The sequence below is a fragment of the Falco cherrug genome, chromosome 14 (genome assembly GCF_023634085.1).
Source record: "Falco cherrug isolate bFalChe1 chromosome 14, bFalChe1.pri, whole genome shotgun sequence".
Lineage (NCBI taxonomy): Eukaryota > Metazoa > Chordata > Aves > Falconiformes > Falconidae > Falco > Falco cherrug.
In genome coordinates, this window is record NC_073710.1 from 19,226,252 (window position 1) to 19,511,553 (window position 285,302).

At 43.4% G+C, this 285,302-nt stretch overlaps 7 protein-coding genes across 30 annotated transcripts in view; 5 read left to right on the top strand and 2 right to left on the bottom strand.

Moving 5' to 3' along the window:
- The window catches only part of WFDC1 (WAP four-disulfide core domain 1), a 16,164-nt gene extending 12,979 nt beyond the window's left edge, over positions 1-3,185 (top strand). For 2 of the 3 annotated variants that reach the window (XM_027803360.2, XM_005432362.3), the window contains one exon: positions 455-3,185. The gene's annotated coding sequence lies outside the window, so the exon portion shown is untranslated. The remainder of the gene's footprint in view (positions 1-454) is intronic. The other variant, XM_055726967.1, reaches the window with a different exon arrangement.
- Positions 3,186-8,237: 5,052 nt separating this feature from the next.
- Positions 8,238-38,504, top strand: ATP2C2 (ATPase secretory pathway Ca2+ transporting 2). Of its 2 annotated transcripts, none has more exons than XM_005432364.3 (27): positions 8,238-8,433; positions 15,301-15,411; positions 16,706-16,822; positions 18,701-18,790; positions 18,872-18,907; positions 19,000-19,061; positions 20,218-20,326; positions 20,407-20,556; positions 20,645-20,713; positions 21,790-21,865; positions 22,104-22,170; positions 23,416-23,540; positions 25,577-25,674; positions 26,404-26,505; positions 27,360-27,449; positions 28,880-28,981; positions 29,585-29,741; positions 31,118-31,288; positions 31,910-32,007; positions 32,087-32,137; positions 32,628-32,794; positions 33,462-33,530; positions 33,613-33,729; positions 34,425-34,572; positions 35,174-35,269; positions 35,596-35,737; positions 36,431-38,504. In XM_005432364.3, exons 1-27 carry the CDS (start codon positions 8,335-8,337, stop codon positions 36,541-36,543), a joined length of 2,832 nt encoding a protein of 943 aa, XP_005432421.2. In that variant the 5' UTR covers positions 8,238-8,334; the 3' UTR covers positions 36,544-38,504. The 2 variants fall into 2 exon arrangements, with proteins under 2 accessions (XP_005432421.2, XP_055582750.1); XM_055726775.1 differs by having other exon boundaries at positions 35,596-35,741; positions 36,353-36,555.
- On the bottom strand, positions 36,854-51,464 carry MEAK7 (MTOR associated protein, eak-7 homolog). Of its 2 annotated transcripts, none has more exons than XM_055726777.1 (8): positions 51,334-51,464; positions 48,877-49,053; positions 45,961-46,191; positions 45,061-45,205; positions 43,988-44,428; positions 42,583-42,701; positions 41,208-41,387; positions 36,854-40,156 (listed from the first exon to the last, which is right to left on the bottom strand). In XM_055726777.1, exons 2-8 carry the CDS (start codon positions 49,042-49,044, stop codon positions 40,028-40,030), a joined length of 1,413 nt encoding a protein of 470 aa, XP_055582752.1. In that variant the 5' UTR covers positions 49,045-49,053; positions 51,334-51,464; the 3' UTR covers positions 36,854-40,027. The 2 variants fall into 2 exon arrangements, with proteins under 2 accessions (XP_055582752.1, XP_005432422.2); XM_005432365.3 differs by lacking the exon at positions 51,334-51,464 and adding an exon at positions 49,140-49,250.
- A 436-nt stretch (positions 51,465-51,900) lies between these two features.
- KLHL36 (kelch like family member 36) lies at positions 51,901-149,790 on the top strand. Of its 19 annotated transcripts, XM_055726977.1 has the most exons (12): positions 51,901-52,062; positions 52,687-52,788; positions 61,755-61,815; positions 69,301-69,395; positions 111,160-111,305; positions 111,882-111,973; positions 126,662-129,021; positions 130,002-130,122; positions 133,874-133,956; positions 137,807-138,880; positions 139,708-139,865; positions 146,383-149,790. In XM_055726977.1, the coding sequence occupies exons 9-12, from the start codon at positions 133,897-133,899 to the stop codon at positions 146,936-146,938; spliced, it is 1,848 nt and encodes a 615-aa protein (XP_055582952.1). In that variant the 5' UTR covers positions 51,901-52,062; positions 52,687-52,788; positions 61,755-61,815; positions 69,301-69,395; positions 111,160-111,305; positions 111,882-111,973; positions 126,662-129,021; positions 130,002-130,122; positions 133,874-133,896; the 3' UTR covers positions 146,939-149,790. The 19 variants fall into 19 exon arrangements, with proteins under 19 accessions (XP_055582952.1, XP_055582950.1, XP_055582957.1 ...); XM_055726975.1 differs by having other exon boundaries at positions 51,901-52,788; XM_055726982.1 differs by lacking the exon at positions 111,160-111,305 and having other exon boundaries at positions 51,901-52,788; positions 126,662-126,895; positions 127,373-129,021.
- On the bottom strand, positions 107,993-129,716 carry COTL1 (coactosin like F-actin binding protein 1). The gene is made up of 4 exons (XM_005432366.4): positions 129,510-129,716; positions 129,050-129,132; positions 118,920-119,077; positions 107,993-109,345 (listed from the first exon to the last, which is right to left on the bottom strand). Exons 1-4 carry the CDS (start codon positions 129,584-129,586, stop codon positions 109,235-109,237), a joined length of 429 nt encoding a protein of 142 aa, XP_005432423.1. The 5' UTR covers positions 129,587-129,716; the 3' UTR covers positions 107,993-109,234.
- A 5,259-nt stretch (positions 149,791-155,049) lies between the features above and the next one.
- USP10 (ubiquitin specific peptidase 10) lies at positions 155,050-207,843 on the top strand. Its single transcript, XM_055726620.1, has 14 exons — positions 155,050-155,206; positions 176,133-176,201; positions 179,252-179,297; positions 184,120-185,145; positions 190,987-191,078; positions 192,630-192,739; positions 193,226-193,281; positions 194,678-194,781; positions 195,513-195,612; positions 196,892-197,072; positions 200,665-200,830; positions 202,904-203,048; positions 204,277-204,342; positions 206,723-207,843. Exons 1-14 carry the CDS (start codon positions 155,186-155,188, stop codon positions 206,908-206,910), a joined length of 2,370 nt encoding a protein of 789 aa, XP_055582595.1. The 5' UTR covers positions 155,050-155,185; the 3' UTR covers positions 206,911-207,843.
- Positions 207,844-211,701: 3,858 nt separating this feature from the next.
- Positions 211,702-247,581, top strand: CRISPLD2 (cysteine rich secretory protein LCCL domain containing 2). 2 transcript variants are annotated; one of them, XM_005432367.4, is made up of 16 exons: positions 211,703-212,171; positions 215,804-215,850; positions 219,929-220,261; positions 225,688-225,806; positions 227,837-227,969; positions 228,092-228,207; positions 230,106-230,206; positions 231,800-231,949; positions 232,776-232,836; positions 233,489-233,555; positions 234,532-234,662; positions 234,795-234,838; positions 235,756-235,828; positions 236,976-237,051; positions 241,816-241,949; positions 244,045-247,581. In XM_005432367.4, the coding sequence occupies exons 3-16, from the start codon at positions 220,019-220,021 to the stop codon at positions 244,097-244,099; spliced, it is 1,503 nt and encodes a 500-aa protein (XP_005432424.2). In that variant the 5' UTR covers positions 211,703-212,171; positions 215,804-215,850; positions 219,929-220,018; the 3' UTR covers positions 244,100-247,581. The 2 variants fall into 2 exon arrangements, with proteins under 2 accessions (XP_027659218.2, XP_005432424.2); XM_027803417.2 differs by lacking the exon at positions 215,804-215,850 and having other exon boundaries at positions 211,702-212,171.
- Positions 247,582-285,302: the final 37,721 nt, after the last annotated feature.

Below are 285,302 nucleotides of genomic sequence, written 5' to 3' on the forward strand. Positions count from 1 at the left end.
TCCTGCAAGAGAAATTTAAAAGCTCTTTATTCTGGACTGATCACAATAAGGGCCAGTCTTGCAAATACTCAGGCACGTGTGATTTTGTGGGATAACTTTATGTGTGGGAGCAGTTGCATTGAACATTGTGACCCACTCGTATGTGTATCTGGCCAGAGTGAAGCCAACTTGAAAAGCAGATCATTTCATCAGTCTTTGAATTAGACAAGAAGGCAAATATTTATTATACCAAAGTTTCTGTCCCAAGATGGTTTTCTCAACACTTTCAGCTTCACTTTAAAACTAACTTGAGCTTAACTGGCAGTTACGAAAACAAAGCAGTTCAGTGTTTCTTTTATGTGCCTACATTAGGCTGACTGTTAAGATTAAACAGCTACATAAGGACAAGTTCTGTGCAAACATCCCAGGATGGATAAATATTTGAATTCCTCTTTCTTGTTTGATTTTCACCCAGCTGGACCACTCTGTTAAGCAGCTGTCAAGGAACGCTTTACCCAACAGTTTTCTGTTTTGGAAGAACGCTGATCCCAAATCTCCATGAGCACATTTCCAGCATTACCCCGATCCCTGCCCATCAGTGATAAAAAGACTTCACTATTCAAGGAACGGGATGAGTCTAGATCTTAAGCCTAACAGGAGGGGGAGAAATGTGATCCCCTGAAAGAAACCACACCGTTTATGAGCTGCCCTTCTAGAAATGAAATGCAAATACCTCCCAGCCGATCCCTATAAGCCACAGTGCCATTATCAGGCTGCTGGAACAGAGCCTGCCCTTTATGTGCGTATTATGTGACGGATTCAGATTTAACGACCATGAACATAACACAGTATTATAAAAATGAAGTGACGTCAGAATTGTACCTAATTATCCTATCTAAGTTACATTAAAATAGGCAAGACTGTAAGACTAAAGGGGCTCTCTGGATCAAATCCAATGCCTGTCTATCTCGAACAACTACTTTAAATAAGCCTTTTCATAAGCTTAAAGTTTGAAGAAACCTGCAGGTTTTCTTCTTTTCCTATTTATACCTAGGGTTCACCAGGTTTGACACCCAGTTTACAAGCCTAAACCTGAAGTCTTAAGAATTTGAGGCACTCTAAGCTAGAAGCAAAACCGGTTTTATATATTTTCTTTTTAAGTTGCTTTCCTTTAGCTTCTCAGTCTGGTAAGCTGCAAATTGAGGGCTAATGATGGAATAGATTTCTTTCTACAATATCTAAGCAGGCACACTTGTGTGCCAGTCTTTTTAAGTTGTTGGGTTTAGCCAGCAAAGTCAATAATACTCACAAAATATACAGCTGTGGTTTTGTACTTGCAAAACCTCAGGAAGAGGGCCGAAATCTGGATTATTTGTTGCACATATTAGGGAAGCAAATTCAGGATAAATTTGTGTGATTAAAAGGACTGTCTGGCAGATGGGCAACTGCTCTTTAGAAGTCCTGTACTTTTATGTTGACTTCCATAAATCCTTACAGTCAAGTTATTAGTATTTGGGGCTTACAGCTTCTTTTAGCTGTTTAGCATTATGAAATGGAAAACACATTTTCTGTGGATGTTTTCCTTTTCTGTGGCAGTTCTAAAGGGACAGTTGCATTTAATTTTGACAAATCTGACAGAACTGCTAGGCAAAAGAAACTAAGTTTGCTTCCTCGTTTAGTACGTGTCCCCATCTGCATGCATAAAATTAGCATTTTAATATGCAGATTAGTAGCAGTGTATATAAATACCCAATCCACAAACACAAATGTCTGCTTCAACCCACAAACTATGGGATTTTTTTTTCCACTCAAATGATTTAAGCCAAAGCTAAGACGCCTATGAAACACTTGATACTTTGCATATGACATTTGCAGCTGGAGAGATGAAAGATGCCAAACTGCTCTTCTGTTTCCTATTGTAAACAGGCACACCCCTGGATGCTTTGCAGAGCAAAGGAACAGATGAAGGGCTCCACATTTACCTAAATATCTTCGTTTGTTGAACTCCATTCACTTCTTGTGCCTTTTTTCCAGGTTCTAGGTATTAAATGCAACACCATATTTGGACAGCTCTATATTTAGAATTTTATCATATTCGATTTCATGCAATGATACCTTAATTCCTGCTGGGAGACAGTTATCGTTCAGTCTCACTGTAGGCCAGAAACTTTCTGCTTTGCCACGGACATTTCTTGACAACTTAAAGCAACACAGCTGGTCATGAAAGTCTTAATACAGCCTTGTTCCTAAGGTGTTGCTCAGTGAAACAGATGGATTTTTTTTTTCAGCATTACTTTTTGCAGAAAAATCAAATTCTGAATAAAGGAGCAAAGGCCTTCAGTGGTTACTGCTAAGCCCCAAAGATTAAGTGCCAAGCTGTTCTATTTAAAATTCAATGCCTAAAAACCTGTCAGGATCTAGTTAAAAAACTTGTGTTGAACATTAACAAATTTGCAAGATTAAAACTTCAGATCTCAACCTAATCTTGCAAAGCATCCAAAAACGTGCTTAATCCAAGTGGACACATTCACCTCAGTGGCTGGTTTTTTTGCAGCTACAAAAGCATGTACCCGACTGCCTTCCTGGATGGGGTGGTAACGATACTTTCTACTTGCAAAAAGATTTAAAAAAAAAATAATTACAAATTAATAATTTGTTGTTGGATTTCTGTTTACTGGGTGTTATCAAAGACATCACCCTTCCTTATGGTGCTATAATGCTTGGGGTTTTTTTGAAGTTAATTCTTTTCAAGTTATTAATTGTCAAAGTCAGAAGCAAAAGCCACAGACACTTGTCTAACTGCTGTGTTTTCAACACCGACATCCAACACACGTTGAAACGAAACACAGGCCAAATGAGTTGTCCTCAGCTTGTCTTCTCTCCAAAGACACTTGGCTTAACAACAGTCTTGTGAAGCGCAGTAGGAAATCGCTAGTGTAGGATGTTTCTAATGTTTCCATGTACACTTTAAAGCATGTCTGGTGCTATAATAAACTTTAAGTGTATCACTGTGTGCTAGCCATGCTCATGGCCTTCCAGATCCTCCAGCGCTGCTGGCACTGCCAGGGGAGCGCCTCTGCCTTCCAGCAGCCAAGGACCTGTGGCAGCCACCGGCAGACCCTTCCCAGTTTGTGCCCATGGTGCTTAGATATGTGCAGGTTCTGCCACTTCGGTGCTCAATAAAAAGTGACCAGTATATTTTTCAACTCTGCCTAGTTCCAGTTGTGTGTTCTTGGCATATTGTTTGGCTTTGAATGATGAAAAAAGAACAAACCTTTTAAATTTTCGTTGTTGGAAGAGCTCAGAAAACATAGGCACAGGGATACAAAAGTCATTTTGTCCACTGGAAGGGAGGTGACAGACCCCCGAAGCACATCTACCACGTGTGTCCCCTTTCAGAGGGACCACCTTTGTGGGTCAGATGCTCCTTCAGTTCTTGGCACCTTCATTTCTATTGCCCAAAGAGAAGCTGATGGACAGTGCTCTAAGGAGGACAGTGATGGTGTCCTGAGTAGAAGGTGACCCTTTTATTTGACCAGGCATTTTCCTTGTTGATTCAGAGCTGTTGTTTGCTGCCTGCTGGGTTTCAGCTGCCAGCTCAGGCAGTTTGCCCTGCAGAAGCAGCTGCTCAGACAGCTTTGCAGGAGGCCAAGGCTTGCTCGAAGGGTGGAAAAGCAAACGAAGTCAGAGGCCAGCGCTGGGCTGGTGCCCGCTGCAGGATGCCGGAGCTGAAAGAGGAGCCTGGTGCTGAGAGGCTGGGCTGCTGAGCACTGCATTTCCAGGAGCATGTAAGATTTCACCATCCCACCAGCTCCACCCACACCGGTCCTGCTCTACCTGCTTGTCAGGAGTGGGCAGGAGTCCTTCTGCATTGCTTCCCTCCTGCCCTGACAGCGTACCAGGGGACCCCAGAGAGGAACTGCCCGTAGTTCAGCCAAGGAGGGACCAGCAGTGGGCTTCCTTGGTCCGTCTTCAGTGGGTTTTGAGAAGATGCCAGCCAGCACTAGCTGTCAGGGTAGCTCTTCAGTCTGGCAGTGAAGTTATCGTTGGGATCACCTGAACTTCTGATGGCAATGGTCATGTGGCCTGCTTGGATGGGGAGATTATGGGATGCGTGTACATTACTCATGCCTCCTGCTGTGAGGCGTAATGTACACTTGGCTTTCAAGAGAAAGTTCTATTTGTTGAACACTGTAAAATTATGGTTTGCTTTCAACTCATTTCCACGTTAATGCAAGGAAATACAGTTTCTCTTGAGGTAGCTGGCTAACGGTCTTTGTGGAAAAAACCATTGTGTGATCGAAGGCATCATCTGCAGGTGACACTGAAGTGCCATGGGTGCATCCAGCTGGAACCAACAGCTGGAATCAACAGGACAATTATAATAGAACCTCGTGAAGTCAGGGGTCTGCATTAATACCACAGCGTGCTTCTCTAGGTCAGCAATCTGCAGAAGTTGTAAATATGAGAATAATAAAAGATAACTGCTATAATTTTGGCATGCCTAGCTCAGAGCTCCATTAAGCTTTATGGTGCAGAAGTATTTTGGTTACCTTCAGGAAACTATTCCGTAGCTTCATGAGCAATGAAGAAGCCTACGAGGTGCAGACAATCCATAGAAGAGTCCTTAGAGGCTGACAGTTTCTCTTTGCCCACTACGTAGCAGGGATTTGTTCATGCAGGGGGTCCCTTACTTCTCCCACCTCACACTATCTACGCGGGCGAGATTCTCCTCTGGAGATCGTGTTGGGTGAGCATCAATTGTCTATGCATGGTGAAAGGATTTACAGCGTCATTTAGCATACTCTGAAGTTAAATAAAAAGGACACCTTTTTCTGGGGAGTCTACAGAGGTAAGTCCTATTTCTTGCCATTATTTTCTCCTTCTTGTTACATTTCTATGTAGAAAAAGTAGCAAGAAACACGAGGGAAGCTGTGCAAAACAAAAGAGACCTTTTGATGGTTTCCAAGGTGGAGATTTGAATGGTGGGGCACATGTCACCCAGTCTGAGCTGCCCCACCAGATGCATTCCCCAATTTAAGCAGTGGAGGCTGAGCAAACAGAAACCAAGAGATTTAATTTAATCCCCACTTCCCACCTGGTGGCACACCAGGGGACAGACCTAAGGATTTTACCAAGACTTTATCAGTAGCATTGGCAGGACAGAAAGGAACTGTGGCCCAAAACTTTGTTCTTTGCTTTTATAACCAGGAGCAGCAGATGTTCTGCCCAGGGGCCTGGGGAAAACTCGACCTGAAAGGAGAGTATTTGGATTTTTGAGTAGCAGCAAACTCAGTAAATTCAGCCCGTGCACCAGAGTTTTTTCCCTCAAGGTGGCACAAGAGGAACAAAAGTGTGACAAGCCCGGGTTACCCCGAGGGGAGCAGGTGAAGTAACTGTGTGTTTGGAACTGAAAGCAGCACCCTGCCTTCACAGCTGCAACCTTTGGGGCTCAGGTCATCTCAGAATACAGATGCTTTGCTGTATGCATCTTCATAATAGATATTTTCTATTTAAAATATAAGAAAACTTTCCTAAATAACCTGCTTAGAACTGGAGTCTGACCCTGAGCTTTGTTATCCAATTAAATAGGAAACACTATAAAGGTGCTGCAATTGGGCTGTATGCTATATTTTTATAGTGTGAAAATTATGTCTTATACCAGGATGAAGAAATATAACTTGTATTAGTGTTGTTTTCTATATATTATAGTCTTGATTCAGTGTATTCCTGGCATTTTCTGAACCATGAGATAGCACCATACTTGAATTTTCTATTAGATTTCCTAACAGGCAGAAATCGAAAGCAGCAACAAGCTGAAACTTCAGTCCATTCAGCAATTTTGTGGAATGCGCGGCAAATTATCAGCAACAGCTATGTGTTCTTTCTGCATTTATTCAGATTCATTGGTGCTAAAATGTAGTTTCACATTACAAAACTGAAGGTTCATAAGGCTGACGGACAGGGCCACGGTCCCGAGCCCAAACCATAGTGTTTGTCCTGAGCTGCAGGTCTGCTGGATAACAAACCACAGCACAGCAATTATGATGGTGCGTTATTACGCTCATCAGCTTGTGTTTCTCAGTTTCTGTGTCCTGTCTGGGTACCTTGGTCATGCCCCTCACTGTACCATCCCCCCGCTAACCCAGGCTGGGAGGGAGTGCCCCCCGCCACCCGGGATGTGGTGCCTTGGCCCCATGCCCGCCTCACATAGGTTCTGGATTTTGTTCTTCAAACTGTGTACACAGCACCGAGCTACAAGCGTTTCCACCAGCAGCAGCTTTTTGCCAAGAGGACAAAGTTAAATAAGGAAAGTGCCAGCAAGAGCCTGTTGCTTAATTAGCCGTATTGTCAGCAGCGCTTGGCTAACGAGAGCTGCGCACGGTGCTGTGCAGTCCACAAACCCACGGCACACACCCAGGAGGACACCCGGGCTCCTCGTGGGCGGCAGCTCCTCTTGCCATATGCCAGCTTCAGGGATGATGGGCGAGGTTTTGGGGTGAGAAAAGCAAGAACAAAAGGAAGGAAAGCTTTTTTTCCTACTTGCCTTGAGAGGGGGAAAGATGTTTTTCACCACTTTTCTATCAGAGGCACGAGGAAGGATTCAGCAAGACCCCAAGGCTTTGCCTACTGCAAACACACTCAGATGAACCAAAGAATGCGATTCCTGGCCAGGCAGCGTCTCCTCGGCCTTATCAGGACCACATCAGAGCTGGCTGTGCTCCAGATCCTTGCAAAAACTGCAGGAGGAGGGGACAGGGTTGAAAGCATACGTGACCTCAGAGATGTTTTGCCACCGGATTCCCATACAATAAGGTCTAAGTCTCTGTCTGCCTCTGGGAGCCTGGGCTGCCGTCGAGCCCTTGGCTAAGTACCTCCCCTAAAGCCTGGGCAGGGCCAGGATGTGAGCTGCCCAAAAACCAGTGCCCAGCATTATCCCTGGATATTTTCCCATGGGAAGGAGGGCTGTTGCAGTGATGAAGAAACTTCCTTCACCTGCCTGACACATCCAGTTCGGGTCATTAAGAAGGCATTTCTCAATCAGGAGCTGAGGGAGTTAAGGAGCCCCAGCTGTGTTTTATGAGAACCCGGCTGTTTGCAGGGTGTTTCCCAATTGCTTAATTTTCTCCTCAGCCTGAGAACAAGCCCTCCCTCCACACACTTTGGTGGGACATGCTGTGTTACCTATAGCTACCAGCTACCTCGCTGGTGGGGTGTCCTACAGGGCTCCTCAGCTTTTGGCTGGAACTGGTAGGACCTGGGAAATGCAAACAGGCCACACTGAAATGCATCACAGCAAAACACCTGTCTGATGGAAGTTGGCCAGGTTTTGGATACTGTGAGATGTCACACAGGTGAGGGAGCCTGGGGTCTTGGCCCCATCGCGGTCCAGGTGTCACCATCTCCAATGATCCAGAGCTCCGAAGCTGGCACCTGGATGTCCTAAGAGAAAACTGTTCTCCTGCAGAAAATTGCACAAATGTTTTTCTCTGGCTGGGAATGGCAGTTATTCCCTCAATGCAGCCTTTACTGTCAAAGGAGGATCTTAATCTCGCAGTCTGCACCTTAGAGACAATTTAAGCTTAAGTGAATCCTGTAGTCACAAGGCCTGGGGGAGGGTGTAGGTGTCCTGGTGCAAACCAAAGCACCACGCTCCCTGGCACGTGGCTACAGACCTTCAGAAAGGCTGGGACTGGTTAACTTTAAGTGGAGAACCACAATGAAAGTGCTTCCCTCTACTGAATGAAAGCTTTTTTTTTTTTTTTTTTACCATCACAGATTCACCCATCATGCATTTATGCCCTCTCCCTAATGTAAATACTTATAAATACCGGCATTATGCTGACGAGCATTTCTCAAGGAGGATTTCCCCAGCCTGGAAGTTTACAAACAGGCTCGGCAGAGTGTGTAACCTGTCTTGCCTCTGTGGCGCGGCGGCCTTGGCAGAACACCCTCCCTATCTGCCTGCCTGAGATGTGGCACCTGCCGCCACAATTTTTCAGACCCGTGACAATTTTTCAGAGGGCGGAGGAAAAAAACCCCAGAGCTGCGAGACCTCAACCTGCTCTTTGGGTGCCGGGGCCACCTCGCTCCCGTAGCAGCCAGGGTGTTAAAGACAGGCAGGCTTTCCCTGGCAGGGTTTTATGGGCGAAGCACCCTGCCTGGCTGCTGGAAGGTGCGCAGCCTCCCTCCCTCCCTCCCTCCGGCACCTGCGGCCGAAGGCGTGACTTGGCAGGTGAGGCTGCCCGTCCCTGCCCTAACCACAGCCCCGTGCTCGGGGGAACCGGAGCCAGCGCCGCCGGCCGCCGGTGGCACCCAACTGGTGGCCCCCACAGCGCTTCCCACCCTGCGAAGATGGGAGAAGGAGGTTTCGCCAGACTCTTCCAGAAAAGGTCGTTTTTCCGCTTTGTGCAGAAATACCAGCCCCTTGGAAGCGGCGAGCCGGAAGAGGAGGTGAGGATTGCCTGCGCCTCTCGCCGGGACCTGCTGAAAGAGTTTGTGTAACTGGGGTTAATTTTGTCTGCTTTGTCCCACCGGTAACTTGATATTATTGCTGCCCCTGTGCTCCCCTCTCTGTGGAGTGGTTCCCTGTGCAAGAAGGGATGGGACTGGCGGTGTTTGCCAGGCAGTGGGGTGAGATGGGGGTACCTGTTTCTCTGCAATACTCCCAGGACGTATAGCTCAGGCCAGAGTCCCGGCCAGGAGCATCGCTCTCCACGCCGAGGAGCTTCAAAATTAAGGAAAGCAATTGCCGTGCTTTCCCTGGGCACCCTGCAAGGCTCTCTGGAGTGCTTGCACAAAGTCTCAGCGGAAGGGTAAATGAAGAGCGAGGCTAACCCTGTCCCCGGGGGTACACCTGCCACCTAACCCTGTCCCCAGGTCAGGGGTACACCTGCCACTGGTGCAGGTCACTGGTGGATGGGCTGTGACCCCTCGGGCTGTCCTCTGTGCTGTTGCTGCAGTCATTACTCTTATTGAATGGCTGAGAGGAACGTTAGCTCAGACCTGCAGAGTCCGCCTCAAGATAACACTTTCTTTTCTTGAAAAATGCTGGTGGGTGAACATTGATTCCCCCTCCCTGTTTTCACTACCCCTTCTCGGTGCAGATGGACCGAAGAGTGGCCAGGAGTGGTTTAGGTGACACATTTGCTGTTCTCCTTGGGTTTTCACAGCAAAACCTTCAGGTCTGGGATTATTTTATTATCACATTTGCTCAACACAGGGATTTCCATTGCTCAAGCCCCATTTTTTCCTCCCACATTGGTTGGGGTCCTCCCACGTAAACCCCATTTGTCTAATTCCTTCAGCATGCAGGGTTAGCCCTTAGTCCCATCCCAGCAAGCACCATCCACACACTTTAAGATATTAGTGTTCTTTTCCCTGTCTGTCTGACAGAGGTATTTTCTCAGATGTCATTTCAGCTAATCCTCTGCTCTCTTCTGAGTCTCGTCTTTCCAGTATGGGGGTTGGTCAGGCTACAGGGAGAAGAAAAAGAGACATTGAACTCTTCCCCTATGCACCACACAGCGCATTGTGCGATGCTGCTCTACACTACTCAAACATAGCTCAAAGTCCCAGGAAAAGAAGATACTGATGAGGTTACAGAAAGTATCTGTAATCTTGCTTTGAGGGAAGCTGAGATTTCTGATTGTACATAGGCAGGAGGACACCAACAATCGGTCTGGCTTGCTCTTTGGTGGTACCATTTCACAGAAACACGGTCATCGTTTATTTCTGTTGCACCAAAATAAATAACGATACATATTTTCTTCCAAACATAAACCCTTCTTGAATTTTAGCTCTAGTTCATGCAGGGTGTGATGCATTTATAACAGGACAGGGAAATGACCAGCATTTTGGCACAGGTGTAGGAAGTAGGCAGCAATGCAGTATGACAGTAGGAACTTGATAAATGAAGAACATCTTCGCAGGCTATGATTTAGGCTGCTAAATGACTCACATTTCCTCTAATGATGGTATTTTGCTTCTTTGCTTGAAAATAGTTGCAGAGCACTTTCCGTCTTGCAGATCTTAAGTAGTTTGGTCGAAGGGTTGTCCTGGGCCTCAAAGGTGTGAGTCCAGGTGATCTCATGGGATTCAAACCAGGATAAATGCACAAATTGTGGATTGTGAAGGAAAAGCCCCAGTGCTGGTGTCTGTGAGGTGATGGCCAGCTCGCGGGCTCTGGCGATGGTGTTATCTGGAGATGGCAGAACAGTTAACTTTCCCATCAAGGCACAATCTGGAAATGGCAGAACAGTTAACTTTCCCATCAAGGCACAATCTGGAGATGGCAGAACAGTTAACTTTCCCATCAAGGCACAATCTGGAGATGGCAGAACAGTTAACTTTCCCATCAAGGCACAAGCACAGCCTGTGTCTAGGTTCTGCGGTATGTGGTTTCAACTCCTTTTCTACAGTTCAGAACCTGCTCAGAGTCACAGGGAATTTGTGTGGTGCCGATTTAGTTTATGAGAACCATGTGTTTCCTGTAGAAATCTGAAGAACATCCAAAGATTTTCCTTCTCAGCATCCAAGCATGTGTGCACATGCACAAGCACACGTACCTGTGTGTATGTGTGTTTGAAAGTGAGAGAAAAACCTGTGCACTGCATGGGTCACATCGCCTTTTCCCTTTGATCGGGTACCAGTGTCACCCCGTAGCACCCAGGGAACCCAGTGGATACAGTCAAGGGCAGTTTTCCCGAGGGGCTGCAACCCTCTGCTCCCAAGAGTTTTTAACCTGGTGAGATGCCTGGGTTTTGCAGTCCCATCCAGGACAATCTGTCTGTCTTCACACCGTGGGGTGGCCTCCTGGTACCACTGGGAGAAGAGTTCATCATGGAGATCTACTGCAAACCCACCAGGGACCTGCTGTGGTTTAGGGGCTTTTTCTTTTTCTCTTGTTAGTTTTAGAAAGAGCTAGCGCCTAGGAACATCTGGATAGTAGATTTTATGGCATTAAGCTCTTCCTCAGAGTTTCTTTGGAGCTGCTAGGGGCTTTTCCTTTGCAATTGTTCCATTTTTCCTCACCAAACCCCTTCTGATCCTTTCCCCCACAACGCTGATCCATTTGAGATTCAGTAGCCATGAGATGGAGTGCAGATATTTCCCAGCCCTGTCCTACATTCATGGTTAAATTATTATTGCAGTTTGGGTTGAGGCTTTTTTGCCTTTTCAGGTTTCACACCAATGAACATTTATGTCCCAGAGACTTTCACAGGCTCCAAATCCTCCTGGATATGCAGAGCATCCTTACCAGAATAGGTATATTACCATGCAGATACCTTTTTTTTTTTTTTTTTTTTTTTTAATATGCCCTCAAAATCAACTAAATAGTGCAGCTTTCCTTCCAGGTGAAAAAAAGAAGACCATGGGATTGCCTCTGCACAGCAGCGATGCAGATTTCACTTAAACACACAGGTGTTTTCAGCCCCTTGGAGGTATCAAGCCCAATTTCTTGCACCTGAAAACTTTCCAACAGGCAAGGAGTTAACTGCTTCCCTCCATGCCCACAGGTGCTTGGGCTGAGGGCTGCATCCCTCCCTCCCAGGAGACCTTCTATAGGAAGTTGCCTCCAGCTCTTGGATTTTGGGGTTGGTTTTCTTGGCCTGAGTGGGGCTGGCTTGGGTGGGTGAGGAGGTTCCCCAATAGGGATCCGTGGAACTGCAGTGACTGGGTTTTCCTGCAGTGGTGGCAATGCCATCTTTTCAGCTCAAGGGGCTTTGCTGTAGATTAAAGGGAGCTGGAAGATATTTTTGTTACTATTATTTAAAGAAGACAAGGGGGGGAGCCAGGTTTGAACAGGAGCAAGAGAGTGGTGGGGGTGAGGGGAGTGGGATGTGCAGCTGGGGGTAATGAACCCAAGGTTTGGGCACTGCACATCCAGCCCAAGTCAGCCCTCCAATGCCCCTGGGGGCAATCTAAAATCCAGGGAATAGTTTTAAAGTCACTTTCCTGGAAAACCATTGGCTTTTTGAACAATTGAAGCATCTATGTTGAGACTTACGTCTGCAAGCAGGGAGACCAGAGGCTTTATTTCATTTAAAAACGCTGTATTTCTGTGATGGGTGTGCAACGGAGGGATGAGAAATGGTGCAAGAGGAGTTGAAACCATGGTGGTGGGTGGGAAGCAGCTGGGGGCTGGGATAAGGCAGCCCAACAAGGCAGCCCCCTGCTTGCAGGGCTGGGCTTTGCTCCGGGTCGGTTTCTGCGTTCTGCCGGCACCCCTGTCCTTTGCCTGCCATGCACACAAAAAAACCACAATGCAAAGGGCTTTAAAGGGAATGATTTGTTTATTTATTTATTTATTTATTTTTAGTAAGGATAAAGAATATACAAGAAAAGGATTTCTGTTTAATGTTTTCAGGGGCTTCTTTTTAGACTGAATAACTCAGCCCACTTTTGACCAGCTTCCAATACATTAGCTGGTCCAAAGTCATCTAAGATGTGGGGGGAAAAGGATATGCAAAACCTCAGTAAAGGCAGAGATGGGGGGGAAAACGCCGAGAACTGATCTTTTGGGCCGTTTGCCAGAGTATACAAAAAGGACTATGTGCTCTTCAGAAAGCCCCACGCTTCCTTCCCTCGGTCCCGCATGGGCTGCTCTGCGGACAATTGATGGATTGTTTCGGTGCCCGGGATGGTGGGATGCGGAGGCAGCGGTGCAGGTACCAGCAGCGCCGGGCATGCCCTGAGGTGGGCTGGGGCAGGGTGCTGCGTGGCTCCCAGCCACCACCAGCTGCTCTTTACAGCCTACAGCATCTCCTGATCTTGCAAAGCAATAGATGAACGAATAATTATTCTTTTTTTACTTCTTTCTGCCCTCTGTAGAGAGTTGTGAACTCTTGAGCTTGTCTAAAGGATAGAGGTTAAAAATGTAAATGGATAATGTTGACAGGCCACATCTGGTTTACCATGTAAATAGAAAAGAAAGTAATGCACAAGGAGAGGTTAGTTTATGAAGCAATTTGCTCGGGATACTGCCCAGTGCCTAACGGATGTGAGGTGGGATGTGTCTAGGGGCAAAGGGGCTCTGCACCAGCAGCACTTTGCAGGGATAGAGGGAGATGGGGCTCGCTGCTTCATTTCCAACTTGTGCATGGCTGGAGCTGTTCAGCTGGGAGGAAAAGCTCTGCCACGTTCGTCCGATCGCTTACGGGTGTAAGCTAATCAATGCAAGCTAACTCATCCCAATAAAGCTGTTCATTTCACAACAGCCGCCGGCCACGAGGAGCACGGAGCTGCCAGCATTCCTATTGATCCCCGGGCAGTGCTGGCTGTGCGCAGCTCAGGTGCATCCATACGCTTTTGTCATTCATTTCCTCCACACCTTTTTGAAGGTAAATATTGGTGATGGAGCTGGGCCCTGGCTTCCCTGCCGGCCCCGGGGGACTGTAGGCATCTTACCCTCATGCCCTGGTCTCTCCCTGCCCTCCAGCTCCTTTAATTAAAACTTAAACTCCTTTGAGGCAAGGCTGTACCTTGACAGCTGCATGTGTCACCAGCAGCACAGAGGAGTCTGTACAAACCGTATTAATCAAAGCAGCGTGGCAACGAAGGCAAGGTGTGTGTCTGTACGTGACAGCCCTGGGTTTTCTTCCCAGCAAGTCCTTCCACCTCCTTAGATCCATGGGTGGCTTTCAGTCTTGCAGCATCTGGGTGTCAACAGAGTTACAGAGAACTGATGAATTTGCACAAGTGGGACACAGAAGTAGGAGTAAATCATCGGTTTTAAACACAGAAGGATGGGTTTTGTCCCTTCTAGGGAGTGTCTGTTAAGGAAAGGTTGAAGTAAGGGTAATGTCTGGTGCTAGCATGCTTCAAAATAGTGGAGAAATGCTGTAGCTTCTTTGGGCAAAAGGTGGTCACAAGCATGAGGGAGACATGGAAGCAAGAAAATCCTTGGAAATCTTGGGCAAATTGCTGGGGCTTTGGAAAGGCAGGTTGCTGTGGGGCAAAAAGGCTTCTAAGTGAGCACTGCACAGAGCAGGGGATCGCAGCAAACTCCTGCGTTTCTGCCGGGAGCAGCTCGGTGCCAGTATCGCCTGTGTTTGCAGCTGTGCTGTGGGTCAGTGAGCAGCAGTAAAAAGGGGCTGCAACATATGGAAGTGGCAAAAGCCTTTTTAAAGAGCAGGGCTTAGAGATGCTCCTATCTCATCTGCTACGAGCTCTCCAGAAACCACAAGACAGGAACCAATTCTGTGTACCAGCAGGAGCCAACAACCAAAGAGACTTTCTGCGCTTATCTCGGCCTTTAGATTGCAAAACATGGGATGTTCCTGGAAACCTCCTGAATATTCATATAAGGGCTGATTCTCCACATACCGCTTCAGACACCTCTGAAGTCCTCCAAACCCTCGCTTGGTGCTGATGAGCCAGACCTGAATGTTTCTCCCAACAGACACCCCAGGGTGCTGGGAGCGGGTGCCCGTCCCTTCCACCCTGCCAGGCCAGAGCTGGCCGTGGGACGGAGCTGTGCCTGGGGCTGAGCATCATGCTCCCTCGGGATCCCTCTCTTAATCAACATGCACGCTTGTGCTTTATGAATGAAGGAAAATGCAAATGGATTCTTCTGTCCCTCAGTCAGGGTGAGATTTCTCCCTCGCAGTACTTACCCTGCACAGCTGCCATCAGGTGTCTGGCTGAGATTTTGGGGCATGCTGCCGCTTTGGAAAGAGGATTTTGGAAAAGGAGATGGGAATCTGAAAAGGAAGAGAGGTGGGGGTGCTGAGGCCCTGGGTGCTGGCAGCTCAGCACAGCCCTTGGGCTGCTTGGGAGGGACAGGAAGGGTTTGTCCTGCTCGGAGGTGTTTGCAGAGCTGGAGGCGGAGGGAAGCAGCCATGGAGACAGGAGAGGAGACTGTTACTTTCTCCCACTGGCTCAGAGATTTTTCTAGCTTATGGTTTCTGTTCATTTGTTATGTCTTTCACAAGGGAGAAGGGTTTTTTCTTTGCTCTGAACATGCAGTGGGCTGTGAGACACTGGCATGGAAAAATGCTCGTCTCAGGCAGGATACCTGCAAACAGCAGAGCCCGGCACGCTTTTCTGACCGTGGCAGTGGCATGTGCTTCTCTTTTTGGTAACCCAGCCCCTAATAGCCTTTCTTCCAGTATAAAAATACGCACCTGGCTTTGAGGCTGTAATAGAGATTAATTAGTGACCAGTATAAAGCACTGTGATTTAGGACGTGTTTTAGCTAACTGCAAAGTCACACAGCTGGCAAGGTGAGGGAAGGGGAGGAAGGGAAGAAGCAGAGATGCTGAAATGCCTTTATTAACTGTTCTCTCACCTAACGATCGCTTTATCTCGTTTACTCAGACCCATGCGGAGTGTGAGCTGAAAATAATTGAGCAGGAGAAGGAGGTGACAGTTCTGCCCCCAAAAGATGCGTGTAAATGCCATAAAGAAGACTTGGCAAAAGCTTTAAACGTAAGGGTTTGTACAGGTCTTTGTGAACGTAGCAACACAGTTTGTGTAATCTGATTGTGGGAAGAGGCTGAGCAGCAAAACTGGTCTCCGGTTTCACATGCAAACTCCTGGAGTGCCCAGTTCCTCTGCCTTTATGTGGGATGAATCCTCGTGCTGGCAGCGTTCAGGGCTCAGCATCGGGCATTTGTGCTCCACTTTGTCCTGGGGAAGGATTTCACTGAAGTGAGTGGCTCTGTGAGCTGCGGGTGAAAGAATCCAATTGTCCAGCCTGGAAAATGGAGTGCTCTCGGTGCTCTGCCCCGGGTGCAGGCTGCACAGCTCATCCACTTCAATTAGCAGCAGCTCCTCAGAAAATGTTGTGCAAATGCACGCAGCACTCTTCCCCTGCTTTTCCCTAGCAAATTTCTTTTCGGAGGCAAAACTCATCACATTTATTTTCCTAGATGACTTCTCAAAGACTTTCTCACAGCTGGAATTGTTAGATATAAATTCACCTCACCATCCCTACCCCCAAGCAAGCAGCGGAGCTTCTGCTGGTGCTGAGCCCCGTTTGCCCAGGCGGAGCAGGGGGAGCAGCCCTGGCCAGGGATGTTGGCTGTGGCTGCTCTGCCCTGGCCCCACTCGAGCTTCCCGGCAGCCACACATGGATGTAGCCAGAGGGATGGAGGGACACTGGGGCTTGGGAAGGAACCGCCAGTTACTTGGTCTGCACTGGAGTTTGCCCTTGGGAAAAGAAACAATCTGGTGTTATAACTCACACTGAACCCCATGTATGAAAAATAGCTGGAAATTCAGAAAGGCTGAGTCCCCGTGACCAGGGAAAGCTATAGTGCTTAGCAATATGTTGATGTATGACCTTGCTATTTTTTAAAATCTGGGCAAAATAGATCTTATTCTTTCTTTATTTGTTCCCTTTGAATTTTTTCAGCTTTTTTTAATATTTTCTTTAAATGTCCAGTGAAACCACAAACCAGTTCTCTCCTTTACTGTTTTAAATTCCTGATTTGTGATCTGTTATATAGTTTCTCACTTGTGGCATTATGATATTTTTTTCATTAACTTGTGCTTACTTTACAGGTTTCTGTGATTGTTGATGGTAAAGATTTATAGTTTAACAAAAATAAACACCTAAACAGAAAAAAAGTGGATAGATTTATTTTATGTGGTGGACTGAACCATGAACATCTTGTCCAGTCCACTTACAGGTTTTTAACATAACTTTGCCTTAAGAAGTTTTCTGTAATTATTCTTCAATATGTAATGTTTGATTTGTTTGTTTTAAAATTCCACCTAGGTTGAATTACAAACTGGACTCTCTGAGTTTTCCGTGCTGCAGCGCAGGTTAAAACATGGCTGGAATGAATTTTCAGTAGAGAATACAGAGCCGATATGGAAGAAATATCTAGACCAGGTAAGGATTTTCTGCACAAATTCTCATTTTCTTGTGAAAATCCCTAGCTGGGTTGGCCTGAGTGTGTGTCTACGTTGGAATAGTCAGGGTTTCTACTGCAGATTCAGCCTTGGAATAGGCTGTGCTCCAGATATAGAAACTGTCTGTTCCCCTGGGAAAGCCGCTGTGAGGTTCAGATGCGGGGTCATTCAGCATGGAGATAACATCTTAAAATAAAAATAACCCTTTTTATCTCCATGCAGCCCACAAATCATAAGCTTTAGATCAGTGGCCTGATTTCTGGAGCATATTTATTCCTTTTAAGGCAAGCGGCAAAATTATGAAAAGTTTGAGGAATACCAGTAGTAGCTGAAAGCCACTCTGATTCCAGTTACCCCAGGGAAGGAAAACCCTAAACCTCCAGCCAAAGCAGGGGCAGCTGTAGGGCTCAGGTGAGTGTCAGTGTCTCTGGTAGCAGTGTCAGTAACTCCCACATTCATACATGCTGCTATACCCTGTGAACATCCATGATTTCAAACCAGCTGCCCCAAAAAGCTAGGCAGAAGGTGGGATTTGCTATCTTGGTTTTCCCCCAGCTGAGTTTACCTTCAGCTTTGCTTTAATTAACTGTTCATCATCAGTATTTAATGCATCTTTCACCTCCCTTTTAGGCTTTTAGCCAAACCAGAAGGGTCTGTCTTTATTTATCTATTTATTTTTAACCAGCAATTTGACTGATTTTTCTTCTTGCTTACCTGGATCATGAAGATTTTAGTTGCTATGAAAGACTATCTTTATTTCATGGATTATCCCTTTTTTCCTATGTGATCAATGTCATTTAAGCACTTTGTAATCATTACTATATCTCTTCATTCTTTTATTCTTGATATCAAGTGAGGTGGTGCCTTTTTCTGCTCATCCTTAACAAGCTGTTTCTCCTCTGGGGACACCAAGCAAATTCCTTAGTGCATCTCTCATCCTTCTGCAGGCAGCTGGTCTCTGGAAGAGCTGCTTGCAGTCCCCACACCATTCACACCTCTGCACTTGAGCATCACCCCTCAGCAGACACTTGATGTGGCTTCTTCCAGCTGCGATTTTTGTAAAACAACCCTTCAGCTCAGTCTTTCTAAAGAGAAATGAAGGGACTTTCACCTTTGGCTTCAGCAAGGAATACACTTGAACCTTGGTTTTCCTACTGTGCATTGCCACACATCTCTTACCCAAAGCAGGCAGTCTTATCTCTGCCTGACTTAATTCCCTTACAGCAATTCCCATGTTAGCTAAACGGCACTGTAACATTCTCAGGTAGAAGAAAGTTCTTTACAATCTGTGTTTGAAAGTGAAAAAAGTGAGGATCTGACTCCCACAGCCCTGGGTCCAGTGCAGAGTTTAGCGGATTAATTAAAAGAAAAAAAGAAAGTGAAAAAAGTGAGGATCTGACTCCCACAGCCCTGGGTCCAGTGCAGAGTTTAGCGGATTAATTAAAGAAAAGAAAAAAAGAGGATTTCTGGTTTCAAATTCTAAAAAGACAATACAGGTTTTGTTTGTACCTATTGTGCCTCCAAGGAGCTTTTCGAGTCAGCCATGCACTGTGTGTCTGCAAGGGTGAGCCTTGCCTGTGCAAGCAGAGGAAAAGAGAAGAAAATTGCGTCTTTTGGTGTGAGCCTTATCCTGCTGGTCCCTGGTGCTGTCCATCTCCTCTGCCGGGGGCAGGATCCAGCACCAGCCCAGCTGCAGGTGCTGTACCATCTCTGTCCGGGCAGAGTGATGCTGCTGTCACGAGCAAGGAGGGTCCCTGCAGCAAAACCACGTCTCATCCTTTCCAATGAGATCTGAGGCCAGCTCAGCTTCAGCCACTCCACGTTTAATTTTACATTGTGGTCTGTTTTGATTTTTCAGTTTAAAAATCCCCTCATTCTCTTGTTGCTGGCTTCTGCTCTGGTAAGCGTCATCACAAAAGAATACGAGGACGCCGCAAGCATCACCGTGGTAGGTGGTACCTCTCCCTCAGCCCGACCCTTGGCTCCCTGGAGCTGGTGTGCCCACCCAGCAATGCCTCTTTGTTCGCAGGCGGTGCTCATCGTGGTCACCGTGGCCTTCATCCAGGTACGTTAGGCAGAGCTCGGCTCCGCAGCCAGGGCTGTCGTGAGCAAGCCCTCTCGTGTAACTTGGCTTTCTTCTCCTTTCTCATTTAAAAGGAATATCGCTCGGAAAAATCTCTGGAAGAACTTAACAAGCTGGTGCCTCCCGAGTGCAACTGGTGAGGCATGCCTGCTTTGGGGGGGTCTAGCAGGGCTTGGGTTATGAGGGCAGAACAGACCGGTGGAGAAAATTACTTCAGGCTGTGGTGCACGTAATGAGAACCTGATGTCTGGAGGGGTGGCATCACATGTGGATGCAGCTGTAAGTCATAGTGAAAGGGGATGAAGTAACTGATTTTTAAAGTAGGCACCTAGTGGAACTGGGTAAATGCTGAGAGGCAGGAGGGTCCCAGAAATGTCCTGCTCCACACCCTGCAGAGGATCCCTGCAGCCTCTGGCATGTTGCTGACTCCCCCTTGCAGGAAAAACCTCACCTGTGTCTTTTTTTTTGGCTTTCGGGTTAGTTTTGTCCCCACGAGATTGGCACAAAACTGCTTATGAGCGGCGGTGCAGGGGGGCTGGGTCCCTCGTCCATGCCTGCCCATTGACGTACGTACGTGGCAGGCACGGGCGCAGCAGGCGATCCGGTGCACGGTGATGCCATTGCCTGCGGAGCAGCCGGAGGCCGTCTCGGATCCCGCTTCCCCGACTGCTTTGGTCTGTGGTAGCAGTGCTTTAGGTGACAGGAAACACGTTTCCTATTTATGTTTTTGCAAATCAGTTTTGTCACGGCCGACACAAACAAGCCGCGAGGCTCAGAGAAACCTTGCGCCACAGAAGCGTGGGCTTCTCTCCTGGTCCAAAGTTCACCCGGGCTCAGATCTTACAAATGCCGCTGTTCTTTATTTATTTATCATATGCACCATAAGCATCTAACCATCTGAAAGGCTGAAAGGCTGTACTTTTAATACAATAGCAATATGCCAGTGGTAATTCTAGCTTTAAAAAGCTTCTTTTCAGGTTAAAGAATCTGCATGTCATTATTTACAGCGTGAGCCACGGGATAGCGTACCTTCTTGTCACTCTTATCTACTAAGTCGCTTATTGCTAAAATATTAAGTCTTCCATAACCTGCCCATCTGTTTAGAAATTAGAACTGAGCCAAAATGAACATATTCATCTCTCATCGTTATTAAGATTTTATATTCTTATTTACATTGGAAGCCTTTTGGGGTAAGGCTTTTGCTTTCTCGCCAGTCACATTCCCAAGCCTGCAGGAGGAATAAAACCCTCACGGCCTGGTTTCCTTTCTTCTTTTCCATTTGTCTCCTGTAGCCTAAGGGAAGGAAAACTGCAGCATCTTCTAGCACGAGAGCTTGTGCCTGGAGATATCATATACCTGTCTGTTGGTGACAGGGTTCCTGCAGACCTCAGGCTGATAGAGGTAAATACCACTATATGTACAAGAGCCTGTTTTGGAAATTTCTTGCCTTAGCAGTGCCAGAAATGTGTCTTTTTAATTAGGTTACAGACCTGCTGGTGGATGAATCCAGTTTTACTGGAGAAGCTGAGCCTTGCAATAAGACTGACAGCGTATTACTGGAAGCTGGAGACATAACTACTCTGAGCAATGTTGTTTTCATGGGGACCCTGGTGCGGTACGGGAAGGGAAAAGTGAGTCCTGTCATCTTTGATCTTTTCCTTGACATTAGTTACAGAATCTCTAGATTTCTTCATCTCCATCTCTTTCCCTTTTTTTCAGGGTGTAGTTATTGGGACTGGTGAAAATTCACAGTTTGGAGAGGTGTTCAAAATGATGCAAGCTGAAGAGGTAAAGAGCTGTATGTCTGTGGAAATTATGGATCTCCTGGAGGAAAGTTTGTGAGCAGAAGCAGTCCCAGGAGTTAATGCATTGGGTTCATTTCTGTTTCTGCTGCAAAATGCCTGTGTGACTGAAGGCCACCAAAGGGCTGTATCCAAAAAAGAAGCTTATAAGCAAGATTTAGGCTTCTAACTCCAGACTTGTGATATTTAACTTGTATCTAACCTTGTAGTCACGTAAACCTCATGGTTTCTTTTTTTTACTTCATACATGCTCACACTTTCCACTAGTATATAACTTTTTTACTTCTACATGTGCCAAAATCTCATGGGTCAGATCTCTGATCTGACACAGATGAGGGTCTTGAAGCTAGTTAACCCTTGATCTATTAACACAAGAAATCACAGGAAAGCAGAAGCCACCATGCAAGATGCTGTGATGCACCTGCAGTGCTGGTGCAGGTCTGTGATGCTCTGCAGTGCCTGAACGTGCTGCTGCAGAACAGGGGCTGGGGGCTGGTACCCTCCTTGGCCTGAAACTCAGACCTCCCAAACCCTGCACCTCCCAGGGTCCATCCTACGTGTCATCTTGGGGTTGCCCTGAGCTGGCTCAGTGGAGGAGAAGGGGCTGCTCAGGCCTGCCCGGTCACGGTCAGACTGTGGCCCTGGCCTGGAGAGCGGGACACAGGTCACGGGGATGGAGAGCCAGACCTTTTATCCCTGTCCCACAGGCTTTGCACACATATTATCCCCTTCTGGACTCCATCACTAAGGTCCTTTCCAAATTTAGCCCTTAGTCTGTCTCTGTCTTGGCTCCCTAGCTGTAAACAAACATAATTTGTCTCTTTTCCCACTTTTTTGCCTGTCTGGAGTGCATTGGGGCAAAGACTCCCTGCGGGACAGCCCCTGCCCAGCAGGCCCTGTTGGGGAGGGAGGGGGATGGGCAGGCACCAGGGTGCATCAGGCAGCTGCAGGAACCACGGTAACGATAACCAGGACTGTGTGGGTCCGTTGCTCTAGGCTGACCATCATCTTCTCATCTCATGTAACATGCAAAGAAACCCAGGTATTCTTTAACATTTCCAGACTCCCAAAACACCTCTCCAGAAAAGCATGGACAGACTGGGGAAGCAACTCACTCTCTTCTCCTTTGGCATAATCGGTGAGTCGGACGCAATGCTCGTACTTGCATGCTCAGCTGCGATCAGTGCTCCAGGGCCACCTTCTCCAAAAGTACTTGTTGATGTGGGTTACCCGGACTTTGGGCGTTCAAGCAGAGACACCTCTGAAGGAGAGATCTGGGGGCCTCATTTCATGCTCAGTTCTCCAAAAACAGCTAAAGCAGGTTAGAGATTTATTAATTTCCTGAAGTTTTTAATCAGATGGTTTTCTCCCACCAGGTTTAATAATGTTCATTGGCTGGTTACAAGGGAAGCACCTCCTCAGCATGTTCACAATTGGAGTTAGGTGAGGACTGGAGAGCACCTTTCTCTTTGATTTCTAACGAAATGCATCCCAGGGAATTCCCTGTTCAAAACAATGGGCATTTCACAAAAGAGAACTTGAGTAAGACCCTCCATAAATACATCTTGATCTTGCACTGGTGAAATTCTGAGCTTTACAACAGAGTTTAGGAGAAAAAAAACAACCAAGTTTTGAGGGTTTATTTAATTTTGGAAATCAGTATTTTGAAAATCTTCACTGGCATTTCCACCTCATCCTGCTGTGAGTGTCCTTTCCTACCTGTACTATGAATTTACTGGGAGCGTAGCAATGGCAAATACTACTCTTTGCTGTTCTTTCTGGATTTATGTCTAAAGACAGGAATGCATAACGCGGCATAAAAAGCGTGCACAAGCTCTTGATCAAACATCATAAACCATGTGTTTTAGTAGAACCCATAAACCCCCTTGTTTGGTGTTGTCATGGCTTTAAAAGCAAGCCTTTGAAAAAAAAAAAATATGGAAATAAAAACAAGATCCCAGATGAGGAGACAACAGAGAAGCCACAGTGGCTCGCTGCCCACCCTGCTGTCTCCTGGGGGGATGTGGGGGCAGAGAAGAGTGGTTAAGCCTGAGTTTTGGAGAGCAGCGTATGGTTTCATAAGTCTTCCTTGATTACTTTTTGCACATACTTGGAAGTGTTCAGAGTTACCCAAGGAATAACTAAGGGACAGATAGAGACTGTATCTGGATGTTTCTAGCATGTCAGGTGTTACAAGTTTTGCTGTTGCCCCAGTTCAGTGTGTGCAGCATGGGGACGTCTGGGGAGCTGGTTCTGTCCCACCATAGCTTGTACCCACGTGTGAGAGAGGAGATGAGGGGCTGCGTGTGGCCAGGAGCCAGTAGCTAACGTGTCGGTCATGATGCCAAGGAATATTCAACTTCCATCCTCAGAAAGTTAAATAAACGAAATTAAATCCAACCCCTAAATCCCTACTTCACCAGAAATTAATGCTCTTTGGCAACGTAAAGAAGGAAAGTAATTGCTCTGTCAAAATCATCCAGCAGAAGGATGAAGGGTTGGATGAATATCCTGCTTTTGTATTTACAGTGCGCCAGCAGTCCCAGTGGTTAGCACTGCGCGCTTCTATTCAGACATACACATATAAGCAAGAAAACTCACCCCAGGGAAATGTCCCTGTGGCACGTTATGGTTGGTACTTGTAGTTTGACCTCTGTGTTGAAGCTGTTGTGTCTCTGCTGTCCCCAGCCTGGCAGTGGCCGCCATCCCAGAGGGCCTTCCCATCGTGGTCACCGTTACGCTGGTGCTGGGTGTTCTCCGGATGGCCAAGAAAAGGGTGATTGTGAAGAAGCTGCCCATAGTAGAAACCTTAGGTAAGGCTGCCGAGGGGCCACACAGCTTGGTCATTTGCCAGGCTTCAAAATCTGAACGGAATAGCGACGGGCTGGCCAAGGGAGCCCTGGTCTGATGATATTTTTTTTTTTAATAATATTGAATATGTTTATTTGGCCAGAGCAAGATGATCTTTCGACCTTTCGACCCCAACCATTCTATGATTCCACCCTGTGCTTCTCATCCTTATCCCTTCTTTTAGCAATCGTAGCACAGGCAGGTGCCAGGAATGGTGCAACCCCAGCCCTGGCACCGGCCCACGGGGAGCAGAGCCCCCCCGCAGACATGCATGCCTTGCCTGGGCTGAGAGGCTTTGTTTCTCCGCATCATCCTGCAGGTCCATCTTGTCCACTTCTTCAGTGCCTGGCTAAAAAACCTTGCAGCCCCTTATGTCGAGCCTGGTGACATAAAAAAACCTCATTTATCCTTCTGCAGCCTGTGTGGCCATCTGCCTGATATCCAAAGGGTCACAGAAAACAGGGACGGAGAAGACCCTGAGAAGGCGTCCAGCCCATCCTGACAACTGCAGGCAGAAAGAACTGTAATGAAGTTATTCCTTCACCTCCCTTTATCTTCAAACTGGCCCTTATTCCCAAGTCACTGAATTCCAGGCTTTGCTGCTCCGACCTTGGTCAGTATGGCAGTTATATGAAGGAGAAGACGTGTTGTGTATTTAGTGCCACTCATTTAAAAGCACACTCAGTGCCAAGCCTGGCCCATGCAGTCCCAGATATCTGCTGCACAGCCTGATCCTTCAGCTAAAATCTTTTTTCATTGGAAATGCTGCTATTGTTTGAACTGCCCTTGTTTGTTCTGCAGCTAAGGAATCTTATCACCCTCATTTTATTGTATTTGCCCTGACCCAGGACATCTGAAACAGTCTTATCTCAGGAAGAATTTTGTTCTGGTAGGGCTGTGCCTAAATAGGCATAACTGCCAGGTGCCCAGGTACCCTGCAGGACAGCCCCAGCAGGGCAGAACCTGTGCTCTCCCACACATCAGTTGTGCCACGTCTGTGCAACTGCTGGAAGGGAAAAAAATAGTCCTCCTTCTTTATCTGATTCTTTGTCAAAAAAAAAAAAAAAATTGAAGATGATAGCTTTGCTCTGTGCTAATCCTTAACTTAATTATTTTTTTTTAATTACCTTAAAATGCAATTAACTTAACTGCATTCCAATCTGCTTTATTCTCTGCAGGCTTTTACCTGGTGGTCACCATGCTCATGGGGTCTGTGCCTAAGCACTGTGGTCATCTCCACAGCCAGGGAAGACATTCAGGCTTAGAAGGGAGCTGGAGTCTGATTGTTTTTTGCATTACAGTCATTTTTTCCCCTTCTTGGGAGTGGAAAGTAGCCCGAACGTAGTGACTCTGCTCATTCACTCTGCTGTATTGTGGTGTAAACGGGCCCTGGAAGGAATGTGCTTTAGTGAAGCAGGATTTCAACATAGCAAAGCATGACTGGGGCAGCTTCTGCTCTTAGCTGGGGATTTTGAAGGGTTGTTTTTTGTTTTGGGTTTTTTTTTTTGTAACAGGCTTTAACACATCTATTCTTGCAGGCACTTGGTGCGGCAGGGAAGGGCTGTTATCCCCGATCTAGAGAAGCACGGGTTAAATGGCCCATCTGAGGAAGCATGTGCCAGAGTGGGAATTTGATATGCCTTTTCAGAATGTAACAGCTGTTCTGTTGTGTGATATTGCAGCTCGGAAACATTGATCAACTCCCTGGAGAGCCGTGCGTTCTCTGATTGCCCACCACATAATGCTCCATACATTGTGGTCCTCATCAGATGTCTCCTACCACATCTCACTCACAAATTATGTGCACGATACCCTGGCACACACTCAGATCCTTTCCTTACAAGATCCTGTTAGGGAAACTCATCCATTTCTTGGTATTTTCTCCCTTTTCCTCACCGGTGCAGTTTAAGTAACCTTAGGGAAACTTGTTCTCCTTCCTCTGAATCTCCCGTTTGGTTGCATTATTTATTAGTTCTGATTGAAAACTTTCTTGCATCAGGTTGCTGCAATGTCATCTGCTCAGATAAGACAGGCACTCTGACAGCCAACGAGATGACGGTGACTCGGCTGGTGACCTCGGATGGCTTCCAGGCAGAGGTATGGATGAGGCGGCAACACGGACTCTCCTGCTTGAGTTCAACGGGGCTCATTTGCTTTTGCTTCAATTAGTCCCCAATGAGGGAGGCTGATCAGTCCCCAGACAAGCCATTTCTTGCATATCGCAGGTTCCATGAAAGCAAAGGGACTTTTGCAGTGCTGGAGGCAGGCAGAGGTGGGGCTGTGTACAAAAGCTGCTCAGATACCATAAACAGGCATTTATTGACATCATCTGCCGTTCTCTGTAATTATTGTAAATATTGAAACCTGCCATTGACCCTTGTGGATCCACCTTCTGTAGGAATATTTATTATATGGCTGACCAGATCCTTCTGCTTGGTTCATTTACCTGTGGGCAAAGTGGGTGAAAAATGCAGGCACGGCAAACGTGCGGCAGGCCAGCCATCGGCAGGGAAGGACTTGACCAAAACCAGTGAGCCCACTGCTGCCAAAGGGCCAGGTCTCTCGACTGAGCCTCAAGAGACTTCGGAAATCATGGCGAACAAGCTCTGTACAAGACCAGCTGATTCTTTTTGTTCCTATACAGTTATCATAACATACTTCCACTACCTGCAGCCTTTCGTATCAGCACTGCTTTGAGCTAGAAAGAAAAATCCCAGCGCACCTCCCAAATCAGCAGCTTGCTGGAGTGCTCCCCGCGGCGTGCAGCTGCAGCCCAGTCCCGCCTGGCACTGGGAAGTTTGCTCTGTCTGTGTCTCCCTTCCTCAGGTCAGCGGGGTGGGCTACAATGGAGATGGAAACATTTATCTTCTGCCGTCAAAGGAGATTCTTAAAGAATTTTCCAACATCTCAGTTGGGAAACTGGTGGAGGTAAGTATAAATTAGGAACCGGCTTGTCCTATTTACATCGGGTTTATTTGCACAGATCACTCCGGGTAATGACTGTGGAAAAAAGCCACTTTTGTAACTCCAAAATGAACTGTCTTGCTAGAGCCTTCTTATGGGCAGGCTCTGAGTAACTGGGATATAATACCTGAAGCTTACGGGTGAAAGGCAGTACTCATAAGACATGGAGGGAGAGACCAGAGTCATCACCTTGAAGTGTCAAGGACATTTTAGATAAAAATACAGTTCTAGCAGACAAGAGATTGGTTAATTTTACCATGTTCAGCTTTTTAATGTGGACAGATTCTAGACTTCTGCTAGCTACATAGTCAATTTACGAATGTACTGTGATGGTCTCTGAGTTTTATGTTTGTGTTAAATAAAATCTTGAACATTCAACTGTAGGCAGAAGTGGAGCATTTGGGTAGTGAAATGATCTGAGCTGGAATCTCAGATGGAGATTAGGTCTTATTTTATTCATGCTGTACATCTAATGTATTAGTGGGAGAGGCTGTTTTCATTTGCATGATTTGTCAAGTTCGTTAGATGTATATCATGTTTTGTTTTATGTTAATTTATCCAAATTTATCCAAAACGTAACATTTTACCAAAATACTGCTGTATCCTATGGATTAAGCAGGTTTAGAAATCTCAAGATTGTTCTCAAGAATCTCAGGATCCTGAGATCTCAAGAAATGCTGCTATGGGGACTACCACATCTTTGGGGATGTGGCTGTTTTCATTCTCCCATCTTTCATTATTTCATTTAAAGAGATGAGGAAGCTATGAATTTAGTTATGAAACACCCCCCCCCCATGTAAATATGTCACTTTCTTTAGGCTGGCTGTGTAGCCAATAATGCTGTTATCAGGAACAACAGCGTGATGGGACAGCCCACAGAAGGAGCCCTCATTGCCCTTGCAATGAAGGTAAGGTTGTTAAGATTTAAAATTTTCCAGAAATTTAAAAAAAGAAAAGAAAAAAAAAGCTGGAATTGTTATGTCTGATAGCAGTGATCAGACTTCTTTAAAGTCCCCAGACTGACTTTAGTCTTTCCTTGTCTCTTCTCCCCAAGGTCACAGACGTACACGTCTCCCATGTAAACCTCTTGTCACAGACAAACACCTTCCCTGAGCTTCTGTGCTAGCAGCAATAATTATTGTCCTTGGTTAATCTCTGCAATTACACTGCGTAATGGATTTCTTTCAGGCTCAGACTGGACTGCCTTTTTTATTTTTTCTGCACATGCCGGTTAAGAGTTCAGGAGGAGGACAAGAGAGTGAAAAATGAGCAAGAACAGGCCATAGCAGAAAGCATGGCAGAGGGTCATACTCACTCTGGGTCATCTGCTAGGTTTTACTTTTTTCTAGTCATGAATATGTAAAACAGGAGTTTTCATGCAGATTGCATCCATGCTGATAGGCAGAGGCTGTGAAATGCCACCAGGTATCATCTCATCGGTGTTCCTCAGCCTGTGGACCGCAAACCTCACGTGGGCTGTAAAGACCAGAAGGTGCCTGATGAAATGATGCACCTGCAAACATCTGTTCTTACCTCCTATTTTTAAAGCTTGTAACTTTAACAGTGAAAATATGTTTGTTTGTTTGTTAGTTTTTGTAAAACAATGACATTGTATTTCCCTAAATGCTAAATTGAAATCTTCCTTCGGCTTCACCATTCCGTAGCCAAACAATAGCAAGATACAAAGGAAGCTGTCAATTCTTTTTTTCTTTTTTTTTTTTTTTAGTTTGGTGGGAGCAGGGGGAGAGAGACTGGAAGCTACTTCTGATCCCTACTTCCCCTAGAGCAGCCACGCATGCTGCCAAAGCAGGCGTGGATTGATTTCGACTGTCGTGCTTCATAGCTAAAGGGTCGTCTTGTGGTGAATTGCTTTTTGAGTTTAATTCATCAGGAAATAATTTGAAACTACATCCACGACTGATCATTCAGTTATTTGCAATTTTCCTTTTTCTTCCAAGTAGGGTGGCTGGGAAATAACTGAAGCGAGGGAGGCTGAGCTTGGGCTGGAAGAAATCTGCTCTGCCCATCACTTTGCTGTAGGTTTAGGGAAAAGACTTGAGCCTCCTTTGACCCGAAGCCCCACCAAGGCAGCAGTGCAGCTCTCCAGTTCTTGCAAAAGTCAACAGGAATCAAGCTTCAAATTCCAGTTTAATTTATCTCACATCCAGCACCAAAAGGCAAAGATGGGTTTCACTCTCCCCATGCTTTCTCTTGAGCTCTGTGCTATATGACTGCCTGGAAGTACATGGTCAACACTCAGTGTTGTAATATGGAAAATATTATACAAGTTTGGCATTGTCCAGCATTACAGTGCTCTTTTTGTTTTGCTTTACTTTAGATGGACTTAGCTGACATAAAAGATATTTATGTAAGAAAGAAGGAAATTCCGTTTAGCTCAGAACAGAAGTGGATGGCTGTGAAATGCACACTGAGAAATCAGGTAAAGCAAACAGTGGCGTTGGCTGGTTTTGTGTTTCTGATTGTGCACCTCAACAATGGGCATGAAATGGTATCTCTTCCGCAAATAGCGGGTTTAGAAGTTAACTATGTCGGGAGAAAACCGAACAAACCTCAACATTCCCAGCTTGGGTGTAAGTTCAGCTTGTACAGCAGTGTTTGAATGGGAGAAGATAATACTTTTCATATTGTGTTTGGAGTAGGAAAACAAAAGTTTTCAGAAATAACTGACAGGGGAAGAAAGGTACAATGTTTGGAAGAAAATGTTGCCCATTTTTCCCTTAAGGAGCTCGTTTTGGCTGACATTGTACTCTGGTTTAAAACTTCGCTAACCTTCTCATTGCCGTTCTCTCTGTGATGGCTGAACATGAAAAACGGCTAGAGCAAAATTATCACATCCTATAAATAATACATGCACCTGGGCATTTTACAAAATGGTGAAAGAGAAAACAAAGGATCTTTTTTACCTGGGATGTAAAGCCTTATGCATTATCAGTACTTTTAAAACATGGCGCATGTGTTTGGTTTTTTTTATATATATATATATACATATATATATAAAGTATATTATCTTTTTACTTTAAAGGATCAGGAAGATATTTACTTTATGAAAGGAGCATTTGAAGAAGTTCTGCAGTATTGCACTCTGTATAACAGCAGTGGCATCTCCTTATCACTTACACCCCAGCAGAAAGCCTTCTACCAGCAGGAAGAAAAACGAATGGGCTCCTCAGGTCTACGGGGTCAGTCATGACTCTCTATGTCCCTTAAGCTTACAGGTTATCACGCCCTAATACTTTCCTGCTCTGTTTCAGTTGGGATGGAGGGAGGCTCTGTCCCCAGCATCACTCGCCTGATCTCTTCATAACACTCATCAGAATTTGCCAAGGGCCATGTCTTAGGTCTGCTGGCTGCTTGCTTTCCATCAGTCCTTTTTTTGCTGGGTTTAATTTAGTGAGATTGAAGAGAGCTGAAAATAAGCACTGGAAATGGTGAATGTTTTTCTTCCACGGAGCGTTGCGATTGCCTGGGATACGGTCTGAATGTTGGATTTAAAAGCTTTGTGCTGAACCTGATCTAAGCGCTGCTCTGCCAAGTTTTGCTTTTGGAGAAGCTGTTTCAAGAGCAACAAAAAGCAACTTTGAAAGAGGTTCAAAACATGGATTTGGGCACCAAGATTTTTATTTGAAGTTTGGTTCAATTTTTTATTAGTACCAAATCTAACGGTCTCCTTTTGATCCCGACTCCATGTCAGCACACAGACCACAGAAGTTTTTGTGTGCGTGCCATTCCCTTCATCACTAGAAACATCCTTTCAGAAATGTCTTGGACTTTCACACAGTAACAAAGACACCATCACCTGTGCACGCTCCTGGGTTGTAAGTAGATGAGCACAAGTCTTGACAGCCAGGTCTGGAAGGTGGTATAGTTAATGTATGTATTCTCCAGCCCTGTGTCTTGTGGTTAGCAACTCATGTACAGAGCTTGCTTTACAATATCTGAATCATCTGCTGTTGTGAATGGCAAATTACTGCTCTGAAGAAAAGTGATTAGCTCAGGCAGCTGCTGCGAGCTTATGATTCAATCATCAAAGCAACACTGACATGAACCCCTGGCACATCCTCGAGTGATTTAAGAATGATTGAATGATATGGTTAGGCACCAAGAACAGAAACAAAATGTTCAGAGCCTTGATGTTTACACAATGGAAGTTTCACTCGTTTAACTGAATTCACATTTCACATTTTTAGATTAAAAATAGAAGTTTAAGTTTTTACAGGAGCGCTGTTATCTAACATGGTAGTTGAACTGTATCTGGTCTAACATTACATTGTCCCAATTTAATCCACCTGCATTCAGGGAAGACTTGGTAGACAGCTTTAAATTGGAAAGAAATAAATCCGAAGCAAAACCTGTGAAACAGAAGTGTTCTGATTCAGATAAACTGCCATTATTTGAGTGGACCAATTTTTTCCATCCATCCATAGATCTGGTTTTAATTACTTTTTTATGCTGGAAAACTGGCAATTTAACATCTCCTCTAAATGCTTGTTTTAATGTGTGGAACCACATTATTAATAATTCTGTTTTGTCTTCCTTTCTCTCCCTCTGTTTCTAGTACTTGCTTTGGCTTCAGGTCCAGAACTTGGCAACCTAACATTTTTAGGTCTGGTTGGAATAATTGATCCTCCAAGGGCTGGAGTGAGAGAAGCTGTTCAGGTCCTCCTTGAGTCCGGTGTATCGGTAAAGATGATAACTGGAGATGCCCTGGAAACTGCTGCGGCTATAGGTAGCAAACTTCAGCTTCTTTCCTGTGGGCCTCTATTATGTCTGTCAGATCAGTCTAATATTCTGTCACATAACAATTCACTTTTTCATTCTTTCTGTGTCTGCAATAGAGGTTTTAAATGCCACTGAGTTTTTGCTTTTCCATTCAAACAAATAATATTAAATGCAGTAGTGAGCAGCTCACTCAAAGGCAAAATTCCAGTGACTTAATTCCACTCTTTTAGTGCCAGAAATGGCAAAATCTCAGTGTCGGGCCCTTCAGTGAGACAGATGGCATTGCTGGGATTATAGACTCCACTGATGTTCAGTGTGGGTATCTCTGCATTTCCCATTTTTGCATTTTGCCATTACAAATATGCAGAGCAAGCAGCAGAGAAGGGAGTGACAGATTTAGTATCAGCTCCAGTTCTGGGTATCGTGTGGCTCCCAGGACTCCAGCTGAGCAAGGACAGGGTGACTGGCCCAGCTGAGAGCCAGAGAGCTGTGTGCCCTGTCAGATGCCCCAGGTTCAGATGTGTTTCCCAGTAAGTTCTTTAATTGCTGCCTCTATTATTTGAGTCAGGAAATAGTTGGCTTTTTCCAGAGGTGATGGGCAGGCCTCATTTTGGGCTTTTCTTTGCAGGACAGAATATTGGTCTCTGCAATGGGAAGCTGAAAGCCATGTCTGGGGAAGAGCTGGACCAATTGGCAGAGGCAGAGCTGTCATCCACTGTCAAAAATGTAATGGTTTTGATCACAAAAATAAGGCCTATTTCCAATAGCATCCATCTAACACAAGATTGTATTTTTTGTTTTTCAGGTTTCCGTTTTCTTCAGAACAAGTCCAAAGCACAAAGTAAAAATAATAAAGGTACTAAGAGCCACTCAGACCCATTGTATGCCTCACAAAAACAAGATATAAGCTGGGAGGGGAGAGCAGTTCTCTAGACCATCTGGTGTTCCAAGGCAGGATCAGCTCAAACTAAAGGACTGTAAGACCCAAGCTGGAGCTTTGGCGGTATTTACACTGGAAGTATTGGCATTTCTCTTGCAGATCTGGCCTGGGTTATTTGAAAGGCACTAGGGAGTTATTAGCAAGCATAGTATCAGGAGACTAATTTCTGAGGACTTTACTTTCCTCTTCTAACTCCTGCTGGAGTTGTTAAGACTCTCTGCTCTCCTGAAAATCCACTCTCTTAATGCTCAGTCTGAGCTTTGTCCTCAGTGGGCTGCCGAGTCTGCTTTATCCTGTGTCACACAGCACTTCGGCTCTTTCGATGCTACGTGCAAATCCTGGGACTGCCAACAGGACTTACTTGCCTTCTCCTGCTTCAGAGCCTCTCCTCTCTCCACTCTCACAGGCTCTGCAGAGGGCTGGTGCTGTTGTGTCAATGACAGGAGATGGGGTTAACGACGCCGTGGCCCTTAAGTCTGCTGATATCGGGATTGCGATGGGACAAGCCGGTACAGACGTCAGCAAAGAGGCTGCCAACATGATTCTCGTGGACGACGACTTCTCAACAGTCATGTAGGTTTAGCAACTTTCTTACTATCAGACACTTTCTCGCTTCAGACACTTTCTGGCTCTCCATTGCAACAAGTCTGTTGCGTGACTAGCCCTGGAAATAATGCAAGACGCAGGACATGTAAGTCCACGAGTGGAGATACCTAGTGTGGGTATGGCTCATTTTCAGCTGCGTACATGGCAATGACAATGGTTTCAGTCACATACACGTCAATGATTCCAGCAGTGGTGACAAAGCTACCTTTCATCTGAAAGCCCTGGTTTCTCATTGCTGTAGCTAACCGGGGATTTGAAAGCACCTAAAAGTCTGGGTAGGTCAGAACTTGTGCTCCCTGCCTCATCCAGGAAGCTCAGGGGGAAGACATGATTTGCAATGCTCTGTTGGTTCAGAACAAGAGTCGGCAGAGTAGAGTGAGGCTATAAATAGGTCACAGCCCCGCTTTATGAACTGCAGACCTGACCACATGAACCAGGTTTTCAGATCTACTAGTTCTGATAAAGTAATTTTAATTTTAACTGAGAAGCTGCACTGACATCCTCCTCCTGAGCCGGGGTCTGAATTTCAACTGAAATACGTGCTAGAGAAGACAACTTGTATTTTGAGTGTCACAGGGAGCTCAGTGTAAAATAGTGTGATCCCTAGTTATTTAATAAACTCTCTCCCTTCCAGGAATGCAATAGAAGAGGGAAAGGGAATATTTTACAACATAAAAAATTTTGTCCGGTTCCAGTTGAGCACGTAAGTTTCTGTTTCCTTCAGTTCTAGTGAAAGCACCTTTGGGGTGAAGCCATGCAGAATAATGATGTTCTGTGCTTTGCAGGAGTATTTCAGCTTTAAGCCTAATTACTCTGTCAACAGTGCTCAACCTACCAAATCCACTCAATGCTATGCAGATCTTATGGATCAACATCATCATGGATGGACCACCCGCCCAGAGGTATGGAAGAGTCAAGATATCATTTGATATTTTATCAAAATATTCTTGGGTTTAATATGTCTGAATGTGGCTTAGGAACACAAGCTGTTATGATTTCTTATCAATGCACTAATCATTTGGCAGTTAGATAAGACAAGTTGTACTTTTGTTCCCTCCTGGTCTCTCCAAAAGCATTTACTTCACATTTACTTGAGGTTTTACACATTCCCATTTTGTGGTGGAACCCCTTAACTATTCCAGTTTTTGACTAGGCACAGTCTGTTATCCTGAGTGCATCGCCTGCTGATAGCTCTGCAGGTCTGACTGCCAAGGGAATACCGGGTATGTGCGGGTGCATATGCCCCAAAATCCCAAGACTTGGGAACCTCAGCCAACAGCTAATTACAACTACTGCTAATGACAGTTGCTATTTTGACATGGAAGAGATGTTGGCCACTGTCTCACTGCTGTCTGCGATGGGATACTGATACGATGCACTGCCTTGGCCTGATATGTCACTTTAACTCCTCAATATGCAAAAAAGACCTTTGGTGTAGGTGCTGCAGACAAATCTGGGGCCTCACGTAACCCTGCCAGAATAGTCACTCTGCATTTCAAAGAACTGCACCTTCCAGATCCATCCTGTTTTATCAGCAGTACTGTTTCAGGACAATCTGCACTAACTAAACACGCCCCTCTGCTTCTCTTTGAGGCAGCTTGGGAGTTGAGCCTGTTGATAGGGATACCATCAAACAGCCACCCCGATGTATCACGGACACGATACTCAGCAAATCATTGATCCTGAAAATCTTCATGTCAGCTATAATTATCATCAGTGGAACCCTCTTTGTCTTCTGGAAGGAGGTGAGGAAATTCTGCAATTATATCTTGTTTCCATGAGGGTGGAGAGCAAAGTGAAGGGCAGTTTCTGAAGTACATGCGAAGGATCTTCTGAAAGACAGCCCATGGGGAAGGGACAGTATGGGCAGAGGGTTAGGAAACCAGGTCTCCCAGCCCTGCTTCTGCCTTCCCATGTTGCCTCCAATTTGGAGCTTCCTATCTAGAATGAGAAAATTATGACAACATGATATCAATCTTTTAAGGTACTTCTCACCTCTAGTTTTCCATGGAAGTAGAAAATGCCAGGTACATAAGTACTACGGATTGCTGTTAGTAAATGGTGTCTGTTACTGTAACAATTTAAGTCATTTCATTTAGAACATTCTTTACTCAAATTCCACATCGGTTTAAGAATTGGTTAAGAAACATGGTTGATAAGATCATAAAGTCAACAATTAGCAGGGAGCAATTAATGCTGCCTAAATAGCCAGCACTAGATTTATTCTTTTGGTTTACTACCCCTTGATTTGACTGGGATCAATAAAGGGAGTATTTAATTCATCTATTAAATTTACATATTTTTGTAGGGCTTAACTAACCCCTGAATTTTTACATGTGCTTTCAGAATCCAAAAAGTGGCATAACTCCTCGAACCACAACAATGACTTTCACCTGTTTTGTTTTTTTTGACCTCTTCAATGCCCTGACATGCCGCTCTCAGGTGAGATCGCTTTATCAGCAATAATTCCTTGTCTCAAAACACTAACATAAATACTAGGATACTAGTATTTTGCATAGGAAGGGGTTTTAAAGTAATTTAAAGCAGTATGATTTTTATCATCTTTAAAGTTATCCATCATAGCTCAACTACAACTATGCTTTCAAGTACGTAGCTCTGCCAAAGTCAGTGTCTATGTAACTTCAAAAAGTAATGGAGTTTACACGCAAAGAAACAGTGTGACGTTCACGTACCAACAGGAGACTGGGAAATGTTATATATCCTTTTTTTTTTTCTTTTTTTTTTTTTTTTTTTTTTTTTTCTCCTAGACGAAGCTGATATATGAAATAGGCTTTTTTCGAAACCGCATGTTCTTATATTCTGTGCTTGGGTCATTTTTGGGACAGTTGGCTGTTATATACATCCCTCCACTACAAAAGATCTTCCAGACAGAAATTTTAGGAGCATTAGGTAAGTTGCAAAATAAATAATGTATTTTTTTCATTAAAGCTACTTAAAAAAGCAGATGCCATTGCCAAATTGTTACAATAGCTCCCAACAGATTGCTGGTAGGGGTAATCAATCAACAGCTCCTATAGCTATATACATAAACATAGCCATATGCAAATAGTAGCAGTGTTTAATGGTATTATCCCAGCCTAGGTTTTTAATTCTGACTTACTGCACATAAATACATATAAATGGAGACACGCCAAGATTTTGCAGGAGCTCTGTATGATAATGTTTCTCCATATAAATCCATCTAGGATCATTATGCAGCCACTCCGTTTTGAAGAAGCAGGGTGAATGTTTCCTAGCGGAAATGCAATGCATATTTTACCATTTGAATCAGCCTAAGCAAGCTATACCATACTCCACTGTACTGCGCCTACATTAGGTGTGTAGTTAGAAGCAGGGTTCAATGATCCCAAACGATTAACATAGAGGCTTCCACCCATGATGTGGACTATACCAACTACGGCTACTCCTTGGCTACTACAGTCATTTCTCTTAGTTCAACAGCTAGCAAAAGCATAGCTAGGCCGTACATCTGTGGAGTTACGCCCAAGTACCTATGGCAGTAAGGCCCTTCTCTGGGACTCCTGCCCAGCACAAAATCCAGCTGTTCGCAGCGTTCACCTCTGCTCTGTCTCCTCTCGGCAGACTTGCTGTTTCTCACTGGACTGGCTTCCTCGGTTTTCTTCGTGTCCGAGTTTGTCAAACTCTGCGAAAAAAGCTGCTGCCAACCAAAGCACACAAAGGGATGTCATGACTGATGCAAACCTCCTCTAAAGATATGCTTGGAATGGAGCTGTCATGGTAGATTATTCAACTGCACCATTTTCCGACACCACACATTCTTCATCTATGAAGATACTCAAGTGAATCCGTACTGACAGTCCTCCTTACGCCAGAGTCTGTTCCTTCTACATGCCTTACCTAAGCTGTGTGAGCTGTCTACAGAAACATCCAGAGTGGCTCCTGCTTTAAGCCAAGATCAGGTATATTTTTGTAACATTGATCTCTATGTCAAGAATGCTGTGATAGTCCCAGACAAAATAAGTTTCACACCTGTACAGAAAAATCTGTTGTGCATAAACTAAAATTTTATTTATTTAAATCAAAATGATTTTTATTAATAAAATCTACATTTAAAAATGTTAGTAACAAGTATCTGAATGAGATTCTTGATTTAGACCCGTCCTTTTATATTAAACAGAAGAATGGAAAAGACCTGCCTTCACTAGCACTTCTTATAGTCAACGTATAGTGTTTCTAGGTTCCCAGATATCTAGCCTGGATTCAGCAGGACACTCAAGGAAGCTGCGGGGAGATGTCAAACAAAGAGTAGAGGGCTCTAAGCGCCCACCCTCGGCTGTCAGCTTCTGCCAGACACTGCAGTGATTTTTCTGTACCTATGTGACTAACAGGAGCAAAGTGGAAGGCTGGCGTGATCTGATGCACGGTGGTGAGTGGATTTAATGGGGAAGGGACACACTTTCACAAGCGCATGAGAATAAAGATGGCTCATGCACATAGCAGGGAAGTTAAGCTTTGCAGTTGGATCAACAGCTGCATAAAAGCGATTGAGAGATGTTTAGATCATAGCTAAGCCCACTGCTGACAAATGCTTTCTGGGCATTTTTAGATGCATGAACACTAAGCACAGATTGCTTAATCATTAGGTTCAGGAAAAAAAAGAAAGTTGAGTCTCTTCCAAGCCGATCTTTTACATTTAAAGAACAATGCTGAATAATCCCATCTGGTGGTTGGATCAGTAGTGTCCTAGTAAATAATGCTTCACTGATACACTTGCTAAAAGCGTCATGGTGTCAGTTTTCTTCTTGCCCCAGCTTAACATCTTCACTTCAAAATGAAGATGAAGAGTCTCCAAGACAAACCTCTCAAAAGACGCAATTTCAGAGCTCAAAATGCTATGCTGATCTTCACAAGACTATGGTTAAACTGAATTACATTTCAGATTCACAGTCTAGAAAGAACTAGCTATACTGATACTTACTTTAAATCAAATAAAAGCTGGCCACTGAAATATTTCTGGTGAAGAGTAGCTTTGTGCAATTCACCCTCCCCAGATACAGTCTGCAAAGGGGTCTGCTCGCTATTTTTATAAAATCCTTGAAAATGGTTTCAGTCCTCAAAGAAAAGTCTCTGCCTTGTAATGGAAGGAAAGGGAAGTCTAGCTGTTTATTTTATGTGTAACTGCAGAAATTCAGCTATGTCTCAATCCTGTATGCCATCCACTTCAAGTATCTAGTATGTTTAGTCAGTACTGAAGCGGAGAATTTCTCTGAGACTTACGGTGGGAGTTTGACAATGTTAAAACAAAAGCCAGCATCACCATGCTTACAGAGAGCATCATGTACTGACTTGCTGTCTATATAGCACTCCCTACTTTGTACCATTTAAAATCCTTATTAAAATATACAGAGAAGAAAATTATATAAAAGTATCAGTGTAATTGTTTTAATGCTTACATTTTTTTCTGTGTGTTACAAACTTGGCAGACTATCTGGTTTATTTAAGCAAATACAAGATAAAAGGACATTAGCTCAGGCTTTTCACAGCATACTCGGTACTGGAACAGATAGCATAAATGCCCCAATTACTAGCTCAGGTAGCACACAAAACGCACAGTTGGGTGCTAGGATGTCTGGCTGGAGCAATTGCTTCATGCTCTCCTTTCAAGGCTAAATTCAGATTGTTTAATATTTTTTTTTTTAAAATGGGATCTACATTAAGGCACAAGTGCAGATTATTCAGAGTATTCAAATCTGGCTTCCTATGAAAAACAATCGGGTGGGGGAAAAAAAAGGCACCATACAAGAAAACATTAATGGAAAGAAGTTGAAGGAAGGTCACATGATCAGGAATCACAGTAATTTTACAGACCTACAACACATTTTTTTTCTCTAAGCTGCACAGAAGACAAACCTATGCTAAGACAAAGGGGATTTGATACAGTCCTTTCCCTTAGGAAGAGAAAGGCTGACAATCATACACACTAATAACCAAACACAATTTGCTGAGTTAGAAATCCAAGTCCCTGGTAGAAATTAGGATAACTTTTGGCAAGTTAATGACATGTAGAATTAGCAAGGTTAAACTAATAATTACTGATAAATGTGAACAGATTCAAGTAGAAAAAGCCCTGAGTATAAGAGACCTGACAAAACTGGTCCTGATTGACAAACAGCCAACAAAACAGAGCAAAAACCCCAACTGACTACATTTCACATTGCGGGCATTTTTTTTCCCTATAATATAGTAATGATTAATTACGTGGAAATAAAGTGTACAGCAGTTGTCTTTAAACGTGTTACAGGCATAACCCTGATTTTTTTTTTTTTTTTTTTTACAAGGTATCTGCAGATACGATTCCCAATTAACTGTGGATGCTTCTTACTTAATCCTTTTTACAGCCCTATCTTTTACTCCAGTCTCAAGTGAGGCTACTAAAGAAGGCAAGTTCCCTAAGGAATTTCTGCCGGAGGTATTGCCCATTCTTAGGATAAATATGGCTAAATGATTCCAATGGTTCTGCTCTACTAAATTTAAAAAGCAATAGGCAAATTTCTGCAGAAACATCTTAAGTAAAATGCACTAAAGTGTAGTGTAGTATTATAAAACTGGATGCTGTATACGTAGTGTTCTGATCATCTTACAGCCCGTATAGAGTTACTTGCTAAAAATCTGACAGAAAACATGACATTTAATGCTTAACTGGAGCAATGCAAATTAATAGCATCCTACATTTGGAATCACGTGGACTACTCTATGTTTACCAATGTAAGACATCATTACAATTTGCAGACTTCATAGACTAATTTCATTGCATGCAAATAAATATGCGCAGCTGAGGTATAAGAGCCTTAATCAGTGTTTCGAGCACTCTTTATATAAATATATATAAATTCTCCAAGCCTTACTGTCAGTAACTTCTGTTGTTTTTAATTTTGTATGCAGAGAGGATCTATCAGGAATGCTGGCAAATTCATATTCAGCTAGAACTTAGAGATGTCTAATGATAAAGTACCTAGTTAATTTTTCTGTCCTCCCCAAACAAAACCCTTCAGGCAGGCTATTGCATTGGACCTAAATATTACGTAAGTATGAGGCTTAAGCTTCATCCAGATAATTAGGTAAAGGTAAGGTACAAAAGTAAAGAAAACATATCCTGTCCAAGGAACATTAACACTGAGGAGCAAAAAATAAAAAGGTTTTTCATGTTACTTTGAATCCTTAATTATTGTCATCCTCATCCTCTTCAATGGGTTCTCGTAGACCTTCGCTGTGACGACTTTTTCCAGCCATTTCTAATAAGGCCTGAGTCTCAGGATCTACATCCAGAATACTCTTCTTACCTTTGGCCTTCAAAACAAAATTAAATATAGTTAATTTATAATGTCATTGTGAACGAATCAATATCAGGCTGCAAGAAGGAGACATACTTAAAACTCCACAGGTAATCTGGTTTGCGAGCTTGTCACACGGAAGCCTGCATACTTTCCAAGTAAGGCATTTAAGAGTCACTGGGATACATTAAAAGATTTTTATTGCTGCAGTTACACAAAATAGCCGTAAAGTTTTCCTAAGATGACAGTGAACTATCTCAAGTTTATTCAGGTGACAAGCCAGCCAGAACATCCTGGTTAACCTGACCTCAGTCTGAACTGCAGACGTGAACTTTTTTTAGAGAAGAGATTCAAGTACAACTCAACATTTTTTGTAAACCATTTGTTCTGTTTCTATTTAGAGCTACGTATCCAGTGAATAGGCAGAGCACATGAATTTAATATGAAAAGAAATAAAAATAAGAAAAAAAAAAAGAAAACCAACAGCAAACTGTGCAGACCAAACAGTTCAATAGGAGAAAAAATTACAGGCGCAGAGGAGACTGGAAAGAGGTCTCCTACTCATTCCCAGAAATAAACCAAATGCAGTAAGACTAGCATAAATGTATTCACATAAATTTACTGTAAAACAATAAATAGCAAATTTAAAGTCCCTGGTAAAGAAATCTTTTGGGTTCTTTTCCTGAACTATAGATTGGGCTTTACTTGTGAGCTTCCAGTGCTTTCTGGCTGTTTTACAAACACTGGGTTTTATTAAACCCCTCTAAGGAGTTTCCTCCTGGAGACCATTCCTCAATATCAGAAAGGCCTTCTGAAATTCAGAATACAGTACTGCTCTTCTGACTCTTATCACCTCATGGCTCCTGACGTTCGTTCTTGTTGGTACCCTCAATAATTCCACTGCTGTTTTGCCACTTGCTTGCTACAAAATACATAGCACCACAGGGCCAGTTACAAGAAAACATTCTTCATTGCAATGGAGAGTGTTTAATCCAAAACCTGCAACTGTTAAGTTTTGCATTTCATCTTCCATTCCCATCAGGACGCAATTTCACAGGTTCACCTACCCCTGCGCTTTCAGGGAGGTCTCCCACTGCCCAGACTTCCATGGCATCCAGCGCAAAATCCTCTTTTGCTGACAGCTGGGGACTGTTGTAGGTGGTACATCGAGGTTTTGCTTTACTGTGTCCCTTCCCATAGTCACTGTCTATCCAGAGTCCAAAGTATCCGTGTTGTCCACCCATACCCTGGGAACCAAAGCAGCACACTAAACACCTGCTGCACACACAAAACACGCTGGGCAAGTTATGAAACCTGGAGTGCAAATTGCAGTTTCCAGCATTTATGCCACACTCCTACGGGTAGGTGAAAAAGGGCATTCTGAGTGAACCTGGGCTTCTGTACCCAAACACAGTATTCCTGAAGACAAACAAGAATTTACCTGAGTAATGCTGCCCTCCCTGTATGCTTTACAGAATACCAGCACCTGCAAGCACTTCAGCTGCATACTGTGCTAGAAATTTAGCTCACTAGTTTTTGTTTATTGACTAACAGTTCCATTTTAAACAGGGTGAAAGTGCTCGGTTTTGCTGCCTCTTTCCCATGTAGAAGTATCTACAGAAACAAATAATGTAATTTGATGTTGTTTGCTTTCTTTAGAGCAAATTTACTCCAAAGTGCTGCAATTCCCAAAGTTATGGGCACATAATGCTACAAAACTGTGAAGCACTTTTCAAAACAAGTGGTGTGTTGTAGCTCTGTTGAAACTCCTTTGCCTCTGGAGAACTCATTGGTGAACCTGAGTAAAAGGAGCTTCTGCTACTGTAATCACCCAACTGCAGCAGCCTACATGCAACTCTTGGATTCTAATTCTGTCTGATTTTCTCAGCCTTCCATAATTTAAAAAGCAGTTAGTGTGGCAGTGAGAGCAGCCAGCGGAAGGATCCTCAATTACACAGATCAGCTAGCTTGTGCTGCTTCAGTGATGTGGATACATGCAGTCAATTCTTCCAGACAACAGGGAGGACTGCTAGAAGGGCTTCTGTGATAACCAAACTTAGCAAAAAGATTTATTCCCAGAACCCCCATAAATCTAACCCACATAAAGCCCACCAACTTGGGTCAGACAGAAATAAATTCCATTTTAGTTGATTCAGTACTTCAATATACATATCAACTGTGAAGTATAGACTCTATCAGTACTGCACGTGGTTCTCCATCGTTATCCATAGTTCACACTTTACACTGATGCTTTCACAGAAAAAAATTTTAAAAATCCTCCTACTAAAAGTGTGGCACAAATAGCAGCAAAGGGATGAAAACTTCCTCAGAGAATAAATAAGTGAAATAAATCTGCTCACAGTAACAGAAGCAAAACCCACAAAACACTTCCAAACACCAGCCATGAATCCAATTTCCAAATCGTCATTTCTTAATACTTACAAGTCCATTCGGCATTGTTTGTTGGCCATGGTTCAAATACATGTAGTGGTCATTGTACCCTGTGTATGTGTATACAGCAAGAGAGGGGAAAACAGAAAACAGAAAGCATCTGTTGTCACCTGTAAACAGAAAAGAATCTGAGGTCAGACAACCAACCAAGCAGTAACTTGCCTACAAACAGGATAGGAAAAAAATACTGAAGAAGCACATGTGAATAAATCAGAGAGCAGCTGCAATCTCAGAAAGCCAATACCTGTCTCTCATCAAGATCTAGACCTATTGTTTATTCTCAGTTAACACTGTGCAGGGTCACAGAAATCAACGTGATTACAAGGCTGTGACCAAGGGCAGAGTCAGAGGCATGAGAAGTACATTACATTACTATGTAAGGGTACACCTACCACAGGCTTGCACAGGATCACCTAAAACTGGCCAACTGCTAGACCCATACAAACTGATGTGAGTGCAGACACCATTAGTTCTGACTAGACTGATCTATAGATGAGTTAGGATCAATGATTTAGAGTACAATTTTCATTATGCCCAGCCTGGTGTTCAGAGGGACCTGTGGTATGATGGTCTAGTATGCTGCATGTGTTAGTCTGCCAGGAAAAAAATACAAGGGAAGTGTTGTGTAATGAATGTAACACAACATTATATTAGCTGACTGAATGGTAATTATCAAATACTAGTTAAGCGTAGGAATTGAGTTTTTAATGTGGCAAAAGTAAGGATTCCTAGTAGGACACATTATCCAGAGTCCGTAGGTGGTTGGTTTTTTATGGAAAGCCACCACAAAAGCTCTTTCCAAAGAGTTACAAAAAAAACCCCTTTCCTCTCCCCAGAGGTTTCAAGGGAACAAAAATTTTAGCTTGTCCGAACAACCCTTTTGCTGCTGGATTTTAAAAAAAAGAAACTCAGACAGTGCACAACTGGCACCAGGAGGCTTAACCTGCCTGCTGCTTGGCTCGGCTGTTCTGAGATGGAAGATTGCCATCTGCCGGACATCTTCTTGAAACTCTAATTCACTGTATGTCCTTCATTTTCATTTCATTTTCAGTCTATGCAACTACAGGGGTTGATAGATTTCACTGGAAAGAAAACCTACTCCATGATCAATAAGCTCTGCAAATTTAAAAGTCTTATCAAATAACAAACTATAAACATTAATCAGTAATATGCCTGGCTGGGTACAAAGCAAAAACAACTTCACGTGCATTTTATATTTTTCAGAACTTTGTGTTATTGTTGCCACAGGAAAATACACTTGGAAGTATATGAAATACTGCATGTTGTGAAAGTAAAATGACCGTATCTATTAGGTAGACAGAATTCTTGTGCCTGTACAGAATAGGCAATGCTTACCAGGGCCATGAGATACTAGAAAAAGAAAAGTGAGTTTTACCTTGGAACTGTGGCTTCACCTCCCAGGAGTGAGACGCAAACCCACCAAAGATATAACCATCTAAGTCCTTTAAGATCACTATGCAAGGTCCTTTGTTCACTATATGCCCACATAACTGTGAAAAGCTTTCTCCATGAAGCTTAGAAGAAAATATAAGCTGCCACTTGTGCTGTAGCTCTGCAGGTAGATGGGAGTTGATGTATATGACGGCTGGAATGTCAAAGAGACTGACAAGTCCTCTTCCTTTGATGCCTCTGCAGCCTGGAACCAGGTTGACTATGTCTTTGGTTTGGTCTGGGACAGAATGCAGAACATGGAGGCCTTGCCTGATAACAACACTGAGGAAAATGGAGATCTGTGGAATTCGGTAAACCCAGTCCTCAATGACACTTTGATCAAAACTTGTCTCCATCAGCTGAAGACCCACAGGTTTTGTCCCATCTAAATAATAAGACACACAGGAACAGTAATAAGCCTCCGAGGCTGGAAAATAATCAGTTGATTTTTTAAGTGTAAACAAAATATTCCATTATTTTAATGGACATGAAACCACATATGAGAGGGGCTGGTGACAGTAAAGCGTCAGCTACATTAAGCAGATGCACACACAGAACTGAGAAACATTTGCCCATGATATCCACTGGTTGGGCTGTAATGATTAAGAAACACAGACTCCTAGTTACAACTTATGAGATGTTCTTTGCAAGACAGCAAAATCTGTTGTTAACACAGTGCAAAGATAAACCTATGCCTTGTAAAAGCACATACAGTCATAAATCTAAATGCCCATCACCTGCAAGTCAGGCATTTGTAAAATAGACACGTTCCATGACAAATAGTTTTGCATGTCCACTTAAACTGGGACTTCAAATCAAAGCTCTCCTGAATTTAGGGGAGAAAGATGGTAAGGTAAAATTAATAAAATTCCCAAGTCATTTGCAAAACACTAGGTTTGAAATACCGGTTTCACCATTTAAATTCAAAGATGTGACCTGATGAGAAAAATTCGTGTGAGACCAGTGATCACATGAGCTCTGTGCCATTGTGGGATATACTACATCCGTCCTGCTTACCTGCAAGCTTCAATTCTGATATCAGCTGAGAAGCCAGAGCCTTTACGCCACTTGCAGATTCCCTAGTATTCTCCAAACTCCAACCTTTCAGTTCTTTCCTGTAGCTCAGTACATGGACTACAGATGCGATCAGATCCTCTGTGAACTTAAAAGGTTAAAACATCACCATTTTGGCATTTCTTAAATAAAATTGCCAAGAGTTTCAAAAGACTTTCTGAAAATAAAGTCACACAGTACTGATGCTGTAATACCAATGGCACAAACACCTCTTCTCATGACGAGTCAGAAATAACAGAAATGCTATTTCAGTGTCATAGGTCTTAAAAAGTATCCTTTTTCAAGATTTTCAACATTTTGTATATGTTACTTCACAAAGCATCACAACAAAATATGGCATGAAAGAGGGAGGGGAAGTCCAAATTTTCCAGTGGTAGGAGCTGCTAGTGAATTACTGTTTTGTGAGACCCCAGTCTTCCACCTTGCAAGCTATGTATTTGATTCACGCATCTATCCTGCAACTAAAGCTCTAGAAAGCACTTCTAGAAGCACCAGCCACACCACAACCCTTGCTGGCTCTTAGATATAGCCGGTCTCTGCACCCTTCAGAGTGAGCCTGTGAACCATCAGACAAAACAGTCAGCCCGCTCCACAAAATCCAGATCCTGGTTCCCAAAGTAGGCAAGCCAGCACGGAAAAGCCCACAGCTGAAACGGTCACCCCATATAAACCGCTTTGCCCACACTGTTTGTCCCAGATCAGCAAACTGGTGGTAGAGAGATTAAAAAAATATAAAAGTCAAGAATCCCTGTTCTGAATCTTGTGCTGTAAAGATTACCTTCGAATTACCTTTGTCTCTGTTCTGTTACTCTGCCCCCAACACACATTTCACTGCCTGTTTACCTCTTGGATTTGTTTGCCCTTCACAGGCCCTTCTGTCTTGGAAATCATTCTCATTATTATGGTAATCTTCTCATCTGCATTCCCTTTTAAGAGGTTTGACATAAAAATTACAAACTGCTGCTTAGCAATCGGTTCACTCAGCCCAGACGATTTCCCAGTCAGGTCAATACTTTTCATTCCGTTGTATAACCGAACAGTCATTTGCTCTGGTAATGGCTCCCGCATATACGCCTACAATGAGAAAAGCAGGAAAAAACACATTTTACAAATGCAGAATAACTAATATATTCCAGCTAATCTGTGCTGGCACATACTACTATGAATGAAGGATTTCAATACCAAGTGTCTACTATCAGCAACAAACTTTTGTTGAAAGGCTGGTTTTCCAAGAGGAAAAAAAAAAATCTCTATTTGTATAGTATTTCCTTTCTAATACTCTTTAGTGATCTAAGTTGATACTGTTTTTCTACAAATGCCATGGACTTTAAAGAATACAAAACTAAAGTGTTAATAGGGTATTAGCAAAGGATTTCTGTAAGATAACTCTGTTGTAATGGTTTACAACTCTGCCAGTCCAACATTTAAAATTATGGTTTAACTCTGCTTTTGATAGCGGAGCTCACAGATACTTAAAAAAGAACCAGATTGTAAAGTTTTTTCCATATCTCAGTTTTGGACTCAAGACAATACAGGCAAGGTGTTTAACCCTACATGCACACATAGAACAATTTGAGAATTTTCTTCCTGCAGAGCAATGTCTAATTCAGGCACAGAACAAAACTGAGACCACCTGACTTTTATAAGACATCCCTGATGTTAAGACAGTTGAAATCAAAACTTATTCATCTAAATTGCATGACTGGCTTCTGAAATTGAAATCTAACTGTTATACATCACCATACATCACAACACTGCGGGAAAGATCTGACTCTGGATTCAAGAAACTTTCACAGTGTTCAAGATAATTACACGGTTTATAAATAAATCATCTAAAATACATCCATACACCAGGACATGATTACACAGTGTCTTCAGTGCGCGTAGCTCTGTGCATGACATGCTGAAGAGATGACTTGACTGTTATGCACAGGGGTGTAGCCCAACGGGGACTATGCTGCAATCAATGGAGCTCCACCTGCGTAAAGCACTCCAGCTCTATTCCGTGGAGCTGCTATTACCAATCCATCGTTGGCTCAATACCAGTCCTACTGAAGCCACCAGGGCCGTTCCCATTTGATGTTAATGGCTGTTGCTGTGCATATAGGGTGAGATCCAATGCGTCCCTGCCAGTGGTAACACTCCCATTGATTTCAGTAGAAGCAGAATTAGCAGCCACCATCTTGCACATTAGAGTGCTTTCTATTGAGGGAGAGAGGTCACAGCGATTACAGCTGTCTTTCAGAAGCCTTCTAAAAGTGCTACACAAACCTGACGTGGGACAAGCAGCAGGGAGCGTCATTAAAACCACTATATTCAAGGGCTTTTTACTTCACACTGCAGTATTACTTTCCCACTCCCTACCCTTTCCCACCCACCGCTTAGTTGCGCTGTTTTGCTACACTTAAGCTACTCCAATGAATAGACAGGGGGTGCAAAAAAGGAGGACTCTAAAAAGGGAATCCAAACATCGAACAAACTCACATCTCTGACAGTTTAGAACCCTTGTCTCAAATGGCTTCAAGAAAGTATCTAGAGATACCTGCTCTACCTGCTTTCCAAGCTGTGCAGCGCAGCCTGCTCTGCTCCAGAAGCCATGTGGCTTCCTTTTTGTAAAGCAGAGCCCAAGCAGAGAACATGAGGCAATGCTTGGGTCAACCTTACCAGCCTGTTCTTAGATAAAATCTGCCACATAACACTCTAGCTCAGGCACAAGCATAGACACCTACGAGGCAGGCACGCCAGTTGCAATAGTCCCTGCAATAAGGAATTAGGCACCTACAGGCAGTCTTTCAAAAGATTTTAATTTTAAGTTGGCAAATGAAATGACCCGAAAAGACAAACGTCCATCAAACATCACACAGATCTAGGGGCAAAGCCAAAAGGAGAACTTCTTCCAGGTGCCAGTCAAGTAACAGATGCCAAGGATCAGGTTCTTGGACATATTAGGGTTGAAAAGGTGGGCAGCAGCACCACTGTTTCCAAACTGGTGATAGCTCATAAGCAGCCAGGCTGGAGGAAGGCTAAAGCTGGTCTGTATACAGCTATATTACTAAATATCTTAAAATAACCTGCTTCTTTTGCTGAGCTTTAATTTAATTCCATTAACCTGTGTAACATATATAAAAATGCACTTTTAATACTACATTCATTTGGCCACTTGGTTCCTGCCTAACTGAAGTTATCAAGTATTGAAACTAATCATTTTCCTCTTCTTCCTTGATTAGAAAATAAATGCAAAGTTAATCAGGAAGCGTAATGTATGTTAATTAGCTAGAACAGGGAGCCACAGCTTAATCAGTCAAAATTGAATTCACTCCTTTTAATGCAACTGGAAAGATTAGAGACAGCGATGCAACTGAGGGAGAAAGATATAACCAAATACAAACTGACTTTGTCACAGCTTTGCAAGAAAATCTGTAAGTAATCACAAACTATAATCTCCAGGGGGAAGAATATTCTTCCCATTTTTCAGTTTTCTGTAAAAATCTTTTTGTAGGTCCCAACTTTACTTCAGAATCAGGAAGGCTGCAAATTGACCCAACAGTGCAATTTAAGAGATAAATACAAACCTGAAAGTCACTACTCCTGTTAAACTGTAAGAAAAATTTACATATCTACCCTGCCCCAAAACATATACATATTAAATTGAGACGAGCAATCCTTAAAAAGTAACTATTGCCACGTCTTTAGTTTCTTTCTGAAATTATGTTCAATGGACTACATCCCAGATATATCAGGAATAATAAATTGTCTTGCCTGTAGTGCTGCCAGAGTCACAGTTTTCTTTGTAGCTTTGCCATTTTTCGCTCCAGCTGAGCCACTCCATCCTGATAAAGTATCAAATACTCCATCAATGTCAGACTGCTCCTCAGGAAGAAATCTGGAAAGATGATTCTGATAGGTATTGCTTTCTGCATTTCCCATCTTTTCAACCTGAAGCAAAGGAAAAGGAGTAAAAAAACCCAGTAAACACAGAAAGATATCACAATGTCCATGAAAGACGTATCAGACTAACATACCAGTGCAAGTTTACAAGAAGAGCAAATTACTAGCCTTCTATATTAAAAGTACTGTTTAGTCTCTATTCACTGAGAAGCAATGAACTTAAACAACATTCTGAACAGTAACTGTACTTTAAAAAATGACTAACAGCTCTTTGCTAAAACCACCGTCTACCAATTCAAACCTCATTCAAGTCTATCAAATGGAAAAACCAATATGATCCAATGATTAAATTAGCTTGTACAAAGTGACCACAAGTCTGTCAGCCAGAATACATCAGTAACATGAAGGGAATAGCCTGATTATGGATTATTTATGACAGATTATGCTACATCTTCCCAATGCATTAATGGACTGAAGCTAAGTCTGCCAATAAGATGTGACACTAAAACACCATCACTGTAAAGTCTCTGAAGGTGACATGAGAATGTTTTTTCTAAGGACGCAATACAAAAATTATTTTAAAAGCTGCCAAGAAACACAGCAACAAAAACATTTAGGAAGATGACTCCAGACCCGTCACAAACACAGCTTCCTACAAAGTCAAGAAATGGTTGAGAGCTGGTAGCTACAGAATTAAGGTTGGCGGGGGGTGGGGTGGTTTGGGGTTGGTTTGTTTGTTTTATACACTTAATGACACAACTATGACTTCTCTCGCTGGCCCAGGATTCACCTGCATTACAAAGACTAATTTTTTAATGTTGTCTGGGCCACATGCTCTGCCCTTCTCCCTGGAGCAGCACAGCATGGACCTAAATTTACTTCTCAGCTTGCAAAGTGCCATGATTTTGCCAGCCAGGAGATAGAAGTTTAACCTAGTCATTGAGAAGTTTCTTTGTGTTTTCTCTCCCTTCCCCATTGTTGTGGAAATTCACCAGACCCTGACCTTTATACCTTGAAAATTACATATATATGTGTGTATTTATACATTACACACAGGCCCACACATCTTTTTCCTTCCCCAAAGAGCTAGAAGGTCAACCTGTTCATTGAGAAGTTTCTGTGTTTTCTCTCCACTCCCTGTCCCCACGGGAATTGACCAGAGCCCACCTGTGTACCTTGAAAATGACACATACCTGCGTGGGCACATGTACTACAGACACACACATCTCCTTCCTTCCCGAGAGCTGTTTCCAGCACAGGCCAGGGCCAGCAACACCTTCACCACCGACCCCTCTGGGCCCTGCAAAACCGCCTGAGCGCCGGGCACGGCAGCTCTGACAAGGGGCCGCCGGGTGCAGCCGGCCTGCCCCAGCTACAGCTCCAGATGTTCTCCTCATGGTTTTGAGCCAGGGTTTGGGGCCGGCCCCCCACAGCGAGCAGAGACCCCCTCAAGGAGGAGAGCCCTTCCTGAAAAAAGAGCCTCCTCCCTGGGGGGGGGGGCAATCCTTCCTGAGGGGGGCCCTGGCCCTGGGGGGGGCTCCTCCAGTGCCACAGGAGGGCCTGAAATGCCAAATTCCACCATGCCTGCAATGAGTCGCCACTGTAAACAGCCTTCCCGTCTACCTGGGGTAGACACACTCTTGGGGTGACAACATAAAAAATACGAGAAGCGGAATAAAACATCCTTTCGTGGTTCCCTTTCCACAAATTCCACATCCTTTCTGGCACCTCACTTGTAGCTCAGGATTCCCAGTTCCACAGAAACCTCTTTATGCGACAAGCCCGTCTGCAGCCCCTCAGCAGGACTCTTGTTTAGCTTGCTCCAACCTTGGGGGCTGGCTTGTGCTGCACTGCCCGCCTGAGCCATGCAGGCCCGCCAGCCGTGGCTGCCCGTGAGGTGGCTACCACCGGGGGGTGAGCACCGCGGGGCGACTGGCCACCTCTGTAAGCTGGAGGCCAAACCGTGAAGACACGAGCAATTTCAGCAGCGAACCGCTGGAGCAAGGGGGTCCCCGGGCCCTCAGGCCGGGAGGCTCCCGCCGGCACGAGACAGAACAGACGCCTCCGGGAGAGCCCGCCCTGGGCCGGGCCCCGCCGCTGACACACCGCCCGCCCGCACCGGCGGGACCGCGCCAGGGCCCGGCCCAGCGCTCGCCCTTGCCGTTCCGGCAGTTCATCTCCCGGTGTGCTCGGCCCAGCCCTCCCCACCCGGCTGGCAGCACTCCCGGCGGGTCCCCCCTCCCTCCATCCCGGCGACGGAGCGCGGCGTGAGGCAAGCGACCGCGCTCCGGGACGGGGCGGCAAGGGCGGGCCTGCCCCTCTGCTTACCGGCAGGGCCCCCCGGCCCCAATCCGCCCCCCGGATCGGCCCCTGCGCTGTTGCACGGTCCCCGGCAGGCAGGGCCGGCGCCTGCAGGCCGCCCGGCGGGGGCGGAGCGCGGCGGGGGCGGGCGCTGAGCCGCGGCGGGGGATGGCGGCGGCGGGGACGGACCGGCGGCCTTGGCCCCGCGGTGCTGAGGCGGGAGCGGGCCGGGAGGAGCCCGCTGTGCCAAGCCGTGAGGCCTGCGAGCGCCGGAGCCGAGCGCGGCCGCGGGGGCTCTCCTCCCTGTGGGGGGCAATGCTTGCTGAGGGGGGACTCGTCCCTGAGGGGGGGGCTCCTCTTCCCTGGACATGGACGGACGGGGGGCTTACCTCCCTGAGATGGGGCCCCTCCTCGCTGTGCGGGTTGCCCACCTCCCTGAGATGGTCCCTCCTCCTTGGGGGGGGCAATCCTCCCGGGGGGGAGGGGGGCTCTCCTCCCTGAGGGGGTCTCTGCTCGCTGTGGGGGGCCGGCCCCAAACCCTGGCTCAAAACCATGAGGAGAACATCTGGAGCTGTAGCTGGGGCAGGCCGGCTGCACCCGGCGGCCCCTTGTCAGAGCTGCCGTGCCCGGCGCTCAGGCGGTTTTGCAGGGCCCAGAGGGGTCGGTGGTGAAGGTGTTGCTGGCCCTGGCCTGTGCTGGAAACAGCTCTCGGGAAGGAAGGAGATGTGTGTGTCTGTAGTACATGTGCCCACGCAGGTATGTGTCATTTTCAAGGTACACAGGTGGGCTCTGGTCAATTCCCGTGGGGACAGGGAGTGGAGAGAAAACACAGAAACTTCTCAATGAACAGGTTGACCTTCTAGCTCTTTGGGGAAGGAAAAAGATGTGTGGGCCTGTGTGTAATGTATAAATACACACATATATATGTAATTTTCAAGGTATAAAGGTCAGGGTCTGGTGAATTTCCACAACAATGGGGAAGGGAGAGAAAACACAAAGAAACTTCTCAATGACTAGGTTAAACTTCTATCTCCTGGCTGGCAAAATCATGGCACTTTGCAAGCTGAGAAGTAAAAATGCTGTATGCAGGCTGAGGGGCAAAAGCAAGGTTACAGGGGCAGTGCTTAGGGACTGGTGATGCCATCATTCAGAGATGCAAATACTTTCGAGAAAAATTGTAGCCCCTGTGGTTGCAAAACTGGTCCCAGAACCCACTTTTTTCAGATCAACAGCTTTCCATCTCAGTTACATTGCCTCAGCAGCACTCCCCTTGTACTTCCAGCCATAGGGTTTGGCTCCTGTAATATATCAAGGCCTTTGCGTTCGTAGCAGTGATGCCTCGTTTGTCCGTGGTTCGTCTGACTCTGGGTTTGTTTGCAGGCAGAGTTCAGCGTGAAGCCTCCCTCCAGCCACGGCGAACATGTGCAGATTCCCACAAAGCTGGCACTGTTGGTGTTCCTGCAACCAGATACCGTGGAACAGGTTAGCAGTTCTGACATTTAACTTTCAGTTATAGTCTGAGCAGTGTGTTTTCAACAGAAAGCATCTATGTTCCTTTATATGTTTAGAAGAAAGAAAATGACCTGTATTCATCGTAGCAGAGCTCACATTGTTTTGTTCTTTTTGCACCAAGTAAAAATCCTGATAAAGTTAAGTTGCAGAGATACTCATGGTTTTGATGTGCGTGTTTTTTTATCTCTATGGCATGTAGTACTCCATCAAACCCTGTAGAATATTCTTGTTGCCAGCTCAGAGTTAGAAATACATTGACCAGAATTCTAAGATGGTCACGTTTAAATGAATGGATACGGATTTAGATCTGTTATAGTCGTCACTAGAGTCACAGAAGGTAACCAGCTTGTATCAGCAGGATCAGGAGCTAGTAAGTAAAACCTGAGGAAATGAATGAGGTGTTCATGTAGCATGAGTACAAACTCAGAAAAGCTCACCTGGAAGCTGCTTGAGAGTGATTTGTCCACACGGTGGCACTTTATGTTCAGAAAGTGAGCTGTCTAGCCCACACTGACTGCTTCAACACTTGGAAAGTGTGTTTAGATTCCCAATTTTATATGCTGCACGTGTGTAGGAGTAAAAGCTCTTATAAGGAATTAGCTTCATCCCTTTCCCATTAACTGCAAGCATAATCATGAGGACAAACTTCCATTCTTGGTGAAGCTCCCTCCCTGGGCTACATAAGCAGGTCTTGGAAAAAGTCTGCTGTGATGGTTTGGTTTCGATCAGCATTAATGAATTTCTAGTTGATACCTAAGGGGGGGAAAAAATGAAATTTAAAGAATAAGAAAAACAAAGCTTTTGAATTCAGGTTAGCTTTTTCTTCTTTTCTTTCATTTATTTTTAAAAGCTAGTATTACTGTGGACGTATTGTTTCAAGTCAACTGGATGATTTTTTAAATTTATTTTTTTAAGGGTTGTGTTTCATATTGTAGCTCTGTCTGTAGGATATCATTTCAGTCTGGAAATACAGGACTGGAGATTCTAGTCTAACTGACCTTCTGCTAGACTGACTGTGAGCCAGCCAGCTAAGACTGACCGGCAGACTGACTGACCAGTAACATCTTCACAAACATATGGTGACTTCATGACCTCTGTTCTCCAACCGTTGAGCTCAGAATCAGTCAAAAGCTACTGAAGGATGCCTGGCCTTCCTTAGCTCCAATCGGCCACTTTCGCAAGGATGTGTGCTATTTCACCCTCTTTTGTTCAAGTCTTGCCCATTTGTAACAGGGGTGACTCTACAAACTGTGAATTTATTTGCCCTGCCTCTCAATCTAAACAGAGCTTCTGGCTCCTACCGGATGGCATTTTGTGGCTTGTCTGTAACTCTAGGCTGTAATCTACAGGGTGGAAATACTTTAGAAGTCATAAAATACTAGCACTATGTTGCATAGATTACACTCCTTATGTGGGGATATTTCCAGGTCAGAGGCTAGCACCCTTTCATAGCCTTTTTGCATCAAGTGCATGAAGTCAAGCTAGAAACCTGGTCCATAAAGGTAATAGTTTGCAACACTTTAAATAACCAGTCACTTCCTCATGTATATGTTCATATATCATCCTCATGTAGATGCTCTAGTTAGGTGTTCTGCCAGTAAGAAGGAGAGAATACACTAAGAAGCCTTTTAAGGACATTCAAGGATATACCATTACATAAAAAACAGGAAGAAGACATGAGAGGGTTCTGGAAACAATTGTGGCTGATTTTGTGAACTAATGGTAGATGTGTATTTGTTTGCAGACTGAAAAAACAAACCCCAAAAGCCCCGAACTATTTTGTTTTAAACACTATACTTTCGACTTGCGTCAAATGGAATAGGTTTGGGTTTACTAGTTTGCCAAGAGTATAGAAAATTGAAATGGCCGTAGTTCTAGGTAATTCTAATAATAGTTTCTTTCAATTAAGGGAAATTATTGCAAAGTAACAACCTAGAATGTAAGTGATGAGCTGTGCAGCTGTGTTTTTATATCAAGCACATCTGTTTTACCTAGATTATAATTTAGTTTCTTTATTTTTTTTCCTATCTTGAGTTAGAACACAGAGAAATTTTGCTGCTTATCAGTCTCGCACACATACGTTAAAGTTGTTACCCTCTGGGGGTAGCCATGCAGAGAATTGTTCTGATTCGCCTTTGATATGATACATACCTTCCACTGTGTTCTTATTAAAGGTCAGCTGAGAATGGGACCCTGCTGTGCCAAAGACTTTTCAGAGAGATACAGGTGATTTCTGTTCCAAAGATCTTACCATTAGCTGCATTTACACATGCATTGAGCAGAAAACCAACCCTCTCAGGCCACAAGCATCAGAGAATTCTGTGAACTTCAAAGAATGGTGATATCACATCAGTGGCAATTTTCAGCAGGGTATTTTTTGGGGCTATATTCCCCTTTTGGAGTATATACCCATTTTGGGAAGGGGAGATAATTTTAACTTCCCAATTATTACTCAGCATTTTTGTTACACTGTGTTGCAGAACTCTGGCCTTCGCAAAAGACGTCAGATTTGTCCTCTTGAAAACAGTGGAGTTACATTATAAAAGACCCTTGTTCATGTTTTAGGGTCTAGTGAAAACAAAAGTCATTGTACGTCCTTTTAATGCCATTAGGCTCTGTGTTTCCTGTTTTGATGTAGACTTTAATTTTTACAAACCATCTACAGTCACAGTGAGTGAAATCCTGCAAAGATGTTTATATTTGATGAAACTAGTTGTAGGTTAAGCCCACTGATCGTCTTGTAGTATGATCTCAGCACAAAATTTCTTTGACTTTAAAAGGTATAGTCCAAAGCTACACACTGATGCCCTTTTATATACGTATTATTCAGCTCTCTGTTTAATTGGCTACTGTGACAGCTATAACTTTGCTGTTACTTACCTGATTTGCCCTGTGGTTCTATAGGATGGCCATATAAGGCTAAAAAAAAAGAGTCTGATTGTAATCAGAATTGCGTCCTTAGGTAGTCACGAAGGAAGTTCTGAGTTTTGCAAGTGTTTGTACTTCCCTTTACAAAAACCTCTGCCTGCTAGTAACCAACTCCGTTCTATAAAAGGAGGAAGGGCACAGTGAAGAGGTGAATCTGATTATGGGTAAAGATGGTAATATACAGTATCTTAGAAAATGTGCTTAGAGGTGGGATAAAAGCCTCCTGTCACAGCCTGTTAACTGAGGGGAAACACCGTTGCTAAGATGCATCCACTCTATCTACAGCAAAACAGCAATGCCTAACCTGACCAAATTAAATTGTAGTATGTCTTGCATGTATATAGATCATAAAGATTACTCTGGGCTGTGGACTTTACAGATTCTGCTGACTGCAAGAAATGCATGAGCCATAGTGAGGGGAGAATATGAGTATGAAGTTCTCCTAAGCTACCCTGGCCTTGTCTTCCCTGAAATACTGTAGCATGTGTTTTGAGTGGGGGTTGCATCCAGAGATCCTTTCCATCCTGTATTATTCTATGATTCAGAGCTCTTTCATTGAAGAGCTAGGTGGGATTATTACATGGCGAAGGTTTGTGATCTGTGTTTAGTAAAAACTGTAGAGCAGAGCAAGTCTGTAACTGAACAAAGAAGTCAAATGGGAGAATTCTGTCTCTCACAGAGTATCAACAGTTCTTGGTTTCATTTCTTTTTTGTTTGGTTTTGGTTTTGTTTGTTTTTTTAAAAGGCTGCTTTACATGAAGGAATTTCAGAATTTGTTCAGGGTATTTCAGAATTTGTTCAGGGTATTTGTTCTAATAAGAAAGTTGTCCATAGAGTCTGACAATTCATAACTTTAGCTGTTTACATATATAGCGCTTCAGGGTGAGAAGCAGAGGGTCCTTTTGCTCTGGATGGAAACAGAAGGTGTCCTTTCCTCAGAGCACAGTCTGCATTTTGTCTATTTCACTTGCAAAGTGGCCCATGCTATGCATAGTAGCGTTGTGGCTCGGATTTTTTGAACTGGTTATGAATGCAGATAGTCTCACAGTGTGTTATCACACTTTTGTTCTTCTGGTCAGACTGTTTGGTCTACTGATCCAAACCCCTTGAAGTGTTAATACCAGCAAAGACAAGAAGGTGGAAATACAGATACAATTTTAGAGCCTCGTGTCTGACAAACAAAAAAGGGTTTGAGTAGGAGGTGGGAAAATCTCAGTAATATTCCTGAACTCATTTTCACCCTTGTTCACCTCTATTACATTCTTTCTCTCCTTCCAAACAGTGGGAGAAAACCCCTTATAAACATCTTAGATTTGTAGTTACTAGTGAAGGAAGTCTTTTCCAGCAGTACAGCTGTGTTTCTTGGCAGTGTACAGTATTTACACCCACCATGTAACAAGAAACCACTGTTTTGTCATCTGCTGTATGGAGAACATACATCTTAGGTTTTGAAAAGAAGTGATGGAAACTTGATCAGGGCTTGTGTGATTTTTAAGAGCTATTAAGTAAACTAATAACTTTCTTGCAATTTTAGGGTGTTCATGCACTGCTTTAATTGTTACCTGCAGCTTCTTTTCCTCTGTCACTAGCTTCTTCCCTACCACCTGGGCTGGATTTTATCTATTAATTTTCTTTCTGTGCAGCACAGTATATTTTTCACTGTAGCTTATCTTTTCGAGTGCTTCTTGTGTTTCTGCCCAGGTTAAGTGCAGTGTGTCTATCAGAGTCTGAAGTCCTTGGCTTACCTTTCACTGAGTAAACAAGTGCCCGTGATGGGATAGTTATGGCCCAAAGCAATACTTGCCAAACCAGTACGGACTGTGGGAGCGCCCAAGTGTTGCTGACTGCTTAGTGCTGGGATCTCTGCTCTGAGAGTACTGGGTAAAAGGTGAGACACTAGATTAAAGTACAAGAGACAAAGCTGTTCCTGCCTCATGTCTTTCCCAGAGGCTGCTGCCTTCATGGCTGCAGCAATAGTATGCAGCCACAGCCCTGTACCTTTCAGCATCGCCAGATTTCTCCCATCAGTTACAGGGGTTTTTCTTTCTCAAAACTTTGGGCTATAAAAGTCTGGTTCTGGAGCAGCTTCCTGTGTGGTCCAGCTGTCCTGCCACTGGAGCCATAAGCTCTGGAAGGAAGGTAGGGCAGTAAATTGCTCCTATCTGTGTCTTTATCCCATGTGTGGGCAGTCCAGTGCCTTCACAAAACAAGATCTGTCTCTCACAGATGCTCTTCACAGCAGAATGTATCAGCTTTCTTTTTATTTTCTGTTTTCAAGTTGCACTTTATTACATTAGAGTGAAACCATCATTAACAACAAATGGTCTTAAACTGTAAATCCAACTATTCTCCACAGTATAACGAGCTGCCTTGAAGGTCAGACTGGCTTTTTACAGCTTGGGTCCTATTATGCATTACACAAGCCAGAGCACAACATTTGCTTTTATACTGAGTAAGGTACGAGTGAGATCAAGATCATAACAGAGAGCTGTGATAGCTTTGAAGGGCTGCCGTGTAACTCATCTGCTGCTGGAGGTGCCTCAGAGCATGTGTGTCCCCAGACGGGGCTCAAGTTGCGGTTTTAAGTAGTGATTTCCAACATTAAACAGGAGACATGTCACAGATCAGAGTCCAAACCAACAAGCTCTGCAGGCCTTTAGGTTGGGCTCTCTGCTGGCAGCTGACATGGGGAAGAGGAGCTTCAAGGGGGGGGGGGGGGAGGAAAGTGAAGCAGAGAAACACTGTGTGAGTGGTTGCAGGGCACTGGGGAAGAAAAATAAGCTCCTGAACTAAGAGGTGGGAAAACTCTTGAGTGAGAAATGAAAAAACTTTTTTTTTTTTTCAAGGTCTGTTCTTGTCTTGGGCTATGGCCTCAGGCAGGTTAATTGTTCTCTGGTATGTCTCTTTAGCTTGTTGGAGCCGTGCTGCAAGTGTGCTGTAGGAGAGATTGTCTGTACAAGTATTGGGAGTGCAGGGCATAATGGCCCTGATTTGACTCAAGTGCTGTAGCAATATACTTTCTAACATACACAGGGAAAAAAACAGCACTATTGTTATAAGTACCCCTGGAACCGGCTTTTATGCTCATCCTGCAGACCTCCCCCTCCCTTAGATAACTCCTTTCAGAGCCAGTGCACCAGCCAAGCAGTGGAGTTGTGCAGAATAAAACATGCTGGTTCCAGTGGCTTGAGATGCATCAAAACCCTCCTCACACTCAAAAGCAGCCACACGGCTGGCGGGAGCATGAGGTCATCACCAAAACTGTGCGTTGCGTGATATCTTATGCCATTCAGGAAGAGCAGGCTGTTTCTATGGCTACTACTGCCTTTCTCTCAAACACATGTACCATTGATTCTGACGAGATCATATTATATTATAGAAAATAATTACTCACTACTTCACACTGCAGCATTTGTTCAGCTAGGAAATATCTGACTTCCTATAATAAAGACATTTTCCATTTAATGTATTGTTATAAACGGGTAGGATTTTCCTCATCTCTGATTTATAAATGCATCCAGTTTGGCCTTGAAAATCCTTGTTCTGGTTTCCATGACAACAGGTCTGCTTTCTTGAGGCTATTTCTTCCCTTCATCTTGGGTGGGGAAGAGTTGCCATCCCCTTCCAGTAACAGCATGATGGGCAAGCAACGCGATTGCCTTGAAGGAAAATCTGCAGACCTGAAACCAGAAACTTCAGCCAGTTTTTTGAAATACAAGTGAGACATGCATGAGGAGAATAGCACTACAAACCTAGCACAGGCTTGAGTCAGATTTTTTGTACACAGAAAGTCAAGTGCATATGTAACCCCAGGAAATATAGTCATACACTGCACTGTTACGTACTTAACAAACCAATCCAGTAGCCCTGAATAACAGTGTTGGCACGTAGGACATTAACCAAAGATCTAGACAGTCTGTTCATATTGTAACTTTATAGATTAATTAGTACTGAATGCAGTTGATTGTTTGAAACAGACTCTCAGTATCTATTTATTTTTTTTCCTCAATAAGTCCCGTTTTCAGTAATGGACTGCTAGGACTGTCTCTTTCATAGATCATTCGTGGGTCAACCTTATTCCTTCAATGTGAAACAGTGCATTTGAGATTGTGGCTAGTAAAGGCATCATAAATAATTCATAGCTGCTTTGCAAGGATCTTTCTAGTGGTTTCTTGCAATTTTAACATTTCCAGGAAAAATTAAGATAGCTGCTGGTAAGGCATGGTTGAAATAGTTTAGTAACTGCTGTTCTAAAATGATAAAGAGGTGGGTTTTGCAAATTCCTCAGAAATCTGTGGAGAAGGTCTTGGTTCCCTTTTCCTGCAGAGAAGAATCATGATGTACCTACACCTTTGTAAGTAATAAGTATCTTCAAATATGCAGCCCACTAACGTTGCAGATGACATGTTTTTTCTTCTGCTTTACATAGGGTAGTTCTTAATTTATGTGAGTAAAAGACATTACAGAACCATAATGTCTAAGGTATCATTGTATTACAGCATTATAATCTCATTTGCATTTGAGCTGGGAGCAGCATCAGCAATCATCTTGCTGTTCCTTAAACTAGGGATTAGTTCCTTAAGCTAGGGTTGTTCCCCTTGTTTAGTCTGAATTCTAGAGTTCCCAGCCCATCTTTTGGAGCAAAAGATCCAAGTGTAGGTTAGGTATTCTCCATTAAGATAGAATGCAGGATTATCTCATTTAGGCATGTTTTATCCATATTATTATAACCTGTACAAAGAGAAAGCATTTCTGTAATTTATGTTGGAGGCTAACCTTTGAGTCCTAAGGAAAGAACACCTAGTTCCAAGCTATGCAATACCTAACGCATCTCATGGTGGGATGAGATTGCCGACCGTACATAAGCATCACTGAAAGCCAAGACGGTTAAGAGTGAATCAATATCAGAAACAACACAAAAGTGATTTAGTGATTGCCTTATATAACCATGCACAGGTTTTCCCTTTTGTCATGACTAAAATATGATGATCAGCCTGCCATAACAGCAAGCCCCTTGGTGAGAATGAAGTCATAGCAGTACAATTTCTAGCTGTACAGCCAACTAGAAACAATATAAATGTGCTTGTTTTCTGTGCCCTACTGTTACATGTAGGGGATTAAAAAAGTGAGTCAGTTGCTGGAAAACATACTGACCCTGTGGCAGTGGAATGACTCTTAAGAAAGCTCTCGCATTCTGTAAAGACTAATTAGAAGAGTGATGAGTGATAAATTTTTTCTTTGACTAAAGCAAGGACATAGAAAGGAGACACAACTGAAAGCGGTGAAACCTACACAATTGCATATTACATTTTCAACTTTTCAGATACCAGCTTTTCCTTCACTAAATTTCTATTACATTTCTAACACTTTTGTGGTTTCATGACCCAGGGCTTTGGAAAAAACATGATTTTTACATGTTTGGGTTGGTTTTCATTTCTTTTGGTACAACTTCATGCGATATTGCATCCTACAGAAGTATTATATTGAATTTCTGAATTTTGTTTATGGCACTGTCTGAAAGTTCCTCCAAACAGTTAACTGATTCCTGCTTTTCGTGTAGCCCAGGGCAAGTTTAAAGGAAATAAATGTAACATGAGTTAGTCATCCTTAAATAGTCTTAAAGCAGGGAGTCCTACATTAACAGCAGGCTGATAATAAGCTCTGCTATGTTATCTCCAGTAAAGCTTTTCTCATGACTCCGAATAAATTTATGAGCTGTCATTTATTTGTTTGTTTGCTTTTTCTCAGCAGGAGAATTTATTGTCTGGTTGCTGAAGTATCAATTATTCTTGTAAAATTGAATAATACTGTCCTAGGATCATACATACAGAAGTTAACATAATTTGAGACATGATAAAAATTAGTAAGATACCAGCTCTGTTAAGGCATCTGTGATAGGTACTTTTTTGTATGCTAAAGGATAACTTTTATGTTAGAAGAACAGCAAAGAATTGGGTTAAAAAGAGCCAGCAGACTTGATCTAACCCTGTAATTTTTTATTTTTGCAGGCTTCTGCTGTCAGACCATCTGCAGCTGTTGTCAGTGAACCATTGATCTGACCTCTGAGAGGTAGAAACCCATTCTGTTCCCTAGCTGGTCGTTCCAGTATTTTTATTCTAGCATTTAAATTGGATTTTATTCAATTTTATTTAAATCCATTATATCAATACTTAATGAACAGAAGCCCTTCCACTCTGCTCTGTGGTGTCCCATTGTATACCAGCATTTTATTCTTTTTTGTGTCCTATACATATTCATTTCCCTTAATCTTTCATGCTAATGTATGTTTCTCTTTCCCATTCCTTTTCTCCTCTTGATTATTATTAAATGCCTGGATGATACTTAAATGTCAGAAAAGCCCTGAGAAATGTCACATACTGGAGGAGAACACAATAGTTTATGTTTAAAAAGCCCTGAGCATGGTAATATCTGCTTTTCAGGCTGTGGGGCTGTTCTGGCCACCTCTCAGAAAGAATAGATCTCTTGAGAGAAACAGATTTATGTTGCTGATGGTGTTTTGATTTTGAACTTTGATACTGAAATTGGAGTCTCAGAAATGAATCCTACCTTCTCTCTGGTTCATCTCTGCCCTGACATGATAATGGGTCACTTGGAGCAATCAGCTGGTTTCATTAATTATTAATGCTAACACATGGCAAAAGCAATTTGGAGATTCACTGGATGTGTGTGGGTCTGTTGATGGAAATGTAAAGGGGGCAATTATCAATCTGAAAATAAATGAGAGTGGCAAGTGCCAGAGAGGAGGGGGAATCGGCAGAAGGATTAGGCATAGATGGAAGAATAAAAAGGTATTTTATTCTTACAGTCCAATGCATATCTTAAGTTACATTAGAGGGAAAATTCCTAACGCAGGGCATGTAGTTCACATGAGTATTAGATTACTTGGCTGAACTGTGGTCTACGCAAATATGCATTTATAAACCTTTACAAGAATTTTGATACTTGCTGAGTGTATAGAAAAAGCAGTAAGCTATTCACTATTAGGGAACTGTATACCTAGGCAAACAAGAATATAACCCTCATCCATGCATTTTAGTAGCTTTCTTGTGTATTTACGCTGAGGGGAGAACACAGAAGTCTTGAGACCATGGAATAAGGCTGCTATATAACATGAGTGCTGTTTGGAGGTGGCCTTTTATCTACAACAGCTTAGGTAGTCCAATGAGCAACAATACTTACTGCCATTGTAGGAAAGGAACTGTATGAATTTGCCCGAAGCGTGATACAATGGGAGGGGTTATTCCTGCGGTCTCTCCCTCTGCTACATAGGTGCTGTGCCTCATAACAGGAGCTCGTGTCCTGGTAGTTTCAAAATGGCTGAAAAAATCAAGAGCAGGAGGAGCTTTCTGTCTCCCTAAAGAAAAAGATTACATTGACAAGCTTGGTGTACAACAATAACGTCTTATTTGAATATCTTAAAGAATGGTTCCTGAGGGAGCAGTGTGTTCGAAACCTCTACCCTAGCCTCTGATGTATTGCCAGGGTCTGCTGGCCTTCTTTATATGTTGACTGGATTCAGCTTCCAGGAGAGCGTTCCCTGCCGACGGCCACAGGCCCCAGTGACGGCAGAGCCATCTGTGACACAGCTCCAGATATGTCAGCCCAGTTTTATTCTGCGTTACCGAGCCGCAGTGGCACTGGAAGGCAAGGCTAGAAAGGTTAACAGCTTCCCCCTTGCCCCCCAAATTGCTAAGGAGGGTTAGTACAGGGGAGAATAAAAAGAAGCAGCTTTCTTTTGTTTAAGCTGCTGCAGCTCATGCAGTGCCACAGACTAATGAAACTCCAGACTGTCTGATGGAGTTTTTCCCACAAAGCAAAATATTAGCTAAGTCAATTGATCACATCTTCATTTCTTGAGGGAGCGTTCAGCCCACACATCCTATTGTGTGTCTGATCACAAAGACGTGTCTGCTGTAGCAATATTGTGTTATCTCACAAATGCTTTGTGCTAAGTCTCAAGCTGTTGCCTCTGATGTAAAAGGAAATGGAAATTCTCACTCAGAAGATGTACCTGACAAATAAATAAATTCTTGTAAATTCAGTGTCCCAAACTTGGGAAATTACAGTAGCTGCTGCTGCAAAATACTGTGATAAATCCCCATCCATCTGGAATGTTTCCATAATCCACTACAGATTGCCAATTAATTGCACACTTAGTTCTATGTAATAAGGACAGATAATAGGCTGGATTATTTTAAGTCCCCCAGAGGCAGTGGAAATGCATCACAATATTCTTAAATAGCATATTTTTATTAAAGCAGTGCCTGCAAGCTTCTGTCTGGGACTGGAAACCTATTGTGCTAGGAACTATACAAGTAATGAAAGGCCAGTTTTACAGCACATAGTCCTATTAAGTGAAGCACTTAATTGCTTACTTCAAGTACCAGTTTAAATAAACCAATCTCATCTATTTTCTAATTAAATGTGGGAAATTATAGTGTGGCTGGTTGGGACACATGGTTTTTAAATCCTCTTCTAGAGCAGAACTGTAAATAGTCTGTTTTATGCTGTTAAGATTAAAATGAGACTTGTGTCACAGAAAGATACCTTTGAACAATGGTGTGTGAAATATTTAGGACTTTGCACACATAAATAAATCACAGATTTTTGGCTAATTTATTGAGAATCTTCCCTGGGCAGTTTGGATTTAGACTAAAATTCTGATTCATTAAAACAGTCACATAATGGGAAGATGTAATTTTAAAAACAGTTACATTTAATTTTATTTGGATTAATCAAGTTTTTCCATGCTCTACTGAGCATAATGTAATTGATGACCTTTTCCTGCTTACAGTAGTTTTAGTATTTTACTGCAGTGTTTCTGGGAAGCAGCTCGGTAAACAGTAATTGTTGTCCAGAGAAAAGAAAAGGGAAAAATCTGTATGTTTTGAATCAAGTCAGTTTGTCACAGGATTGTTGAGGTCCAAAGCAATTATACATCTTCACATTTTATTTCATTTACTGCTACAGTTGTTCCTGCATACCTGTGACAACCACAGGAGACTCATGTAATTTTTTCAGTTTAAAATTTTCCTGAACATTTTGTGTTTGTCTTGTATAACTGGCAACATTTTAGTACATGGAGTCATAATACTAGGTATAGCTCTGTACAACCGTGTGGAAGTCACTAGCGTAGTACCAGAGAAGGTACACTGGTGCAGAGAGAACATTTTAGCTTGAATTGCTCTCAGAAAAGTTTTGGATTAATCTAGAATGCCTTGGAGGGCTCCCACTGAAATGCTGCCACCTGTAACTATAACTTGTCCTGAAAACTAGCAGATTTTTTACTTTCTGAACATGTTGGTCCTGTGTGTGAGTTTTTCAGAAAGGAGAAAGCTGACCACTTAGAACAGTTTGCTGCTATCAAGAAGAACGAATTTACTTTGCTGTTTCCTCCCGTCTCTTGAGGTTGCCACATGACTGATGAGGCAAAAATTCTGTCATGCACCACTACGTGTGAGAAAAACCAGACTGAGCCTGGACCTCCCTGCCTCCTCATGTATTATACATCTGAAACTCATGATAATTTCATAGGATATCACTCTCTAAACATAGTGTCTTCATGACCTAGGGCCTCTGGGTCTTCCTAGTAGCAGGCACCACATAAATAAAGCATTCAGCTCCACCTTCACTTTTGTCCTGTAGATTCAGTTTAGCTTAATTCCCAAGGGTGCCAAGCATGCATTTGCCAGTTACAACAAGGGATACTTTATTTATTACCCCTGGAATCACGAAGCTCTTGTGTCCTTTGGGAGAGTCATCTTGCATTTAGCCTCCCGCAAGCCCATATGCAGGAGACATTACAATTTTAGAATAATTTAGCTTTTCTATGTTTATAGCGAGAAGTCACTTCAATAGATTATGACTAGGTGGGTGGGTGTTCCTCTCTCTTTAATGCAAGGGTGTTTGGGTTTTTTTGCTGTTCTCAATTGGTTTTAATACTATAAAACTAGAGAATCTGACTCCTGTTATCCTGTCAAAGATGTTAGTAATGAGAGCAGTGGTTACTAACCAAATAGACAACTGCCACTGTCTCTTTTCAGTTCTGATGAGACTTTTTTCCTTTTAGCTGTCTCTGAAATCCACCAGGCTGGGAAGTGTCTGCATCTCTTGTAGGCATATGAGTGCCCTGATATTAGGTTGTGGGAATGCTGATTAGAGCCATTTGATCTGGATTGGTATTAAAGTGCCTAGACAAACTCATTCTCTCAGCTCAAGATAAAACTGTTGGTTCCTCACATGCAACAGATTTCAGGTTTTGCACACCTTAATTACAAGGGGATGGTTTCCTGAATCCAAAACCTTCTGAATGTTAAAACTGAATTCCATTAAAGTTTCTCTGCAATAGAGATAAACTTGATCCTTGCTACGCTTCTTTTTTTTTTTCTTTTTAATTAACAAAAAAAGCCACTTCTGAATATAAGACTGGATTTTCATCTAACTTTAAGACATCTTCTCACTAAGTATGGCAAATTACCAGCACCTTTCTCATGCCCAGCTGCAAAGTATTTTAACATCTGATCATCCTGTCATAGGAACAGGAATGAGTAACAAATGAATGCCTGCTGGCAGAAAAGAAAAAAAGCATGCTATCCAGTTAGCACATGTATGTGCATGTTTCTGTAAAATAAATACACGTTATGAGCACAAATCTATACACTCGTGCATGCCATTATAGCTGGGTGTATTTACACATTAGATAGAATCTTTTTTGCTTTGCTGTGTTAATGGGTTAATTTCAGAACAGATACACCAACTACTGAGCATATAAATTACTTGAGTCACGTTGAAGTTCTTGTCATTTATACCACCCATATAGTTACAGGGCTGTGTTTTCCTAACTATATAACCAGCTGTTTGTGTTTCTCATGTACATTTGCTGAAATTTGTTGTTCTGAAGTAACTTCTGCTTTGATGCCACAACTGAGTGATAAGAAGTGGCAAATATTTTTGTCTGTGTGTGTATGTAGATCTACTATATATTTAACAAACGGCATTCTTTCTGCCCCCACCTCCACAAACATAGTCTTGTAAATCTAAATCAAAGCCCATTCAGAAATTTTCATTTTAAGTGGTTTCATCTTACTGTAATTACCAAGTCGTGTGAGGAGTAGCTAAACAATTGTCTGCACAACAATGGAGATGAAATAAAGATAGCCTCTAATTAATTCCATCTAGGTTATAATTAATTTTGACTGAGTTGCTCAGGACAATATCCTTAAGTCTCACAGACTTCTATAAAGAAGACTGATCACCAGCTGCTGCTCTTTGATTTTTAAAGCAGATGGGACTATTTCCAGCTATTGCTTAAAAGGAAATGATGAGGGTGAGGGTAGAGAGTGATTGATTGGCTTTGAATAGGCCTTGGGGTAAGACTGCTAGAAGGAATGGTCTGTTGACAAGTTAGTCTGTGACAATGTCTTTTAAAGATTTTAGAGATGTTTTGTTGTAATTTGTCTTTAAATTTGTAAGAACCCCTTTTTGTGTTGCTAGAAAAAAAAGTAAAAATCTGTGATGCAATGCTATGTCAGTAAGTATTTCATCATGTGCTGTGTGTTAAATCTGCTTTGGGTCATAGTAGTGCTAAAGGCAGTGATGAAGGATACAAGCATCAACGTTTCTAGTCTTTGTCATTTTGTAGAAACAAAAGAGGGAAAATATCTGTTAGATCATTTTCCTAGTTCTGTCTGTCAATGTAGAGTTGTACTCTACTTCATTATACAAGAGGCTTTGGTGAATAATTCATTAAAAGTAAATTAACTGAAAAATTCTGTCACTTCTTTTGTTTGCTGATAAATTACAAAATTCTCATATGGATTTGTTGTTAGAAATTATTTATAAATTTATGGAATAAATAAATCCCAGCTTGCTGGTAGGTTGTGCTCATTGGGAGTAATGGATGTATAAACTGATAGTATAGCACTTACTGAAATACCGTTTTATTTTGATTTCTTGATTGGATAGCTTCTAGAACTAGCTAATACCTGGCATGTTCTTAGTTATGCCTTTTAGTGCAAAAGATGGAAATTAAGGTTGGAAATTATCTTTTTTTCACTATCTCTAGTAAAACACTTGTGTAAAAAGAGAGCAGGTATGTGACATCTTTGGGGGTAAAACTTCCACATCTGAGAACGACCACCTGCAACTGTTAGTGAGGAGGAAAAGTCAAAATACTTTCCCCATTATGATATGTATTAGGAATAGATAGAAAGGCTGATGATTTAAATGTTAAATTATGGTATATCAAATATTTTTTCTATGAACTTCTTGTTCAGTCTGCATTTTCCTGTGCTAAATTTTCTGCTTCCTACCATTGTGTTTGGGTGCCTTTTCACTGCTGTAGCATACACACCATCCTAGTAATTCTTAAAGACCCAGTACCATGTGCTTTTGAAGGCAAAATTCTCACTGAAAACTGTTTAAAAGTAAGATCTGTTAATATGTGAGAAAAGAAATTGCCAAAAAAAATTGATGAGCATTCTATGTCTCATACTGGGCTTTGAAACTGGGACAAAATGCATTCACTATTATAACCTTTCTACTGTGCGTGTTATTCAACTCGAGTCCAAATCAATTCTTGTGTCCTGTTTAGTCTGAGGGAGAGAACTTACAGTCCTGTTTTTAGGAAAGCATCAGTGTAATGTGTGGAAACGCTGCTCGTGTCAACTGTTTGCGTTACCTTGAATGTGATAGTTGTGGAATCTGTTTAGTGGGTTGGTTTTCTTCCCCCCACCCCTCCCTCTTTTCTTTTAATTCAGAAGACTATTTTCTCATTTGCCCTACAGGGCTTTAATGTTTTTTAAAGCCAATGAGATCATTACAGTGCTTTAACTTGCCTTTTACATAATGGAAGCCACAAAGTTTCAAGTAGTAATTCTTGCATTGAACCCAAGAATCATGCTCTGTAAATTCCTTCTTTTTCCCCTTAACACATTTTGGTTTTCCCAACTGAGTAGTGTATTTTAGTAATTGTAGGCATTAATCAGTTCTAGGCAGGTTGGCACCCCTGAAGCAACATGCAGCACCCTGAGAAACTGCTGAAGTAAAGGTACAGCTTGTCACCACCTGTGTGACAATGTGCTGAAGACTTCAACAATCTTCAGCTGGCTTCCGTCAGTATCATTGCTGATTTTTTTGTAGGGAAGAGGCACGTCCCATCTATTTTATAAAGCTGTCACAATGCTGGGTTATAATCCTGCTGAATATGTGTCTAGGTTTTCAAATACATGAAGACTGGAAGTGGGTTTTCCCCCACTCCCCCCTTTGGTTCTCCCTCTTTAGCAGTGTTGCACTTCCCTTCTTTCCAGTTCTGCGTCCTGTAAAGCACTGCACAGGCAGCTTCCCTGCTCTCTAGCAATTTCCAGCCTGCCCGGACAACAAGAATAAGCTGTCTTCTAACATAACTAACATACTGAAGTGGTAGAGTTATGGTTTTCAGCCTAATACCTGTCCCCACTAGAGTGGGTGAGTAATTCTGCTCTTTGTTTAAGAGGAGAGATTAAGTGACTCACAGGTTTGTCCTTTTCTTCAAAGGATTCTTCCATGCTGGCAAAATTTCCGGTGGCAAGTTCTAGAGAAAATTCAAGGAAGATCTGCAGTTTTGCATTGCTTGCTTCTGGCTTATTCAGGTATGTTGTTAAACTAGCCATGAATCCTTATTATCTACTTTTGGACTGCATGACAGGAGCAGAAATCCCGCTCCATGTACTAACAAACTGGTAGACTTGGCCTGTGACTCATTACTGAATAGGCACAGGAGGTCTGTCCTTTTCCAAGACCTCTAAGATTTCCTCATTAAACTCTTTAGGAGAAAGAGGAGGAATTAAAAAACCATAGAACTCTTCTGAAATCCCTGCCTGAGATTTTTCAGAGTTAACGCACATCTTGTGTACCAAGCTGGAATGTAAAAGACTTTGTTAAGGGGCTTTATGTGTGTATGTTAAAATGTTCTAAACGCTGGCTGCATGTGCTTGTTCTGGTTCAAGACTTTCACTAGTTCTTCCAAGTGGGGATTTCTCAGGCTGAAGTCCTCTGAGGCTGAGGGCACAAGCAGCTTTCCATAACTACCTGTCCTCAGTATGAATACCTAATTCTGCCTAAGGCACAGTAATGAGATTTCTCTGGTGATTTTATGACTTGAATGACTTTATTCAGTGGTAATGCAGGATTATTGTGTTCCTGCCCTTCTATTTTCTTCTTACATTTCCACTTGGGTCCTGCTTTTGTCCTGCCTTCAGTTTTGTCAAAGGAATTTGTTATACAGCAAAGTGGATCAGGGAACTGATGCAGCTTAAAAATCACCTGATTTTAAAGCCAGATCAGTCTCCTGACAGGTTCACATTGCGGCCTCTTGGGCACCTATGAGTAAGAAAAGGGTGGTATTATCATGAGTTGGTGATGTGATGTGGTTTTTAGCCACATAAATCCAGCCTGAGGGGCATGTTCGTGATGTTGACTGGGCTCTCTGTACTGAACAGGGAAAACATACTGCAGCTCTTCTGAAAGCAGTGCTAACATCTGACCAAGAGGCCAGTCACTCATAAAAATGAAGCTCAACCCTGAGACCAATCTAAGAAGGGTTATTTGGTAGGAAGCTGAAACTCTAGGGAGAGAAGCGATTTCTGTTTTTGTGAAGAGAGTACGTGTAAACTCTGTCCACCCACCTTATCTTCATCTAGGTTCCTGTTTTGGGCTGTGACCCTGTTTGTAACCACACCAAGTGTATGTGATGATGGGAGCGGGGTCTGGGAGCATCCCTTCTCAGAAATAGGTTGTATGAATTTATTGTGGGTTGACTTTTGCTTTAAGTTTGGTAAGGGACTGTCAGTTGGGATTGTTGCACTGGGATATTCATTGAGTCCTGGACTCAGTGGGTTATGGATTTGACTTGGGATTTCTTCGGTACTGCTAACACAGAATTGCTCCCTCAAAGGAAGCGATATCTTGAAAGGTCATAAACCCCTGTCCCAAAACCCTGGGTTTGGGGCAGTGATTTCCTTCTGCAGTCCATTGAGACCAGTTCCTGCACCAAGTTCTTTGTCCAGTAAGAATTCCTCATGTTTCTATACAGTGTCTGCTCTTTGTTTCCTACATGTCTATATCTTTAATATCTTACCTGGTAATGTGAAATACTTCTGCTTGTTCTGTACAGCAGAAACTGGGAAAACATAGATATAATTCTGGCTGCTACTACCAACTTTTCTCCTTTCTAGACTTTGATCTGTTCACGGTCAATGGTGGAGCACGACCTCCGAGCTGTAGTACCTAGAGTTAAGTGAGTGTAGTGAGGGACTCAACAGACTTCTGCACCTTGAAGCTGGACCCCATCACAAAAGGCACTGATTTAGACGTGGGAATGGCTTGCTCTAGGATGGTTATGAGTCCCCTCCATCACAAGCTAGCTACCTGTCCTGCTTCTACTTCAAATTCCCACAGAAACTGATTTTGGCCAAAAGGGCTCTTAGGGCAATAGTAATAATTAATAAGAAAGAATAAGAATGCTTTAGTTTCTGGTCCTGCCAAGAGTAGTTTCCAGGACTCGGGCCATAATTCTCTAAAGATGATCTTAGTGTGGATAATTGTAAGAGATGATTAGTCTTCTGACTCGTTCTTTTGGTTGGTCACTTGGGGGGGGGGTGTTGGGGTGGGTGGGGGGGGTGGGGAAACTGAGGCATACTGAGGTGAACAAGCTTGCTTGAAATGTAGCCAGCTAGGAGCAGACCAGTAGAACTGGGCGATAGGTCTCAGAATATTTTTGCTTAGCATTTCCCCTTCCCCCCCACCCCTTTTTTTTTGGTGGCTCTTAATTAATAAACTTAGGAAGACAATGGGCTTGCTTTTCTTAGTTCCTTTCTTAGTCCCTTCGGAGCAATCTACAGACCTCTAGTGCTTCATGCACTACAGTTTAAAAATGCACCAAGCCATCTCATATCCTGTTCTCTGACTTTCCTCAACTTTTCTTTGAACTAGAACTCAGAAATAATTACAACAGAAATAAGCAAAGTGCATGTGTCTAAAAATACTTTAGTATTTGTGAGAGCATTTTAAAATTACAAGCTATGGAAATGGCCTGATCAGAGAGGATTCTTCTGTAGCAAAGATCTTGACCAACCTGTAGGTTTACTATTTTTTCCTGATGTATTGCTGAGATATGCAGAATAGATTTCTTTTCCTTGTGAATAATTTTTGTTTCAGCTTCCAGTAATTCTTGAAAAGGAACTTAGTCGGATCCTGAGAGAGAAAAGTAGAAAGGAGAACTAGACAGCCGCACCCTGTTTCCACACATCTCTCTTCATGCTTCCTCTGCTCTTTGCAGTCAATGTCTCAATGTTAGTTCCCTCTTGGACACATGAAATGCCAATCCAGTGTCATTTTAAGTTGCAGACACTGAAACCAAAGGCCTTTTTATGGTGTCTTAGTTGTGCCTCCTTTGTCCATTTGAAACAGGCTTTTCAAACTTAAGAAGCTTACTTAACCAAGGGTTTAAAGCTATTTTTATCCAGCACAAAGTGTGCATGGAGGGAAGGCATTCGGAGATGGAGGACAATACTGTTTGGTTTTCCTCAAGGTCTCTTGTATGCTTGAGAGAGGTGACACTATTTTCCAGAAAACCTAAATAATACTCGGTAATCCTGTACACTTACACTGTTTGGCTCAACAGTTTGAGGGACAAAGAGAGGCAAATTAATTTGCAAAATCTCACTGGTGTAGTCAATTCAAATCAATTGTAATTCTGTTACTCTGGATGGCACTAATTTGTGCTAAGATTCTGGGCAGAATAATTTAGGTTGGAAAAGACCTTTGAGATCATCAAGTCCAGCCATTAACTCCAGACTGCCAAGTCCACCACTAAACCATGTCACTAAGGATCCTTATCTCTGAGACATTAGAGTCCTATCAAATACATTGGAAATGTCTCCTGCCTAGACCACTGCTCCTGCACTGTTTGTGGTAATAAGCAACAGCCCTCCCATGTTCACCTCGCTGATCAGGTACTAAAATTGCCACTGTTGTAATAATATATCAAAGTGTAAAATCCTTTTGAAACACAGCTCCATCGTACAGCTTGGAGGTTAGCAGACCCCTTTGTGCTTCAATTCCCCAGTAGTTACTGGAAGTGTTTATGTAGATGCCAACTTGTGGGAGTGAGCTTCACAGAATTACAAATACTAGTGCAAAGATGACCGATACAGCCTTGCAGGCTTTACAAGAGCAGCCATATCACTATTATAAGACAGTTTCACTCCACCTTAAAGGAAGAGGCATTTTGTTGCCATTGTGAGCTTTTAATCACTCCAATTACAGTGCTTTTCCCATCCTGACAGCTGGCATGCACAGGAGTCCCTTGTTAAAGCTTGCATGAGAGGTGGATTTTTTTTTTTTTTTTTTTCAGTCGAGTAAATGACCACAGCACTAAGCACAGTCCCAACACCATCCAGCAATTTGCTCAGCTGGAGAGCTTGCTGATTTCACACAGCAGATGTTTAATGCAGTACCCACTATAATATGCACAATAACTGCCCTTCCAGACTACGCAGCAACACAAAGTGTGCTGAATCCAGAGGGTTATTAAAAAGCCACTGTACCAGAGTTAACATTAAAGAGCTCTGTTAAAAAAGCTGTGCTTATTGTAGCTGGAGGTTTAGCAACGCAGGCTATTTGGCTTTTGAATCACAAGTGGGTAAATTCTATGGTAACAGAATAAAAATGCATGTGAGTATGTAGAAGGAAACATATTCTGTAATCCACGTAAAGTATCGATGTTGTCTCAAGTGTTAGGAGAAGTTTAGTACCCAGCCTTGCTCTCTTGCAGCTTCTGAATGGCCATACTGTGCTGACTTCTCAGGCAAGATTCTGTGGAGCTTTTTGCTAATGGAGGTGAACTCTTTCCCCTTCCTAGCCTTGTGAAAAGTTCTGACGTTTTCACTGAGAATATTGCTTCTCATGTACTTGATGAGCAAAGAGTCCAAATCCAGGCCCAGCTGCACTGCGAGCTTTCACAGCAATTGTAATTTGCCTCTTTAAAGCTCATATCCCAGAATTAGACCCTGTTGCTTGCATACAAATTGAGTACTGAAGCCTGAAGAAGGGCTGTGGGTTTTACCCCCCAGGAGGTCCATCATGACTTATGATGGGTCAAGGATTTAGTAACTAGCCAAAGGCCAGAGAGGAAGTTCAGCATGTGTTTTTGTCTTAGCAGCAATGCCAGCTTATGCAGCTCTCTGGTTGACCTTCCAGTATCCTGAGCTGTGGAACTGATTAGGCTGAAGAGTTATTTATTTTTTTAAAACTGGTTGTGTTTGGGGTTTTTTTTGGTTGTTCCCCTCCCCCCCCCCCCCCAATGAAGTCTGCTCTCTTCCTTCACTTGGCTTATCCAAACAGTCAGATACTTCTGGTACAATGAAAGAGATGGTTCTAGATCATGCTTAATTGTTCCTGTAGCCGTATTACCCAACATCTTACTATTACTGCAAAGTCATTAAACTCTCAGGAGTTCCTTAGAGTGTCTTCAGGAATGTGTTCTCTGGGAAACCTCTCCAAATAGCACTGAGTTGAGAACCCCCACTTAAAACTTTCTGTCTAAATCAGATACAAAAGCCCTATTTGAGAAGAAACAAGTCAATGCATTTGCTACCCTGGCCCATTAACACAAACTAACTTATGCACCAAAATCAGCTGCATTACAGAGTTCACCAAGGGCACTAGGATAACCTGGCTACCTTTTGCCTTCCCATCTCGGCTTTTCTTGGAGTGGGACATACAAGGCTGTGTTAACAAATGCCAGATCTCAGACTAGTAAAGAACCTGCCAGAGGAGAATGGTTCTATACCAGCTCCCTTGTAAATCTTTCCTCTTAATCCCAATGGGCCTCTCAGCTCTCTGTAGCTGGCTGCTTTGACCTTTTTTATTTTTGGTTTAATATACAGCTTCTCTTCAGTGCTGAGCTGGAACTGTAGCTTTTGGTGCCTTTCCTAGCAATCAGAAAGACTTACAAAACTGTTGGCTTCAGCTCCAATACAAATAACAATGAAACCAGGAGCCAAGAAATGTGAGCAAAATACAAATACCCTGGAGAGAGATGTGTCATGGCTGTGGTTTTACACCTGCCTCCCATGCCCTCCTTCTCCCTGCTATAAAAGTTTGTTTGAAAGTTGCAGAATAAAAGTTGCTATGTGATCTCTTTCTCATTTATAACAGTGCAGAGCTACAGGCTTTCTTTTGTCTCTGACCCCAGAGAAACTGCTTGCAGGATTATGTGCTCATCTTCTGTATATCCTGGGAGCTAAAGGTCCCCTTTGGGATCCTAAGCGTGCTCCAGTAAGTAAATGGGTGCTGGTTGTTCTCAGTACCTTGCAGAAATAACCTTAGTGTTGCGGGGCAGGAGGGGGCAGTTTAGGTGTTGGGTATTTTTTTTCTTCTCCCTTCAAGATTCAGTCCTGCTGTTCAAAGGTAACTTCAAACTTTCATTGATTTCACTGTGCGAGGGTCTAGATCCCAGATTTGCTGTACCCTGAATCTCCCCAGCCAGACCACTCCATGAGATCCTGAAAAACTGCTCTAAAGGTACAGCTTTGCTGACTGCCTGGGCCCAGCAAACTCTACACCCTGTCCCTTTCCAAAGTAAGAAGGTGGCTTAGCATGCCTTGGGAACAGGCTTTGAAATAAGAAATTATCTTTAAAAGGTGCTTTTTAGTTGTGCTAGCTACTTGTACTAATCCTTACCCAAAATTTGTGATGCAAGCATCTGCTTGGTGATACTACAGGCAGTTGCAGGTATCCAGGAGCTATAGGAGGGCTGCTCTGAATGTGTGCAGACACCAGAGAGGGCACAAACTGCCCACTTGTATGTTGCTTGCTTCAGATCTGCCTTTATTCAGAAAGGCTCAGGATTGCTATGGCAACCCCAATCACAAACTGTAAAGGATTCATACTAAAACTTAAAATGGCTCATGCTTTAAGGTCTTTTCTCTCTTCCTCGCCCTCTTTCTTATTTTCTTCATCACAGAAATCACGTCTGAGCAGAGTCTATAGCGACTTTATCATGGACCCTTTGTGGACTGGCAGCCCTTTGTTCCCCGGCTTCATGAGGCTGAGCAAATGCAGCTGCTCTTGGAGTCAGTGGGAATATCAGGTGTTGTTTTCCAGTTACTCAGATCAACAGGATCCCTGCAATGAAATCACCCAGTCCAGTGGCTCTTTTCAGTTCCAGAATTTCTTGGTGGGGTGAGGTCTATAACTGCTGGTCTTGCATTGCTCTCTTTGGAAAGGCTCTCCCTTACTACAGCCAGAAAAGCTTTGGTGCATTTTCTGTGTGCCAAAATTTTAGGACTCTGGGAGATGAGCTCTGTAGGAGGGGTGTAAGAGATTATTGCTTCATCTATTCCTTATGCCCTGCTCCAAAAGGTTACTAATTTGATTGCAGAAGCAGCTACTCATTAGCTATATGCACACCTCTGGCCTCAGCTTAGAAGAGTACTGTGAGCTTCCATGGATGGGAATTTATTAGGCTACTTCTTGGACTGTGATAGTTTTGTCTTTCTAGCTGCTTGCTTGGTCCCATCTTGGGTATCTGTTTACAGTGGCAAAATCAAACCTTTCATTTTTCTATCCGTACCCTAATTATGCAAACAACAGTTTTACACAAAGCTCTGCCCATTGCATGAGCTTTGTGTTGGACAGGAGATTTGGGGAATTCCTTCGGTTGCCCACAATGCAGCAGGATAGCTCAGGGGAATTTCTCATTGTATTTTATTCTCTATATGCTGAGTGTGCTTCAGAACCATCTTTCCCTCTCAAACTGAAATGTGAAAAGCAATTCTGTTCAAGCCACTGACCTTCACATCCTTACCCCTGGGGGACAGAAGGAATTCCTACACAGCTAACATTTTCTCTACTTATGAGAAAAACTTATCCTCTGTTTGCTCTGAGTCACATTGGATGTTAGCAATGGCTCCATGGTTACCCAGTTCACCCTTCTGCTACCTGCTTAGAATTTACCACAAGATTATCAATTGACAGAAACTGGAGGACCTTTATCGGTATGAACCTGAATTTCCCTGATTTATCTCAGCTGATTCTGACTGTTTGCTGAAACAACTCCCTCTGAGTCCATCCAAGATTTTACACAAATGGATGTGGTGTGCATAACTTACAGATGGAATGACACTTGCATCCTTTGGCTGAAAGGGAAACCAGCTGTATGGGTGGGGGGATTTCCTGCATCACAGCAGCTGAAGCAGGAAATAGGGAAAATTCAGCCAAAAAGACTTTGCCAGTTCTCTAAAGAACATGCCTGAGTAAGCTTCCAGACAAATCTGGCTTTGATTGTCTCTGTCTTACTTGATGTAACGAAAAGAGATCACCATTTTTTTAAATATTGTTTTTGATGCAAAAGTAGCAGATCAGGCCAAAAGGGAATAGGAACAACCTGAGGAACTGCTAAATACAAAAAGAAAGTAGAGGTGATGTGAGGGATTATATTGTTATTGTCTGATTGAGCTTTAAAGAACAGAATGTATAGTATTTAGTCACATATTCCTATATGATTGCATTTTATGAATGTATTCTTTAAATAGTGACGTAGGTTCCGCAGTGCCCTTGGTGCCCGCTGTGGGTAGATCTCCTTTTTGTTTTCATACCAGGTCTGAGCAGCTGTAGTCTTTCAAATGATATTTCTGACAATGAATAAATCACAGTGCATATGAAATGACTGATGCAGCATGAAGACTCTCCCACAGAAATCATTCACGAGTGATTACCCCCCTCTATCTCAAACATGCAACACAGCAAATGTTTGCAGAGCATAGCAGTCCAGCAACAATTATAGTATCAATCCTATTACTTCTGAATGAAAATGCGCGAGAGAATTGTATGTACAAAATGCCACAATATTCCCTGGGCATAAAGCCAAAGTGGAATAATTCAACCACATTAAAGTATTTCATGTTTTGGGTACTTTTTAACATGCTAACGCATGAAGATCAATGTGTTCTCAAAGAAAGCAGAGGTTTTGCAGAAAAAATCCTTTGTACCGGCAGAATATTTTGTCGTTGAATTTTGACCCATTTTCCCAAGGGGATCTTGGGCATGATGTTTAAAACTCAGGTACATGTGCAAATTAGGGGCAAAAGTCTAATTTGCACATGCATTTTCCCTGGCTATATGAACAGAATTCAATTGAATTCCTGTTAGGGGATTAATAATGCTCTGGGTCTCAACAGAAGTGAAGTGTGAGGGCTTGGGGAGTGGTTCTAATTTCATGATTCCTGCCAGTGTCAATCCTGGCATATGTATGATTGCCTACTTGATTACCATCACAGAATGAAAATATGAATGGGGGAGCTATTCTACTCTGCTAGCCTCTAGGCTGAGGAGCTGGAAGGAGTGGAGAAAGGCTGAGGGGTGGGCAGCGAAGCCTCGCAGAGGTAACAGTTGGTAATGAACTTTTGCTGGCTAGAGGCTTAGCATGACTTCCTTTTCCCCTGGTTATGGCAAAGCTCCGGTCACAGCCTTCTTCCCGATCTGAAGTTGTGGTCTCTCTCCAGGACACAAGGCAGCTTGTACAGTCGTGTTCTCATTGCACGTGTTAAAAGGCATGGAGAAATGACTGCTCTGCCTCTTGACAAGCTGCACAGACATAGATATGTGTTCCCTGGGCCCTTGTGTTAAGTATAAGAGCCCTCCGGAATAAATAACTGCAACAGTCCTTGCTGAATAACACAGTTCACACAAAGGAGGATATATTAGCTGCTTTTTTACTCTCTGCAAGCAAAATAACCAAAGCAATCCATCCCTTCCCCAGAAAGTGGAAGTAGGAATAAGTAGCTGTAGAATCCTACAGGGTAGATGTCCGATAACAAATCCATCCAGTTTAAGTCTCCCTCATGTAAAATAAAGGAATGTAAGAACTCACTATTGCCAGTGCCCCAAGCAGGAGCTTAGCAGCTAGCAGTAGCGACAGCTCAGATTATTAGTGTATTTATAATAAAGTCTTTTAAGTCTGCCACATGGAAGGATTTGTGAGTCAGCAAATATATAGCAAATAGGTCTGCAAGGGACAGGCTAGCACAGAAAGGAAAATTGTCAGGAATTATTCAGCCCTGAACATGCCCAAGTCTGCCTCTGTTTCCTTTAGCAATAACTATTGTTCTGGGAATGAGGGATTCGTTATTTTTAATTTCTTTGAAAGGCAAAGAGCAGTGTTGGTCTGTGACTATAATAAAGCAGGTCAGCCCGCCCGAGTTGGCATGAGCACACAGGCAAACTGTGCACAGGGATGTCCTACCAAATCACCTGTTGTGCAAAGACTGCTACCCAGTTTAGCCTCTTAACCTACATTTGGAAATACATTATGCTTTACAGATGCATGCTGTAGTAGGTTTTGGGGAACTGGTTGACTTTCTAATAGGTTTAGAGCTAGAGATGCCAATTTAGGGCTCATAGGAAGGAGAGCCCTTAATCCTGTTCAACCTGGAGGTTCCTTGCAGGACTGAGACCACACAGAGCCCCCCCCCCCCCCCGCAAAAAAATGCAAAAAGAGACGTCTAGCCTCAGTAATGTGTAATTTTTTGCATTTAAACTTTGGAGAAAAATAAATTACATTTACTGCTGTGACTAACCAGAAAGCAGCAACTGAATGCCACAGCATAGAGGAGAGATTTTAATAAAATGAATGCAGAACTCATGTGAAAATTGGTTGGAATAGGATGTTTAATTCATGTTAGTATCTTTAAAAACCTTTGCTAAACACAGATCCTAATCACTTGTGTTAACTCATGGTCCATTCTGCTTTTTTTAGCAGTAGTAATCCAGGTAACCTGGACAAACTCCAACTTGGGTAATTATGTTCTCCTGACCTAAATTCTTCTTGGTGTTTCAAATGGATACTATTCTTGGTCTGACATCCTAAAACAGCAATTGCTCTTATGTGCACTCAAAGGCTTTCTGTGTTTCCTCAGAGTTAGCTATGTATCACTGGGTATACACTGTATCTTGGGTATGTTATGGTATGTTCATAAACTTTAAAATCCCTTTAGGAATAAAGCGGGGGAGGAATTAGTAAATTTTATTTACATTTTACAGTGTCTACTTAAAAATATTTTTATACATATATATCAGATATGTATTAGATTAAATCTGATATTTTAGCATACATATGCTCTGTGATGTGGTCATTTTAGGCACTTCAATAGGCAGTCCTACAACTTCAGGTTTTCTTGGCATTTATCACAGGCTTTGGAGAATGGATGCTCATAATTCTGCCAAACAATGTTATGAGGACTTCACCTGGACATTTCCAGCTTGTTCTTCCTGCTTCCAGCTGGTCAGCCAGTACCTGAAATACACCAGTGGTTCCTGGAACTACATGTCCTCCAGGAGCACTTGGCACAGACCAATACACAGAGCACAGGCTAAAAAAAACCATACATACAGATGAACCCTGTTTGGTTTGGGGTGGGGGGGAGTTGTGTGTGTTTGTTTGGTTTGTTTTTTTTTTTATGAAGACTCCAAGATGAGGCAGTGGCCTGAGGAAACTGTAAAAGGATAAAGCAGATCTAGTGGATCACCCTGGGGATATCAGCTGAATCAACATTAGCTAAATTTGCTAGACTTTCTTCCACATCTTGATTTCTGCTCCAAGTGTGAAATATGCACTTACCTTCACTGTTGTGCTGTCCATTTGGTGGCTTTATCAAAAACATTTTACTAAACCTCATCCTTCAGCTGTTGCTTGGACCTTACCCATCCTTTTTCACATGCTGTGATTTGTTAGATCTTTCATATGACCTGAGCTCCTGGCACATATGTGGGCAGGCTGCCTTCACCAGTCAGGCAAGCACAGGAAAACAACAAGGTGGGACCTGCATTTCAGGATAAGTACAGGAAACAAAGAAATTTGTGTAGGAAGGGAGCAGAAGGGAAATCAGTGTCAAAACCCCGGATTTGAAGGATGGGACAGGAAGTAGGAGGGTCACTAGAGAGGAAGAGAAAAGCTGCGGCTGCTAAAGGATGTAGCAGTAGGGTATGAAAAAGCTCTGCAGTGGAAACGTGTAGTGTCAGTAGGTAAAATAAGAGTAGAGGATGGAGCCATGAGTAGAAAGGACAAGGCCTGGCAGTGGAACCAGGAAATAGCACAAAGCCACTGCCAAGAGGAAGCTGGCAAAAATCTGGTCTCATCATTGCCCCAGCCATGCTGACATTCCCACTGTCACTCCTTTTAGTGTAATACCTAAAGTGAGCTGCAGCCATTCACAGTAAAAACTCACTGGTTTATGGCAGGTCGCAGCCACGAAGCCATTGCATTTTCATTAGTGCAGTAAAATCCATGAATTATAGATGTTTGACTATATAAATCTTGTTCTTCACTTGGATACAGGCACAGTTGCTGTTTTAAACAGTCAAGCAAAGAGATGCACAAAGTGTGCCAGATCACTCCCTGATGCATTAAACATGGATGACGTTCATCCAAAATATTTTAACATCACATTTATTTCTCTCTGTCACTAGCAAGTTGTGCAAGTTGTGAATGCTGGAGCCAGTTGAGGCCACTGATTCCTTGAAACAAGGACATTCTATTCTTACTTACAGTAAGTACAAGAATAATTGCAGTCTGTAGCTAAGTATCTTGAATAAAGCACTCCTGGGACTTTGGAGAGGACTTGGTAGTTACTGTGCTGTGTTACTGCAGCCATTCTCTGAGTGTCTGAACCCAGAGCAGAGTCACTGTGATGTTTTCCAGAGACATTACGAGAACTGAGAAGAGATTGTACAATCACTTTCAATTGGCTTCCAAGGTGGTTTTATTGCTGGTTTCAGGATGCAAGTAAATTAAGGAGGTTAATTGGTTTGTATTTCCCTGTAGGAAAGTAGGAATTTCCAAGTAGGAAACCCCCTTGCAAATTAATCTGCCTCGAAGTCGGTCTGTTTCTTAGCATTATCGTTTTTTGCTCCTTTTTGGTTTTGGGTTATATTCATCCTTCAGTCTTGGGAAGCTTTAGAGACAGAAGACCTTTGGTCTCCCAGGGTACATGTGGCGTAAAGCCCCTTACTCTGTGTAAACAGATACTTGAAATGACGCTAGCAGCATGAGAGAGGCAATAGTTTCTGAGAGGCGCTGACAAAGAAGAGAGACTTTCTTTAATGGGAAGTGCATACTGAAGTATGTAACAAAACCATGGTTGAAAGCCCACAGTGTTACTGCCACTACTGAGTCTGATAGAGAAGAAAATTCTCACAGTACCATTTTCAGGACTACATCATTGATAAATGGCTAATGATAATAACCATTGCCACAATAACGCTGTCTTTCTCCAGCCTTTTATCTTTGATGAGCTGAAAGCTTGTCACACAGATGTTCACTATTAAACTTTGTAGCACTACCCTATGGTACATAAGCGTATAGGGAGAGTAGTTAATGGAATTGGAGCCACTCAGTGCTTACCTCAATTTACCTCACAGTAAAAAGAGCATTTTTATATGCTGAGGCTTGCTTTGTGCTGGAATGTGCTTCAGCCACAGCAAAATGACTGACATTCACAGAGTAAGAAAATAACAAGTTTTTTAGACTGAAGAGTTCTTCCTGATCGTTCTGGAGATATCCCAGGTCACGTACTTTGTCTCCAAAAGTTAGACAGAGCCAAAGAGGTTCTTGTCATTCTTAGCAATTTCCTTCCTTTTATCCTTACAGGGATATCTGTATCACCGCCTTTATCTATGATTTTGTTCTCACTCTCTCCCTCCATCTCTGTTAGTCTGAAATCATGTGAAATACCACGCTTGGGTCAGGAAAAAGAGCCAAAGTGCTGAGAAGCTGATATACCTGTTCCCTTAGGGCCAGATCTAGAGGCTATGAAAGTCCAGATGAGTTCCATGAATTTCAGAAAGATCCAGTGAAAGCTCCAATATGAATGCCTGTTTCATGTTCTGTGCTTCCAGAAAAGATGCTTTAAAGGGAGGCTGTCCCATCCACCCCCTCAAAGCTTGTCATGTGGTCCTATCACACTATGCACTCAACCTTACTGAGGAGCTGCAGATATATCTAGCAAAAGGCACTCTGCCTTTGTATACTGCCTGGAAGAAATTGTTGTTCAGAGAAACAAAATCTACACCACCCTCTTACATCTGTGCTTGAGACACAGTGGGCATAGGAAAGAGAAAGACACAGCTCTGGCACAGACAAAAAATAATAATATTCTCCTGCCTACAAAGGTCAAGACTTTCACTGAAGGGAGTATTTCCCTCCCACTCATTACTTTCTCACTGACAAAAAATTGGTTAGTTAAAATAGGGAGTTTGAGCCTGTCTGGCTCTGATATTGACATCTGAAATTACATAATTTAATTCCATTTTTTGCCATCTTCTGATCTTTTGTGTGATTAGTCAATAAAATCAATGTATTCTGGAGTTCATAGAGAAGATATGTGCGTTTCCTGTGCAATGCAAAAAGCAGTGAGCAAATACATGTAGTGAGTGCCCTGTTCGCAGTTACCATAGAGACAGCACATTAAAAGAACTGTTCCCCTTATTCCTTATCACTGATCTAGAATTAAAACCAACGCTTTTTCTATTCTTGTTGAATTCTTTTGCTTCTCTTGCACGTAGACAAGGTGCTGAATTGCTGGTCAGGTCCTTGTGTTTAAGATCAATGGACAACCTGTTTCATGCATACTCCTCCAAGCTGCTGAAAACCAAGAATGTAAACTTAGTCCCACCATCTCTCAGGTTGAGCAAAGTTCAGATCTCAGAGCTCTCTACTTTGTTCCTTAAACCGTGCTCGTGCAATTTCCTGTTTAGATGCAAAAAAGGGGCTAAAGAGATCTTGTTGCTTCCTGTTCTAGGTTCACGGTCGTTTCTTCCACAGCAGCAGCTGACTGTCAGGGTATTTCTCTGAAAGACACTTGAGTTTTTCACATCAGTTCAGAGGGCTCGTTTGTAAGAGCAGTTTCAAAACATGACTTCAAGTGGCCAAAAAAATTCCAATAAAATAGGTTCTTTGGATTGTAAAAGCGTTAGCTGAGCAGACTTGGGTTTGCGTCAGAGAAGCACAAAGCACCCTGGAGACAGTTAATACTGTAGAAAAGCTCTGTGAGCTTTGTGAATGAGGTACAAAATACCTGACTTGAAGTTCTGCAGACATTGCTGTTCCTTTGCTATATTTTCAGCACTTCTCTGGGATTTAGAAAAGGGTCCTGATACTTGTTAGCTCCTACAACTGAAACGTGTGTTGGTTTATTAAGTTCTGAGGTGAATTGACACATTCTGGATGTTGTTGCAATGTGAATTGGGAGATGAACCTGGCACTCCAGTGGCTCTCAGAGATAAACAATTTAGCCACAACCTCACTGCACAGCACTGGAAAACTTTGCAGCTGAGGCCCTTCAGTTGTTGATTTCTCCTTGCTGTTTGGGGAAATTAAAGTGTCACGGTGACCAGGGTCAACAGATTCACTGAAAAGTCAGCAAGACATGTCACATATGAGCAACGAAAAACAGTTCTAATTGAGGCTTCGATGTTTTTCTGGTTGGTTTGACTGAAACCTTACCAAGATGGCTTTTCCAGAATTCTCTTCAGACTTGTCAAGAGGGAGACCTCTAAGAAGAAAAAAAGGTTTTAAAATATACAGGGAGGTCAATACAGTTCAGGTGACTGAGGTTTTGTATTACAGGAGCCCTCAAAGGCCTGGCTGCAAAAGCTGCTGAGTGAAGGCAAGACCCCAGTTCCAGAGTATATTCCTTCCCCCAAGGTTGATTGTATCTGGGAGACAAAAGGACATAAACCAAGTGGCATCACGGTGCACGTTTTCGCCACCTTCAATATCCCCTCCTCAGTTTTAACATCTACCCTGAATCTATTTTCTGCTCTATATTATTTTGTCACTAATTGTACAATAATTCTTCAATTACTGTAGACTGGAGAACAGGGAAATCCATCTGTTGGATACTGTGTCCTTATGACTCTTTCTGACCTAAATTTGGAAAGGCTCCACCTTCCACCTCCTTTCCATTCCCTCAGGATGTTGAGTCCCAGGCACTAACATATTAAATTTAAGTACCAAGTGCCAGCAGTCTGCCCTGTCTAGCTCCCAGCAATTAATAGTCTTGCAGAGGGGACAGATGAATGGCATGTGAAGCAGCATCCTGAATCATGCTGTAATTTGTAGGCCATGACATCCTATTCATGAAACCAGAGCTTTTACTTACATATGCAAGGCCAGAAACTGGTGATCTAAAAATCCTTTTCTTCTTCAGGGAAAATAAAGCTTTGGATCCCAGAAAATGTCTTTAGGAATGAAATGAGATCCTGAATTAGATGCTGCCTCTTTTTTTCCTCATCTGGACAACTGGTGCCGTTTGTGCGGTGTGATAAACAGTAGTATGTAATTCAGGGTCAGAAGGACCCAGCATCCAGCAGTGTTGGTGAGGCAGGAGGTGGTGCCTGGGGCTTTTATTTTAAGTACTTGTATGCTGTAACTTTGTAATTCTGTTGACTTCCCAAATACAGTAATAAGCACTTTTACATCTTCAAAGTGCTTACAGATACTATCTCACTTATCTCCTAGGGAAGGAAAATAAGAAAATGATCAGTAACAGATAAGTAAATTATTTAATTTTGTAGACGAACTCAAAGCTTAAGGGGAATTAAAGACCTGATGTCAAGCTAAATCAAAGTGATGGAAATGAGCTGGAACTTGGATCTATCCGAGGCTTCTAGTAGGCAAAAGTGAATTTCACCACTCTGCAAATATGGTCTAGCTGCGGAGGCCCTTGTTCGATGAAAGGACAGAACTATACGACGAGCTGAGCTGAGATCCTGGGGAGGAGGGCTCATGCTTTCATTGCCAGCATGACGGTGGGACTGGCAATAGCTGGTGCAGAGAAAACCACCCTCCCTCCAGCCCCTTGCAGTGGCTATTTGAGTCCCTCCACCAGGGCAGCGGGCTCACAGCTCTCCTTGGTAGCTGCCTACCTTGCCCTGGCCAGACCCAGGGCTGCTGCAGCCCTTCTGTGACTTGCCAGTGTCACTGTGCTGAGAATAAATGTCACATGAAGGAATAAATTAAAGCTAGGAGCACCCGAATCCCAGAGAAGTGCCCAGTTTACAAATTAACACAGTACCTCTCACAAAGATCCTGGCTTATTTTGTTACAAGAGAGGCCAGCTGGATGAAAATATTTCTTTTTGGATGGTAATTATAGAAGAATAGGAGGACTGGGGTCATAGAAAGCTAAAATCTTTGTAAGAGCCAAGTGCTGGTTTGAATGCACTCCTTTCTTTCAAGATCTTCAGCTATTCCCTGCATGCTTAGAAACACTTTCTGAAGAACCATTTTTTAAGTGGTACAGCACAAGAAAAGCATTCCTCCTTCAGAGAGCACTGAATACTAATTTACTCTTGGCAGGTTGTGGAAAAAGAGGGCAAGAATTTTTTTGCTGTCCTGTTTGAATGTAGTAATGTGTCAAATTAGGATTAAAGTGCTGTTTCCTCAGTTCTACTCTGACTTTGATGCTATACAAGATGTACTCAACAGTGCTTTTCTGTGGCACCACTCAGATATAAGAACGTCCCAAAGGCATTCTGTAAAGCTGCTAGTCAGGCATTGTTAAGCAGTGACGAGTGAAGGGAGTATGTAAACACGGCTGGCATTACATCCACCCCAGTATCCTACATACTGATGTGAACGCTGGCACCAGTTAAGGCATGGTTGGTTTTATGTCTGGCTGGCCAGCACATCCCAGCTGATGCCAGACTGGCTTTGAAAGCCCTATTCTGTCACCAGCTCTTGGATAAATTTTTAGTAGGTGAACTCTGAGATGTCAAACATCTGAGCACTGTCTTGGTAAGGAACCTCAGTGCTTTAGGTTAGAGTCCATATACGCTGGGTAGTTTGCTCTTGCACAGGATTCCTTTAGAAAAAGTTGGATCTTGGAGGAAAAAAAAAAAAAAAAAAAGGAAAGGCTTCTTCTATCCTTGTGGGATACACCAGGGTCCTTATGGAAAGAGCTGATGTCCCACAGTACCACTGCAACTGAAGCAAATAAAAGCCCCCTTGGGCATGCGTTAGTGCGGAGCATGGGCCTGCCCTTCTCCAGCAGGAAAATCTCTCCAAGTTGCCTCAAGCCTGTACCTATGTATCACCTTGCCAACATAGGCACAAGGAAAGTCTAGACTTAGGCGCAAATTGGCAATAATTTCTGAGCCAAGCTAGGTTTTATGTTGTAATGATGGTTCATTAAACTAAATTACACCTTCAACAACATCTTTGAATCATTTTGTTGTTTTCAGAGTATTAATTATGAAGACTTTCCTGATTTGTGAAGCTTAAATAGGCAAATGCATCTACTGGTGTTGTCCATCACTTGGATTATAGGATTATATATTAATCTTTTACAGCCATGAAAACATGTGGAAATTAGTGTTCAGTGGTTCTCTCAGAGCTCATCATTACAAAACACGGGACAGTCCAAATGCATAAAATGCATGCACCTTGGAAAGGCTTTGGGAGTGTTGTGTCTGTGTGGTGATTAGACCATAAACTATGTACTGATTCGCTGAAAAAAAAAAACCAAACATAAGTCCACTGCACTCCTAGACCTCCATCCATAAATCTCCAGATACTTACAGGAATGGTTTTGTTTGTTACTTATGATCAAGCAGTGGTTTAGAGTGTGGCTGGCTGATAGGCAGAGAATTCAGGCATGTCCAGACCTGCCATACAGACAATAAAAGTGATGTACTGTGAGAAGCAGGGACTTAAATCCCTTTTTATGTGAGATGCTGAAATGACTCTAAAAAGCTGTCGTTACCACAGGTTGTCTGACCTAGAGCTGAAGGTATATTACAAAATGAATCAAACAAAACCGAGCTTTGGAGGAATATCAAATGTGAAGTGGTGCTTGGTTCATATGCTATTCATTTTTCAGATATTGGATAAATGCAAGGTTGAATGAGGGAAGAGCAGTAAGAGAGCGAAGTGCAGGTATCCAACTAGCTCACTCTATCCAATGCTTTTGATAACATAATTATTAACTGTAATGTTATAATTTTCTATCTGTACAAGCAATGTCAGGAAACAGAGATGACAACCTGGTATTCATTATATCGAACTGAATTCATGCACAGATTTTTCAGATCCTGTATCTTTCTTGAGGTGGATTGTATGCTCAAAATTAAAGAGAATGACCTTGAAAATGATTGGACTCTTTGCAAGTATGCATTGTACACATGGCTATGGAAAAGTTATCTTGCAATTTTTATCTTTTCTTCTCTGGATGAATTCCATTAGTGATGCCATGTTTTCAGACCTGAGAGGTCAAGCCTGGGAATACTTTCCAGTTCTGAATGGTCCTGTACTGGAACCAATAGCTCTAATCTGCAGAAAGACTTCTCCAGAGATCTTATTAAAGAGGCTGTTGTCATACTAAAACTGGACCAGAAGGTCTTGTTTTGAATCTCAGTGAGGCCTCTCCCTGGCCTTTGGCATGACATATATTTATATATTCATGACCATGTGTAATTAATGCAATTGCATCTGTGATAAATTTATTTACATAATTAATATTCACATATATAATCTGGAAGGAATCCACAGAGATCAGAATTATATCAGCCTAGTATTTAAAACTAGCTTTTGAAATTATATGTTCTGCATGAAGATTTTCTGAGTTGAAAGCAAGGCTCAGCCTGGTCTGTTCAGGCTTGGCCTTGGTTTTGCCTTGCTCCCAAGCACAATTGCAAGGCAGTCTGTGGTAGCTGCATAGAGTTGTTTTGGTTAAGAACTTCCTTTTCTTGGTATAAATCAGAGCCCAGCTCTGACTTAGTTGCTGCAACTTTAGCAGAAATTCCCTTAAACCAGCAGAGTACTAAGCACAATTCAGTTCTGTCCTCTTCCTTCTTGCATCTCTCGATGTTACCATAGTCCCCCTGGACCCTTTTGAAGAATACAGTAAAAAATACTCATTGTTGTCTTTTAATTTTGCTTAGTATGTTTCTTCTTCTTTTTCTCCCAGTGTCTTCTCAGTGTTGTTTTCTCTTTTACTTCCTCATTTCATCTTAAGCTTTGTTTCATGTTGAATAAAGTACCATCCCCTGTAACAAGCAATTTAGTTTAAAAAGACAACACCTATTCTTTTTTTTTTCTTCTTTTTGTAAAAGTCTCCTTCAAGTCGGCAAAGGTTTTCTACGCTGTATTCTGTAATTAACTTGTCTTTGAGTGAACGAGTACACTCTACTAATGCAAAGCATTTTCTAGCTCAAGATCTTTTATTGGTTGAAAGAAAATCTGTGTTTTAATCAAAGTAACATTAAGAAGTAACTCAGCTGGAAAATTTGCTAAGGATGTTTGTGTTTTTGAAAGCTGTGATTGGATCTGAGTGGGGGTACTTTCCACATTCTGCAGTTATATATAAGCCACATTATATTTTCTCTTCCAAAATATTTCCATTCTGCAGTAAATGGATCTTGGGCTTTTCAAAATGTCTAGGAAAAGAATCTGAGAGACACAGGGGAGAAATGGTTTTTATCCAGCTCAGACTACTTAGTCACTGGCTGGAAAGACATCTATGAGAGATAGCGAGGCTTAAACACCTTCTCCAAAGTAAAGATCATTTTACTGTTCCCTAGCTAATGCTCGAGTCAGGGTAAACATGGAAGCCATAAATTGCAGTAGTGGGGCAGAAATACTGCAGAGTGGCTTTGTCAGTGAAGAAGGTGAGTGGGAAAATGTTTAGGATGCTCAGGATCCCAGTATGAGTCTGCTCCAGCCCCCGTCCCAGATGAAGGGTGGGGTGGGCTCTCCATCACTGAGAGAGCTAAATATTCATCCCCTTGGAGACTCAAGCCAGAAATTCAAGCCACGCTGAACCTGGTCCATATGTTCCTACAGAAAGTTCATGTTTCAGCTATCAAGTGCTTTTGTCCCAAAAAAAGAATACAGAGTTTTACTGTTGACTTCAGTATAGCTAAGATTCTGCTTGTAACTTGCCTTAAAACGTTTGGCACTTGGCTGCAGCTCATTTCTCTTACAAATCCCTGAGGTCATGATTCAACAATACAACAAATCCAGCTTAAGGGCTCCTTGTGTTGGATCAGAAAAGTCATGACACGTAATCACATCACGCAGAGCACTGCTCCAGAGTAAGCAAACTTGCCCATTCAAATGTATTAAAAAATAATAACAGGTTTACGTTGGGCCAGAAGTCTCACTTCTAGATGAGGCATCTTCTGCAGCTACTGCTCCAATGTTTTGACTATCAAAAGTAGTCTGCCCTCTTCTAGGCAGGGGGAAATTAGCATAAACACCATGTTCAGCACTCCAGCTACTTCACCAGCAATACAATCATGTGCCGGTGTCTGATCCACATCAAATATGTATTTCTGGCAGATCAGCAGCGCAGAGGTCTGGTATTAATGATCACAGAACCAGGGCCCCAGTCCAGAAGCGTGGGAAGACACTTGAAAAAAGAAACAGTGCTTTTTCCAGAGGCACCCTGAGAAGATCAGGGCAGCCATTTCTCCTGGTCCTTTCATCAGGGAAGTGAGCAAAGCTGCAGGGGCAAATCACTGCAAAGAATTCTTCCTTAAGCACTGGAAAGGCTTAGGAGTTCAACGAGATATTGCCAGATGAGAAAGCAGCTGTGACACATTCCAGCTGTGGCTGGAAAGGAGAGCTGTTCCTCCCCAGTCCATCACATGAAGATTTCCTAAGCTGGCCCCTGCCGAACATTTGCTGGTAGTAAACGACTGAAGCAGTCAAACCTGAAGTAGTTTAAATACTTCGTTGCAGCAAGGAAAAGCTTAGCAAATCAAGGTGATTAATTTAATAAATTCCTTTGGCTAATAGGACCTGAGTTGAAGGAAATAAATTTTACTTTCACGTAAAGCACATAGCCATTCCAAACTGAGTTCCTATTGAGAAAAAGAATTAATACCCAATTGGAAATTTGCTTGAGTTTTTCTGGATTTTTTTTTTCTTTTTTTTTTTTTTTCTTTTTGGCCTAAAGTCATCCATGCATTTCTTTTCAGTATTTCATCAAAACACCTTTTCTCTGTGAGGCGTTATTGTGTAACTAACTTTTATCACCCATTTCCATTTGGGTACTTTGACTCATAGGAGTAAACTTGCTGGTGTGACACAGGTGCCAGGTGAACATTTCACACTAACTGGGGACATTTCTTTGTGGCCGCTTGACCCTGCTGCTAAATCCTCCTGGTTATAGAAATAATAATTAAGACGTCTGAGGTCACATTCTCAATAGCCAGAATCATCCTGCAGTCTCTTCCAGAAAATAAGGAATTGCAGTAAACAAGGGAGAGGCTTCCCAGAAGGAGTCATTTCACAGTGAGCTCAGTCGGTCGTGAGCCGTAGAGTATCGAAGCAGTTTGTTGTAGCTCTCCTGCAGGTCATCCCCGACAGAGTGCACCGGGATGTTTACAGCGTTACAAATCTGAAGGCTCTGACTGATGTATTTAGGGACAGAGGCCTTTCTGAACTATGGCGTTATTCACCCTTTGGTACAGCTGTTTTGTCTTTATAGCTGTTAAATATAATGTGTGCTGAAAGGGGAAAACGGTCATTAATTCATTAGTGATAATTCTCATTGTTTTCTTGCACGCTTGTATACATAGCGCACAGAATAACACAGCCCCAGGGCCTTACCCTCTGCAACAAACCCACAGAGACAGGACTTTCCCATGTCGGAGCACGGATGCTCTGAACCACGCAGGCTGTTTTGTTCTGCTGCCAGGCAAAGTCTCCAGTCAGATAGTTATTATTGCTCACTCTTTTTTTAATAAAAAAACCTCTCTGAAAGCAAACAGAATGAAAGCGTGTAAGGAAAGATGCTAGTTCCATTTCTTGGGGTCCACAAAAATTGCAGAACTCCTAGAGTGGATGCATTCCTGGTACAAAAGCAAAATCAGAGAGGCAGGGGAAAAAAAAAAAAAAAAAAGATAATGCTACCTGGGCATGTAAATAATCCCTATTAAGATTTGTTTCTTTTTTTAAGCAAAACAACTGGATAGGATTATTGTGATAGGAAAGATTACAGAAACGTTCAAGCGGTTAAGATTCTAGTCAGGAGTGAGGCTCTGTTGTGTTAAGCCTTATATAAATACACAATAAGATGCAACCCCCTAGCCTGGAAAAATTATATTGGGAAAGGCAAGACTCAGGGAGGCTGGGGAGGGACAGAGGCACAGAAAAGGGAAGCAACATGCCCCAGGTCAGACAATAGCTTACTGGCAGCAGCAAAAATAGAATAGGAGCTGGCTTCTTCCCACACTGGTGTGACTCCCTCCTTGACTGATTGTTGTGAAATAAATCATTGTTCACAGAAATGAGACATACACTACTCACATACTTAGCTGCAAATCTATTCCATGAAGAGGTTTTCAGCTATTTGTTGAGCTGTAGGCTTTCTATTAGCTGTATGGTCCCTGAACCAAGCCTTCAAACAACAAGATTGTTTTTCTTAGTAGTGTTTCGTGGATCCCTTAGAAGTAGTCCTTGGAATCTCAGGTGTCTGCAAATTACAATTTCAAAGTCTGTGTTTTATACAGTTTTTATACATTCTTGGTCTTCAGTATTTTTTTTATATATTTACACTAAATACAGCTGCGGGAATTCTGAGCCACCCCATTTCTTGTCATCTTCTTTTGACTAAAGTAAATGGAATAACTGAAATTTTCATGCTGAGTGAAAACAGTGAAAGTGAATTAAACTGAACTTTGAACAACTGCATCCAAGCTAAATCTACTTTCTTTGAAACCCAGGGCCCCTAAGATACACATATTACTGACAAATTCGGGGGTCTCCAGATAAGTCTCTGATCAACAGTGGAAACATTTACCATTGTACCCAGGAACTGGTATTTTAGAAATCTCCATGGAGATAATTGCCATGGCAATTCAACAATGCCTAGTATGTGAAACACATTCATATTAATTCTTCTAATTTGTCCAAAATGCCCTTTTTCCATTCTTGCAATGTGCTAGAAAAAGAAAAATATATTGCATGTTGGATCAGGTTTCCAATTACTAGCAGAATACTCAGTTGTTGACAGACATGTCTTCCTGTTGGAAGTAAATGTAAACCAGCATAGGAAAGCTGAACTGATCAAACTGAGGTCTTTTCAAAGTGAAAAATAGAACAATTACCGGATGCAAGTAGATAATTTTCCTATGGGGCACAAATTCCTTGGAACACGCTGCTTTTGCAAAATGAAAACCTCCAGGAATGCGTCAATTCAATGTAACTCTGAAGAAAAGAAATTAAAAAAAAATTAAAAAATTTTAAAAAAGACAAGCTGAATTGTTTATTTTTTTTAATTTATTACTTTCTAAAGAAATAACAATAAAAGAAATGTGTCACTGTTTAGACACAATTTCTACAGCTTCTTGCACATGTACAAGTCTTGAATCGAAATGAGCACAAAGCAGTTTGTGTTTGTAAAAAAATAATTTGCTTTTCTAGAAGCATCACAACTTTTTGTGTTGGTTTTTTTTTCACTTCAGAATAAAGCAAATTTGGAATTATGGCCTTATGGAGAAACTGAAGTTAGAAGGGACCTCTGCAGGCCATGCGTTCCACACTCCTGCTCAAAGCAGAGCTAATTTTTGAGTTAGATCAGGTTGTGGAAGACCTTGTCCTCACAGATTTTGAAATTCTGCAAGAACTGAGATTCCACAGCCTCTCTGGATCCCTCTTCTAGTGCTTCACCACTTTTTTTGTGAACATTTGTTTCCCCTTGGATTTGATCAGAATTTCCTTTTTTGTAGCTTGTGACCATCTATTCTCAAACGACAGCATAGCATCATGCCAGGAAGTTGAGTTGGAAAAGGATAAGCATGGAGGATTCTCTTGTCTGGGCATCCTGGAATTCAAATTCATGTTTATGCCCCTGAGGTCAGTCAGCCACAACAGCGGGAGTGGGGAATGCAGGATGTTGTAGTGATGAGGAAGCTAATTGTGTTGATTTACTTTTTGTCTGTTTCTGTGAAGTATCATCTGAAAAAAATCTAGCTAATACTCATCACACCAAAAAGGTAAAAAGGCAGGGTGACAGACAGCCCAATGCTGGCAGTGTCTCACTTGCCATATCCATGGGTTTTAGTTGCTCCCTTGTATTCTCCCTGCCCAGTGCTTCTTCATCTTTGCCCTCCTTCATCATTGATGTCTTTCAGGGAGTCAATCTTTATCTCAGCAGCGGTTCATCAGTGCAGATCACTTTAGAGACACATCAAATGCCTCTTGGCCTCATTGTAATGTGCAGAAAAAATACAAACCAAAATGGCTTTCTTACCCTTCTGCCAAGGCTCTAGATCATTTTTAAGTGGATGGTGCAAAATGTTAGGGGTTTTATTTCCTGCAGACCTTGTCCCTGATTTATTAGCACCGAGTGGAACTCTGGAAAACTCTTAACAGATAGGGAAGTGCCTAGTGTCTGAAGATAAAGACACAACTAATGGTTTCCTGTGTGCCTGAGGAAAGGTGACTGCCTACCACAACAAAAGCTGGGGAAGGACCAAGCTCTCGGATTATTTTTCAACTGGTTGAAATGTGAGACCAGAGCACGTCATAAAAGACAACAGCTTGCAGGATCCCGTGAGGGTTTGATGCAAAACAAAAAGTTGCTGCAAGTGCACTTGCAAGGAGAATAAAAAACCAGAATCGGTTGTTTGGTTTGTCCTGTGGCGTAACACAACTTTCATTGAACTTGGAAAAGGTATCAGCTGCAGGGTTGGGAAATACAGCAGCCAGAAGTGGCTCACCTTACACTGTGCAAACATAAGGCAGTACCTCTGAACGAAGTATCATGTGCGCGTCGGTGTGTTTACACCCTGCCTGATCAAAGGTTTTGCCTTTTGCTGCACACTTTGAGACAGTAGTGGTAAGTTCATTCAACAACGGGTGTTTTCTGACACTGTGGCTATGTTTAAAAACTTTCATCGTTTGAAATACAGTCAAAACAAAATAGAATGTATGTTACCTTGTGGGTGTGTGGGGGAGAGAGAGAGGGATTAATGAATAAACTGAAAAGATTTTCAGTTCCTGTTTTCTGGCAATTTGGGCTGTTGGACAGTACATGAGACCTTGCACATTTTTCACTTTGTTGACTTTCCTGCTTGTAAAGTGACGTCCAAAGCCTGAAGATTTTCTGTTTGAGGATTGCTAATCTGACAGGGGAGTGATGTTTCTCTGTGGTGTAAGTCACAGCTGAAGAAAGGAGGAGAGCGAAAGCAAGTCTCGGGAGAGCCTAGCATGCTTGGCTTTCCACAGGCACATACGCACACGAGTGGGATGCTAATGTCACTCAAGGGCCAGAAATACCTGGCCAGAAACACCTGCTGAGGGGAAGTGTCAAAATGTTTCTTCTTGACTTTTAAGAAAAGAAATTCTGAAGGCTGGAAAGAATGTGCTCAGCATATTATAAGATGAAGATAGCAAATAAACAACTCAACTACCAAAATGCCTTACATAGGCAAGGGCAATTCTCCATAGTACAAAATAAAATGCAAACCTATACCAGTACAGACATTGCAAACTGTCTGACACATGCACAATCCCATTGCTGGTTCAGTTCACAGCAAGATATGGGGCCAGAAAATGCTAACTCAGTCAGCTGGAGAAGTCGAGCACAACTACCATTGCCTGTGGCTGAGCAAAATTAAACTATTTGATTCTGCCAGAACAAGACACAGCCTTCAACCCAGGGGCTTTTCAGGAACCAGCAATAAACTGAACTCTTGTGTCAGATTGGCAAATTATATTACAGTCGGGCCCGCTCAAGAAATAAGTATATTTGGACACATGAGGATACACCAGTAGAGAGGATTTTTTGTTAAACCAGAGCAGACAAAGCAGGTTCCTCTGTTACCTGCCCTTGCTATTACCATCGTGAGGTGCAGAAAGGCAAACATAACAGCTGTAACACAAGCCCCAGCTCTTGTTGTGGCCCTTCAACAATGAAAATAACTCGAAACCACCCTCAGACAGATCTGAGTAGGTGCAAGGACATTACAGGGTCAGTGGCAATGATGTGGAACAGAATAATGAAATTCAGGGGTCTCCAGATGAGTCTCAGTGATTGCCATAATCGTATATCACACACCACAGCTGCACCTCTGTCACTTGTGTTCTGGGCAGACAGTCTGGAGTCCTGTATGCTCCAGTAATGAGAGAGGGGCTAGGATGATCAAAAAAGATTTTTCCACATCTAACTTCTCTGATGCTGTTTCTTTTGAAAAAGACTGTAGGGTATTGCCTCATTTCCACCTTTGTAGAAAAGATTTATCTTAAAAAGATTCTTATTAAATAGTCTCCTGCTGCGATTGAGTTACGGAGTTGGGTTATCTGAGCACTCCAGAGTGGTTTGAAAATAGAAGAGGGAAAATACTTCAGTGAGGGAGAAAATGCATGCCTGTTCATAAATGTTAACGTCAAATTTCCCAGGGTGTTGGACACATAGAGAATTGTGGCTATTGAATTAATTTTCTCACTAATAATATTCTAGTAAATGTCAAATAGTCTCCTCTATGCACCTCTGTTTCCAAAAGCCTTGTGAACGTTTTCTCTTCAAAACCAACCTCCCTTTCACCTTCTGCTTCATCACCTTTGGTGATGCTTTTGGGGTCAGTTATTTTTTCTGAACACATTTCATTCCTTCGTCAGGCTGGCTTATGTGTAACTATTGCTGCGTTTTCCACTGGAAAAGCTTCCATGCATCAGTTGCGGCAGCACCTCAAAGTCCACTCATGAACAAAGGCCGATGTGGTTTAAAGAGTTGTACAGCCATGGAAAAGCAGTCCCTCCACCAAGGAATTTGTGATCTAGCCCCCAGTCAGCAGTTCAGCCCTAGACCTGCTCCACCCAGCCTAATCCCAGCCATCTCATTTACAATATAACACGTCAGCTACAAACTCCTAGAGACAAATTTCTGATTATGTAGTCACCATCTTCCTTCAGTGCGGTGTGGGAGCTTCCCTTTAAAATCCAGGCTGCTGTAGATTAGTCATACTAACGGTGGAATGCTTGCCTTGGCACTTAGAAGATATTCAAGGTGAGCTGGCAGCAACGTCTGCATATACTGGGCAGCTGGAGTCCCAGGGCAACGCTTGTCTGCTACGGTGATGCTGAAGAGGGTGCGCTTCTGAGAGTTTGGCTTGCTTTTATGATCTGTGTGTGTACGGATGCTGCTGCCATCACCCATCTGTATCGTTTTCTCACTGGTTTTGTGCTATGAAGGGAGAGAACAACTGAGTGAATGGCCACTAAGGACATCCCTGCTAATTGCTCAAAGTTAATCTGGAATTTGGGACAGAAGATAACTCAAGTCTCTGATAAAATTGCGTATTGCTTGTTGCTCCTGAAGGGAATGATTGTTTTATTGTGATGAACTGTGTTGAGAACTTTGGGTTTTATGTGTCTTCAGCAGTTTGGGGAAATTAACTGATCCCTAACCTTATCAATGTCCAAACAGATCATCCCAAGCACTGAAGTTAGAGAAAAGTTAAATGCTAATTTAGATGCCCTGATTGTGTCCTCTGAATCCAGCTACCTCTCTCTGCTGATCCATGGGTGAGCAAAAGGAAATAAAAACTATTTAGGTGATGCAGTCTGTGCCATCATTTGTCCTCTGCTGCACTGTGATGTCCATGTGGGATGGAAGAGCAGGAACTCTGTACGTCTTCTCCCTTATCACTGGGTAGTAAACAAATACAGAAAATATTGCTGCTCTTTAAAGCCTTTCTTATAGGCCTTGCAAAGATTGATGACTAAAAAACAAACAACATCTTTATCACTTGTACATTCTTAAGTTATCCTGAAAAACTGTTTCATTGTGTAGAATACTTTCCAAGGAACTACATCAAAGAGGAGATTACAGCTACTAGAGGAATCACACCAGTGGAGGTGACCCGTTGTCGGTGTTAAGCTGCTCCTTGTAAGTCGGTATGAAGCTGTCACACTGAAAGGAAGGCATAAAAATGCAACCATGCTGCAGCAATGAAGCTGTCAAAGTCAGGGGACTATAATACATTCCTTTTAGTGATTGTTTCTTCCTGAGCTCATAAAGTAGAACATCTTGGCTTGGTGGTCTTGCTGAGAAACACCATTTAAATTTAACAGATACCCAGCATGATGCCCAACCTCCAGCCATCTTTTCTGTAGCACTCACTGCTTGAAAACTAGTCCAGGACACCTGGCCCTGTGCTCTAGATTAATCTGATCTCGTTTTTAACCAGCATAGTGGAGAAGCTCTGCAGCATCGCAGATGTATGCTTGATGCTCTGTGCGATTGATTTAATATGGTGAAACCAAATGTACCTTCTGGTGTGAGAGGAGCTAGAGGAAAGATAATGTTACTTCTGAATCAAATTATCCTTCTTTTTTGTGCTTAATTAAGAACACAGTCTTGCTTGAGGCTGAGAAGCTTTGGCTTCAGTTTACACAGACACATTGTATCTGTTTGTCTGCCTGTCCAAATTTTTTACCCTTCCACGTTACAGCAATATCCCTGTATCTGGCCCTATAAAAACTGATGGCAAACAGCCTACGGATTTCAGCTGAGCAGGAGCCAGTAGATGCTGATTTTACCTGGACAGTGTTCTTTAACAGATGTAGCTCAGTAATAATTCATGTAGTTGAATCCAACATAAAACTATGAATGCACAATTAAAAAAATAATCACAGTTCTGAGCCTGTTTTTTCCTATCCATTTAATCAACGGGAACAGAGAGAAGGACCAGATGACTTGTAACAAAAGGTCTTTTTCATTTCTTCTGTACTTCATTGCTGAAAGGAACATCATCTTCCTCTCTGAAAGAATGAGATGGTAACACAGTACCCTATGACTATTTATAAGACATTTCCTTTGGTGATGCTTTTAGCACACCACGTTTGTGACTTGAAACATAATCTGCTCAGAAAGCCTGGTGAAGTGAAAAGGATTGTTGTTCCGTAGAAGAGGACAGTGAGGTACATATTTCAATTATTGGGTAACAAACAGAGCTTGTGTCAGATGACACAAGGATAGCAGACATTGCTGTAGCTTACTTGCACAAAGGAATTGTGGAAGTACATTCGTTAATCACTGCAGCAACCTACAGGGTGTCCACAGGGAAGCTGGAAGTGCGCGAGCAGACAGATAAGAGTTCACCAGTTCTGTCCTGGAAAATACTGGAGCTCCCTGGGAGAGCTGGAGTACTCTCAGGTCTCTCAAGTATTTTCAGGACTCCACGGAGATTTCTCCTGAATCCATCTCATGCACTGATTGATCTCATACACCAGGCTGCTGAAGCAGGAGCTCTCCGGTCCCCTCTTAACATTCAGTGTTTCTGAATTGGATCTGAAATTGTGGATGTGCCTTCTCCCTTTGCTTGAAATAGAGTGGAAGGTCAAAGCTGGCTGTGGATTCAAATACTGAATTTCAGACCTATCTGTGATTTATATTGGTCTGTCATGCTTGTAAGATGAAAAGTACTCTGTTTAATGAGAAAGTGGACCCTGTTACTATTCCAGCTCCCATATCCCTGATTCAATCTAAACCACATTTCCCTCACAAAGAACCTTTCAAAAGCAAAGAATTTCAAAAATCACTGCTATGAATGGTCCAAGAACCTACATTGTAAAGAAGTCCCCAAATGATCTATCGCCATTGGAGATTTGTTTGTTAGCTTGGATTTCTTGGTCCAGAAATGGGTCCATTTTCACACACATACAAAAAGATCTTTTGTTTTCCCAAGAATGTGTGAATCTTATGGAATCTTTTTAGAAAAAAACTTATCTTTAGTTTCAAAGTGTAACATGCCAGAACCAGTTGCTTCGAAAACATCCTTGCCTCTAACGTGTTTTTCATTAGGAAAATGTATTCCCAAACTGAAATTAGTTCCAGTTTTCAGGAAGGACTCAAGTCTGTTCTTGCTTTGACAGCTCTTGGTATAAATAATGTAGTAAAATGTGAATCCAGAAGAATTATTTGTGTATATTGAGAAGATAACTTGTAACTGGGCAGTAATTCTGACAACCTGCTCGTAAAGGCAGAGCTGTCCTCGATTCAAATACTGAACCCTGCATAACGGAACAATATAATTATTGCTGGATCACACTTGCAGATTGGTTTTACAAGTTGCAACCAAATAAAAGAGAAAAATTGCAAACTGGCATGGAAGTGTCACCAGGGAGGAACCTTGGGAAGAGTTAAGCTTGGAAAGGAAGTTTACAGTGAAAGCTGTTTTGTTGTGTTTTACGTTTCCGATAAAGCTAAACCCCAGGAGAATTTTGCCCTGTGTGGGGTGTTTGCAAGCTGGTAAACTCAGAACATGGGTTTTCTTCACTAACCAGATTTTAGAACTTGCCAAAAAAATACCCTTTCAGAATGAAAACCTGTAATCTGTGCATTAATATTAGGCACGGTTGCATTAACAGAGCAAGAATTAATTGGCAGTTGCCCTAACAGGACTCTTCTGACCTTAGTTTAAGATTTAATCATAATAATTTTGCACAGGATTCGTTATGCAAAATAACCAGTGAGCAACCTCCTCCCCTTTCCTCATACGCTGCGTAAGGGATTGGTAAGGGACACTCATTCAGTCTGCAAACAGTGAGATTGACTTACTGGGAGCAGTTTAAATGCTCGAACGGAAAAGACAGAAACTTGAGCACACATTTCACTGCTTTGACTTCAGTTTTTGAGCATTGTGCCCTCCTGTTTTGAGTGAAGGGTCCTACTTTATGGTGTCCATAGCAAGATTATAACCAGAACCTCTGTACCCACGTCCACAGACACTATTTGGGATTGCTGCTCCGTTTTGCACCTCTGGGTTAAGGGAAGGCTTTTTGTGTTCTTGCTGTTTATTCTGCTCAGAGACTTCTAGTTTCTGCTAATCTGCTGAGAGGAAAACTCAGTGATCTGCAAGCAGATTAGAGGCAGTTGTCTGGGGTGGCAGCGTTTGCCAGGAGAGCAGAGCAGGTGGCTGGGGGCCAGTGACCGACTAGTTCCATACCTTGTTTTAATCTGCCCTTACATTTCTATTGGAGCTATTCCCCAGCACATCATGTAGACTCCTTTTTAAATTTCAGGCCAACGTGCACTAAAGCCAAACTTTCTTGGTTTATTGCCTGGTTTACATTTAAGAGGATGAGCTTGTGCTGGTTTAATTTTATTCCACACCAATTCTTAAATTCTTTTCCCACTGGAAGGCTTCAGCTTTTCTGGCTGTGCTGAAAGTAGCGTTTGGCATAAGTCATAAACCCTACTTCAGACAACTTAATCTATTCAAAATGGTGCCAAAAGGAAAAAAAAAGCACTATTGCAAACAAAGGCTTGTGTATCCTTATCTAAGGCTGAGAACCTTATGGCTATGAGAGGCGAGTTTTGTCTTTGGATCCAGCTGTAACACTTTAAGACATGACTATTTCAGCTGTTTTCTCTGTCCATTCGCTCAGTCTAGGGTAGAGCTGGCTCATTTATGCCCTGTGACTGCAAATGCATCTGAGTTCAGAGAAAATGCATTTTGAATCAGCTCTTGTATTACCGTACTTGAGACAGTAAAGCGCTCGAAGTTCAGAAAAAGAGATAAGATCAAATCTAATCATCTGTGCGCAGCAGCAATTGAATTTCCCCTGTTTGTTGAGCCCAATAATTGGTGTTTTCTTCAAACATCTATTCCAGAAAAAGCACATTCTTGCTTTGCGTGGTAGCAAAAGTGGTGAATCAATCAATTGCCTTGACTGTCTCTCCCAGAGCTTAATCACCTTCCCTTATAAAAATGCATGTCTAGTTTGCTGTTTCAATTTGTCTGTCTTCAGCCCTGAGCCACTGATTCTTGTTCTGTCATGCTGCACTCAGCTACAAGATACCAGTTCAGCCCCTGGCAAAACGTCAGCTTCTCTCTTCACCCCCAGCACCAGGGAGCATGGTTCACATTTGCATAGTCTGATGCCCCATCGCAGTAGGTTTTGTTATTTGGATAAAATTGTTGAATCTCCTCTGTGTCTCAGGTCCGTGATTTTTGGAATGTGCCATCCCATTCACTGCAATTTTGTCACCAGCTAGGGCAAAAATGTGCTCAATTTATGACTGACTCCTCCGTGCACTCGTGTAATAATCCTTAGATAAACTGATCATGAGATTGTACTGCTTAAAGCCAGTGTTTATCTTTCCAAGCACTTAAGGCATTAAGTATCAGTATGAGAGGAAAATGAAATGTTGGCAGAGAGTTTTCAGAAACAAACATGAACTGGAACATTAAGAGGCTTGATGCAAGGAGAGCCATCTAGCAGATTTATGGTTTCATCTGACAGGTTCTAGCTTTTAAATAAGGAAGATAAAGGTAATAAATTTTGTAGTGTTTCTGATTTACAGCTCTGATACAAGATACACTGCTGTGTGTGGATCGTTGTTGAGATTCTCTATCACATCACTCCATAATTGCATCCATATTAACCCAGTGCAGTGCAATTCTGGAAGCTTAAGGATTCTCCAGAAAGTTTGCCTAAGTGTGTTAAAAGGAAGATACAGCTAGATGCAAAATGCTTCCTGGAAAACAGCTTTAAAGAGAAAGGAAGTGCTTATTTCTGACTTTAAAAATGTTTTGTGATTCTGTCTGAAATATTTCCCATTAACCCTGTAATTACACCTGAACTGAAGTTGTTGGAGGAAAAAAAAAAAGTCAAAACATTTTCAAACAGCGTGTGGTATCTGATGACAGCCAACACAAGGATATTGAAAACAGCTGCTTGTCTAGGTAGTACAGTGAACACCGATACATTAATATGCACACTGAAAGCCTTTCATTGCAAAATAGACAAGAGTCACTTTTCATCTAGAAGAGAGTATAGTGCTTCTCTCCATTCTTACTAGTTATTTTCAAATGCTTTTAATAGGCTACAGATAACAGAATAATTTGTCGCTTTATAACATTAATACCATTTTACGATAAAGAGTTATGATCCTTTTTCTGAAAAAATGCTAGTAATTTTTGCATAGGACTTCAGGGGGTTTCGCAGGGTTTCTGCTTTCAAGTGTTGTGACAGCTGTTGTTTTTGTTTTGGTTTGGAACTTGGCAACATTGAAACATTGTAATTTTAAGTTAAATACACTTTCCTGCTCCTTGGTATGGTAACACACCCTTCATTGTTACGTTCTAGATGGAAGAGAGCTGAAAATTCAGGCGTTGTCACAGCTTTAAGTCTTTTCTGAGCCCTGTATTCTGTAGTCAGTCAGCTTTTATATAAATTTCCTCACATGAAACTTTTCTTGGTGCATAGTAACTGAGAAATCATCATGAGAAGGCAGCATTCACACCTTCCCATAGGGGTGATCTCACCACAGCTCCTTTGCTCTGAGCTCTGACTCCGCTGCAGACACCCCTGAGACCTGTTTGATTTCTGATTTTGGCAAAACACTTCCCCCCATCAAAACCGACGTCAGAATTAACTTCAGTGCTACAGCTCAACTCTTATTATTTTAAAATCATGTCACTAATACACTTACTGGAGTCTTGCCCTGGGTGTAATAAAACCTAGTTTAAATTGCCGAAGGGTTCAGCTGCTGCCTTGAACAGCTGCATTGCTGTAATTTGCCAATAGGATGTATTACATCCTGATTACAGTTTCTGTTGAGTGATAGGCCAAAATTACAAGGCAGAAATGTGGCTAATCATGATAAAGGAGATAAGTCTATTCATCTGCCTGCATTTAATATTTGCAGAACAGATGCTGTTTGTTTCCCTTCAGCTGCATTTACATGGAAATGCGCTTTCATTCTGAAGATGTCTTAAGGTTAATGAAAAACCTTATTGGACATTTTGATGGGGGAAGGAGGGAGAGAGGTGAAATATCTTATAAGGTTTCTCGTTGTTTCCCAGCCCTGATAAACTTACACAAATCAATCCGTCATTGTAAGATGAGCAAAGTGAGCTACTCTGGGCCAGAAACAGATGTCTGTGAAAGCTGAAGAGACCGTGTTTTTAGCAGATGGATCGCCAGCATAGGTGCAAATCACACTAGGAAAGACTGTACCACTCCGGGGATTAAGGCCTGAGGGGGCTGTGAATGGTCTTTTATTGCGCTTGTTCCCACCCAGCAATACGCAGCACTTAAAGCATCGCCCATAAAGTTTTGCCTCACTGGGCCATAAAGCCGAGCCTTAGATGAGGACTGCATTAACACCCTGCCCCCATTATACACCAGAGAGGTCCCAGAAGTGTGAGATTTGGAGGTGGAGGAGGTCTCACTTCATAGCTCAGTACGTGATGTATTCTACTTCCACAAGCCCATGGCTCCAGTCTGGGGAAAATTGTAAGAGATCCCCTGGTTCCCTCCTTCCAGCCCCCCCCGGCAGCACCAGGACTGTAAGAGATGCAGTGCCAGGAGTAAGCGGAAGCGTGTCCGCCGGGGACGAGGCAAGAAAATGAGCTGCTGTCGTCACGCCTGGAACAGAGTTTATAGCTCATGTATTGACGGCGATTAAACAATGTCCCTTTTTGTGCTGTGGCGTGGAGCACTGAACTGAGCTAGACTCGCACTGTAATGCACAAAGTATCTTGCATCTCCCCTTCAACCCTCTCTGCAGCTCCTCCAGTGCCTTGTTACCAAATAACTGCAACAATTCAAGCTGGAGAGATTAGATCACCCCAGGGGTCTGTACAGCAGAGCCTACTTAACACCAGCCAGTAATCTGGCATTATGTACTCTTTGGGACAGCAGTCTATAAAAACACACACAGAAGACGCCGTCGGTTTCCATGGCTGGTTGGTGCAGCCAGGGTTGCCTGGTTCAGCTATTTTCTATTCTGCAAAAGCCCACTCGCTCCTTGGAGTGAGAATTTGCTGTTCACGTGTTGCAGCCTGTGATGACTCAGAGCAGCCTCGCCATCTCTCATGCTCAAGCCACAACTTCGCCCCTGGTACCGAGCATTTTCTCCCTGATGGCTACCATGGCCTCCTAAATAAGTCTTGGGGGGGTCACCCATTCACCCATCCCTTAGCAACCGTCTGACTGCACTGCATAAAAGGCCCCCCGATCTGGGCCTGCTAAAATGAAGTCATCTGCCATCTCTGACTCCCTGTATTAATCAAGAAGATTTTGGAGGATATTTTGCTCAGCTCTGTTGCTCCCTCCCTGCTAAAAGTGGGTGCTGCCTCATATCTGCTGCTCTTGTAATGTAGAGGAATAGAAAATCCTTTGGCGATGCCAAATATAAAGCAGCCATTGAACCGTTTCAATCTGTTCCTTGCCAGACACAGCCCCCAGCGTGCTGTCGCTGCCGCTCACATCTCGCTCTCGCTTTGTCAGAGCGGAGCAGACTCTCCCCGGCCTCAAGCCTCGACATACGGCAAAGTCCCCGCTGAGCTGCAGCACAAGGGACACCGCAGGCTCCTGTAACGCAGCCCACAAGCCTTTGTGCAGCAGCAGGTCTTTAAAGCCTGATGAAAGGGCTGATAAGGCAAAAGCAGGCTTTGAATACTAAATGGACACTAAACAGGGCACCTGGCTATCAAAAAAATACATTAAAAATGAAAAAAAATACCCCATGTGTCATATGGTCATTAGCATCAATCCCAGGATGGAGTGTTATCAGCATTGCTCTGATAAGGTGAGGAATGCACGTGTTAAGAGGCTGACTCCCCGGGGCTGAGCTGCAGGGCCCTGGAATACATAGGCTGCTATTTTTGCTTCAATTCCATGGTAAAAAATAAAACCAAAACCTTTCCTAAACAAGGGTATTGTGCTCCAGGAACAACAGTATGGTCTCATTTATGCTAATCTTTCTGAAACACTCTGAGGCTGCCTGATGAGAAGTGTTACAGAAAAAATAGGGATTCTTAATTCCTTCTTTGTCTCTACCACTCCGGGTGCAAAATACAGTCCCTAACAGAGTCCCTAATATATCTGATCAGAGCATCAGCCACTTGTAGACATTTAGATACACTAATATGCTGTGAAGGATGATACTGAGAAGGCCTGGAGTCTTAAAATAGATACAATTTCCAATTTATGTTGTGTTATTGTGATACGCCAAGCATGAGATCCCAAATGCACCATGAGTAATTGGTCTTATGCTTTTACTCTTCATGTGCCAGTCTTTCTTCTGCTCAGTTTTTGTCAATTGTTTCTTGCATTCTTAATTATTACCAAGGCAGGATAATGCATGTGAACACTGTGGGGTAAATACTTTTCCAGCCAAGCAACAGCAGACCCCAGAGATAAGTTTTAGCCTGCAGAGCAGATTGAGTTACACCAGGCGCATATAGCCCCTGTGACTAGCTGAGCTGCTCCTATTACAAACATAAGGGTTTGACATAACACCAATAAAGTCACTCCCTGGAGGAAAATGAAGACCATTTGGTAATGCCAAAGTATAATCAACATTTTAAAAACAGAGCCATTTAATGTCTAATTCAGATTACTCTTACGGGAGCGATGAATAGAGAGGGAGGGAAGCACTGAATTCTTGAAACACATTTTGCCCCAAACACCTCCTAGGCAGCCACCTGGGATGTACGTTCATCAGCTTGGGCTGGGGCTGGGGCTGGGGTCGGGGCTGGGTGTGTTTCCAAGACATTCTTTGTGACAAAGATAATTGTATAGTTGACTGAGGGTTCGACAAGCAGGGTCTTGATTAACTTGGCTGTTGCAGTGTTGTTAGAGCAACAGGACTGTACAAACAAGAACTCCCCGGTGTGTTTTTGAGAACTGACCAACTGTGCTCTAGTGAGACAGACCAGCAGCAATGTTTTTGTACAGCTCATCCTGTTTTTTTCCCTGCGACGTTCTTCAGAGCATTAGCAAGATGGTATTGCTATGTAGGCTGCCCAAGAAGATGAAATTGAGGCTGGAAACAAAACAAAACCCCACTAATTCTCTGTTACTAGTATAATTCATTAGGCTATTTTTTGCCATAAGGTTTTATGCTGATGTCTTATCACAAATAAGTAATTCCTTCTCTTCCTCATTTTTCTCCTGTGTGTCTAATGTTGCTCATGCAATTGCTGTGCTAGCGACTGCAAGCCTGATAATTCCTGTGCTCAGAATTAGACCACATGTGCCGGTACACCACAGAGGTGATTCAAAGAGGGAATACAGCATCTTACATGTTCTGTAAACTGCACTAAGGGCAAAATGGGATGGTTTGCTTGTATGGGTACTTTGGAGTCCTGCTTCAAACCACTGCAGAAGTCAGGAGAAACTCTAAGGGAGGCACAAGCCCATCCAGCCACTGCTGGTGTCAGCCCCAGATGCAGGGCACTGGGCCCCAACAGTGGCTGTCAAAGAGGGCATGGAACAGACTCACCTGGGGAAGTTACCTGGAGGAGACAATTATCTAGAAAAGATTTAGAAAGTCTTCAGAAAAATACTCTGTAGGAGGCATATGCTGACTGAGAATAGCAAAGCAACCAAAGAGGGGGTGATGCTTTTGCTTCCTCCATCCCTGGAGCCAGCTCACCAAAGGCAGCAGAAGTGCTCTGCTTTGTCTTTGAGATGTCTTCAAGTGGCTGAGAAAGCTGGTTTGCCTCTGTGCTGAGCTCTTGCTTGAGCAGTGCACCAAACCCCACACCACAGCAGGTGCAGATGAATTTCTTGCAACACTGCTGCCAGGCTTCTAGACCAGACTGAGATTGTTGTCTCAGTACCCCCACAAGCTGTCAAATAAAAGTTTGCTGTGGTCACTGAACCAGTAAGGCAAAGCCTCAGATCACTGCAAGCTCTCTGCAAAGCTCTTTCCTGTTAGTTAACGCCTGTCCCTGCTGTCAGTCCTGTAAGAAACTAACCATTTCCCTTCTTCCAGGGCAACTTCTAGTAAGTTCAGTCCAGAATTGTAACACCCCATGTAACCCTGTGAAGGAAGCTGCAAAACTTCACTCTGAAAGTGTCGCTCTTGCTCCCAGATCTGTTCCTGACCTCTCTACATTTATTTTACGTGGGTGTGAAATTCTCTTTGACCTAATTACAATTCCCACTTGGCATTTTGGTGCTGGAAATTTAGATGTAGAGCTGCTGAACAAAAAGTGTGTCATATGCACTGTGGTCACCTCTGCCTTTCAGAGCAGAAATGAGCAGACAAGGGCTGCAGGCACTGAGATCATTTTACATTTAAGCCAGTGTTTAAATCTCCTAATAGCCCCAAGATCACACGAGCTCAAAGCCTTACACCCAGGATTAACAGACCTCCTAAATATAGGCTTGTTGTGGCAGGGAACGTGAAAAAAAAAACAACAGAGCCACCGAGAACTGTTCTTGAAAAACATTTATTTCTGTAATGGGTTTATAGTGCTGACTCCCAAGCCCCAGTACAACACAGTTTCCCCCTACACATAATTCTGGGGACAGTTACCTTTGATGGAAAAAAAAAAAAAGCCATACAGGGAAGCCCCCCCAAACTAACTGTGCCCAGGTTATCTCTGGGCCTCTGCTGCTGAATGTTTCATCCCAGCTGGGACAGAGCTGCCCTGCTCTGTCCTCAGTCACAGCTGCAGGATGGTTCACTGCTTGAAGGCCCCACATAGCTGAAGATGTTGTGTTTAACTGCAAAAAAACCAGGGGGAACATGGGCAGAGAAGGCTGCTAGGATTCAGCGGCTGCTGTTTTTGCAGACATCATTTAAAAAGGAAATCTATGCATTTCAGTTTCACCTCCTGAGCCCCCAGCTTTAGGAAAGTCAAATACAAACCCAGAGACCAATGTACGCAAAATAGTAAACAAGTGTCCAAACATTTCTAAGCCCCTCAGTTTACTGTGTCATGATACCTCCAAAAAACCACAAAACCCCCACATTCGGATCACATTGGATCTTCTTTTTAAGAGGGAGGGATAGAGATGCAGCACACAGAATAGCAACTGTCAAGCAATGTTTAAGGCAAATTTATTCCCACTTATTAAGAGTCAAAGAATTTTTTTGTTTGTTTGCTTTGTTGTTTAAGCTGTTAGGTAACACCTCAGCTGGACATCTAAGCTTAGACAATTTAATCAAAGTTTCAGTGAAGTCAACTCAAGTTGATGTGAGCCTAGAACAGCAAAATATATTATTCGCAAGAATATCAGTCAGAGCAATTTTTTGAAAAATTAAAATAATCGATGTTTAGAACTCCCCCAGAACTTTCTACCCTCAGAGACCAGGTTGAGCCCAACTAAAACACACAGACATGCACGCATACGAAGGACACAATGGCAAGCGTCTACAAACACAATGCTGAATAGGACCAAAGCAGAGCCAAACCTAAATTGCACAGATGTGAGGACACAGACAGTTATGAGTAAAAAAATGAGGAAAAAAGAAAAACAGAACGCCAGAGAGGGATGTTTCATGAGATGGAATGGAAAATAAAAGTCCACTGTATGCAAAGAAAGGGAGTTCTTGGGTGCACACACAGAAAGCTGGGGATTTCAGTTGCCTCATCTCTCAGTTGTGTTAGTTTGTTGTGCCTTTCCCTCCCTTTGAGATCCAGGTGGTGGTGCCAGGAGGTTCATGCATTTACTCAGTCTGTGCATCATAATTAGCCCCCCCTGCTTTCTTCAGCTCGTTCTTGATGTAATCCTCATCCAGTTCTTTGTGGTCACTGATCACAAATTCTTTGGCAAAGTTCTGCAAGAGATAAAGAAAAAGCCTGTTAAAAAAGGGGGATATTCGTCCCAGTACCTGAGTAAAGATGGGTTATCTAGCTTCCATGGCTGTATGAACTGCATATCCTTATATACTATGGGAGGGGTGATAAACAGAAAGCTGTGGATAAGACAGAAGACTAGTGATGGCAAAACCCAAGACTTAACCTGGAAAAATTTTTTGTTTACTTCTACAGTCACCAGCTGCAAGCCCCAATCCCACCCTATGCAACAACTCTACTAGCAGTAAATGCGCAAGCTAGTTTAGGTCAAGTTTCCTAAGTAGTATGCAAACTAAAAATCTCAAAATTGTTGACCTTCAAACTGCCACTGACCCTCAGCATGATTTGGGGCAAGTCACTAATCCTGTCTGTGCCTTTTTGAGGACGCCTTCTCCTAAAGAATGGAGAACAGTGCTACACCATAGCACATTACAGTATCACACCCCACCAGCTGACAGGAGGATGCTTCGATTAAAGACTGAGCAACACACAGATGGTACCAGGAACAAATAAGACAACTTTATTAGATTCACTGACTGCTCTCAACTATCCAATACGTATCATGGCCAAGCAGGCTGCTGGCGTTGTTAAGACCCCACTATGCTCTGTGGTCTGATGATCCAAAGTGACCTTTACGAACATGCTTTATTAATACACTTGTGTACTGCAGGGCAGCTACCTAGCTGCTTGAATGCTCTTTCCAACTTATGGGAGCCGGGCAAGCCCTAGGCAGCATGCCGTGATGCAAGGTTGTGAACAGATAAAACCTTTTTCAGAACAGATTGCCATGAATGGGATCCCACGGAGTGCCATGGCAGTGTCACTACAGTCAGGGATTTGTTCCTTTGTGGAGACTGTTCCTGCTGCCTCACAGCAAGGGTGGCGTGCATGTGTGTGCACAGGCATTGCAGCAAACAGGCACATTTGCTTCTTGCTTTAGCATTTTCCTTCCCTTCCTAACCACAACTGAAAACACCACATGTGTCCTTCCCTTCCCCACATCCCACAGAGATTTTAGACAGCATGGAAGAGACGAGCATCCATTGCAGTCTGCAGGGCCAGGGACAAACTGACGACAAAAAACGTGAATTAAAATCCCAACAGCCCTGCTGCAATGTCTCAGGAAAACTGCAATGCCTGGCACTCCCTGGGCAGCGAGAGCCCTGAAAGGTGGCAGAGGCTGCCTGGGAGAACGGGGCGATGCTTTGAGAGAGAAGCAATCATCTTGTCCAGGTCTCCCCGACGCTGGAACAGCCCCAGCATAACCGTGGAGGGGGGCTTCTAATTGGTTTCAGACTCCAAGCCATGGGAGAGCTCTTTATTTGGCAGCGTCTCAAGGGTCTCAGTTTGGGATCACAGTCGGGTAAAGGAGGGGGTGGAGAAGGATTCAGCTTGAAAGAGCCTTAGCACCTCTTTCATGCTGTGGAAAAAATGGAAAGGAGAGTAAAACCACTCCCTCCCCCGTGCCAGCCTCCCAGGCTGCAGCTGATCCTGTTTCACAGTGTAGGAAATCCTCACTGCTGAAGAGTTACCTGGGGGAGGGGGGGGTGGAAACCCAAACTTTGAGCAGCTACGAGAAGCCTTGTCTGCTCTGCTTGAGTTTATCAGCAGCTAGACAAAGTCCTAAGAAGTAACGACTGCTTCACAGCACCATTTTGCTCCGCACTCCAATAGTTGGCTTTTCTGGTGTGAGGACAGACATTACAGGCACTCATCCATGTCTTAGCAGAGTTCAGGGAAAATGGGAAAGAAATGGTTTATTTAGAGAAAATAATCCTTTTTTTTTTTTTTTTAGATAGGAAATTAAGTGCCAAACTGCCCAAAACATCAGATTTGGTCATGCTCACAAGCATCCTACTTCCAGACCTCCTGAGATCTCTGCAAAGCTCAGCTCTTGCTAAGACCAAACAAATGATTTTCAACTATTTGATGCTCACTGAGGTGAGATACCTACATGATTTTTTCAGTTTCTTTTCTATACGCTAACAGGTTTAACAAATTTTCCGCTATGCAGATTAGCCAGGACTACCCAACCTGACTGCTAGTCTTTGCCCTAACTTTAGTGAGGCAGGCCCATAAAATCATTTCTGAGAGGGATTCCGTGAGAAGTGTGTGTGTTTTATAAATGCAGGGAGGGTTTCCTTCAATGCCCGCTCTGCAGAATCCAGCTGATTCTCAAACTAAAACTGCAAGTGCACTCATGCATGAACAGAGGGAAAATTAAATTATATGTACCACAAAGTAACTATACTTACTCAAATGTCTTCCCAACTAGACAGTTACCCGGATGATTCTTGGGTGATGATCTGTGGGCACCAGCCACTACTTCATGTCAATGCCACTGAGACACCTTGCAAGGTTCAACCAATCTCCCCGTAGCAATGGGTTATGTTCCGGGCCACCCTTAAATATCCTCTTAGCTGACTGGGCCACCTCCTGTGTCAGATTTGTACCCTCAGAGTGCAATCTGGGTCATTGCTATTAATAACTCTTTGCTTTGCTCCTTTCTGCTGTCAGGTGCTGTCAGGGGCTTCTTTGGTTCTTCACACTGGTTCTTACCCACCACAATGTCTCATCAAGCCTGGCCCCAAGAGGAGAAGATGCTTCTGGTGAGTTTGCTACCTGGAACTCCTGATTTCAATATAGTGCTTGACCCTTCTTCAGCCATAGCCTCCCTCATCACTGTCAATTCACTGTTTTAGCTCTCTGGGGTTGAGCTTTTGTTCAGGGTGCAAATCATAAGGTGAAGGGAGGCATATACATATTTTAGAGACGGTTGAAACTGCTTCCTGTGTCACCAGGGCAGGACAACAGGAGGGACTCCGGCTCTCACCTCGGGACATTGGGCACCCATGATCAACAGCAGCACTTTTCAGCCGAGGGCCATCTTATCCAGAGTTCACTCTCTTTTTGTGTTCAATTCCCCATTGAAATGGCCATAATGTGAAACGACTCCCGACTGATTTAATTGTGTCTCATGTTAGCTACACCAGGCAATGGTCCTTATTTGGCATGACTGTCATTTGCAATTATAAATAACCGACCATAGCAAACCAGCTCCTGCAAAGCACCAGGAAAAATCCTAGCTTCAAGCAGCTAACAGCAATGCCAACAGGCATCCGACTTCAGCCAGAGTTCTAGTCTGCCACCAGATTTTCTTTCTGCTCTTAAGAGACCGGGGTGGGGTAAGTGCCTGCTTTCTCTTCTCTCTCACATGCCAGTATCTAATGCCCTTCAAGAGGATTGCAGAAGTTACAGCCGCCTAAGGCACTGTGCATAACTCTGATGCTTAGACCTCTGCTTTGCTGACCTGCATCTTTATTTCACATCCTCCACTTCCTTTTCTCTTCTCCTCCCCCTATCCCCAAGCTTTTTACAACTGCACAAGCCCTGAGAGTGAATTCTAGTCATTGTATTCACTGCAGAGTCACCAGCAGCCCACAGATAACAAAAACAATGATGCCATTTATCTTTATCACTGTCACGACATGACACTGACCACAGTCTCTTTGCTTTTCCTCTCAAGTCATTGAACACAACATAAAAAGTAAGATTTACTCATGGTTCTTCGATACACCTATCCGGCATGTGCTTCACTTTGTGCCTGAGCAGCACAGGGTCACAATTTTGCAATCCAATCCCCTGTGTCAACCTCCATGTGACACTACAGAGAGAAAGGGCTCCAGCCATGCATGTCAGGTGGCAAAAAGTGAGCCTGCACCCCTCTTCCTGGGAAGCATGAAATCTGTGCAGCAAGCTCAGCCCAGCCTTTCTCTTCCAGTCAACTTTATGGGGGGGAAAAAAGGGTGGAGTAGATTTTCTTCCTATTCCAGGCCCTGAATGTTTAGCATATGGGGCCATAAAACTTCCCGAAGCTGGCCAAGGGAAAATCTGTCTGGTGTAGACACTGTACCAAAAAGGTCTGTAGAGACCCTTATAAATCCCAGCATGGGTGGGCCTGAAGCCAGAAGGAAAATCCTTGTATCATCTACAGGCACTTGGGTTCTTGGCAGCTGGGGACAGTGCCAGGTAGCTGTTGAGCAGCTTCTTGCTGTTTTTATTTACACTGGGGCTTGCAGCAGCCTCCACTGATGTTTGAAGTCCTCAGTTCCACTGTGCTTAATGTCACCCCTCCCACCTACTGGTCACCTCATTTTCAGTGCAGATGCAGTACAGAGGAGATGATATCTCCCCTGTTTCTGTTCCAGCATGGTATGAGTCCTTGACCTGGGGTCATGGAGAAAAAAGGACATGTCCTACAGCAGCGGCAGAGATATGTTCTAGCCTGGCTTCTCTGGGTACAAGGAGAACTATAAAGGGACAAGCGCCTATAACAATACAGCACTGCTGCCCTCCACTCTACTCTGGCTACAGCAAACCTGGTCCTGTGATCAGCTGTCAGAGTCCAAGCTATCAGCAAAACCCCTCTCTTCAAATTTAGTCCTTGCCAATTTTTACATGGACCAGTTCCAGCCACTGGGAGAAGCCAGCCCAAACCTCTGGCAAATGCATCTCTCAGCAATGGGAACTACATTTCAGCTGATCTGCAAATTCTATCTGTGCTGCATCCCACTGGAAAAGTCACAGGGCTGTATGTCAGATGTGGGGTGATGAGAAGCTGCTTGTTCTGGCCTGAAGAAGTTCCTTAGAAAGTTACCACCTTCTCTAGACTAGGACTAGGAGTTCTTTAAATTCCTTATGTGTTTGGTATGGTCACTGCAATAAACCAGAATAGGAAAACCAGTCAAAACCCCCAGTTCTGTTTGCATTCCCAGCAGGATTTCACTCACCCTTCTGAGAAAGACTCTCAAAGCCACTGCGACATAGCCATTACTGTATGAGTCTAATTTTCTGACTGCCTCTAACAAAGCTATTAAACCATCTTCTGTTTAGGCCACCACTGCACTAGCAGGAGAAACCTAACCTAACCATGGAGTTATACATGTTGTATCTGTCCCAAGACCACAGACAGTAACTCCGTAAGGGGGTCCTCCCTTAGGAGGTACTAGCATCAGTGCAGTGAGGAACCCAGAGGAAAAGAGAAAAGTGAACAAAAAAAAAGATCTGGCCATCAGCTCCAAAGCAGGAACTAAGTAAATTCGTTGACATCACTAAAGCCAGGCAAATTCCTCACCAAAAAATAATAATGAATAAAATGCCGCAAATATTTGCTCACAGAAACAGAGCTGTTTTACCCTGCATATGATTTAGGCAAATAATAGAGCACATGACACTGTGGGGGCAGGAGTGCTGAAGAAAGCAAAGAAGAGTCAAAATTCATGGAAAATAAGATTGGGCAATCCCTTTGCTGAGACAGCCCTGCGGAGGAATTCAGTCCCGTCAGGAAAAAGACCTCCACGCTGCCTAAAGAAAGGTTAAAATCTCCTGATAGGAAATGCAGTCATGAAGGGCAATAAGTTCACAGAGAGGAAGCAACAGTCAGAGGGAAACCAAGTCCTGTTTTCAGTTTTTTGGCATTTACATCAAAACCGGACCATTTCAGCACCGGCTGCCACTCCCAGCCCCACAGCCGTTGTGCCTGAGCTTGCCCTTACTAGAGGAAAAGCACGGTAACATCATCCCTCTGCCCCTCCTCAAAATGAATGGGCCATTCACTGCAAGGCCTGACACTGTATTGAAAACCCACAGCTGCCAAGTTTCACCTTGCAGGAATTTTTATGGCTGAACTGAACCTCATGCTGGCAGCTGCTCCTAGCCATGACAAGCAGCTTACAAGAGCCTTGATTTCCGGGCCTCTGGAATAAAAGTGGTCAAAACAAGAGCCCTCAGAGCCCAGAGAGTCTCCTGGATGGATTTGTATGAAGGCTGAAGGAGCCACAGCTTGTGCATATAAAGGAGGTAAAAGGCAAAACCATCCTTACTGCCAGGGAGGTAAAACACGAGCTCAAGACCAACTTTGGATGATCTCATTTTTAGCCAAGTAGAAAATACGCCCAGAGCCTTTCCCTTCAGCTGGTATCTACTGGCATCTGGGTACAACCTTGGCACAACAACCAGCGTCTCGCAGCGATCAAAGTGCAGCCGTGCCGGGGGGTCTGCTGCATGCATGGCTCACCGCAAGCATCTGCCAGTTCACCCACATGCACAAGGTAACACTCACTGCTGACAGCAAAATACAGCCTTGTACCTGAAGTCATCCTGCCTTACTGTCTCATAAAGTTCCCCAGCTGTTAAGTTTAGATCATTCTAGATCTAGGTTTAGGCTGTAGCCCAGAAATGAACTACCAAATGCCTTAAGCAACAGTCTGCAAAGCATGGGATGTTGTGTGCTACTACCCCCCACCCCTAGGTCTGTCCTTGGCCTGGGCAGAAGCTCAGTGGAGAAAAGACGGGATGCTGCATCACCTTACTCCATGTCTCCATTTACACAGGAAAGTCTCCACACATTAGTACTTAGCTATACCTTTAAGAAGATACAGATAACTACTTGTTCCCCATCCTGGCCCTACTTCTGACCTGTTCTCAGCTGAACTACTTGGATGAGGTCACAGGCTTGATCCAAGATTTCCAGCTGAAGTAAAGAGGAAAGGATGGAGAATAAACAGCCGTGAAAGAAAGCTACTGAATGTTCCTTAAATACAAAATGTGGTTTTCTACAATCCAAAATAAACACAATAAATGCAAACCCCGTTCTCCAACAACATGGAAGAGGTAATAAAGATAATCCCAAACAAGCCAGAAGATCTGATTCTCAGCTAGTACAGATCAGAACTATGGCGATATGCACCAGATGAGATCCCCTGTAATTTTACAGTTATTACAGTTAAAAGTCAATTGTTCTTTCTTCCTGAGAGATTTTCTGGCAACCACCTCCACTCACTATCAGCATTTCTTCCCAAACCACCTCCCTATAGATTTCACAGCACCTGCTCCCCCTTCCAAGGGAGGAATACAAAAATGAGGGCAACCCAGTTCCTCTCCTTGCTTCATAATATTTCATCCTTTTGTTCACAAGCCCATAATCTACTTTTCAACAGTTAATATCTCTTGTGTTTTCCGTATGGCAGGTTTCTAGGAGACCATGTAATGATCACCATGTGTGAGTACTCTTTATTCTACAGATGCAGCATGGTGGGTTTTGCTTGCTAGGCAGTATTCAAGCTGACTGTCTTTCACTTTGAGTGTCTCGGCGGAAGTACAACGTTCCTTGGCATTTGTTCAGCTTTGAGCAGAGCTCAAACGTAGCTCATCAGTGCGTCTACAACACAGAAGAGAATATAAAGCAGGCCTTCCCTCACGCTGGAGCTTTGGTCTAAATAAAGAGCCACAGTTAGCTGTTGCAAATATTACAAGCTAGCGAAAGCCCTTCAAGTTTTACTGAGGGATGTCAGACTGAAGAGCTGCTGTTCTGGAATCCCAACCTATCACTTCTGTAGATCACAAAATAAAAGTTAACCGCTTTACATAAAGCCTCCTTGCGCCATACTTCCTTGGAAGGAGAGACATGTTGCACAGGGTAAGTGTGCCTATGAGCCATGCAATGCCACTAAAGCTGCAGAGACCCCAGCCGCACCAACAGCCGAGATTCCCTTCGGGGTTTGTGAAGAAAAAAAATCCCACTTTAGGGTACTGCTTATTCCAAATGATGAACCAACACTGAGTCAGATTTGTAGTTTTATCATTACAGCAACCAACCAACTGCATTTTTCTATGTATAACTCACATCTCCAATAATCTCTGTAAAAATCGGCAGCAGTGGGGTGACTGGGAACGTACTTGAAGGTCGAGAGAACCAGTAAGAGTGAAATAGCTGTAGGGTAAATTCCCTTCGCTAAATTTCAGTTTGACTTCCTTGTCAGTTTTTGTTTTGACAGATTATCTGCAAGTTTAAATGCATAAAAAGAAGAGTTCTGCTTTCATCCCACTCCACTCAGAGGGATTTAGTTGCACATGTAGAACTATTCAAAATAGTTGTCCAGATAATTTCTTATGGAAAGGAGATCTCCATTGGCATTATGTTCAGAAATCGGTGGGTTATAGACATGGTTGCTCAATAAAATTGCATTAAGCACAAGATGTATTGTTTTCATATTTTAGTATAGATTAATTGGAATACGAAATTCTGACCTGTTCAAATACAAAGTTGGCTTTTAAGTAACAGCCAAGAATGGTTAATATTCCACCAGATTATTAACTTATACAGACTACTAATCAAAGATGAAACAAGTAAAACTCTAAATTATATGTAACAGATCTGGGGGACAGATCTTAGAACAGCACTCAGGAATGCTATTCAACTCAACAGGAATAAATTGTCTAAACATATTTTTTAAAAAATCTTGGGCTTAGTGATTCTTATATGAGTCATTCATTAGTACTCTATAATTTAATCTTCAGCTACAATTACAGTTTCAGCTGCTTCACATGAACAGAAATTTGCTGTCTCTCAGGTGTAATTATGGAAGTTTCTTTTCAGAGTGGACCCCCTTGCGTAGCTGTCATTTTGAAACATTTAGCACCAGTGCTTATATTCTGGAAGTATATGAATTTCTTATATTCTTCATGCTTTTTTTTCTAAATATAATCTTCTGTAACGTACAAACTACAAATGAATTGAGGGGGACTTCATTTTCATCCTTCATGTTGTCCTCTTGGGAGATTTCTTTACATAGGCAAGAACACAGTTACTGAGGGAGATGATTTCAGTGCTCAGCCTGTTCTCCAAGCGCATAAGACCATTTCTTTTCATTTCCAGGAGAGCTGGCCCTTGGTTTAGTTTAAAGAGCTAATCTTGCCATCTCCAGAGGAAACATGCTAACTCTTAGCATCCTCTCCATTACAGTCAGCTTTTCAGCAGCAGTTCTTTGCAGCCTTATGCAGTTTTCTTCTCTTGCTGCTGTTCCTTGTTCTCCCTCACTTGGCCTGAGCCTGGAGCCCAGCAGAGCAAGCCCAGCTCAGGTCCCCTCAGAGGCCCTGACAGAGTTAAACGATAAGCTCAGCTGGGGCAGACAAATTCAAGTGAAGCCCTTCCAAGGTACATACTAAGCACATTTCTCTTTTTCCCTGATACATCAGAGGTCTAACAAAAGACTATTCAAATCTAGTTAGCTATTAAGAGCTGTTAGTTAATTGGTACTGATAGGGACTTCAGACTTTCGTTGATTAGGTCCAGGAATTCATTGTGCAGACACAAAAGGCCTCAAGAGAAGTTTAAACAAGGGTGTGGCTTTTTCTGTTTAATTTTACCTGGCTAAATTAATACTGCCTTGTTCTCTACCATTCAATATTATTTCCACATCAAGGAAGGCGATGTGAAACATCTTAATGGTGACAAGGAGGGGAGTGCATATATTCCCTCCTCGTGAAATAGTTGATAGCCTTAAGCTCAAAGGTGGTGCTTTACACCTGAGCACTCAAAGGGCAGATGTTAAGTCTTCCTAGTAAGAAAACAGGCAATAGGAAACTGTCTTCTTTTCAAAGGATTAACTGCTAAATTGGAGGATGATCCAATCCTTCCCCCTCTCCCCTCCTGCTGGTGTTTGTAGAGCCAAAAGTGATGAGAACTGGCAGTTAGAAGCAGAAGGAAGAGGTTACCTGTACTACTTCTTTGACCAGAGTCTTGTCGGTGCCAGTTTTGGCTCTCTGCAGGCCACTGACATCCTCTCCAATCCAAGTGATGAGGGCAAACTTGACTCGCTTGCTCATGGCATCGCCGGTGGTGAATCGGACAAAGCCGAACAATCGAACATCATCTGGAAAGACAAAGCAAAAAGGATAAAATTATTAAAACCAGAAACATCCCAAATGCCTTGCCATTTTCTAGGGTGAGACTATTGCTCTCAACTTAAAGACCAAGCCAAGGCACTGCTCCTGTGTTACAATACCGTCATTGCTCAGGGTTAACAGGGCAATCCATACTGGGACGCTGCTTGTATGCCCTTGGCTTGCAAGGTTCACTTTGGCAGGGTTGGGTCTGCCTCTTCCTGGAGTGTGCCGAGTTCCTCGGAGAAAACTGGCTGTGCTGTCACCCCACACCACACAGCGTGCTGCTAATGTTTGGAAATGGCTAAAATGCAGTCAAGGGGCAGTTCCAGAGCACAGAGCTAACCCCAGTTACACATTCAGCCAGATCATTCATCTGCAGGTCACTGGTCAAGAAGGGAAGAAAGTGATTTCCCAGTGTCTCTTTCTTACAGGACAGCAGGATTAGGGTCACATTTTACAACATATACCCAGAAACTGGCCATTGTGCACATTTGATCCTCTCCCCTCCTTCCCTTCAGCAACATTTCTGGCTCACTTGTAGTACGAATTTACAAGGAGAGGAGAAGAAGGAGCAAAAGAAAAATCTGCAATTACTTCCCCAGATGTGCTTTTCTACTCCTTCTGAAGCCCTGTTAGACAAAGGCCTTGGATTTTAGAACTGTTCTGATCTTTGTTTCACAGCTGGCTTCTGCTATATCATGCCAGACTAGAGTTATTTAGTCTGGCCATATGTGTAAAATCCTTGTAAAATCCTTGTCTCGAAGACTTCGTTCCTTCATTGCAGAGTGACTCACCAACCGAGGCAGCTGGACGCCTTCATGATCACAGGCACTTAGAAAGCGTGTGATACCATCCACTCGTATCCCCAGCCTCGGTGGCATGCACGATGCCGGAGCCTTCAACCAGGATTGTGCAGAAAAGCAGAGCAGATGGACAGTTGTGCAATCATGGAATATACCTAATCATAGCTACTTCATCTGTTAGAGGTCACCCCAGAGCTCTTAAATGAAATGAGATGACTCAAAATAGAAGAACAAACTCGCTGTTTGAAAAGAATCATGTTAATCCTGGTTACGCTTGTTGTGACCAGTTCAACATGCTTTATAGTTATTTGCTGTCTTGACTACTGCCAGGTGAAAACGCAGGCTCCAGGTGTACTAACATTTGCCAACATCCCCATCAGTGGATCCGTTACAGCATGCTCCCTGAAGAGTCAGGACAGCCCCAGGAGCTCTGGGGATAGGGGAGAAGCAGCTGTAAATTGCTCATCCCCAGAAAATAATCTGCTAGAAATCAATGCAGAAAAAGTGGGATGTTCTCGGAAAGCTGACAGATCTCACAGCTTCTTTAACGCTTTGTTTTGCCATAGTGGGAGTAGAGACAACTTCCCCTTGGTAAAAGACGTTTTTAAGTCTCAAAAAATCCACCTATGCTCTCCCTGTTTTGTTCTCTATGTAGTTTTTTGCCACTGACAGAGTACTACTGGGGAAAACTGGAAAATACGTGTAGGGGTGTGTGTGAGCCAGTATGGTGTTTAAAACAAACTCACCTGAAGATTTCATGAAACAAAAAAAGCTCATATTCAAAGGAAAAATCCAGATGGATCTTTGGAAGGAGAGTGAGAGTCATGTGTATCAGCAGTGCAGGGAAACAAAACTTCTCTCTGAGATACCCTATTACTGGCAAGTACAAGAAATGCAAGGAGAGACTCCTGGTTCTGCCAGTAAATCCTCTTCCCAAGATTGATTAGAACCATAAATGAACCGACAGCCAGGAAATACCCAAGGTGAAGAGAGACAGTAAATCCCCTAACGTTACTATTAACAGTTCTATGAAAAAACCTCGCTTTCCCAGATCTGACAGTAAAGGAGGCCACACTCCACTAGGAACTGTCCTGTGGTTCCTGTGGGAACACGGTGCTAGAAGGCACTTTAATGCCACCAAGTCCTGGCCTCTACTACACCGTAACCATGTCACGGCCCTTACCATGGACCCATCACTCTCCACCTTGAGCATGTAGGTTTTTCATCCCTGCCCTTTCTCCCAAAGGCATCCTGAAGACTGCTTTGGAACGTGCCCCTTTACTATTAAGATAATGCAAGAATATGACTGGGAAAAAGCATCATAGCAAGGAAGTCGAAGGAATTCACCTGCCAGCATGAACTTTAACTTGACATGAACCCACAGATCACTGGCAGCAGCAGGATTTGCTTCTCAGCAGAAGAGTTTGAGTGCTGCCCAGCGCTGCCTGAAAGCAGCTGGATCAGCAGCACTGTAGAGGGCCAAACCCAGCAATTCCATGTGGGCTTGCATCTATTAGATCACCTACTACTCAGTGACTGAGCAACTCTTACTTCATCATGCTAAGTCCCAATAAGTTTAATACGCAACTCAGGGGCTCTGAGTCACCATCTGGGCAGAATTTACCTGGGGCTGGTTTACTTGTGGGGGCTTGAAGGGTTACACCCAAGCTGCGTGCCTTCTCCTCCTGTCTCCCCACGGAGGTTGCATCCCCACAGTAGGCAGAACACGCTCTTCAGCCACCACGATTTTCAGTCCAGTGTATTTAATGTAATCTACCAGTATGTGATGCTTTAACTTGATGTGCCAGTTCTGTGAATTGCAGCAGCTGAGGAGCATTTCAGCAGCTACAGATAAAGCCAAGAGGGAATGTGAACTGGAGCCCTTAGCAATTAACATGTCTCTTTTCCTAAAGGGCAACAGGGACAGATGTAGAGGTTTTTAGCACCAGTTCAGCCTGGGTATGAGTCCCTCCAACTGCAGGTCAAAATCCCTCAGCCAAAGTCGTTCAGTTTCACAATTAGCCTGAAGTATGTTCAGAGCGATAACGGGATCAAAATGCAAGTTCTTTTATGCTCCCAGATTTCCGCTTTCACAGTTAATCAGTTCTACCCTGCCAGATCACCTCGCTACGCTGGAAGTCATCAATGCCATCAGCGCCAACTCCCCTAGAAATCTCACAGCATTAATATACAAACACACCCCACTTTTCACACGAAACCACTTACAGTGGTTTTAGGAATTGAGGGGGGTGGGGGGGTGGGGGGGAGGGTAATGGGGGAGTCTAACAAATCATAAAGAGTCAGCAGATTTCCTCTGAAAAAGGAAATCCTGCCTGGCTCTACACAACCACCTAGTCACTAAGCCATGAATTTCAGGGCAGAGAGAAGCAAATAATAGATCTGCGTAGAACAGAAATAGCAGCTTTATTTCAGAAGATCTCACGAACAGCAGAAATTAACATTAATTCCTACTAATATCACTACTCCTTTAACTACGGTTGTACAGCATGACAAAAGAGCTAGACAAACAATGAAAAGTACAATGAATGCCTTAATGAGCATCACTTATTATTTTTCTCCAAACACCCTACTTATCAGTAGGCAGGATTTTCCAAATATACTGATTAAGCTGCCCTTGGCTATGAAAGCTTGATGCCGAACCGCAGAGATTTCCTTGATGGTGTTGTCCTCTTTTTCATCCACTCAAACCCTTTGGTTCAGCTGTACTAAAAAATTCCCCATTAGATTAAAATGCACTGACTCATCAGTAAAAGATACTAGCTGCAGAAAAGAAATACACTGTCAAAAGCTTCACGGTTCTTAGTCTTACGGTTCCGAATGGCCAAGCCAGAGACATGCCAAGATGCTCCCAGCTTCACCTGCCTGCTGAATCAAGGTCACTACAGCAAGGCGTCGATGCAATGATCTGCTTTTGCGTTCTGTCCAGCAATGAATTACTGATTGTGCATGAAAGGCCTCCTGAAGAGTTACCTTGTTTGTTTCAATTGGATTAATTTTAGATTAATTTGTCAATTTTCCACCTCTTCAGTCACCCCTATAGCCACACGGCTAGACGTGCAGACAGAAGACTTTCCCTACCTCGTACTACCCTGTTTTTTCCCTCTTTAACCCTGTACTGGAGCTGCCTTGCACCATGCAGACATGTTCATTAAGTCATCTAAGACAAATACAAAATGTTTGACCCCAGGACCACAACCACAGGGCATGCCGCAGCTGGGGCACCAGACCTTCTCCATGTGACCCGGGGTGGGTGACATGAGTACAGGGTACTCGGGACACAGTGCAGGGGGGGGATGGCCCCATGCTGGCTTCTCCGCTTTCTCTGGTCCAGTGAAGCCACCAGCAGCATTTCATCAGAATGAGTTACTGCTATCCCAGGGACAGTGGTCCTGTACCGCTCTCTCTCCTGGCCCGGACATACACTGCAGGGCTGAGTAGGAGGAAACAGGGGATCCAGCTAATCTTTGTTCCCCTTCCCTGAAGGAAGGAATGGTTGCGTTAGTCAGCCAAAAGTAATGGCCAAGCAGGCCCCAAGACAAAGGGCATGCGAAAGGTACAACCTTTGCCTGCTGTTATGCCTGGCACAGGATGGTAACATGCAGACCCACAGCCACGCTATTTTAATTAGGCATCACAAAACTAAACTGAACGCGGAGTTAGTATTTCAGTGCAGAACTCGACCTGGTGAGTTAGTCCCACAAAAATTAATGAGAATATCCTCTAAAACGACCTCCTGTCATTGCAAGGGACAGCCTAATCCACAGCTCCAGCTGGCAGCCAGGAGACAGCTATCAAACACATGTCACTTCAGCTGACCCTCCCAGAGCAGCACTTTCACAGCCAGCAGGGAAGGCACAGGGGCAGGGAAACGCTGCAAAGGCAGGGTGAAATTCCCATAAGCCGCCCATGGCCCCAGGTCTTCCTTTAAATAGATACTAAGGGAAAACAGGCAAGACAACACTAAAGAGGAAAAAACAAAAGCAGTAGGAGACTGATTTACGAAGCCCATTTTAGCAACTTAAGATGTAGCCAAACACAGATAAGTACCTATCTCATTACGAGGCCTCATGCATTTTTACAAATCTTTCCTACAACCTAAGGTGCCAATGTAATCTCGGTGATCTCTCAACTCTTAGCTCCTACATTTTATATGCAGGCCAGGCTTTACAGGACAATTGTCATAAGCCCAGAAGAGCTTGCATTTGTCTTAGGAGCCAATTCCATTTCTATTTTCTTCCTAATATTTTATGTCAACCAGAAATTATTTTATAGGGTATTTATTTCAGACCAAAGATTTTCAGTTCTTCCTCATGCTGAATGCACAGTGTGGTTTTGGTTTGATCTTTTCAGACACATGAATAACTATCCCATTTCATGCTGTCATTGCAATTATTTATCTGGACTGGGGCTTTCCAAATGAAAGGCTCATTATTTCTTTTGTTAGAGATGCATTGAAAAACAACTGTTCACATATAGCATGGGGAGGAAACAGAGTCTTCCGACCTCTTGGTTACTTAATGGCAGAATACACGCGTTAAAAAAACCCTAAAGTAAACCACGGGTGGAGACAATGCAGTGCTCTGCTGCTTTGTAACACGGAAACTGAGGCAAGTTGTCTGGTGCAGTCAGGTATTACTGACACACACAAAAGTTTAAGCGGATGTTTTTGACAAGACTTTTCATTCAGTATCTCAGTCCTACGTCATTCTACTCTTCTCAGCAACAGCATCGCCAGCCCAGCTATGAGACTTTGAATTTAAAAAACAAAGAACAACCCAAGAGCCTTCATATCCTTCCGTACAATAACCTTCAACTCTTATCTGTGTTGCTAGCTTGAAATCCACCAGCTCAGCTGCTTTTTTTGACAGTGTACTGATGGCACGTACTGCTAAACACCAAATTAATGCTACATCTGGATCCATGCCATCTGTACAGGCAAGAGCTGTAACCATGAAGCAAAATGGATCAAAAGCCTTGAATTAAGTCCCTATTTAATGCAGAGGTAATCTGCGCTGCTAAGTCCAACCAAAAGAGTCCTCAGCTAGAAGACACAGGGGGTGTCTACACTGTGTTTAATGACAGCTGGTGTCCTCAGCTTTGGTCTCCAGACTCTTTGGGTCAGACAAAGACCAATTTGGTCACGTACATTGGTCACGACACAGGACGGCAAGAGGAAGTGTCACCAGCTGCCACCTCCTAAATAAGGACTTTACTGTGTCTGTGGTTTAAACGAACCTCCTTGGCTTTACTTTGGGACGGGCTGGAGGAGTGGCGTTCATACATCTGGGGCTGGTCTTACTGCCTGAGACTAAAGCCAGAGTCTACCACCTCCCAGCCAAAGTGTCTGAGTCACCTTGTGGCCTGACACAGACCTTGACAGCAACAGCATGAAACTGATAAAGTGAAAGTCCAGGGTTCAGCCCGTGTTTCAGCATCATCCTGGGACCCTGAACAAAAGGGCGCTGAACAAGCTTTTCTTACCATGTTTTCTTCTTTTAAGAGTGGCAATTGCTGCCAACAAACAGTGGGATGGGAAAAGGAGGATTGATTATGTAGTTCCTTAAACTTTTCTGCTAGTACATCAAGCTTAGGAAAAAGCTTAGGAAGAAAAAGCCTGCACCCCAGGCTATGTAACACATAGGTCTGACGTGCAATACGTATCGGACTGCAGAGCGGTGAGAGTAATGAAACCTGCACAAGGTAGACGGGCTGCAGCAGCAGTTCCTGGTTCAGGGCACGGGCCTCACTGCCCCAGGAGCTCAGCACCTCTCTGCTGTGTGTTCCTTCAGTGGCAGCTCACAGAGGGTTGCTCCAGAGCTGGTTTGCAGAGAGCCTGCTACTTCCATTAACAGAAGCAATTTCAGTTTCTTGCTTTTCCCTTTGTCCTCAGCCACTCTTGTTCCCTGAGGAGGTTTGTAGAATCAGTAATGGGTTGGGCCACAGTCTGCATTAAAAGGGTTACATATGGGGGAAGAAAAAGCAAAAATACGACCTTGCTACCAACAAACCCCCCCAGCCCTTCCCAACGTCTGTTGCTGCACAAGGCAGGATATCCACCACAGGCAAACATCTTCCAGACCGGTACAAAAGACCTTCTTGGTCTCGGAGCCACATGAATTAGCACACACTGACACCGCCTGCTCTGTAATTCAATGCCCTGGAGGGAAGTGACATGTACCACATGCTGAAGGTGCTTTTAATAAGAATGGTTATTAAGAGAGCAGGGGGGGGGGGGGGGGGGGGGGGGACACGGACGACACAGATGTTTGCCACTCAGAACAGCACTGAAATAGATGGTGCAGAAACTGGAACAAAGCAAGCTCTGACGGAGGGGCTTGCTGACACTTTGCATGCTGAGGTTTTCAATTTCAGCTCCCGCTCTCACCTTCAACCACCAAATTATACTCAGCTTCTACCAGAAGCAGCTGCAGTACTTTGTTGCTTTCAGGGCAGTGTTTTTCACAAAACAGGAATTCAAAACAAGGAAGGAAGTTTATTCTGATGCCAGGTTTTTTAATCTTTGAATCACATTTTCCAAAGCTGTTCAAACTGATAGTAGCTCTTCTCCCCTCCATCAAAATGTAGAAGGAGATGGGGTGTGGACCAGGAGGGAAGAAATGCAGCAACAGGAAGGAATAATGTTTAGCAGCAATTCCCATCTCTTCCTACTCTTTTTTACTGACTTTGTTTAGTAAAAATATTCCCACCAGCTCTACTTCATAGTAACATTTGGTACCTTTCTTCCAGATGGGAAGGAAAGCTCTAACTTCACTGGATGCACAAGCCTTGATTTCTGACTAAGTCTAGTGGTCCAGGCGAAGGGCTGCTGCACAGATGGAGACATCAAAACTTGCATCCCTTCCTTCCCCAACTGCTGCACCGTAATTCAGGGGTGGAGGAAGATCCTTTCTAGCACTTCACCAAGCACCCGGTACCTGAATTTGCCTCGTTCTTTAAGCCTCCAACAACTGGGCTCCAAAGGTATGTTTGAGGACAATCTCTTGCCCCTGGTCTCCCAAGGAGCATGCCACGGAAGAGGGAAAGAAGGAAGAGGGAAAGGGAGCAGTGGAGCAGCTCTAACGCTAACCATAGGACACAGTCTACCCCACAGATGCCCTTTATTTAACCCTTACTTTACCGTGCTTATGCCTAAAATACTCAAAATTTCCTTTTTGCTGTAAAAATGCTTTAGTACTGGGGGCAGAGGCCAGCTTGGCACTTTGTAGGTATAAAACAAGATTTCCTTAAACTTAGTCTGTTTTAATGCCCTGTTTATAAATAAGGGTTTGGCACGTGCAAGGGATGGCAAGAAAACAAAACTGGCCACATTCCAAAGTGCAATATGTGCCTCCATTAATTGTTATAAGCATCCTACCCAGCCCAGTCAGTGCCTGCTCTCTGCCAAATCCCCTCTGCCGGCTGCTTAGCCACTCAGTAAGAGTATTCTCTTTGCTACAGAAGGAAAGATAGAAACTGTTCTTGAGAGGGTGCCACTCCAAGCGAAACATTTTAAAAAACAGTTCAGACAAAATAAGACATGGACTCCTTAAATCAAGGAGAGAAAATAAATGGGGAAGGTTCCTCGGCAAGCCCCAGGTGTCTGGAGCCACTCTGTTATCTTGGCGACAAGAAGAGATAGAGAATGTGGCACGCAGATACTGAAGCCGTTGACTTCCTGAGAAAACTGCTAACCCTTCAGATAACGCTGGCATGAACTTCACAAGTGCTGAGCCCTGGGTATGCTGGGTACTTATGTTGCCCATTAAGAAGAGCTGAGCGGGAAGGAGCTCTTGCAGTACGGGATATCAGCTCTTCTGACATCAGCTACAGGACAATCCTTTTCACTTTTGAGAATTTTCCTGCAAAGGTCTCAGGAACAGCTGGAAATGAGTAGCTGGGTTAATCCTGGTAAGACCCCACTGCAAATGTCGTAGCAGAGCAGTCTACACCGTCTTGATTCAGTAGCTGCTTTCAAAGGACTAAAATGTATTTTTCTCCTGTGATACTCATTGACTGATCAGGCCAATCCTGACCTCATTTAAGTTACTGGAAGTTCTCTCCTTCAACTCGGTAAAATACAGCCAAGCCCTAGGACTTGACAGACGCATCTGGACAGGCACTGGCGATTCAACAAGCTGTGGGGCTCTGACTACAGTGCCTCCAGGACTCGCTCCACCTTGAGACAGGAGGGACTGCTCAACACGCAATTCCTTCACAGTACAGACGTGCAATTCTAAAAATACAGGTTAACCATAATACTTGATTGTAGAGTAACTAGGTGAATGAGGAAGACTTTGTTATAGCCCAGTATTAGTTACAACTGCCTCATATCTCATGTCACTTGGTGTCATGGTTAAACAGCAGCCAAGATAGGATGAAAAACTATTCAAGCCTCCCCCTAGAAGGTTTTTTTTTGAGAAAAATCAAAGCCCACTTCTGTAAAACACATCAAAAGTTAAGACGCGATGAAGTTAAATACCCCTCATATCTGCATTTTACCCAGGCTTTATTCCTCCTGTTAATGTTCTACAAGCGACAGTTCAACAATCAACTGCCACGTTTAAACCCCGAACCACAACTGTTGCGGTTGTGCAATGCCACATACACGATTGTTTTCAGCTCTGTATTGTTCGAGCCGGTCTTTGGCATAACCACTCTCTTCTCGGGTTTCATGTTCTTAAAAAATCCCAGCAAGCCTTCTAAGTGCAGTTACTTTTACCACTATGGCTATGATTTACAGAAGGTTTTTATTGCAAAATCATCTGTATGACTGCATCTTCTTAGCCACAAAAATTGACTCTTTTTTTGCTTTTAAACTGCAGCACTAAACAAGGAGACCATTGCTAATCAAGAGTTTTGTCTTGTTTCTATCTGAAAGGCAATGGAAAATTGTGCAGAGTGGGGAAAAAAAGCCCAAAGGACCTCAAGTCTAAGGGTGAGACAAAGGACTGGGTGGACTACGGACCTCAGTGCACTCTGCGGCAGCTGGAAACCCAACCATGCAGGACAGGGCAGGCAACGGGGAAGCAGCAGCACTAATTCCAGTTTACCCAAGTTTTCTCCCATCCTCTGCCCCCTCGCACCAGGGCAACAAGAAACACCAAAAGGTGCCAAAGCAATCAAGATGGAGCTTACCTGTGCACTTCCTTTTAAAGGTTTCATAGTCTACCCCTTGGTCTCCGGGAACGATTGTAGAGCCATTGTATTTAAAAGTCACCCTTGGGGAAGGGGAAAAGAGAAGGGGAATAATACACTCGTAAGTCACTCTTGGGGAACGGGAAAAGAGAAGGGGGAATACTAGACTTAAAAGTCACCCTTGGGGAAGGAGAAAAGAGAAGGGGAATAATACATTCAATAGTCACCCTCTGGGTTGGGGGAAAGGGAAGGGGAATCATATATGTAACAGTCAGCCTTTAGGAAGGGAAAAGAGGAGATGGGGAGGAATATGCTGTAAAAAACCCCCAAGCATCCTTTAGGAAGGCGGGGAGAGGAGAAGGGGAACAAGGGCTGTAAGTCACTCCGTCGGGAGCGGGTAGAGAAGCAGGGGGATCAGAGAGCTGCGGTGCCTGGCCGGGAGATGCCGGCGGCCACCTACCAGTTCACCTCGGTGGCATCGTCCCTGACGAGGTTGTACGCCTCCCTGCACGCCTCCTTGTCGATTTTGGTGGCCATGGGGGCGGCCGCGCCGGGGAGGGGGGGGAGCGCGGAGCGGCGCGGAGCTGGGGGGGCCGCCGCCACCGCCGCCGCCACCGCCGCTGATGCTGCCGCACCGCACCGCGCAGCGCCGCGCAGCGCCCGGCCCGGCCCGCCCCGCCCCGCCCCGCCCCGCCCCGCCGCTGCCAATGGCTCGGGGCTGCGCTGGGCCGGCCCCGCCCCGCCCCGCCCCGCCCCGCCCCGCCCCGCCCGCCCGGCCGGCCCCCGCCCCGGGGGTGATGCAATAGCCGGGGCCGGGGGCGGGGGGCGCCTGGCGGCCGAGGCGACGCCGGGGCGCTGCCCGGGCAGGGGGGCGCGGGGCTCGGGGCTCGCCCCGCCGCAGCCGCGCGCTGGGAGGCCGCCGGTGTTTTTGCAGCCCCCGATGTGTTTCCAGCCCCTGACGGACGGGAGGAGGAGGGAGCGAGCAGCGATGCGCAAGATGGAGCAGGCGCTGCCGGCGCGGCGGGGCCGGCAGCCGGGCCGGGCGCACGGGAGGTAGCGGAGCAGCGGAGCAGGTAGGCGAGGGGAGGGCGAGGGGCTCCGGGGGGCGGCCCGCGGGCTGTGCCCGGCCCTGGCAGCGCTACCCAGGCAGGGGCGGCGGCGGGGCACGGCGGCCCGCGGCTGGGGGCGCACCGCTGGGGACCGGCCCCGGCCGTGCGGGCTGGCCGCGCCGCCGGCAGGCTCCGTGGGGTGGCTGCGCCGTGCCAGCTCGGGCCGGTGCCCCCGGTGTGTGCAGGCGGTGGGTGCCCGCGCCTGGCGGTGGGTGCCCCTTTCGGATGGAGCGGTCTCCCCCTGCCGGGCTGCGCCGCAGCGCCGCCAGTTCCACGTACGGCACCCGACCCGCGTCCGTCGGCGGCAGCCGCGGCTGCTCGTCGGGCGGAGGCCGAGGGGTGGTCTGTGAGGTGGCACTGCGGCCCTGCGCCCACGGAAATGGGGACAGGTCGTTTGCTTTGCAGAAATCAGCTCGAAATAAATGTCATCAGGTGACGTTGTGCCCAAGGACCAGAGTTTTCAAAACCAGTCGTGATGCGTTAGTGGGTTTCTACCCTAAACCTGGGAGCTGGGTATTGCAAATTTAATAAAAACTACATTCCATGATAAAGAGTATCACATTTCATTTCTTTTAAATTCTGCAGTGGGATGTTCGCTATTTATTTCACATCAATATGTTGTAAATGTGAAGTCAGAACAGCAAGAAACCTCATTACCACACAGTTACCGAGTGTTTTCAGGCAGCTCAAGAAGCGGGTTCGCCAGAGCATGTGCTAACTGTAAGATACATAATGTACAGCCATACCAATGCGAAGCCCTAATCCTGCACGTATCTTCTTCTAGAGGGAGTCCTGAATGACGTGAGGTTCCCTGTAGCATCAGTGCCCAGCACATGAGCGTGCTGCTGCAGTGCATCTCCGTGATGTAGATGAGGTCATAGGGAAGCGAGAAATATTTCTGAAGTCAGTACAACTGTAGGACAACAGCAGCTGAGTGAATCACTCAGTATCTGTAGGCCGCAGGCTCTGGATGATAACATAATCACACATTAATCGTTCTGAATTTCTATTGATTTTCTTTTGGAACTGTCTTTAGGAACGCTTTTTCTTTTTTAAAAGCCTTTATGCTGACCATTATCTTCTCATAAACATATTTTTTTTCATAGTCGGCATTTCTCATCTTTTGGCACTACCTTGCTGCTGTTTATACCTGCAACAACTACTGGTTGTTCCTGTCTCCTCAGGCTTGCTCCTCAGCTCCTGATGTTTCCTAGGGCAGAGGTGGGTGACTGAAATGTCATTCCCTTTAGAAGGAGAAAACCTCATCATTGCTTAGGTCTCTGCAACCTGGAGCTGGAGTGTTCAAATTATATTCATTAGGAGCTTCATGCCTCACACTTTCAAGTGTCAGATTCAAACCTCAGAAATACATGCCTTCCTCAGGGGACCGAACCTCTTCTCTTTGCTTATCTTCCTTGTCTTTAACACATTTTCATGGATTGTTTATTTTAATGCATGAAGGAGTAAATATTGTGCTCAGTTTCATTAGGCCGTGACTGAGGAGAGAAAAATACCTACTTTTCTGGCTTCAGTGAGCTCTGATTTGCTTTTCATACGGGACTTCCAAGACCTCCATCTTCCACACATGGGTCTATTCATCCTGTGCGGGAAGATGTCCCTGGCCTGGCAGGAGCATCTGTCCACCTGACAGGGGTCCTCAGGGAGGAAGCACAGACAACTGAGAAGGCGAAAGGACTTAAAGAGTACTTATGAACTTCCTCAAAATAATGTCTCCAGTCAGCACGGAGTCTTGGATATGTGGACTGACCTTCAGCTGTCTGGACTGTACTAATGGAGTTCAGGATGGGTCTTGGAATATGTGGGGGGCACTGAGCAAACAGGATGGTTCTGCACAGCCGTTGCCCCCCAGGAAGCTTAGCTGTTCTGAAATACGCTGCTCGTGCCTTGTTCCTGTGGCTCTTCGCCATCACACCTTTTTGCTTCCTTTCTGATTTTTCTGTGTGGCTGGCCCCAGTCCCACTTCTCCATCTGTGTCCTTTCTGTGTAGGAGCAAAGAAAATAATGGAGAGAAGAATACCTTTTTTTCAGGAAGAGGCTGCTGTGAATTTACAGATCACAGTTAGCATTAGGGTTGTCGGCAAAGTAGCTTTTTTACTCAGACAGTCCAGGAATTGAGGGTCTTTACCCTGGGTCCCCGCAGTCACAAGGGCTGCAGGAGGGACCAGAGCTAGCAAAAATGTTTCTCATCTTCAGACCTGATAATCGATTAGATTAGTAGAAACTCATCATCATCTCCAGCTCCTCTGGGGTGGCTGAAGAACAGACACAGCCGGCTGGATGCTACTGCCCCAGCACCGGAGCTGCTGCTGGCAGCGGAGGTTGGGTGATGGCTGGGTTGGGCGAGGGCTGTCCCATCCCGGCTGTCCCATCCCGGCTGCCCTGGCACATGCCCCATGCTGGAACGTGGCTGCTCCATGCCGTATGCATCGTCTGCCTGCGACCACTGCCCCGGCACCGCATGGGATGTGCTTGACGCTGGGCTGTCCTGGGTGAGAGCAGATGGAGCCTGGATGCCCAGACGATCTTGCCGGCTTCTGCTGTCCTGAGCCACCCCCGGAGGACATCCAGGAGCGCTGGGTTAGCAGAGCTGGGCTTTTTCACTTGATGGTTTTAGTGAAGGCCGTTGCCCTGCAGTGGGACTGGGCGGTGGCTGCGTACAAAGCCTTCGCTCTGCGTCCCTGGAGGAGGTGCACGGTCAGCCCCACTGCTCACCGAGGTGGTTTTTATTATTTTTATTAACTTTTAAGCCCCCTGGGCCCTGAGCCACGAGGACAAGCCCTGCAGCAGTGGGCAGGCAGGTGTGGGGTCAGATAGTTTCACGCCCAGGCAGGCACGACGAGGCGGTGACCGGGCTGCCAGCACCTTCACGGACACGCACCCGCGCAGCTTGTCACCCCCTGACAAGCCACCGCGGCCCGGTGTCCCCTCGCTGCGTCAAGCGCCGGGCACCGCCACGGGCCTCGGCACGGCACGGAGCGCCCCGAGCCCGCCGGGGGTCCCGGCCCCGGGGTGCGGGGGCCCCATCCAGCCCCGCGGGCCGCGCCCGCCGTTTGCTCCCGGCGGGGGCCCGAAGGCGGCGTGGCCCGGCCCTGCGGCACCTCCCCCGGCCCCGGCCCCGCGGGCGGCCCGGGCCGCTCCCCGCCCCGCCTCGGTCCCTCCCCGCCCGCCAGCCGGCATTTCCTGGGCCGGCCATGGCCGCCGCGGGCCCTGAGGCGAGGCCGCCCGCCGCCCGCCGGGACGCTGAGCCCTGGTAGCTGCCGGTGGCCGGGCCCCGCCGCCTCCCGGTATTTGCTACAGCTTTGTTGTTGTTCCCCCTCCCCCCGCCCTTTTTATTTTTTATTTATTTATTTTTCCGCCTGAACTAGCGCTGCGGGAGGCCGGGCCGCGGGGGCCGCCCCGGTGCTCGGTGCCCGCCGGGGGCCCAGGGGCCGCGGCCCGGGTAGCGCCGCGCCCGCTGCAGCCGTTGCGGGAGCCGGCGGTGAGCACCGGTACCGCCCGCCTGCCCCCGACTCGTTGACACAGCCCGGCGTCAGTCACACCAGAAAACACCGCCAGCGAGCGACAAAAAATACTTTTTTTTTTTTAAACTCGAACCGCTTTCCAGCCGCAGATGAGCGTGTGCGGGCGGCCTGGGCCGTGTGATGTGCGGGGCGCGGTGCGGGGGCGGCGCGGCTGACGGCTCCTTCTGTTCCAGAGCCCTGGGGACACCGGCCCGGCATGGAGGGGACCAGGCAGACCAGGATCTGTCGCCCACACAAGATAAGTGAATCCTCAAAGGTCTGTACTGTTTGTGTTGCCTGCCGAAAAAAACCAAGTCAGAAATAACAAGAAGCGGGGGGGGGGGGGGGGGGGGGGCAGAAAAGGCTGTCCTTTGGATGGGCTGCTTGGGGGGGACTATGAATATGCTGAGCTTTTAAAAAGAGAGATGAAAATGGCCTACCTGCTCAAATATTTTTGATAAAGAAGTTACTACCTAGTGATTAAAAAAAAACCCCACACACAAAAAACCAGCAGCAAATGGGCATCTGTTCATCATGACTCATAACTTAAAAAAGAAAACCACATCGTTGCAGCAGAGTTACATGCACTGTGTTTATTTTGGGAATTTTTCCTACTGATCCATCTCTTAAAATCCAAGCTAGTTACAGAAGCAAAGCTGGGATTACTCTTTAGATTTAGTCTTTGTTTTGTACGAGACGGGAGTCCTGGTCCTGCAGGCAGTGGTTATTCGGGTGAACTCGAGATGTTTTCTTTGGTTTTGAGGTTAATTTTCTTTGTATGGAATCTCTGTCTGCACAAATCCACTGTTTTTTAGTTGGGGATCCATCTTGGGTAGCTCTTTAGCAGGTCATCAGGATGGTGGCCAGAGATCTGTAAGACATTATTGTCAGCTGTAATTATTACGTTCACTTTGTTTCATACCCGTGAAAACCGCTTTTCTGTTCTAGTGCGAGCACTAGGTTATAGAAGCTGCAGAGCAAGTACCTTGTACTACCGACAACGGCTAGAAAAGAGAAACTTTTCGGTGCCTGTAATCTGTCTTTAAAAAGTTGAATGAGGCAGATCTCATTTTCCTGCACATCACTGACGAGTAGTGGGACTGCATTAATGATCTGAAAGGAATTAGATCTTTGAATCAGAAAGAAGTTAAAATACTGCTGTAATACAATTGATAAAAGATAACTAGGACTAATTTTTAAGTGCATCCCTACCAATATAATCTTTCCCTGAGTGCTGATCCTGTCTACCATTTAAATGGTTTAGTCTGAATGTAATAATAATTCATCACATTGAAAATTAATTAACTTGACAGCATTGTTTTATTTTCTTGCTTAGGCAGCAGCTGTCACTATCTGTTAAATTTAGAATTACTAGATAATGCTAAAGCTGTTCTACAGAATATAAATAGCTTGAGAAAGATGTTCGTGTTTAGTATGAAATTAGTCTTGGTTTTGAAACGTGCAGCTATCAGCTTCTGATATTTGCTCACTGAACAGATGAACTTGCTAAGTGGCTGAAATATGTTAATATATTCTGAGTCCACCCAGTGCCATACGTAATGATTTTATGCTTGATTCCTGAAGTAGCAGCAGTTCTACGTGACTACAAGGATTTGAGGAGTACAAGTTGTCAGGCATATTTGCAGTCAGGATTATGCTGCTGACTCGACAACCAGCTAAGTAAATAAGGATCTCTGGCAAATCTTATATTCTGGTGTAATCTTGTTATGCACGATGGTGGTATTAGAGAATATTAGAGAGAAATGATCAGCCAATTTACAGAGATGAGAGAGAATATGTTTTTGGTTTAATCCAGTAATTGTCCCCCATGAGTCCCCATGAGATTCAGAAGAGGGTGCTGTAAGAGGTTATTGTCTGTTCATCCACGATTTTTTTATCACAGTTGCCTCAAATGCGTGGTTTGTACTTTGCCACCTGCTCCATCCCCTGGTCTCTGCTTGGGCTCCTGTATGAGATCAGCATTTCTCAACCTCAGAAAAATTAAGATAAAGAACTGTACAGTCCTTAAAGCCCATATTTTCTTGTATTACAGGTCTCTGGCAGTTTTACTCCTCAGTGGAAGTTACTTTGTCTATGCCATAGATCTCTTTTTTAAGTTCTGAGGTAGGATGAGGCGATGAGTATAAGGCAAATTAAAGAGTTTTGGTCCAGAAGACTTAGAATTATTGAAGCCTCTTCACTTAGATTGGTTTAACTCTGTACACTTGCACGTACAAAGTTACTCCAACAGAAGGCTTTTTGGCAGCTGCGTCTCCATTGTTTAGAAAAGAGCGTAAGCAAAACTAAAGAGAAACCACTGGGATATCACGCTAAGAGCAGCACATTTGGTTATTAATTTGGGTTTGATCTTTGGCGGACTGCCTGTCGCTATTCCACGGACTGCTGAAAGGCAGTTGTGGGAGGTCAGGCTCCCGAGGTTGGAATTAGCTGAGGATGATTGGCTGCCATCATGTCTGGACAGTGGTGAGCCGCGTACCTTAATCCTGGTTATCTCAGCGTATAAAAGTACAATTACCAAATGATGTACACAGAGGGCATATGTAGAGTGAGGGTTGTGTGCAGAGGAAAAAAAACCATGGCTCTAGGACTTGAACCTTTCCCATCCAGGTGTTTAGAGAGATTGTCTCACCATGGTTTAACCAACCCATTAATGGTTTAGCCAGACAGCAGCAATCATGTGCTTTCTGTTTGGGAAACCAGGAAAGCCACAGATAGGATTTCTAGGAGAAGCAACAGTTTGGTGAAGGAAAGGTTGAATGCCCGAGAGGCTTGAAGAGACCTCAGGTCATCTGTGTGACCGTTTTCAGTGTCAAAACGGACTGAGAGACCTTTTCAGGGTGTCACTTCTGGGAACGCGCTCTGACAGCGTAGAGCTGGGCAGGACCCAGGGTCCTACAGCCAGAACTGTTCACAGCTGACTTAGGTGCGATACAAAGATGTGCTGCCTTCTCTTACATGTTCCTACAGGCTCTGCAACTCTGCTTGTTTTAGATTTGGTAATTAAAGTTATGTATTTGCATTTAACTTAACCTGGCTTTTATTAAGAGAGAGCACAAGGTAACTGACTGTATCATCGAGCTTTCCATCCCTCCGGAAGGGTAGTCCTTCAAGCTGTGTCGCTTCACATACAGGGGTGACCAGCCCCTTCAGCTGCGTGTTCTGCAGGACATTCAAGGGGTGACAAAACATTTCCATTTTGTCTTTTCTTAGGACTGGTAACGTCAGGCTGTGAGAAAGAGGCAAGCAGTGGTTGCCTCAAAAGCTCTGTGGCACGTACAGAGCTGATGGGAAGAGTGTCTGGACCAGAGGGATCCCAGAAGGGCACTTAACGGACATGTTCTGAGGGCGTTTTCCCCTTTCTTTAAAAGAAAAATATTTAGTCATATTCATGAAAACAAAAACTACCTCAGCTTCTGGAAGCAAGTAGAAATCTCGTGGGAATAAGTTATCCCCATGTGTGGCTTTGCACATAAATAAACAGCTATTATTTTTGAATGCAGTGTGTGTGCCTGGAATAATGTGGAAAGAAAGAGAGGGATTTTACCCTAACGAGCTTAGAAATGCAGACTTCTGAAAAGATTTAAGAAGGGGTAGCTGTCAAGTAAGCAGTAACCCAAACAATACATGGGCTGAATGAAAATCTGGCATAATGCTGCCTGTGTGTCTCCAGCTCCAAATACTGAGCAAGTAGCTTAGTTGAGAAGAACTCTGTAAGGAGTCGTTTGGGGGACAAGTAAGAAAGGAACTGTCAGTAAGATGTCCTGAAGACAATGAGTGGCAGAGTTTCAGAAAATTGTGCCTGTATAAATCATCAGGGAGGAGGTTTGGATGCAGCATTGTGGAGGAGGTAGGAGTAAATGATAAAAAACAGGGAGTAAGAAGCAGCAAAAGCCTACGTATCGGCCTTTCAAAGTGAAGGTGAGGAGCTGGGGCTCATACTGTGTTGCTTGCCAGCTGTCTCAAGTCAGCATTTAGTATAAATGTGCAGCACGAGTAAGCTTTCTCTGTCTCGTCTATGACTACATCTAATGGGAAAATTCTTTGTGCACACTGAAACTTATCTCGGTGAAGATGACATCTGCCTGATAACTGTGTGTTTATTGCAGGTGTACAGGTGGGACGACCACTCTAGCCTAGTTCTTCAGAGCCTGAATGAGCAGAGGCACCGAGGCCTCTTCTGTGACATTGTCCTCGTGGTGGATGAGCAGCGGGTCCCAGCCCATCGGAACCTCCTTGCTGTTTGCAGTGACTACTTCAACTCTATGTTCACCATTGGTATGCGAGAAGCCCACCAAAAAGAGGTTGAACTTTTTGGAGCCTCTTACATTGGTCTCAAGGCTGTGGTGGATTTCCTTTATGGCAGCGAGCTGTCTTTAGATGGAGGCAATATCGACTACGTGCTCGAAACGGCTCACCTGCTGCAGATCTGGAAGGTGGTCGACTTCTGTTGTGAGTATCTGGAGAATGAAGTGAGCGAGGAGAACTATTTGTACCTGCAAGAGCTAGCCTCTATTTACAACCTGAAGCGCCTTGACTCCTACATTGATTCTTTCATCCTGCAGAACTTTGGCACGCTGTCCTTCACCCCAGACTTCCTGCAGAACATTTCCTTGCAGAAGTTGTGCCAATACCTGGACAGCAGCAACGTGCAGCAGGAGTGTGAGCACGACTTGCTGCAGGCTGCATTGCAGTGGCTCACCCAGTACCCGGAAAGGGAGAACGAGGCTTACCAGGTTCTGGATAACATTCACTTTCCCTTGATACCTAAAAGCGATCTCCTCCATCGAGTCAAGCCTGCTGTCTGCTCTCTTCTTCCCAAAGAAGCAAACTGTGAGGGGTTTATAGAGGAGGCGGTGAACTATCATAACAACGTCACGGCTCAGCCAGTGCTGCAAAACAAGCGGACGGCCCTGCGGACCTGCGAGGAGAGGCTCCTCTTTGTGGGAGGGGAGGTTTCCGAACGGTGCCTGGAACTGAGCGATGATACCTGCTTCTTGGACACCAGGAAGGGGCAGTGGGTAGCAGAGACCCCTCTCCCAGCCAGACGAAGTCACCACTGTGTTGCAGTCTTGGGAGGCTTCATCTTCATAGCCGGAGGCAGCTTTTCAAGAGACAATGGAGGGGATGCAGCTTCAAATCTCCTATATAGGTATGATCCCCGCTGTAACCAGTGGATAAAGGTGAGACTTAAGCTGTATTATTTCTCTGTTTGAAGTCCTTAATGTTTAGAGTGTTTTCTTCTTTTTGGTGGAAGGACAGGGCTCATTAGGGTAGCCAACATAGCAACACTTGCAAATGGAAATTCAAGTTAAGTTGAACAAGCAGCTACTTGAATCCTTTGTGGGAATGCTTAAGTTACAGTGAAAGGGTTTGGGGCAGATTTTCAACTTCACTTGGGATCTGGGCATTTCATCCGTGAAATTCCTGGTCAGCACCCACCTGCGACTTTTTAGATTACTTGCGGGAATAATGCTAGAATGGACGTACAGAGGTGACTGCTTAGTTCATCTTTGTCAAGCAACAGCTAAACCAAAAACGGGTCTAATGTAAAAAGAAAATGTCTCTGACGCTTGTCAAATGTCTCTGCGCTAAGTGTCTCTTAGAAGCAGCTGTTCACTTCCAGTCCCGCTGTAAAACCCTGCAGACAGCACAGGTTCCTATACGAACCAGTCATCCTGTGTGGTTCATTTGTGGGTTTGAGTGAATCCAATATATGCTTCTTGCAGAGTTTTGGAGGGAGGCCCATGTAACACAAAACCACTTAGAGTTACCTCTCCCATAGATGCTTCCTGTTGTCCCCTTTCTTGAAAATGAGTGCTATGTGACATGCTACTGCAGAAAACCAAAAGTATTTTATGAATATAATGGTCAAACCCAGTAGCTCACCTTTCCAAATAAATGGGAAGAAGCAACTATCCTGTCCGCAGACATGAATATACCTGAACTCAGCTTGCTTACCAGATGCTTGAAGATGTCAGCGTGTTATTTTGGTGGGTTTTTTTGACAGGTTGCCTCCATGAGACAACGCCGTGTAGATTTCTACCTGGGAGCTATTACCGACATGCTGGTAGCTGTTGGTGGCAGGAATGAAAATGGGGCTCTTTCTTCAGTTGAGACCTACAGTCCTCAGAAAGATTCATGGTCCTATATCGCAGGCTTGCCCAGGTAACAGATGTTTGGAAAGTTTTCCTGTGTTTGAAGAATGGTTGTAAAGGGAGCTTGTGTGACTTTAGGTGATGAATGGGTGTTTCTAGAAGGGAAGCAAGGGAATATATAACCAACACAGTATCGGCAAGTAACAAACCATATCAACATTTAGTATTTGAGCAACCAGCTCTTTCAGTCGGGGTGCCTCATATCAGCTTGATTGGTTTTAGTTGTTGTCCTTGTCCTGAGGTATGTCTGAAGGATGGGGGGGAGAGTTCTTGTAATTTCTTTCTACTACCCTTAAGATGTTTTTCTCGAGTTAAATGCTTTCAGAGGCACTGTTTAGATCTTGATCAAAGACTTTTATGATTTATTTGGCCTTTGCCACATTGGTGTGATTGTTTGCCATGTAAGGTGTTTCTCTCAGTTTGACTGCTCAGGTTGGCTGTTGCAGATAAACCCTCTTTACCTGTATTGCAGATAGGTAATCCCAGTAAATGTGACCTCTCTTTCTTTCAGTCTGAGTTAAAACTTAGCTGCTCCGCTGTTGAGAGACTTTAGTACTGCGGTGCATCTTGTAACAGCAGCACAGGACATTGCTGGTGTTTTGAGTCAGCATTTGAGTGGTGACTTTGTAAGCATGGTACAATAGCATTTCATTTTCAAACAGCTGTTTAGATTTAGTGATATTTCACATTCATGGAAATTACAGGAGTATTGGCTATACAGATGGTGTTTTTGTGATGTCTGAAACATCCAGCTTCAGCAGCGGTGCTTGCTTTCTTAGTGGCATCATGAACCAGATACTTGTAATTTGATTTTAGAGTTCAGGGGTTTTTTTCCCCTTATTCCCTTAGCTGCAGCGCAGCAGCGCCGTAGGCAGCCAGTGAAGGCACAGAAGCCTGTTGCCCAGTTCTATTTTGGGCAGGTGCTGCAATGCGAGTCTGATCCAGGCTAACAGCTGGGCTCGAGTGCTCTTCAGAAGCAGGATGTTTTTCTTCTATTTTATTTCTGCCCACATAGGCAGATCTAGCAGTTGAGGCTAAACACCACAGTCTTCCCTGGGAAGTTGTGCATGAGAGTATCTTCGGCTGCTAAGCCCTTCTGTTAATTGTGGTGACCTGTGAGATTTCAGTAACACCTCCTAGAAATTGTAGCACAGCTTTTCTTTTCTTTTATGTAGATGTGACCTGACAACTCTGTTGTTAGAAAAACGCTCACCTTAGAACAGGTATAGATGTTTTTACTCATAAATGATTCGGGGGGAACTTGCCTAGTTGGCTTAAGCCAACCAGACTGTAAGCTGCCTGAGAAGCAGCTGTTTGTCTGCATGTCCCTACTGCTGCCTGTGTGTTGGCTTTGGGAATTTTGCAGCTGCAGCATTTAAAAGTGAATTTTGATGTGGGGGGTGTTAATTTTTTATTAAGTTGCCTAGTTGATCTGCTTGGACTAGGCAAAAGTCCCCCCTTATGGCATAACCCCACTTGCACTGCCTTAGCTGGCTGCTGAGCTGCAGGGTTAGGCTTGTAGTACAGTGACTATTTTAAGTTATTGCTGCATCCCCCAAAAAATAGTTCTGCATCCTTTCTTCCTGCCTGCTCTGTCCTCAGCCCATGCGAGCTGTCCCTTGAGCCAGGTCAGGTGTTTGTGCAGCTGTGTAGTGAACTAGATAGTTTCCCACTTTTCCACTTAGCTGCTGTCCTGCGCGTTCATGTGTCTTTAGATCTTAATGGACACTTAGTACCTTCAGATTTTCTGTCTTCGGCCCTCTCTCCTTGTGGAGAACACTTGCCTCGGTTGTTAGCAACAACCGTTTTTCTGCATGGAAGGAATAAAGCAAAAAAACTTCATGCGGGTTGCAAAAGGCAAAAATCAGCATAGTGGTGGACAACAGGACGGAACCTTTCTGCGTGCAGGTACAAGCGAATGCTGCTTGAGCCCAGGGGGAGAGGGGTGGCTCTGGCCGGTGTGGGGGGCTGCTGAAGGGGATCTGGGCAGTCATTTCCTGATGTACTTCAGATGGGTCTGCGTACAGTGGAGAAAGGATGAGAGAGGATTTTGGGATCTACTCAAGACTGGAAGAAAGCATGCTAGCTACAGTTCCTTCTGCCTACTCCTGTCTTCCCTTCAGCATATTCTTGATGTGATCTCTGTTTCCTCCCCACCACAGTTTTTTGTTGCTCAAACTGATTGTAGTTACTGTTTTTACCCAAATAACATCTTCCCCAGCCCTATTCTAGCAGCAAATCTTTTCTCCTCACGTAGAGGAAATCAGAAGCTCCAGTCGTCTGCTTCCTAATTGCCCGATCGGGCAGCACGTCCCAGCGTAGCTGCCTTGCTTCCTGCATTTTTCTCTCTTCTTCTCTCTGAAGACAACACACGCAGATTTTTTTGTCCTCTTAGGTGCATGGCCACCAGAAGCAGGGTCCCTGCCCGCACCTCTGGTGTTGTTTCTGACTGCTCCAAGCCAGCAGGCCGAGAGCCTGGGAGACGATTCCCTGGAGTGATAGGCACGTTGAGGTCGTTCTAGGGTGTAGGCTTGCATAGTTCAGGTTTGAGCTGTGTGGTGTTGGACTCTCAGGGGTTATTTGTTAAAGCTTCAGCTCGGAACATCCAGAAAATAGTTTTAGTTTTTTTCCTTCCCAAGGTTTATAGTTTGCCATGTGTGCAGATTTTCAGGAGAAGAGCAATGGATGTGTCCCTGAATACACATGCATCCTGTCTGCTGCCAAGTCCTGTGTCCGTGTTGCTGTACACAGGCACAGTCATGCTTGTCTAAGGAACCGCTTTGCAAGCTCTTTTTTATCTCTTCTTCACCCCCGTCACCCCACCCCTTCCCACCCAGCGTGGTCAAAGCAACACACCGTTTTCCCTAACCACTTTCTTGGAAGGAGCTGAGCTGTTTTGATGGAAATAATGGTGTCTTACTGGAGAAGAAAACACAGCTTCTTGAGGCAGATGCTTAACGGGGAAAACTTCAGCCAAGCTATCCAAGGGGGGGACCTGATCCAAGTCTGCAACAAGTGAATTTTGCCTGACTCTCATTAGGGTCCCTTGGTTGTAGGATACCTTTCCCATTCTTCAGAGAGGTCCTATATATATATATATTATTTTTTTTCCCTGTTTTCCCAGGCTCTTTGGGAGCAGTTGCTGCCATAGTTTCTAGCCCAGAAGGGAGCAGCAGTGGCTGACAAGCTTGGCACAGCAGAAGTCGGTGCAGTGTGTCCTCATCCATGAAAAAGTCTGCTGCAGACATCAGTGAAGTTAATTGAGTGGCCCTAGGTTAAAGTTTGGCAAAACAACTGAAAAAAGTTGTATGAGAAAATGTGTTGGAACAGGTTAAGGAATGATGGCATCTGCTGTGCTAGTCATGAATAATCTCACAGGGTTGCAACTGGTGGACACTGAGATTCAAAGCAACCACAGCTTGTCTGGACTTTGGTTGGAGTAGGGGATTCCCAAAGCTTTATCGAGTTAGGCCAAGTGTTCTTCTGTTTAAGAAAACAAATGGTAGATTTTTCAGCATTTACTGAATGGTGTTACTGGGTCAGAAACTGAATTTTTGCAGCATTGTATCTGGGTAAGTCATTCAAAATCAGTGACTGGCTCTAGCAGATGTTATGAATCAAAACTTCTTTCTCCTTAAGGCCTCTTTATCTTTTGCTGGCCACTCTTACATATAATACTGCCAAAATGCTTGATGCTTTCTGTTGGAGGATGTCTGGCCCCACTGTATTGAAGTGTCCTGTTCTGTTGCATGTTTAGAAATGCCTCTGTTTAAACCGTAGGGCTTGCAGAAAGGATTTCTATTGATTGTTTTCAATTTGTGCATTAAGTTTCACGCAGTTCTTTATTAATGGGAAGCCGAGTATGTGCAATTTTGGATGAGGTTTTTAGGAGTCAGGCAAAGTGAAACACTTCTAGCGTATTTCAATGGGTAATCTCCCTATATTGGAAAATAACCATCTGAGGATTGATTTGATGTTTCAGATACGATTGCCTCTTTCAAATTACTCTTGTAGCTATTGCTGTTCACTAGCTATAGCCATTGATTGAGGCAAAGAGAAAAGCATCAGTGCTTTTTCTGTAGCTGTCTATGCTAGACTGCACACGTGTGCTTGAGAGAAAGTGCCTATTGCTTGCTTACCCGTACAGAATTCCACTTTCCAGTTAGTGTAGGAAAACATTTAACCTGCTTCTGCAAAGGTCACTCACGTTTTTCTTAACTTACAGGTTTTTTTGTTGGTTCCCCCCCCCCTCCCCAAATGCTAGATGTAGTGTGATTGCTATCAGCAGTACCATAACCCTGGGCTTTGTGTTGAATTCCGTGCCATTGCGCTTTTCTCCTTCTGACTCCTCATAACTATCTGTTATCTGATGCAACCTCTGCAGTGGAGTGCGCTGCACGTCCCCTGGGCAGCTTGCTGGTTAGATGTAGGTTTAAAATCTAACGCAGTTTGAGGAAAGGAGTGAATTTAAGTTTCCCATCCCACCTCCCAGACAGGTAGTCTACTTTCTGAGACCTGTTCCAGTGTATATAGAGAAGCAAAGACTGTAGCAACCAGACTGAGTGCCACTAGAGACTTACGTTACCAGTTCTTGTCTGTAAGAGACCACAAACAAGGCAGAGCAGCATCTATGTATGCTCTACCTGCTGTAGCGTTTCTGGCAGGTGTGAAAGCTGGGGTGCGCGTGCTCATGATATTTCATGTCAAAATGAAGCACCGAGCACGAGTTACGTGCTTCCATGGTTAGGCAGATCATGAGCTGTGGAATTTTTTGAGTTGCCGTTTTGGATAAAGTCTCATAACTATGCCTTAGTCCTCTCTCTCTCTTTTTTTTTTTTTCCTTTTTCTTTTTTTTTTCTTTCTTTCTTTCTTTCTTTCTTTTTTTCTGAGTGGCTAAGAAGCAGTACAGGTCGGAAGCCACCTGTGCAAGGTGTCCAGGGATGGTGCTCCAGCCTCTGTAGTTGGAAGGTTTGTCCTGGTCACTCAGCATTAGGCCAAGAGTGTCCAGGATTTTTCTGTTTTTTATAGCAGGAGCCTGTTAAAATATCTGATTCAGACAGTGGTCAGGGATCAGAAGCTTTGGTAGGCATCTAGAATAATAAACATCTTTTAGCTTTTCTCAGAAGTGTTGTGCTTCCAGGGTAAATATGGGTTTTCTTTTCTATTCCCCCTTTTCCCTTGGCACACAAGTGCTTGGCACTTAAGTGTGTGGAAGAAGCTATGATACTGTCTGTGTAGCTGAGAGAGACTATTACCACGTGAAATAAAAACAGCTCAAGGTTCTATCCACATTGAGTTTTGAGCGTGTTCAGGCATGGTTCAAAAGCATTCCAGGCTAAAGTAATGCTGGCGTAGGTTTGTCTGCCGTAGAGATTGAGTTGTCTTGAGTCCTACTACAAAGGAGGGTAGCAGAGGCTTGTGAGTGCAGCATGATGAGTATATTGCTCTGCAGCCCTATGGGTATTAAATTGTTTGGGATTTTTGTGTTGGTGTGAGAGACGTTTTGCTGTGGCTGGTGCTGCAGCTACATCTTTTAGCACACACACACCCCCCTCAAAAAAAAAAAAAAAAAAAAAAAGTGTGTGCAGGAAAGGTATGTTCAAAGAAACTGGGGCTGTCCCTCACCTTAGCATTCCACTTCTAAGAGCTCAAAGGGATTTGGTCAGGTATATCCTAGCGTGTGAGGTTAAGAGCAGCTTCCAGAACTAGGTTTTTAGTGGCTTTATTATAGCTGATCAAAGGGGGTTTCTCTCTGCCCTGTGGAAACAGCATGCGTGACGTTGGTTCTGCCATCTCATTCTGCCTTACTTCAAACGTGGACTCTGACCTGTGATGGACTGAGGTCTGTTGTCGTGTCCTGGGGCGACCAAAGGAGTTACCACCTGTGTGGCAGAAGTGGTAGAGCAGATGGATAGCGCATGAAAAGTACGCTGCATGTATCATGACTGCAAATAAACTGGGCTGTGAACACTAGTGGGTAAGAAACGTGATTCATAATCCTGAAACTGTGGAAGGGGAAGGCAGCAGCAGTTTTCTTGTTGGTTTTTCTTGGTTAATTGCTACTGGTAAGTCTGAGAGGTATCATGATTATTTCCTCTTTCTGTCATAGAAACCCTTGCTGAGATGTGGATTTTTTCCTCTCTGGCCCTCTCAGACTGATCCAACCCAAGCACTGGAACAGGAAAATGGGAGTGAAGGCCATGCCAACTAGAGCAGGATGGGTTACTTCTGTTGTATGACACACTGTAGAGGATGCCTTAAAAAGTGATTGTCATACCTTAGTGCTCGGTAGCGACCAGGTATGAAAAGGATGCCTTAAAAAGTGATTGTCGTACCTTATCGCTCTGCAGTGCAGGGTGAAGCGGTACGAATAAGAATAGTTACTGGGTAACTAACAGGATTAGGGAGTCTTCTGTCTTTAGTTACTGTTTATTTTCTTCTCTAGTACCAGTCCTTGTTGAATGCTTTGTGTATCTTGATAAAATTCCTAAGTCCTAAGTCGGCTCGCTTTTGTTTGCCTGTCCTAGGTTCACCTATGGCCATGCTGGAACAGTCTACAAGGAATTTGTGTACATTTCAGGAGGCCACGATTACCAAATTGGCCCCTATAGAAAAAACCTGCTGTGTTATGATTACCGCACAGATGTTTGGGAGGAGAAGAGGCCGATGATCACTGCTCGAGGGTGGCACAGCATGTGCACCTTACAGGACAGTATCTACTCCATCGGTGGCAGCGATGACAACATAGAAACCATGGCTCGTTTTGACATTCTGAGTGTGGAGTCGTACAGCCCTCAGTGTAACCAGTGGACCAGAGTTGCTCCTCTGTTGCAAGCAAACAGTGAGTCAGGGGTGGCAGTTTGGGAAGGCAAGATTTATATCCTCGGAGGCTACAGCTGGGAGGAAACGGTCTTCTCCAAAACAGTCCAGGTTTATGATAAGGAGAAAAATAAGTGGTACAAAGGAACTGACTTACCCAAAGCAATTGCCGGTGTGTCTGCATGTGTCTGTGCATTGAAACCCAAAACAGAGGACAAAAAGAAAAAAACAAAAACAAAAAAACATCAAGATAGAGGAAGATGACTACTTCTGGATAACCACCCTTTAATCATTTCTATCTACCCTTGATTCTTTTTCTTTTTAAATGGGGACACACACACACGTCTTCTGAAGCCTCAGAGAACATACAGTTGAATGTGTTTTTTTGATTAAGCTCATGTTTAAGGTAAAAACAACAAAAGAAACCAAAAAAACCCCCAACCTCCTACCATATAGGGGGGTGATATAGCAAGAGAGGTTATGCTGCTCTCCTGGATGTTAAGGCTTAGTCTTTTACTTCTGTGGTACATGGCATTTCCACATACATAGTATTATGTCAACGTTTTTTAAGTAAGGTTGAATCTGTGGCTGAGATGATAATGTCGGGGGGGAGGGAGGCAGGGGAGTAAGTGAAGTTACAGGGCAGTTCAAAGGAGTTCAGAAGCAACTGCTTAAAAAAACCCCAAAGAACCAGGTCTTTGATTTTGTAAATCTTGAATTTTTGTAACATTGAATATAATTTACAATACATTCTTGAGTTGTTAGTATCAGATTTCTGGAACACCAGTGTTCAAAGAGAATACTGGTTTTGGTGAATGCAGGTCCGGATCAGCTCAAAGAGCAAATAACTCCACTGTACTCTTAAGACGAAGAAGACTTTACTGTGTGGCTAAATAATCGATGGGGTTTACTCGGGCTTGGATTGATACCATTGTGAACTTTGAAATCTGGGAAGTGCGATGACTTTTGCAGCCCTTGTTGTGGCACTTTGCATATCTAAACACAACAAGTTTTCTTGGGCTTTAAAACATGTCGGAGAATGAGGGGGGAAAAAAAATTGGTCGAAGAACTTGAAGGAAGATTCGAGGATTTGGAGGGAAACTGCACGATTTGCCTTGGGTTTCAAAGCAGGTGAAACTGATAGAGCTCACTGCGAGTTTGGGGTTTGCTGAATAGCGTAATGTTGGGGAGAAATGGCAGGGATCCTTCAGGTGAACTTGAAGCAAGATGAAGTCCCTTCCCAGCCCTACCAGGCTGTAGAACCTGGGATCCACTTCATTTAACTCAAGCCTCACCATGGTCATGGCCCATACTAGATTTGTCTGCTGTCAAAAACAGAGGATGATTAACTGGGGTTCGGTAAACCTCAAGAACACAACTTGTTTTTTTGCCTGAGCTAATAGCTCACATCTTCTTTTTTTTTTTTTTTTTTTTTTTTTTTGTTAGTATTTTTTTCCCCCAAGTTCAAAATGTCTTTGCATGAGCGTAGCCTTTTCTGATGGGTTTGGGTGAGGACTTAAAGCCGTGGCTCATCAGGCATGCAACCAAACACCTTCCCCAGCAAGACAGGCCCAAAATACGCTGAGGGACTGTGTCTGGGATCCAGACAGTGGGACTGAACTGAAAATCGTCTGTTAGATCCTCTGTGTCACGCTCTCCTATGCATACCAAGTAAAGAGATTTCCAGCCCAAGTGTTAGTCCACCCTCTACAAACACAGCTGATTCTGGTGCAGATATTAAAATTCCCCGACTGTCTGGCCAGCTTTCAGGCATTCACCCTGGGGCATTTTACAAATGCACCTCTGATTTGCAAGAAGTCGATCACCAGCAATCTGATACAACCATTTCAGTTACTGTAGTAATGCCAGGCCACAGATTAATATTCCTACTTCCCAAAAGAAGAAATTTTTAGAAAGTTTTTAAAAACAACTTTTATACTTTTTTATAACATATTTTGCTAACTCAGTCTCTTGTTTGCCATGTATTATTTACTGTAGATGCTACTGCTCTGTAATCGTGACCCGTTGTTGCTGTCAGGGGCTCACGATCTGGTGGATCTTTTCGTCTCTGTGTGGTTGGTGGGGATGCGCTGCAGCTGTTGGGGCAGCATTTACGTTGCCAGCATTGTCAGGCAGGCAGCTATCATTGTGACTATTGTACGGCCGCTTGTCCGGCTCGCCAGACATGCTAATAAACACGCTTTATTTTCAGCTATTGGTGATCTGCTGAGTGGATTTCAAGGGCTTTGGTGTAAAGTTCTGCTGGGGAACTGTTGGTTGTTGCTGTTATTTCTTCCTCAGTCCTTCTTTAACATCTCCCTTGTGCACCGTAACCGTCTATTTCAGATTTGCCTTTTTTTTTTTTTTTTCCTGTCTGGTGTACGTACAGTTGATACCCAGCTACCCTTTTTTTTTTTTTTTTTTTTTTTTTTTCATTTTTATTCCCCAACTATTTACGTCAGTAATTAGCAAACACTAAGAAAACATTTTCGCACTTAATTTCATTTGAAGCTCTTGCAAATTAAAGAATGCTTAGATATATTGTAAGAACATATTTGTATTGAAAGAGGTACCTCTGAATAAATTTCTGGAGTGCAAGAAAGTTACAGGTTTCTTCTTTAGTCCCAAGAAGGGATTCAAGAAACTAGTTGAAATTAATTTTGTTAAGCTCCTTGAGGTTTTTTTGGTTGTTTTGTTTTTTGTTTTTTGTTTTTTTTTAAAAAAAAAAGCCCCAGGAGTAAGTCTTTCATTTGCATTAACAGATTTATTTTAAAGCCTTTGTACACTGCATGAAGTAATGGTTATTCTTTTTTTTATCCTAAAAATAAATTAAAAAAAAAAAAAACAAACACTACAAAACAAAACCAAAACAATCATTTTGGTTATGGCAAACTCATTAATGAGATGTTTGGGGGGTTTTTATATCTGAAATCCTTGCTATATTGACTAACAACTACTTAACTTTCTGGGACATTTTCATGTGTAAGTATAGGACAAAGATTTCAAAGACTTGCTTTGTTTCTGTTAATGGGTTGCCTGTTACTATATCCCTCTTTTAATGTGTTTATGTATTACATTAATGTCTGGAAAAAATAAATCCAGTTTAGAATATTGTATTCATCACCATCTGACTCGTGTTTTGATTTCATTGAGGTTTTCCTTTTCTATAAGTTGGAGGGAAGCAATTTTGTGATTATTTTTAGGTGGCACTGATAATGGTGGAAACATTTTAATAGGCAGAAGGTAAATATAAAAATAGGAAGCAGAAATATAAGTTATTTGGCTAATCCACCTTTTCTGCATAATTTGCCAAGGCAGGCAGTCAGAAATTACTTTTCACATTTTTTGCAGCTGTGACAAAAGACCCAGGCCGGTCTATATAGTGGTTTCAAAGATAGTATTTAATGGGGAGTAGATAAAACACAGTTAGGACTTCATAACATTAAACTTAATTGCACGGGCAAAATACAACCTCAGCACTCATCAAAGGAAGCTTTACTGTTCCCAATCCGTAATAGTCCCTTCAAAAACAGAGGGTATAAGCGAGTTTGGGGCATCTTGTGTGTTACTAGATGTCACTGGGGTATCGTACCTGCTGTTGCCGTAAGCACGTTTCCATTATTACAGGAACAAATGAATAAATACCATTGGCACCTACGAGGCCCACGGCAGTAAGCGCTGCTAAAAGCAGCGTCTGGCAGAGTGCCCCTGGATTGTGGATGTTGTGTACCCAGACACGGCTTATCATCGTGTGGGAAGCGTTAGCAGATAGCACACAATACTTGAAAATAAATCAAGCTCCCAAGTGCTGAACTGCTTTGTGAAATCGGTGCGCTGGCATTCTGCAGGAGTGAAAGGGAGAATGTGGATGGCACAAGCGGATTTGTGCTTTGCTTGTCGAGGTCTGAGCAGCTCTCTCAGTGAGTAATTAAGAGTGGTAGAGAAAAGGCGTATCCTGCTGGTCCGTGCTCCTAGGGAATCAGCCTGGCTCCCGCCCCTGTACACACCGCTGCCTTCACCTGTAAGCTTTGTAAAACATTTTACTTCTTGTCAGGGAGCACAGCTCGCTCTTCCTGCCCTGGGGAAAAATAACTACTGCTCTACCTCATTTTTAAAAAGGCTTCTGTTGCTGCATTCTGAGGAAAGCTCATTTTACCTGACACGAAACAGCTACCAAAAACGTCAGGTTTTCTCTTTCCACACTCCCATGCCTGTATCTTGGCATCAGCACGTCAAGGAGCTGCTGCCTGTAACACTGACATTAGATAACATAAATCCCTCAAGATACCCTGCGGAAAAATTACACTGTGGTGTGAGATGCAGTTTTGAAGGCTTGAGAAAGAAGCTGGAAATATTTTTGTTCTTGAGTTGAAATCTTAAACTGAGAAAAACGTGCCTGAGTGTCTGTCTTTCTCCGTAAGAGATTAGACATCTTGCTTCCAAATACTGGTGAATTTTCCATGTGCTGTTTAGGATTCAGTATTCTTAAGTGACAGCAAAAAGTGTCTTATGTCTAGGGAATTTAAAGAAATAATTTAACCTTTAGTACTCTTTCCAAGAAGCAGTTTAACTTGCAGAAAAAATGTTCTGATTCTTATCTTGCTGGTATGTCTTAATGAAGCTTTAACCAGCAGGAAGTTCCTATGGAGAAAAAACCCCCAACCCTAGCGTGACAAGCTTTATGTATTATTTTATTTCAGTTTCTTGTCGTGTTTTCAGTTCTCATGAATGGACTAATGAATGAGAATCTAATTACCCCTTCATGAACTTGCTGCGCTGTGTTGTCTTACAGGCCGGGTCAGGGCAGATGCATCCCCAGCCGGGCTGGAGATGAGCGTGAGTAAGAGCATCGACCAGGGCCAGCTGCTTACCATTTCCTTCTCCCTTCTGATAACGCCACTGTGTGAGGGGGGGGACAGCCCAGCAGCTGGTTTGTGATACCACACGTGGTTTTTAGCATTATATAGGTTTTTTTTCTGGAACTCTGAGTAGCTTGGGGAAAAAAATGTTTGTTTTTTTTTTATCATGCTGGGTTCAGTGACAGAATACGACATAGAGATGTGCAGGTTCTTTTGAGACTGCAGCCCTAGAAAAGACGATTGCATGAGAAGAGAAAAGGCTCGTGTTTAAGGTAGGGGTGGATGTCACAAATAATTCAGCCAAAAGGTCTGCATAGGTAACCGAAACACATATTGAGTCAAACATCCATATGATCTACTAAAAGGCTTGTCCCATGCTTAAGTTCTTTACGTCGACAAATTAAATCTATTTGTTCCAAATTTTCAGCAAATCTAGGAATACCGAGTTAGAAGCCAGGTTTGCATTTATGCATTTTTCAAATGAAACACCTCGTATTGGTGTCCTGTGCTCCTCTGCTCGTTGCTTCTACCTGCATAACCATCCTTGCGCTGCTGCTGTCTTGGCTTCCCTTTGTGAACACCGGGATGCCTGTTGCCGGCCTGTGCAATTTAGGCCACCGAAAATTCAAAACTTATTCTGCAAGCTTGTTTCTGTACTCTGAAGTGGGGCTTTGGGAAAACCTCAGGAGTGACTATCCAGCGCAAACAGCTGTCCGAAAAAGAGGTTCAACAAGAAGGACCTAAGTAAGTTCTGTAAAGGAAGGAGAAGCGCTTTAAGGGGGTTGTAAAAATCTTTCATGACAACCATGAGCAGCAAAGGGACCTCCTTCAGCAGCGACTTCTGTTCCTTGGCCACAGGCACCACACGTGTAACAGCTGTTGTGCCCCCGTGCCCACTGCGAGAACTGCTGGGTGTAGCTCTGGCCGATCCACGGTGTCGCTGTGGCCCCGACGCTGCCGCATTGCCTTTGATGGGCCATGCCAGTGGCGCCTCCGTGGACACTGACCCAGAGCAGGCTGATTTTCTATTGAAAGCGGGAAATTTGAGAGGCCAACTGACCACGAGCAGAAGTCCCCCGCTGAGATCCAACCAGGGCAGATGACTGCTGCTTGGAAATACTTCATGGTAGGCAATTGTGCAGGTAAAGTGTAAACAGCTTCTGCCCGAACACTATTTTTGTGCTGTTACAGGCGTGAGGCTGGTACTGCTTCAGTCCCTTAGGCTCCTGGTGCTTTAAATATTTTTTTTTTTTTTCTCTACACAGGAGGCACCTTAGCTTTCCGTGTCTTGGTCCCCCCAAAACACAGTACAGTGCTGACTGTTGGTTTTTTTTTTCCTCCCCCGCTGAATCTCATTACTGCAATGACTGGAGAAGTAGCAAAGCCCCTATTGCACCCAGAAAACTATTGGGATAAAAGTTATGCATCTCTGAAGAAATAGTCTTCAGAGCTCCTAAAGCTCTCGGCACTAGGAGGAAGCTTTATGTGGACAGCAGTGATCAACCCGTTCTTGCAACACTACAGGAAGATACTCCGTCCCTTCTGCTCCTGAAAGAATGGATGTGTGTGTCCTGGTTGCTTCAGTCATATGTATAAATCTTCACCTCCTGGGCGCTGTCATGAGCAAAGGTCTTATGGTATAGTGAAATCAGGAGGAGCACGGTATGGTACAGAAGGGTGAGCCATTCCCAAGCACTTTGCAAATGCAGTGGAGTAAGAACAATTACAGTAGTTACTGGGAGGCAGCTAACTTGGGAGCAGTTTATTCAGCTTACTAGCTAATGTCGGACAATCCTTTATTTCCATAGCCACAGACCTCATATGTCATTGATAATTCACAAAACAATTAAGTCAGTACCATGTTGTTAGGATCATTACTCCCTGCATCTTAAGAACATGGATCCACAGGAAGGCACCATGTTTTTGAAGTCAGAAAAGCAACATGCTGTTTGGGAGCTATAATTCATGGCCGCTGGTGTAAAGGGTAGAAGAAAATGGAACCAATTTGTGGAACGCAGTAAGCAGTAATGCAATAACAGACCACTAAAAATGGCAAAACCGAAGGATAAAACAGAAGTGAGGTGTAAACTTTCCAGCAGGTTTCCTCAAAGCATGCTATTACAATAAAACCTACAAAATGTATATTACTACAAAACATCGTGGTAAAATGTGAACAGACTTTACAGTAAAGTAAGGGATAAAATTGAAGGCGTTTTAAATGCCGTTGAAGTACAGGACAGTGTCATCCCTTCTGCCCACATCATTTTTCACCATCAGCTATGGCTTTTAACAGCATTGGTATTTGAACAAACTGGTTTTCAGTCGGGAGGCACTGTGCTCATTTGTATTTTCAGCCATTTGAAGGGGCAGCCTTCCCGGCAAACACAGTCTGTACTTAGGCAGTATCGTGGGCAGAAGAGAATTTTGCCTTGAACCAGATGAGCTACGTTAAGGGTTTTCACTCCATTATTTACCTTGTAAATTAGACTCCCGAGGGGAGAGGGGGTTTCAGATGTTTGAAATGCTGTATGCAAAAAGTCTATACATGCATCTCCCTTCCCCCCCCCCCTCTTTTTTAATACTAAAGAGCCATTTTCACTGCTAGCTCTCTGCCTTAGGACAGAAGGGCAGCGCTTGCAACAAAAGGAAGGGAGCAGCAGCAGGGTGTGTCAGCTGGAGGGACAGATGCTGATACAGAACATCATTTATTGTCGTGAGCACACACCAAGCGTTGCACTTCATAGGACCAGAGAGAAACGTCCTGACCGTCGAGGGATGGATGGATCTTCTTTCCGCTTCCAGCAAACCTCCCTTCTGAACACCCAAAGACACAACGTTCTGGCTTTCTTCAACCTCCCCAGTAACGCTAAGCTTTCTCTAAGACCCGCTTCCCAACCGAAGCGGACTTTTGCAGGATTTGGTTGTTTTAAGGAAAAAAATACGAAGTAAATTAGCGATTAATTTAACGGATTCTTGCCTGGGGGTTTCAGTATTCAGTTATGACTCAGTCCTCTCAAAATCATGAGATTGGCTTAGTCACTTCAGGTTTTTTGCCCTCAGACACGAACACTGAAGCCACCCCTGGCTGGGGGGCAGCCCTCCCAGGCGGCTCTGCCGCGCCCAGGTGGGCCCACCATGGTCCCGGCCTGCTGCGGCCACTCTTGCGGGCTTTTCCCAGCTGCCTTTCCGCCGCACGGCCCCGCCGGGCTCCACGGCACAGGGCCGGGCTCCACGGCACAGGGCCGGCCTCCCGCCTCCCGCCGCCGGCCACGCTCCGGAGCTCGCCTCACGCCGCCTCCGCCTCCCCCGCCCCCGCCGATGCCCGGCGGCTGCCAGCGAAGCTGCCCGGCGGCCTCGCCCGCCTTCCCGCCTCGGGCTGCCCCGCTCCCCGCCTCAGGGCAGCGCCCGCCGCTCCCCGCCGCCGGGCCCCTCCCCCAGGGCCGGGCCGCCCCCGCCCGCCGCCGCCGCCCGGCCCGCACGCAGGCGCGGAGGGCGCCCCGGCCGCCCCGCCCCTCCCGGCGGCGCTGTGCGCAGGCGCGGTGCGCGCCGCCTGCCCGCCCGGCTGGTGCGTGCGAGAGAAGATGGCGGCGGCGGGGGGCAGCAGCGTGAGGCGCCCGGGAGACGGCCCAGCTCCCCGCGGACGCCGGGCGCCATGGCTGTGAACAGCGCCCAGGTACTGGCCGCCCCCGCGCTGCCGGCCCGGGGCGCTGCGGGGGTCCGTGGCGGGGCTCCGAGGGGCGGCCGGGCCCCGCGGCGCGGCTCGCCGAGGGGGGGAGCGTGGTGGCCGGGACTAGGCCCAGGGTGATTCTGCAGCTTCATTGAATCTCCTCGGGGCGGTGGGGGGGGGCTCGCCGCCGGCCGGGTCGGTGTCCCGCCGCGCTGCGGGGGGCGGCCCTGCCCCGCGGGGGGGTCCTGGCCGCGCCGGTGTCACGGCGCCGGGCGGGCAGGAGCGGCGGGGGGTGGGGGGAGGCCTGTGGGGGCCCTTGGCGGGGTGCAGGCGGTGCCGGCCCCCCCCGAACCACCCGAGGGGGGGATGGTTGGGAGAGAGTCGGTAGTATGGCTTTTTTTTTTTTCCCATGCCTTTTTTTTTTTTTTCTTTTTTTTTTCTTTTTTTTTTTGTTAGGGAGGGAGAGACCGAAGCGATTCTATAACGAGTAGGGAGTAAGGAGATTTGTAAAGTAATCCTCCCCCCGCCCAAACACTCAATAAACCCCAGTGCATTGGGGTGCAAAGGGCTGAGTGTTGCAAGATTGCTGTGCAGGGGGGTGCGTGTGCATGGCCCTGACTCCCACTAACTAAACCAGCCAGAAGATTTGTGCACGGAGTTAAAAACCGACAAAAAAACCTGCAGTCGTCGTGGTTTTTCTCTGGAAGTTAAAAGCTCGATTCCTGATGTAATCTAGCTGTGCTTAGAGCAAATTAATGAATGGGTCAACTTCACTATTTCTTTCCTGGAAGGTTTTTCTCCCAGAAAGCTTTATAGCGATGTCAGGCAGCATGTGTGGTGCACAGAGGTGTTTACTTGCAAGGCTTCATCCAACTTTTGATTTTAGCAAATAATAAAGCTTAGAAAACTTTGATCCCATTAAAGGTAATTTTGTTAAGAAAGGGTGTCTTTTGTGGTGGAAAATATCTTTCGTTAAATTTAAATGTTTCAAACGAGGTGATGCTTTATTCTGAATTCTGTATTTTTCTGAAGTTAAAGCACATATCTAAATGTCGTGCACTTAGTGGCTCTGACAATGACTTTCCCATAAACAAAAGTTTGTGATCAGTGAAAACTATCATGACATTTCTTGTCCAGCTTGATTTATTTATGTTTGAGAGAAAGAGGGAAGTGATTTCGATAATGTGGGTGTTCAGAGTGCAATTGCAGTTTCTGGCGGTTGTTTAAAGTTAAAAATGGCTTTAAAATTTTGTATCCTTCAACTCTTCTATCAGAGTGGAGGAAACTCACTTAGTTTTGGACTTTTTTTTTTTTACTGTCCTAATTCATGATAGTTAGAATGCACATAGGTCGAAAGGATTCAGTATCCAAGTCGGAAGCTGTTTTACTCATTGCTTTCCCCTCCCCTCAGTACTAGACATCAGTACGTGTGGTCGGTTTGATAAGACTGGCTTTTACGTTGCAGCTTTTTTCTCGATTTAGATTAATTAAGGACCTTTTTTGTCTGTACTTAATTAAGTTGGTGTACCTTGAATTAAAAAAAGTTCAGCTGATGATTTAGTTCATGGTGAAGCACTGCATAGCTGTAAATGAAACTAGATTGTAGATTCATCTTTAGTAGTAACTTGTACGTACACTATTTTAAATCACCCCTCTCTATAGGTAAAGGTAGGTATTTCTGTCTTGCGAGGGTTGCTGCTTAAATTTGTATATAATTCAGAAGCAAATCTGAATATCTTTCAGTTGGTGCTTTGTTGGTATCATTAAACACAGGCTGGTTTTGTGTTCTGTTGTTTTGGGTTTCTTTCTCCCCCCTAATGTAAACAGTTTATTTAAATGCTGTCTGGGATTTATGAGAATACATATTCTAGAGCAGTATAGTGCTGTGATGCTGAAGTAAGGTTCCAGTGTTCTGGATGGAGAACCTGAAGATAAACTCAGGGATGCAGTTTTACATGTAGGTGTTTCCTCTTGCTTTATTTTTATTTATTATAAGGTTTTGATAAAAGTTGTCTGTTCTGAGGGCAAAATTAATAACATTATTTAGTCATTATGTTTGTGTCCTAAGCAAAAGTCTGTAGTTTTTCCATGTGACTAATTTGAGTGTACCTTAATGAGACTTTTTTTGGCACACAGGGGAAAACAGTCTTAAAGAAAATCATGCTCTTCTAATAGCTAAAATGCATAGTCAGATCTCTGCCAATTATTAGATTCATGTAATAGTGTGCAGAAATATTTTGTCAGCCAGTTGTACATTCTAACAAATGAATCATGAAACATGACCATATTGTATATTTTCCAAGAGGCATTAATTTTGGATGGCCAGCTAGTCAGCAAGCACGAGTATACAGTAATACAGTTTACGTATTGCTGGTCATTTGTACCTCGGTATTCCATGTCATTATTTCGTAGTCATTTAATGAGAGATTTCAGTGTTGCTGTCAGTTTTCCGGGTGTGTTCTGAGTGTATTCAAAATCTGTAAGATTTATTTTTATTAAGATGAGCTACAGGTAAACCTGTATCACTACAGGTTTTGTATGACACTACAGATGTTGAGCTGATTTAGCACAGGATATAGTTGAAACCGTTTGTCATCAAGGCCATTAAAGATCTTTAAAAAAAAAAAAAGACATTAGGAACTGTATAAACAGTTGTTTTAGCCACTTCTCCTATTGTTTTTCATAGAAAGAATTAATACAATTGCATCATTTATAAATCTTGTGAAAACAAGTTAACCAGAAGAAAGGATACCATAGCAGAATGAATCATTTATGCTTGTTTTGTTCTTTCACCATTAGTGTGGTGTCAAATTAACTCAGTGCCATTTTAAATGTACCATATTGCCCCAAAACCCAGCTGAAGTAAAAACCAGTATAGTTGGAGTTCAGAAAAAGCTGAACAAGCTCATAAGCTGCTCATCGTCTCCCAAGCCTGTGTCTGGCCTGGCAACCAGAATAACTGGAACTCGGAACATGGCATGCAATCCGACTCCCTGAAATACTGCACTGCAAACTACCTCTTTTATGGCTGGCTTGGAGTGTTGCTCCCTGGCAGGGTGTAGTTTGATGTTCCCTTAAGCCACTGCTGTTTCTAGAAGGAATTAAAAGGAAAAAAAAAAAAAAAAGAAAAGCGTCTGTACGCATTTGTTCTGTGCTGTCTTTGCAGTGTATTGCCTGGTGTTTGTGGGTGACTTTGATTAGGAAATGGATGTCTCAGAAATAGTCTTAAAAAATTGTTATGCAGCTGGATGAGTTTCTTGTGCTAGCTTGCTTGCATCCATGCAGATGTGTCTAATGTGTTACAGTGTTCTTCCAGGCAGGAAGAAGCGTGTGGGGAGAGGGCAGTGTGGATTCTGTCTGTCAGGTTCGGGAAATACACTGAAAACTGTGGGGGACACCCTGCACACAAAATGAAGAGGCTCTGGGTAGAGGCTGCTGATGGGTGGATTTGGAGAGATGTGTTTGAGTCCATCATCTTGCTATAGCTGCTGCTTCTCCCCATCCTGCCACGTTGCTGTTTTGTGTTTTGAAGGGATGAAGAAGCTGGATCTGTCTCCACCAACCCCTTTTTTTTTTCCCCATTTCATTGCTCAGATGGGTCTGCATTTATCCTTTCGCTGGAACTTTTGCCTATGGAGTCATTGCTCTGTGCTTCCATGGTCTCGGGAATTCAGGCTGCAGCTGAAGCTTTGAGTTTAGGTAGCGAGAAGGTATCGTTTGCCTTTGTAAAATGTGAATGGTGAATCCACACAGAGTACAGTGGGTGAATGTGGTTGGTCAACTGGGGGGGGGTGGTGGTGGCAAAAAAAAAAGTCTGGGAAAACTTAACATAGAACTTAAATTTGGAACTATATGGCAGCATGCAAATAATAGAATAAACCCCACAGGTTTTGTGAATCACTGCTATTTATTCTGTGTATTCTAGACTGTAGCACTGATTTGGAGACTTTTTAGAATTGATCTAGCCATTTACCTAGTAATAAATCCACATTTTGTAGGCTGTTGCTTAGACACACTGCTTTTTCCATTCATGTAGCTGTTAAAATACTTGTAAAGTTAAGTAGGATTTTGTTTATAGGTAAACTAAGCAGTCTCGTTTCTGTTTAGTGATATACGTGCAACATGCTGTGTCGTACAAAACAGCCAAATCTATTGTAATAGAAGTTGCTGGCCTTGGGCCATTGGATTATAGTCATTTGTCACTCTGATGCCATTTCAGCAATGTAGATGTTCATTTCCAAAGAATTAAACATGCTAGAACTGCGGTTTTTCTTTTTGATGGAAGTGTTTTATGTGTGATCATTAAACATACAACTGGGGATTATGGAACAAAGGGTTATGCTTCATGGTGAAAAAAAGTGTGTGTGCGTACATGTGTGTGTGTATATATGAACGCTCAATGGAATAGTCTGGTACTTTAAAAATGAGATTCTAAAAATGAGATTCTAAACTCTGTTCTTATAAAATTTTAACAAATGCATTTAAGACTGTGTGTGTTAAGCATTCCCAATAATGGTGTTGTGTTGATTATTTTTAAAGCACTTTAAAGGATTTTTGTTATATTAGCGCTCATGTTAATATATTAATTAATACTTGAATAGGGTAAATCTTTGAAGTGCATTAGTCTTTTTCATCTTGTATTTGACTCTCAAATACCTAATTTGATTGCAGATGTTCTTGAATTTTAAGTACATGTAAAAACTTTTCCTCCTTGTTTGACAGCATACAATCTGTTGATCTTTGCTGTGTGCTACAAGATGTTTTTACTCATCTGTAGTTAGCCAGGAGGTAGTTTAAATCACAGTAGCTCTAACAAAGTGCTTGTGTAAGGCTTATTGTAATCATACACCTTACGGAATAGCATAGAAAAGCCTTCTTGAGATCCTGTGACAGTCACAAATACTAGTGTTGTAGAAACTGAAAGAAATATGCAAGAGTGCTTCTGGGAATTTTGCTGCTTATAGTATTGTAAGTGAATTCATGTCATGTATGAAAGTTTTAAAAGAAGCGATGTATGTTATTTGCATTGGAATTATAGTAGGAAAGAAAGGGATATGGATCAGAGTCTACTGAATGTAATGTTAATACAAGCTGGAAAATCACTTAAGGGTTCTGTAACTTTTGTTAAAAAAGTAAAAACCCCAGTTGGGGTTCAGTTTTGAGGTGGAGGAGAAAAATGCTCTTTTCTGTAAGAAACTGTAAAGAACAATATATCTCTAAAGGTTGTGTGGAAAGATGCAATTAAAAAGACATATAAGGAAGTAGGTTTTCTTCAAAGAATTGTGTGTGTGAAAGACTTAGTTTTGTGTGAACTACACGGAAAGTAGTAGCAGAAAAAGCAGTGCTGTATTCCCTCAGTGCAGTGGGCATGGTTTTTCATACGTTTTTCAACATTTAGGGCTTGCTGTAGTGATTCACAGGTTTCCTGCCTCATTTTTCCCCGTGAATGTTGCTGACTGGCAATGGATTTACCAGTGTAACTTCAAATACAGAAGTTGTATATCATTCATGCAGAGAAGTGAAGGCTTTTGTGGTGAAAAGGTTTTGTCTTGGAGTGGGATTCCTTTGTAGGTAGTGTAGCAACATGTTACCAGTAGTGATTCTTACAATGTTAAGGTAACGTTCTTGTTTTCAGGAGTATGCAACAGTTTTGCTGTATGCATATACCTGTCTCAGTGGGAACATGTATATAATTTTCTATATCACGTTTTAAGTTGAAGATCGCCTGCTATTAGCATTGAAAACTCTTAGAATGGGGGTAGGATTACATGGTATCGGATGGCAAGAGTGACTTTAGGTGTGCTGACTTTCATTGCATTAACATGTCGAGGCTTCAGATGCTGTAGGTGGTATCAAACCGCAGGTGTTCTCGCTCCTGGTTGTCTGGTGAAGCAGAGCTCCTGTTGCACGTGGCTCTCGCTTGAGCAGGCTGAGCAGAAGTTTTAAAGAGGGAAATGAATTCAAAGCTAACCTTCTTTACAAGGTGAGAGTTAAAGAAATAACTCTGACAGGAAACAAGGGGACACAGAGGCAAGATATTGATAATCCCTTTGATTCTTGCTGCAAGCATTAGGAAGATGAGGGACATGAAAAAAGTTCAGTTGCTTAGTGTAATGGTAGCAACAGGCAATTAGATTAATCCTATTCAAATAGTGCTTTTGGACCATGCTAGTTAAGAGGTTATTTGGTTAAAAATCATGCTATACCGGTACATAATATGGAGTGGTCTTGTCATTTTAAATATGAGTAGGTATGATAAAAAGAGACAGAAATAGAGAGGAAAAAAGTCATTTTCAGCATGTTGCAGCTGAATTGCAAGAATCGAGTTCTTTTGAGCTCCAGTCTACTTCAGTGTACCCATTAAATCATATGGGCTTTAATAATAGGTAGCTGTTACCAAAGAAAGTAAGCAATAGTGCTGTAATGACCTTAAAAGTGTGTTTCTGATCCTCTGCAGCCTTTGGGATACAAACCCAGAGCTGCCACTGTTTGAAAATTTCTGTGGAGCACTGTAGTTAATTGATATAAAGATGGAAAAAAGTCAGACAACTTAGGCAATTCCCAGTGCTCATATTCTTCTCCAGGTAGAGGTTGTGACCATCGGCTGTTGTCCCTTGACAAGAAGTTTAAGATTCCGTGAATCATTAATAGTGAAGGCTCCCTAACAGAACTTAAAGACCGCAAAAAAAGGGTTTATGCTGTTCATATGCTTTCATAGCAGGCAAGAATGAGATACATAAAATTATCATCCTGGCATTGCAAAGCGACAGAAAATGTAAGTGCAGCAGAATCATAAAAGTGTGAAAGAGGAGTAGTCAGCTTTCAGAGCAGAAGAAATAAAGCTGTTGAGTTTGCTCATGTCAACAGGTTTGCATTATCAGTCTTTTGAACTTTACCTTTGTTCAAACACAACACTGAATTGTGGTGGTCACTCTTGTTGTGAGTCAAAATGACTGTAAATACCAGTTTCTGGCATGGGTCTCAGTTGCCAAGGACTCAGTTTCCTTAATTGGGGAGGAAAAAGGCAATGACATGTATTACACTTAGTACTAATGATTTTCACATAAAGGCTGTTATGGTTTTCTGCTTTGATGTAAGTCATCCTTGAAATAGAGACTTCCCAGAGTTCTCATCAGTGTCCACCCCTGGAAAAACATAATTAGGGCAGTTTGTGTGAATTTTTTTTTCCTTTGCTTTGTGCTGGTGCTAGTGATGGTGAGGACCACAATCAGAAGCTGCAGTGGGCTGCGGGGATCCCTTGTTCCCAGAAGCAGTGCCTGATTGTGGGCCATGCCGTATAGCGTGTGCATGTACAATATTTTCATGGTAGTATGACTTTATAGTTAGTCCGAATACTTCAGTTTTGTTTCTAGCTGAAAATCTTAGGGCTTAGCTAAGAGCTGAGATAGGTATTTTATAGCTGTTTGGTTTGCATACCAAATTTTGTATAAGTATTTGTACTTCAGATTTGATTTATTATTGCTTAAAAAAAAAGTCTTTTAATTAGTGAACAACTGCTTATTACATTAGCTTTGAAAGTCAGTTCCAAGTATGAGTGTCCAACACATCCACTGTGTTTACTGAGTAGCGAGAGATTGCAACATTTGATAAAGGCAGACATCACTAATGTGAAACTCGGTTCAGTTTGCATTTTCTGTGTTATTTGCAAATCAGCCATTTTGAACAATAGTATGAGTTACTGATTGTGTTTACCAAATGTTTTTATGATTTTTAAGATTTTAATTGGATTTGGGACCAAAGGAGGCAATGCACAGCCACATGAGAAGCATGTTCTTTCAACAGCTGCCTAAATTGGTGCTGTTTGAAAGTGGAAAGTATTATAAATTCACAATATGCAGGCTGAAATACGAGGGTGTGGTATCATTGTTGTTGCTCAACTTTGTCAGCAGTGTGGATTAGAGGGCAATTTGCTAGTAGTTGCGTGGGGGTCCTCTAAAATACTCTTGCTCCTTTGTACCGTAGATGGATGAGGGAGAGGACAGAAGAAGGTGCTGGAGTTGCAGACCTGCTCGTGGAGGTGTGGGGTGTGAGCAGGGACACTGCAGACAGCAGATGCTCCCACCTCTGTCCTTGCAGTGAGTAAGCTGTAGAGCAGTGCTGCCTTGTGTTTGTCTCCCCTGCCACGTGTAGGTGGGTAGTCCTGTTTGTAGATGGTTGGGTGTGCAGGCCGAGGAAGTGGTGATTCCAACTCCTGCCTGGATGGAAGGGATGCATGAGTTACCAATTTTGTGCTCTGATCTCATAGTGTTGTGAGCTTTATCAGTAATAGTATGTCAGGGTATGCTCTGGTTTAGTCTGTTTTTCCACCTCAGAAAGCAAGGGAATTTCAGTATCTTCAATATTGTAAATGTGCTCAGAAACATCTTGAGTGCTCTGCTTTGCATTCTGTTCGTTCATATGTGCAGAACAAATCTGAATGCTAACAGAAGATCTCATATAAGGAGAGACATGAACTAGCACCACTATTAGCGTTACTCTTTTGAAATGAGCTACCAAAAAAAAAAAAGTCTTAATATTGACAGTGTTGTTGTCATACAGTAAACCTACTGCCATATTCATACTCAGTTTTTAATGCTGCCATTTAAAAATATGGGTGTTTAATGTTTACTGTATCTGCTTTAGTTGCAGTAGTGTATTAATATGTGTATCCATTTTAACAGCTATCTTGCATCTACATGGAATTGTGTCGCAGATAGTTCAGCTCTAAAACTATCTCAGGAAGAGGTGGCACGTGTGGTGTCCCAGTTTTCATTTTAACTTGCCTATCACTTCAAAATACAAAGTTGCTGTCGATGGCAGTGCCAGATCCTCTCAGGTTTCCACCTGCCACTTACCACACGTCAGGCTGGCAGGGTAGATGGGTGGCTCTGTATATACTGAGAATCCAGACAATAGATGGTGTCCTCAGTTTCTGTGTGCGGGGGGACATAACAGCATACATAGTGTCACGCAGTGAAGCAGCGGAAGGGGCTTGAGTGCCTGCAGAGAGAAAATAGAGCCTCTGTTCAATTACTCTCAAACTTCAGCAGTTACAGAGCTTAAAATATAGGAGACTTTATTATGTGGTGGTAGTTGTGTTTTCGTTTCTGTGATCCCCTTGAGTCATTTAGCAATCGTCGTGTTTTTTGCAAGTTCTCTGGTTTATTTTTGGCTGTTTCTCTATGAGATTGTAACCCATTTTTGGCAGGTCACAGCGTGCAGAGGGGAAAGTCTCATTCTTTCTTGCTCCTGACCACTTGCATCATTTACTTCATCTTAACCCTCCTTCTCCCACTGCAAATTTATTTATTTTTTTTTTAGAAGTCATCTGGATCATTTTCTTTCAGTTTGAGTATAATCATCTTGCTGATTGTTCAGCATGTGCCAGAATTGGCACAGGAGAAGAGGTGGGATTGTGAATCCAGCAAAACGAAAATGCCAGTAAAACCTGTGCGGCCCTGGTGAATGGAGCGGTGGTGCTTGTTTTTGATGATGGGCCAGTGTTTTCCTGTCGCTGTATAATGTCTAGTGCCTTGCCGAGGTGGTTACCCCTGTACAACCTCTGGGTATTATTAGCTTTTACATGGTCTTTTTTTTTGTATTCTCAGTGGCTTATGTGGTTTTGATAGAACTTTGCACCACATTTCGATGAATACTGAACTTTTTATGTTAAGCCTCATTCGGCTGTGGTTCTAAGCATTCAGCACTTCCAAAATTTAGGGTTGAGATGTGAAGTTAGGTCTTCAAAAGAGGCGTATCAGTCCTGGGTAGGCGGGCTCAGCTGCCTTCTGAAGGTGTTAATCTGTATTCCTTGTCAGGATGGAGTCCACATACGTAATTTTATTACCACCTCACCTAATTTTAGCCACCTTAAATCCTGCCCTGAGTAATTGCTTGTGAAAAGCATTGTGTAGGTAACTTGTCTGGCTGTGGTGGTGTTAGGGATAGATTTTAATTTTGCACAATGTTTAGCTATGGTTACTCAGAGGCTCTCCATTCTTTTTCCAATTTTCTTTAGATTCCAGGGTATTTTTCAGCTTGCTTGCCAAACTGGAACAACAGTCTCCTTACTGCCCAGGATGGAATTGTCCGCTGGGATGGATCTGTGTTGATCCTGTGAGGTATTAGTCCTCTTGTCAGGATGTGAGTAGTGGAAATAAGGAAATATCGAATGTGTACAAACTAGTGGCAATCAAAGATACAAGCATTCTGAATTTTGGTGCAGGTTTGCTTTTGATTACTTGGGTTTAGAAGTATAATGTTCAGTGTAATTTCCTTGTCTTAAATAATAGGGTGCCATCCTGAGTCTCGCATGCTGTATCAGCATGTTTAGCAGCTTTGCCTACATGGAAAGGGCATCTGCTATTCCAGTGCATGGGGCAGTTCACAAGAGGGAGTTCCGTGAAAGGAACTGGGATACATACTGCTGTAACTGAATTACAGAGCCTTCTGACAACAGTAGAAGGATTATGCAATTCCAGAATATTGGGTGATAATTCAGCTTTTGGAGAAGAGTGGCCCGGCAGGCACAGACCAGTTCTTTCCACTTCTATTTTTTGTCCTGTGCTGTCTCTACCAATAACTTCAGATCCTGTGTTGTCTCTTCATCTAACTCTTGTTCCTCATCTTTGGCCTCATCAAGCCAAATGTAATCTCCTTCCTTCCTGGAGTACTTAAAAATGCGCTTGTATTCAAACTTCTTTAATTTTTTAAAACTCAGGGTCTTGTGGCACTTTTTCTTCCTAAAGCTCTACCTTTTTTTTTTTTTTTTTAATAACCTCATCCATGTCTAGATTTATTAGTTTTACTTTCTTAAATCATGGATTTGAAGGGTAAAAGTAGCCTGTGAGGTACGTTCAGGTATAGTAAGCACAGAAGAAGAAAGGCTTTCCTCTGCCAGGGCACTGCCAAGCGTCTCTGAAGCTTGCTAGCTGGAAGCCATTCCAGGGAAACCTGTCTTTGTTCCGGTAGCCCAGAACATCCTGCTTTGCCAAGGAAGGAATGTACTGGCTCCTTGATACTATGAACTTTGTGGATGTTCAACAAGGTAGTGCATGTGCTGTTCTTCTACCTGGAGAAATGGAGAGATTCCTTCAAAATCTTAGTTGCTAGAATACCTGCTAAATAAAGATTTTGTAAACCTCGTAAAAATGCTGATTTATACAGCATGTCTGGAATTTGGGTGGACTGCTGTGAGGTGTTCAAAGACAATTTGCTATTTAATGTGGCCAAAACAGTGTTCTCCAGATGCAGAACTTACTTTACTAGCATGTTCTTAGAAGTTTGTTCTGCTGTAGGTATCTGGCACAAAAGGTGCAGCCCTAATGATTTTAGTCTGGCAGAGGAAAAAATTGCTAACACCAAGGTTTCTCTGCTGGGAAGTATTAGATAAAATTAGTAGGAGATTGTTTTGCCTGCCCCACCTATAACAGTAGTTAAACTGGCTGTGTTCATGAGTAACTTCATGTTCCAACTTCTCTCTCCTTAGTGCTTATCATGCTATTAGTAAATCAGAATAACTCAGATCTTAATTATTTTCATTCTTCATTATAGGAAGAGTTTGCAATTTGCGCATTAGACTCAGTAACTAGTTCAGCACAAGCAGAGCTTGCAGAGCTTGACGTAAATGTGTTTGCTCAATTATGAGCAACGAGCTTGAAGCTGGTGTGTTCGAACTTCTAGGGTGTGAGGATAGAGGCTTAGCAATCGGTGTTCTACCAACCACTGTTCTTGAACTGAAAACTGAGGAAGGCCCTATCTACCCATGTTGGGAGTACTTATTTTTCTTTTGCCTGCTTGGAGAACTGAATAGGAAAATATTTTTGTTTGGCTTGTATTTTGATTTAACATCACAAGAAAATAGATTGGAAAATGTTACTTTTCTGAATCACTGGCAGATGTTCTGTGGGCTTGTAGTGGTGGAGCTGCTGATGTAAAGGTGTCAGAAATTCCATCTTTTGCTCTCCAAGGAGCTGGGATTTGATGCAGTCGGCTCTGACAATGCAGTTGTTATCTTCCGTCTTGCTGTCTGGAGTGCACTTTCCCAAAAGGACTGCTCCTCACTGCAGCTCTGGTTTGTATAACGTGTGAAAGTATGTTCTTACCTTGGGTTCCAGTGGAAGGTAAAAGTAGGGTATCTTCTTAGCAAGACTGTGATGTGCACTCACAGGGTGCAAATCAAAAGGAACAGAAAACATAGATGCAACCCTCCTGTCACTGGGCCAATGCTTTATGATCACATATAAGTGATACAGCTGCATTGCCCTCTCTATACTATTGTTATTTGCAAAATAAAATTGTGGCTGGTTTTGGGCATGCTGTTTGTTTGTTTTGTGGAACAGAAGAAAAATACCAGTTAGGGAAAGCTTTAAACTTGAAACAGCAGAGGGTTTTTTTGCTGGGGCAGCTCTGCTTTGGAGACCGGAAGATAAGCAAGTCTTTTTGGTAGTTGGGGCAGGTACACTACACTCATAAATGCAGTGGTGTCTGTGTAAGATGATGGTGGTTTATTTTTTTTTTTTGTTCTTCCACTCCCTTTTACCCCCCTATTATCTGCAATCAGCACTTTATAGACAGCTTCCTTGGGCTGGTTGCACTTTGTGGCAGCTGCTGTTTGTTTGAAATAAAAGAATGCCAACAAGCGCTTCATTTTTGGTAATGGAATGAAAAGTGTATGTGAACAGAATTTGTTTGGGTGTAAGAAATTGGCTCGTGTTTTGGCAGGTTTTTGTATGGTTATTGGTGGTTTGTTGCTCTTATTTGCAGTATGTTAATGGATGAAAATGAATAGTAATGAAAGAGTACAACCTGTTCTGCTTTTGTGAACAACCTTCGGGATAAACTGTTTGATCTCCTTGTTGTGACATGATAGTGTCAGGATGTAGGGGCCATTTGGTCATTAAACCTGCCCTTCCAGTAACGCTGCAGCCACAACTGAAATTTCACCAACTTGTGCTTTCGTACTGGCCAGTGATCTGGTTTTTCCTCTGATCAGATAATGAGCTTTTGAGAATGATCATTCTTTTCTTTCATACTGGAATAAATTCCCCTCAGAGTAGTTAATGTAAAATGTGTGGAAAATGCCTAACTTTCTTCAGCTGTAAGAATTCTGTAATAACATCCAATGAACCATGAATTGGAAAAAGATCAGGGAAGGTACAGTCATGCACTATATTTTTGAGCCTTTGATTGCTTAAATGGAAGGCAGGCAGAGTTGCACTGACTCATGGGCTTAGTTGACCTACATTTACCTACCTCTGCTCGCTCTTCAGGCACTATGTAGATTTGTTAATGTTCCAGTTTTAAGCTGCAGGCTAGTGATAAAGGACTGTAAGGTGTACTAAGAGTTTGCTCATGGTTTGTAGCTTTCTCATCTGCTAAAAGCTTTAATATGCAACTGCTCCACCTTAAAGTACACCTTCATTTCCGTACAATTTTACTTATAAAAATGAACTTTATTTTTCCATAAAGAAGAGATGTCAACATAGGATTTTTTCAGAAACGTATTTGCCTAAAACGCTACTATTTAGGTTGTGATACAGGTGTAAATAATATGGCCAGTGGTCTTCATATTTCCTGGTGTGGGTTGTTGCTTGCAAATTCAGAATCTAAAAAAAAAAAAACCCAACACCCCAAACCCCAAAAATGGGGTTTTCAGTCTCACAATGTTGTCTCTCTTTAATGGGGTTTTCAGTCTCACAATGTTGTCTCTCTTTTTATAAGCATTTTAGTGATGAGTTTCTTGGGATTTGGAAGTTCAGAAAACCTTGTTGTATCAGATTAAGTAATCATCTGTGTATAAGGCTTGATGGATTTCAGCTTAAAAGGAAGGAGAGCCTGAGGGAAGGATGTCTTTCCCTACACTTTCCAGAAGAAATACTGACAAACCTTGACAAAACAGGAGAGAAGTAAAGGGTGAGGGACTAATCCCTTATTTGCTGCTGGGATGACTAATGTAAAAGTGTTTTCTCTGCTAATCAAACCCAAGTGCAGTCATACACATGTGCCCTTTTTTTTCCTGCCAGGAAAGAAGACTTTTGTCTCAATGGTTCATTTTCTCCCTCTACTCGCCTCTCTTGATAGCTTTAAGAATAAGTATGCTTTGTGGAAGTAGCTCGGTGAGCAAGATTATAGAGCTTATGGCATACATAAACTATTCAATCATTTCAATTTATATGTGAACTAGTTTTGACTTGTTAGGCCTTCTGCTGAGATACGGTTGAATTATTCTGTGCCACCGTTAAGTAAAAGCTGTATTTTTGTTTGTGGAGCAGCAGTTGAAGTGGGAGTATTTCCAGCTTAAACTAATTTGACTGGAAGATCTGAAGCTGTTGGTTATTAGATGAAAACCACGTTAATGCTTCTTGAAAGCAGAAGTTGACACTTCATTTTCCTAGCTTTCTTGTAGTGCAGGTGATGCCAAGATGATGATGCATCAGCAGTGCTATTTCTACCCATTTTTCTAGGACAAGCAGCTGTGTAACACGTACTCCTCCTCCTTGTATTCCTCCAGGAGACTGTTCATGTTGCTAGACTGGAATACCAGTGGAGATTTCTTTACAGGCAGTAACAGGGGTAGCATTAGCATTCATTTTGTAAGTGGTTAAGGAGAGCACAGTAAAAAACAGTTGGCATGGGGAGCTTGCAGGTCAGGCACTGCAGGCCTTTGGGGTCTTTGGAGAACTTCCACGTGTGTGTCTTGTCGTCTCTCCTCCTGCCCGGGAATTAGTTCTGTTGCTGCTGCTTTTGTCTGCATAGTTAAGATGCCACTTGGTCAGTTATGATAATCAGTTATGGTGCAAACATAAAAGTACTCTTACTTTCATTCCTGCGTGGTAGAAAACAAATTTTCTTGTATAGATTTATTTTTTTATCTTGAAGGTGTATAAAGGTGATGTCATTGATGAAATACTTTGTTCAGTGGTGTAGAATCTGCTGGAGTGCAGATATATGCTAATACTGTAATCGTGTTATAGAGATCAACTTAGAAACTGATTCTAGTTTTGTTGCAACTGGAAACACCAGTGACCGACAATCAGGAGGGTTTGGGATGTTGTTCTGAAGATTTATTTAACGAGAGTTTTTTGGGTTTTTTTTTAAAGAGAACTGATGTTGGGAAGCAGGTACTGGATGCAGGCAGATGTGATCCCTTACAGCATGTCAGACTGAACAGCAGAATTGGTGATACCAGTTCACTCGTGAGCTTTGGAAACACAGGCTGAAATTCCTTTCCTTTACAGGGTGCAATACTCTCATTCATTCAATACTGTTAACTTGTATTATAGAAAAAACATATTGCAAATGTGATACACTTTTTAAAGTTTCTCATCTGCACAGTATTTGTCTAATATTCTAGTCTCACAATGTTGAGTCCTTCAAGGAGAAGGCAAAGATAGAGGTCTTTTGACGTCCTCTGTCCAGTCACACAGGAAGGAGTTCAGAACTACAGTTGTGTCTGGTTCTTTCAAATCTTTGCAAGAATTTATTTCTACTTCTAGATATTTTTAAGTTTTATTTTTGTACTCCCCAAAGCTGTATGAAAATGGGAATTTAATTCAATCCCCAAACTTGAATTGCAGAATTCTGTTAGGTGGAAATGAGGCAGATAAACTTCTATGTTACCAGTACATCATATTTAACTAAAAGCTGGAGCACCCATGCCACCAGCAGCTTCATGTGAGAAGAGATAACATTTTAGAATTGTACAAAGTATATTTAAGTTTGCACTGGTTTGGTGTTTTTGATATATGTGCTAGTTGTTAGTGTTGGCATCTGAAAGGAGAGACCTTGTGTGTGTCATGTACCATCCCACCTAATGCTACATAATTTTTAAGATTTATTCAAGCATTGTTTATTTTTATTTTCATCTTTGGTCTCATACACGTGAGCATCTGCAAGAAGGCATTGCCGTTTGAAAACACCCAGAAGTTCAGAACTTGCAAATCTTGAAACTAGCATTTAAAAAAAACGGTGGAAACCAACCCTTGTGGATAATTTACTTTTTAAAGTGATTGGTAGTTAAACCCCGCTATGGAAGGTACTAGATGGGAAAAACATCAGTTTCTCATCATGCAGTGTAAGAAAGGCACTTTGTTATGTTGGTATATGTTTACTCACATTCTTTAAAATCATGTTAATTTTAATGTATGTAATAACTTATTGTATATCTCTGGGCATTGGTCAAATTGGGTTACAGTAGTGAATTGCAAAATGGAATAGATTCATCGGTATGTTTCATGTTTACTATTTTGTTTTTCTGTTCCAAAATAGAGGTTTTGAAATACTGATGAGAAAGTGGAAGGTGGATTCTGTATTAGAGGTACATTTAAAAAAAAAAATTTTTTTTAATTCCCCCCAAGAATTCCGCAGAGCCTTGTCCTCTCCACACCCCTGCCTCTCCCAGAGGAGACTTATTTTCCATCTGTTTTTCTATACAACTGCAAGTGGGAGATCATTGAAATCTGCATAAAACTTTTTTGATGTTGCTCTTAATCTGTGGCAGAAATGAAACGCACTAGACTGAGGCATTTTAAGGGATCCTTGAATGCAGTCAATGCAAGATTAATGATTGCTCTGCAGAGTTAAATAATCTGGGGAGTAGCAGAGAAACACAGTGAAATGTGTGCACCTGAAAAAGTGAGAGATGATTCCTTCCCAGGAGCTAGAACAGAAAGCTTCTATGTAGGTTGCAGCAATCATTTGAGAAGGAGAGTGAGATCAGATTTGACTCTGAATTAAGCCTCTTAGGGATTATGCATCTTTAAAAGTAAGTCTAGGGGTAATGTTACAATTGGAAATTTCCAAAACTTACCTCCAGTGTTCTCTTGGAGTTTTTCTTCCAAATCCAGTGTTGGTGTGAGAGTGCACTCTCACCTCTAAGCATCATTCCTGCTCTGCCTTGTGAGTTACTGCTTACACCATTGGCTACTATTTACCATGCTGTTCAAGCAGCTGCTTTTTTGTCTGAGGATATAAACAATAATTAATGTTTGAAACTTCTAATCGCTAAACAGTATTTTTGTTTGGAGAAAGCTTGTTTTGCTTTTCTTTTTTTTTGGGGGTCTGTGTGTGTGTACACGTTGGTGTGGGTCGTGTTGTGTGGGTCGCCCCGCCCCCCCCCCCAGTGAAATTTGTGTAGAGCTCTGAGTAATTAAGCTTCAACTTTTCACTGGTAATACTTTTTTAGTATTTTGGGCTTGTATGTTGCCATCTGTATTCTTTTTATGTTACCAGTGGTAATAGGCACGGATTTTGCTAACTGGGCCAATTCAGCAGTCTGCTAACATGCATTGTCCTAGCGATTGTGCTCGTCCTTTGCTCGGGGAGCTGTACAGCTGTAGTTACTGTAAATGAAAAGGCTGTTGATGCACTGGTGCGTCGGCAGCGGTCAGCATGACGAGCAGCTTACCTCTGAGTAAATCACAATCTTTTGCCTGCATTAGGGCTGACCGTAAGCAGCCTGTGTCTGAAACCCACTTTATCCTTGGAGTTTGTACGGTGAAGTCCCAGTCTGTTATCCACCATTGGGACCTGGAAGTACTGTGATGTACACACAAGTTTAGGGTTTGGTGCAGCGCAGGGCAGGTTAGAGTTTGGCATTTAAAGGAAGCGATTTGATGTAGTCCTAATAGGCTACAAATAGACTATTTGGGTTTGTCCACAAATGCGTACCTGAAAATACTAAAATTGGAATGGAAATAGTCTGAAATGGCTTTGGCAAAGTTTTAATGCATGCTGGTATGTCTGCTGTGTGTTTTAAGTGTAACTTAGAGAGTGTGAGGTGGATTAATGCTGGTTGTGAGTAGCTTTTATAGGAATTGTGTAAATAATTTTATTAAACTTCTTTTTGATTGTTCGAAGTATTAGATTATATTTGTCAGTTTGGGAAAGAGCTAACTTTGAGGCTTTTTGAATTATGTGGTATAATTTGTGGAGTGTGCAAGCTAGGACCCCAAAAGCTCATACTGATAATGAGGTTATTTCTTGCTGGGGTGTATTTTTCTTTTTTTATAAGATCCTAGCACACTCTTGCTTAAACGTGCTTACTACTTAGGCATTTCAGTTGCAGAAAATACTTCTAAATTTGCAATAATAGTTCAGAGTAACTACTACAGTAATGTCTTTCTGAAGCTGTTTCACAGCTAAAAAAAAAAGTATTTTCTTAAACAGAGATCAACAGAGACCATTTGTATAGCACCAGGCACACCGACTCATTGGGCTATGGGATGGGTGGACAGCAGGCAGGGAGCTAACACTGTGTTTCACGTTGCTTAAAATGTGGTGGCTTCCTCCCCTCTGCGTCCTTTCTTGTAGAGATTGTTACTGCTCGCCAAGTGATCTGATATCTTGCTTTTTCACTTCAGCATGTAGTTGTGCCTTAAAAAGGGTAGAAAATGCTGTTACGCTTGCAGAAATCTTTTGTGAGAGGCAAGGTGGACTTGAGACTTCAGGCAGAGGACAGGAAGGTCGGTTTAGTTGAGTAAGTTTAATGTCAGCAGTCATATAGCCTAATAAGTTTATTTTGAATTAACATTTTTCTCAGTTTTTTATGCAAATATCTTTTTAACTGGTTTACTTCGTGTTTGCAGGTATAAAGCATTGTGAAATAAAGCCTCACAAAATCAAATGAAATTCAGTTTTCTTCAGGCCCAAATTGGATAGGGTGTTTGGCACTGTAGTCTGACTAGGATTGATGTTTGGGTTAGATGCTGGTAAATTTTTAAAGTCCTGTTTTAAATGATGAGGACACAGTTGCGTAGACACGTTTTCCTGTGTGACTGTGATTATATAGTAAGCCAGTTTCATTAAGATAGTATTAATGATCACTTTAACTTCCATCTTGTGTTCCATAATTAAAAGAGGGGCACTTTCTTTTGCTCAGAAAGAAGTACGAGGCCTGTGATACCTTGGTTGAAAACACTGGTAGATGAAAAAACTGTAACATTAGGATTCCAGCCCTAGTTTCACCTTATATAACTTTTAGTAGTCACTATTTGAGATTATTGTTTTGTTTTGTTGCATGACTGCATCAAAAATACCTCCTAAAAACATAGCTTAGTTATGATTCAGCAAGTGTTTTTCTTAAGCATGTTTTTGGAATATGATAAATTCTTGCTGGTATATTACTGAAGAAAAATGACTTGGTTATATTGAGAGCATAAATCAAGCGTAAGTTCCCTGGCAAGAACTGTAAAGCCATTCACTCAAGTAGAATTTAGGGATCCTGTTCTGCTTGGGCGTTGTGCTGTCTTGGTTGGTAGTTAGCAGTTGGTTATGTGACAATTTTTTGAAATTTAGCTGTTTCACTGTGCTTAAAGTATTTGTATTTCAGATGTTTCAGGTTTTTTTGACTGTTAGAATTGTTTGTCAACTAAACCAGATTACAGTAATATTTCTTTAACCAATTTAATGCTCTTCACCATTTTTAAACTCTGTATATGTATAAATCACTTTTTGTATGAGAAAACTACATTTTTGTGTTTGCTGTGGAATTTAGCTTGAATTTATGCTTTGAAATTTATGAATGTAAATGGCTATTAGTCATGCAGACAGCAGGTACATTAGTTACATTGCAATAAATCACCTAAAGGCTGAAAAAAATACTGTGATTGAATTACTGTATCTACCATTTGTGGCAACAGCCTGTGCTTCACTAGACGTGATTTTTTGAATTCTAAGAGCTTTTTTCTGTGGCTCAACTGCTAGTCTAGTAATGGTATGGAAATACGTGTATGTATCTGTTGATGCAGCCAAGCTAAGGATTTAGCAAGAGCTAACACTGCTGAAAAAGCTTTTCTGTGGGAGGGTGGAGGATAGCAAAGAATTGTCTGAAATGAATGTTGGAGTACGCCGAAGATGAATGAGAGTGGCAAGCTGTAAGGTACTGGACCAAAGTGACCTGCTTTCATCCATAGCCATAATATTTGTGACTCTTAATGGGTATGTGCTTCCACATGCCAAGAATGCATTATTAGTGGTATTTTCCAGTCCTTTTTGTCCGTTTTGTCAATTTATTCAATTCCCTGTTCAACTTCTTTCTGTCCCAGTATCCCTCTGCTGTCCTGAATGTTCAGATGCTTTTCAGCTAATTACAGCTGGTAGTGGAAGTTTATAGATGCTTCCAGGTGCTATGAAATGCTAACATGTCAGGCCTTTTTCTTGAGAATGTTTCTTCTTCTGTAAACTAAATATAAACACTCATTGTAGGGTGGCTTTTGGTTTTCTCTGGTTTTGGTGGTGGTTTTTTTGGTGACCTTGTTAAGTATTCCCCCCCCCCCCCCCCCCCCCCCGAAATATAAATGCAAAATACCTAAAAGGGTGCAGGAAGATAATGTTGAAAAGATATTTCATCTTAAGATTTGTTACACAGAGTTTCAGGCACAGGGGAAACAAAATTCATAAGAGCAGCTGTACCAAACTTGATGATATTTAGGCTTTGTGTATCTTTCTACACCTAGGCAGTGTCAGTTCTGTGCTTGGGCACTCAGGTAGTGATACCATTAGTTTTGCAAAACTCACTGGTTTAGCAGAACTCTAGAAAAGTTATTCTTGTTTTTTCTGTTGTGAAGGGTAGGTATCTGTGGGGTTTTAGAAGATAAACCAGCTTGTGTCTAGGGCGTATATGAACTGATGCAACTACTCGCCCTACATGTTGGTTTGAAACTGGTCATGGGATGGGGTGCAGTTCATACTGTGATTACCTGTTGTGGGAATTTGAGGAAGATGCATTGTGTACAGTTTGAGAGCCTAAAGTACTTTGCTAAAGACTTGGGAAGGGATAAAGATGAGAGCTGGGAGGCAAACAAGTGAGTTTCTGGCTCCTAACACACAGGTCTTTTTGAATGTTTGTATCTTAATAGATTTTATTATGAATTTATTAATTGTACTGAATATAAATCCTCCTGTAACAAAAATATTTCTCTTTTATTTTTAGTATATTTTTGGGGAGTTCAGCCCTGATGAGTTTAATCAGTTCTTTGTGACTCCACGATGCTCTGTTGAGGTAAGATCTATTTTAAACTTTTTAGAAATAACATTTTAAAGCTACATCTCTTTGTGCTTACTTGAAATAGAACTATATAATTAGTTTCTTACCATTCTATTAGCTTGCTAATTTACAACCTGAAGATATTGATCAGAAGTCCTCTTTCCATGTATATGGATGTAAAGTCAATTTTTAGAAATAAGAAATTGATTATCCCACCTTCTGCTTGTCATCTTTTGGAGCTGGAACCGCTGACATTGTAGTGACAGGATATTGAAAGCGAGTTATCCAGCCCTATTACCTCAGCTTTGATTGCTTTGGTTTTTTTCAGAGGTGGATATAAAGAAAACTTTCTCAGCAGTGTTCTCAGTTGTAAGGTGGGCTTCTAAGTCTTGTGAGCCTTTTGAAGCACAGGGATTCTTATTTTCTGACAGGTGGAGCAGTGCTAACCATCAAAGCTGTGCTTACAAGGAAAGCTGTGCGTGGGGTCTGAGAAATGGGAGGTGGATCAATAATGCACTAATTACGGGGGTAGTAAACCATAGAGTGGAACCAGTTGTCTTTGTGTGTTTCAGTTCATAACATACTACAGATAGTATTGTAGACTCCTACTGTCTGTGGTTCTTGGTAGAGAAGGAAGAAACTCTTTTCCTTTGTAGGGAAGAATGTTATGCCATTGTCCTAATCTCCAGACTTGAAAAATAATTTTTCTTCAGGTCAATTTCCATGTTTTTTCTCAAAAACATTTTCATTCAAACATTTCAGTCATGCTTCTGTTCTCCCCCCTCAACATAAAGGAAATGAACGCTTCCAACTATAGATGCGGAAATCAATTTGTCACATTTTACAAATCTGCCGACCGTTGCTAATGCAACTTAGTTTCCCGTAACTTAATTTTCCGAGTGTCATTAGTGTAGTATACTGCTGAACCATAAAAGTGTGTGAAAGGAATATGGTGGGCTGGGGCAAGTTTAGAAAGAATAGAGAGCTTCTACTTGCCTTTAGGGAGAGCTTTGTGTCTTTTCTGGTAGGTGGGAAGTAATGCAGAATAGATCTTAAGGTAATACCTGTTTCTTCCGTTTGTATTGCTGTTTTCCCACTGTTAAATACAGTAGCAGCAGCGTGATGTTTGCATCCTGTGTAGTGTCACCTTAAGTGTCCTACATCAGCTATTGTAACACATTGTGGAAGATGAAAATGTCATACCTTGACTTCTTCAAAGCTATCCTCATAAAATATATTGAGGAAATACGAACCTACAGCATTAGAACCACTCTTGTCTCATTTTATAACTGTCTCAAGTGTACCACTTACTGGTTAGCTATCAAAATAAAAAACTGTGTTGAACCATGTTCCTTAAGTTTGTCCTTGATCTGGTTCAGTTCAATGTTTTAATTATCTGGATGATGAAATAGATTATGCTTATTAGTTTTACACTGTGCAGGTATTTCAGAGAAAAGTAGTCTGAACAAAAATGGGGTGAAATTGAGGAAGGACAAGACTGAGATTATAATACTGCAGTGGTGTGTGACATACATTCCGTTGACGCTGCCATCCTTCTGAAGCTCCTTACCTGTAGATTGAAGGGTGTGCTGAGGCAAGTTTAACTAGTTAAAGTTAAGGGTTGTCTAGAATGTCTCTTTGTACATGTTCTATCAGATACCTGTTGACTGAGGTGGTTCAGATGACCCCATTGTACGTAACGGGTCAACTCAGAAATCTCTTATTTTGCAAAGGTGCTGTTGATTAACCAGGTATGTAGGGGAGCAATAGGTCGACTTATTATTTTTTTATTATTTAGTTTGTGTTTTCTTAAGCCCTTTGAATTGGAGAAAAAACAACAATTACGAGTTTTGTTGTGAACTTTTTACTGTGGAGTTGTAGAGTAACTTTTTTAGCTCTTAACTATAAAACTATATTGAATCTGTGTTCAATAGTAGTATAGATAGTAAGTAGGTTCTTAACAGCTTGATGCCTCTTTCTGACCATTGATTCTGATTTTTTTGACCTGGAGATTTGATGTATTAAGATGCATTATGGTTTATAAATGGATTTACAGTATGTGTTCTTTTTATGCACTTCTTTTATAATGGAATTTTAGGAATGTTGTTTTTTGGCACTTCCAATGCACTGTTGTCTACGATGCTTTAAGAAGGCAATATGTAAGTATCTGTAGCTTTAGAGAACTGAAGATTTCAGTGGAGAAGTCTTTGATATTTCTTACACCATTATAATTAGCATTTAGAACAGCATTATGAAACTGCACTGTATGCTCAATGTTTTATCTCCCACTGCAGGAACAGTTCATCTGTTCTGCGGGGAGCTGCTGGACTGCAATGTAGCAATGCCTGCTGGGCACAGGAGAAGCTTTCAGTGCTGGGGGCATTTGGGGGCAGGCAAGGAGGGGTTTGGAAATGCCCACCTGTGGTTACACAATAGTAAGGGTTCTGTCAACCACCGAGTCCAAAAAACGATGCCGGTGTTTTATAGTAAACATATTTACAATCCAGACAGAAACTATATGCTGTGATTACATTACACTTAGGCTGCTGATGATAAAAATTTGTTAAATGTGATTAAGAATACACCTTAGCTGGAACACTTCAAGGGCAGCACTAGAGCTGAACCAGGTTGAGAGTCAAAAGGTTTAGGTGTGACTGTTGTCTGTGCAAAAAACTTTGGTTTATCCTGTCACAGGTTATTTGGTCTACGTTCAGTTTTTGTATAAAAAGTGGATGTGTTCCTCAGTTTAATGTTGTGAGTTACTGTTGATGAAGGAAGATCCTGATGCTGTGAAGTGAATTGCTTGAGAAGTTGATGAGCCTGTAGTGTGTAACCAAGATAATCCTTATCTTTCAGTAATTGTGGTAATCTGCAAGGACACTTGAAGCTACAGTGTGGGATTTGATAAATATAGAAGCATGAGTTCCAAGACATACTCTCAGAAAATCGAACCTTAATAATGATATTATTTTTAAAGGATTCAAATAATGTTTCATATGAAACTGATATCAAATGTTATTAGAGTTGCTTTGTCTTTAAATGAGTTTAATTTCTTTTTTGTACAGCTCCCCCCATACAATGAAACAGTTTCATGTGGTATTAAGTCCACAGGTAAGTTTCACAATGGTAAGAAATCAAAAAAAAATTTTTTTTAACTAGAAGGTTGTGACGCTTTCTTTAGATTTACTACAATCTATCTTTAAATTTAATCTTTAGAATTTGTTCAGCAGGCTTATATGCATACATTTGGCAGGTTGTTTTTTTAAACACCTTTATTGAGCGAGATCCGTGATCATTATTTGAAAATACTGCATTGAACTTCAGCTAATTAGAGTGGACGTGCTTATTCCTCCTTGTGCTACCACACCATCTTAATGTCTTGCTGAAGTTATATAGGATATAGTTGTAAAAATGTAGGGGGCTGAAGCTTGCTAAAGAAGACTGAATAAATAAGCATACTGAAGAAATAAGTACCTAGTGTGGTGTTCAGCTGTCCCGCTGTAAGAGCGTAGCATGAGTATTTTCTGGCAGTTGCAACCTGAAGACAGCTCTGCAAGCAGGGCTTTTGTTCAGTGTTCCCTTTGACTCTTGCTTCTGTCTGGCTCAGCCATTTTTCTGGAAAATCCCCCCTTTATTTCTCTTTTTTCTTTTGGTGAAAGTATGACTCATTGTAAAAAAAAAAAAAAATAAAATAAAATTACAGAGTTCCCGTTTCAAAGCTGTAACAATCACACATCTGTTCTGTCTTAATCCATACACCTTACAACCTGCCCGTACTTCATAGTTATATAAAGTTGACAGTTAAGTAGGATTTGCCATGTGATCATCACTATATAGTTTAAACCAAACTTTCACAGTAGGTTAAGTGGCGGGTAGATTAGTGTTTGGTTTTTCCCCCTGAACCAGGAAGCTGATACTTACGCAGATGTATATGGGAATGATACAAATGGCATCCAGATCTCCTTCAAAATAATGCAAGTGTCTGACTGAACATTTCTCAAAAATACTTACGAGGACCAAAACGCACATGTTAATGTTTAAGAACTTGATCACTATGCTAGTGACTTTGGCCTTGCATTTAAAGGTAAATAAGATAAGTCATAAAGAAAGACAATAGGCCCTGTTTGAAAGCAGATAGGCAACATTTCTGAAAATTCTGGAGCTTTATTTAGTACAAGACCAGTTTTAGGACTCTGAGTAGCTTTAAGTAGGAGTTTGAAAAGTTCTTTGAAAGGACCATGTGGTATGGACTGTCTGTTGGTGATGACAGGGGCATCCAGTCATATATCACTTTGTCTAACTGTGGATCTAAGGTCTGTTACTGAAGACTGAGGTTGTAATGTTCCCAAACCATACAGAAAGTTGGTTTGTACAAATGTTTTTCAGATCATTCCTAGACCCTGAGAGAACCCCTCCCAGCCCTGAGATTAGGTAATGACAGCACATTAGGTTTTGCCTGAAAAATGTCTTTAACAAGCTTGCACTGTACTGTGCATGCATATTCTCACTGTGGTGGCTGCATAAGAAGCTGTGGAGACTAAAATGGAATGCTATGCTTATGCAGAATACTTATAATAAGATGACATATACTGACCATGTTGTCACTCCCCATAGTCTAATTTTTTTCTACGCTTAGCTTCACTATTTAACTTTATTATGGAATTAGAAAATCTGTTAATACTTAGTAGGAATAATCATATCACGGCTGAAGCTCTAATACGCAGAACTCTGTTCAGACTGATCAGTACTATGTGTTCACAGCTTTTGCTATTTTACGTAGACTTTGTCCTTGGAGCATCTGTTGATACTTGTTTCAATATGCATGTCATGTTGTTCGTGACAGATACATCTGTTTCAGTCCAGTCAGAAGTAGCACTGTGAGCTAGACTGAAAAAAAGATGCCCAGAAGCAAAGTGAAAAGTCAAAACAAATAGAAACAATTACCTCTCATTTTTTAAAATGAACTTGACACAATCTTGTAGCAAATGAGCTTCTGCCAGTTGTTCCATACACTAACTATTTAGTAGCTGTTGGTATTTATTATTCTAATCCTATTGTAAGGTATAAAGTTTTAATTCCTCAGCTGTGACTTCCGAATTTGTATGTTAAATTCTAGAATATTAGTTATGCTCTTGGCAAGATTTTAGACTATGATGTTCATGTTGTACCTTCAGCTAAATTAGCATTGTGCCAAAATTGTAAGGGATGTGTTTTGTTTTCTACTCCTCACTTGCCCCGAGTTGTCTCTTGTGATTATCTAGTGTACAGTAAGCTGATAAGTTCACCGAAACCAGAAAAAAACACCCAGACTCAGATTATTTTTTTTGCAAGGTTAGCTTTCAGTAGCAGAAGTGCTGGAAGCTTGCTGGAGACTAGAGGAGCAGGAGTACAGAAGCGAGAACTTTGACTTCAGGCTCTGGAAGGCTTAACTCATCCACAAAGGGAAAGTGTTCTTTGTTTCGAACTATTTATTTTTAATATACTATTTATATTTTTTTAACTGGGATTTTGGAAAAGGAGCATAAGTCCCAGATCATTTTGAACTGGTAGGGATTTGAAATGTGCCCAATAATTCATTCTTACTGTGGTTGGAGGAATATTAAGTGTTACCAGTTGTTGCTTGTGCTTCGTACTGTTATAACAAAGGTTAAAGAACTAGCTCTTGGTTCATGCTTGGACTAACAAGTTGCTCCATAAGCAGATGAACTAATGAGGAATAGTTTTGTTGTGAGTTTGTCATGTATCCCTTAAAACCCCCTGCCCTGCATTTGCAAGCAAATGAAGCTGTGGCTGGTTTGGAACCATGTATGCCCTGACAGGTCAGCCAGTGTGTAGTAGCAGCTTAGTGCTGCTGCTGAGCAGTTAGGTGATGCCTGACGTCTCCCAGCCCTTCCCTCTTCAGTGGTTATCAGGCAGCAGCTTTCCACCTCCCTGTCTCTAGGCTGCTGATTTTTTTTTTTTTTTTAAAAGGAACTTAAGCCCTCTTTTGTGGTTGGTGATAGCTCGACAGTGATTGCAGAAGTAGCTGGTGAATGGTGGATTGACAGGCGTGGTGTTATAAAATGCTTTCTCATGGGTGTAGGGGAGAGGTGAAGAAAATCTGAAATTCAGACTCTTGTTAACATGATTTAGAGAAATCAGATGTATATGGAGGGTTTTTCTGTCTTTTTTTAAAAAGTTTCCCTTAGTCTGACTGGCAGAAGGGTTGAAATTGATATGTGAAGTGTGTTTACTTCTCATTTAGTTAGGTTTATGCAGAAAAGCAATTAATGTCTGTTATATATCTTTGTTCGTTAGTTCATAATAAGTTGGTATTGCATGTGTAAGTCAGACCTCGACACACATTGAATGTTTATTACTCTTCATTTGATATTTTAAGAAAAAGTACCCTGTAGACTCTGGTTTCTTTCACTTTTTTTTTTTTTTTTAAGGCTAAAATGCTAAAATTTTAGTTGGTAGACTTTTCTAGAGAAGCATTTGGAGAGTTCCAAAACAGTTACGTTGACAGTTATGTATCAAAACATTCTCCACTAGACTCTTGTCTTCCCATAGCATTATTTCTGTAGATGTACAGATAACTTTTCCCTTAGGATCTGTTGCCTGCTCTCCGTCGTGTTCAGAAAAACCCACCAAACCAGCAAATCAACCCACCTCATTTTTAGTGAGTGTCTCTGATATACTTGAAAATACACATTTGGTGACATGTCATTCATAATGTAAGTTGCACAAAATCATTCAAGTTTAGTAGTGGTATATCCACTTACATTCCTTTGGAAATAGTATCTAGTGTTGTTTGGTTCTTTAGTAACAGTCTTAAAAATTTGAAATGCATTTTTTAGTCCCTCATCATTGAGGAACGAAAATATTAAAATTAATGTATTTGAAACAGTAATGTATGTATCATAGAAAAAACTTCTAAGGACTAAAATGTGAGCTTACCTTTAACACTCCTGAGACTTGGTTTCATTAATTTTATCTCTCTGATACTTACAGAAATAGTTATAAATGAAGTATTCAGTGTTAGCACACACACATTATAAATTTTTAATACTGCAGCCTGCCATGAGAATGTTTCTTTAAAGAGCATGTCAAAGTTCCAAGGTAAATAAACAAATAAATAGACTTAATGAAAACCAAACCAAAACACAAACCCCAAACCCAATCCTGTTCATAAGTTTTTCAGTAATGCTTGTATGTACAAGTTCAACACTGACTTAAGTTGAGGCATACCTGTTGTATTTCTTGTCATAAAAGCATATAGTCATGTGTATCATATTCTCATATAGTAATAAATTCAACTGTGATAAAATTAAATAAGTTATTGATGAGCCTAGAGTTTCAAAACCTGTAGTTGCAGTGGTTTGATAAAATTAATGAAAAAAATTTCAGTTATAGATCATGACAATCTTTACACACAGGAAAAACCAAACTAATTCCACCCCTCCACCCCCCCAAAAAATGTCCAAACCCAACCACCTCCACATGTGGAAATTATTCGTAAAAGTTAAACAAGTAAAGGCTTGGATTTGGTAATTAACGGTGGAGAAGACTGGCCTTAAAAGTGTGGAGTTATATTGCACCGCATTTTATACAAAATGGTCCAGTAATTTAACTTAATGCGGAAATCATTGAGCTTTAATAATTTTTCTTAATAGGTGAATTTAATAGGTGTAACTTGCAGGAACTGTGCAGCGATTTGGAAAATTGCATACTCCCAATGTTTAAGAGAACCTGAATCATACTGTGTTATCTTCTAAAAAATGATGTTTTGAGGTAGTCTTCTGGATTGAGATAGAGACTAAGAATTATGTTCCTTGTGAGGGCATGTGGTTTGTTTTTTGAGTTGCAGGAAAAGTATGTGCCTTTTTCCTTGATTTTGTAGCTTTCTGGTTAGATGTTATTCGGTAACTCTGGTTTGCTTTCTCTTGTCCAGGGGAAGAGTATCAGAGAATTGAATTTGGTGTTAATGAAGTTATTGAGACGCAGTCGTCTGTACTAAATAACACTGACTACAGTATTTCAAGTACTCTGAATCCTCAGGCTCCAGAATTCATTCTCAGTTGTGCACCTGCTCAGAAAACCCCTGATGATACTCTCAGTGAAACAAACTATAACTCCATTGACTGCCAGTTCACAGATCCAACCCTCGCTTTGGACAGTGGTTCTAACGCTGAAAACGATGGCTTGTCTGGAGGCCTTGGGCAAAGGGAGCGTAAAAAGAAGAAAAAAAGACCCCCTGGATACTACAGTTACTTGGAAGATGTCAGTGACGGCATCGCTCCAACAGAAGCTCTTGTAAATGGCCATGCAAATTCGTCGGGACTAAACAGTATAAGCACGGAGGATACGGAACTGACGGGAGACATACCCTCCCTGGCCACACCAAGGACTTGCAACAGCCCGGACAACTCTGTGGACTTCATTAATGAAGCTGTCTCTGATGATTCTGTTTCTAGCACACTAGACAATACCAGGACTGCAGGGCAGCCTGAGGTATGCCGTGTTACTAATTCTGAACAGTTTTGCATCCCCTCAGAGACTGGCAGAGATAGCCCTTTAAGGACAGCTGTTGTACAGTCTTATGCTGGTACTGATACTACTGAAAATCTTGGCGTTACTAATGGACAAACACTTGAATCCTCTGGGGAGGACACAGCTGCCAATGGGGTAGAATTGCACACTGTGGAAAGCACTGACTCAGACCAAGCTAAGCCTGAGGAAGCTTCACCTACTACTGAGGCAACAGTCCCGGTTGCAGGATCAGTCCCTGTTAATCAGCCTGCAAAATCGTGGGCTAGTCTTTTTCACAATTCCAAGCCCTCTGCTTCCACATCTGTGGTCTATGTTGAGACTAAGTATACCCCTCCTGCCACATCTACTCTGGTCCCTGAAAAACAGGTTGAAGTCAAAGAGGGACCTGTTCCAGTTTCAGAGGATCCTGTAGCCATAAAGATTGCAGGTATAGTTAATACACACGAGTGGATGTTACACTGGAAGGGTATTAACTCTGCTTGTAAACAGAAGCGTGCAGTATGGATAGAGAAGATTCCTCTGTTAATGTTCTTAAGATGACTGTTCAAACGCTGCATGAAAGATGTAATATAAATAAGGTAGTTTTGTATCCCCCTGAGTGAACATTCCCATGAGATGTTACCAGGTCGTTATATTCCAGATGCTGTAGAACTGTTGCTGCTTGTCAAACAATTACATTTAAGTGCCCTGTGATTTTTAAATAGGCTGGTTGCATTTAGCTGTGTGCTGTTGTAATAAGGAGAATACATTAGAAAAGTTTGTTCTGAAAATGGTGTGTTGTTTATCCAGTATTTGCAATCTTGTAATGCATTCCATTACAAGAAGGGAACAGTATTAATATATTTATGCCAAACCAGCTGAAATTCCTGGACACTTACAGCAGTTTAGATGTAATGCCTAAATAGGTTTTGCCTCAGAAATTCTAATTCAAGAAATAGTTTTTATATTTATTGATTTGCTGTTTGAGAGGTCTGTCTTTCAGATTTTGCAGAATTGTCCTTACCCATTATAAACAATACTATTTTATTGATAAACAGCGCTAGCTATCAGCTGTTCAAGAATAACCATAAGGAACTGTCCAGAGGGTAGGTCAGGAAAGGCAGTGTGTGATATAAAGGCTTTGACCGTTGGTCCTGTCATATTTGTGGTTCTAATGAGAAATGCTAGAATGTGCATGAGATCGTTTTTGTGGATTCAGTCAGAAAACATGAACAAAAATACCCATTTTGTTGCATTTTGTGTCACTGACTCATGAGTGTCAGAACAAAAATAATTATTTTACATCTGTGAAATAGTACTTATGGAAAAGGCTTGTGCAAAGTCCCGCTATTTATGATAAAGCTAATTTGTAAGTACAATGGAGTTTCAGGTGTGATGGCTTCAAGTCATTTTTGCTCCAACCAGAAGCTGACCAGAAGTATATACCTGCCTGTCATCCCATCCTTAATAACTATTTCCTCGTTTAATGGTGGTGTTAAGAGGAAAGCTGTCAGAGTAATTTATGCTTGTGTGTATTTTTCACTTAGGTGTCACACACACAGTTGACTATTAAAAAATAATGTCCGAGCACGTGATGATGGTCTGTATTAACCCATACATGTAGAATATGTTGTACTCTTAAGCTATCATTTGTCAGTGGATTTTAACTTGAAACTATTTTGTGGCACCATAAAGCTAAAACTGCTTGCCGTAGATGAAAAAGAGTTGGTTTTTTTTAGTCTGGTCCAAATTACTACAGCCCTAAGTTAACTTTCTGGACTCTTACTGTTTCTGTACTTCTTTTTGCCACCAGGTGGGAGCAGAGCTTTTTATTTTGTCTTTAATGTATTAAAATAGCAATGTAATTTTGTGCAGTTTTCTTCTGCAACTTCACTACTGACTAGCTTTTTTTGCAGAGGAATGATCTGAGTATAGATCCTTTTCTGGTGAAAAGGAATTCATCTTCTCATCGTAGCTGGTTTAGGCAGGAGTTATATTGCTGCGGTTCTTGTAATTCAGATACTACTGGGTTTGGTATAAAACATTACTTGGAGATCTGAATGTAATCATTGTGTAATCAGTGTTTTGCTCCGTGGAAAAAGGTGACTTTCTTTATTGTCTGTTCTGTTTAAAATGTACTCTGTCTTGTTTCAAAATAGGTATATTAGTGCTTTGTTCATATACCCACACTCAAAAATGTGTTATGTGAGTTTCAGTTTGTGATTTCCAGAGAGATTATTTGCTCTGTTCTGTGCATACTTCAGATCTTCTGCCTAGGTTAACATCGTTATATATGGGTGTATAGCGATGTATAGTATTTTTCATAGGTAGCTGCTGATTCTGTTCCTTGTTCTCTGTGTGGCTGAGTTGAGACCCTATTGTTGGATTTGCTGGGAATTCAGCAGTTTCAACTTATGCCAATGGGAATGGATTTTTGACCGCACAGTGCCGTAGGGTGCTCAGCATAGGTAAAATCTAGACCTGAAGTATCTCAAGTTGAACAAGCAAAATTTCTGACTTAATGTTGGAGCTCTGGGGCCCTTCTGTACAGTTTCTGTTTAGAGCAGATGCTCAGAACAAAAGAAAATAAGATACTTTTCCAGGGACAGATTGCTGATTTGTGCCTTAATTTTGCCAGTTGCTATGAGGGACGTTAATGATTCATACGCACCTTGAAGATAGTTGATACTGTTTGATTCAACCTGCAAAGTTCTGTGGTTTATTAAGTCCTCAAATTTAAACAACAGCTGCATAAGAGAAGGAGATAAAGATCAGGGGTAGAAAATAAATAGATAAACAAATTCCATGTTAATCTTGATGTGAAAAAAGTACTAAAGAGTCAATTTTAGCAAGTGGCTGAGGTATGTGATGAGGAGCTTTACTGGCAACGCTAGTGAACAAATTAAAGGAACTTCTGAAGCAAACTATGAGCCATTGATGTTTATTTGGCAAAACTCAAGGCAGATAGTATCAGAATGGTAAAGAAGTGCAGCATTTAAACATTTAGAAGGGACAACCATACTAAGTATACACCTTAGCCTAATGTAGATGCTAGGACAAACATTGTAATAATTAATTTTAAGGGATAGTAAGATTATAAATGGTCCATATTTGTAAAAAAAATAAGATTGTCTTTTAGGCTTCACTTGCCGTGTTTTTACAGTTACTACCCTCTGATGTATAACCTGATGGTCGTTAATAATGCCTTAGCGTTCTAAGTAAGCTAGGGAAATAAGTGATTGGAAAACTAGCTATTTTCTGAGTAGTCTCTTAACCTTTTTTGGTAACTAGGGAAAATTTTGGTGGGACAATCTAAAAAAGATTTTTCTGAATGATTTTTTTTCTTGCAGTGTTTGTGGATGATGGAATTAACAGTGCACGTGAAATTTGTTTACGGCAGGCAGAATTTCAGATGAGTCGAAGAACAGAAACATTTTAAGATCTGACTAAATCTGGAGTGATTTTAAATTAGAAGGAGAGGAATCCAATAAATGCAAGTATGGAAGGGCACGCCAGAGCAGAGATCAAATGCAAGCATACACTATGAAGAACAAATGGTTGGTTATAGTATTAGAGAATAAAAAGATCTAGAAATTCTAGGGAGTTGATAAGTGTCCTTAGTAAAGCTAATGATGACAAAGTGGGGTTTTTTTCCCAGTGTGTTAATAATGCCTATTTCCATGGAAAAGAACTGTAATTCTGTCATTGCTACTGAGGACTTGAGGAAAGTGCCAATATTTGGTCATTACTTCTCAAGGAAGATATAATAGTGAAGCAGTGAAAATGGATTTGAAAGATTTGTAAGATTTGAAAACCATACTTTTTTGGCAACCATGGAAAATTTGGATTTACTTTGTCTCAGATGAGATTGTTGGAGTGATCCTGGATGTAACTTCAAAGGTCGTAAAGTGATTCACTGCTCTCCCAAGACTGTAGTGAACAAGGCAAGAATTACTTTAATTTGTAACAAGGTGTTTCAGTGTTACATAGTAGAAAATTTTTCTCCTTGATAAAACCAGATAAGCACTAGAGCATGTAGTTGTGGAATGGAGGTGTGCAAGGTTTGGGGCTTTTTATAAACAACTTCAGAAATCTAGCCTAGCATACGAGCAGACTTCATTCTTGCAGAAACTGTGATTTTGTGTAGGGTTATCCAGCAGTGTCCTGGCCTTTTTTATCACTGTCCAGATTTGAAAAAAAAAAATATCTGTGTGACATATTTACTCAATAATGGTCTCAAGCTAAGTTTAAATAGCTAAGTTGTAACACGTCTTCAGCATGGAGACTATGTCCACATGGTTGCTGTTGCCTTAGATTTTGGATTTGTGTTGGTCAGGGAGTTACTGTGGTGTGTTGGGGGTTTTTTTTGGTTGGTTGGTGTTTGTTTTTTTTTTAATTTGAAAGATATTTGTAATAACACCCACCTGGTGAATGAACATTATCAAAATGTTTTCTGTTTACCAACAGAAATTTCTAAACATGATAATATTGTTCTAAATAAGTTTTCAAATCAAGGCCTTGTTTCACAAGTCAGCATCCACCAAAATGTGAATTCTTTCTGGTTAGTGACATGTGCTTTATAACAGGCTTTCAAATTTTAAGAAAGTTTTCTCATGATTGTAAGTGTGTTTTTCTTCTGGTACTCTTGCAAAAATTTTCAGTTGTGTAAATGAGAGATGTGACGTGAAAATCTGGTATCGAATGTAATTGCTGTACACATAAAGATAATTCTTTATGTTAAAAGAAACAAAACTCACCATAATTGCTCTAGGCACTGTTTACAAAGTGGTTTTATGACCACAAGAGGATGCTAGAGGTCCTAATAAATGTTTTATTTAGTATGATAGAAAAATGGGGGAAAATACAGTTAACCTAAAAAGTTATTTATAGACGTTAAAAATAAACACGATTTTTGTTATTTTTATTCTAATTTTCAACAGTGCTTGGTTATACTAACAAAGTTTGTATGTGTGAACGTTTCAGACTTTGCTTTAACAGTATGTTCTGAAATACTCGGGCATTGATAATAACAAATTTCAACACTTACAGAAGAGTTTTCATCTGCATCTGTGCTAGGTGCTAATGTCTTCCCTTTTACATCTTTTTGCCATCTGCCCTTTTGGGTGTCAGGTTCTTTATGTAATATAAGGCTGATATATAAATATTTTCCAGGTTTTGGCATGCTTTTATTTGATTAGAATTGGTGGTGTCAGAGCGAGATATGTTTGTATAGGTAAAGAGAGGGTTTGGAAGTAGAACAACATGGATTTTGTTTGCAATTCTGCCACCTCCACTGCTTAGTCACAGCTTTGTGCCTCTTTTTCCACCTATGTCACATTACTTTGTCTGTTTAGGAGTCTTTCTAGCTAAAACACTGAAGTTTATGCAGTGTAGCTTATCAGGACTTTACAGGTTCTCACATTTATTATAAAAGTAACCAACCCTCTTAGTAGACAATTGCTGTGTTTATTTACATTTTTTTATTTTGTCTTGTATCCTCTTGTCTGTATTTTGCAAATTTGAAATATACCAGATCAATATTTTCTTTATAAACAGTTTTTATTTAGGTACCTAAATAACAGGTCAGGCTTCCTGGAAAAACTCCCCCTGTTGCTCTCAATTTCATAACTTATTTATGCACAGTGGTTTCTAATTTTTAGACTTGGGCCATTGGTGAAGGTTTTGAAAGCAGGAAAACAATAGGGATTGTGTTATGTAAGCCTGTTATCTTGTAAATTTTGGAAGTCTTAACTTAGCAGATAAAACATACTGTTCCAAAGCTCATGTTAACGTTTGTCTGTCCTAAGATTGCACTAACATATTTTTGTTGTAAGATAATGAATGTTGAAACTTGTAAACTGAGGCTGCTATATCAGCTTCATCTCTCTTCAAAGCAGAAGAATCTGGGAGATACCTCATAAAATTGGTGGTGAGGGTTTATAGCTAAAAAGATATTTTTATCTATGTATGTATCTATGTATCTGTAAAATTAAAAGTATCTGATTTTAGGAGAAGAAAGAACAAATGTCTTCTAAATTTTGAAATTACAGTGATTAGTTTTTGAACCAGCATCCTCCTGACCCACATACCAAGATGTCTTCAGTTGAAGAAGTGTGTCTGATTTGAAATGTGAGCAGTGTTTACATGGAGCAAAAATTATTTGCTGAAGTTTCTGGGGATCTTGTTAATAATTGCTTTGAATTATTTTGTAATGAGTCAACAGATACTTGTTTTGATGGCTAGCATGTACATTTTGTTGACGCTTAATTTACTATTTCTCATTCTGCAGAAATACTGGAAAATGTAAGACTAATACATAAACCAGTGTCTTTGCAACCACGAGGGCTGATCAACAAAGGAAACTGGTGCTACATCAATGCTGTATCCTTACCTGGGGAAAAATTAATACACTTAAGTTAAAATCTGTATATTATATCTGTCAAAACTTTTTCTGGATTATTCTGGTAAGTATTTTATAAAAGTCTTTGTCTTCCCATATCCTGCTACCGTGGTTAAAATGTTTAAGGATAGCATCTAGAAATCCAGGGGTATTTTGGATCATTGAACCTTGTGTCCGGGGTTCCCCTGCGGTTGGCTGCACGCTCCTGTTTGCAATTCGTCTCTTACCTCTGTCAAAAGATTCCAGAACTGTAACTTTCTCATGACTGAAAATCTTCATGTAACTTCTAGTTATATTTACTCACGACTCTTTGAGGATCAGCTTAAGTGGTTATTTCTCTTTTGTGCTTGAAGTAAGTATTCTTACTTTTAGGCTGCTTTAGCACTTTGGTTAGTGGATCATTTGGTTTTCTGTTGAGCAGGCTATTGCTGGCCTGTAACTTCCGTAAACGCAGTGTTTAAAATAATCCTTTTACAACAGGATGGAAGATTAGCGTGGTCTTAAATGTATTAGAATTGTATTCCCCTGCAAAAATAACTTTTACCTTGGGTAACAAAAATCTTCCTCCTTCAGCGCTGCGTTATGATAAGTTTTATTAATAATAGCTTTGTATTAATATATGTACATCTCCTGTATTAGCAGTGGCTCACTGCCAAGTGATAATTGGGATGCTTCTGTTTTGTCTGCTAGTACTGCTAGTGAAAACTACGCAGACCAATTTCAAGAGTGATTGAGGCAGAACCTAGTAACCTATTTCCAAACCAGCAATTGTGCTTTAAACTTCAACTTTTATGTTAAATAACCAGTTCTGCACTCCTTTGGTTGTGTGTATTGGCTCTGATTTTTTCAGTCTTAAAACACTACGTGGGAATTTATTACTCAATTTTTGCACACTGGGAATGAAGTTAATGTCTCCTTCTAGCTTGAGATCACTGCCTTTTTTGTCATATCCCTGCCCCTCCGGTCTTTTGATTTCCTCTGTTCACTGTTTTTGACAAGTAGAATAGATTTTGATGTTTTCAAAGTATTTTCTCCCAGCATACACTGTAGTTCTGCTGGTTGCTCCGAACTCTTCTTTACATTGCAGAATGTTTTACATCACAGCAGATTCTTTTTTGATTTGGCTGAATCATCACCTTTGACTGTCAGCTGGATTCTTCCATTCTTTTCAGAAAACATGTTGCAGGTTATCACTTGCTGGTTTTCAAATGGTTAATTTTATAAAGTCTTTCCTATGAAAGTTCTTTTCCTCTCCTGTTCCTAGACTAAGTGTTGCCTTACCCTTTTAATTGAAGCTTTTGACATTATTAGTGTTGGTGAAATCACTGCGTGTTACAAGATGCCAGGGCTTTTTACTACAACTTCTGTACATTATTAATGTTGTGATAACAGTCCGTCCATCTGTTCCGATTTAGCGATTGGATCGATCTACATAAGTTAGCTTTGTTTTGCATATAATTGTAAATATAGTTGAATATTTGGTTAATATGCAGATTACATTTTCTGAATATTTCCTTAATGCCCCTGCATAGACCCTGCAAGCCTTGGTTGCTTGCCCTCCAATGTATCATTTAATGAAGTCCATTCCAATGTATTCAAAATCGCAGCGGCCGTGTACCTCAACACCAATGATAGACAGTTTGTAAGTAGCTTGTTAAAAAGAAAACTAAAATATCTATGCTCTGACTAAGCTCATTCAGAAATACCTAACAAATAATTGTTTACTGCAATTGTTGAAAGTTGGTATGTATCCACAAGTCTTCCTTTGTGTGGATTTTTTTTTTTTTTTTTGGTCATATGTAATGAACTTGGTATTTTACAACTGCTTGACCAGTCAAGGAAGATAGTTCCTGTTCCCTGAGGAATATTGGTTTTAAATAAGTGTTTAATATGCAAAAATAAACTGTGAGAGTCGCAAGAACTAACAAGAGTACCTTGGTTTCATTAGCAATGATCAGGTTAATTCTTATGTCTGAACTTTACTCAGACTTCATTATGATACTCTTCAATTTTTTTTATTTTTTTTTGTTATTGGCAGTCAGTAATGACGATGATCTAATGTTATTATTTGTCCTTCTAAGTCTTAGCTTGCTGCTCATGTCTAGTTGTTCCTTCCATTCTGTTTCAGTGTTCGTTTAATGAATGAGTTCACTAATATGCCTGTACCTCCTAAAGCAAAACAAGGTGAGTGGGAATAGGGGGAGAAAACTTGTAAAATCATAAGAAAGTTTTGGGGGAAGGATCCACGTGGTGTGACGTACTCAAGACCTTTAAGTACTGGTGCTTTGATCCCCTTCGTGGGTCTTTGGCCTTTTGGGGTTTACTGAAACCTTAAAAAGTTTGCTGCCACTTTTCTGTCAGTGTTACACTTTTTCTTACTGGTGGTTCATGTCAAGAAGTCATAGATGTTGCACCTTACGTTGTTTTTTCTTCTATTTCGTCGACCAAAGGTGCAAGTACAGTAAGAATAGTTGTTGTTGATAGTCAGGTTAACTGTTAAGATATCTTCTAAGAACATGCCTGTTCTAACAAAATCTTTTACTCCGCCTCCTTCGTCTGCATATTTCCAGCTGTTTTATCAGCTTGCTCAATTCTGTCATTCTTCCTTAAGTACTAAACACGTTAATTGGGAACAAAATGGGGCCATAATAGGAGTCTAGCAGTTTGAGATTGCCTGCAGGCATGTTATCATGGCTTTTAATTCCTCTCCATCCTATGCACTGTATCAATATGAAAAGCCTTGGAAGTAAGATTCTTGCTAATAAGTGTTTAGGATTAATGATGATGCATAGTGAGGAATAGAACATTTTTTGATGCAAATTAATTATCTTGTAGGCTTCCTTTTTTTTTTAATCTCTAAACCAAGCCTGTCATATTACCGACTTACAAAAAACAATTTCAGGAATGTGTTTATGTAACATTATAAGAAAATATCATGAGGAGCTGGTTGTTCCAGTGATTTCCAAACAGTTCAGACATTTCTGTGGTTTGCTGCTTAAGTTTTGTTTCTGTAAAACAAATCTTACTGTCTTATGCAACTTATTATACTACTAGGTCATTTTATTATGTTGTGTAGTTTTCAAATATAGTTTCTGGGGCCTTGTATTGCCATTAAGTTGAACATGCTGTCAAATGATTTCTTGTTTGTTTTTTGTTTTGTTTTTCTGCAGTGAAGAAAAGTGATCTATTAGAATTACAGATATATAAAATATTTAAGGAAGTGTTCTTTGAATACAAAAGAAGTACAAAAATTTAACTAGAACTAGAATTGATCTTTTATGATGGCTGTGGATATTCTTGTTAATCTTCAGAGTGTTGACTGTAGAAAGAGTACTAACTCCTAGACAATCTGTAAGTTTATGTAGGGTGATGTAGGATGTTTTTTTTTTAAAAACGTGTATGGATAAAAGGGTTGTATCTCATGAATCCTGAGCTAGAGTCATTAAAATTGGAATAAAATTATTAGTAAGAAATGATTTTGGATTCCAAAATCTAATGAAGTGTGAAGATAATGTTAAGGTATAATGTAGAAAAACTTGTATATTTTGTTATTTATATGTACTTCTCTTTTGCCTTGCAGCTTTAGGTGATAAAATTGTTCGAGACATCCGACCGGGAGCTGCCTTTGAACCTACATACATTTATAGACTTTTGACGGTTATAAAGTCAAGTCTGTCAGAAAAGGTGTGACTTAAAAAATTTCTACTTTTGTGGAACAATGTAAAGCCATACATCAGGTTCTAAATACCGCTAAAATCACCTAGCTGATCATTCATTCTAATGAAGCTAGACTGTCTTGAGACTTATAGGAGGATGCTAATTACAAGTTTGGCGGTTTGATACATCAGAATAATGAAAAAATTACTATGGGAATGGAACATCTCTTTTTATAAAGAAGATACCTATTGATTTGTATTTAAGAAATGGGCAGTTGTTCGTTTCTGCTTGGAATGGTTGAAGATCCACAAAGACCTCAAAATACTATTTCAGGTTTTGCCTCAATTTAAAGAAAAGATAATAGTTCAAACCATCTTTTGATTTGGCCTTGGTTTGACGGCAACTTTCAATATTACTTTGGAAAGACATAGGAAAAAAAATTAATTACCACCTTGCATGTTAAAAGGAATTTGTAATGATAAGAACACAGAAATGCTTGTTTTCAGGTCAGGCTTATGTGTGTACTTACTGCTTATGGCAGGTTACCAATTCATGTGTTGGTTCTTTTTGAGCTGGTTAAAAATGAGGGGTTGTTACAGCAAAATTTAAACTTTGTTTGACTTTACAACTTAGACTGAGTAGTTGGTAAATCAGCTAAATTAATAGGTGAAAGTTAGATGTTCCATGTCGTGAACCTTCTGTTAGAATGAAAGCATGAAAATGTCATACAATAATTAACCCCCCCACTTTTTATTCAGGGCAGGCAAGAGGATGCTGAAGAATACTTGGGATTTATCCTCAATGGACTACATGAAGAAATGCTGACCCTAAAGAAACTTCTCTCTCCACATAATGAAAGTTTGTGGATTTTTTTTTTTTTTTTTTTTGTAGCAAACTTTAATTTCTTTCCAATATTTTACTTTTCCTTTTTTTTGGTAGTGATTCTGTAATACAGAGCGATGTTTGGAATAGATGTTGAGACAGGGATAGAATGCCATGTTTTAGGGGGCTCAAGAGACATTGACAAGTAATATTTTGTTAAAATTTGTCCAAAGGATGCAATGAGGCCATTCTGTCCAATTTACAAATGATCCAAAGTGTTACTGGGTATCTGGAAAAGCATTATCATTCTGAGCAACAGTAAGTCATATACCTGGTCCTCCTAAACACCAAATTGCTGTATTACAAATTTGTGCTGAGGTCAACTCAGTATTATTTGAGGATAAGTCAATTTGACTAGTTTTAAGCATAGGTAGTTGGTCTGCCATTCATAAGACCTGCAATGTCAGTTGTTTACTGGGGTTTTGGCTCTTTCCATGGTAGTTCAAAAATACATCAGTGTGTTTTTTCACTGATCTTTAAACCACTGTTAAGATCTTTTTTTGAAGTGGAAACTTCTAGACTAATGGCTGATTTATATCTAATATAAACCAGAACATATTAAATTATTTTCAAATGCTTACTGACCAAGTTGGAGAAAAATTTTCTTTGGAAGAAGTATCAGAATTTCTGTGCAGGGTAAAGTGCCATTTTATTTTACAGTGGCTTTACGTTTGGGTCCCCTAATAAAAATGAAACACAACACTCTTAGTCTTAGCCAAGTATAGAATTAAGATCACTAGTTACCCAATTTCTCTTTAGTAGGGTAAATTTTTTATGATATAAAATGATCATTCCATATTTTGTTTTTTAGCTGTGTGCAGTTTATAGCCTCCTGACTTTGGCACTTGCAAAGAAAATATTTGCTAAGCCTTGGGTTCCCTGTAAAATATCTGTGCAGAAAAGGAGTTGTATTTAATAATGGCATAGTTATGTTTCCAGAATAACACTTGACTTTCTAATTTTCTACCCCATAAATTTACAACTAAAAATATATGAAACTTTGCTAGAAAACTACATCTGTTTACATACAGTCATCAGTAAACTGCATACTGTTAATACATAGATGAGTCCAGTTATGAGTGACCCTAGAATATACTTTTTCTCATTTGCTTTCTCAAATCTGTGATCTATAAAAACATTTATCCTCTGAAAATTATTTGTATTGGGTCTTCTGCCTTTCGCATTCTTTATCTGCATACATGTTTTATTTGTAAAAAAAAAAAATCAATGCGTTTTTTATCTTCTTCACTTTAAGAACTCTCAGTGTCCAATGGCCCTGAGGCTCAGACTGTTCATGAAGAGGAGGAGCAAGATGAGCAAGGGGAAGGCAGTGAGGATGAATGGGAGCAAGTGGGACCTCGCAACAAATCATCAGTCACTAGACAGGCGGATTTTGTTCAGACTCCAATTACTGATATTTTTGGTGGTCATATAAGGTGCAGTACTTTTTCGTAAAAGTTGTTGAAACTTTAGGCTGCTTTGCTCTGCTTTGTTTTCTGTGTTTTTCACCATTATTGGCTAGTTGGATGGAAGAGACTGTTTCATACTTTGTTCAGGCCAGGAGAGGTGAACTTTCTCCCATGAAACATTTATTATGCAGGGAGAGAGTTACAGAAGATGGACCAGGATGATCAAAGGATTGATCATATGATTCTGACTTTACTGTAGAGTGAATCTTTTTAAGTGTCTTGAAAGAACAGACTGTTCAGAAAACAAAAGCCCTGAACTGCATATAGCGAAAGCGTTTGATATATGTATGCTTTATATATGAATGTCTAAGAATTCCAAAGAACTTTATAGCTACCTGGTTTTTTGTGACCTCTTGACTTATTTTGTAAATAAGGATACTAAGGGATAATGAGATTTGCTAAGAGTTAAATCTGGCCAGTGAAATAATAAAATAAAAAATTGTACACTTTTAGTTAGTTAGACACTTATGCTTCCCAGAAGCAGGAAAGTTATGTGTAATAGTTTAATATTAAAGGCCAAAGAAGTTTGGAAAAATGTAAATTACTACAAGATGTTACAGGAATGAAAAGAATGTGGGACATTACATATATTCAGGTCTGATAGCAGATCAAGGCAGAAAGTAGATACTGGAAGAGTATTTTTTTGGAAAGGAAGCCTCCTGACTTGTTTGGAGAAATGTGTAATTTAAAATGAAAGCAAGGTAAACACTTGTGAAAAACATGTTCCAAAACAAAAGTGCTAGACTGGAAGAATTATTTTTAAATTGGAGACAGACACTTAATTGCTAGTATTTGACTCCCTGTGTTGCCCTGTGTTGCCAGGTCTTCAGTCTAGAGGTGTGAATAATGTGGGCTAGTGCCTTCTGCCTGTGAAATGCATTGAAGTTATTCTTCTGGGATTTGAGTCAGACAGCTGACAAATAAAATGATACTTTCTGTAGAAATTGGCAGACAGATGTTTGTATGTATTGATGGAATTCCACATTGTTGATGTGTTCATGAACCCCAGGTATTGTTAATACCCTTAGCATATCTGTCACAGCTAGAATTGTGTAGATCTCTCCTGATTCCATTAAGTTTTAAATTACGAATACCAAGAGAACGCTTGTCTTCTGTGGAGGTCCACAGAAGGTGACGTAAAGCAAAGGTAATACTGAAAAAAAGTAAAAGCTTGCCCTGACCAACAGAACCACAGGGTGCAATCCAGCATCTGTTTTCTGCTGTCACCACATCACATAATTGTGCCTCCAAACCAGGTCACACAATTTACTGCAGAAACAGTATCCCATGCGATGTTGGAAAGCTTCATCTTCTGAGGCTGAGGGTGGAGATAGGAAGGATTGAATACAGAATTGCCGGTCTATTTCCACTACAGGAAGGCATCAGAAATTGGAAAAATCAAATGGAAAAAGCAGCTAGGAAAACATGGTTTGAATTGGCATCTTTTGGCTTGGGAAACTTTAGGCTGTCCTCTTGAGGCTTTAAGTGTCTATTAAATGCCCCTTTAAGCACAGTTGCTTAAAAAATAACAAACGGAAAAAAACCCCAACAACAACAAATCAGAAGGGCTGCTTTAGGCACTGTGAGGCTTAAATGTGTAAGTATGAAGATACACAGTTGTATCAGGGTCTGGTTTGCCTGTGTGCAGGAGTCCCTTTTGACTTCCAGCTTGTGTGAATTTCAAATATTTGTTATGCAAGCTAGCTCACAAGTCAGTTAAAGTCTGCTAAATATTTCCGTAAGTAGTACCAACTTTTCCCTTGAAGTGCACTGTTGTGTTTTTTTATTTTAAACAATTACATTGTTGTAGCTTAAGCAGGATAGCGATGGGCAGTGCCTGCTTTCCTAAACAATTCTTGCTGTACAGTTCTTACTGTATCCAAGGATAATTATTCATAGAAAATTATGCATGACCAATTGATTTTTGTAATTATTCTAGTGATACTGTCACAGAAAATCATAGTTCAGCAAAAGTTTTGCTGTTGAGTCAACTTCTGCATATCTTTTTGAAAAAAAATGTTTTGAAGAGATGTTAAATTTAATTTCTAATAACTTAAAAAAAAAATTCCTCAACATTTTCTTTTCAGAATATTATTGGTATTATTAATTTCTAACACATGGACTTGAAAACAGTTGAAGTTGTTAGCGTTTTTCTGTTGATTATTGCACTAAATGGTTAGCTTAAAAAGGGTTTAGGAAGTGTATCCAAAAGCAGCAAGACTTACACAGTGAAGCGCTTGTTTGTTGAAACACTATGCTTTCCATGTGTTAAAGGTTTTGTCCTTAAATATAGCCAAGGAGGAAGTGTTAAACAAATAAAGATGCTACTGTTTTTCATACGCTCTTATTTCCTCTAAAGGTTATATATTTGCCAACATAAAGATGCATTGGCTTTCTCTTGGTGCTTCAGGGCTTTGCCTGAGCCAGAGGGGCAGTTTTGATAGGAGTTTGCAGTACAGGCATTAAAGCTCTATGTTAACATTTCATACATGACCTGGAGAAATGTCAGCATGGCTACTAGATTAGAGCTGTGTTAATTATCTTACTGCTTTCAAGCTTTGTAAGGCTCAGTGTAACAACATAATAAATTAATTATTTCTTTGGCTGTGTGAAAGCACGTTTTTATAGCAGGTGAGGCTTCTTAATGTTAATACCTCTTTCAGAATAATAAAAAAAAATAATTCTTGAGCCATGTTTGATGGTTTTAAGTTTCCAGCAAATTCTTAAGAAAAATGAAAATCAGGAAGAGTCCACTTAGTGCAGTGATGTTGTGGCTGAAGCGTGTACTCTCATTGCACAGAACAATGATCACCAAGGGAGGCTACTTAAAGGGTGCAACTGAATACACTTCAAACAAAAACAGAAACCAAAAAAACCCCCAGGAAATATTTTCATGCCCTAGGTCGTTACTTCTGCCAGTTTTCCGAAAGACTCCAGTTCCTGCACAAAGGAGTACATGGGCAGAGTCTGGACACAGAAAATGATGGGAGGAAAAGGAAATGCCAGTCCTCAGTGGAGCGTAGTTTATATTTCCTGTGGCAAGATTTAAGCAAATAATTTAAAATCACTGTGAAATTGGTTTAGTGAAATGACTAAAAAAATTGGTGTATTTTTATTGGAAGACATGGAATCAGTTGTAATTTTTACAGTAGAACAACAGTTAGATAAGCACTAGTATTTTGTACTTCTGAAGATCTGTTAGAAAACGTAATTTCAAAACTCTTTAACATGAAGAGTCTGGAGATGAATCTTTTTAAATGCCTTATGAAAAATTTCAGTATTTTAAACTTTTGGTATTTATCCAATAACTGTTTTAATCCTTGCATGTATAAAACAATTAAGCTATAATCCCTGTATGCTCTAAGTGGATGTGAAAATCAATCGAATCACAGTAAAGTAGATTCAGGTGGTTGAAACACGTTTAACCTTTGTATTTGTGTGTGTTGTTTTGGATTAACTATAGTTTGAGTAACGAAGGTAGACTTCATTCTTGCTGGAAGGTTTTGTATTGTTGAAAATTAGTCTGCTTTATTACATTTTAACCTTTTTGTTTCCATAGATCTGTTGTGTACCAACAGAGTTCTAAGGAGTCTGCTACACTGCAACCTTTCTTCACCCTGCAACTGGACATCCAGTCAGACAAGATACGCACAGTTCAGGATGCGTTGGAAAGTTTGGTGGCGAGAGAGTCTGTCCAGGGTTATACCACAAAAACCAAGCAAGAGGTGTGTTCTGTTGACCCCTTTTGACAGTCAAATACTGAACTCTTTAAAAGGGTTTTTGTACAGGTCTTGCTTTACAAATGCTTACTTGAACACTGTTAATTATGTTAACAAAAGAGGTACCAACCTTTTCAAAGTGTCCTGCAGCGGTAAAATATGTTACAATTGAACACATGTACTGAAAGGAAGAGAGCTAACCCTTACACAAAACCATGCCTTTAAATAGGTGCTTTTTGAGTTGTAGTAATTGGTTGGAGATTTTACTGGAGTATATATTACATTAACGGGGTGAACTGTCATAGTAACACGTACTATTATGAGTAAAATAGCTTTTAGCTGATCTTATTGTACTGATGCCTGGGGATTGCCAGATGTTCTTGATAAAGGAGCAGCTCTTCAGCGTATGGTCTAGTTTTAAGAAGAAAATTCTTGTTAGCAGAACACTTGCATGGTTGTGTGGCTATCTTCGATGGGTTTTGATTTACGCATTTCACTTAAAAATAATAAAAAATTAATTGATTGTAGGCCTGAATAGAAGTCCATCTAGAACCTTACTAAAACATGTAACGATCACTGTCTTTCTCTCTGGCTTAATAATCTGAAGTCTTTCAATAGCCAGTAGCACCTCCATCCAGTGTCCTTGGCGCTTTGTAGTTGACTGGTTTGCAGTACACAGCCCTAAAAAACCCCAACTTGTCAGTAATATTATACTCAGTTTTAGGTCATCAGTTCAAAAAAATGTTCTTCACAGAGAATATCTGGAAAACAATAATCAAAATGGATGGCAGTGTAAGTTGTGATGTAAAAAGAGCCAATAAGGGGGAGCAGAATCAAGAGGAAAAAACATGAACATAGGGAGATGGAACCCAATGTATAATATGTCAAAGGCTGCCCTGAAAAGGAAGAGATGATTTGTCTCAGTGATACTCAAACAGTAAGTAGGAATCAGACCTACTCTAGGTGCTTGTGGAGTTGTCCTCACTGCTTTAAGAGAATATTGGAGAAACACCAGTTATTTACACAGATTGTTATAATTGATTCAGAGGGGATGGAGTAAGAAGACCTTCTGAGATCTCCAAGCCCTGTGATTCTCTGTCACTTTTAAGTACCAGGACATTTTATTCTGTATTCTCATGCATCTCTGCATTTTTTTTTTTATTGTCTTTTTCAAATAATACCATACGTAATAGTAATAATTGCAATAGAAAAATACTTCAAAGGAAGAAAAGCAAACTTTTGACATTTACAGTTTGAGAACTCCTGATACAGGGTAAGAAATTAAACTTTTTCCCACACTAAGGTATTGCCTTGCTTCTTACGGTGCACATCGGTGAAGAGCATCATCTCTGGAGTGCATGGACTACTTGGATGGAAATGTTGGGTACACTGTTCATAATTTCTTTCAGTAGGCTAGGATAGAAAGAGGCTCTTGAGGTGTAGATGTTCTCTGATGTGCATTTTTGTGTCTGTAAGTTTTCTGAATAGTCCACATGAGAACATGCTTAAAGGATGGACCTTTTTATTGAAAAGCTGAAGATGGATAGCTGAAACTTGTATGCGTTGTGTACTTGGAGTGTTGGGCAACATTTATTTCTCCAGTTATCTTCCATGTGAAAGAAACGTTTGCAATGCAAACTCATCGTGATTTGCCACATAGATTTTTGTTTTGCTAGTCATTCATTTTTTGTTTTTTACTGCAGATGGGTTTAACTTCTTTATTGACAATCCAGTGTTCAGCTATGAGGTGTGGAAGAAATGGGTGTTCAAATTAGGTGCTGGAGGTTTGGTCTGGCTTATATTTTAGCGTCTGAGTGGAAATACAAGCATTCTAACATGTTACATTCTACTAAAAGTATTGAGTTCTCCTGTAAGACAGCACTTTGGTTGAAGGTCCAGTGTGCTTTTAAGTCATATACTGCAGAGTTTATCATAAATTAATATAATAATAACAAGGAATCCGTGATTTTTTCCTGGTAGTGTATTTAATTTTAAATATTTATTCCTCTCAAGGAGTAATTTTGAGCATTTAGCAAAAAATGACAGATTTTCATCACCTTTGTTCTCTGTGTGTGTTAGGTGGAGATCAGTCGAAGGGTGACACTAGAAGAACTCCCACCTGTTCTTGTTTTACACCTCAAGCGGTTTGTGTATGAGAAAACTGGTGGATGTCAGAAGCTTATCAAGAATATTGAGTATCCTGTTGATCTGGAAATTAGTAAAGGTAAAGACTTATAAACACAAATTTCCAGTTTTTAGGGAAAAGATAATGTGTTTCCGAGGGGGTATCTGTTTGTTTTCCAGTTTTGTTCATTCTTGTGCGCAAGACTTCATCTCCATTGTTGCTGGAAACAGCAATCTGGATGAGTATCTTGTATGCATCTTTTTTCTTTTGTTTTTTTCCTCCCCTTTCATTGCCCCCTGAATAAAATGAATATATTTGGATTTCTGGGTTTGTCTTGCCCAGCCTGATACTGCCTGTATATGAGATTGGGCATCCATTTTGCAAAGAACATAATGGCAGAAGATCTTAAAACTTTTGGGACAACCTGGACATTGGGCTGGTCAAATAGGGGCTTCCTGCCCGTAGGACTGCTGAGGACAAATATCGGAAGTGATCCTGTTGAATGAGGAGTATATCTGTCCCTATACAAGGCTGTCGCCAAGTAATACTAGATATTTTTATCTCAGATTTCATTCAGAGAATTTGCAAATTGTTGTAATAAACAGTGGCTGATGAAAGGAAACTGGTGTTTTATAGAAAATGCAGCCTGGAGGTAGACAAGCCATAGTTCAGAGGTTAAACAACAAATTTCTTTCATTTAACAAGTGTCTTGAGGTACTGATTTTTGAAAGGTGTGAGCTGGCGTATAATCCAGCATCTGAAGCTTGCCAAAGGAAACGAGTTTTGTTTTGATCTGAGTAATTGACTGTTAGCCAGCCAGTAGCACAAATAAAAAAATCGAGTAATGATGACTCATATCTTGAGATACGTATCTTATCAGACAGTACCCTTTTGTTTTACTTAATATTTTATTTTTTAAATTTCCTTAATATAGATTTGTAGAACTAGTTCGGTTTGCCTTGACTGACAAAAATTACTTGGAATCTGAAATTCATTTTTGTCACTGTCTGACATCAGGAATGAAAAGAAAAGAATAAATAGTCTGATGTTTTGACCCCTCCTTTTTTTTTTTTTTTCTTTTCATTTTTTTTTTGGGTGGTATTTTAAAACCTTCCGTAAATATTAGTGTTCGGCAAACCTCGAAATTTATTCCCTTGGTTGTGAGGTATTGGAACCATCACCATTCTTTAAAGGCTGTATAATACATTTCAATTAAACTTTCCCCTTTATCGTAGTGGTGGTTTCTCCAAGAAACAATTGATCCTTTTGAAACTGAATTTTTAAACTTGCTAACTATTGCCTTTGTGACTTTTTTTTCCTCCTCCAGAACTACTATCTCCTGGTGTGAAAAGTAAAATTTTTAAAGGCCAAAGAACCTACCGGCTCTTTGCAGGTATTTTGTCTATATGCCTCTAGCCCCTGTACTGAAAATACAAATTCTGCATATAGAATTCTAGAAACACTGAAGTTTCGTGGATTATATAAAATACTTTCTTTTAGATTACAGTGAGGTAGCTTGTGGGTGTCAAATTCTTGGGTTTGGTGGTGGGGTTTTTTTGTGTATGTGCATATACATATATATTGTTACGTCTGTATTTATATATCTCACTGATCCAGCTTTGTGGAACAACAGTGTTCTGTAACAGACCCACCCTGAAAAGTATCAACAGTAGCTGAAATACAGCTGCAATACAACTGGACCTAAAATATACCACATATTCTCAGTTCTATGTGTCTTTGGAGATGGCTGAATGCTGGCTTTGCATCCCTTTGAACCCTCAGGACGAGTATTGCTGGCAGGGTATGAATAGCGTATTGTAGTGGAAAAGTTTAACTTGGAGGAGACGATGATTTTTGTGTGAGGAAACAATGTTTTTAAGAGTATCTGTGATGTATATGAAATAACCTAAATGGGTAGTTAAGATTGGAAGCTCATGTAAGGATTCAGAAGCAGCATTTTAATCTTGAATAAAACAGCCTCTGGGCAGTAATGAATTTCTTGAAGTTGAAAACTCCTACACAGTTTACGATTTGCACCTGCTTGTTTGTGTTGGCGTCAGGAGAACATAATAAACTGGAGAACCGGCGGTCTTGCCTTCTGCATCACCAAATCTGTGCCAGTGCTGGTGGCCTTATGTGACTGGGTGGTTTGGATCCAGTGTTGTGACCGCTGAGGTTGCAGAGGGAAATAGCTTACCTGTCTCTTGTGGAAATTCAGGACTGTTTCTGACAGTGGTTGTTTTTTGTTTTTGTTTTTTTTTTTTTTTTAATTGATAGTGGTTTTCATGGGATGAGTTTAGACAGTGTATTTAAGGTGGCTTGAAGAAGGTGCATTACCGCTGTAATTTTTTTCTAACTTCATCTGTGGAAAAATGCAATACTTCAGTCTTCTGTCAGGCTAGGACTTCTCATCCACAGAAACTGAGCTTGTTAGATGAACTTTAAATTATTAAAATTTATTTTCTATTTTCAAAATTACTAAAATAATTTTGAAGAATTAAATTTCAGGTATCATCCAGGATTTGCCTAAATACTTTGACGATAAATTTTAGAAAGTCAGTAATTCATAATCAAGCTACTGTAAAAAAACTATTTCCTAAATGCCCCAAAATACATGTATGTAGTATAGCCTGTCTTTTTGCTTTGCTTAAGTCAAGTTACTGTAAAATGTTTGTTTTCATAGAAGTATGAAGAAAATCTGAGTAAGCTTGAAGTGTGACTTGTCTGAAAAGAGTGTAAACGATTTCATAGTTACATACTTCTGCTCGTGTGTCAAATATGGCAATTCCTTCTGGGTTTTGTTTATTCTTGTTAAGTATATGGTTAGGGCTCACATGTTCCTAGAAGAAGTTAAATGCAATTTCTTATATGCATCCTTAGAATTACGTACATAAACAGGTCTCATCCGCTCGGAGGCAGTGGCCACAGCTAGCACCGAGAGCTCAGCATTAAGCTTTGAGGTTGGTTTCTGCGAGGAGAGCTGAGATGTCTTTTCTGCAGAACACTTCGAACAACAAGAGATAATTGAGGAAAGAAGCCAGTTTAGATTCTCTCTTGGAAGCAGCAGTGGTAGCAGTTAATCAGAGCTGTTCAGTTTTGTTAAGGTATTTACAGGGAACTAATAAATGTGAAACTTGTAGATTGGTACTTCCACAGAACCTGTTTTCATAATTAAATTGTCGTTAAAATAATGAAAAAAAAAAATGGTCAGAGGGGAAATAACTGACTTAGAATTGTAATCAATGCAGTTTGAAAAGTCTAGCCTGATTTTTTTTTAATAGACTACTACATAGTTTTACCTCCTTGTTTTGTTTGTTTTTTACAAATAGTTTCAATAAAACAGTGTCAGCAGACAGAGCGAGCGTGTGGTTTGGAACATCTCGCTAAGCATTGGCAGTACCTGTTGGAGGCTCGGAAGGGTGTGTTGCACTGTTGCACGTGGCCTTTGTGAGGCAAATCCTTCCCAGAAAATCCCCTAGGAAGTTATAAAAAAAACCAATTCAGTGCTTTTCATTCTTAATTGACTTAAACCTTCTTTTAGAATCATGAGATTTGGTGTGCTGGAGAAACATTTCTAGTATTACATAGCATCAAATGTTAGCAAGCAAACACTCGGCACTTAAAGATTCTTGCTTTAGCCAGCTCTTGTCATCTGGCTGAGCCGTGAGTGTGCCGTGAAGAAAGCAATAGGTGACAGTTTGTCGTCTTTTACTTTTTCAGTGGAGATTTAACTATGTATAGTGTATATGTGCATCACGAATCTCTCTTTGCAGTTGTCTATCATCATGGAAATAGCGCAACTGGTGGCCATTACACTACGGACGTCTTCCAAATTGGTCTAAATGGCTGGTTACGCATCGATGACCAGGCAGTCAAAGTGATAAACCAGTACCAGGTGGTGAAGCCGTCTGCGGAGCGCACAGCCTACCTCCTGTACTACCGCCGAGTTGACCTGCTGTGAAACTTCTCCCTTTTACGCTGTGTGTGCAAGATACCTGCTTTGTAGAACGCCAACTATCACTAACATTTTTCTCCTGTACATGCTCTTTTGAGTGATTCTTTTTTCTTTTTTTTTTTTTTTTCCCCCTTTTTTTCCCCTTTTTTCTTTTCTTTTTTCCCTTGCAACTATGGGATAGAGTGATAAAGGAAACTACCTTGGGTTTGTGCACAACATAGTTTGTGTTGACTTTTGACTTTGCAGAATGAAGTCACTTGGTTGAAAGACTCAGTCTTGTGAATTACAAAAATACACACAAAAAATATTAATCTGAGTTAATGCTGAATCCTAAGATAAGAAAAGGGGATTTGCATTTGATTCCCACTTTCTAATTGCGTAGTAGAAGAAAACCCTGCACCAGCAACAGAACTTGTAGATTTCTGTGAAAATGTTTTATCTTTACTTAAGTAAAAAAAATAAAAAAATAAAAAAAATGAAAAGCGCTCTCTGCTTCCCCAATAGTTTTTGATAAGTGGTAAAATATGAGCCGATGTGTATGAGATGGAAATGGTCCTATGTGCTTCAAAAAAATGTACGAACGTACAAAATGCAGAGTTGCTGGTTCCTGATAGGAAGACACATTTTAATAATTGTGCGATGAGAAACTGCTTAAGTACACATTGCAGATCAAATATTTGGAGTTAAGATGTTAGTCTATATAGATGGGTGATTGTAACTTTATTGCTATTAAGAAATTTCAAACTGCATTTATGCTTCTGTGTACATGAAATTAAAAAAAATGGGCAAAATAATCAAGATTGATATTTCTTTAAGTCTGCTTTGTTTAATTTTGCTGTCTGCTCTCCTATAATGTTGAGTTCCTAATTGTACACAGTTTAGTGATATCTAGAAGTATAAAGTTGTCGCCCATCAATAAAAGTCACAAAGTTGGTTTAAGGTGTGTCTGTGGGTTTTGTTTTTCCTCAAGTGTAAAAAAAACCAACCCTGGGAAACGCAGTACATTGCTGTGCTGCAGTTTGACGAGGGGTAGCTGGCGTTCCCCAGGTGAAGTGTAGATGATTTTTGTTTGTTGTTTTTACAACTTCTTGAAACTTCAGACATGTTCCTATTTGTCACCAAGGTGGAACTGCACTCTGAGCGGGGAGGGACAGGGAGAGGCGATCGGTCAGCTCGGGGCAGGTACAGCGCTGCGGGACGCGGTACTGCCAGGGCAGCCAGAGCAGGGGGCTGGATCCCTGCTGGATCCCACGGGAAAGCCCTGCAGGTTGTGTTTGATTTTTGTTTGCCTTTGACTAAAATACTCCCTTCTTTTGCTGGTTGACTTTTTCATTCACAACTTTGGTAAACTGATCAGCTTCCTGTTGCCTTTCTTGCTCCTGAGGCGACAAAAAAAAAAAAAAAATTGTTTAATCCTTAATTGGATGCTAGTGGTGTTATGTGCTTATTGCATTGTTGCAGAGGCATTACAGTTGCAAGTGATTAAACACGGATTGTCAGTAAAAGGTTAAACTGTATATACTCTTACCAAATGTGATTCATTTTTTTTTAAAGTGACATTTAGGAAAAAAAATATTTTCTGCAAAGCTGTGGATATAAAAATAGTTGCTTTAATTTTACAGGCACTGCGTTCCAATAAATTCCGTTAGTATTTTGTTAACTTGCTGATTTCGTTTTGCTTCGGCTGGCCTGCCTGTCCGGGGGCTTTGGTGCCAAGCGCTGTGGGCTTTTGCAGGAGGTGGCGGCAGCTGGGTGAACACGTTGGGTTTCAGCACGTGCCCCTTGGCCGGGCTGCCCTGTGCCTGCTGCCCACCTCACACGGCCGCTGGTGGCCTTGCAGGAGAGGGGAAGGTCATTCCCGGCTGCTTCCTGGAGGCAGGCAGAGGTGGAGACGTTGAATGGCGGCGGCAGCCGGCGCGGTTCCAGTTGGCAGGGCAGTCCCGCTGGACGTGCGGCTCCTGTAGCAGAAACAAAATTCCTGCCGCTTGGCCGGGTGTCGGATGAGCAGTAAGACCTGCTGATGAAAACACTTGCCCTCTGACTTGTGGACAGTGTCGTGGGATGGTGGAGAACGTGGGTCTTTCCTACCAGTGGCTGGCGGCTGGGGATGCTCTCCCAGGGTGTCGGCGTGCTGGGCACCAGCTGTAACTGGGAGCATCTGGCCCCGCGGCTGTGGCGAGGCTCAGTGGGTGGTCCGGTGCTCTTAGAGCTGGGGGAGCTTCAAGTGGATGGTGGGTTTCTTTCTTGAATTACTAAGCGTTGTCATGTCTGTCTTGCTACCCCAGTCCTGATGCTGTGAAAATGTTAATGGTGTTCTGTCGCTTGTTTTGGATATCCAAACGTACGGTTATTTTTTTCGTTGCTCAACACATTGTAGTAGTATATTCTGACTTTAAAATTGTGACCGAGACGCTGTTCTTGATGTTGGTGACATTACACCAACTCGGAAACTATTGCCTGTCCAAATCTTGTTTTGATTTTGGCTAGTCAGAGGGAAAACCTCCGCTCCCGGCTGCTCACTGGGCACGGTGCCCCGAAGCTGGGGCTACAGAGGCAGCGTGCCCGGGGGCTGCTGCGGGGCTGGGCTTTCCAGGGTTTCCCAACGCAGGGCCACCCGCCTGGGGATTACCCCAGAGCCAGGGCTGGTGAGACATGGTTCTGCTTTGCATTTGAAACCTGGGGGGAGTGAGGGTGGGTTCCCAGTAAGAAAGAAACCAGATTTTGAAATTACTGTTTTGTGCCGGTGGTTTGTTCGTGTCCTGTTTCCGCACCCTGGCTGAAGCTGTTCTCTGTGCTGCAGGAATAATTTATTGTTTTTTCTTTCTCGTGGCTGTGTGGTGTTACCTGTATCTCCAGTAGCCTGTGGAAAGGCTTACCAGAGCAGCCCAGATAAAATTGCAGGTGATCGGTAATTAATATATTGCTTGGTATCGGGCCCTTGCAATTAACTTCGGTCTTGACTGGATGAGGTGGTTGGCCGGTGAGTTTTGACCCACGTTACTCAAAACCTACAGGTTCCAGTTTGCGGGTAGGACGTCGGCTGTATTTAGTAGAAACAAATTGAACCGTATGTTGCTGGTCTGCTCTCGCACGAACGGGACTCTCGAACGGCGAGGGATTTTCTAGCAAAAAGCTTTTACTGTTTACAGGTGTCTTAACCAGTTGTGGATGGCTTTGTAATACAGGTGCGCTAAGAAATCTTATTTTGGGGGGTGGTTGCTGCTTGCAAGCAGCCCTGCAAGGCTTTCCCGGGACTTGGGAATGTGCAGTGAAGTGGCGTTCAGCTTTTCTGCTGGCTTTAGGAAGAGAAACGCCGTGTTATTTTCAGCCTTGCTGCAAGTAACCTACGAGTCTTCCCGGTTATGGGCGACTCCCCGGCTTCAGCAATGCCGGTGTGTGACCCGGAGCGGGTGCCGCTTCGTGGCGAGCGGTTTAGAGTGGAGTCCAGCGCAGCAGAAGGAGCTTTAAAGGTAAAGAGAAGAAGAGGAGGGAGAGGAAGAAGTGAGGAGCAAGATGAGAAAGAAAGAACTGATGCACGATGACCGCAGTTTTACTAGTATTTCCTTTAGCTGTGCTTAGCTTCCGCTGAGGTTTGCTTAGTGTTGCTGCATATGCGATGGATTAATATCGGAGTATTTAAATTACGATTGAATTGCATCATATATTTTTACCTAATACAGGCTTGGTCCTAAGAACGTCCTGTGCTATTTGGTTTTGCTCTCGGGAGGGGTTTGGTGTTGAACGGTGCCTGCAGCTGCAGGAGCTCAAGGACTTTTCCTGTCCCCTGTGCATTATCCCCTGAGGTTAAAGAATAGAAACTGAATTAATATAGAAACCGAATTTATACAACCGAGATCTTTCCTGTTCGTAAAAGACCTGTATCAACATCTCATAAAAGTTGTCAGGAGCGGAGAAGGTGACATAGAGAAACTCCTGCTGTATAAATGCAATTCGTTCTTGAGTCTGTATATTCAATTCTAGATTTCACTTAACACGAACAGGCTTCAGGTGTTATTAATTATTCACAAGAAATGGCAATGAGTAATTCAAAAAGCAAGTGTTGAAATCCTCTCTTAGTATGAAATGGAAGTGGTTCAGATGGTATTAATTTCTTGATTTTTCACTAAGATCCTACAAATGCACTTGTTGCTAAAATCTGTCCTCTGCAGTGTATTACTCAGGGTGGGGGGAGGAGTAAAAAGTATGTGGCAACACTGATGTGAACACATAACCGCAATTTTTATTTTCTATATTAAACTCCTCCCATCATTGCAAAACAAGGAATTTGCAGCCAATTATTTGCTTTGACTGTCAGTGATTATGTAAGAGATAAAAAACCCCAACACCCAAGACGACCCCCCCTCCAGTACACCGTAATTTGCGTGGTTGTTTACTGACGGTTAAACCAGGTCTTAAGAAATGTGTTTTTTAAAAATGCATATTCAGACCCAAAGTTTTCAAAACTAGAAGCTTCGGATGTGGAAGTCCAAGAGGCCGTTAGACGAGTGTTGGCCATCACCCGGCTCTGCGCGGGGAGCGTTTGATGGGGCAGGCGAGAGGTTACCCAAAGCACAGGGTATTTGGGGGTGGGGGAGGTCTCTGGGTGTTAATTACGAAACCGTGGGGGGTTCCATGATATCCCCCAAGAGCAGGTGGGCTGCCGGCAGGGGCTTGCTCTTCGTACATGTACTCTGAATCTCTCTTGTCCCGAGCAGGATTTTGGAAAGAATTTATATTAGCGTATAACCAGCTGTAACGGCTGCGGAGCTTGTGATTGCAGTTTGCCGTCTCTGTTTTGGGGTGAAATCACCAAAGATGAGCGCTGGGTTAGTATTTCTGAACTGTTTCAGTCTGCAGACATGTACCAGCTCCTTTATTATTAAAAAAGTGTGTTCTAGCATCTCTCGCTGCGGAGGGGCCTGGGAGGCGTGGTGAGCTGTGGCAACGTGGGCAGGAGGTTCGTGGTTTGTACGTTCACTCGTCCTCAGTGCGGTCAGCGGTGCCCCAGAATTTTCTAAAATCGCTGCTGCTTGTGCACCGATTCCCTTGTCTTACCTGGGCACTGGTGAAACAGCACAGGCTTGGGGAAGTTTTGTGGGGAGTCGTTTTCTTGCATATCCTCAGCAGATTAAATGTTTGGGGAAATGTTTTTTTTATTATAGGAAGGAGGAAAAGAAGCCGCAGATGAACCCTGGCGGTCACAGTCCGGGCTGCCCCAAAACAGGAGAGCAGTGGCAAAGAACGAAGAGGCCTTCCTGGTACCAAAGGTTAGTTCTGCTTCGCAGTAAACCTGTAAATGCCTGGCTTTCGCTCCCGTGATTTAGAATCCCCGCGCTCTTAATCCATCTGCTGCGTAATGCCAAGGCAGCATTGTGCCGTGCGCTCAGGAGACTGGAGCATCCTCATCTCATCCCTGCGGGAGGGCAGGATGGATTCAGGAGGGTTCCTTGGCTGCCTCTACCCCCCTGCATCATCCTCCAGCAGAGACAAAGCCCAGGTGGGGGAGGGAGATGTGAGTAGGCAGCGAGGTAGGGGCTGGTGGCCCCAAGCAGGAGCACGGCCATGCCACTGCCTGCCTGGCACCCAGCGGGAGCTGCTCGGGCTGCTGGGGTCACTGGGCACACTGGGCTCTTGCACACAACTACACCAAGTTTCTGAAGTTTCTGCACGTTTCTTGTTGCCACTGGGTTTGCTCCATCCCCCCGTCCCCCCTGTACTCGCTCTGTTCTGGAGCCAGAGACAAAGCCAGGTGGTAACAGGACGGAGCACGAGGGCTTTGGGTCTCTTGCCCTGCTCTTCGCGCTGCCCCTGCTCAGGTTTGGTGCTGCTACTATAGGAATAGTAAATAAAGGGGAAAATAGTTGACGTTGAGAATGAAGACGTGCTGTCTGCATGCTCAATTAGGAGGGCATTGCGAAATCTGTGTTTCTTCCTCTTCATTGGCTATTACATTAAAAGCCTCCTCTCCTAATAGATACTTACATATGCAGCCTGCTTTATGTGGCTTTTACCACATATGAAATGGAGACGTTATAATCAAGGCAGTAATAACGCTGAATGATTAAAAGTAACTTCTGATTGTTTTGGCTTGGGTCAAATGTATGACCTGAAACTGCTGACTCGAGGCAAAATGAGGTGGGTAAAAAGTCTCATTCTGGGCTGTGCTCATCCCTAAGCACAACCGTGCACAGCTTGTACAGGGAAACCGTGGTGGTGTGTATTAAAAAAAAATAATTAAAAAATAGATCTTTGTAAAACAGCAGGCTTGATAGAGAAGTCAGACAGCCCAAACCATCCTAAAGGAATTCATTTCCCGTGGGTACATTTGGGGAGATTACAAAATACTGGATTTCTCTGAGATCTGGAAATCATTTGTACATCGGTATGTGAGATGTAGAGCGAGTTAATTCAGCTTTCTGGTAATTGGAGTGAGCAGCACTTTCTGGGGGCTGTGAGTCAGGGCTGCGGAGCTGCGTGGTTTCAGGCTGGCAGCTGGGGGGGCACGGTGGCTCACTGCCGCTGGCCCTCCTTATTCAGGGGCATTGGGGAACAGGGGGCTGCAGCATCATTCAGCTGATGAACTTCATCATTTCATACAGAAGCAGCCTTCTGAAAACACAGCAAACTCATCGATCCAGAGTGAATCAGAGGAGCAAGGAAAGTAAGGGGATGATACAGTGATTTTTAAGGCAAAACGGTGCAGAACCTCCTGCTGACCCAGGGCTGTGTGGTCTTTGAGTTGCCCGTGTCGGGGCAGCATCCGAGGTTTCTCGGGAGCGAGCAGCCTTGGCAGGGCCAAACGACGGGCCATATGTTACATACACAGTTTGTTTTGAAGCGCACAGAAAGTCTTTGTAAATACAGCTGGGAGAATGTGGCCAGTGGGGAAGGGCAGCAGGGAGGGGGGCTGTGGCTGTACCAGGCTGCGGGACTGGGACTGACTGGGGGAGGGCTGGGTCCCCCCCATGTCACAGCTCTGCTTGGGTAAAAGAGGCAGCACGCGCACAGTGCTGAAGGTGCACCCCAAGTGATGAGAATCTGCTACTTACTGAAGAATTATTTTAAAAAATGGTGTAAAAGATTAAATCGGCAGATATGTCTTAGGGCTGACTTCAGAGGGGTTGTTTTCTTTGCTCGGTGGAGTTGCTCTCTCGGCTGCCAATATTTGCTGCTTTGCTCACGCACTGTTGAACAAATTTGGTAAATGTCATTCTGCTTTTTGAGCACTGCTGGGTTAAAATAAGCCTCTCAGTGGCAGAGTATCTTGTAAGCTCCCTTCTTGTAAGCATTAAATAAAAGGGTTTGGTGATTTGCTCAAAGAAATAAATATTGACTCTTGAGGGGAATGGAAGGACTTTTTTTCCCAGACCTTTGGGGAGAGAACTAGGTGGTGGGTTTGGAAAAATCATAGCTGCTTTGCTTGGATGTGCCAAATCCAGGGGATGGATGCTGCCCTGGCTCCCTGCTGGGCCATTGCTGGTGCCCCCTCCACAGGGGGCTGCCCCGGGCTGGGTGACCCCGGGTACGTGCCAGCAGCTGGGGGACCCTGCAGTGCTGCTGGGTGGGGACCCCAGGGGACTCCCATGGGTGGTGATGCCTGGACCTGCTCGCTCCGGGCACTGCAGCATCCTGCTGCAGGCTTGTGGCTGCTGCAACAGAGATGCTGTAATACACTCATGTTGTTACTCATGATACTGGTTTATTTTTTCCTGTTTTTTTTTTTTTTTTTTTTACTTAAAAAAAAAAAAAAACCCAACAAGCTTTCAGCTTGTCTTTTGCTCAGTCATTTCCTTCCACAGCAAATAAAACTGTGTTTCAACAAGGGGGCACAGAGGTTGATGCAAAAGCTGGGGTTTTTGGGGCGGCAGAAGAGGTGAGCCGTGCCTTGCCTGGACGTGCTGCTAACTTATTTATTTCCTTAATCTCCGTAAGTCCGTCTGTCGCGCTGGAGCAGCAGGACTGAACCGTGGGTGTACGTGGGGAATGTCAGTGCTGGAAGAGCTTTGGGAACAAACTGCGGAGGGTGATAAATCTTCTGTTTCCCAGCAAATGCCCAGCTCCGGGAAAAAAAAAAAAAGGGGGGGGGAATGCCATGGGGTGTGCCCGAGGGCTGCACCCTGCTCAGCCCTGCTGCCGGAGCTGGGACCCCCGCTTTGCTGTGGGGGTGCAGCCCAGCTGTCAGCCCGGGAGCAGCAGGACCTGCGGTGGGATTTCCCTGTGGGAAGCAGAAAATGGCTGACCTGGCAGCCGGGAGGAGACAGCTGGCTTCAGTCCCTTGCAGAAAAACTCCTTTCATGAATTCCCCCTCCCGAGTCCCCCGAGCCCCACACCGAGGCGTCGCGGCGGTCGCCCCTCGGCTCTGAGGAGGATGCTCCCATGGCCCTGGGAACCTGCCGGGCTGTGAGCTCTGCCCGAGAGCCGACTGCAAGGGAAAGCAAAGCAAAACCCTTTTATATGATCATCTGGCTGCACTCCTCCTCCTCCTCCTCCTCCTCCTCTCCCCCTCTCCCCGGGTGTTGCATTTCAGCCTTTGGGAGGATGGTCCTAATTTGCTGAACCCCAATGACTATCTTCAAACTGCTGAGATCCCAAGCGACACCCCTCCGCTCCTTGCTCCTGCCTCCTTTTTGTGGTTTGGGGTTTCCCCCCCCCCTTTTTTTTTTTTTTTTTTACCTCCTTGTCGTTATTGCTACAGGCCCATTGCCAAACAGGATGATCCAGGGTTGTCCTCTTTGCCTGGAGAGCATAAATACCACTGGGGAGCTCTGTGAGACTGCAGTTGGTACAAGCTGCTGAGCTGAGACCTTGCACATCTCACACCTCCTAAGGCTTATTTCATCCTTTTTCCCCACCTCCTCCTTTAAATATTTCAGATATATAATTTATTTTCCACAAGCAGGCTTGGAGGAGCTACAATTTCCTGGAGACTTGGAAGTACTCGGTAAGGTAAGTGTCAGCTTTGGTCCTTGCTTCTGAAATGTGGTTGGGGGGTGTGGGGGGTGTGTGCAAGAAATGGCTCTATTAAGAAGTCACAATTTTAGGAGCTGCTCTGAAAAGTTGCCTGTATGGTATAAAATAGCACAATGTGCCTGAGCTTCCCTTATTTATGCTTTAGCAGAAGTTAATGCAAGATTAATAAACATGAATCTTGAATGAATAGGAGGAGTTTTCAAGTACAGGAGTGGATTTCTACGCAAATAGAAAATATCTAAGGGATGCTGTAGCAGTCTCTAAGAGCTGACTACCCATGGGCACATCTAGTCTGCTCCAGGCAGCCTGTTTGTGCAGCTCTGCTCTAAAGTCCTGTGTGAAAGGAATTTCAGAGTGTCGCCACATGTTGTGTCTCTTACCAGTGGGTTTTCCATGTGGTTTTGCATAGAAACTCACCCACTTCAGTTCTGTGGGAGTGGATTGTAATGGAAGATCCAGATGCTTTGGCCCGTGGCCTTGAAGATGCTGAATCTGCGGCATGTTCTTTGCAGATGATGTTATATCCTGCGTCAAGGAACCTGTCATCCCGCTTTTATTTTGAACCCAACCCAGTTCTTCAAAGCTTGAAATGTGTGCAGCTCTGTTAAATGAATGAACGACCTGGGGTTTAATGCCTTAAGTATGTTGTGGCTTTATCACTGCGTTTCTTGGCCCAGGTTAGAAGCTCATCCCGGGCTAACTCAGGCTGGAAGCTGGTCCTAGGCTAACTTCCCTCTGTTCTGCTCTTCTGGATGCTTTGCCAGTATCCCAAGCTAACTTCTGCGTTTTCCTGCCTTGTCTGCTTGTTCCAAGTATAATTCCACAGGTCCCGGGATTTTTTGGCTGCGAATATCATCCTTAACCAAGGAATAGACCCTCACTCGTATCCTTTACCAGGGGGGCAGTTAAAGATCAATAGCTGTAAGGAATAAGGTGAAGCGAGGACATAACGGAGCACAGAAGTCAGCCTGCGTGTGGCTTTAGCAGGCAGTGCTCCGTGCCAGGCTTCAAATGCTACCAGCTCTTCTGCTTTCTGTGAAAGACAGACACTATCCATTAGCTGGGGAAATAGCTTTCTAAAAATAATCTTTTCCAAAGTCCGGTGCTGCTTTGGAACTTCCTCAGACCCCAGAAGGCAGCCTCCCCTTTGTCCCCAGTTTGGACAGGCTTTACAACATATTAAGGACTGGGTTTCTGCTGACTCACTCATTCCTGAATGCTCCCAGATGTTTACCTGGCACCAGTATCAAGGGCCCCATGTGTCTGAAGGGAGGCTAGTGCTTCTCTTGAACCTTTGAAAACAACAGCAGAGACTTCCTCAGCTGACTGTCAGCTGATAATTTTCTCCGAATAATGTCAGATCGGAACTGAAAGGCAGTGTGACTTCGCTCTTCCCCGACGAGGAGCTGCGGGTGCAGCCAGCCGGCAGCCGCTGCCCCGGCTCTGCAGGGCGCTTGGGCTGCTTGAGCTTTAACACGTGCCCACGTGTTTTGTTACACCTGGGCATGAGGCTATTAGGAGAGGTAAATGGACAGACATCTGAAATCAGTAAGAACTTTCTAAATGTGAGCATCTTCCTGCTGTTTGCAGTTACTCTGGCCCGGGAGCTCTCTGCTCCCTGCTCCTCTCAGATTGCTTCATTCTTCCTTTGAGTGCGAGCCAAAGCAGGGAGAAGGACCTGCACACCCCAAGTGAAAAAGAAGATAGTGCCAAAGCGACCTAATTTAAGAGAGGTGCTAGTATCCTCTTGCTCGCTAACGGGATCCAGGGGAGAGCATCCCGAGGAATAATGCACCATCTGTTGCGAGGTTTTGGTTGGATGGCGAAACCAGACGCGCTGGCTTCATTGCACAGCCGTGAGTGGGGCAGCTCCTCTGGGCTTTCAGATGTTACAGCTGATTTTTTTTTTTTTTTTTCAGGCTGCCCTTTCTGTAAGTTCAGTGTTTGCCTTAAATGGGTAGTGGATGCCGGCTCCTATTTAGCAAAGGGCACGGGGCCAAATGAAGGGGTACAGCTGCAGCGTGTATTAGCTGTCTGTTGCGCCTGCTCTACCTACAGGGCAGGCTGCAGGGAACATTGCTGGTGCTAAATGGCCACATTGTAAACGGCTGTGGCAGAGCATCTATTTTTAAACTCGTTGGGAAGTGCCTCAAAGTAGGAATTGTTCCCTGAATTTGGGTCAGACAGTCTACAAAAGCAACAGCTCGTTTTGCCTCCCCTGCCCCTCTGCAGCCAGGTTAGAAAGCTGGGCTCTGGCATGGGGGGGAAGTACATGCCAGCAAACAAGGTTGCGAAGAGGATGAGGTTAGAGCAGGATTTGTCCCGCTGCCACCGAACGTCCTGTCTTTCAGGTGTGCCTGGAGCTGGGGACAAGGCGTGTGTGTTCGACGTGCTCTGCAGAGCAGGAAATAATAAGCAGCCGTTACCTAAACCGAGCAAATTACATTCCTGCATTGTTCTGTGAGGCAAAGGCTCCGTGCGCTGCCTGGAGAGGGGCTGAGGGCAGCTGGTTTTCATCTGCCTTAATACAGTACAAGCAAGAAACCTCAAACGGGGACTTTGTCTCATTTTGTGTAGACAGCCAACAAGTTTTCAGGGGTTCTCAGTGGCCTCAAGAGTTTTTTGGGGCTCCCCACCTGTGCTAAGCACCTCGTGCTTGCCACTGTCCTCCGCAGGTGCTGTTGTGCCAGGGGACAGGGGGTTGGGACTTTGCTCGAGAGTAGTTTTTCCACCTGGGAGCTGGAAGGTGCCTCCCTGCCTTGAGTGGCTTCCAACTCGTCCAGTCTCGGAGTGTCCAAATCCCTGTCACTGGGCTGAACCTTCTCGAATAATTCTTGCTGATCTGGGGTTTGTTTCATGACGCTGCATAGGAATGCTTTCAGCGTGCCTTGTAACAGTGCTGTCAAAACCAGATCCTCGCCTAGTGTTGAAGAAAGGGATGGGAAAGGTTTCTTCCAAAATTTAGCCCTAAGGAGAGAGATGCTGTGTTTGCACTGTCAGTATGGGTGCTTATTGCCCCGATGGATTGATTCTGCTCTAGTGGCTCTTAAATCCTGCCCAAAGAGCAGTAGGTGCTGCAGAGCCACGCGGCGACACAGGTTTCCTTCCCTGAATAGCTTGTGGGCTAAATAGAACCGGCCAGGACGCACAAGGCTCATTAGATGGAGAGGTCGGGGCAGGGGAGAGAGGAAGGGAGGAAGAGTTTACTTTGGAAATGGCAGGTGGAGCGGGAGCACCATGGAGCAAGGGGGTGGGGGTGGGGATTAAATGAAGCCATTTGAGGCTGGCAATGACCAAATCGGGACCATGTCTCTCAGCCCTTGGTGCCAATGGCTCCTAGTGGGCATGGGAACACCTCATCTTCTGGCCAGGGGAGGACGGGTGCTCTGGCTCCTCTCGTCATCTGCCGTAATTCATGCTGCTGGCCACGGGCCCGCTGCCGTACAGCGATGCGTCAGCGAGAACACCCCGGTGCGTCACGGGCCAGCAGGGAGTTTGGTTGTTCGATATTACGGTGACATTTCACATAAACAGCCACTCTTGCTGGGTCTGCCAGCTGCTCCGCTGGAGTCTGTTGGCAGACTGGGGCCTCCAAAATAGCTCTTGCTGATGTCTGACCTCTGCGATCTGGCTTCCTGGGAATTTTACTTTCCCTTTTATTCATATCCATTCTCTACTTTAACAGCTGCTCTTGGGTGAATAGCTTCAAATGTCTCCCCGCCTGGGGAGGGATAGAGCTGGGGTTATTGAGAGCTGCTGGGTGTCGCAGGGTGACACCTGCACCCCTGGCATCTTTGGTGAAGGCATCTGCCGCCAGGCTGGGGTGATGCCCGCTCCCAGTGCGCCGTCAGCAGCGTTCCCTGGTGCAGTGCACTGAGTGCCCATCACTGGCGGTGCTGTTCGGGTCTGCCCATCCTTGGGGTGGGCAGTAATTGCTTAGACTGTAGGCACTGCTCTTTTCCGAGCCAAAACCTGGGTTGTGCGGCTTCATCGTTGAGGGCTATACGCTCCGAGAGCTTCTCTGGCGCTCCTCTGACTGCCTCTTTCTCCCCAGAATCCAGACCTGCGCTGAGCCACAGGAGCCCCTGCAAGAAAACCTCCCGTCATCTTCATCCCTGCTGCTGCCGGCCAGCGAGGAGGCGGCATGAATCCTGCCCTGCCCTGGATCCTTCCCCTTGGATGCGTGCTGCTCCTGACAAAGGCTGCCGAATGCTTCATCTTGCCCAACTCAAGTCACCTGGAGAGCATTCTGAGTAAATACCAGGATGGAGAAACTCACTCCAGATCCAAGAGAGCCATCTTATTGTCAGACAGGCAGGAGATAGTGATGCTCCACAATAAACTGAGAGGTCAAGTGTACCCAGTGGCCTCTAATATGGAATACATGGTGAGTCTAGCTGCTGATATCTACATTTATTATTACATTTTTAAACTTTATTTTAATTTTCCTTATGGTGCAAGAGGTGTAGCAAATTTCCTCTAAAGTTAAGTTTTTCTCAAGAGGTTTCCTGGAGCAGTTTCATTCCGGAGCGAATGATGCTGTAGATCATTGGACTGTTTTGGTTGGAAAAGGCCACTAATCGGTCATCGAGTCCATCCGCTGCATAGTTTCAGGACTGGTTCCATTATTCATAAACTAGCGTCTGGCCCAGCCCTGGATGCATCTCCAGTGATGGCAATTCCACAGCCTGCCTCAGCAGGTTCTTCCATTACCTTAATGTCATAAAAGCATAAAATTTTCCTTGGTGTTTAACCCACGTTCTCCCTGTGAAAGCTTTCAGACCATTGCGACCGGTGTTTTGGGACAGCACAGTCTACTCAGGGAAACTTCTGATGGTCCATGGGTTGCCATCAGCTACCACCCAACTGATCAGCTACCACCATCTGCCCTTTTGTCATACACTGGTCACCAGAGATTACTAACGTGAGCCAAGCATCCATGATGCTGCTGGGAATCCACTCAGGACCTTAGAGAAACAGGGCTCGAGGAATGTGGCTCCATCTGCAAAGAATTTCAGTCCCTGGAAGTAGCTGGAAAGACTTTGGGAGTTCATGGGTGGATGGGTCAGTGCTATTGGCTTTTTGTAGTTCAGGAAACCAAAATAAAAGTTTGGTCAGTGTATTCTCCCACTTCAGAGGGAGAACTTAAAAGTGTCCGTATGAAATATGCCTTTATCATCAACAATTCAGATGAATAGTTTTTTTCACCTGATGCCAGTGACCCCATTTTGAGCTATTTTCGACATGCCATCAAAATACTGCGGGGCCACAAAATGATGTAGGCAAATAATTTTTTTGTGTGTGCCTTTCCCCAGTGTGCAAATATAGTTACAACCAAAACTGGTCTGACTTCAGCTTGCACTCCTGCTGACAGATCAAGCGATTAATGATTTGTTAAGACCACGTTTAAAAGGGTAAAAGCAAAGTATGCTTAAATGTAATACAAAATTGTTTGCCGGCTGTGCTGAAACGAGAGCTACGAATGGAAAATCCTGCCTTTTGTGACCGTAGGGAAAAGGAAAAGAGAAGGGAGGGCAGAGGACAGTAAGGAGGGACAGCTGTCCATCAGCTGGTCCCCGTGAGTGTTCCCACCACTGGTCTTTTATCCCACCTCTGCCAGACACTGCGTGCCTTTCTAAGGACCCGTGCTTTCTGTCCCTCGCAGCGGGCTCCCGTGTCACCCTGCGGGCAAGGCACTGCCGGAGGAGAGGTGACCTGGTTCATCGCCAGACAGTAAACACAAAGCACGGGAAAGCCAAATGTGTGTTGGTTGGCTTTGAGGATCGGAGAGGGCTGCCGCGGCGGGCTGCCCGCTGGCCGGCTGCTGTTGACGCTTGCAGCGTGGTTACACTGTTCTATTTGCCTTTGCTCAGCGCCCTTTTCTAGTGGTTTTTATGGGCAATTGAGGGTAAATGAAAGCCTTATATGCCGTGAAGAAAGAAGCTGAGTATAAGATGGTGCTACTTGGAAGGGCTATAATCAGCCTTTCATGTATTCGTGTTTACCCAATACTACTTGGAAATGCTGTGTATGCGCTGAACGTGAATTTCACTTTAATCCTTTGTTCTGCATAGGACACTTCTCATTTGGACTCTGTTAAGAGGATGGTCTGTCTTTAGTACGTAGATAAACTTCTCTCTTTTCCTTTGGTACTGCTGTGGGGCATCACAGGCGATGTGCAGTGCTGGTCCAGGGATCAGTAGGTAAACTTGTTCTTGCCCATCAGCTTCCAAACGCTGCCTCGTGAAAGTCCCTTCTCCCAGCTCCATATCTGACGTATTTAAGAGATCTAAAGTGGCAAAGGGACCTAATGTATTTCAGGAAAGGGATGTATCTTTCTGTTACAGTGTGAACTTTAGTTAGTGGAGGCTGTTAATAAGCAAGCAATAACACAGTGGGTCCCATGACTTATCTTGAGATCAAAAGAATTATTCATATATGGAATAAAGGTAATGTGGAGTGAGTAAATGAGGAAAGAAACAGTTTTGCTATGGGGTTTGTATAAATGAAAGCTAGGACAGGTATTCAGTGTTAATGGGAAATGAGTGAGCAGTGTACATCTTCCTGATGAAGCTGGTCGCATCCAGAATTCCCTCAGCCCCTCTGACAGCTTTCTGATCAACACTTCCACAGCGGGTTTGGGCTCTTTAACAGCAGGCAATGCATGGGCACCAAGACCAAACCAAAGTCCTCGTTAATAAGCCTAGAGTAAAAAGGACGTAATAGTTCCTAGGACATCTTGACCTTTTAAGACAGCTTAGCCAGATGGCTTTCAGCAGTGATGAAAGGCAGAAATCTTTCCTCTTGCGGAGGCCTCAAGGACAGCTGGATAAGGCAAAATTGTTCTTGGTACAGATTGCTGGAAGGAAAATAGTTTGTTTTCATGTATAAGGTATGCATCCTTCCTCTAAACTGTAGCGTAGTGACTTTCCTCGTCAGGGTGGGACGGTATTTCTGTGTGGGTTAGCAAAGTTTATCCAAGTTTCTGCCAGGACTTGTCAGTCCTGGACTGTCCTGCCACTGCTAAAAGCAATTGCCAGTATTGCAAAAAGCCTGAGCTGGGGAGAAAATTGTGTGAGAAACCTGATCACTGCAATTCAGGTGTCTGGGCTTAGGTTTACAAACTAGTTAGGCTGAGAAAGCAGACTCGTTGTGGTATATATTCTTACTAAATATCAACCTACAAACTGTAGTATAGTGTATGTTTGCCATGCGTGTGTTTTACATACAGTGTATATTGTACTTTGAAAGGCAGTTTGGAAATTTGGCAGAAAGGAAATTCAGGGGAGTAAAAAAGAGTCCCTGTGCTAAATCACTTGGAATCACTCACACCCAAAGGCTTCTCGATCCCTGCTTGAGAAGGGATCTGAGCACAGGCACACACGGCCCCTCTGCCTTCAGCAGCCTTCCTAGATACTGCTACGAACATTGGCATAAAGGATTCCTGCAAGCATAGCTGGGAAAGTCTGAAATCGCATAATTTTTTTTAATATGTTTATTGCTCTGAAATAATTCCAGCCTCCTGACCGCATTCACGTCTGAGAAGCAAGAGGTGAATAACTGCTGTAATTTAAATGGGATGGCTTTGTAATCTGCCGCCTGCAGAAACGAGCTGCTCTACTCCCCAAGCACAAAGCCATGCAAAGATGTAGCTTGTTCCCAATTACCTGTTGAGCATCTCTTGTCAGAGTTCATTTCTTTTATCCATAGGCATCAAAGGAAGATGTAACGCATACATTCGCATCGATTTCCATTTAATGGCCTATTGCTTATAATGTCTCTGCATTAAATTAGGAGATTTGGAACATCTCCGCCTCTGAGGCTGCAGGGAATAATGCTCTGCTAGGAAGTCTGAAGTACTAGCAGTGCTTGGGAGAGTTTCTGCGGCTTATGTGTTGGATGGGAAGGCAGATTGTGGCTGCTCATTGCCTAGTGCAGCAAGTGGGAGACCACAAAAAGACTATTGCGATTGTGCCTAGACATACAGCTGCCTGAGCAGAGGTTTGGAAACATGTGTGCGGTGGGACAGATCCCATACACCTTCAAGGAGCTGGAGGGCTGAGATGGAAAATGGTTTATTCCCTCTGTCGGAGCTGTGTCCGCACGGGGTTTTGCAGGCTGACATGGGTTTGCTTGGCCGCTGCTCAGTTCAGAGCCAAGCTGATGAGTTCAGAGCAGCGCTGGGATGTTGTTGGAAGCTGGGTTGCTGAGCATGCTTAATGATAAGCTGTTCTCAGAGATCTGGGCTCTTAGCTCAGTTAGATGAGCTCATGTTTGCCTTACAAAGATAGTGTAGACACACCAAGTTCCAGGAGACGCTGTGTTTTCCTGTTGCCTTAGCCAGGGACATGCGGTCCATCCCCATCCCGGTTATAACTGCCCGAGACTGTGTTCAGCTACTTACTCAGAATGAGCACCTGCTGTTTTCTAAATGTGTTTGAGAGCCTAAATGCCCTCCAGTCCTCCAGACAGGTTCTGACAGGTCCGATCTTTGAGCTCAGAAGTTGCTTTCCTTCTGGAGAAGACGGGACTTGGAAAGACCAGCTGGTTGTGATGGTAAATGTTGAAAAAGACCGTAATCTTGTGCTGGCACGTGAATGGGCTGGAGACACATTGCAAGACCTCTGTTCTCTTTGGTTTTGTTTGTAGGAATGTGCAGTAATATTTTAATCCCAACAAATTAGCCTCTAAGGACTTTCTGAACAGGCCAGCCGTCAGTAATTACACAAGGAATTCGGGGCACTGTCTACTGGGTCCAGCAAGTCTGGCCTTCAAACCAAATACGCTCCTGGGCAGTGGAGCCAGCGAAGCCTGCTTTCCTGTTAGTCTACGTACCCTGCTTGAGCTCTCGTTTGGCGGTGCTCAGTGAGGAGTGTTCTCACACCACCACCCTTCCCTCAGGGGGAACCTCAACAGGAGCTGTCACTTCTAACCTGATGCCTGTTTCAGCAAGAGTGGCGTTGACTTGACAGCTCTGGGGCTTTGCCACCTCTGTTAAACTTGACTGGATCCACTGGGGGACTCGGCAGTTATTCTGGAAGGAGAAGGGGAGATGGGACAAGGAGACATACCCACACACCTCTTGGTTAAGTGGTTGGGCCAAAAGATCTTCAGCTGCGTTGGTGGTGGAATGCAGGAACACATCCAGTGTTGGAATTCCGGTTGATGGGAAAGCCTGGAAATGTCCTGATAGTATGGACAACAGATGGAAAATCATGCTGAACTACATCAGAGCACTGTCTGCATGTTAGAATTCTTGCAGAGCTCAGGAATAGGTGATCAAGAGGAACTGCTAAGATCTCCATCCCTGATGTTTTAGCGGGTTGGGGTTTTGGAGGTTTTGGGTGGTGGTGTTTTTTTGTGGTTGGTTGGTTGGTTGGTTTGGTTTGGGTTTGGTTTTTGGTTTTGGGGTTTTTTGGGGGTGTTATTTTTTTGTTGTTGTTGTTGTTTTTAACTGATTAGACAAACACGAGCCAAGAATATTTTGTTTTAGGGTGGATAGTCTTGAGGTTCTTGAGGTCTTCCCAGGTGTGTTTTCTGCTGACCTATGCAAAGCACCTCCTAATAAGCATGGCATGAAGCAGGAGAAATAACAGACCCTTTAGTGCCCTGCATTTCCATGGCAGGGGGTTGTCTTGAGAAACTTGCTCTTAGGTTAGGGCACCTTATTGAAATGTCCTGGCTTCCACAATGACAGGCCGGGGTGAGTTGTAATTTAGTCTTTCTCCACTAGCTGCTGTTGGTTGGGTCTCTTGATGTAATATGCCTGAGATGACAAATTGACCTGTTCTTTTCTCTCCCCGCACCCTGAAGACCTGGGATGATGAGCTGGAGAGATCAGCCCAAGCTTGGGCTCAGCAGTGTATCTGGGACCATGGGCCTAGTGTCCTCATCAGGTCAATTGGACAGAACTTGGCGGTTCACTGGGGCAGGTAAGAGTCGGGGTGCTACAAGCTCACTGCAAAAAGCAATTTATGGATGCTTCTGGAGAGCTAGTTGCAAGGTTGTGCTTTGTTGATACTTAGCAGAGCACTGGGGAGACGGGAGAAAAGCTGAGGCTCATTAATTGCCGTTGCTTTGGTGAAACGGTTAGAGCAGCAACGTCTGCAGCCACCTTCGGCTCCCCGTTCCCAGCAAAGCCACGCTGGTGTGCGTAACTCCATTTATCTGTAGCCTTGAGTAACGCAGCTGTGATGTGCTTAAGGTCACTCTTACTCTTAAAGAACAGCTACAGAAGTCATCACCCTTGCTCCTAAATCTGCTGTTTCAAGGGGGAGTTCTGGCACCACGCTGAGAGCTGGCTGAAAGCTGAAGTTTCTCAGAAACAATGTTTGGATTCAGCTGCTGGTTCGGAACTTAAATATCTCTTGCTGAATTTCCCATAAATACTTATCCAGCTCCTAATTTCCCTTTACTGAAAACACTGCAGATTTATATTTTCTTTTTTTTTGACTTCCTGGGGAAGGGTTTTACCCTAGATTTGTGAACCCAGCTAGGAAAGCTGTTGTTAAGACTTCCAGATGGATTTGCCTCTCTGTCTCATGGTGAAATTTGTTAAGCCCCTATCCTTGAGCCTGTTACAGGTTAAGTCTGCTTTACGCAGCAAACATTTTGTACGTGCTCAGGAGCCCTAATGGGTGGAAATGCAGTTATGTTTGCTGTAAATCAGGTAGGACTTGGTCGAAAGCGATGGAAATTTGCTGGTGTGAAATTAGCCCAATATAAAAATTGGGCCTGTTTTTGTTGGCAGAATTAAATAATGATTGGAAAGTACGGTGGTTAATACATTGGAAACAAAGTCAAAAGATCATGCTGTTCTTGGCTCTCCTACAAACGTTCGAGATGGCCGTGGATTACTGATGGAGGTAGATCCAATCTTGCTCCCTTTGCAGTCGCTGAAGGGAAAAAGAAAGCAGATATATCTCAGCTTTTTCAGGAACGGGCCATAACTTGATTGCCTCAATTTCCTCTCCTGTAAAATAGGATTCGGAAAGTATTCACTTAATGACATCATGAGATTAATGTTTTTAAAATACTTCTAATGAATGATTTTTAATGAAGAGTTGGCTGAAAGAACAAACTCCAGTTGGTAATGATATCACCCGTGTTTCTGGCCGCTTGCTTCGTGTGAGCTGTTGAAAGCAATAAAAAGCAGTGGGCTCGAAGCGCTGCTCTGCTTTGACACACACTTTGCAGATTACTCCCTTTGCCGGCTGTGTACGTAGCACGCAAAATGCGTACGAGTTTCTATCGGTAGTTTTAGCGTCACTGGTGCTCCTGCAGACGGCCCGAGTGGCGTCAGTGCTGCCGCGGGCTGCAGCAGCTGGTGCAGAGCTTGCACCAAGCGCCCGCAGCCTGCGCGGGGGCTCGCTGCGGGGGGGCACTGCTGCAATGGAAGGTGGGCTGCGTGTGCACCAGCTCCAGGCGTGATGTGGGGGTGCAAAAGCCCACTCGCTTTCAACGGTCTTACAGTATGAACTGCTAGCGGACTTCCAGATTTAGCTAATTGCCCGGTGGTAAAATAGGTGCACGATGGCTTTCGGTTTAAGGTGTTTGGCAAACCTTAACTTCTGTTTACTTCCAAAATACAACTTTCTGCCCAACTAGAAGTTTTTTGTAGTTCTGTGGAAAAAGTCAAGAGGACATTTCAGGTCAGCGGCACTTGAAGAACATGTCAAACCTATAAATAATACCGAGTCAGAGCGGGCTGTGAATCTTAGGGAAAAACAATCATCTTTAATATTTTCAATGAGATTTCTTTGCTGCCCATTAGACCATGTTACTGGGGTCTTTAAGCAACGCCTTCTCAATGAATGGAACTTGCCTTAAGAAACTGTTACATAAAAATCAGCAAAACTTGCGTTAAAAAAATCTGAGCTTACAACAATGGCAGGAGGCTACAGATACTGTTTGCAAACTTCTACCAGAGCTTTGTGATTTTAAACTTTCTTTGCTCCTTCAGGTATCGGTCTCCAGCTTTCCATGTCCAGTCTTGGTATGATGAGGTTAAAGATTACACATACCCATATCCTCACGAGTGCAACCCCTGGTGCCCAGACAAATGTACTGGCTCTATGTGCACGCATTACACCCAGGTAAGGGAGACGAAAGGCCCTTGTACCTGCACCCCCCGCACCCCCCGTGTCCCCGCTGTCACTGCAGTGCGTGCCCGCAGCGCAGTACTTTGCCGATTTTAATAACTGCGTCGCACTTGCAGATAGTCTGGGCCACGACGAACAAGATCGGCTGCGCCGTGAACGTCTGCAAGCAGATGAACGTCTGGGGAGAGATCTGGGAGAACGCCGTCTACCTGGTCTGCAACTACTCGCCAAAGTAAGGCAGATAAGCTGGGCTCGCTCCAGCTTTCCTGCAACTGGCAGGTTGCTCCGCTAGCCCGGGATCTGGGGAAGTGATTTCAGGCAGTCTAGACTGGTGGTTGTGGCTTGAAATTTTCGCTTTAGACGGCAGCACAGAGCTGGTTCAAGACTTCTGAGCATTGCCTGGAAAACCGAACGAGGGGCTGGGGCCAGGCTGGAGCTTTGATGTTCCTGCCATGGGAAGGAGGAGCGGGAGATGGCCAGGATGGAGCTGGCTGGGCTGCTGGCGAGGGTGGGAGGGGATGGATGGGGGTGAATAACGCTCCGGCAGCAGCAGCAGCCTCTCCACCGGCCAGGTAAGCTGCCGTGCCGTGATGCATTTGCGGTCCCCTCCCTGCAAAAGCTGCTGGTTTAAGCACACTGCTGCTTCGTGCAAAGCCAGCCCTGCGGCAGCCGCTGGTGGGAGAGAGCCAAGGAGCTGCGAGGAGATAAATCCCAGACCTGATGAGCTCCCTGTGGCTTAAAAAAGACAAGTGAAATTACTGCATCGGTCAAGATTTAGCTGGCTCAATGGTTTGATTAAATTTCAAAAGGAAAATCCATCTTTCTTGGCTACTACATCTAGGAGGAGCTTTCTACCTGACAATGGACAATTAATATTTTTGCTTTAATGGCTAATAGGGGAAACATTCCTGCTCCAAGTCCTTGGCAATTTAAAATGTAAAACCAAAACAAAACAGGGAAAGCACTGTATTTGAGTGGCCTGGAGAGCATCTGACTGCTGGAGATCCCCGGGCAGAATGATGCAGGGGAAAGCAGCCGTGCGGGTGTAGAGCTGGCAGTGCCACCCCGGCAGAGCGCTGGGGGGGGCTGCCTAAGCCCCTCTCCCCATGCTGGACACCGAGCACATTCTGCTTGTGGTTTGGTGGGATTTAACAACCTCCTCCTCGGAAGGAATCACCATCTCCCGTGGAGCTCCTGCAGCCGGCTGGGCTGCTTGCATGTCGTCCATTCAGGCTGCTGGATGGAAAAATAGTCTATTCCTGCAGTTTCTGCTTAATCTTTTCTCGCTGGCGTCAGCGCGCACTGTCCTCAGCTGGCCTTGTAGGTGGAGACAGCTGACAGAGCAACACCCCCAGGGTTTGGGCCACGGGCTGAGCTCCGGCTCCTCCAGCCTTCGCAGCCCCTCAAGCAGCACGGAGTGCCAGAAGGGGCTGTTTTTCTGGGTAGTTTCTTGAGGAAAATGCAGCAATCCATTGGTTTACTCCTGTTTACCTAAGATCGCAGTATATCTATTGGAGTCTAATGTAAAAGTGATTGTTGCATGCTGTTCATTTAGGTAAACCCCTAAAAAATCTCATCTTGGAGGCAAAACAGGGAGGAACTTTTCTCTTACAAGGCTCTCCTGGGCTGGTTGTTCAGTCTTTGCTTGGTTGCTTTGGGCCAGGGTGATGTTTCTGCAGCCTCGGAGGCAAAACTGGGGACGCGAGGGTGGCCAGGCTGGGTGAGGAGGGAATGCGGGGTGCTGCTCTGGTTCCCAGATGATCTGGCACGAGGGTCCATGTATTTCTGGTGGTTTTCCTGTTTGGAAAAGGTTCCAGATGGAAAATGAGGCTGCTTTTAAATGGTAAAAGCTGCGCTGCAGCCTGTCCCAATGCAGCTGCCGGGGGGTGTTGCACAAGATGGTGGGAGCCTGGTGGCTCTGAGAGGTGAAGGCAAGCGGGAAGCTGGCGCTGAGCTACTGCTGGGGTCGGGGATGGAAAGAGCCGGGACAGGCTGCCTTTCCCCATCTACAGCCCAGGGCGAGCACAGCAGAGACACCCGTTCTCCCCGTTGCTTTAGTGCCGGGCGGTGCCGGGGGCTTGGATGGGTGTGTGGGTGTGTGACGGGTGCGCCTGGCTCCTGTGCTTGCAGGGGCAACTGGATCGGAGAAGCCCCGTACAAGACCGGCCGCCCCTGCTCCGAGTGCCCGCCGAGCTACGGAGGAGGCTGCCAGAACAACCTCTGCTATAAAGGTGCGTGCTGGGGGGCTCAGGGGGCACCCTCCGGGGCTGGGGAAAAGGCTGGAGCAAACTTATGCCTGGAAACTTTTGATTAGAAGCAGCCGCAGCTTTATGCACCTTTTAATCAGCGTTCCTTAATATTTCGACATCGTGACACGCGGTAAATCGGTGGCCGCTGCTGGATCCGAAAGGCGCTGAACTGCTTAAAACGTGGAGCTTGGATTGGGTGCGTTTTCTGCAGTGAAAATGAGAGCAAGCGCTCGGATGGGGGAAGCTGCTCCGAGCTTACGTGGGTTTGGCTCGGGAGCTCCGGCGGGATTTTGAGTGCTGGCAGGCTGCAGGCAGGAGCGATCCCGTCCTCGAGGGGTTTGTTTGGGAAGGGAATGTTCTCCGGCGCTTACCAGCGGCGACGTGGGTGGGCAGAGCTTGGCCGCCTGCCCCGCTCCTTCGGGGGCCAGGGATGGAGCGTTTCCCTCTCTCCCCACCTTGGTTTTCATGGCTGCGAAATGAACACAGCAATTTGTGTCTCTTGGAGGACAGGAGGGGATCATGGACGGTTTTTCCTGACCTGTGGAGTTTTCTCAGAATAGAGGTCAATGGAGTGAAAAATCTGGTGAATGCTGAAAGGGCCGGTGAAGCAGCGCTATCCCCCCGGCGCGCAGCGTTTTCTGGGGTCATGCACTGAAGGTGTTTTCCTTCTCCCATGTGTTCTGCTTCACGGAGAGCTGGGTTCTCAGAAGCAGGCAGGTTCCCTGGAGACTTGCCCAAAGCAGAGGCTTGCTTTGCCGCAGAATTGCTTTTATCATTTTTAGCCTGCGGGGTCTGGGGGGAGGACCCCAGGGCGCCTGTGGGCTGCGGCGGGGAGAGGGGAAGGGATGCCCCGGTGGCACAGCAAGAGGGAGAAAGCCCTCTTGGAGCCACCATCCATCACCCCTTTGCTTGCATCGTTCCTTGTGGCCGAGGATGAGAGCGGTGCAGGGGTTTTGGGTAGGGCTGGACAAGCGGAATGAGTTTTGCCAGCACCGTTTCCCAAATCCCTTTGCTCAGCTGCAAGAGCAGGCGGCAGCTTGTTCTCCGGCGGAGGTAAAGCCGGGGGTAATCCCACCGCCGGTGGTGAAGCCAGGATCGGGCTGTAGCGGGACCTGAGCTTCGGTGCAGGCTTGGCCGAAGCCCTGCTCATGGGGTGGGTTGGGGAAGCAAACCCGGGCGGGAGGAGAAAAGGTTTCAGCCACCTTCACAAATACTGGAGTCCTCTCTGCGTGCCCTCCAGCAGATCTGTGTTTTCCTCCAGAAAGACCTGTATGGGAAACAAGAAAAAATATCAACGCTTCCTTGCACTCATCAGTGGGGATCATTTCAAACCTTTGGTGTACGATGCTATACGTGCCACTCTGTGTGCAGGGGAGTGGGAGAGGGGCAGTCTCCCCTCCCAGCACCTGCCCTGGCAATAGCCCTGTGCTACATTTAATGGCCATTTTTGAGCTTCCAACTATTTAAAAGCAAATCCTTGTCAAACTAAATCACCTCTCTCAAAATATGAACCTCTCCAAGTTCCCCGTCAGTGCGAACACACTGTAATTATTTTTAATCCCCACTTCTAACAAGGTTACCGTTATGAAGATCCCATCATCACTGAGACGGACGAGACCAATGAAGTGGAGATTTCACAGGTCGCGGAGCAAAAACCGGTGCAGTTCTACCCTCCAGAAAGCAAGCCCAGCAAAGCTGTGAAAACCGTCCTAGACTCCTACATGAGTAAGACAGCTCCTTTCTTTCTCAGGTCCTATAAGTTTTAAAGTACATCCATGGGAAAAGGTGTGGAAAGCGCTGAGGAGGCTCAGGAAAAAAGTAACTGGGGGGACGTTTGAGGGGAGGGGGAGGTCATCTGGGCAAAAATTCACTTAATTATAGCAGAAGCAGGGAGCGAAGCTTTCAAAAGCCACTTCTGCCTTCTGCACGTCAGACTGCAATAGTTATTTGACCTTTTAAACCATCTCAAAGAAGTATCAATGAATCAAAGGTCCCCCATCAGCAATCAATGTATTTCCCATTTAAAATACTCAGCCCTCAACAGTTATACCCTCTTGGCAGCTTTTGTGGGGGTTTTAGTTCATTTCCTTTTTATTTCATGCTTGGGAAGATTTCTGAAGTTATTTGTGGAGCTGGAAGTACTTCCTCCGTTTTCTAACTGCTGCTAATTAAAAGAGACTTACTGTGACAACAAGGCGAGGCAAGCCAACGCATCCTTTTCAACTTTATCTACCAGCATCTTGAGAGTCTGTAATTAAATGGAGAATGAGAGCTCTGGCTGCAGACCTCAGGCTGTAAATCAAAGCCTTCAGCTGTCAGATCTTTCTTCCTTGCTAATATTTCCAAAGACACCTGTCGCAGGTGAAGGGCTAAAGAGGCACAAACCGCTCCAGGCTGGGCTGGGCTGGGCTCTGATAAAATTTTAATCTTGCTGCACCAAAGACCTCCAGGAAAGATGCATGGTGGTTGCACATCTCCATAGCCCGAAAGCAGACTGTGGCAGTCTCTTTCCTTTTACAACTATTGATTTATTTTATTGTTTTCTCCCCAGCACAAGTCATTACCTGTGAAACCAAGATGAGAGACAAATGCAGAGGCTCAACATGCAACAGGTAGCATTTTACTGATACTTCTTGGAGCTCTGCAGGAAAAAGTGGCCTAAAAATGATGCACTACTTACATAGTATAGCCTCTCTCATATTTGCATTTTTTGTGACTACCTAGACAGGTCTCTCTTTTTTGTTTGTTTGTTTTTGTTTTTTGTTTTTTTTTTAAAAAAAACCCAACAAAAAAAACAGCCTTAATTTCTCTTAATACAAAGTCTTCAGCCAAGCCTAGAAATAAGGTGACTCAGTTTATTTCATTCAGCCATGATGACCCACAGTTTCAGGGGTCCAAAATAATTTAATACATTTTGGCAGAGTAATTTTTGAGCCCTTTTTAAGCACTCCGCCACTGGCCAAGCCAGACCAAGAATTCATGGCTTGTCCCCTCCCAGCCAGTCAAGAACTTCTGGTTAAGGTTTCTGCAAAGAATGGGACAGTTTATCACTTGGAGAAAAACCAAATCCACAGAATCTAAATATTGGTCAGGCTTTTAAGGAGGGGTGGAGAAACTGTTTCAAAAAGTAGCTATTTTGCAATCTTGTTTTTAAATGGAAGAGTTACGTGAAATGGATGGAATGACTATTAAATGAAATAGAGTCAAAGTCTGTTTTTCTTGAATTGTTTTTTTGCCACCCTCAAAGATATATATCTTTACTAGGTATTTGTGCCCAGCTGGCTGCTTGTACAGTAAGGCAAAGATCTTTGGAACATTTTATTATGAAAGTGTAAGTACCTTTTAATAGCTCATAGATGTAATTTTTGGGGAGTTAGCAGTAATAACAGAAATGGGAAATGCCAGCAATTCTAGTGTAATTTGGCTTTTCAGATTCCCCAGTTGTGGTGTGTAAAATAGCACTAATAAAGATGATCTCTATTTTCCTCATCTTGATGATAAAAGGAAGAAGTCTGGAAAGGCAAAGTGATTCCAGACGTGACTTGCTCATGAATGCCCTTAATATGCAATGAAACCCATGGCAAGTGAGGGATGGGGATCACCAGCCAGCTCTCACAAAGATCTCTTCTGTAGTGTGGGCAGCTGTCGTGCTGAACAGAAACTTGAGATGAAAAACACCGCTAAATGTTGTAACCAAATCATATTTCGGGCTGATTTGCTGGATCTTGAATTAGCAAGATCGTTTATAAATAAAGCATGACACTGTTTTCCCATCAAACTACTTCTGGGGTGAAGAAAAGTTGAAAATAAAAGGGTTTTTATTGAAAAGCATGTTTGCCCTCCCCGTTCTCACTGTTGGTGCGTGACTGCATCGCCCATGGTACATCTTTGCCCTGCAACTTCTGTGACTGCAGACAGCCACCTCCTCCAAGTGGTTTCAGCAGAAATATTTTGGGTTTGAATATTTTGTTGAGAACTGGAAATATTTCATACCAGTCATTAATTTCCAATGCTGCTTTTCTTCTAAATTGTATCTAAATGTATGGTTTTGTTATTTTAAAAAAAGCTTGCCATTCAGTGAGGCAGCGCTTAAAACAACAATAATAATGATAATAAAAAAAGAATAAGGCTGTGTTGGAAGAGTAAGATTTAACAACCAGATTCCAAAGGAGTGTACTCAGCTTCTTTTCCATTTGGCACTTCGGTGGTGGTTTCATTTCTTCTTCATTTTTCGCACAGCGGTCGGTCAGCGTGGCTCTGTGAATGAGATTTATTTCACATGCTATTTGCATTTATGCTCTTGTCAGTCATCAAGCATATGTCGAGCTGCAATTCATTACGGCATCCTGGACAATAAAGGAGGACTGGTTGATATCACAAGGAAGGGGAGGACACCAGCTTTTGTGAAGTCTACCAGGAACGGTGTGGAGTCTTTTAGGTACTACCTTCATGAAAAGTATTTGCTTTAAATATAAGTAGATGTTTGGTCATCTTTGTTACTCATATGTAGACATAGTGATTCAAGTAAGCTTATTTTTTTAATAGATGTTTTCGTTTGCTTATTTTGCAGGAAAAATAAGCCTTCAAATGCATTCATGGTTTCCAAAGTCACAAGTAAGTTTTAAAAGTTGAGAAGAAACCCTGGCTGCTAATGGGGTACTTGAAAAGCATCGTTCCTTGCAGCGCTCTTTCATTTCAAGGGGTCATATCAAATGGTTTAGTACCACAGCTAAGCCCTAGAGTGGTGATCCATCACCTGCTACGGGCAATTCCACCGCCAGCCACCTCATTTTTCTGTGGGGATCTAAGAGGAAGGTTCAGAAAAAGGTGATAATGGGCCATTTCCAGCAGCATCTCCTGGTGGTGGATCGTGGCCGGGTCCAGGCATCAGCTGCAGTGTCACAGGCTGCTGATAGCAAAGTGATGGAAGCTGAGGCATCCTTGTATGAAGGCCTCAGTCTAGTGTGAACACTGTATAAAACCTGAAAAAAATAGTGGCTAAGATAATAGTGTGATAGTATAATGAAACACGTAATGCATACGAGATCAGTTTCTAGCAGCGAGCCATCATATTTATGGTGAGCATGTAAATAAATACAGTGGAGTTCTGCTTTTTCAACAGTTTCCACTTTCTGAATATCTTTGAAAAATTCCTCCTCCTCATACATACAATCATCATTTTGATTAGATCCACTTGACCTACTTTCAGGGAAAACCATAGGTGTCAGGTATTGGGGTGCCACTTCTGGAGCTGTTGAAAAAAAACATCGTCTTAGGGAGCAGCTACTTTTCTTCTGCAAGCTGTAACATTTTCAAGGCCACATTGTAGTGTGGGAGCAGCATTTCTGCCGGAGAGCTGGTCAGCCCTCTCCTGGGTGCATGCCATGGGTAGAGGAGCGAGCAGCTTTCCTCCTTGTGCCCTCAGCTGGACATGGGTCTCTCCAGATGTGTTGCGTGACTGTGGTTTGTGTTCTCCGCAGCTGCCTGAGCTGTAGGTCTAGTAATGTCCCTCTCCATGTTTATCTCCGCAGCGCAGACGCTGGATTGCTATGCTACAGTAGCTGAGCTGTGCCAGTTCAAAAAGCCGGCGACCCATTGCCCAAGGTACCACAAGCCCATTTATGTATGTTTTGGGTCCCCTCACTCCAGGAGGGACGTAGAGGGGCTGGAGCGTGTCCGGAGCCGGGCAGGGGCTGGGGCACAAGTGCTGTGGGGAGCGGCTGGGGGAGCTGGGGGGGTCAGCCTGGAGAGGAGGCTCAGAGACCTGGTGTCTCCGCAGCCACCCAGCAGGGGCTGTGGGCAGGGGGTCGGCCTCTTCTCCCAAGTAACAAGCGACAGGACAAGAGGAAACGGCCTCAAGTTGCACCAGGGGAGGTTTAGGTGGGGCATTGGGAAATATTTCTTCATTGAAAGGGTGGTCAAGCACTGGAACAGGCTGCCCAGGGAGGTGGTAGAGTCACCATCCATGGAAGTGTTTAAAAAACGTGTAGATGTGGCGCTCAGGGCCATGGGTTAGTGGTGGGCTTGGCAGCGCTGGGTCAACGGTTGGACTTGATGATCTTAAAGGTCTTTTCCAGCCTAAGTGATTCTATGTTCACCTTAAACCTGCTCAGCTCCGAGGAGGGCCAGCTTAACAGAGGATGCTGAGGTCCCCACACCTGAGGGCTAGCAGGGACGGAGCTGATTTTACCAGATGAACTGGAGGAGGGGGTTGGGAATGGCATGTTTCCTCTAGCCACCGTGCTTTTCTTGGCATCGTGAGAGAAAATTCATGTTATGTTCTCAGACTGCTTCAGTGACATATCAGGCTACGCAATCCCATTTCAGCACACCCCTATATATATGAGCGTGCGACTTTGCACTCTGAATTTGTTCTGCTGCACTTGCTGGGTTTTGGATGTGGTTTTCCTTTCCACCTTAAAACATGGAAGAAGTTTGTTGTGCAGGTGTAAGTCGTGGCAGGGCAGGGGGCCACAACCATGTGCAAATACTTATGTGCACAGCGTTGTGCAGAAATACGGGTCCTCCCGTTTGAAAATGTCATAAAAGACCAATCCCTCTTTTCCTGGTCTGAACGCCTCTATTTACAGTTCTGCAGTAACTACCAAAAGTCATCTGAGGGGAACAAATAATTAAATTCGCTGTTGCCACCTGCAGACCAGATGCAGGCACTTGAAATCTCCCAAGAATGCAGCTTGCTTTCCTGTTGAGCCTTGATATAGAGAATAAATATGAATAAATTGTTTTCTAGGATTTATTGTCCAGCCCACTGTAAAGATGAGCCGTCGTACTGGGCCCCGGTGTTTGGCACAAACGTTTATGCAGATGTGAGTACGCTCCTTCCCCCGGTGACCCTGCGTGTCGTGACATCTGTGTCACAGGGCGGGGGTCATACACCGCCGTTGAGGGAAGAGAATCAGACTCTCCGTGGTCACTGCCACGTGGGGGTGGGTAGATGGAGATGAAGGAAGAAGCAGCACCAGCAGTTACCACACCAGGCTGGGGCCAATGGGCTTGGGGAGCCCTTCCACCCTCCGGCACCGACTTACTCGTGGGGACTTGGTCGGGTCACTCAACCGCTCCGTGCCACACGGGCGATGCCTGTGAAACCGCGGTAGCGCTCGGCCACCTCAGCAAAGTGTTTTGGGATCTACAGATGAGCACCAAGGGCTTTCATTACACACTGTCACACTATACAGTTGGCAAAAATAGACCTTCTCCCCCCTCCCCTGCCCTCCTCTTTCTGGGAGCTGAACAGCGTTTCTGAGCGGGCAGGACAGAGTGCAGAGCAGTGGAAAGAAAGCATGCGAGCTGGGTTTATTGGTTTGTTTTTCTAAACCCTGCTCATGGGGATGAGCAGAGACTTGATGCTAAAACTAGGCAAAGAGTCATTTTTTTGAAATCTCTTAATATTAGGCCTCTAAAAACTGGGTTTCAATGTTTTTCCATTTGCGGGTGCTTTTTTATTTTCCCTTCTCTTTTTTTCTTTTTTTTTTTCCCCCTCACTTTTTTCATATTTTTTTTTTCCATCAGAGGTTGAGTTTAGAAATGCCAGCTCTCTGGTGGGCGAGTAGCCTGTAGGAACGTGCTTTTTGGAGGCCTGGGGGAAGCAGCCGGCAAACTGTAGGGCCCCCAGCTTGAGCTCACCGTGGAGCTTTGCAGACTCCTGAGAAAAAACATCCTGCAGAAATGGTACAATCATTTGGGACGAGTAATTTTGAAAGCAATTTAAAAAAAAAAACCACCACCACCCTATTTTTTATTTCACTTGAGACTAATGTTTTCTAAACGTAGAGTTGCACAAACAGGTTAGCCTAGACCTGCAAATTCATCGGGCAGCTGCCGCCCCGCGGTACCTGCCTCCGTGCGTGCTCCGACCCTCAGGAAATGGGAAATAGTTTTCTCTCTTTTACTGAGCACAAATTTTCTTTGGGTTACCCCTGAACGGGGCCTGCAATTACAAGGGAATTAGGTGAGGACCAGCATCCCGGGCTGGTGTTGTTTCCTGATTTGTACTGACGCAAAAGGATTAGTGTCCTGCAATGAATCCATTTCCTCCTGTACCCCCTGGGTATTGTTTCATAAACCAGGGCATGTACTGCCATTTGGGAGGAAAATAAAATAGAAAAAAATAAAAATATTTGGCCACTTCCTAGAGGGTTTGGTTAACCTTTTTCTGGACGACTGTACTAATAGGGTGATGCGAGTGTAATAAGGAAAGCATTTAGTTTTTTACGAGAGTGCGAGATTGGTAGCAAAGCAGGTGAAACCAGCTGGGGAAAAAAAAAGTTTGAGGTGGCTGTGAAACACGCTGCAAAGGGGATTTTTGGATTAATACAAACGTGGATCAGTACAAAGAGGGACCGATGCTGAGAAATGCTCAGGCTGGAAAGCTGACAAGTGAAACACGCATGCCATGCAAGGAGAATTTGGGAAAAGGCTTCTCCCAGGGAGCATGGGCTGTGCAGGATGCTCTCCAGGAGGGGATGCTGTGAATTAACCTGAGCCCACAGCTGAGGATTAATTAAAGTGAGCAACCAGCTGCATGAGACCAGTGCTGGTCTTCTGGGAGGGCTCTTTGGCTTCATGTCTAGGGGGGCACCTTCATGGCCCTGGGGCGACTTCTGCTTCAACTATGTCATCTTAAATACGTTGTCTAAAAGGAAATGAAGCATTTTGCCCATGTCCAGTTTGCACTCCCTGCAAGGTGCCCTCTGGCTTTTTAGCACCTTCTCCAAAAGGTCGATTTGCTAAATGCTTTTGCAGGTGAGGAGCCGATGGTCCAAGCTGTGATGGCAAAATACTTGGCTAGTCCGTGTAGTGATGTGACTCACTGTGCTTCTGGCCCAAGGTAGCATTCACATTTACACCATCCCAGCCAGGCATGTGGAAGTTTGTTTTGCCATGAAGAACAAAGAAATGTGAAGAATTGGCAGTTTTTGTGGGATAATTCTGATTTTTATTCAGGGGGCATAGGAGCCATTATCTCCATTTCTTGTTAATGGGTTTTTACCCACTTTAAATGCATTCTGATTGTTTTTCGGGTTTTTTTTTTTTACTCATCGTTATAAAATTATCTTGGATTGTGTATTTATAAGATTATCTCCTGGGTACTTCTCTTGGCTTAAAGCACAAAGAGATATTGGCAAGCTTTGCTTTAAAAAGCAGTGCAGGGAATTGTTTGTAATGAAATTAGTAAGATGATGGAACAGGGACATAAAGGAGCATTAAATTTTGGGGTAAATGAACAAAATGCAAGAAAATATGCTACAGGAAAAGCTGATGACCAAATCCCAGGTCTTTCCACTGAATGGCATTACTTTTTGGTGAGAACAGACTTGCTGCCATCATGCAGGGCTTGCAGATGGAAGCAGCACAGGGAGAGCATCTCCAGCATCCTCTCAGTGCTGAAATTAGGAGCCAGAAGCAACTGGCTGGGGAACAGAAAATTTGTTGCCCCTTTTCCCTCGTAGCACATTGCAGTGAAATTCTTTACGCTGCCATGTAAATGAGGAGGAAAATAAATAAAGAATAAGGTCTTTGAGCACGTAATTGTGTCTAGGAAATAAACCCTCACCTCTTACTAATGAGGACAGGACCATTTCTGGGGTGATGCTGGAGCTGTGTGAACACCTGAGGGTCTTCATCGAGGCTGTAAAAGAGCTTTTAAGTTTAATGAGACACTTTTGTCATTTGTCACTCTGACTGGCTCCTAGTGTGACATAAGACTGCAAGGGAAACCCATCCCCATCCCTGCTCGAAGCCCTACAGAGCTAGGAGAGAAACAACTCTCTGCGCTTGAGATAAGGTCTTTCATCCACACTTGCGGGGCAATTGGTTGGAGGAGGATAAATCACCTGCAAAAAGAGGCAGGTGTTTATCACCAGAGCAAATCAAGTCGGATGGCTCAGCTCTCAGGAGATACAAATTTAATGATTAAACTAGTCATACTAATGAGGAAAATACGAGTGATTAAACTCATAGCCACCGACTGTTGCTAATGGCCCCCACTGTAGTACTGTCGTGTTATGGTGTGTGCCTCCCAGTCCATCAGGAAACGCTCCCAGAGCATCCCGAGGGGCTGTGCCACGGAAAGCCGTTGCGTTGTCTGTGCAGCTGTCGTACTTCTGAATTTGAGGGGAAGGCCTTATTCTTGTAATGTCTCATCTTCTAAAGGCTCTTCAATCAGTTCATCAAAGCAAAGCCTGGCCTGGGACAGAAGAGGGCTGTAATCCAACAGAGTGCTTAGAGGAGGGTGGGGGTGAGGCAGTAAAAAAGCCTGTTGATCAAAGCTTTTAGTAAGCAGCAGAACAGCAAGTCCTGGAAAAACCCAGGAATGCCTTGAAAAGAACAGCTGAGGATGTCTCCCAGTGGAGAGTGTTGCAAATGGATTCAGGACAGTTTAATTTTATGAGCCTATTTTAGATTTACAGATTTCCCACCGCATGCTAGGGTGAATTCACAGCATATCTTCCAAGCGCAGTGTTCGCTGGCTCCCTTGGCCATATATAGAAGCAAAATACCAAACTGGCACTCCAAACCCAGAGGGCTGCCAAGAGATAGGCCATCCAAAGTGATAAATATATAGGGGGCAAGGCAAACCTGCCATATATGGCTGCTAGAATGAAACGGCACCATCCCTATCGTACGTACGCAGCGGGAACGTTTGCCCTTGTCGCTGGTTTTGGGGTACTCCAGTTTTTAGTGATCAGGGAGTTTATGGGGTTGGGCTTTTCACCTGCTGCCAGTCCCTGTGCAAAGCTGGTTTTTGCTTTTTGTTATTCCACCTTGCTGTATGTAAATTCCCTAGAATCCACTCGATGGCCAAATTTATACTATGCCTAAGCCTTCTCTGCTTTTGCTGTCTTTTCTGGATGCTTTGGGAGCTTAGTCATCAGTTGTTGGTGTTTTGTGTTCCTCCAGCAGCTCTGACTCTGCACATCTCGGAGAGCAGGGTAACGGCACGATGTGCAATTGAGAATCTTTAGTCTTTTCAGAAATGTTAATCTCCCTGCGTGCTTGGTGTTGCCTTACGGGATAATGCCTGTCCAAAAGCTACATCAGCTCAACGGGTGCAGTCTTTCTGCTTTTCCTAGAAAGAAGGATGTGAACTGTCCTGAATAACAGGAGATCATTCACCTTCCTTCAGGAAAAGTGTCTCCTTTTCAAGCAACGGAGTGAACAAACTTTGCTGAGGTGGCTGGTCACTAGCAAAGAGTTTCACTGCAGCGGTTTCTGTGGTGCAGACCCAAGAGGCGCTGGCTGGAAGGTTTTCCTCCACTCAGCTTTGGCCCTGGGAAATCTCCCAGGTACAGCTCCATCACAGATGGGAATGGTGGAAGGGCTGCTTCTCCTCTGTGGTGGTGGTGGATCGTCTTATAGCCAGGGCTTATGGCATACCTGCAAGATCTGGTCCACAACATCTTTTATCCCTAGTCTGTCCGTAAGAGGGACAAAATTGTTTCAGGATGTTTTTAATTTAAAAAAAAAAAAATCCTTGGTTTTTCTTGGTGCTTACAGAGATAGGAAATCTCCAGATGTAAAACATAGACTTCTAGTTTATAAGTAAAAATAATTAACTATTTTTTCAGAGCTCCAGTATCTGCAGAACTGCAGTGCACGCAGGAGTCATTCCAGATGAAAGAGGTGGTTTTGTGGATGTGATGCCTGTGGAAAAGAAGAAAAATTATGTTGGCTCCTTAAAGAATGGCGTCCAGTCTGAGAGGTGGGATGTTTTTCCTTTGTAGTTTCCTCTTATTCTCAGCTGTGTGTTCAGATGTGCGTCAAAGTCCGCAGACATCAGCTAGAAAGGCTGGTGAATTGGAAATATGTGACCTAACAGCGTCACTGTGAATTTTGAGACCCAAATAAATAGAGCGTGTTGTCCTGCTCTTATCTGCCACGGCTGAGGAGCTGCTTTCAGATCGGTGTGAAAGGTAGGAAAGATGGTTGAGCCTTGTCTTGGTTTATTACAGTACGAGTCCATATTAATACATCTTGTCGTGTGTGTCTAACACATTAAAAGATAAGCATGGGTATTTTTGCAGCTTTCAGCCGGGTCATATTTTGAGGATTATAATTGCGATTTCCATTCAGTTCTGGGGTGTGGGATGCACTTGTATTTGTTAACAAATTGCCTCTATTCTCTTCAAAAGAAGCTGTTAAGAATATTAACTCTTCCAGCTGAAACCAGGACAGAAGCATAAGTAAATGAACCTCTTGAGAGACGATCAAACAGTTTTTGAAGGTCGATTTGTCACCCTTGTAAATTTTTTGTAGTTTCTCTTGGGCCAACCTTGCTGTTTTCAGTGAATAGTTGTAGATCAGTGCTTCCAAAATCCCACACCTCTGGATGATGGCAATGATCAAGTCATAACTCATTCAGTCCTTTCTAATTTGAAACTTCTGTTTCAGTCCACGATGTATTTTTTCAGATACCAGTGTGATGGTACTAATTTCTCAGGGCTATCTTTGCAAATGTAGCATTCCCCACTGTTATGGGGAGTTTGGTCACTACTAACTACTAACTAATAACTCTGTCTGCTCTATGTAGTTCCTCTTTTATGATTACCACAAGAAATCCAAAAAAGTTTGCTGTTTTTATTCTAATACTGGATAATCCAGGATGCTGTAGAGCATCTCACAAAACAAAAATAAGACCACAACAGGAAATCTATAGGCATTAAATACGGGCTGCTTTAGTAGAGATCTACCAGGGCCAGCGTTTTGCAGTTCTGTGATTTGCAATTCGATAGATTGGATTTAAGTGTCAAACCTCCTATCCGTATGAGTTTTCTTCTATCTCTGTCTTGCTTTCCCTTACCTTTTACACTAACAGATAACTTCTTACTCAGCGGGCAAACTTTGCCCTCGCTAAGAATAAACCCCACTGCTAGCAGTGACATGCAATATGAGCGCCTGGTGCTGATCTGGGAGGTGAGGGAAACCAAAGACGTTCTCGCAGTGGGGATGAGCATGAAGATTTACAAAGTGTTATTTACACTCAGCAATAAGGAGCACCTTCATACTGTGAGATTCACCAGAGAGTGAAATAGCTTTTCAAAGATCAAGGTGAAAACCTTACCCTTGAGGACACTGGAAATAACCTTTGGTAAAGAGACATACCCAAACAGGTATGGGACAAGGCTGCCTTTAAAATTTACTGAGCCTTTACCCCTTCTGGAATGTTTATTTTGCAGGAATATGACATTTTGCCCCTTTCCTGGGGTTCTGCAGCCCAGCAGGGCTGAAGAAATAAGGGCTGGTAACAGAAACAGCCCCTTTTGCCCCCATGGACACAGCCAGCCCCAGCAGCTCAGAACTGGAGCTGGTGGGGACAGCTCTGCAGGTTGAAAATGAATATTTGTATTTATTGTCATTTAATGCGAGCTGATCTGGCTGCTCCCATTGCCAGCAGCAGGAGACGGGCCAGACAGGCCCTGGGAACCTGCCAACCTATTTGACAACTGTTTTTTAGGAAAACATGTTCCTCTTTACGCCTGAATCTCTGCATAAGGGAGCACAGTGTTCCTTGGATAAAAGCTACCCTGTAAGAGAGGCTGTTGCTTCCCAACTCCTTTTGTTGGCATTAGCACTGTAGATTTGGACTGGAAACATAGAACAAAGGTGAACTTGTGGATTTGTGCCTCTTCTTTTTCATCCTGTCCCTTTCTCCTGCTCCTGATAAGGCGACACCAGCCCAGAGGCAGTGTGCTACAGCAGTGCACCCAAAAGAAATTTGAAGTTGCCTGTAGCTGAACTTTGGGCCCTGTGGCACCAACATTTGGTTCATGAATTTTTTTTTTTTTCTTTTTCTGCAGCTTGAAGAATCCTTCAAATGGAAACGCTTTCCGAATTTTTGCTGTGAAGCAGTAAATTCCCAGGGAAGGTGCAAGTTTCTTTGGGAGAGCACTCTGTTGATCTCTAGAGACAGGAAAGCTCCTCTGATGGCATCAGCTCTGACCGTACCCTCCTTGCCAATCTCTTTCAGGGAATTAAAATAGGAAAAAAAAAAAAAAAAAAAAGAAAAAAAAAAAAGGGAAAAAAAAACCGAAAAAAAAAAAAAAACCCCACCAGGTTCTGACTCAGCTGTTTGCATCTCATCGCACCCGTTCAGCGTTGTATCTTTCTGTTTCGTGTTTTTGTTTCTCTCGGGGCATTCAGCAGTGATAAACTGTTCTAACTTTTCAATTTGCAAGAGGTGTGCTACACAGAACGGCGGTGGCTCAATGTACAGCAGACGTAGGGATCTCGGCCTGGCCCTTGGTAGCGTTTTAGGGTGTGAAGCTTCTGCTGCGATGGGCATGAGGACGTGCACTGCTAAGCAGAATCAGAAGTGAGCAGCTGTCCAGGCACTGGACCCTTTTGAAATGAGAAACTGTTTTAAAAGTTGCATCTTCTGGGGAGACGCTGGGCTTTGATAGAGTGTTTTTGTGTATGTTTGATGTTTTCTGTGCAAAAGAAGGGAAAATGTGGTGGTTTTCCCAACGAGTTGGCATGCCCCAGCACTCCTGTGTGAGGCTGCTGGGGCATCACACCAGGCTACGTTGTACAATGATGGTGTCGTGTTTGGGGAGAGGACGTTCTTGTTGGCTGGACATCAAGGTGTTTTGGGGACTGGAGTAGGGTGTGAAACGGTGGCAGAGATCCTCACTGCAGAAAATGAGGCCACCAGATAATCCAAACAGCAGGTTCAGTGTTTGCTGGTCAAACATTCACAGGTATTTTGCTGGTCTGGCAACCTATGAGAAGTCAGTGAACCGGGGCTCCTGTGCTGGCATATCTCATCCTATACTATACGTCATTTCAAATAAAATTTCAGTTAAATGCAGTGTATTGTTTTATACAGCAGTGCTGGTTGTTTTCTCTGTAGTAGTTCAGTAGTGGTAAAGTTAATCTTGTTTCTGCTAGGAATGGTTGCACCCATAGGAAGCGTGTTCGCCTCACCTTTGTGCAGCTCTTTGCGGTGGGTGCAGTTGTGAGACTTTAAAGTGATGGCATAAACTGGGCGAGATGAATTTTTCCCCTTTGATTTGTGAAACCAAGAGATCCCCACTTTCCGTGTAATTGCGGTGCCCGTCAGCATCTGATATCCAGGAATGGTGTGTTTTGCAAAACCCGTCGGTGTTGTAATGATGGTATTTCCTATTTTGTTATTTATGCCTCCACATGCACCCAAATGCATTTCAGAGCCAAGAGAAGAGCCTAGCCTGACCTCCTCCTTTAAGGTGGGAGAGTGTTCTCCGCTTTATGTTGGAAATTATTCTCTGCTTTATGTTGGAAATGAATTTTTAGATTTGGTCTAAACATTAATCTGTCTGTCTTTTGATGCACAGACACCAGTCACTTCATTAGTTATAAGAAGGCAACGCAAACTTTTAAGTTCTTCGGTTCTTGTAAATGCATAGTCCTCCTGCTCAGTAACTTGGTTGTAATATTGTGTTACAAACGGGAAAATATTTCCCTCTATTTGGCAGATGTCTCATAGCTGCTCTTATGCTCAGGCTATGTTTGGTTTAATTTAGACAGATATAAAAACGTTCAAGCTGTTTCAAAACACAAACCAAAATTGTCTATATGATTAAGCATTTCTTTAATTCTGTAAACACCATGAAATCGGCAAGGAAATTACATTTCTCATTCAGTTTGTCTCCCTGTTGGAGTTTGTTATTCTGTGAAATCTGAATTCGGAAAGAGACCTTTTGTAAAATATGAAATTGGAGCTGCTTTGCATCATCTCCGAAAGCGCTGCACAGAAAGCCTGCCTTTGGGGGGGACAGAGAGAAATGACTCTACGCATCGTCTTTGTTTCTATAGTATCATCTTCCAAGGTGTACAATATTTGCTTTAGATAGGAAATCTGAACTGTTTTTTTACTTACTAGGTAAATTGGTGTTCAAAACAGCTGGAACATATCTTAGAAAAGCTGCTGGTTGGAAGCGTTTGAGATCTTGGCAGTGAGATAAGGCTTCCCTGTGTCTGCCCACGGTGAATAATTATGCTATACGTGGCCTGGTTCAAGCCCATTAAATACTGCAGCGTGAGGCTAGGACCATCACGGGCCAGATGGTAGTCACAGTGCAATTTATTGAATTGGAAGGAGCAAGAGATGCAGTCAGGTATTCTTCACGGGGACTGCAGGAGCACATACAATGCCTTCATGCTAATAGGATCCCACCTCTGACGTGCTGTCCGTGATAATTGCGTATGCTGCAAAACGATGGAAAAAAATGTAAGGACTTTTGCAGAAAAGTCCAGGGGATTATTGTGGGCACATAAAAATCCAAACAGATTGGGGTGTATCTACCTGACGAAAGGGGGGCAAGGGAAGAATTATTATTCCAACAGAAATATCCTAAAATGCTTCATTTAAGTTACAATTGTGTATTTTTATCTTCAGCCAACTGGTTTGGATTTTGGGAAACCGATATTAATTTAAGTCTGTATCTGTTTATTTTTATATTTGTTGTACAAAAGAGAAATTGTGACTTTACTACACAAATATTATTTGAGGTCCTGGGTGCTATTAATTTAAACATACCTCCACCAGAATTAGGGGTGAACAGGTCCTCCAAGGCAGTCATGATGTATCAATTACTTGCAATCATGGGTGCTAGCTATTCATATTATAGGTGGGACAGTACCAGTTTTTAGCCAAATATTTACTGATTTTATTTCTGATACCGAAACATTTCTCAGCCTAATATATTTCAATGCAGCTTAAAGATGCAGCACATCTTAATATCACCAGATCCGTTCGTCCTTAGACCCCAGCTCAGCAGATTAGTAAGCACGTGCTGGCTTGAAGCACCCAGGTGTAGTCTTACTGAAGCATCTGGTTAAAACCCTGGCAAAGCCGATGCTGCCTGGTGGTTCTTCTCCGATAAATTTATTTTTCAAACCAAGACTGCCAGCGCAGACACTGCCATTGCAGAGCATCTGGCCCAGCATAGCCAAATGTCCAGAAAACACAACCAGTGTGACAACCAAAGCACGGCACTTCCCCAGGTGCCGCTGTGCTGTCAGGTCCATTGGCTCCATGAGTATCTTTATTTTAAGATGTTCAGCCAACGGCTGATTGAGGAGTCTCCAGTTGGTTGGTTGTGCAGTCAAAATATTTAGGGCCAGTTCATAATTTGCTTTTTTTTTTTTTTTTCTATGAAAAATGATGTATTTTACTTCCTATGTGTAAAAGTTTCTTGTAAATTTTTGTGTGCCTTTGCATGTTTTTTGAGGGGCCGTGTGTTTTGTTTATAAACTATAATTTTTTTTCTAAATGCAGAATTGTAAAATATCTTTTTTCCCCCTCCATTTTCTTTTGATTTCTGAATTATTTGTGAAATAAAACCTTCCCAGAATGAATGCTTCCCTTGTCTTTAATGTTCAGCCAGAGCCGGGGTTGTATTTAGAAAAGCTATTTGGGATTACTCCTGGGGACTGGAGTATTCCCTGTAGAGCCCGAGCGAGATTGAGATGTGCGGAGTCTGTTCCACAAACAAATAAATAAAACTGCCCCGTACCCAGGGATTAAAAGTCAACTTTTACCCCATCAAGAATAAGATGTATGCTTTCCTGAACCATCCTGAGAGCAAGGGAAAATCACTCTCTGTCTTTAAGTCCCCACAATATAAGGGCTGAAGTAGATTAAGGGGTTGGAAAAAGTGTTTAATGAAGTAGTGCTGCAAAATACAACTGAGAGAAACTGCTCCCCGCCTGACCAGGCTGTTGTTAAATGTACACACACACACCTCCCCCCCTTTTTTTTTTTTTTAAGATAAATGTATAAATATTTATTTTTTTTTTTAATTCCATTTGAATTTTCTCCAAGCTCCTATGTGCTGACAGCACCACAAATCAAACCGGGTTGTTCGATGGTAACTCAACACCATCTCGGTTAAAGGAGTGACAGGACAAGGTTTACAGCTCAGCCTCCAGGCAACGAGCACTGCATGGCTTTTGTCCAAAAATGTGGACTGAGCCACGGGAGGGAGTCCTGACTGACAAGAAGGCCATGATATTTTATGTTTTCCATTACATATACAACCAGGTCAACATAAAATATGGAGATGTTTGCATTACTCTGAAGCTGGCCTGATATCATTATGGTTGAACAGTATTTACCTGACTGACAAGATAACAGCATTATTGCGCTGCCAGCTATTTCTGCGAAGTTTCTTGGCTAGTGCATGCCCTGCAATTACAAACTGCCCGTTTTACCTTGCTAATGCCCAATTTATGCTTGCTTTCTCCCAGTCTTACAGCTGCAAAAACATTTCCCTTGCTGAAAATGTTGGGGAAGATTTTCAGGAGCAGAGCTTAAAGGTAAGCAGAGAAGGGTATTCAGACTAATGCTCAGGGTCATGCTGAGGCTGCTCACACTGTCCTATTAATTGCAACAGTTATTTGATTTCCTATTTGGTAGCGCTGCGAAACGCCATGGCAAAAATTAGGTCCTGGTTGGCCTAAAGAGGAAAACAGCGTAACACCCGAAATTTGAGGCTGATATTCCCGTCCTTCCTGTCAGCTTCTGACCCTTTGACGCTGGTTCTGGTTTTGTTACCTGCTGTCGTCTCCTGCTTGAGCCATGTGCTTTATCCCGTGTTCTTTACCAAGGAAATGGTGTTATCACGGGGGCTGTGTAAGAGCAACACTGCAGGCAAAGCTGTGTCTTCCTTCTGTACAGCAGGTATGCACTCAGGTAAGTGAGGAAGGAGAGCAAAACAAAAAAGGTAAGAGCAAAATTTAATATACACCCACCCACCCACCCACCCCCCCCAGTTGGAGGTGGGATTCAGATTCATGCTTTAGTGGAGATGGCACAAAACTGGGAGGTTGAATGAAGAATAGAGGGGAAAGGAAAGAGAAACCCATGTGGACCTGAGTGAGGCTGGCAGTCTACAAAAGGAGCTGAGCTGATCTGGCAACCCTGTTTTCCCATGTTGCTGGTAATCCTCTGGGATCAGCAAGTTGCAGGGCTCTCCCGGCTTGCTGTTTCAGGAGAAATGTCATCTTGCCTGTTACTCTGCCTTCTGCTGCCTGCTCCTCACCCGGTGCTGAGCTCATCAGAGGCTATGTATAGCATGGGCATACCTTGGGATGGGTGTTCTTAAAAAAAACCCACATTCATTTATAGGATGCACCCAGGCAATGTTTTCAAAGCCATTTTGCAAACGATGGGGTTGGTTCTCATTTATACTAAGGACCTACTTTAAGGCACTTAGAAGACATTTATGCCACTTTAGGGTGTGGACAGAGCAGTGTAAAGAAGCCTCAGTGTAAACAGAAACCGCCCTTATATCTTGTTGACAGTGGTTAAAAAAGGGTTATGGACTTAAATCAACAGACAAGGTCTCCCTTATGCAGCGGTCTTTTCTGCAGTGCTTGCTCCTCACCCTTCGGCCCACGCGGGCGAGCAAGGGCTATACGCAGTGTCCTTCATCATCGCCTGGCACAGCTGAGCACATCGTAGTGCTATTAAGTGTCAAACCGAATAGAAGGTTATTGGTAGCAGGCAAAAAGTCAAGAGGCTCAGGTGGAATATTATAGCTGAAAGGAAAAGGGAGCACAGGTTTGCAAAAGAAATTCAGTGCTTCAGAATGCCTTACAAGTGTCGCTTCCCTCAGGTTTAGGGCTCCTCTGGCTCAGGGTGGCCATGACCCTGAGAAAGGACCTGCCAACAGGCACACCATCCTGAGAAGTGCTTGACACTGATATCCTCAAGCTTTTATTTCAGTAGCTGCTCCGAGGCTTGTTTCTGCACATCTGTCTTTTGCACTTGTGGAAGCTAAGGAACGAGCATCTATGAACTATGCCAAGGGGCCAGAGGACAAGTCTGTCAGAAACAAATCTTAAAAGCAGCCTGATTTCCTTCTCTACCAGCTTAACAGGCTTTGCGAGTTGGGGAGAAAAGAGTAAAACCCGATACAGATGGACTGGGGGAGGGTTTTTGATACAGTCTCACTTGACGTGCCTGTAATCAAAATTTGGTTTAGATGAACGCAGGGCGCTCCAAAACTGCATAGTGACTCTGCTGGAAGTTGGAGAACCAGCCTGCAAAAATAAGCCAGCACTTGGAAGGCGAGACTACAAGGAATAATAGAAGATGGAGACCAACCAGTAAGGCAGTAACTCAGCCCAGCTGAGATAAAGAAGAGTCAAAAGCATCCCACTATTGCCAATGAGATAAATGTCCTATCGGATGCGCAAAGAGGGACACGATCTGCAAGGCACGTGAGAAACCTCGGAGCTCTGCGCGGTGCTGTTAAGCTCTGCGGTGCAGCACGGTGCCTGGGCTGGTACCCCCGCTGCCCCGACAGCGTGCAGCTGACCGTGGGCAGCCCAGGAGGAAGAAAAGAGAGCGGCCCAAGAGCTAAAACAACCTCCATGAAGGGAAGAAGCTCGCTGAGGATAACAGAGGAGAGTGAGAGGACTCCTGAAGTGTGTGAAGGTACCGTGAAGGGAGGGAGGCATTTGTTCTTCATGCCCAAAGGGGCCCCACTAAGATATAATAATGGGTTTGAAGTGTAGTGGGAAACATTGAGACTGGCCGTTAGGACAGGCTCCAACAGGAACAGATATTCTGTGTGGTCTTTTCAGGTCATTATTCAAAGTTTTTAAGGAAATGCTAGATGGCATCTCCTACAAATGAGGTCCTGCTTCGAGTGGAGAACGGACTAGAAAATGTCTTGATGGCTGTCCCAACTGTAATTTCTATAATTTTTAAGGTTAAAGTAAACATGAAATCACATGGGAAGGTTTATCACCTATTTGGATAGATACCCGGATCGGGATTGCGCGCGGCCATGGACTGGTGGTGTTCCGTGGGTGATACAGATAGACACCTTCCAGTAGAAATGCCTTAGGTGAAGGTGAGCAGCATCATTGCTGGTATGGACTGAGATGACAAAAACTAGTCATTGTTCTGCTAACTGTTTGTTGCTCAGGTTTTTTTCTTTCCTGTAGGTCTTCTGGCAGACAAATGAGTCCTGTGGGACCCTGAGCTTGGTTTGCAGATGGATCTGTGGGCCTCCTGCCACGACTGAGGTAAGGCACTGGGGACAACCCTAGAAAAATGCTGATGTGAGATGCCAGCAAGGGGTGACTTAGGGCATCCCTGTAGGGTTGTCACTGAGCAGAGCAACACAGACCAAGGGCTGGCTGTCAGAGAGCAGCACGGACTGCTGGAACGCATCTCATCCCAGCGCCAGGCACGTAGCACCAGCTGAGGACAGGTTTTTGGTGGGAAGACGGAGATCATGGAAATTTTCACATCTGCAGAGTCATGAAATAAGCTCAGGCATCTGAGGGCAGCCGGGCTGCTCAGCAGGCTGTGCTCGCCTTTCCAAACACAGGAGTGAAGTCAGGCTGCCTTAAACCTGTACAGCAAAACAGAGGCACAGAGCTAAGCAGCCTGCTGCTCAATCAGTGCTTTTCTGGGGGACAGCATCTTTATCAGAAAACAATGATTATTTTTTGTTGTAAATCCAAAGCGCTAACTTGGAATTTGTTTGGACACAGCCATTTTAACAAGAGCAATAAAATTATGAAAACCCTGGAGTTTTGATGAGCTCAAAACTCTCCAGTCCAGACCAAGAAAAGGATCTTGAAAGCCAACTCTAGCTGATGTTGTGGACAGCTCGGGATGCAGATCCAGAAAATGCTCGTGAACCTTTTTTGAGGCAAGTTACTGGAAAAGTGGTCAAGCCCTGGCCCCTCGGCCATGTGCACAGCACGGTGCGAAGGCAATGGCACGCTGCAGAGGGGGTCCCCGGCCCCCCAGGCCCCCCGTGCTGACGCAGGAGACGCTTGTGTGAGGTCTGTGCTCTTCTCTTCTATAATCCATGACTTCAGATAAAATCAATGCCAAGTACCCAAAAAAGGGATTGTGTATGCTCTCTCGCAGCTTCTTCCCGTAATGTGAACACAGCGTTCGACTGTGACAGTTTTGCCAGTAAAAGAGAGGTTTTTCCTTTGCCTTGAGATCCAGATTTAAAATTAGCTGCGCCTCAGCAGAGCCATCGGCAGCGATCCCTGCCAGCCTCAGCGCTCAGCGTTAGAGGTTCAGGGCCATAAAAGAGCCCAGCAGCCCAGTTTAAACAGTGACCAGAAAAGTTTGTTCAGGGTGGGCTCCCTGGCTGTTAACACCAGGAGCTTCCATTAGCTCCTACATCGAAAAAACCAGTCAAACTTTATAAAAATACTTCCTAAAGTAAATATTACTGAGTCACAGATACTAAATATTAATAATTCATACATTGGGAACAGAAATATTAGCAGGATCTGTAAGGCAGGTCTTTTTAATGTGTAATATTACAGAATTGGGTATGTGTTCCTGTCTTTTTTTCTTGCCTTGCGTGTGCCAGCCCTTCACGTCTGAGGTGCAGCCTGGAGCTGCTCCGAGCTTGGGGTCAGCAGAGCTGGCTGGTGTCGAAGCCCCACGCGAGGAGCAGCTCGCCTGGGAGGGATCCATGCAGGCAGGGTGCTGAGCAGCGCTCCTCGGCCGGGGGTCAGTAGTGGGGCGCTCCTGGGGAACCAGGGGGTTCACTCCATACTTGCAAACTGCAGATAAATGAGGGGTTTTTTTTCATTACCAGACTGACCTCTGGGGAAAAAAAAATAAAAAATCAACCCCAAACCAACCGCATTTGTGCAAAGTTTATGCAACCACCCAATCCCCCAAAGCGCTTTTGTCACATTAAGGAGCAAAATGGAGTGAGAGCCACCCCTCATTTTTCTAGCGAGGCAGTTTTAAGTGAAAAGTGGTTTTGTTGGAAAAAAAAAATTTCAGAGTTTTAAAAAGTGAAATTGCAGTTATTTCAGTCATTTCTTTTCATGTTTGAAAGCATGGCTTCTTAAGAGTTTGTTGGCACTGGAAAGCATTAATGGAATTTTTTTTCTTTCTTTAGCTTCCCACGGTGTATAACCAGGCACGTGGTGGAGACTGAGGTGTTGTCATTGAAATGGAAAAGGAGTGTCAATTGGGGGGGGGGGGGGGTGGGGGGAGAAGAAAAGAAAAACAGAGCTTCCAGGCAGAACTACAAAGGAGAAAGGCATTTCTCGGAGGAATGGAGCAAAAGAAGTGAAGAGCAAGGGGCTGTGACAAAGACACAGACTGGAGTCTGACACCTTATTTTGTCAAATCTAAGGGTAGTTTTGCCTTGGACATTGAACAAATGCCAGTTCCCAAAAACCAGAGGGGTGAGTGGAAGTCAGGATGTGAGGTGATCCTGATGCTTTGAACCCCCACAAACGCATTTTCCCCTTCCTCCCTAAAAGAAAAGTGTTTTATTTTGCCAGTTATGAAAGACTTGGTTTCATCACCAGTGCCTATTTCCACAACGCTGTGCCCTGGCTCCGCAGCCTGCCAAGGCTGGTCCAGCACAGTGGTGGGGATCCTGCTGCCACTTAGGTGGTCCCAAATTACCTCTGGCTTCTTGTTCCTCAGCGACTTTAAGCTAAACCCCAGCTTTACAAGGACTCCGTGAGAGCTTTTTGCTCTGAGCACTTGATTCATTAATTAGCACAAACATTAGCTTGAAGGTCTGTACCTCTCGAGGGTAGCTTTTTGGTCCCGCACAGCAGTGCAGGTGGAGGTCCCTTTCCGGGAATGGGGAATGGATGTTCCTCTTCACATTTTGCTTTTTGACCTTGGATTTGATCCAATGCAAAGAGAAAAGGCACGCTGTGGCTCCAGGGGAAATATTTCTTACTGAGCTGAGAGCTGTATTGGCACGGAGATGCCAGTACAGATGGAGCCAGCTTTCTCTTCCTCTTAACCTGAGGGTCTCAGGGGTGTAGCAGGTAATTCTGTGTCTTGCAAACCTGCCTTGGACAGTTTCTACTGAAAGATCTCACACGGTGCTGAAATTGTCTAAAAATGTTGAAGACACATTTCACCCTTCCCCTGAAACACATGGAAGAGTACCATTATGGTCTCTGCCTTCTTCCATGAAAACCATCTTCTGTGAGATACCAGATTGTGGTACTCTGCCAGCTAAATGCAATGTAAAGGAAATTTCTCACTAGGAAAGGACAGCCACGAGCAGCCTAGCTTTTCCTGAGCTAACGTTTGGGCTTTCTGGAAATTAATGGGCATCTTTCCAGCTCAGGAGTGGGCAAGACAGCATGGCTGTCATTTCTACCTCTTCATATCGATGGCTTCCCTGAGGGCCTGCCTCAGAGAAAATGAAGTGAAACAGCTAACTCAGCTGGTCAGGTAGCACACACAGCCCTGAACCTGCCAAGGATTACAAGCCTGGACAGAAGTCCAGCTTATGCCATTACACTAACTACAGGTATCATTAATTTTTACGTGATCACTGACAAATGGATGGTCCCTTGTAACTGCTCTGCTTGTAGACCCAGCTGAAACACCCATGTGTTGGGGCGCACCAATGCGCTCCCTTGCTGGGGTGCAGCGAGGCTTTGTGTCTTGATAAGCTGCATCCCATCCGTGAGAGCATCTCAGTTTTGGTGGGCAGGTAGAGGAGTCATTCCCACAGCTGGGGGCATGCAAAGCAGAGGGAAATCCTGTTCCCACCAACACCTTTTAACTACCAGCCCTCTGGGCACAGTCATTTTGGCAGATGTGAATCTCTCATCAAAGCTCCGCTTTGTGCTGAGCTCTCCCAGCCCCTTCTCATTATCACCTGCCGACCAGTCTAGTTTTCTGTGATCTCTACCTTTAATTAAAAGCAATCTGGAGGCCCCTGGGACTTCCCCACTGCCACCCCGTTTGCATCCCCTCTCCCTTCCCCAGTGGCAGAGAGGGGCAGGCAGGGCCGCGCTGAGCACGGAGGGCAGCGGTAGCAGTGACGTGAGGCACAGGCTGTGCTCAGGGTACACTGTCACGTTAACAGTGGGGGAAGTTTTTCCTGGCAGAGCAGGGTGGCAAGAAAACTGTGAGAAGAGGAAGCAAAAATGAACCACTGGTTCATTTTTAATGAGTGTACTGAAAATTACTGTAGCTTTCAACATTTGTTTTGGCTGAGACAGGAACCCAGTATTGCAGCGGGTGCACAGACCCCCTTTCTGAAAGAAAGGCTCACAAAATGCTGTCAGGTTTTCATTTATGGAACCATTAAGCCAGGGCCTGAGCTGGTCATTACACTTCTGCCCTAAATTTGTCTGCTTAAGGTTTCCACATGATCTCCGGTTTTGTCGCAAATTAGAGGCTCTAAACCAGCCAGGCAGGAAAATGCAGGTTTTCTGGAGGGATGGCATCTTGATGAGGATGTTTTTACAAGAGAAATGATTTCCACCATGGAAGAAGCAGGACAGGAGATGGCATCAAACCACGCCTCTGGTTGCTGATGGTCCTGCCGTTACAGCTGGCATTAAGCAAAAGGTATGGGCAACGTGTGTTGTGGGTATCCACATAGCTGCGGGAGGGGGTCTGTAACAGAGGCACACCAGTGAACTTTCTAATTAAAGGGTCACAAATGGTCCTCACAAGTTGTTGGAGAATATTGCATGGCAAAAAAAGAGGCAATCAGGTGCCATAGGAAGCCTGCAGACCTGAACTGCAGCTGCGTAAGTCCTACCCTGCAAACTGCCCCGCTGTGATTTACGTAAACGTGATGCACTGTTTGGTAACAGCCGCTTACTAAATTGCAACTATCTCGATGCTCATTTCCTCATTTGTTTTATTGAGGCCTGCTTTCAGCTCATTGTTAAAATAACTGCAGAGTGTTGGTGGGCTGATGTGGAGCAATGTCTGGGCGTTGTGTCATTTGGTATTTGAATGGAGTGTCTTGCACAGACGGTTCCCTCTGGGCATGGTAGTACCTCTTCCTGAACATAATCCCCCATTAAGCCCCATTAGTCTGCTGGCAGCGCGGTGGCTGGGACGCCAACCGCCACACAAGTGACTCAGCGGATGATGAGATGGCATCAGTGCAACATGAGCTTTTGGTCTCTTAACTTGTTTTATGGCAGGGCAGGAAAGGCGTTTACGATTCCAAGTCCGGAATGAAGGCGTTGTGGGAGACGACCTGTGAGGCACAGCAGAAGTGAGAAGGCCATTTCCGAGTAGTTTTGACTTCAGGGAACAGGATATGACTGTGATGGGTCTGACACTTGGTTGCATCCTCTTAGGTGCTCAGTCACTCTTCTGCCTCACACCGCTGGGACAGTTGTCCACAAACCTGGCATTGTAGCAAGCTTAGAGTTCATGCTCTAGGGCCGTGGGTGTAGTTTACTTTGTACTGGGTAGCTGTAATAACAAGACAGGAGGGAATAAAATGACCTTTTATGAAGAGAGACTATGTTTTGATCCAATATATATAAGAAAAGCAAGAAAGTGTCGAGAGAGCATGACATAGCTGTTGCAGTTTTTGACACTCTCAGGAACAGATATAGAGGTCTCCATGATGTGCCATGGGAAACGGGTCAGGAGGTGAAAGGATCTGCCAAGTACAGCCTGTCAGCCGGAGCCTGGACCACTCCGGGTCAGTGGGATGTGGATTCTAGACAGGAGGGCTGGGAAGAAGAAAGGTTGCTTGTCTACTTATTAATGAAGTCAATTATTCCCTTCCAAAAGTAGGGAAGGCAGATGTGAAACATCTTTCCAATAACGTCAAAGATGTTATTACATTGTAGCTTCATTTGGCTGATTCAGGATTTGCAGTGTTTGTGCTTCATCACAATAACAGCAAGAGCTGCTCACATCCTCGTTCGCGCAGAGGAACCAGTCTTAACCAGGAGCTTTTTGAGCCAAAAAACCTAGGGCCACATCTTAAAAGATAGAAAAAGCACCCACATTTTGAAGCTTACTAGATTTTCCTTCATTGTGCTTTTACTCATGTTGGATCCCTGTACACAGCCTGACTCATGGCTTCGGGAAAGAGAAAAAGAGGCATTGCCTGCTCAGAAAGCCAACAGCTTGCAATACACCCAAAGCACTCCGTGGGACTCTCAAGTTCCTTGTGGGGATGATTTCCAACTAAAACTTCCCATCAGCAGTCATCAAAGGATACAAACAAACAGTTCCATATTGCACATTTCACTCCACCACTCCTGTACTCTTCTTTACCCCTATCTTGTCCTCTTTGCCACAACGTCCACCAGTATCCATCTCAGGTTTATTTTTGGAATGAAGATAAGATTGCCTGGTACGTCTCCAAAAAACACGTTAACTCAGGACATTCTTTTGATCATAAAGCAGATAAACAGAACTCTGCACATTCCTGTATGAAATATTTGCCCCAAGAAAGCAACAGGGTTTTTGTCAATGGACATCAGAGCATGCAGTAACTTTATATAATACGGAACAGAGATGTACAAGTCATTTGGAGAGTTTTTGTTCCTGCTTTAGCAGCGTTGGTCTAAGGCGTGGCCATTTTCTGATCAAAACTTTTTTTGTTGGGAAAGTTCAACTTTGGACATCTGAATTTTGTGGCATTTTAAGTAAGGAGTTGACTTTTTCTCTGGAAAATTTTAGTTCTCTCATGGGAAGATGAGAGCATGCCCAATCTAAATACTAAAGAAAGTAAAATATTTCTTGAAACGCTTCTTCCATGCTCTGAGAAGCTGGTGTGCAGTTACTGTGTGTTGCTCGTTTGCTTTAGAGAAACCCCTCCAGGCTGTCCTGTAGGTGTGCTACCCACACTGCTGATGTTGCACAGTATGGATTTGGACAGCCAGAGAGGTCGGTCTTGCATTATGCTCTGAATATTGCTATAATAGGGTACTTTTGAGTTTCAAAGAAGCATGTCCTCATGGACACAATTTCTCTGCCTTGTGATAAATGTTTTGATTTCTTGGTCCCAGGTATCTGGGAAATAGAGTTTGTAGTCCTACTTCAACTTCTTAACCAAATGAATGAAAATCTTAAAAGGAAGCTTTATCTCAGAAATTTCTTTTTCCCTAATGAAAGAAAAATGATATTTGGGTTTGCAGCACCTGAATACATGGCTCAGACTGTGTTCTTGCCCACAAGTTATCCATGAGATTGAAGCTGTAAATGACTTATTTAGTGCCTGAATGGGACACTCAGGTTTTCAAGGCACAGTAAACCACCATCATCAGTATCTGAGGTGGTGTAAATTGGCACAACCTCACTGCAGGTGACGGACCTGCTTCACAGTTTGGCTGCAGGTGTTTACAGCCTAAAAACCCACGCACTGTTGCTGCTAACAGAGTAAGACGCCTAAAGTCATGCGTGCTAAACCCAGCCCCGTACTCAGGGGAAGTTAGGCTAAAAGCAATCTCATCCCTGTCCGATGTTCAGAGTATGACTCGGTGGGGCTTGCAAGTTTTAGCCATGTATTATGCTGTTGCTGACGGTGGTTTCCTGTTACGGTTGGAAAGGCTGCATGGATTTGGGCAGAGCTGCCCTCTCCCAGGGAATCACATGGGCCTGGAAACAGAAATAAACGTCCCATGGCATTACTTCGAACTGACTGCTTGCTTCTCTGAGGTAAATGGTGTATCAAGAGAGCAGCATCAGCAAATGCATCACTCTTCGCTTACTATACTCTTATTTCTAGACCCTTGCTTGGTTTACAAAGAACAGAAATGTGATAAAACAGCTGGATGAAGCACAGGGTGAATTCAGCTGTTCTACAGATGTGAAATGATGGAAAGCCATTTGGTTCTGTCTCATTTTAAAACAAACCAGCTCCTTCACTTCTCCAGCATGCAGTCTCTTAAGCCCTGTCACAGCCTCTCCACCCTAGCAGAAAGAACAAATATCCTTCCCATGCTTTCCCTGCTGGAAACCCATCTGCAAGAGATGTGTTTCAGGCTTTGTACATGAATATACTTTTCATAGTCTCAGGGTTTTTTGTGGGTAAAATAGAGCGAGTAAAGTAATTACGATGAGCCTAACAGTTGTAAATAAAATGGGAAACAGCGTTTAACAAGAACAATTTAATGGTGAACTTGACTTTGTTGTTACTAATCTATTTTCTCAAGCTGAATTTCTGCAAAGAGGTTGTCAAAGAAGTTCAAGAATTTCCTACGTGTGTTTTTCCATAAGCTGTACTCAGCACCTCTTGGCCTTCAGGTTTCATCACTTTTCCTGATGTACCCAACTGGAATTGCAGGTAGATGCCATGAGAGACTCTCTTCAGCTTTTCTGATGGAAAATTGGTATCTGTCTCATGTCTCACAATTCCTGTTCATATAAAGCTAAAACACATTGCTGTCACACTATTGCCCTTTACCCTTTTTATCTATTGCAAGGCTTCTTGGAAATGCACTCTATTTTCTCCTCTGCTCTGCTCTCTACATGGTGATACACTGGAAGATATTAAACAACAAAACAGCAAAGAGGATATGTTTTATATTATTTTGTTTATAAGAACACTCTTGACTGGTAAATAGCTACACCCTTCATAAGTGTTTTCAATTTTTTCTTTGAAATACGAAACAAGTAATGCTTTCAACAAGCAGCCCTTTTTTGTCAAGTATTTTTCTTGTTTTAGGATCCCCAAATAGTTTGAAAATCGAAATGTTTCCAGAAAACATGGTTTGGGCACACTTTTTTTTTTTTTTTTTTTTTTTGGAAAAAAACCCATGCAGAGTTCAAGCTGTGACTATAAAGACATGACTGTTCATGATGCTGAATGCTTCATGCTGAGCAGAATATCTTCCAGTATGGGAACCAATGTGTGATCTGTAAAAATACACAGCAACCTCATAAAGCATGAGAGACTTCTCTTGGTTTCTTTCTTATAAAATTCAGGAGAAAGCATCTTGCATAACAAACCAATAGCTGAAGATGTATACGGAAGAATGGTACCTTCAGCCACATCAGTGGCCTGGAGTAAGGTATTCTTGTGATGATCATTTCTTGGAAATTAACGATGAGACCATGGCATTTCTGTGTCCCTCCTATGTTGCTTCCAGCAGGATGAAGTGATCACAGACATTTCTTATTTACCAGCTCATGCTTTTTCCCTTGGAGATTTTCTGAGTGCATGCCTGATGCCTGGTCCCTTTTCCCAAGTGGGGCACAGAGGTGAGATTTTTCTTGGCTTCGCCATAAGAGAACTTGAAAATTTAGGTCCGAAGGTGAGGTGGCTTAGACTGAGCTTATTTTAGGCTAGTCTTACATCCTCGTGAAAGGCTTTTTGATGTTGCTGTAGCTGGGATGGTTTCCTCCAAACGTGCTGTACTCCACTGTATTGGTCTGCGCTTCCAAAGAGTGTTATTTAACCAGTTTAAGGTCACCTTGAGAGTTGCTGGGTTTGGTACAGCTTATTTCTGGGCTGGAGATCTGCTGCTGATCTTGAGTTGTCGGCTGATTACACAAAACAGTTTATAGATTAAGCCTGAATAAACAGTTCAATTAAGGTCATCGTAAATAAGATTCTGAGGCTAAAGCACTTTATGGCAAAACAGGCTCTTAGGAACTGGTAATATTAAGAGTAATGGCTTGATTAGAGGATGAGAAACAGGACTGGGAAGACAGGAACCTGACCTATGTGCAATAAAATGCACATAGTTGCTTTTTTTTTTGTCCTTCTTGGAAACTGGTATGCAAAGGTACAATTAAACAACACGGCCAACATTTCAGCAGGCCAATGCAAACGATTTGTGCTTTTCCTGACTCTGGGCATCTGCACAGAGCTTTGCTTGACTTTAAAATTTTGGGCCAAATCCTCTCGCTAGCACGGAGCACAAAGAGGTTGTAACGTTAAGGCTGGTGCTGGGACTCGCCACTGGCTGGAAGTGTTGGAAGTGCCCGTGGAGGTGAATTGGGGTGTTTGGCTCCTCTGACTCAGCTTTTGGACACTACCAGTCAATAAGAGTCGAATTTAAGGATATCTGCAAGTAGAATGTAATTTAGAAGAGCAACCAGGGCAGATAGTCTGGGTTGCATTTTTGGAATTAGCTGAAATTGGAGTTGGAGGGAGGTGGGGGAATACAGAAGCAGCCAAACACCCACACAGCACCAGTGCCAACCTTCACTGCTTTTGCAGTATTTGATTTGTTGTTTCCTTAGAAAACCAGGCTAAACTCCCAGCAGCAGATTGTTTTCAGCCTCTCAGTGCCTGAGTTAGAAAGGAAAGGCTTTATCCCCCAAGTGGATACTTCCAGCATCACTGACGATGTGGTGTTTACATTCTTGCTATTCTTTCTTATCTCTCTGCAGGAGGAAGCCTGTCCAGGGAGCAGCGCTCAGACGCTTGGATCCTACTGCTGAAGTGTTGATGAAGTGTCCTCTAGTTTGCTCGTGAGGATGCAGGAGGCAGCTGAGAGGGCTCGGAACCAAAGGGGTAGACATGGAGAGGATGCATCAGCGGGGACTACAGCTCCATGCCTGGTAGGAGCCATCCGTGGCTGTGTGGAGGTCCCAAGGGCAGTACTGGAGGAAAAGGCAGCCTAACGCCCGCCCGCTCAGCTTGTGCTGAGGATTTGCTTATCCTGCCCCTCTTCAGTGGGATGCAAGTGCAGAGAGGCAGTTAATATAATGGAAGGTGATAAGAGAAACTACCAGGCAGAATTCACTGACGTATGGCCTGTCATCTTTACCCCGTTTAATTATAGTGAGGCTCATATAAGGCTGCCTTCAGCCCTGTAGCAGGAGAGAGAGATGGTGCCTTCCTCCACTGCCCGGCCCCTGTGTGAGTAACCCGACTTCTTTTCCAGGCGGCACAGCCGAGAGAAGAGCATAGCCCAAAGGAAGGGTCTTTGAGGGCAACGTCTGCGGTGGGATGGATGGGTCTGTTCTTGTTTGCACTTCAACAGTTGGCTTTGGCAGCCTCAGAGCCGTTGCAGCCCATGAGCATCAAAAGGCCGCTGCTTGGATATGGGCAGACCAGACTTTCCCGAAGGAAAAGCAGCATCACATTATTCAAAGGAGTTGTGTGTAATTGAATAAAGAAGCTTGGTGCCTTGCAGGGGAGGTATGGCCACCATTTCATGTCCTGTCATTTCACATAGAAGTTGCAGAAGACTTCAGTCATGAAAAGGCCTCCCAGAATAAATACTCATGAAATACAAATGTGCAATAGCACTTGAAAGTCTGGTGAGAAATAATTGCATTTCATTAACTGTGTCACTACATATTGGCCACCAATGCTCTAATCACAAAGGGGGCTGGAGATACTGTACATACACGCTGCAGGAGACCCCTCCTTCTCTGAGAAGCTGCCAGAAGAAGGGGTGTAAGGAAGGCGGAGTATTCCTGTGTAGCTCTGTCTCAAGCACTGTACTCGCATGGGGTTTGCCACTTGTTTACTTCTCCAACCAAAGTACTTGGTCTAATGAAGCTGTGATGTTTCCCCACAAACCTGACTTCATTTACCTCCTCAGAGGTTTTTTTAAAGGCTTTTGAGTCCCCGTCTCTGTCATGTTTCATGTGAGGCAGGTGCCAGCATTAGAGACAGTTATTAGAAGGAAAAAAACCAACATGATCAAGCACAACAAGCTGAAGGTGTGTCTGCCAGCGTTGATGGCTGCACAGAGGGAGCTGTATCACTGGGTTGCGACGACTGTGTTTCTGGTAGTGATTTCAGGGACTGCGGAGCCAGGAGGAGAATCTGCACATGCAGGTGACGTCTGTGCTTCTGGACGTCGAGGCAAGACCTTGCCTTTCAGCAGTGCTTTGTGTTCCCTCGAGCAGCAGCGTTTCAGGAGTAGCTGAGCTGTCCTTCATAAGGCAGTAGGAGGCCAACCCCATCCTTTAAGGCTACTTTGTCTTCTAATGGATGCTTCTCCAAAAGCCTTGAGATGCAGAAAGGAACATAGCTTTCTGCTAGGTGGGAGGGTAAAAGTGATAACGCAAATTATTCCATGTGTTCTTTGTGCAGAAGAGGTAAACAAACTGTTTAATCCAAGAAGCCATTTAGGCAACGTGGGTGCCCTGTTCTAGGGTATGGTTCTTTTGGTAGGGCTGAAAGATAAGATCTACCAAGTCAGCAAACATTTCCATTTACTTAACCTCTTCATTGAAGTATCGAAACACTGCACTGAAGCCTGATGTAATACAAGTTGAAGACATTTAGACAGAATTTAACTGTGCTTTTTTTTGAAGGTATCACTGGCAAACACAGAGTAATAATTCTGCTGGCCTTAGTAGGAATGTCCTGGTCTGAACGCAGAATTTTTCAGGTCCAAATCAGCTTGTGTCTGGGGAAGTTTTATGCCGTTTTGCAAAGTTTATTTTCTCAAATGAGAAAGAAACATCCAGAAATATCATGACTTCTACAGAAAACAAGTTGGAGTAGGCCAAATAAAACGACAGTCTCCATTTGGCAGGGAGAAAAGATGATGCAATTAGCTGATTTTTATTAAGAAATTAGTAGAAAGGTATGAATTTGATATACAGCCTTTTTCTGGCCAGAAATATCATGGCGTACAGAGCAGAAAAGATAAACAGCTAAAGGCTTTAGTAAATGACTTGTGTCTATGTCTATATTCAGATAATGCTCAATTATAAGACTTAAGAGATGAAAAAAATAGACTAAAATAAATCTCCTTGATTTATTTTCCTTCTCTGTTTTACCACTTTCAGGTTCCCTTCAAATTGCTCCCATTTGGTGAATTTTTCTCCGACAGAAACCTGGCCTGGTCTTTTGCAAACTAGAGCAAAAGGGATGCTTTCAAAAATCACAGACATCATTTTTCTCTTTGTTCTTTTCTTGAAGATATTAGAAAACACAAGCTGTTTGTGTGAAATCTCTGATACTGTGAAAATGTACAAAGGAATCCAAGTATACTCCAGAAGAACCAGAGCTGATCTGTAAAACTCAGAACAAGTAAAAGTAAGAAAAAAAAAACTACTGAGGTTTTGAGAAAAGCCTGTCCTCTACATATACCTCTAGAGTTTGGTTTTGATCTTGTTTTTTTCTTCCCATTTTTATCATCTAAACAGGTACCAAAATACAGAGGAGAACGAAAAAGAGGTAGGTGTGTTTAGCTCAAATGGAGAGGCATGAAGCTTGCTCTTGTGCTTGAGCAGATTACGACACCACTAAGCACTAGACAACCAACACCTAGGAAATTTCCACTGGTTTCCATGGATTATTGTCAGGTGTCCCCTGGTGAAATAAGGGATCTAAAATGTGGCAGCTGTCACTCATTCAAGCTTGGTAGACACAGAGTTTTAGACAACTGCTGGAAGTGCAGGGAAATCACTGAACCACCACACCTTTTTAACCGGTGCCCACTAACAGTGAGAAGGGCATGGCTGGGTGACAGACTCTCCTTCCTGAAGCAAACGCCACAGCAGAAGCATTTACCACCAAAGAGTCCAGGACAGAGTTGGAACTGAGCTTGCGATGGCTTGGTGGCCTGGATGGAATCCGTGACATCGTTCATACCTTCCAACACCTCATGAGAGTCAAGTGGTCTATGCTGAGCATCTGGGCTGCCTCTGCATCCCTGGAGACAGACAGACATCCCTGGGGACCCCAAGGGTCTTCTACGGATGGCTGAGAGACCGGAGAAGAAGCACAGCTTAGAAGGGATCTCTCATTTTTCACAAGCCACTTGAAGATTGTCCTGAAGAAGTCAGCTCTGAATTGAGGTAAGAAAAGTCTGTGTTTTGGGAGAGGCTGAGCCAGTTGGAACTGGTGTTAAGGGCAGCCACCAATGGTTATGTTTTTGGACTTGGCTGTGTAAGAAGCACCAAGGGAGATAAAGGGTTTGTAGGGATCTCATAAGTCACTCCAGGTCCTCTCATCCCATCTGAAAAGTGGGATTTGGTATCTCCAGGTGTCACCATTGCTGCTCTCTCAGTAACCAGATCTTGTAGCTGTCCTGTCTTTATTATAGATGTATAAGTTTAAATATGGATCTTTATGAACATTTTTCAGAGCCGTGGTTGACACATCATCATGTGTGGCTGACCCAGCAAAGCTAACATCTGGCCAGAAATGTGTTTTCATGAATGTCAGTACATCTGTTCTTGCTGCTGCATCTATTTTTGAAGGTATACCAACAACTGCATTCTGGGTTTGACCTCACAGAAGGCCAACAGCAGCGTAGCAGTCATCTCTTTCATTAATCAGCCTTACGTCACTTGCTTGATTTAGTAACGGTTTTGTTTTGTTCTTTTTCTCTCTTTTCATTGGTGAGTTGTTGAATCAATGTTTGCAAAATATTTGGGTTACATGTGGCAAAGCGTGAAATGTTGCTCAGGGTGAAGCCCAAGCTGGCAATGGTTTGCTGCTTCAGGGATCTTGGGAGCACAGTCCCTTGCATGACAGCTGCAAATGAAAACCAGAGCTGTCTGAGGCCACATCACCAGAGGTGACCCTGAGCGTTACCTGGTGCTAGGAGACAGCTTCTTCCTTTTATTTATGTTTTTGAGGACTGTTTCTGGTGGCATTGCTTTGAAGTCTTCCCAGACCAAAGGTGCTTTGCAGCGCCGGGTGCTGGAGCCGGCTCTGGCAGCACTGGTGAGGCTGGGTGTGTGGCTGCAGAGCCTTGCTGACAGAGAATGGGAAACTTTTGAGAGTTTGCTTGAAAGTGTTTTTCACATTTGGCAGCTGGACAAAGCAAACAGACACAAAGCATCGTTCTCTTGAACGTTACAACTGGTACATCTACCAGAGGCTGTTAGAAATGAGAATAAGCCCATTGTCCTGAATGTTTCTCTTGTCTTAACCCTGGAGAACTGATATAATTTATTTCCCTTATCATTTCTTGACCAAACCACACTCTGCACAAGATCTTATCATTTCCTCATGCAATAATAACCAAATCTTTTCAATCATATTACATTCCTCTATCGGTGCCACTGGCATCCTGTTTGCCTTCTGTGTGCAGCTGCACAATGGAGTTGAAAGCTTCAGGAATATTTTCTACGATCTCCTAAATCTCCGGTATAATTTGCTAGCTGCAGCCCCTGTCAGCTTTTAGAGCACCTCCCATCTGGGTCGGGGGATAGATTGCTTCAGGAAACGTTGCCCAACACGGTTATACATCATATAGCCAAACCTCGACTCCTGTTCAGGATAGTGGAGCTTGTCCCATGCTGGGAGACCAGCACGTCCCCTGAGGTTTGCCTGGTGCTGCAGGAGCACAGGTGCTGCAAGAATTTTGTCTTCTGCAAAGCACAGGCACAGCAGGGGGCAAACATCAGCGTTTTGGGGTGAGTTTTGTAGCCTGTGCAAAGGATGCTTTGGAGGTTGTTGGGGTCACTGGTGCAGCTTCAGGGGAGTTTCAGCTCTTCCCTCAATGATATATTTCATCTCCATTCAGTTAGCAAGGGTGCAAATGTCACCCTAACGTCACTGTGCTCTTCAAGCGCATTAGCAGGGTGGCTGCAGGGAACGGGAAAGCATGCTGGTGCGTGGGAAAGGCAGTGCCCACCGCTGGGTGGGACAGTGACCCGGCTGCTCACACGCTCCCCACTGGGCACCGCAGGGCTTCACGCTGCCCTTTAGTGTTCCTTGCAGCAAATGTGGCTGCTACTTCCATACACCTTTCTTAAAATAAATGACTCTTTCCAGACTGGGTGGCACAACCACAGCTGAATCACAAACGCTGACGTTTCTTCATGCCTTAGCAGGAAACACAAACACACAGTTTTGCTTTTGACATTCCAGCTCCAAGTGGCAGGATAGTAAGTGCTGTCTCCTCCCACTTCTCTTTTCATTTTCTTAAAATTGAATGTCTCAAAAACCAAAAGGAGAGTCAAAACTGTATTTTAATAAAAATCTGACCATGAAGCATCATTCATGCTTTGTGCTGCTTGATGCATTCGGACCATGCTTTCTGCATAACATAAACGAGCTTTGCGTGTGGATGACAGAAAACCCAACGTGTAACTCATTGTTCCTTCAGCTACTGGGTCCAGGGGACAGCTATCATAGTTATTATGGGCTCAGTATAAAAATGATATTGAAACCAGTCTCCTCATGGCAAAATGGACCACGTTCTTCTTGAGGCTGGGATGTCTTTGCATCTGTGCCAAACTGAAGTTTTTGCAGCATTTCTATGGGGTGGATGGCTAAACTAGCATGTTATTGATATATATCTATATGTTCACTGCTGCCTTCAGGATGTTTGATGCAAAGGAGAGAAAAAAATCCTAACAAAGTATTTATTACACACAGTGCTTAAGCCCCAAGATGTGTTCAGGGTGTTTGTGGAAAATAAAGCCAATTGCTTCATGTGCTCCTCACAGCAGTCTCGGAGAGCGGCTCATTACTATTTCCTTGATAATGATCTTTATGTGCTTAGCTGTGAACACACATTTCCCATCTCCTGTTGCTGCTTTTCTAGTTTAAACAAATTAAATTCTTGTTTGTACACTGTGTTTTTCAAACTTTTTTTTCCCCCAGCTGCTCTCTTATGTCAAGTTTATTCTCATCACCTTTCCCATCCCTGAATGAAGGCAATAGTTGAGTTTGAGAGCCAGAAGCACCAAGCAGGATGGAGTAACCCTGGAGTACTCACATTACTGCAACACTGCATGAGGTTGGCTTTATCTCAAGCAACTTTGTCCCGCTGACTTGTTCAGTCTGCGGCTCCATCCTGCTCCTGGGTTCTTCACACCCAAGTGCAGCCCCTGCCACCAGTTCCCTGTTCCCGCTTGTTTTCTCTTTGCTAAGCACAATCCTTCGCTCTTCTTTGTGCAATCTGACAATTTTCGTTTCAGCCCATTTCACCAGTTTTCCAAGAATATTTGGAATTTAATCTTGGCTAGTAAATCTCTTGCAAACCTTCCTACTGTGCTACAATCTCAGCCTTTGCATGTTCACTCTTTGTTTCTTTATCCAAGCCCTGAGCACAAATACTACCTAGAACAGACTCATGGGTCTGCCCCAAAGACCAGAAGAAATTGAACAGGATGTTTTAATTAGTTTCACAGTCATGCTAAAGGGGTTTTGTCTCCACCATATTTACCCATATTAGCTTACCTAAATGTCATGCAGAGGCACAGTAAGATTCGCAGCGAAATAAATCTCCAAAACTTTGTTTCTGTTACGTGCTCGCTGGTGTCCTGCTATGAACACGATCTAGCTTTTAGCTAAGGAATGCTATATTTTTTCACCTCTCTTGATAAAAACAATGGTCTTTCCTAACCCAGACCTTTTCTTTGCAATGTTGATTCTGTACTTCAGTGTGTCCCTTTTTCAAGCAATAGCACTTTTTTTACTTTATTCAGTGCAGGGCTGTTGTCTATTCTGTGCTTCACATAGCGAATGAATCCCTTTGCTTTTGTTAGGGGAGAGAGAGATGAAAAGCTACAGCAAAGCAGGAAGCAATGTGAGTTTGTTTGATTATTAGCCCTGGGGCATGAATTTTGCATGATATGGTATTTTTAAAATAGTAGCATCCAAAGGTCACTGAAAGTGTCAGGCCTGAGATACACATTGACTGAATTCTTGAAGTTCAGGTGCTGGATCACATGGTTTATTGAATGCCATGTGTTAGGCTATCAACACGAATTAAGTTGGCCTGAATTATAGGCATTTGGTGGAGAGTTTGTTCTTGTTATGCAAAATTTATTGTGCAATTTTCTTTGGTAATTCAAGACCCTACTGTCAGCCTGTGAGCTTTGATGCAGAGATGTGTTACAGGGCTGGACTGTAAAAGCTTCAGAAAAGCTTCAGTTTAGATTTTCTGGGGTAGAAATGTCCACCTAAGCAAGAACTGCTAAAAGGTGAACTGCATTGGAGGTACTGTGCAACTTACACAGGATCAGAGTTCACGCAAGGAGCAATTCAACCACAGCAGTTCAGAGTCAAACTGAGTGAAGGGATTAATCGGTCCACAGATGTAGCAATTAGATGAGTTTATTCTGCTTTACTCAGGCTTTTATTCCCCCCTAACCTGGGAATATACTCCCAGAAATATTTGACATATGAATTTTGGTCAGTTTGGTCTAGGAATTTCTTGAATAAACCACAAAACCAAAGGACTCTCAATTTCTATTTCCATTTCCTAATTTCATTTTATTACATAAATGTGATTAGGCTTGATAACAATTGAACACAATGTACCAAACATTCAGGAGGAAAAAAAAACACCAAAATTGGAAGGAAAACTAGCTTCAACCTTAGGAGAATTTGGATTTTTTCTCTTATAAATAAAACCATCTGTATTTATATTTTAAAAGTTTGTTAGGGCCAAATGTTGACAAACTGTACTATTTCCTAATCTGTAACCTGGACGGTGACCCCTCTGTGTAGGCAGGCATGTCCTTAGCCTTCCTATACAAAATCTGGTGTAAGAAGCCAGAGAAGGAAATTATTTGCCAAAAATACTTAAGAAAAAGAAAAAAAGAAAGAAAAATGAAGGACTGTATGCTATGAGGATTGAAGCCTTAGGAAGAAAAAACTAGTCATTCATCCTTGCTGCAGTCAGGTAGGCTCAGCTAAAATAAAACCCAGGTAGACTTATCTGTAGAGTGCTAATTCTGCAGACTAATAAACTGTTCTCACCAATCTGAAATATATTTTGTCTTGATTTCAAGCACAAACGTTAGATTGGAGCCTGGGCTTTCCTGAAACCTAGATGGTGCTTGGATCCTTGGCTGGGCTCATGCCTACGTCCTGATTCTGGTTTAGCTTAAGGTGTGTTTATCTTCAGCTATGTTTATACACACACAGAAACAGAAAGATGTTTTTAATGCCAGTTAACCAATTCATATTAATTAACAGTAAGGAAAATAAGAATGAAGAAAAAGAAGGAAAAAATAGCATAGGCTCTCATTCAGTTCGGCGATTTGACCCCCTCCCCTTGGCCACGGCTCGTGGCTGCAGAAGCTGGGGTGCCCACACAGCAGGTTTCAACCAACTGAGCAGCAGTACTTTGTCCTGCAATTCATGATCTGACCGAGGAGCTCATTTCTGTGGGATATTGTGGAGGCTGAGCTGTCATACAAAGATAGGCCCATGAGAGGCTCTTAAATATGTCCATCAGTTGGGACCTCTGACTTCAGGCATTTCTAAAGCTGTGGGTTTCTAAGGGCTGAATATAGCATGGGATTAGTCACTGCTTCCCATGCTTGTATGTTCCTCCCTGAGCATATAAGGATCTGAACCAGTCCATATGTTCTTGTGTTCTTGTCTTTCCACCTCTATTTTAACCCAGGCTAGCTCACTGGGGCTGGCCAAGCTGAAATGAAAACATATTTTTCTTTTCAGAGTAGACATAATATCAAACATCTTTGTTCTAGCAAAATCCTGTTAAAGTGCCTGCAAGTAAACCGAGAAAGGACATGGGATCAGGTCTTTATTTTTAAGTTCTTGCCTCTACAGTGATTCCGATTGGCTTGGTTAAAAAAAAATAATAAAACCCCCTTTCTCCTCTTGCCATAAATTAGCATGTTCTGGCTTTTGTCCCCAAGAAAGAGACTGTCTGTTCTGTTGCCAGCGTTATTCCCAGTGTTTTGTCATAGGACTTGATTATCTTCAGGGACAGGCTGTTGCCTTGTGGTCCTGCTGACAGTTTTCAGAAGACTGAGAAGACCTTCAGGTTGCGAGCCATCTCCTTCCCATCTCTCCTCTAACCAAATCATTCTCCAGCATCAGCTGAGCTGCAGAAGGGTTCGTGTTTTGGAAACGTTCACATTTTCCGTCTGCAATTTACTGAAACGTGGGACTGATGGGACATGCGAAGCAGAAGGTGGGGCAGCTGATGTCCCCCGGTGCAGTAACGCTGCCTGTACAGCATGTGCATTTACACCCAGCTTCCCACCCATGGGTCCTCTCTCCCTTTTTAAATCCATATCCATGTCCACCTTACCCTTACCTCAGCCTCCATCCCTTCCCAGCACTTAATTTCTAGACTTAACATTTTATGCATTTTAAAGACCTTTAAGTGTTGGTTTTATTTAATAGTTTTTTTTCTGAATCAGGATTTCAGGTTTTCTTTTATATCTCGGAGGGGAACAGGGACAATAGGGAAATTGTTGCTAATGATAAAACGGGTTATATTTTCCTCTGGAAACTCACTGTGTCAGGAGACCAAGGGCGGCTCATTCAACGTGCACCTCAGGCAGTGTAATTACTATCAAAATGGTGCACATTAGAACATGCAAATTAGGGGTCTGCCATTGCCAAAAATTGGAAGCCACATCTATAAGATCGCAGGCTATTCTTCCTCTGTGAGAAGGGTGTTTTTTCTTTTCTTTGGCCTTTTTGTTTCTCTGTTGAATGTGATCTGTCTGAAGGCTTTGGAAAGAATCCAGAGAAGTTATACATTTTCAGAGGCTGGTGCCATAAATTAAGTAAAGAAGGTGTGTGTCTTTCATAGGGAGACAACAAGAGTACGGGCATAACGAAGTGGGGTCAGTGCCTTGAAGAGTGTAAACAATCGTTGCTGCCATGAAATCCGTACAGCCACACAGGCCAGCGTTAGAGCGGGGGAGCTCAGGGAGAAAAATGCTGAAGGAACTAAATTCATTTCCAGACCAGGCTTGGGAGTTATATAAAATCTGACTCTTAAAAATTTCTTGGTTTTAGTCCACGGCTTTATCAACAAGTTACCCACTAATCCTGCGTTTCAGGAATGCACATAAATGCATGTTTAAATACAGTTAAATTCAAATCAGTGTGAGAGATTATTTTAAGTTCCACTAAAATCACACAGAATATTTGAGGTTGGAGGGAATCTCTGCTCAGAGCAAGGGTTGCTTGAGAAACAAGAGCAGGTTGCTCAGAAGCAACTTAAGTGTTGATTGTAATTTTTTTTTTTCTGGATCAGGATTTCAGTTATTCTTTTACATTTCTGAGGTGAATGGGACAAAAGGGAAATTGTATTTTCCTCCTTTCATCTTGAAGTCCTGTATCTGAGTCAAATGCGTTGACGGTTCAGCTGATTTGCAGACTTTATGGATTATTGCCAAGGCAATGGCAATCCTGACACTTCAGTAATGTTGGAAAAGGAACCCCCAAAAGAGTTACCATGACAAATCCACCATATTCTTGACTTCTGAATAGTTTGAGTCCATCAATAAAAGCCTCATTTGAAATTTTAGTTAGCTCTGTCCCACTAGGAGTAGTGCCCAGTGCTGATGCTTCTATGTAAACATACTGGCTGGTGGTGACAAGAATCAGCAGGTTCTGATGATACTACATCTGCTGAGTCAGCAGTGAGAGGTGGCCACTCAACAAGTGTGCTCAAATGCTGGAACAAAGTCTTAGAGAGGCTGCAAAATCCCCATTTTTGGAGATTTTCAGAGCTTGGCTGGACAAAGCCATGAGCAACCTGCTGTAATTTAGAATTAACCATGTTTTCAGCAGGGAGTTGGTCCTACCAGAGGCTCCTTTGATCCCACATTGCTCTGTGATCCTCTGTGATGCTGTATTTCTTGCAGCCAGTGCCTGGAGGTGCCTGCTGGCTGCATGTTTTCACATCTCCTCAGTCTAAGGTCTGCACCGATGCCAGAAAGTCTGATTTTTTCACAGGGTTTCTTTGCTTTTTGAAATGCTCCGCTTGTATTTGATCTGCCCTGCTCCCTCTGAGTGAAGGCAGGCTGGCTGGCAGCTGGCAGTGGGGATGGAGGGGGCTGAAGAAGTAGGACTTAAACTCCAGATTATTCTCTGGACTAACTCAAAGTGCCATCAGGTGTGAGGCTTGGATAGAGATTTGTGGAGTTTGACGCCTTGCCCAGACAGAGCTTGAGTTCAATCACTTAAAGGCATGTCCGGCTAGACACAGCCATTGTGTCGGATCTGGAACAGGAATATCCTGCGCGCTTTCAATCAGAGCCACAGAAGTGTTTGGTTTTACAGGTCACTTCATTTGTTTCTGGTCTCTGCCTATGATAAATAGCTCCGTCTACTGCACTCGGCTCTTGCAAAGCTGTTTGCTCAATGCCTGTAGGCACTCGGATCTACCTGAGAGGATTTTTGCCTTTTGGCGCAGGTGGTCCAACCCCCGGACTGGAAAGACATGCTTTGTGAGCTTGGCGTAAGTGGTATTTATTTGAGTCTGCCCTCTTGCTCATTTGACAAAGCCTGCGGTGGAAAGCGCATATCTTAGCAATGGCATCGAGAGGTTTTATTTGGAGACAGCTTGAGATTTAGAGTGTCGCTTTTGACTGTTATAAATCAAACTGTGTTCTCTTTGCACCATTATTTCTGCTGTAATAATATTGCATCAGTAAAATATACCGCTTTAGCAGTATCAGATCGTGATCCCACCTGTCTAGGACTGTGGCTAAAGCTCCTCCATCACAGATGCTCCGTGACCTGAGCTGTCACTGCTGTCTCCTCTTTAGTCTTCGCATCAGAGCAACAGCCGCCACTGGGGCTACAGTGAGCAGACAGCCCAGGGTGGCTCCCAGAACGGTGACTGCAGAAGTATGTGTGTTGTTCTAGCTGTACCAAATCACAGATTGATCCGTCGGTGCCATCCTGCTTTCTCCGGACATGAGTGCTACCACCCTGACAGCCCAGGTCCAGCACATATCCCCTGCTTGGCAACACATCTGTGGGGGCTTGTGGCCTCCTGCCTGCTGCAGAGCTGTCTTCATCAGGAAAGCAGGGTAGGTAGCAAAGTATGGCCGTTTTTAGAGGCCTGGAGAGGCCAGGATAATCCTGCCTCAGGCTTGGCAAGACACGGCATTGCAGCACATTCCTTCGCCATTGTAACTCTGGGTCGGGGCTGTACAGCCAGACGATACTGGCAAGGCAACAGGAGTTGAGTTTGTGTTTTTTGGTGGCGGAATAAAGATTAATACCACCAATTGTTAAACTCAGGGTGGGAGAATTTTAGAAGAGCAAAAATGTCCTGACTCTGAATCGTGCCAAGAAATTAATATCCCAGTTCTTGCAAGAAATACGGTTTTGTCTTTCCAGTATAGCCAGGGCCTAATGGTTACCTCTCATCTGAAAAGAATAATATCTCTGAGGCAGCATATCCGATCGGACTTGGATGGCTTTGCCTTTAGGTACAGGTGTCTTGACTTTGTTACTGAATCCGCAGGGTGGAAGGAGTCCAAGGCTGAATGGAGCATCATTCCCCGGCAACTCGTACCAGATGTTAAAGAAATGAACAGAAACGAAAGTCGGTGTTCCCTGGGACAACGCTATCAAGGTATTTCCTAGGCTTTTGTTTCATTGCTGGAAAGCATCCATGTGTCCCGTGTTTTGGTTATTAATGGCCTTTCACTGTAGGTTGATGGGAACAAGTGGATGGTTTGCACTGTAGCTGGCTCCAATTAATTAAAATGAAGGGGTGAAAACATTAAAACCAGAAAGAGTGAGTCCAGTTAGAAGGATGAGTGGTAGGAACAGAGGGGTGGTTAATGCCGAGTCCTCTGTTTGCCGCTGTTGCTGGTCACCAACCTGTCAGTCACGGCATGTCTGTGCAGGCTCTGACAGCTGATTGCAGCAGTTCTGCCCCAGCTCCTTTTCACCAGCCCCACCAAAGCTTCACAGAACCGCCTTGGTTTTGTAAAGCTCTCATGCTTTCCGTGGTCCTTGTGAAATGATTTTTCTGCTGACCTTCAATCAGTTGTTAGAATGTTGTGCCTGCTTTTTGTGGGCTCTTTGAAAAAACTCGGAGTTGCAAGGTACTTCTGGTCCCATCAGGCCTTCAAACTAGCCAAAATTGTTCAGGGAAATCTTGGGTAGATTTTGCTTCGGACTGGGCAAGTGTGTCATGACTGCCCTTGGACGTGACGTAACTGTTTTACATGCCTCTGAACCAATATAGTCCTGAATAGAGCAGCCTACCTAGGGTATGGAGGAGGAATATATTGACTATGAGTCATATGTCTCATATGTGCTATTGAATTTTCTATTGCAATTCAGTTACCATAAACAGTAATTAGAATAGTTATTGGGCTATCCACTGGCATGAGGAACGTTACATACTCTTATGTTTTCCATAGGCAAAGAGCCAAGCTCAGGCCAGAGTCAGTCTCGATGCCTTTTATTTCATGCACAGGGAATCACAAACATGAGGCTTTCCTTCCGAGCCCTGCAGTCCTGACCCAGCTCGGGGTGCCTCCTGCTCCCGGTGCTCTGCAGCACGCTGTAGGACCTGCCTGCTGCGGAGTGGGAGCAGAGAAGCGCCAGCCCCTCCAGACCCTAGGACTCGTCAGGGCAGCCCCGTTCATTCCCAGCAAAGCAATAATTCTGTTCCCTTCAGCTTTGCTCCCCTGTGAGCAGTGCAGGGCTCTTCCTCTGCAAACATCCTGCTATCTGACCTGACTCACACTTGCCGAAGTGACCTCAGGTGCTTTGGGTTGAGAACGAAGGAGGGAAAAGGTAACGAAGGCTTGCAATACCCCTTTGAGAGAAAAGAGCTGAAGCCATGAATCGTTCTCCCTCTAAATTTTCTGATCCTGCTGTTCCTGCCTTTAAGGGTAACAAGAGCAGTACCAGCCCCCAAATGAATCGTTTAAAAAGAAACACGTTTTTAAAATCTAATAACTTTTGTGCTCTTACTAGATAGTGTCTTCTCCCTGGGGAACTATTAGTTTCCCTGCTTTCATGCTTTTCTTTTAAAGGCAGAGAAAAGAAAAAAAACCCAACCCCAAAATCAAAACTACAAGTGTCAGCTAATTTTTTTCCAGAACATCGGAACATGGGGCTACACTGTTGTGCCCACGGGTGCCAGGGTGCGTGGAAAGGCCATGAGGAGTGATGCCGGTGGGAGCCTCTTGTTCCCCTGTTTTCTCCAGCAGGTTTGCTCCCGTGCCTTTGCAGCAGATGACAAGCCCGGGGGCAGTCCCTGTGCCACAGCCACTGGGTTTACATGACTGTGAAGGGTAGGGATGTGCTGGACTAAAAAGATTTTAATCTCATTGAGGCACCGGAAGAATATTTTGGATCTCAAGCCATTTCAAAATCCGGATGTAAAGTGCTTAAGCACTGCACACCTTTTAGCTAGGTTTCCTCCTGAGCAGATCAAATGCTTGTAGAAGTGATGGACAGTCCTGAACCCAGCAAAACCCAGCTCGAGTGCATTCAGGGGCCTTGTAGGGAAACTGAGGCAGTGGCAGGGTATGGGCTGTGGTGCCAGCAGAGCGCAGGGCTCAAGCCCCTAGCTGCTAGTGTCTGCAGCTCCTGGTGCTGCATCTGTTGGTGAGCACATCTACAAGATGTACCTGCAAAGGTGCTGCAGTGAGGAGGGTCATATAAATAGATTGGCTGGAGAGGTTTGTTTAAAATCAACTGTCAGGCTCTGAAGGTGAATAGTTTCCATCCTGAGCAACTGTCTGAGCATTCACCTCGTATAAATCTCAGCTCCATGTTCAATGCTGTTCCAGCTGACGATACAGCAGGGCGGTTATTAGTTTCCACAGATTTCTAGAGGAAAGCTTGATGGGGGAAAAAAAAAAAAAAGAAATAGGCAAAAGTACAAAAAAAAAAAAAAAAAAGACAGAAGACGCAGCCAAGACATCAGTGATAAAGTGGAGCAGGAGAGACAGCCGGAGCCTTGGACTGCAGCGCGGGACATTATGTGCTGGAATCAGGAGTGCTCCAAAGAGGTCAGTATTTGTTGCCCTGATGGTTCAAATGCCAAAGCGCTGTGTCACCAAGGGGGAGAAAATCCGCTGTGTAAATCTGTGGAGAGTGAGTGATAGGGTGTGACATGCAGATAGCAGGGGACAGTGTAAGAAGTCTGTAAAAGAAGATATATAGACCATACACTTGGCTATTTGGTAGCTGGATATTTTCCCCTGGAATCTGCCTTCTGTCTGTGTTGCTGTGTTTTTCTTCCATGTTTCAACCTCACTTTATTCTAGTATTTCTTGGGCCTTGCAAGCAAAACTTGTTATCCTCTGGGTGACCATGCCATCTTCTTCCTAGGGCCTGGCTGAAGGTAACCTTTTGTACCAAGCAAGGGATCACAGGGATGTTTGTCTCTCCTCTGCCCAGGTTTTCCCACTGCCATAGGAAGAAAGGTCACTGGGAAACGGTTTTGCTTTCTCCCATGTGTAGCTGGAGGTGGATGAAGCCTGGGAAGTCTTTGCCTCTGTATCCAGACTGAGAAGCCCATCAGTGCAGCTGAGCAGGGGATGAAGTTTCCTCTTCCCCTTGTCCAGGAGAGACCCTGGGCACCAGCCCGTGGGTCCTGGGGTCACACAGTTCCTGTGCCACCACAACTGCACACTACCTGCTTACTCGGGGGTTGCAGACAGCTTACTACCCATCTATAAATTCCAAATTTCTGCTCTACTTACTGGATCGCTCATTAATCCTAAATGTCATCTGGACTGCCCAGTGTCTGGCTTAATGTGGTGATACTCAGCAGAATTTATTTCATGTGTCACATGTTCATAACAGGCCAGGCTTTAGCAGCTTGTTGGTTGTCTGACTCAAATATGGGTATTTATTTTCGGCCACGGAATTAGGTTGCTAGCAAAGTTGTCATGCTGTCTGGTGGAGGCTTCTGTGTTACTCTTTGGCTTGCAACCCTGACTTTGGCACGATGATCAGATGACAGTAAGTGTTTCTGTTTGCTTGGAAGATGCTACCATATGGTGGCAAAGGGACCATAAACTTACTGCTAGGATGCCATCAGGTTGCAAGCTACAAATTAGCTGTCGAAGTAAGGAAATACTCATACTCAACCAAAACCAGACTTCACTCGTAGTCTTCTGGGGAGCAGAGGCAAGCAGAGGGTAACCCCTGCACAGGAACACACGGTGAGACGTTCCCAGGAGGAACAGGTGAAGGTGTCAGCAATCTGCTTTAGTGCCCTGAAATCTAGGGCACATCAGCCCTTTCTAGCTGCGAATGCTGAGCCTTAGCAAAACCCTGAAATTAATTTTTAAGTGTGTTTGGTGTCCAGCCAAGGAACTTTTCCTTACTAAAACTTTTCCACTATAACTGGCAGAACTGTAACTGCGCATGAAAGATTGCACAATGCTGTCCCAGTACGCCAAACAACAGGGAACAGGCAAAAAGCATCCGAGAGAGATTACAACTAGCATTTAGATGAAACCGTTTCATAACTGCGTATATGTACCTGCCATGAACCTCACTATGTACCAGGTGTAAGGACTGCGGTTCACTTCATCTTTCAAGAATTACCAGACAAATATCAAGAAGTCCAGCTACAAGAGATGTCAGCAGAAAAAGACAAGCCTTTGGTTTGTTTCAGGAATTGCTCTTTTTTGTGTTTCTTCTGTGTGTAGGAGAATCTTTCCTGCATTGGTGGCTGCAGCCTTTTCTCGATGATTCACTGCAGGCTAACAGAGCTCCTGTAGGTTTGTGCTGGGCCACTGGCTGGTTTGTTGTGCAGAGAAATTTCGAGGAGATAAAGCTTTGGCCCCATGGAATTTAAAAGGATCCTGACTCCCACTCCCTTGGCACTACATTAAAAGCAACAACAGAAAGATTTCTATTGGGGTTTAGAGAGTACTATAGTGGTTTAATTTTGATAATGCTTACCAATACTCACCCGGCACAGCCAAATTCAGGCAGGTAACCCTAATCTTGGTATCTCCTCCCTGTCCACCCCATCTGGTTTTCATCTGTCCAAAGACATACTAGTCTTTTGGGAGAGGAAGAGAGAGAAACTAACACCAACAAGATAATTATAGCGGGGGTACGGAGGTCAGAAGAACATCTTAAAGTAATAAGTAAAATGGAGAGATGCATTAGTTGAGTCAATGAAATCTTTGCAGGAGAGGGTGATTTCTCTTTTACATTATTGAAAAGCATTTTTCTCCAAGTTTGAACCAGCGATGCTTTCTACTGTAACTCACTTTCTGTAGCAGGTTTGTGTTGTCTTTCAGATTACCTAGTTTTCACTGCTGAATTTATAGAAAACAGTACGGTTTTTTTAATGTTTACACTTTTTTTTCGAAGGGAAATAAGAAAGAGGAGTTTTATACAAAAGCTTGCAGAAATATACAGCTGAAGTGCATTTGATTTACAGTTCAGACATGTAATGCTCTTTATAAGTTACCTACCATAAATTTTAAACTGATCTTATAGTTTTGATTATACACTTTTTATGTTGCATTTCATACCTTGTTTCTAGGCAGATTTAGAGCCCTTACAGATGCTTCATGTCAACAAGTTCTTCTTCTTTTATTTTTCCTGAAAAAATTAGACCATACTGCAGTCAAAGTGCATTTGCTCTTGTTATTTTGAACTGCTCTTGGTCATCCCAGAGAATTTGGTGAAAATAGACAAGCATAGTTTGACTCTACAGATGGACAGCCATAAACAAGGGCTGGTATCCCTCAAATATAAAAGAAAGACCCAATTTCCAAAACCGAAACTGGGTCGGTCTTCTATATATATGTTGTGTTGACCACCTGAGTTTTGACATGATTAAAGGGCAAGATGAAACTGATCTAAAACTACAAGGTGTCCTTTCCAAAACAATCTCACCTACAGAAACAGAGAGAGGAGAGAACAATGTCACTTTTTACAGGCTAACAGATGTGAAAATATCTGCAAATACAGAGTAGCCAACAATAACCCAGTACAAATCATGAGCTGTTGGAAAGAAAAATACCTTTACATTGGGCTTTGAATAAATGCTGTGGCTTGGAGACAAGTACAGCTTTTGCCCTAATGTTCTGGCTGATGCTTTGCCCTTGGTGCGTCCCATAGGATGGTCCCATCACCATCCTTGCATCACGCTGTGCCACTCAAAATTCTTACACGTGTCAAAGCCAGGAACAGTAAGCAGAACACCTTGGGGTTTTTATATTTATTTCTGAATAAACATGAGTGCATTCAGATTCATTTCCAAAACCCTCAAGAGCTTACGAGGTCTGGCTAAGGCTGCTAGGGCAGGGTTACCCTTTGGCGTATTTGTAAGCACGGGACATGTGGAAGCAGGGAGACTGCACGGGACATCACACCACAGCTTGATGTAAGCACAAGGCCACCGCACATTTCACATGGGTTATTGCACCCGAGTCACACAGGATGTGGCTTTCTTGCCGGCTTGTCCTTGAGTGTGGAAATTTAGGCTATTAATCCCTAAAGGGGAATAAGCAGCTCTGTGGGGTGTTGCAAGGGTGGCTGTACCCACAGCACAAGGAAATGAGTGGCTGGAGCCGGGGGAGGAAGGGATGATGCCTTGATCAGCCAGGCAGCCCATCCAGTGGGGATGTGGTACAGCCTGCTAGCAGAATAATCCATCTCCTGTCCTTCGTGCAAGGGGAGAGACTGGCATGTTGCTGAGACCTGCTGGGATAATTAATCCCCTGGTGGGTCTCAGCCCTTCAGAAACTGCTGGCTGGAGGGAGACTGCCTAGTATCCAGCAAAATTTTACCTGATGTGCCCACTGAGGCAAAAAATGTTCCCGGCATGGGAAAGCTCCTTCTTTCCCCCGGGAGCTGCTCTTGTTTTCCAAGCTGAGAGCATGCTTGGAGGTAGCAGCAGTGGAGGGACATTGTAAATGTGTGGGCAGGTGCATCAAATGCCCAGTGCCCCGAAGCCAGCAGCCCTGGTCCATGGCAGTGATGCTCCCTGCTCCCCTCGCTGCCCAGCCTGGCGAGCAGGGGCAGGAACGGCCGGTTTTCAGGAAGCTGGTTCAGGAGCAGAGATTTTCGCTGTGTTTGACAAGAAGAAGGGCCGTTGCAGCAGCTCCTGTTCGCAGCTGGCGTGCTGCAGGGAGGCGGCAGGCATTCGGCTGCTTGTTTCCAGCCCCACACACTTCGGTTTGGCTCTGAGGATCAGGTGCCCAGGGACACAGGCAGGGAACAGCCCCTGTTCAAGGGTAGAACAACTTGTTAAAAATATTTTCTATCAAAATGACACTGACTTTAAGGCCGTTGCCTGCCTGTTCGTGAAGTGGAGCTAAGAACCAATGCCTCATGTGCAGCCTATTTCTTTTTACAACCTGAGAAGCATCCTGCAGAGCAGCTTACGGATTTTCTTTAGGCAGCACTGATTTATCTCGCACCCACCCTCCACCCTGAGAAACAGTCTGTCTTCTGGGTTTTACTTCTTTAAACCTGGCCTCTCCAAAGTGTTCTTTATAGCAGCCAAAACGCTGCCTGTCTATCCCCTCACTATTTTGCATCGAACTCGGGAGAATCGCTGCAATTAGGACCAGCTGTTGCCTCCTGCAATGCTCATGCTGCTTTGGTGATGTGGCTTTCAGTGGCAAGGAGAAGCCTGGTCAGCTTCCCCCAGGGCTGGGTTTTAGACTTTCATGTCTCTGTGTCACAAAGAACCAAGCAGTTGGCTGTTCCCTTTCTGCTTTTTGTTTTCTTGTGGCATGTTGCATCTCTGTGTGTGTGAGTTTAAGCTGTTGTACCAAAGGGTTTATTTGCTCTGTAGGGTGCTGGAGTAGCTGGAAAAGTTGCTGTGGGAACCCTGCTACCACTCACCTATTAAAACGCAAAAAAGAGGGGGTTTAAGATGATTTCTGAACTCCAAAGAGAAAAAATCTGGGGGAAAACCAGCCTGCAGGGCACAAATATCATTGACCTCCTTCCTCCTGGTGGTGTCTCTCTGCGGTTCCTTGTGTTGCCCCCCAGCAATGGCTTTGCTGGACCACGGCTCCTCTGCTCTTCTCTGCCCACTCATCTCTCTTCATAAGGCTGAGCATGGGATTTGTCAAAACCTTTTCCTCCAAGGTTGTCAAAACCAGTGAAAGTGCTTTTGACACAGCTTGAAAACAAAAGGTTCTTTGTTTTCATTTCTGTGTTTTTCAGCAAAGGTCCAACCTTTTCCACAGCAGGAAGAAATGTTTTCAGTTCATTTCCCTAACAGCTGTTACACCTTGTATGTTCTCCTTTCCTTCTAATTCTCTCTTAATACCACCTCTAGAAATCTTCCTTCTCATGTTCTCCCCAGGAAGTGTTTTATATCTTATCACATCTTCCTAATTTTTTTGTATTTTTTTGCCTTATTTAGTTTAAGCTGTAAATTCTTCAGGGTGAAGAGGAGGGCTACATTTTGGCAGTCTTGCTTTGTTCTTGTTGACTTATTCTGGGTTAGATCACCAAGAATGAGAGCAGCAGGAGGTACTGTCCACTCAGTGCAAATACACTTTTAGAGAAATTGTGGCTTTTAATATTTTGTGTTTTAAAGAGGAGGGTGGGTTAAGGACAAAAGAATCCGGTGTTCCTCAGCCCTCTGCTACGCAGCTGCCCATCACTGTCAGATGTTCTTTTGGCATTATTCCTTTGCAATAAATAATGGTCATCTCTCCCACCTGGCTAGAGCCAACTAAAAGCCTGAAAGTATTGAGACTCCTGTGGTCTGTCCTTCATCCCAGAAGACTTTCCAGAGCACCTGAGTTGAAAATGCAAATGCAGTGTTGAATCAGCAGTAACCTGCACTGGACACTGGTAAGGTCTTCCTAGCAGACTTACCCCTTTTCCTACCAATTTCACTGAGTCTGTCACAGCTTATTATCCAAAAGCAGATGCTCTAGGAAGAGCTGTTATGACTGGAGCCCCTGGGGTATGCAGAGGGAATCGTAAAATATGTGTGCAGAATGTGTGCAAGCGCAAGCAAATCAAGAGTTACAGAAATAGGCAGGTATTTATAAAATAATGGTGTTTGCAGTGTGTCCTTCCCTGTGGAGAGGGAGTTTTGGTCATGCTTTTGTCATGGTAACAGTAGCTCTGTGCACTTTCATCCATGTCCGAGAGCTCCCATGATCCAAAACATTTAGAATTTGTGAAAAATCTTTACAATTTTCTTCTTTTCTGTTAGCTGTACTTACAGAAAAAGCATTACTTAAGTCCAGCAGCAATAGAAGCAAAGGTGATGCTGATACCTGCTCCAGTTAAGACACATTTGAATTTGTTTCATTTCAGTGGTGTTCCAGGAAAAGTGGCAGAAATGACGGATGCAAAGATGATCTTGCCTATTATTATGTGATGAAAGTCCTAAATCTTTCTTAAAACGTCATTAGTGTTTCAAGGCTGCTTTTCCACAGAACGCTAAGCAGTATTTGATTATTTCCAACTGGAGGAACATATAAAATAACAAAGAGTTGTTACACTTGATAGTGCCTCATGGCTGGTGGTCTGGCAGCTGTTTGGATGATACATAGGAACACTCAGAAGAAAGCATCTTGGCGAGGTTTGAAAGCCTTTCTTAGAAATGGATATACGTGTGATCCAGTTCACTTCTTTTCCTCAGCCATGACAAATAAATGTTACCAGTGTCAGGAAGAACAGTCCTGGTGCAGGGCAATGGCAGCTTGTTCAAAGAGGGATTACAGCTGAAACCTGGAAGCAAAACACTGTCAGCCTGGCCCTTGGAAGAGGGGAAATGTTCTCAGAGAGAGGGATGTGACATAGAAAGAAAACCCAGAGTGTTTCCTGCACTCATGCCAAGTTTGGTTGTTTTTTTTTTTCCTGGAGGAAGATCGACCCCCTTCCCTGGGGAGAGCTCTGCAACCCCATAAAGAAACAATAGACTCAGTCATGTCAGACAAGATTCTGCAGCTTTTGCGTTGCATATGGGAGTTTTGTCTGGGATCAAGGTAATTAATGACCCATATAATTCATCTCAAGTTTTAATTTTTCTAATCAGCCAATGCAGACTGTAAGTAATGATTGCATGAGTAACTGCAGAAGGAAAGAGGTATGTTGTGGCGTCTGCTGCAAGATTTATTTTTCTGGAAACAATGAATAATACAGCTTTTTTTTGGTGGCGGAGTTGATATACATCCAGGCTGAATGCATGAATCAGTGCTGAGGATCAACAAACTGCAGCATTTTCCCTTTTACTCCTAGAGCTCTGTATTTTAGCTTCTGGACTGGAAGGACTCGGGTTGCTACCTCTTGTATCCTTTGCATTACTGCAACTGCTGAGAAAGGGTCGGGGAGATGGCACCATCGGTCTGCTGCTGCCTGCACAGGGTTCTCCTTTACAGTTCACCACTGGAAGACGTAGCAGATGTCACCTGAAGTCAGTTTTCAGTCCAATGCAGCATTTGCTCATCTAGCAAGGTTGGACTGTGACACATCATGAGCACCAAATCAAAATATTCAGTATTGCTACTGTCAGTGTTGCACAAACTGACCTTCCCACAGTCTACAAAACCGAATGCTAATCACCCCCCAATGCTTGCTCTGCACGCCGAAATTGTGTTGCAACTCAAGGAAACCCACCCTTCATATCTCTAATCCAAACAGTGGAGTTAGAAGGAAGCATGAGGCTGCAGCAACAGGGATGAGGTGTTGCTCACACAGTAACAATCCCACCTTGTAAGTAACTACAGGGGCAGCTGTATTTCATAGACTTAACCTTGCTTCCACAGTCTACCTAGCTGGAAGAGTCTGAGTATTACCTAGAAAGACAAAAATGCCCAGGGGGGAGGTGGGCCATATCTGATATCTGTCCTTTCAGCACCAGATTTCTACAGGGGACAGAGGAGACTGACACGATGGGCTGCAGGAGGGAGGATGCGATGAGGAGCTGCTTTTGAAAGACACTTGCTAACAAAGCCACAGATTTTCACGGTTACTCATTTCATGTTTCTTCATGTTTTCCTAAATTCTGTTTTTCAGTGTGGATCAAAAGTCTATCGAAGACTGTAGCTTAATTTTCCAGTGGTTTGTCAGTATAAAAAGATGCCGTTTCCATACAGCCTGTTGTTCCCTGTGTAAATATGTTTTTAGGCACAGAGCAATACAATCCTACAGCTTTACAGAGAAGCTGCAAACCCTTCTGTCAGTGTCTGAGGCAACATAAATGCTCTGTTTCCATTGCTCCTATTTATGAAAAAAACAAAGGCCATTTATCTCCTAGATTCCCATGAGATTTTCTATAGCTTAGTCAAGAGCCATGAATTACTGCTTGATTGGAGTTATTTCAGGGAAACTGCAGAGGATGGGAAGAGGCTGTGCCTCAGCAAACAGCCACAGTGTCTCTAGCCCGGCTTCCAGAAGGGACCATGCTTTCTCCTGTTCTCCAAGAACTTCTAATTTTTCTAGTGGCAGAAATGAGATTTTCATTTAAAACTCCTTTGATTAAAAGTGATCTTAGGTTTTGTATCCCTGACCTCTGGCTTCTGAAAAAATGGCATCCGTACTCATTTAAACCAGCTAGTTCTGGAAAGCGATGGCCTGTTGCCACAGGCAATTCCAGCCCGGGGGAAAAGGAATTGGATGTGTGTCCCATGTGGCAGGGGGGGACCCCAGTGGGGATGTACAGTCACAGGAGAGAGAAGACACAGAAGCCCTCCCAGCTGTGGTGGCTGCTCAGGTCTCCCTTGGTCCTGGTGGGGACAGGCCCAACTTTTTTTCCCATAGACATTCTGTCATAGCAA

Excerpts from the sequence above, each read along its gene's own strand:
- ATP2C2 (XM_055726775.1), top strand. The coding sequence starts at position 8,335 with ATGGGAGAAGGAGGTTTCGCCAGACTCTTCCAGAAAAGGTCGTTTTTC. Across the intron at positions 32,795-33,461 it reads GACGACTTCTCAACAGTCAT|GAATGCAATAGAAGAGGGAA; the intron begins GTAGGTTTAGCA and ends TCTCCCTTCCAG. Across the intron at positions 33,531-33,612 it reads GTCCGGTTCCAGTTGAGCAC|GAGTATTTCAGCTTTAAGCC; the intron begins GTAAGTTTCTGT and ends TGTGCTTTGCAG.
- MEAK7 (XM_055726777.1), bottom strand. The coding sequence starts at position 49,044 with ATGGGAAATGCAGAAAGCAATACCTATCAGAATCATCTTTCCAGATTT. Across the intron at positions 46,192-48,876 it reads TGACTCTGGCAGCACTACAG|GCGTATATGCGGGAGCCATT; the intron begins GCAAGACAATTT and ends TTCTCATTGTAG. Across the intron at positions 44,429-45,060 it reads ATCAGAATTGAAGCTTGCAG|ATGGGACAAAACCTGTGGGT; the intron begins GTAAGCAGGACG and ends CTTATTATTTAG.
- COTL1 (XM_005432366.4), bottom strand. The coding sequence starts at position 129,586 with ATGGCCACCAAAATCGACAAGGAGGCGTGCAGGGAGGCGTACAACCTC. Across the intron at positions 129,133-129,509 it reads GATGCCACCGAGGTGAACTG|GGTGACTTTTAAATACAATG; the intron begins GTAGGTGGCCGC and ends CCCTTCCCCAAG. Across the intron at positions 109,346-118,919 it reads TGGTCAAAGAAGTAGTACAG|AACTTTGCCAAAGAATTTGT; the intron begins GTAACCTCTTCC and ends TATCTCTTGCAG.
- KLHL36 (XM_005432388.3), top strand. The coding sequence starts at position 137,729 with ATGGGAAAATTCTTTGTGCACACTGAAACTTATCTCGGTGAAGATGAC. Across the intron at positions 138,881-139,707 it reads GCTGTAACCAGTGGATAAAG|GTTGCCTCCATGAGACAACG; the intron begins GTGAGACTTAAG and ends TTTTTTTGACAG. Across the intron at positions 139,866-146,382 it reads TATATCGCAGGCTTGCCCAG|GTTCACCTATGGCCATGCTG; the intron begins GTAACAGATGTT and ends TGCCTGTCCTAG.
- USP10 (XM_055726620.1), top strand. The coding sequence starts at position 155,186 with ATGGCTGTGAACAGCGCCCAG. Across the intron at positions 193,282-194,677 it reads ACCTCCTAAAGCAAAACAAG|CTTTAGGTGATAAAATTGTT; the intron begins GTGAGTGGGAAT and ends TTTGCCTTGCAG. Across the intron at positions 195,613-196,891 it reads TCTCTCTCCACATAATGAAA|AACTCTCAGTGTCCAATGGC; the intron begins GTTTGTGGATTT and ends CTTCACTTTAAG.
- CRISPLD2 (XM_027803417.2), top strand. The coding sequence starts at position 220,019 with ATGAATCCTGCCCTGCCCTGGATCCTTCCCCTTGGATGCGTGCTGCTC. Across the intron at positions 232,837-233,488 it reads AGAGGCTCAACATGCAACAG|GTATTTGTGCCCAGCTGGCT; the intron begins GTAGCATTTTAC and ends TATCTTTACTAG. Across the intron at positions 237,052-241,815 it reads GCACAAACGTTTATGCAGAT|AGCTCCAGTATCTGCAGAAC; the intron begins GTGAGTACGCTC and ends CTATTTTTTCAG.